This window comes from Strix uralensis, chromosome 32 (assembly GCF_047716275.1).
Source record: "Strix uralensis isolate ZFMK-TIS-50842 chromosome 32, bStrUra1, whole genome shotgun sequence".
Taxonomy (NCBI): Eukaryota; Metazoa; Chordata; class Aves; order Strigiformes; family Strigidae; genus Strix; species Strix uralensis.
Window position 1 is genome coordinate 987,785 of NC_134003.1, and position 271,897 is coordinate 1,259,681.

A 271,897-nucleotide genomic window follows, 5' to 3' on the forward strand; every position below is an offset into this window, starting at 1 on the left:
CATTGCGGGTGAAGCGTGAGAGCAAGTTGCTCTTCCCCACCCCGGAGTCCCCGATGAGAACAACTGGGGGGCACAAGCACAGTGTCAGCGCCCCCCCCCCCCGGACATCCATTTGCATCCTGCAGTGCCAACCAGCCCGGCAGGGATGGGGGGATCCCCCCATCTGCCCCCACCCCAGACCCCACCTCCATTTCATCCAGGGAGAAGCTGCATCTGCAAAGCTGCGCTCGGGGAGCAGGACCAGCAGCACCACAACTACGTGTAAATACCCCTCAGGAAAATTCCTGCCATGGCCTGGAAGTGGTCGGGGGTTTCCTTCCCAGCACCAGAGAGGGAAGGTGCCACACACACCGAAGTACAGAAAACGGGCAGAAAACCAGAGCCAGGACCTGCGCCAGGCCAGAGAGGCCAAGCAGAACGGGGTCTCCTATGTCCAGCCCAAGCTCCAACCCCCAGGGCACACAAGAGGACTTAAAGGCATGGTCTGAAAGGAAGCATCCTCCTCCTCCTCCTCTGCTGCTACTGGTCCAGTCCATGACCCAGGAAGTCCCTGGGTGTGGGTTAGTTCAGTGCATTTTCTGCCTGTCCCAGATCTGGCTGGTTGCTGTGAAACCTGGTGCAACAGGCTCTGGGAAGGCTTTATCACACAGCTCCCCTATCAAGTTTGTTGAGTTTATGACGCAACAGGTTTTGATTTTTTTTTTTTTTTTTTTTAAATTCCCCCACTGCCGGTTCTGTCCCTTCTCCAGGTGCACTCAAAGGCAGCCCGCTTCCCTTCACCACCCCACTCAGGGCACCAAGCCTGGGGGACCCTTCTCCCCACCGAGATCAGACAACAGCAGGGCTGAGACCACAACCATCCAGTGACCACACCAGGGAGAACACCGGGGCAGCCACACCAGCAAGGGACCCCTGGGTACCTCACGCTCATCACCGGGGCTGCAGAGCAGGCTGAAGGATTTACCTGGCTTTCACAGCAAGACACATCTATGCTCATTCCAGGCCCAGCAGCCACCACCCTCCAAGGATGTTGCTCCACGTCCTGGATAACCCCTTCCCCACCAGCTCCAGCTCACGGGGACTTGACTCCCTTGCACGGGCTGGGGTGTAAAGCCTCCAACAACGTAGCCAGCCCCTTGCCAAAACCCTCATCGCAGGGCAGCCAGCAAACAGCTCCATGAAGCCCAGCAGCGTCGCTGCGATCACCGAGGGCAGCTGGATGGCACCGGAGCCTCGCTGGCCATCGCCGTGTCGGGGTGGCCGGGGTCAGAGGGAAGGGTGGCTCCCCCATGCAGCGCTGAAGGCTGCTACGTGGAGGCCCGGGATGACCACAACAGCCTGTGCTCCCCTGGACAAACCCGTAGAAAAACACAGGCCAGTGATGAGCCAGGTTCGTTAACGCTTACTGAGCTTCACCGCTTTCATCGGGGCTTGGTGTTTAATCAACGGGAAGTTGCTACTTCCCCTGGCTCAACCGCCGCATCCCCGATCCTGGCCGTGCCGGGCTCCTGCTGCTCTGGCCCCACACGACCCCGTGGCCCGGGGACGGGAGGGCGACACAGCTGATGCCTGCAAGAGCCCTGGCTGCCAGGGGACAGCACTAAGTAGCCAGGGGAAACTGAGGCACAAGCAAGTCATGCTGCATCACCCTTGCAGCCAGCAAAAAAATTATTGGTATGGGAAAGCCATAGGAAACGAGGCTGGGGGAGGGAGGAAGGAGCAGAGCCAGCCCATGCCCAGCTCACGCTGGGCTTGCAGAGCCCCCCATGGCCACGGCCACGCTCCTCGCGCCACGCTGGGGGTGCGGGGAGGGGGTGGATGGGGCAGGGATCCAGCAGCCTTGCGGCACCTTGGTGCAGAGGAGGGGTGTGCTCAGCCCCATCCCCCTGAGCTTGAAGGGGAAGAGGGACTCGAGCAGCGTCCCCCACCCCCCGCACAACAGCACTGACACGCTCAGTCCTTCTGGCTCCGAACACGCGGCCTGAGCTGTTTAAAGCAGAGAGCGCGTGTCCTGTGGGCGCTGGTGAAACATCCTGGACACATCACATCCCAGCCCAGAGGTGGGGATGGAAACAGCCTGGAGCTCTGCTCGGAGCCCCGAGGAAGGGGCCAAGGAGCAGCCATGCCCAGGGCCACCTCTCACCTGTCCCGAGCCCCTCCAGCAGCATCAAGGGCCTTCCCGTGAGCACAGCTACAATTAGCATTGTGCTTTGCAACAGGAGAAGGCAGCTGGTGCTCCCATCTCAGTGGAAATCAGGATCACGAGCGGTGACCATCTCCCATTTCTCAGGGGGAGAAGCTGGTCTCGGCAAAGCCATCTGACCCCAGAGAGTGCGGGCCCAGCTCTGTGCCCCTAAACATCAACTTTGCTCCTACTTCAGGAGGGATGAGCAGACCTTGCGTTCAAAACTGAGTTCTCTTATTTTTTTTTTTTTTTTTAAGGACTTCAGAGATCACCACGGCACTGAGGAGGGGAATGCAGAGCCCAGTGCCGGGCTGCTCGCAGATCCTGGAGGATCGCAGGGAAGGGATGGGCACCACAGGAGGACAACACACTGGGGCCACCTCGGAGCCGTGCTGCTGGCCCAACGCCGGGTGAGAAGCAAAGCACAGACTAGCCGGAGGAGCTCCTGCCCCGGCACCTCGCTCGGAGGCACGACCCAGCTCCAGCTGCATCAGAGTTTCCCCCTCACCAGGTCCCAGAATAACTCCAGAGAGGAGGATTTTCCTGGGCAGGGGCCAGGGGAGGCGTGCAAGGAGCTGGGGGCTACCGGTGGCTGGAATTACTCTGGGCCTTTCAGGCAGGGCTGCTCAGGGAGGCTGACTCACGGCCAGCCGTCGGGTGATCTCACTCCTCAGCTTTTATTGCTCGGGAGGTCGTGACGTTGCCGAGCTGTCCCCTCACTTCCCCCGTCACCCGCTCCAGCCACAGCACAGCGGCCAGGGTGAGGGGAGAGCTGCTAAAGGCAGGGGAATTTGGGGTGCGGAGGGGATGGTGGCTCGGATGGGAATGTTCCATGGGGGTGCCGGGCCCCTACAGCCAGGAAAACCAACGTTGTGCCTCCAAGTGCCCAGCCCCGTCCCCCTTCGCACACCGGAGAGGTCACACCGTCACCAGCACCAGGAAGGACAACCCTGGAGCCCTGGATCCTTTCCCTGAACCGCAGCCGGGCGACCAGCACAGCTTTTCCTCTTGGGGTTGCTCGCTCAGCCCCCAGAACCGCTCCTCCCCACCCAGCGAGAGCACCCAAACCCGCTCGGAGGGGCTCAGGGGCCGGCACAGCACCCGCAGTGCCACGCAGACCAGCTTTCCCCCCCGCCCCTGTCTCCCCTGGATGCTGCGCCCAGGTGAGGGCTCCAGACTCTTCCCATAGCAGTAACGAGCTGCTTTAATTAGCACTAGGGCCACAAACAGCCACAGACCAGCTCCATGCAACCCCCCCAAAACCACAGCAGCATTTCAGCCTCCACCCTGACGCCTCAGCACCACCAACACCCACCAGCCCTCTGCCCAGCACAGGGGAGCACCCCAACAAGCCCCCACCCCCCCAGCACTGGGAGCTGGGTGTTATATCCCAGTACAAGCCAAAGCCCCGGCTCCCAGCTCCATCCGGGGGGTGCTGCACCACCCACAGCAGGCTGAGGCTGAGGCTGAGCACAGCTCATTGCAGGCACAGCCCGAGCAGCACAGGCGACCCACCTTTGAAGAGATAGTCATACTCATCGTCCTTGCCCCGCATCTCGCCCAGCACCACAGCCCCACTCCCACTGGGCTAACTGGGATTTCCGGGCCTTATCCAGCCCTGGCAGGGGCTGTCCCCTGCACACTCATTGGTGACCACAGCCCTTCCTCCTCTGCACCCATTGGTGGCCGGGGCTGTCTGTCACCACCCAGGTCTGCTCACCTGGGCCAGGTAAGGGGGGGCAGGTATGTGGCTGCTCCCATGGGCGAGGGCTCTGCGCCCTGCTCAGCACCACCGAGCCCTGGGCTGCTCCGCATCGGGGCGGGGGGGATCCTCATCCAAAGCGCTGCATGGCAGCAGGGAAAGGCCACCACCACTGCGTGCACGTGTGCCACCGGTGGGGACAGTCGTGGCCCTGCAGAGCCACAGACACGTCTTGCGTGGTGCAAAGTCCAAGCGAGTGCCCAGAACTAGAGGAAAACACGGAGAATCCAGAGGGAATTCTCTCATTTCAGAGGGGTTTCAGATAACTGGCTGAGGCCAAGTCATGGTTTGGGTAAACTGATAAACCGCCACCCATCCCCTCTAAACCATCGAGGGTGTGGGGATGTGACCAGGAAAGGGGGTGCAGGGGGGACTGGGGCTTCTGGCTGGGCTGCTTGGGTGGCCACGAGCTCCAGAGCATGTCGTGGAGGTGGGGACCAGGGGATGGGACCACAAACACGCAGGAATTCCAGCTCAGCAAACCTGCATTTCAAGTCCTTTAATGATTGCGTCACCGTTGTGCTGGACACGGAGCTGCCACCGGGCCCCTCGGCACCGGGCTCTGCACCCAAGCCCCGTGCAGACAGGTGGGACCCTCGCTGGGTCCTGCCGTCACGCTTGTCCCACGCCTGGGATGGGGACAGAGGTGTGCCAAGCGCTGCCACTTTGCTCCTTAGGGCTTGGGACGACCCCAGAGCAGTCCCCAGTGGGGACGGAGGCCTGTGGGGACAGCCACATCCCCAGCACATGGCACAGGGTGGCTCCACAGGAGCCACCTCAGGGCCAGACACAACCGGAGAGGGTCCCATCGTTGGCACCATCCTGGCCAGAACCTCCTGGCTCCTTCCCCAGCGTCGAGGGGATCTCAGTCCTCTGCACCGTGGGGCTGGAGGGGCTGGGAGGTCCGTGCGTGACAGTGGTGATGCTAATCAGGGCCTGGCATAAACGAAGCAGACAGAGAAGAGCTCCCAGCACCGGTGCTTCTCACTGTTTATGGCAGAATTTGGCCACTGTCCGGGCTGCTGGTCCCCACTGCACCAGGACGGGGGTGGCACCGCAGGCTGGGTGACACCAGCCTGTGCCGGTGGCCAGATGAATCTGCGAGGAGGCAGAGCCAGCTCCGTGCCACTGGCGAGTCCCGGGGCTGTGGGGAGGTTCCCCGGGGGCTTCCCGGGGTGCCGGGCTGGCTCAGAGGGCCACGCAGCATGGGCGCTTCTCCGTCTGTGCCAGGGTCGTGCTCTCGGGGCTCTCGCTGGCCAGCGACACCGTGTTGCCTTGGCTGCTCCTCTGCTTCTGCTTCTGCACTTTGTGGAAGATTTCTGCAAAACAAGAGGTGCCGGCGGGGTCTTTGTGTCAGCCAAGGGCCCCCTGGGGAAGCAGGGACAGCTTTGAGCCTGCAGCCCCCATTGCTCGCGCTCCAGCCCCCCCTCGGCACGTCGGCGGCTCTCTTTACGCAGCGGAGGGGGAGAATTGGGGGGTGACAAGGGAGCAGCTCCCCCACATTGCATCCCTGCGGTGCCTGGAGAACACCCTGCGCTTAGGCAATTTCCTCTTGCCCAACCTGGGATTAGTGCTTCGCCCCGTGTCGGGGCTGGCAGCGTGCTGGGCCGGGCTGGCTTGGCATGGCACGGCACGGCACGGCACCGCACACCTCGCTGCATTCCTGCCCCGACGCTGCCAGCTGCCACTCCTGGAGAGGTGCTCCTGGCCGAGCATCACCCCTCTCCCCGAGGTCCCCCCAGGTCCTTGCAGCCGGTTCAGCAGGGTGCTGGAGACGTTGAGTCAGGAGCTCAGGACAACAGGAAGGGGGACCTGGGATTATAGGGGGAGAAGGAGCCCCCAGGGCTTTGGGGATGCCCAAGGGCCGTGACAACAATGTCATGGGGTGCAGAGAGCGAAACGCCCAGCACAAAAGGCCGGAAACCAAACCAGCCAGAAAGACGACACCGAAACCAGCCCCAAAGAGCTCACATGGAGCTCACGCGCTGCGTCTCTGCCCAGCCCTGCGTCCCCGGTGAGGGACCCTGCGATGCGCCGGTGCCCAGGACCCCACTGGTGCATGTACCCTTCAGGATGGTCTCGAACGCCTGCTCGACGTTGGTGGAGTCCAGCGCCGAGGTCTCGACAAACAACAGCCCGTTGTTGTCTGCAACGAGAGGAGTCCCCCAAGATGACACAGACCCCGGCGAGGGCACGGCTCCGTTCTGGAGCCCCTTTAGAGACGTTCGGGTGCCCGCGTTGGGGCGGGTCCCTGCTCTCAGGGAGGTTCCCAAGCCCCCACCCCCGTGGCAGGGTGCCAGCCTGTACCTGCAAACATTTTCGCCTCCTCCATGGGCACCTCCCGAGCCTGCGCGAGGTCGGTTTTGTTCCCCACCAGCATGACGACGATGCTGGCCTCAGCGTGGTCGTACAGCTCCTTCAGCCAGCGGTCCACCACATCGTACGTCTGGTGCTTGGTGATGTCAAAGACAACCAGGGCACCCACAGCCCCCCGGTAATACCTACGGGAGAACCTCACCATCACCCCACACTCCAGACACCCCCCACCCTCAGTATCCTCACCCGTGGGGCTCAACAAGGGCGTCACCACCCCGGTACCAGGAGGAGCCCTGATTTTGGGCATCCCAGCCTTACGCAGAGGTGATGGCGCGGTACCGCTCCAGCCCGGCCGTGTCCCAGATCTGAGCCTTCACCACGGCGTCTCCCACCAGGATGGTGCGGGTGGAGAACTCCACGCCGATGGTGGTGCGACTGTCGTGGTTGAACTCATTGCGGGTGAAGCGGGACAGCAGGTTGGTTTTGCCCACCCCGGATTCCCCGATCAGGACGACTGCGGAAAGAAGGGAGAAAACCCCGTGGAGCTGTCGAGGAAGGGAGAGAGCTGCTCCAAGACACTTCACAGGAATTCAGATAACTCTTTCTGACCCGAGCCAGACCAGCCAGCAGCTCACTGCCTTGGCAGCGTTGGCAGCCGGGCCGCCCCAGCTGCTGGCATGGGGTGCAGGGGCATCCCCCGTCGCCTGACGACCCCAGACCTGGGCACAGAGTTACACAGAGGTGTAACACCCGGCGTGGTCACTCCTTCAGCAAACGGGGCTCCTGTTCCTGCGTCACCAGCTCGCAGCCCCTCCAGCGCGGCCGAGCCCCCTTGGCTGAGCCCACCCCTGTCTGTTGGTGTGGCCCCAAGTGCTGTTCAGGGGGGTCACAGCTACCAGGCTCTGGGCAGCAGGAGCAGGGCAAGCCCTGGGTCACCCCATTGTGGTGGGGACCCAGCACTGGCAGCACCCCGGAGCCTGCCCACCTCCTCGCTGAGGTCCAACGGGGTCCGGCCGGTAGCACCCGGCAGAGACGCAGGACGCTGGGACCCTGTGCCCATGGAACTCAAGCCGGTGTCCCCGTTCCTCCAGCCCAGGTTTGACCCCCGCGTCCTCTGTGTGTGCCACCACCCAGGTCACCGCAGCAGAAGGACTTTTAAATGCCACTCTCGGGGGTTAATGGGCTCATGCGGGGTTTAGATCTCACACACTCAGCCCCAGCGTCTCAACACCCCACCCCCCTACGCTGGCAGTTCGCCTGGTGTCCCACGTGAGCTGCCATGGGGTGGACACGGGTCACCCTGTGCCTCCCTGGACCCCCATTCGCCAGCCCTGACTTCGCTGCCACCAGCCGGGGACGTGGCCGAGGCTGGTGCTCCCCGACCCCCCGCAGCTCCCAGCGCACACCAGAGCTGCAGGGATGTCAGCAACATCCTGGTTTGGGACACGGCAGCCCTGGGGGGGGGGACAACACCCCAATTCCCTCCCCGCAGCCCCTGGCCTCCTGCTCCACCCCTTTTGGGGAGGGGGGTTCACACCGAGCCCAGGACTCACCCTTGAAGACAAAGTTATAATCCTCCTCGGCGCTGCCCATGTCACCCCGCTGCCACCCGCCCTCGCTGCCGCCGCCGCTTGGTTTCCTCCTTCCCGCTGCAAAGCCTCGAGCAGAGGGTGCAGGGCGGGCCGGGCTCCCAGAGGCGCCGAGGGAGGGGATGGAAGGGACAAAGTTTCCTCTCTGCTGGGGAGCGAGCGGGAAGCGAGCGGAGTCTGGGGGAGCGAGCGGGGTCTGGGGGAGCGACGGCAAGGCCGGCCGGGTTGGCGGCGGAGCGCGGCCGGTTGACTCAAGGGGTGGGACTGGGTGTCGCAGCGCAGGTTGGGCAGGTAGTGTCACCCCTGGGACCGTCACGGGGTGGCCGGAGGAGGAGCCGGGGCCCGATCCTGGCTGCTGAGGCCAGCGCAGGCGTGGGGCAGGCCAGGGCGCCGTGGGCAGCCGGGCCAGCAGCTGAGCCCCCAGCTCAGCCCAGCACCAACCGCCTGCGAGCGCGTTTCCTCGCCTCTGCTGCCATCGTGTGAAAGCCGGGGAAACTGGGGGAGGGAAGGAGCACGCGCCCAGCCCCGCTACCCAGCGCAGGGGTGCAGGGGGGGCTCAGCTCCCCCTTGACACAAGCCCCTCACAGCCCCTGGGGTGACGACCCATCGCAGAGCTACGGGCACCCCCAGCCCGGCCCGGCATGTGTTCCCCCCCCAGCTCCTCCTTTTATTCGCAAGAGACACAAAAAGACACAAGCATCAAACACACTTTTATTCCCCCCCTGTTTTTTTCCTCCCCCCACCTTATTTTTTAAGCAGGCCCAAGCTCCGGGATGCCCGCGGGGCTGCTCACACCCCCCCCCCACGCCGGTGACGGCCTTTGCACGGTGGCACCTCCGAGCTCAGGATGCGGCCACTTGCGTGAGCGGCTCCTCCAGGTACTGGACCAGCGCCTGCGCCTGCGAGCGGAGAGCGGCGTGAGCGCTACCGAGGCGGATTTTGCACCGCCCGCGTGCTTATTTTAATTTACGTGGCATTTTAGAGCCTTAAAAAGGTGTGGTGTGGCACCTGGGCTGGCACCGGGGACACAGGAGCTTCTGCAAGGAGGAAAGAGGCGTCCCGGGCACAGCAGCTTCCTCCACCGCTCCCACCCTCATCCTCAACAGCCCCTTCCCGTCCCACAGCGGGGACGCAGCCCTGCGGCCCCCTCGTCATCCCCCCCCCCAGCATTACCTTGGCCTTCAGCATCCCGAATCCAACCGTCTCCTTCGCGTACATGCAGAGCAGCAGGTTTGCCACCCGCGTGATGGCCACTCGCCCCTCCTGCCCAGGGAGAAACAGCACCCATCGCACCCGCGGCTTGGCAGGGACCGCTGGCAGGGTCCCGGGGGACCCCCAGAGCCACGGCAGTGCCTGGGTCCCTGGGGAGGGGAGGGCAGCCCCCAGCCCCACGTACCATGCAGTCCATGAGGATGAATTTGAGGTTGTCCTCATTGAACGCCTGGTGCCCGTTCTTGTCGTAGGCCACCCAGATGTTGCTGGCGATGGCCGCGGTGACCCTGGCATCAGTGTCCCCGTAGCCCGAGTAGGCGAGCAAAGACCCCTCGTTGTTCAGCAGCCTGGAAATAACATTGGGGGGGGGGGGGGAAACTGGTGCCTCTAAACCCATAAAACCCCACTGCAGTGCCAGAGCAAACCCCCCCCAGCGCTGCTCCCAGGACACCCCAGTTTTACCGGGGATTTTGGCAGGGGATGGGGGGGGCTTCAAAGCCGGGATGCTCTGGGGTGGCCCCAGTCGCGAGCGGGGCAGCGCGGGTCTGGGCACCGGGCTGGTGGGCACCGTGCACATCCCCGGCACAGCCCCAGCACCCTCCATGCCCCTTGCAGGGTCCTTCACCCCCCTGGGGGGGACATTTCATAGAATCCCAGAATCCTCTTGGTTGGAAAAGCCCTTGAAGCTCCTCCAGCCCCACCATGAACCTCACCCTGACCGTTCCCAACTCCACCAGATCCCTCAGCGCTGGCTCAACCCGACTCTTCAACCCCTCCAGGGATGGGGACTCCCCCCCTGCCCTGGGCAGCCCATTCCAACGCCCAACAGCCCCTTCTGCAAAGAAATCCTTCCTAAGAGCCAGTCTGACCCTGCCCTGGCGGAGCTTGAGGCCATTCCCTCTTGGCCTGCCGCTGGCTCCTTGGCTCAAGAGACTCCTCCCCCCTCTCTGCACCCTCCTTTCAGGGAGTTGCAGAGGGCCAGGAGGTCTCCCCTCAGCCTCCTCTTCTCCACACTAAACCCCCCCAGGTCCCTCAGCCGCTCCTCCATTTTTTTTTTTTTTTAATTTTTAAAATTTTAAACCTTGGAGGACTGGGGGAAGAAAGCATCTCCTCTCCGCAGGAGAAGCGTTACCAGCTGCCCTGCAGCCCCCAGCACAGGGGTGGGGGCACCCCCCCTCGCCCCCCAGCCCCTACTCACAGGGTGCTCTGGACCCCGCCGGTGTTGGCCTGGCTCAGCACCTGCGTCAGGGCCTTGGGGCGCAGCATGGCCGCGCCGCCCCGCTCCGGCCCTGCGATGGCGGGGGAGGACGGAGCAGGCCTCGGCCGTCAGCGGGGCCATGCTCGGCCCGGAGCACGCTGGGACTTGTAGTCCCCGGCCCACGGTGGCCATGAGCCCTGCTGCGGGTGGCCCTGCCTCAGCGGCACCCAGCTCAGGGCGCAGCGGGGTGCAGCCGCCCAGGGGTGCGGGGTGAAGGGTGCTGGGAGCGGCCGGACACCCCCAAACGCCGCCCCGAGCGCTGCTGGTGGCACCGGGTGCTCCCGGGTCTGGATGAGCCCCGGCGAAAGAGCCGCGGCAGGGCGGGGGGGGCTAATGAGGGGGTGCAGGGTGGGTCCAGTTAATGAGGGGGTGCAGGATGGATCCAGTTAATGAGGGGGGTGCAGGATGGATCCAGCTAATGAGGGGTGCAGGATGAATCCAGCTAATGAGGGGGTGCAGGATGGATCCAGTTAATGAGGGGGTGCAGGATGGATCCAGTTAATGAGGGGGGTGCAGGATGGATCCAGCTAATGAGGGGTGCAGGATGGATCCAGTTAATGAGGGGGTGCAGGATGGATCCAGCTAATGAGGGGGTGCAGGATGGATCCAGTTAATGAGGGGGGTGCAGGATGGATCCAGCTAATGAGGGGTGCAGGATGGATCCAGTTAATGAGGGGGTGCAGGATGAATCCAGCTAATGAGGGGGTGCAGGATGGATCCAGTTAATGAGGGGGGTGCAGGATGGATCCAGCTAATGAGGGGGTGCAGGATGGACCCAGCTAATGAGGGGTGCAGGATGGATCCAGTTAATGAGGGGGTGCAGGATGGATCCAGCTAATGAGGGGGTGCAGGATGGATCCAGCTAATGAGGGGGTGCAGGATGGACCCAGCTAATGAGGGGTGCAGGATGGATCCAGTTAATGAGGGGGTGCAGGGTGGATCCAGTTAATGAGGGGGTGCAGGGTGGATGCAGCTAATGAGGGGGTGAAGGATGGATCCAGTTAATGAGGGGTGCAGGATGGATCCAGTTAATGAGGGGTGCAGGGTGGATCCAGTTAATGAGGGGGTGCAGGGTGGATCCAGTTAATGAGGGGGTGCAGGATGGATCCAGTTAATGAGGGGGTGAAGGATGGATCCAGCTAATGAGGGGGTGCAGGATGGATCCAGTTAATGAGGGGGTGCAGGATGGATCCAGTTAATGAGGGGGTGCAGGGTGGATCCAGCTAATGAGGGGGTGCAGGATGGATCCAGTTAATGAGGGGGTGCAGGGTGGATCCAGCTAATGAGGGGGTGCAGGGTGGATCCAGGTGCCGAGGGGGTGCAGGATGGATCCAGGTGACGGACGGTGCCGCACGGACGTGGCTGACGAGCGGCTCTTGCCGGCCCCGGGGCACAGCGCGCAGACAGGCAGCGCCGCGGGCAGCCCCCCCGCCTCGCCGCCCCCCCGCCCCGGAAGGCCCCCGCGGCGCTGCCTCGTTCCGCCGCGCCGCCAGGGGGCGCTCGCGGCGGCGCGGGGGGGCGGGTGCCGCTCTTGGCGCGGCGGCGCGCGCCGCCTTTCTCTGGTGGCGGCCCGGGCTGGCGGGGCGGGCGGTGAAGATGGCGGAGCCGAGCGGCGGCGGGCCCGGCCCCGGCGGGGAGGGCGAGGCGGGGCTGGGCGGCCCCGGCGGGGCTCTCATCCGCGTCACGGTGAAGACCCCCAAGGACAAGGAGGAGATCGTCATCGCGGACGGCGCCTCCGTGCGCGAGGTGGGGGCAGGGGCGGGCCTGGGGGGTGTGGAGGGACGAGGGGGGCCTGGGGGGGCCTGACGTGGGGGTGAGGGACGGAGGGGACTTGGGGGGCGCTGGCTTTAGGGGGGTGACGGGTTGGGGAGCTCAGTGCGGGGGCGTTTTGGGGAGGGAGTTAGCCTCGGTGAGGGGGGGAGGACTTCCGAGGGGGAGTGAGGGAGCCGGGGGCCCTGAGAAGTGGGGGAACGTGGCTTTGGGTTGGGGGTGAGGGTTAGAGGGACTTGGGGGACTTTTGGAGACCTGGCTCTGGGTCGGGGAGAGCTGCGGGGGCTTGCGGGGCACCCCTGGCCTTTGAGGCCTTGCGGGAGCCGGGCTCTGAGGGAGCTGGGAGACCTGGGCAGGGGCGTAGGGGGAACCTTTGAGTGGGGAGCTGACACGAGAGCTGGGGAGAGGCCCGGGGGGCGGAGATGGTCCTGGGGAGAGGCTGTGGGTGGGTTCGTGGGTGTCGAAAACAGGGCGTTGTTGGGGACGTGGGAGGGGGTGTGTGTGAGGGGCTTGGCGAGTGGCTTTGTGGGGAGTGGTCGTGGGGAAAGGGAGCTTTGGGGTGGCTGGTGGCTGTGGGGAGAGGGGTGTGAAGGAGCGGGGTGTGGGGGGCTCGGCCGGTGGGCTGGGCTGTGCGGGGAGTGGGAGGGAAGGTGTTCCCTGGGCGGTTGGTAAGGGAAGGGTGCTGCGATGGGGAGGAGCGGCTCCGGGGGCAGAGCCGGATGGGGGTGTGTGGGGCTGCCTGTGGGGAGGCAGCTGGGGGTTGTGGGGGGGGTCTGGACGCGGGGAGGCAGATCCCTCGGGTGAGAGGAGAGGGGCTGGGCAAGTCTTTAGGGTGAAGGTCGGAGCGGAGGAAAGGGAACATCAGCCCACGTGTGGGCTGGGGGGGTCTGCTCCTGCTCACAGGGCACGGTGGCGTGGGGTGAGCGGGAGGGGGCTGGAGTTTGCAAGGACTGGCTCAAGCTCTGTTGAAATGGCTGTGCCCACCGGGACAAGGTGTCATCGGCACGGCTCTCGCCTTCTTGCCGTGCTGCTGGGGTTTGGGCGTGAGGTTGTGCTGTGAAGGATCTGGTGGAGATCTCGGGGGAGCAGAGTTGTGGGGTAGGCAGGGGCTGTAGGACGTGTGGCCCTCCTGCTCCTTCCTGGTCGGCTCCTGAGAGCCTGTCGGTGTAAGCAGAATGTTAAGCCACAGCTTTGCGCAGAGGAGGGCACAAAGCTTTGCAGCCAGGATGACCTGGGGCTCAGGGCTGCGCTCTCCTGGGCGTTGTTTTTGAGGGTTCTGGTCCTCTGGGACAGGTGTGTGCTGCTTTTTTCCTCCTGGCCTTTTCCTCTTGTATTTCCTATAGTCTGTGGCTTCCAAATGCAAGGCTTTTTTTCCTCGCAAATCAACTTGGGAATGCCCTGCCTGGGCTAGCAATGACGATCTTATTGGCAGGTGTTAATCCCACCCCATCACACAGTAGAGAAGAGGTGTCCGTGTTATGTGGTGTGGCGTGCTCATAGGGAATTCAGTTGCAGAAATAGGAATTGGAGAAGACCTAGTTTATTTCCATTGGCTGATGAAGGATTGTTCCCTTTTCCATAGAGCTCTGTCCTGTATTAAATCAGAGTTGGGCTTTCCCTAGGAAAAAAATCAAATGAGCAGAGACAAAAACAGTTCAGTCATTCAGAGGATAAATGGTGTATTTGGATTAGACCTAAGAGACACACTTGATCTTGCTTTGGAAGCCATCAGCTCTAGTTGAGGTAATTGCTCCATTCTTTCTGAAATTTACTCCACATTTTGTAAGTGTAGAGCTTGTCTTTGGGTTTTTTTGTTTTTCTTAACGCCTCAGACATTCTCAGCAACTGAATTGGTACCTGCATGGGCTCCTTTTGGGTGAGGTGCTGAAGGACTGTCGGTTCTTTATGCTGTTTGCCTGGTGGATATGATATCTGGAGAATAAGCTTTAAATTTCTGGTCTTGGTCCTTTGCCTGAAAAATGCTTTGTTTGTTTTTCAGTTCAAAGAAGAGATTTCCAGGCGGTTTAAAGCCAAACAGGATCAGCTGGTTCTGATCTTTGCTGGGAAGATCCTGAAGGATGGAGACACGTTGAATCAACACGGGATCAAAGATGGGCTGACTGTACACTTGGTCATTAAGACTCCGCAGAAGTAAGAAACTGTTTCGTCTTGGGGGGCTGAGGGTAAACGAACGATGCGAATAAACGATGGGGGAGCGTTTCTGCTCTGTCGGGGACTGAAGCGGAGTAGTTGTGCGAGGCCTGAGCGCTGGGGCGGGTGCGGGCCCGGCAGCGGTGATCTGGCGGGAGAACTCTCCCTGCCGTGGCTTTGCTGTGGGGTTTATCGCTCTTTTCCCCGAGGTTACACAGCTGTGTAAGCGTGGCAAGTACCTGACTCTTCTTAATCACAGCTCGTGTGTGTGGCTTCGTGTATTTTGAGCCCTTATAATTTAGTAATCTTGAAAGAACCCATTGGAACTTGATACTAGTTCTAACAAAGATAAGTTGCTGTTAACAGAAACTACCTTCCCCATGAATTTGTGTGGAAGTTGAAGCTAACGCCCCGGTTTTTCTTTCACTTCCTATCATGCGCTCAGCTCTAAGCCTGTGCTCACGGGTGCCGTGGGAGGCGCGCCGCGCCTGCAGAGCGCTGGCTGTAGGGCAGAACGGTGTTTCTGCGGGCAGGCGGGTGCTCCGCCTCGGTGGGGACGCTCAGCAGCGTGCTCGTTCGCTCGAGTGCTGCGGGCGTGCCCCGTGGTAGTTCGGACACGGTTCGCTTGTGTCCGTCTGCGCTGCGTAGCTCGGCCTGGGGGAAGGACTGAGCGCAGGGTTCGGCGGGGGTAGGCTTGGCCAGCGGAGCGCTGGGCGCAGGAGGTTCTTGGGAACAGTTGCTGTACTTCGGGCGCGGCCGCATCTTCTTGTTGATCTCGAAACCCCCTTCGCAACCATTTTTGGGCTCCCTGCTGCAGTCTGATGGGGCTCCTGGTGAACTAACGGGGCTGTGTCTCTTTGTGCGGTTCTGCTGTCCCCTGGGAGAGCTGCCTTACTGGCTTAGTCAAGATTAGTGCGCTTTTTATTTCCCCCCCCCTTTTTTTTTTTTTTTTTTTTACAAAGACAAGCGTGTGTATTGTCAGCTTCTGCGGGAGGCCTCCCTCTGGATGCTGCCTCTCCAGGTAGCCTGATAGCCTGATGCTGTTTACCACTGTCTCCACAGCAAACTGCGGTACTTGTGAACCATTTCAAAGGGTAAACAAGAGATCTCTCCTGGGTTGCTCATTTTTTGTCCCGCTAATAGTCATAGATAAGTGCTTTCTGAAGACATTACAGCCTCTTCCTGTGCTGAGAGAAACCAAGTGACCTTTCTCCAGCTTCCTTCTTCCTTTTTTGTTCAGCTTCCTATTTGCATTGTTTCCACACTCTGCCTCCCTCTCGGTGGCTGCTGGTTTTCAGCAGCAGTCAGGTGAGTCTGGAAAGTGGACAGGGACCCTCAGGTTTGATTTTTAAAGTCCTAGAAATAAGAGTGATAGGGAAAAGGAGCTAGAGAAAGGGATCATTCTCGCCTTGGGGAAAAAAATAAATCAAGAAATTGTTCTTATTTACTTGTCAGTGGCATAATAGCATTATTTGAGGCAAGTAAAGCGAATTTTTGTGGTCTAGTTTCATGTGAGAGCTCTTCAGCACTAGTCCGGGACACGCTGTCATGTCTGCAGATGCTTCAGAGAATCTTTAAATGTTCTCTTTCAAGTTCCTATAAAAATCCTGAGGAGGAACTGTGATTACAAGGTACTAGCTTGAGTTGGTTTACTCAATAAAGCTCATGTCCGGCATCTGCTGTGCTGTGGCTTATGGCACAGTATGTGCATGTGTGTATGAAAAGAAGCTCTGGTCAACTTTTTTTGGACGGAGGAGCCTTGCATGCGAAGTACAGCCAGTGGTAGAGATGTGAATTCATAGCCAAGGTGGCCAAAAACTTTCTGTAGCTTCATGGGATGGATGCTAGCTGCCTTGTGCCTCAGTTTCCCTCTCTGTAGAGTAATGCTGATATTATTTTTGCCCGCAGGAGCACTGATAGGAATATTCAGTGCATGGGAGGATTTGCAGAAAAGCAAATTCTTGTTTACCCCATGCACTAGCCCTGCTGTAACCTCCTGTGGTTTCTGTGGGAGCAGCAGGAGGATTTTCCTGTTTGGAGCAAACTCATTGCTCAAGGATATATAGCTGAGGTAAATAGTTCAGTGTGATTCAAGGAAGATACAACTCGGGGTAAGACCAGTCAAGCCACTTTGTGTGGGCCAGGATAAAATGTCAGGGGCTGTTACGCATCAGGATGGAAAGCAGATTCCAGCAGATGGAAGGTGTCTGGGAGCACGGCTGGGCAGGTGGGAACGGAGGCAGCCGGGGCTGCCGTGGGGACAACGGGTGCGAAGGGAGGCGCGGTCAGCGTGGGGTGCCCCGTCTTGCGTCCCCCGCAGAGGACTCTGCTCACTGTTCCTGAATCGCAGGGGTTTAATGCTGCCTTTTGTTTCTTTCCAGGGTCCAAGATTCAACATCTGCTGCTTCTGCCCCCAATGCTGCTTCTGCCCCCGCTGCAACCCCTTCTTCTCCCGCTGCCCCATCTCAGCCTTCCACATCCAGCAGCGCCGTTCCCGACGCAGGCAGCGGCAGCCGACGGAGCAGCGGCTCAGGGACCATGGGAGGTCCTGGCGACGGAGGCCCTAATAGTGCTACATCCCTCCTGTGTAAGTGATGGCTGTGAGGTGGAGTGACACGAAAGAAGAATTTCCTAGGATTAGACCAAGGAGTTGGGGTTCTTGACCCCCATAGTCGTCTCTGCTTGCTGTGGGCTTTGCATGAGTCGCTTCCACCGGAACACCTCGGTTTCCCTGCTCAGGATGATGCCGAAGCCCTTAGTGAAGCGTGTGCAGGGGGTGTCCTCCCTCCGAGCTGGCCGCCGTGGGAATCTAGGACACCCCTCGAGTAGTGTGGGAGCAGTTCAGCTGATGCGCTTGTCCTCTTTTTGCAGCTGCCGACAGTTACTGACTCACGCCTCTCTCCCCGTGTGTTGTTCCCTCTCCAGCTGGCTTTGGCGGCATCACTGGGCTGGGCAACCTTGGGATGGGCTCTGCCAACTTCATGGAGCTCCAGCAGCAGATGCAGCGGCAGCTGATGTCCAACCCGGAGATGCTTTCTCAGATCATGGAGAATCCCTTGGTGCAGAACATGATGTCTAACCCTGACCTCATGAGACAGATGATCATGGCCAATCCCCAGATGCAGCAGCTCATGGAGCGAAATCCAGAGATAAGCCACATGCTGAATAACCCGGAGCTCATGAGGCAGGTGAGTCAGCACACCACGGCCTGTTCAAAGCATGTTGAGGAGCATCTTTGTGGACCAGCTTCTGTGTCTGCTCTCCAAAGGGAGTGTGTGAGTGCCAGATTGGTGATTTTAAAGATCTCTTCCTGCTGTAAGCTCCCCACAAACAGATGGTGGTCTTGAGTTATGTGAATACTGATTGCTCAACCCACGTACTTGCAACTCTTATCTCCCTTTCAGGGCTATTGAATCCGTCGTGTGTTGGGCAAAAAAGGATGCTGGGATCATCCTGGTGTGCTGCGTAGAAGGCTACTGTGTTCTGGTTCAGGAATGGGAGTAAAAGCAGTCATGGAGAAGTGAAGCTACTGCAAAAGCTTTTTGTTTCTCTCCATTTCTCTCGATTAGATTAAGTATAGACTACAGAGCTGTGCAGTCAGTATTTTACTACCTATGTCAGCGGAGAGCAGTAGTCGTAGGCCGGGATCCTAGAGGTCTCGGTTTTCTGTACAGTCCCAGCACAGAGCAGACCCGTGTCCTAGAGGACTGGCTGTCTGCAAGACCGGAGGTTCATCGGAGGGGAAGCGTAAGGGACGAGTGAGTTTGAGTGTTAGACAGCCCTTGACAGGACTCTGCCGTTCCCCCTGGAAGACTTGTCAGGAGAGCTTTCAGGGTTGTTGCTGAGTGAGCCTAATTTCCATCTGCTTCTCAGTTATCTTTCTTTCAACCGTGTCGGCCATACATGAAATTCCAGAGCTGCAGAACTAAATTGTGAATGATCCGTACTTAAGCAGCTCCTCAAATGAGATCTGGATGTTCCTTGTGCAGGGGAGACCCATCAGAAGTTTGGAGTGGGTGAATTTCTTGGTTTTCTTGAAATGGGAAGGATCTAGTCTCTTCCACCTTCTCAGTTTTTGAATGCAGTCCATCTACTTTGAGTGGGAACATATGGGTGTTAAATGTTTGGATGTCCTGATCCTGCTTAGAAACAAAACAATCTCATCCAGCTGAATTGAGGTTGAGAAGGAAGAGAGCTGAGCAAGGATGGGAGGAGCCAGGATCCTTGGGCTCTCTTTGCTTGGATAAATGATCTCTCTGCTCTCTGGCTGTGAAACGGGTTTAATTATACTCTTTCTTCTGGGAGCAGAGACTTAACTCTTTCAGTGCTTGGCTGGTAGATCATCAGAATATCACTGGGCTGCTAACCAGTCTCTTGATCCAGTCCAGTCTTCCATGGTGCACATGGGCCTGAGCTTTCCACGTTTTCCTCCTTCTCCCAGACAATGGAATTGGCTCGTAACCCTGCCATGATGCAGGAGATGATGCGGAACCAGGACCGTGCTTTGAGTAACCTCGAGAGCATTCCAGGAGGATACAACGCCCTGCGCCGGATGTACACGGACATCCAGGAGCCCATGTTTAGTGCAGCCAGGGAGCAGGTATTGGGGTGTAGCGTGCTGCGCGTGGGAAAGGGGCCTTTCCCTGACCCCCACGCTCCCAGGGCAGCCTTCCCAAAGCCTGGCTGGTCCTCCCCTCCTGCTCTAGGTGGTGAATGCAGCCACTAGCAGGAGAACGTGGGGCGGTGCCTGCACCTGCTTTTCTGACACGCTTTGGGGTATCTGAGCAGAGGCCTGCCCTCGCCCCGTTGGTCTCCAGGCAGGCTGGATGCCAGCCATCGCCCATGTGAAGGCCCCGTGGCTTCGTTAGCGCAGCCCTCTGCTCTCAGCCCGGCTCACTGTATTAGCTCAAGCCTGACGCCTTTGGATTGGAGCTGGCTGAGCTCCAGCTGGCTCAAAGCACAGGAGGAGTGAGCGCAGGTCTGTCTGCAAAAGGCTGTGCAGACATACTCCAGTCTAGCATTACCTACTGGTATGTCCGGGTGCTGATTTTACATGGATGTTTTGAAGCTCTGCATTTGGGAGCCAAATCTAGGGCCGGGGCCACTTCTTGAGCCTGGTCTTTTTCTGAGCGAGGTGTGTTGTGGATTAGAGATTTCTCAGGAGGCAAATTACAGCGTGTGTTTAGCCAGTTCTGGACCTGGATGAACACGATCAGCCCTTCCCTAGCTCGTACAGCGGTGGGGTTAGCCCGACATTCTCTGCTGGGGCTAACTGATTACGGCTATTTCTCTTTTTTTTTTTTCCTAGTTTGGCAACAATCCTTTCTCTTCCTTGACGGGGAATTCTGATAGCTCAAGCTCTCAGCCTTTGCGGACGGAGAACAGAGAGCCGTTGCCGAACCCCTGGAGCCCCACACCCCCTGCTTCCCAGAGCCAGGCGCCCAGCAGCGAAGGGAGCACTGGCTCGGCGACCACCCAAAGCACACCGACTGTATCCAACCCCTTTGGGCTGAATGCTGCGAGCATCGGGGCTGGTACGTAAGCGAGAGGAGCCAGAGGGGGAGAGAGGAACCGGAGGGTGCTGCTGACTGAACAGGTCACCCAGGCTTCCTTGGAGGGCGGTTCCCTCTGGCATCTGGGTGCCTGTCCGTGGCTGCTCGCCAGATGAATGATTGTAGCCCAGCTGTAAGCACAAATGGGTTATTTCTGGTGTTACTGATGTCCCTGCAGCCCTCAAGAGCATGGGAGAGTGGCAGGCAAAGCGCTACCACGGCTGTCCACAGCCATGTTCACTCTTGGCCAGGGGATGAAGTAAAGGCATCGCTGTTCTATGTCACGTTGTATTTCAGGCACTGCAGCAGTGCTCAGGCTTGTAAGGGCCTTTCCTTTGTCTTCTCTTCCCTTTCCCCTTGCAGGCATGTTTAACAGTCCAGAGATGCAAGGACTCCTGCAGCAGATTTCTGAAAACCCTCAGCTGATGCAGAACATGATCTCCGCCCCTTACATGCGGAGCATGATGCAAACTCTTGCCCAGAACCCGGACTTTGCAGCACAGGTAAAAGTGTTGCAGTTGTCTTCTGTTGTCAGACAGGCCATGAGCACAGTGCGTGTGAGACCGGTCTGCTTCTATCGCTGGAGCGGTTCCTCTTGCAGAAACCAGAGAGCTGAGTTGAACGTAGATGGTTTTGTTGTATTTCTCGGTAGCTTGAAGGCAGTCGCCGTACTGAACCCTGTGTCTTAGCAGAGTCCCTAACAAGAAAGGTGGCTTTCAAAGGGACTTGGGAATGGCCCTTCTCTTTGCGGTCAAGTGGCCCCTGTTCCACGCTGCTGCCAGGAATTGAGCTGTCCTGTTTCAGTTCCCACGAGCAGGGGAATATGTTGAAAGCCCAGGGAGGGAGTCAGCGGCATGACTGACTTGTTCTTTGTGGCTTAGTTACGTAGGGTTTAACAGCCCAGTGGCAGCAACCCTCTGACCCTACCTACGTGTGCTGTCTCTTGCTAGATCATGGTAAATGTCCCCCTCTTTGCTGGGAATCCACAGCTTCAAGAACAGCTCCGCCTTCAGCTCCCTGTCTTCCTGCAGCAGGTAAAGGCCCCTGTCTGGCCCTGTGCTGCTCTCAGCCCCTGGGCTCCAGAGCTTTTCCATCCTCTGTAGGAAAGGGAGTATCTTGGCTGCTTGGTCAAGTGGACTAGGAAGCATGTGGGCTTGGGTGGTGTGGGCTGTGAAAGAAAGGGGATTGCACTGGGGAGAGAGAAAGGAAGAGCTTGTTTAGACAAGGCAGTCTAAATTAAGTAATCTAAATTACCTAAAGGTGGACTTCAAATTAGAGTAGTTAAGCTACATGAAACCCCTGTGTGACAGTCTCACTGTAATGAGTTTACAAAAATTAAAACAGCTAATTGTGCTAGAGCAGCTGGTTCACTGAGGTAAATCAAATAAAATGGCTTTAATTCCAAAGGCATGTGCCCCCAGTTCTAATCTGATTCACCTAGTTCATTTAGGAAATTTGATCTAAACTCTCTGAGTATCTCTAGATGAGCCCTGCAGTCTGGAGACTCAAAGGAGGAACCAGACTCTCAGGTTCGCTCTGGCTGCAGGGCGAGAGGCGCAGCTCTGTGCTGATTGTTGTTCCCGTTGAAAGCTGGTGGATCTCTGCCTGCCAAAGCTCGCGCTGGTTGGTACCGCTGTGTCTCTTTGCCTTTGTTCCCAGATGCAGAACCCAGACTCCCTCTCCATTCTCACCAACCCCCGCGCCATGCAGGCGCTCCTCCAGATCCAGCAGGGACTCCAGACGCTGCAAACGGAGGCCCCAGGACTAGTGCCAAGGTAATAAGCGCTTTCGAGTGGGTTTCTGCAGGCAGAGCTGACATGCTTGGGACCAGCAGGCAGACTGGCTGTTGATTCATTGAGATCTGCTCAGGGCACTCTCGTGGGGACTCTGTGTGCGCCTGCAGGCCTCTGAGCTCCAGCTAATTAGCGCTTTCTGCTTGCCTGTACTTCACGCGGGAAGTCCTTGACCCTTTCTTTTTGGAGGAAAGGTTTGGAAACCACCTGGTCCCTCCCCCATCTTTTGTTTGCCTTATTCAGTATTGGCTGAACTCAAGAATTTTTATCTCTGGAGAGCAGTGTGAGATGCGCAGCCAGGAGGTTGGGTGGGTACGCTGGGACAGACTGGTCTGCCAGCAGCCCTCGGGCCTTCTGCTCTCCGACAGCGCGGGCCATGCTCAGTCTCTGCGGTTCCTTTCAGGCCTGTGCCTCTGTTAGGATTCCTTAATCCCTGCACCTCGTGTGACCAGGATACAAATGCAGCCGGTTTAATTTACAAAGCTGTCCTGTAGCGAGGGCCAGCCTGGCAGAGCCCACTGGTTACGGTGCTGCCCAGCTCTGGGGGGACACCCAGAAGTGCCAGCTCACCTCTGAGCACACCCTGCCTTCCTCCACAGCCTCGGCTCCTTCGGCATGCCTCGAATGCCCCCGTCCTCCACAGGAGGAAGCACAATCCCGGAGAACCCCGTTCCCTCCGCTTCGACGCCGGCCAGTGCCTCTCCAGCTGGGGGTGGTAACCCCCAACAGCAGCTCATGCAGCAGATGATCCAGCTGCTGGCCGGAGGAAGCTCTCAAGTACGTAACGCCCAGCTGCGCGTGCGCTCCTGGGGAGGGACGTCTCCAGGGTGAGCTAGAGGTTGTCCCGATCCCACCCCCCTCTAGGGATCTCCCCAGCAGGTTTCTCTTGACTGTGGTGCTTTATGCCAAGTTTGGTGTCTCGGGCTGGCTAGTTCTTTGGGGTGTAGTAGCCCTTGGCAGAGCTTTGGAGCTGAGTGCCAGGGATCGGTCGGTGTGAGGTTCATGGTTGGACTAGATGATCTTCAAGGTCTTTTCCAACCGAGATGATTCTGTGATCGTTGTCTCGGCGCTGGTGTCACCGTAGGTACGGAACTGGGACTAACCGCCTGCTGTGCCAAAGCCCGTGGCACTGTGGGGCGGTGGGTGATGCCACTAAACGGAGCCTGGGACGCCTAAAGCTGAGCTCAGAGTCCCTGCCCCTGTTGGATGTTGATCTCTGCTGTCTGACTGAGGTCTTTGTCCTTTCCCTCTGCAGGCGCAGAGTCCTGAAGTGCGATTCCAACAGCAGCTGGAGCAGCTGAACGCCATGGGCTTCATTAACCGTGAGGCCAACCTCCAGGCACTTATTGCCACTGGTGGAGACATCAATGCAGCTATTGAGAGACTGCTGGGCTCCCAGCCTTCCTAAACTCTTGTCATGCTGCCCCACAGACGTCAGCACATGCATCCATACACATGCACAGGGGGATCTTTCAGGAAAGCCCACCATCATTTTCATATCTGACAGCTGTCCATGTATTTAAAACAAAAAGATACAGCTTAACCCCTGACCTTCCTACTAAGTTAAGATTTCATGTTGAAATGCTCTTTAACTGGCTTGTATGTGGATTCCAGTTCTCATCGTGGCCACAGAGACTTCAGATGTGTATTTTTTCCTAAATATGCCCTCTGTCTCAGACACTCTTCTCTCTCTCTCTAGATGGTAGAGGCGATACTTCTAGTTACTTACCTGAATGATTGTGTTTTGAGTAGCTTGATTTTAACTGTACATGATTCCCTCCCCTAGCCCTCCTTTCAGGCAAATATTTAAAACTTGAGCCAATTCAGGTTTTGGTTATTTCTCCCAGCATCTTATCGATAATGGATCAAAAGAAAAATTGAAATGACCTGAAAATTTCTGATGTCATTTGTCTTGATGTTCCATTGGATGAACTGAGCCTGTGTCCCTTGCACACAGGTGCCTCTGATCTCCTGGTAGAGGGTTAATGTGCATGAAAACTACATTTGAAGTGTGGCCTCTTTACACTCTTGGGATGGTGTAAAGGAGCCTCGATGCCTTCCGGGATCAGGCTTGCTGTTCTTGAACTTGAGTTGAAAGTGCCGTGCAGAAGAACGTGTTTTGAAAGGTGTGTTTCTGCCCAAGCAATTTAGTTCTCGCGCAGTGGTGTCAGGGGTTTGTTGACTCTTGTGCTCAGTAGGCTCGTTTCTGAAAGTGTAAAAACAAAAAAGGAAATTGAAAAATCACGATCTTTTCGCTTCACTGGAAAATGCTGAAGTTCATGTTCTTTCCAGTTTAGATCCATCCTCCATTCCCCCCCCCACCCCCCCATTTTGGTGTGTTTGAATGTTACGACTCTCCAAGAAACTCCCCGAGGACCAGCAGGGTGATACTTTCCCAAGAGCCTCCATGGCTGTGTAATTTGCATACCATTTTTATCAAAGAAAAATAAATGCGCACAACCATCTGTCTCCCTGCACTCCATGTATCTTCCTTGATTGCCACACCTCAGCTGATTGAGTTCCCCTAGTTCCTTGTAATTAATGTCTTGTCCCCCGCGCTTACCTCGTGCAGATGGTGAGGGGGGGTCGTGCAACCTCCCCACCTGGCCGGGCTTCCTTCCCTCTTGCGGTAGGAAACCTTTTTTGACACTTAAATTCTGCTGAAGGCTTGTCCAAAATCTGGCCCTAAACGTGCCTGTTTGGAAACTTCCTTTGAATCAGGGATTTTCGAGTATGTGTAGGACAATTTCTGCTGGTTTTGGCTAACCTGAGCCACACTATAGAAGGAGCCAGCGGGTCCTGCTGACCCGGAGGGGTTTGCTTGCAGCTGGCCAGTCCCGATGCCCCGGGAAGCAGCTCGGCGCAGTGGATTTTACCCCTGTTTTTCTGTAGGAAGCGCGGTGTTTGCTGTTAGGTGGGTGTCTGTATTTTCTTTTTTTTTTTTTTGATAGGGGAGGATTGGGCAGTGAGAGGGAATAGGAGGAATCCCAGTGCTGCTTTCTTGTATGCCTGTAAAACCTGCTGCGCTCAGCTTGCTCCGGAGTTGGAGATGGGATCTATCAATACCGGGGGTGGTTGCAGGGTGTAGGTGGAGCAGTGGCTGCTTGAGAAAACACGGGAGTGTGTGCGGGCTCCTGCCTTTGTGTATCTGCATCGCAACGAGCCTGGGGTTTTTTAGATGAGGATTTGGAAAGCCTGGCTTTTAATCTCTTCTCTCGGAGGCTGTGCACATCCGTGTGGATCTTGCAACCTCTCCTCAAATGTGAGAAGAATTTGCAGAGGTGTGTAAGGATGTTCCTGATTGCTCTGGCAGGGCAGAGCTCTTTCTAGTGTTGCTCATCGGCCCCTTGGCACCTAAAAATGGGCTTATGAAAAGGCCTGTACGGCCCTTCCTGCTCCCTTAGGTTTGGCGGCTGCCCTCTGCCTGCACTAAGCTCTGTTCATCTCTGCAAAGGCTCCGTCCCCGGAGCCAGCTCGGGCAGAGAACGCGTTTGTGGGACGATGGGGTAACCAGGGAAGAATAAAGAAGGCGGCGGGAAGGCGAACTGGTGTTGCTGGGTCGCGGGGAGTGGAGACATACCCTGTCTTTGCAATGAAGTTGTGCTCTGCATTTGAACCTCTTTGAAAAAAATCAAAACTAGTCCCAAACCCTGTAGTTTCTGGCCAGCCAGAAACAATCCTTCCAGCTCCCTCCTCGGTGTGGGCGAGATGTGCTGATGTGTAAATCACACCGACGCGAGGGTTCTGTGTGCGTGTGAGGGCAGCTGGTCTGCTCCTCGCTGGCAGGACAGAAGCTTCTGACCTGTCCCTTCGCTTTGGACACCGAGGGACTTGGAGCAGGGGGGGGGGGGGTCCCATGAGTCCAAAGCAACGAGCCTGCGGAGCGGGAGGGTCCTGCCAGGCTGCGGCTGCCAGCGCTGCCTCGCCTGGGACCGGCGAGACTTGGTGATGCTTCAGCATCACTGGGGTGAGGCCGGAGCTGAGCTGCGCAGGGCCGGGCCGGAAATACCTGTGTGGTGGCAGCGTAGGCAGACCGCTCGGAATTATTGAGGAGAATTAACGTGCTGCTTGTAGAAGTTCTTGCTAGGGTGTTTCTGTCTGGAGCTGGGGTCCTGCTTTTCCAGGGAGGGCTCTGGACCATGGCAAGTGCGTGGAAGCCGTTCTCCAGCGATTCTAGGAGGATAATGATTGGTTTTGATTTGGGGAAATGCTGAGTCTTCACAGGCCATTCAGTTCTCGGTGTCTCTCTGCTCGTTTAAGCAGGAAAACATATTTCTCCTGTCTCTCCATGTCGCAGCATCCGCTCTTATGTCAGTTTGAGATCATTCCTCACCTGCTGCCAGCCCACCAGCCAAGGTGCTAAAATAAAGATAACAGGGCAGCCTGCTATCTCGGCTTGCAGCCTCTGTTTGCATCTGATGTTCATCTACCAGCTCTCCAGCTTCCCCCAGGCAATTTGGCAAAGCTGCCGCCCTCCCCACTCTCCTCCTCGCTGCTCCAGAGGGGCTTTGCCGTACTCGTGTGGAGCAGCCGGGTGGATTCGTGGCTCTGACTTCGGTGCTGGGGGCAGGGGGGAGCAGCCTCAGGGAAGCGCTCTGCACTGGTCTGGCTTTTCACAGAATCGTCTAGGTTGGAAAGGACCTTGAAGATCACCTAGTCCAATCGTTAACCCGGCACTGACTGTTCCCAACTCCACCAGATCCCTCAGCGCTGGCTCAACCCGACTCTTCAACCCCTCCAGGGATGGGGACTCCCCCCCTGCCCTGGGCAGCCCATTCCAACGCCCAACAACCCCTTCTGCAAAGAAATCCTTCCTAAGAGCCAGTCTGACCCTGCCCTGGCGCAGCTTGAGGCCATTCCCTCTTGGCCTGCCGCTGGGTCCTTGGCTCAAGAGACTCCTCCCCCCTCTCTGCACCCTCCTTTCAGGGAGTTGCAGAGGGCCAGGAGGTCTCCCCTCAGCCTCCTCTTCTCCACACTAAACCCCCCCAGGTCCCTCAGCCGCTCCTCGTACGACATGTGCTCCAGGCCCTTCACCAGCTTTTACCAGGTTAAACCCAGGTTTACCAACCCCTCAGCCCTTACAGGGGTTATTTTCCCCCAAGCTGTGTCTCTTTAGCGAGCCCTTACAGGAGTTACTTCCCTGGCCTTTGCAAGCTCTTCCCTGTAGCTCCTTGGGAGCAGAAAAGCCCCCGCGCGGGGATGAAGCGCTGAGCTGGGAGCTGGGGAGGTTCTGCCCTCGGCTCAGCGTCGCGGGAGCAGCAGCGTCCCCCCCCCTTCTCAAAACGGGGGAGAAGACGCTGGGAGGGCAGGGCCGGAGGCTTCCCCAGGAGCCTGGAGGGGTGATGGGTGGCGATGGAGGCGGCCCTGGGTACCCGAAGGGGCGTTTGGGTCTCGCCTTTGGTCGGGCCGGGCTTGGGAGGAGAAGGCGGCTTTGGAGAGTGGTGAGAAGGAGCTTTTTAGTGAAACCCTAATCCCCTCCAGAGAGCTTTCCTAATCCCCAGTAATGTGCTGTTCAAAAGCCCCTTTCAAAGGAACAATTGCACTTTCTCGCTGTTGTAGCTCCTTCCCGGAGGAATTGCCCAAAGGTGTTCCTTGCTGACTGTTTCCTCTCATTTTTCTCCGATAAATAGAATTAATTCCTTTAAAATATAATGGAAGGAGCAATTTCCTCAGCGGGTAGTGCCGAATCTGGCTGATTGATTTGGAGAGATTTCTGCTGTCAAGGACTTATTTTCACTTTATTCCTCCCCCCTCCCTGGAGGAGAACCGCAGCCTTTCCCCCTAATAACCCAATGTAACACCTTCAACTCTGAAATCAAACTCCTAAATGTGGAGGAAGGAGATATTGCGGGAAACAAACATCTGAATTTCTTTCAAGAAACCCTTTTTTTTTTAATTATTAAGGTCCCTGGCCATGACAGGGGCTGGTTCTGCTCTGATTATGGGGGTGCAAGTTCAAACTGGCTCTGTTAAGAACTTCTGAACGTGCTGCAAGAGGGGGGCAGCAGGGAAATCTCCCAGGGTTAGGAGGTCCTGGGGAGGGATAGCTTGGAAAAAAAATATAGAATATATATAATTATATGTATGTGTGTTTATATAATAATAATATATGGACGTATATTGAACTGCTGCAGCATCTTTGCTCGGCCACGGGAGCCCTGAGGAAGGGCTTGAGGTGGACCAAGCTGAATGATGCTCCTTGGCCTCTCTGCTCAATTCTGCAGCATTTCGGGGCAGAAAACCACGATTTGGAGAGCGGCTGCGACAGCACCGGCTCGCCCGGCTGCCCGCCAGCAGGACGTGACCGTGTCACGTTCAGGTCCGTATTCCCGTTGCTCCGACTTGGTTTATTTTTTAATTTCTCCAGCAAGTTGATGGCTCGTTTCACCGGGGTTTGCACGGGGGGGGCGGCGTTCCCCGCTCGTGGAGCTTGTGCCCGCGGCAGGACGGAGACTGGGATTTGTTGTTTGCTCCCGTTAACGTTGGAAACAACAAAATCACGAGTCTTCCAGCCTGCCCTAGGGCTGAAGGGCAGCGAAGGGTTGGCCGGAGACCGTCGCTGCAGCCGCCCTGGGGAGAGAGAAAGGGAGAGGGGTGACATCTGGGGACCCGCCTGTGCCTCTGTGTGGCCCCGTAGAGGGTTCGGGTGGGTCTGGCTGATGCACCCATGGGTGCACGAGGGGCTGCGTCACCCATCAAACCCCGTGGGTTTCTAAGGGAGAGGGTCTGTGGTGCCAGAGAGGCTTGGCGTGACCGTGGAGAGGAGCCCCCAGTGCTCGAGGGGAGCGGGGGGGGGACGCCGGGGGCTGGGTGTGAAAGTAAAGTGCAAGGAGGTGCAGGAGCGACGCTGACGGGGCTGGAGCTGGGGGGGGCGGGGGGGGGGGGGGGGGATGTCCCTCGACCCTGCTCCAGCCCCGTCAGCGAAACGTGGCAGCCGCTGAGACCAGTGCACACGCCTTGCACACACCCCACCACAGGCCTCGCACACCCCGTCGTGCACCCTGTCGCACAAGCGCACCCCACGCGTGCCCCATAGACCCTGTCGTGCGCCTTGTACACCCCGTCACACCCCTCATCACACCCCTGCTCACCCCATTGCACAGCACACACGTCACACGCGCCCCACCGCACGCCTTGCACACCCTGTTGTGCACCCCGTTGCACGAGCACGCCCCGTAGAGCCCGTTGCACGCCTTGCACTCCCCATCACACCCCTCATCGCACCCCTGCTCACCCCGTTGCACAGCACACACATCACACACCCCACCGCACGCCTCGCACACCCCGTCGTGCACCCTGTCGCACAAGTGCACCCCACGCATGCCCCATAGACCCCGTCACACGCCTTGCACGCCCTGTCACACCCCTCATCGCACCCCTGCTCACCCCGTTGCACAGCACACACGTCACACACCCCACTGCACGCCTCGCACACCCCGTCGTGCACCCTGTCACACAAGTGCACCCCATGCGTGCCCCATAGACCCCGTCGCACGCCTTGCACGCCCCATCACACCCCTCATCACGCCCCTGCTCACCTGGGGGCTGGTTTCTCGTCCTCAGCCGGTGACATGCAGGAGCTGGGGGGCTGCTCCCGCCCAGCCGGAGCACGGGGCGAGGACCCGCGTGCGGGGAGGCCGAGGTGTTTGCACGGGGACCCCCCCCCCCCAAAACCACGCGCTGCCTCCCCCCGGCCCGCGTCCTGCTCGCGCGTTAGGGAGCGCGGCTTTAGGGAGCAGCTTTGGGGGGGGGGACGCGACGCAGGGGCACGTCGCCATCCCTGCGGCATCGCCAGGGCCCCCCGGACGGCGGGGGGTGCCAGAGCGGGGTGTCCCCCCCCCCAAAGCTCGGGGTGGCGGCAGCTGCCAGCACGCGGGAGTCGCCCGGCGAGAGTGGCCTGGCAAGAGGCTGGGCACGGTGACAGCGCTGAGTGGCAGCGGGGAGGGACAAGGACGCAGCGGGGCTCGGCTGGGGCGGGGGGGGGCACCGCGGCCACGGCACCGGCTCACGATGTGCCCCCCCCCCCCCCCCCAGCTGCGGAGAGAAGCAACGAGCCGCCGGCTGCGGGGCCAAGCGCACGTGTGTGCACTGGGCACACGTGTCTGCGTGCACACGCGTGTGTACACACACACACACACACACACACACACACGCGCACACGCAGCCTCTGGGGTGGCGGAGCCCCCCCGCTGCCCCGCCCCCCCCCCCCGGGCCACCCGCAGCAGCGCCAGGGCACGGGCAGAGCCCGCTCTGTGTGTGTGTGTGTGTGTGTGCATACATGTGTGTGCACGTGTGTGTATACGTGTGTGAGTGCATACGTGTGCATATACATGTGTGCGTGCATACGTGTATGTGTGTTTATACGTGTGTATTGCACGCATGTGTGTGCATACGTGTGTATGTGTGTATATACGTGTGTGTGCATGTGCGTGTGTCCATACGTGTGTGTGTCCACATGTGTGTCCATATGTGTGTCCATACATGTGTGTGCATGTGTGTGTCCATATGTGTCCATACATGTGTGTGCATGTGTGTGTCCATATGTGTCCATACATGTGTGTGTCCACATGTGTGTCCATATGTGTGTCCATACATGTGTGTGCATGTGTGTGTCCATATGTGCATGTGTCTATACATGTGTGTGCACGTGTGTCCATACCTGTGTCCATACCTGTGTCCATACCTGTGTCCATACGTGTGTGTGTCCATGTGTGTGTCCATACGTGTGTGTCCATATGTGTGTCCATACGTGTGTCCACACGTGTGTGCATGTGTGTCCATACGTGTGTCCATATTTGTCCATGTGTGTCCATACGTGTGTGTGCGTGTGTGTGTCCATGTGTGTGTCCATATGTGTGTGTCCATACGTGTGTCCATACATGTGTCCATACGTGTGTGTGCGTGTGTGTCCATATGTGTGTCCATACGTGTGTGTGTCCATACGTGTGTGTCCATATGTGTGTGTCCATACATGTGTCCATATGTGTCTCCATATGTGTCCATACGTGTGTGTCCATATGTGTGTCCATACGTGTGTGTCCATACGTGTGCGTGCACCTGCCTGGGCCTGTACACACGCATGTCCCCGTGCGCACACGCCCGCCTGTGAGCTTACACCCGTCTGCACGCGCGTGTGCACGTGTGCGCGTGCCCGTCAGCGCACGTGTACGCGCTTTTTCCATGGGTGCGCGCACGCGGGTGTCCGGCCGCGCGCGCACGTGCCGCTCTCGGGGTCTGTCCGTGTGTCCCCACGGCCGCCTGTCCCGGCGCGCGCGCGCGCCCCCGCTAAGCTCCGCCCCCCACAAGCTCCTCCCACACTAAGCTCCGCCCACACCAAGCTCCCAGCTAAGCTCCGCCCCCGCTAAGCTCCGCCCCCACTGGGCGCGTGCACGGACGCGCCGCCCGCGCATGCGCAGAGCCCCCCTTCCCCCTTCCCGGCGGCCCCGCCGTCCGCGCACGCGCAGCTCCCGCCTGCCAGCCCCGCCCCAGGCTCCGCCCCTCCGGCGCGTGCGCAGTCGGCGCTTCCTGTCGGGCCGCGGCCGCAGCGTGGGGCGGGCGGCGGCGCCTGACGGGATCTCCGGGACCCCCCGGGACCGTCCGCCATGAGCGCCCCAGAGCCACCAGGCCGCGGGATGCGGTTTGCGGAGAGCCAGCTGCGGCGGCACGGCTGGCGGCGAGGTGCGGGCCGGCCTGGGACCTTCCCCCCGCTCCCTTGCTCCTCACTGAGTACCCCCGGGAGGTTCCCCGGCCCCCCCCCGCTCCTCACCGGGCTCCCGGCCCATCCCCCGGTCGGCCCCAGCGCCCCCCTCCCGGCGGAGCAGGCCTCAACCCCCCCTACTTGGGGCCTCGCAGCAGCCCCGGCCCCCGGTGGCCTCCCCCGCCCTCGGGGTTCTGGGGGAGCCGCTGCGGCGAGTGACCGGTGCCCTTGTCCCCAGGGCAGGGGCTGGGGAAGCGGGAGGACGGTATCGCCGAGGCCATCCGGGTGAAGGTGAAGTGTGACACGGCGGGGGTGAGTGCAGCCCCCTGCCCGGCGGGGGCTCGGGCCCAGCGGCCGCCACCGGCTGCGGCCATTTCGGTGATTCCTCTGCACCCCGCAGGTGGGACACGACGCGGCGGAGCCGTTCACCTTCCATTGGTGGGACCACGTCTTCAACAAGGCGGCTGCCAACATCGCTGTGGAGGCCGGGCAGGTAGGAGGGCTGGGGGGTGGCGGGGGGCACCCTGGGTGGGCTGGGATGGGGTTGAAGGTCAGGGAGGGCTTTGCAGTCCCCTTTGGTGGCCTTTTCACTGTCATTCTGTGTCCCTGCAGCCCCTAACAACACACAGCACCTCGCACAGGGACTGTGGCGGCAGACAGGTGCTGCTAGAATCACAGAATCATTTAGGCTGGAAAAGCCCTTGAAGCTCCTCCAGCCCCACCATGAACCTCACCCTGACCGTTCCCAACTCCACCAGATCCCTCAGCGCTGGCTCAACCCGACTCTTCAACCCCTCCAGGGATGGGGACTCCCCCCCTGCCCTGGGCAGCCCATTCCAACGCCCAACAACCCCTTCTGCAAAGAAATCCTTCCTAAGAGCCAGTCTGACCCTGCCCTGGCGCAGCTTGAGGCCATTCCCTCTTGGCCTGCCGCTGGGTCCTTGGCTCAAGAGACTCCTCCCCCCTCTCTGCACCCTCCTTTCAGGGAGTTGCAGAGGGCCAGGAGGTCTCCCCTCAGCCTCCTCTTCTCCACACTAAACCCCCCCAGGTCCCTCAGCCGCTCCCCATCAGACCTGTGCTCCAGACCCTGCACCAGCTCCGTTGCCCGTTTTTGGAAGGGGCAAAACCGCTCAGGTAGAACGCTCTGGAGCCCTTCGCAATCTCTCTCCCCTCAGGATGGCGTCTCCATGAAGACACTTTCCGAGCAGGGAGTCAGGATCAGCAATAAGAAGCCCCGCAAGGCCGACAGCACCGACAACATGCTGTACGGCCGCTTTGTGAAGGTAACTGGCCCTGGGAGCAGCTGCAGCCTCCCCAGCCCATCACTGCTGTGGGCCCCAGGGCCCCCTTTTCCTTGTCCCCCTTTCTCACAGCCCCTCTGCTTCTCCCTGCTGCAGTCAGCCACACTCACAGCATGTGGGGAGGAGCCCACGAAGCTGCCCGCCGGCTCAGAGAGCAGCGAGGAGGAGGAGGAGACGCTGGACCTCTCTTCGGCCAGGAGGTGAGGCTGAGGCAGCGGTGCAGCTGTGGGGAGGGACGAGGGCTGCGAGGGGGAGCCCCAGTCCGGGCAGTGCTCCCCCTCCCTGTGCCGATGCTGAGGGTGATGTGTCCTGTCCATGTCCTGCAGGCTGACGGATGAGGAGCTGATGCGGGCGTGCGGCGGCCGCACAGCACACAAGTAAGTGGTTGAGGGGGGTGCAGGGTTGGGCTCCCCACTTCTGGCAGGGGTTTTTGAGCAGGCTGGGCTGGCTGGGAGGTGCCAGACCCCGGCTGCTCACGGATGTTGCAGGGGTGCCCGTCACGGCCTGACCATGAGCGCCAAGCTGGCACGTCTGGAGGAGCAGGAACGAGCCTTCCTGGCCATGTACCAACACAAGGAGCGGCAGGATGAGCCCCCGGAGAGCAGCCCCTCAGCAGAGAGGCAGAAAAAAAAGAAGAAAGGAAGGAAACAGTCTGGGGGTGGAGCCGCCCCTGAGGTGCTGCAGGAACCAAGCGGAGAAGAGGAGGTGGTGGGAGAGGAGGGGAGGGTTGTGAAGAGGAAGAAGAAGAAGAAGCAGAAGGACAAAGAAGAGCCAGTTGAGACAGAGAAGAAGAAGAAGAAGCAGAAGGACAAAGAAGAGCCAGTTGAGACAGAGAAGAAGAAGAAGAAGCAGAAGGACAAAGAAGAGCCAGTTGAGACAGAGAAGAAGAAGAAGAAGCAGAAGGACAAAGAAGAGCCAGTTGAGACAGAGAAGAAGAAGAAGAAGCAGAAGGACAAAGAAGAGCCAGTTGAGACAGAGAAGAAGAAGAAGAAGCAGAAGGACAAAGAAGAGCCAGTTGAGACAGAGGAGAAGGAGAAGAAGAAAAAGAAGAAGAAGAAGGAGGAGGAGGACAAAGAAGAGCTAGCTGAGACAGAGGTACTTCTAGAAGACACAGATGGGCAAGACCAGGCTGGGCGCAGCCCCAGGAAGAAGAGGAAGAAGAGGAAGAGGGAGGCAGAGTGAGCAGGGGCCGAGGCTGTCGTGCTGCACAGCTGCCGGTACCGCCTTGGCTCCGAGGGTCCCGATCCTGCCTGCTGGTGCTGATGGGAGCCTGAGGGTGCTCTGGGCTCTCCCCACTCAGAGCCCAGTGCTGTGGCCCAGCTGTGTGTTTGCTGCCTGGGGATACTGGGCTGGGACTGGTTGGTCTGGGCTTTATTTCACTCCCTGAGCCTTCCCCCCGTTAGGGGTGACCCTGGTTCCCTCCAGGCCCTGGGGCAGGGACCCATTTGCTGTGGGTCTGTGCAGAGGGACACAAGGGGACAGACCCCACACTGAAATATTTGTTCAAGGGCACAAATAAATCTTTATTGCAGTGAAACTATCCTGAAGCACAAGATCCATGGCAGACCCCAGGATCCCCGATCGTGTCTGTACCTTGAAGCACTCGATCAGGTCCCAGGCTCCTGGGGGGTTTGATCTGCAGTGAACTTCGATCCTGCTGGCAGAGCTGGGTAGGACGGAGCCCAGCGAGGTGCTGAGCATCCCCCTCGCAGAGTGCTGTGGTTTCGCCAGAATTAGGCCCTGACCTGTTGTGCTAAAGCCCAGCTCAGCACCCCCAGCCCCTGCTGAGCCCCAGCCCTAGGTCAGCTGCAGGACACAGTCTGTCTCGGGGTACGGTGGCAGGTTTAGGGCGTATTTTTCCTGGAGCGCGGTGGGCACAAACCTGCCCCCGAGGAAGTGGTAGCGGCCCCCGAAATACATCGCTGCCTTCTTGGGTGCCGTGAGAGAGATGAGCATGTCGGGCTGGAGACCATCCGCCTTCCCCTTCTCCACGTCCCAGCCTGCAACGAGCCCCATGGCCAGGCTGGGGCCAGGAAGAGCTGGGGTGGACACCTCCCCCCCCGCTGGGTGCGGCCGTTACTCACCCGAGGGGATGTCGATGCTGGCGATGGGCACCGTGATGCGCTCGAGGGTGCTGAGGATGCTGCCGAAGGGCTCCCGCACCGCTCCCTTGAAGCTGAACCCGAAAATGGCGTCTACCACCAGGCCGTAGAGCTCATCGATGAGTGGGGCCTGCGATGGTGGGGAGGGCAGGGGGTGAAAAAAAACAGCTCTGAGGGTGGCTGCTCCATCACAGAATCATCGAGGTTGGAAAAGCCCTTGAAGCTCCTCCAGCCCAACCATGAACCTCACCCTGACCGTTCCCAACTCCACCAGATCCCTCAGCGCTGGCTCAACCCGACTCTTCAACCCCTCCAGGGATGGGGACTCCCCCCCTGCCCTGGGCAGCCCATTCCAATGCCCAACAACCCCTTCTGCAAAGAAATCCTTCCTAAGAGCCAGTCTGACCCTGCCCTGGCGCAGCTTGAGGCCATTCCCTCTTGGCCTGCCGCTGGGTCCTTGGCTCAAGAGACTCCTCCCCCCTCTCTGCACCCTCCTTTCAGGGAGTTGCAGAGGGCCAGGAGGTCTCCCCTCAGCCTCCTCTTCTCCACACTAAACCCCCCCAGGTCCCTCAGCCGCTCCCCATCAGACCTGTGCTCCAGACCCTGCACCAGCTCCGTTGCCCTTCTCTGGACACGCTTGAGTCATTCAAGGGCCTTTTTGGAGTGAGGGGCCCAAAACTGAACCCACTCATCGAGGGGCGGCCTCCCCAGTGCCGAGCCCAGGGGTGATCCCTTCCCTCGCCCCGGGCTGCTCCTCACCTCAGCCGGGAACTCGGGGAGGAAGGGGATGTCCATCTTCTGGCACTGGGTGGTCAAACCTTCAAACAGGGGCTTGTTGGGGCGCTTGGGGTAATACACGGTCGGTTCGTAGCCCTGTAAGAGCAGGAGGGATCTGAACAGTGCTGGGGCAGGAGGAGGGGGAACCCCAAAGCTTGCAGCTATGGGGGTGCGTGGGGCCGGGCACCCTCCCCGGGGGTGGGGGGGGAGCGTGCAGCCGCCTGCGCGAGAGACTCACAAACATTTTCAGGTGCCGGGCGCAGACCAAGCCGTCGCCGCCGTTGTTGCCCGGCCCACACACGACCAGCACGGCGGGCTGGCTAGTGGTGAAGGAGCTGGCGGGGTAGGCCTGGCGTGGGGCAGGAGGTGGAGGGTTACTCTGGGGAAGCAGGGCCATGCCGTGGGCCCCCCCCAGGACCACCACTGGCCCCCCCCGCGTGCCCACCTTGGCGATGGCGGTGGCGCAGCTCAGCCCCGCCAGCTCCATCAGCTGGTCCACGCTGAACTTGTACTCGGTGAAGAGCTCCTGGTCGATGGCCTGAGCCTCCTCCTGCCTGCGGAGGGACGGTGGCACCCCGGGGGGCCTTGAACGCTGCCCGGACCCCGGCTCTGGGGGGTCTGGGTCCAGCTCCCCACACTGAACCCCCCGCCCCGTGCACCTCTGCACCCCCATCCTGCCCGACCCCTTTGCACCCCCATGAGTCCTGCCCGACCCCTCTGCCCCCCCCATCCTGTCCAACCCCTCTACACCCCCCTGTCCTGCCCGACCCCTCTATGCCCCCCCCGTCCTGTCTGACCCCTCTGCTCCCCCCCGTCCTTCCCGACCCCTTTGCACCCCCATGTCTCCCGCCCGACCCCTCTGCCCCCCCCACCCCGTGCCCCTCTCCACCCTGTTACCCCCCCCGCCCCCTCCCTGCGCACCCCAAACATCCCCCGCCCCCTCTACCACCCTCCGACCGCCCATTCAATTTTCGGGGCCCCCCCTTCCACCCCCCCCGGTCCCCTTCCGCCCCCTCCGCAACTCTACCCGAGGAAGCGGAGCCCCCGCGGGCCGGGCCCGGCGCTGGGCCCCTGCATGGCGCGGTGGGGGCGGCACCGGGCCCGCTCCCAGCTCCGCTCCCAGCTCCGCTCCCAGCCCCGGCAGCGCCCGCCCGCCCGCGCCCCCCCCGCGGCCACCAGCAGCCCCAGCCCCAGCCCCAGCAGCGCCCGCGGCCCCGGCATGCGGCGGCCCCGGCCCGGGACGGAGCTCGGTGCGGAGCAGGCGCGGGGCGGCCCCGGGGCGGAGCGTCCGGCCCCGTTACCGCGGGGCGGTGCCGCGCTCGGAGCCGGCGGCCCCTCGGCAACGCCCCCCCCCCGCCTCTCTCCCCCGGTCCCAGCACGGAAAAAAAGAACGAGCGGCAAAGAAACAGCCTCAAAACCCTGTTGGCTCCAGCACCGTGACCGGGGTCCCCCAGCGGGGGCCGGATCCTGCTGCCCGGTCACGATGCCGCCCCCCGCCCCCCGCCATGGGAAGCGGCATCATCCCCGGTGTCCTCCGGTGTCACACGAGGCTGCAGATGAGGGACAGGACCCTGCTCCCGGTGCGGGGCTCCCGGTGCGACCGGCTGCGAGGCAGCGAGGCCACCGAGGTGTTAATGGGGTGTGGGGGTAGGCGGTGGGGTGCAGAATTGGGGGGGATGTTTCACAGAATCCCAGAATCATCTCAGCTGGAAAAGCCCTTGAAGCTCCTCCAGTACAACCACGAACCTCACCCTGACCGTTCCCAACTCCACCACATCCCTCAGCGCTGGCTCAACCCGACTCTTCAACCCCTCCAGGGATGGGGACTCCCCCCCTGCCCTGGGCAGCCCATTCCAACGCCCAACAACCCCTTCTGCAAAGAAATCCTTCCTAAGAGCCAGTCTGACCCTGCCCTGGCGCAGCTTGAGGCCATTCCCTCTTGGCCTGCCGCTGGGTCCTTGGCTCAAGAGACTCCTCCCCCCTCTCTGCACCCTCCTTTCAGGGAGTTGCAGAGGGCCAGGAGGTCTCCCCTCAGCCTCCTCTTCTCCACACTAAACCCCCCCAGGTCCCTCAGCCGCTCCCCATCAGACCTGTGCTCCAGACCCTGCACCAGCTCCGTTGCCCTTCTCTGGACACGCTCGAGTCATTCAATGGCCTTTTTGGAGTGAGGGGCCCAAAACTGAACCCACTCATCGAGGGGCAGCCTCACCAGTGCCGAGCCCAGGGGTCACATCCCTTCCCTGTCCCTGCTGGCCACGCCAGTGCTGGTACAAGCCAGGATGCCATTGGCCTTCTTGGCCCCCTGGGCACACTGCTGGCTCATTACCAATCCCCCCCAGGTCCCTCTCTGACTGGCAGCTCTCCAGCCACTCCTCCCCAGGCCTGTAGCCCTGCTGGGGGTTGTTGTGGCCCAAGGGCAGCACCCGGCATTTGCCCTTAGTGACACTCCCCCAGTTGGCCTCAGCCCATCGCTCCAGCCTGGCCAGGTCTCTCTGCAGAGCCTCCCCACCCTCGAGCAGATCAACACTCCCACCCAACTGGGTGTCATCTGCAAACTGACCGAGGGGGCACTCGATCCCCTTGTCCAGATCATCAGTAAAGATGTTAAACAGGACCGAGCCCCAGAACTGATTTACAGGGGAGCTTGAGTCCACCCTCAGATCCGTTGCCCAGTCTATAGGGTTGGGGTTCAGGGTTGGCTACGAGGTGCCAAGTCCCCAAGCCCCTCTGATTTTGGGCTTGGGGACGCGGCCATTGCAAGGAGAGGGGGTGTCCCAAGCCCTGCTGGGGGGGGGCGGGGTGTCTCCATCCCTGAGCCCTCCCCTCAGAGGACACCCCAGAGCCCAGCTCTCCTGCCCGCTCCCTCGCCTGTTGTGTCACCTACCGCTCCGGGACCCTCGGCCGGGGTGTTTGGTGGTCCCTGGGCCCTGGGAAAGGCAGCGTGAGAGCCACAGCCCTGGGCTCGCCGCCGAAGCGAAGCTCCGGTTGTCTTTGGTGCTCACCGGGCCGGAGGCCACCACAGCACAGCCGGGCCGGGCCCAGACCGGGGGTGTTCAGGTTACTGGGAGCAAAGCACAGACGTTTCGTGGAGGTGATGGAGATCATCCATGTGACAAACTCCCCTATCGCCTCGTTACCAGACCCTCCTCAGAATTATGTGTCTCTTAAAATTTCTGGATTTTCACCTTTAACCGCAAGAAGTCCCCAGGGCGATGCCACTCGCTGCATCACACTCGCTGCAACGTATTTGGGTGCAAGGAGCTGTATTGGGGTGCCCTCCCCCTCGCCCACTCACCTGTTAGCGTGGGGCTGACTGCGACACCCTGGAGCTGCGCTGGGACCATCCTCATCCTCCCCAGAGGTGCCCAGGTGGCCACGTGGGTCACGGGGCTCCGGTGCCGGGCCGGCAGTGGGTGCCGCTCCTCTGCCTCCGGGGAGGAAGGACAAATAGGCAGGAGCCCAGCACCAGACCGTGCCAAAGCCTTGACTCCGGCAGAAATCGGTTGCGTGGCTCAATCAAGTTGTTGGGGTTTTAATTTGCACCCTCATACCCGAACGCCCAGGATGTGCTCCTGGCACAGGCTCGTTCCTAGGCCGGGCTTTTCCCCCAAAGGACCTGGGGTGGAAGGGAGGAAGATTTATCTCAGGGGTGATGCTGGGAACTCCCCCACGGAGGAAGGAGGGACGTGGTGGCAGCTTTCCTACTCACACCTCGCTCCCCCGGAGCCGTGTCCCGCTGGCGTGGGGCAGCGCGGAGCAAACCCGCAGCCGGCCAGGGTCCTGCTAGGACAGAGCGACAGTCTGGGCTTTACACCCCTCCGCCCACCAAACCCTGGGGCCTCTCCCCACCAACCCCCATCGGGGGTGTCAGTCCCCAGCACCCCGATGTGCCCCACGTCTCCTGGGGTGATGCTCACCGGGGCTGGGGTGGGCATCCAGCCACCCCCACGGGAGAGGCGGCCATGGAGGCAGAGCTGGTGCTGGATGGCGTCGGTGAGCCTGTGCACGACGCGCTCGCGGGCAGCTCTGGGGGTGTCCTGCGGAGGAGAGACCCGCGTGGGCTGGGCTGAGTGATGTTACAGGAGGCTCCAGCCGCGGGGGGTTTCCCTGCCGTGCCTCACCTGGCAGTGGGAAAGCAAAATCAGGGCCTCCTTGTAGTGCCTGATGGCTTTCTGGGGGTCTCCCAGGTGGAAGCAGGCTGCTCCCAGCCCCTCGCACGCTTGCCACTGCCCCTCCACGTCCCCTGTGAGGTGAAGGGCAGCGTCAGCGCCGGCCCAGCCAATCGCAGCCAAGGTCACGGCACGGGAACGTTGCTGACGCTCTTTGGATCCGGCTCGACTCCGCTCGGCATCTGGATGCTGCAGAGTCCCCAGCCCAGGGACGATTTCCCTGCGACCCCCCCCTCACCCGCGTCCCGGAAGGCTTGCAGGGCGTGAAGGTAGTTCTCTGCGGCAGCCTCGTGGTTCCCCAGCCAGCTGCAGGCGTACGCCAGGTTCCCGAAGCATTGGCCCTGCGCCCTCCGGTTCCCCAGAGCGCCTGGAATGGGGAACAGAATCACAGAATCAGAATCGTCTAGGTTGGAAAAGCCCTTGAAGCTCCTCCAGCCCAACCATGAACCTCACCCTGACCGTTCCCAACTCCACCACATCCCTCAGCGCTGGCTCAACCCGACTCTTCAACCCCTCCAGGGATGGGGACTCCCCCCCTGCCCTGGGCAGCCCATTCCAACGCCCAACAACCCCTTCTGCAAAGAAATCCTTCCTAAGAGCCAGTCTGACCCTGCCCTGGCGCAGCTTGAGGCCATTCCCTCTTGGCCTGCCGCTGGGTCCTTGGCTCAAGAGACTCCTCCCCCCTCTCTGCACCCTCCTTTCAGGGAGTTGCAGAGGGCCAGGAGGTCTCCCCTCAGCCTCCTCTTCTCCACACTAAACCCCCCCAGGTCCCTCAGCCGCTCCCCATCACACCTGTGCTCCAGACCCTGCACCAGCTCCGTTGCCCTTCTCTGGACACGCTCGAGTCATTCAATGGCCTTTTTGGAGTGAGGGGCCCAAAACTGAACCCACTCATCGAGGGGCGGCCTCCCCAGTGCCGAGCCCAGGGGTCACATCCCTTCCCTGTCCCTGCTGGCCACGCCAGTGCTGGTACAAGCCAGGATGCCATTGGCCTTCTTGGCCCCCTGGGCACGCTGCTGGCTCATTACCAATCCCCCCCAGGTCCCTCTCTGACTGGCAGCTCTCCAGCCACTCCTCCCCAGGCCTGTAGCCCTGCTGGGGGTTGTTGTGGCCCAAGGGCAGCACCCGGCATTTGCCCTTAGTGAAACTCCCCCAGGTGGCCTCGGCCCATCGCTCCAGCCTGGCCAGGTCTCTCTGCAGAGCCTCCCCACCCTCGAGCAGATCAACACTCCCACCCAACTGGGTGTCATCTGCAACTTTACTGAGGGTGCACTCGATCCCCTCATCTAGGTCATCAGTGTTAAACAGGAGTGGCCCCAAAACCAAGCCCTGGGGGACACCACTCGTGACCAGCCGCCAACCAGATTTAACTCCGTTCCCCACAACTCTTTGGGCCCGGCCATCAGCCAGTTTTTCACCCAGCGAATGGTGTGCCCATCCAAGCCATGAGCAGCCAGAACACGGGGCTCCATCCCGAGCTGGCACAAAGCCGAGAGCAGGAGATCCCGCTGCGACCTACTGTGCAGCGCCGCCGCTCGCCGGTGCCAGCCCAGGGCCGTGCCGAAGCTGCGCAGGGCGTTGTGGGCAGCACCCAGGTTCTGCAGCAGCGCAGCCTCCCCGCGCCGATCCAGGTCGCCGCCGCGCAGGGCGAGGGCCCGCTCGAAGCTCTCGGCAGCCAGGGAGAAGATGCGGAGCTGGGAGTAGCCGAGGCCGATGTCATGGTAGAGTTTCCCTGCGGGGCAGAGAGGAAAAAGGGTGCGGGGGCTGCTCCGGAGGACACCCAGAGGAGAGGGCGCAGCGTTACCTCGCAGGGCTGGGTCGGGGATGCTGTCGCAGAGCGAGCGGCACTGGGCGAGGACCCCCGTGATCTCCGCCGCCCGGAACCGTCGGCTCTGCAGCATGGAGCCGCTCGCCCTGCTCAGAGCCACCGCGGCAGCCTCGGGGCTGGCGGCCGCCGCGTAGGCCCGGGCGGCGTCCAGGAAGCACCACGCGGCTCGCGCCGGCTCCCGCATCCCCAGGTAGCAGCAGCCCATCTGCACGCGGGTCCCCGCGCGGCCACCGGCCTGCGCCGCGCGGTCCTGGCCCACGGCTTTGCCAAAACGCTCCAAAACCTTCGGAAAATCCCGGAGCCCTTCGTGAGCCGCCCCGATGTTGAAATAAAGGTCCCCCCAGTGCTCCCCGCGCTCCTCCTCCGAGGGCTGCGACTGGAGGAGGAACTCAAGACCCTTTTCGGGCTTCCCGGTCTCCACGTAGGCAGCCCCCAGGTTGAAGGCACAAGCCCTGCGGAGCTGGGGACTTGCCGCGCCCCCCGAGAGGACAAACGCCTTCCTGAAGGACCCCACCGCCCCCCGCGCATCGCCCAGCGCCAGCGCCCGGCGTCCGGCTCGCGTGAGCCCCTCGATCTCAGCCGCCCGCCCCGCCGCCTCGTCCCCTCCCTCCTGGGCATCTTCGCTGGCCTCGGGGTTTTTCTTCCCTTTTTTCCGGCTCTTTTTCCCGAGCGCGGGGGCCGCGGGCTGAGCTCCCGGGTTAGCAGCGTCCTCTGAAGCCATGGGCAGGGCGAGCGACCTGCCTGCGAGAGAGAAAGACGCAACAGGCAGCCTGGGATTTCTTGAAACGAGCAGCATGATTTTATATTATATAAAAAAAAATTAGAAACGTCTTGGAGCCTGTTTGGCCCTAAAGTTTCAGGGAGGAAAAAGGCTTTTCCATGGAGGGCCCCAGCCCTGCTCCTCCACTCGGTGTCTCCCTCCCTCAAACCTTTGTGGCCACCAGACAGGATGGGGGGGTCACTGGAGGAGGAGTGGGGGACGCCGCAGCAGCACGGGGTGGGTGTTCCCGGGGTGTCTTTTTGGGAGAGAGAATGACCAGTCGCACGCACTTACCGTTTGTTCTTTAGGTGCAAAGGGCGCCGAGAGCGTGGGGGGGAGGGACAGGGCATCACCGCCGCTCGCTGCCGTAACCCACCGCTCTCCGGATGGGGACGGGGGGTGTCCGAGGGGCGTCCGAGGGGCCTCGGGGTCCCGCCGGCGCTGAGCCACCTGGAAAATCCCCCCAGAGCGGGTCACAGCCCCCCCGGGTGCTGAACACCGGGGGCCGGGTGCTGGAGCCCGGATAGATTCCGAGCGCCAAGAAAGCGTCAGGGTGGTGCGTGGCCACGCCAGGTGGGACAAAGCCGGGTCTCCTCCCGGGGGGGGGCACGTTCTGGCGATGGCTCCGGTTTCATCTCCGTCACCGGTGTCCAGCACCATGGCAACTCGGTTCAGCGGTGCCGGTGTTCGCCGCGTGATGGGGGGCGCAACCGGCCCCTCGCTGCCCCGGCGACCTCGTGCCAGGCGCTGTGGGCTTCATGGGGGGGGCACGTTGGTGGTTGGGGGTGGATTGATGTACGGGCACGGTGCGGTGAGGGGACAGGCACCCCGGGGCTGGCTGGCACAAAGGGGGGTCCCCCAGCAGTCCCCTGCCTGGCCCAGCCTGGGCCGGGGGGGGGGGCAGAGTCCGGGGTGGCTGGGGGTGCCCCTTCTGACGGCCGGGTGGCCCCGGTGGGGGCAGATCCTGAGGTCCCCCCCGCACCCCAGTGGGTGACCACCCCCCGCACCCCCAGGCTGCCCATTCACTGGTGTGTGCCCCCCCCCCCAAGCTCCCCCTGTACCCCAGTGCATGACCGCCCCCCTTCACCCCAGTGTGTGCCAGCCACTGCACCCCCGGGCTCCCCCCGCACCCCAGTGGGTGACCACCCCCCGCACCCCGGATCTCCCCCTGCACCCTGGTGTGTGCCCCCCCCACCCCTCCGGGCTCCCCCCGCACCCCTGATCTCTCCCCGCCCCCCGGTATTTGCCCCCCCCTCCCCCCGTACCCCCAATCTCCTCCCCAGGCTACCCCACACCCTGGTATGTCCCACCCCCGCCCCCCCGGGCTCCCCCCGCCCCCCAGCGTGTGCCCCGCACCCCTAGACTCGCCCCTGCACCCCTGATCTCCCCCCGCACCCCCAAGCTTCCGCCGCACCCCAGTGCGTGACCACCCCCCGCCCCCCCCCATCTCCCCCCGCACCCCGGTGTGTGTGTCCCCCCCCGCACCCCCAGACTCACCCCTGCACCACTGATCTCCCCCCGCACCCCGATATTTGCCCCTCCTGCCCCCCCCGGGCTCCCCCCGCCCCCCGGTATGTGCCCCCCCCCGCACCCCCGATCTCCCCCCGCACCCCGCTGTGTACCCCCCCCCATCTCCCCCCGCTGTGTGCCCCCCCCGGGGTCTCCCCGCCCCCCGCTGTGGCCCCCCCCGGGCTCCCCCCGGTCCCGGACTCCAGCCCCCGGCGGCCCCCGCGCGGCGCCACGTCAGCGGCGGGAGATTCAAACCGCGGGTGGAGCCGCGACGGCCGCGGCCATGGAGGGAGCGGGGCCGGGGCGCGGTGAGTGACCGGTACCGGGGGGGGTTGGGGGTGCCGGCACTCGGGGGGCAGCGCTGTGGCGGCAGGAGGAGGAGGGGGGTGCAGCGGGTTGGGGGCAGGTGATTGGGGGGGGCAGGCAGGCAGGTCTCGGGGTGCAGGGGGATGGGGGGTGCAGGGGGTTGGGGTTCAGGTGAATGGGGTGCAGGGGGATGGGGGGTGCAGGGGGTTGGGGGCAGGTGAATGTGGGGGGCGGGCAAGTCTAGGGGTGCAGGGGGATGAGTAGTGTAGGGGGGTTGGGGTGCAGGTGACTGGGAGGCAGGTCTGAGGGTGCAGGGATGTGGGGGCGCAGGGGGATGTGGGGGCGCAGGGGGATGTGGGGGTGCAGGGGGGGTTGAGGTTCAGGTGACTGGGAGGCAGGTCTGAGGGTGCAGGGGGGTTGGGGTTCAGGGGATTGGGGGCGCAGGGGGATGAGGGGTGCGGGGGGTTGGGGTTCAGGTGACTGTGGGGGGCACAGGGGGATGTGGGGGTGCAGGGGGATGTGGGGGTGCAGGGGGAGTTGAGGTTCAGGTGACTGGGAGGCAGGTCTGAGGGTGCAGGGGGGTTGGGGTTCAGGGGATTGGGGGTGCAGGAGGATGTGGGGGTGCAGGCAGGGTTGAGGTTCAGGTGACTGGGGGGCGCAGGGGGATGTGGAGGTGCAGGGGGATGTGGGGTGCCGGGGGGGTTGGGGTTCAGGTGACTGTAGGGGCACAGGGGGATGTGGGGGCACAGGGAGATGAGGGGTGCAGGGGGATGAGGGATACAGGGGGGGTTGGGGTTCAGGGGGATGTGGGGGTGCAGGGGGATGAGGGGTGCGGGGGTGTTGGGGTTCAGGTGACTGTGGGGGCACAGGGGGATGTGGGGGTGCAGGGGGATGAGGGATGCAGGGGGGGGCGGGCAGGTCTGGGGGCGCAGGGGGATGGGGAGCCACAGTGGGGCTCCAGGCACCTGGGGATGTGTTTTGGGGTGTGTGTCTGGTGGGGGGGGTGCTGGTGGGTGCCACCCAGCAGTCATGGGTGTCCCCAGCACCATGAAGGGACCCCAAACCTGCAGCTGCACCCCCCCTTCCCCCCCCGGGTGCCGGCTGTGGCCGTTACTTCGGGAAAAAAGGGAAATGGAAAATTTCCTCCAACCGCCAGACGGGCCTGGGAGGTGTCATGGGCACTGCCAGGTCTCAGCGTGCTGCCAGCTGTGCCAAAAACCCCCTTTTCCTTTATGAAACCTTAATTTGGGTGGCGATGGGTGTTTAAAAAAGCCCCCCCCCCAAAAAAAAAAAAAATAGTGGGGTTTGACGGCCCCTCTCGCCGCCCAGCCGAGCGCCTCACCGCAGACGAGATGGACGAGCGGAGGAGGCAGAACGTCGCCTACCAGTACCTGTGTCACCTGGAGGAGGCCAAACGGTGGGGCTGGGCCTGGGGGGGCCCCTCTGCTGCGAGCTTAAATTGGGGGGGAAAAGGAGTTTAAGGGATTGGGGGGACAGGGGGGAGAAGGCACAGGGGGTCTGGGGGTAGGGGGAGGCTGCAAGGCGTAATGCTGCAAAATCCTGCCTGCTCCTGGCGCTCCTCGGCCCTTCAAAGGTGGTTTTTGGGGGGTTGGTTTTTGGGGGGGCCCTCAGCCATGCTGTTGCACCCAAACTGAGAACCCCCACCCATCTGCTAAACCCTGCAGTGAATGGGTGGGGGCTGAGCTCCCCGCACCATGGGGGTGTGGGGGTCTCCTCTGGGTGCTGCTTTTCCTGTCTGGAAGGGGTCTGGGGGGGTCTGCGACGTGCCCTGTCTCTGCCCCCCCCCCAGCTGGATGGAGGCCTGCCTGAGCGAGGAGCTGCCCCCCCCCACAGAGCTGGAAGAGAGCCTGCGCAATGGGGTCATACTGGCCAAACTGGGCCACTGCTTCGCCCCCACCGTGGTCCCTCTGAAGAAGATCTACGACCGCGAGCAGATGCGGTACAAGGTAGGACTGCGGTGCCGGGGGGGCGCGGTCCTTAGGGTGTACCCCAAAACTTGCAGGAGTCTTTCCTTTGCTGGTGAGGAGGGACGTACTGGTTGTAATGGTTATGGGATGGGCTTCAACAAGGCCAAGTGCCAGGTCCTGCACTTGGGCCACAACAACCCCCTGCGTGGCTACAGGCTCGGGGAGGTGTGGCTGGAGCTGTCTGGAAGAGAAGGGTCTGGGGGTTCTCATTGACAAGCAGCTGACCATGAGCCAGCAGTGTGCCCAGGTGGCCAAGAAAGCCCACGGCATCCTGGCTTGGATTAGAAATAGTGTGGCCAGCAGAAGCAGGGAGGTGACAGTCCCCCTGTGCTCTGCACTGGTGAGGCCACACCTGGAGGGTTGTGTCCAGTTTTGGGCACCTCAATCCGAGAGAGATCTCGAGGGGCTGGAGCGAGGGCAGAGGAGGGCAACGAGGTGGGGAAGGGGCTGGAGAATAAATCCTGTGAGGAGCGATGGAAGGAGCTGGGATGTTCAGTGTGAGGAGGAGAAGGGGAGGGGAGACCTCATCACTCTCTGCAGCTCCCTGAAAGGACGTTGTGGAGAGGTTGGTGCTGGTCTCTGCTCCCAGGGAATTAGTGACAGAACGAGAGGGAACGGCTTGAAACTGCAACAGGGGAGGGTCAGGCTGGACAGGAGGGAAAAATGTTTCCCAGAAAGAGTGGTCAGAGAGTGGAATAGGCTGCCCAGGGAGGGGGTGGAGTCCCCACCCCTGGGGGTGTTTAAGGGCCGTTTGGATGAGCTGTGGGGGGATGTGGGGTAGGGGAGAGCTTTGTAGAGTCGGGCTGAGGGTTGGACTCGCTGATCCCGAGGGGCTTTTCCAACCTGAGTGATTCTGTGACTCTGTTAAGGGATCGTTAAGGGACGATTTAATAGACCACGGCTGCAAACGGGGTCTCTGAGCTGGGGGAGGCCACAGGCTTTGCCTCAGTCTTTAACCTCATGCCCTGACTGAGTGGGTTTGGGGAAGAGGGACACCCCAGGGATGGGAGAAAGTGGGGTTCAGCCTCACTCTGGCTTCTTCTCCTCCAGGCAGCCGGGCTTCACTTTCGGCACACGGATAACATCAACTACTGGCGCGATGCCATGAGCCACGTGGGGCTTCCCCTGGTAACGTCCCCCCCCGCCCCCGCTGTCCCCAGGCCCAGGGACATGATGGCCTTTGCCATAGTGGCAGCACTGGCACTGCACAGGCTCATCCAGGGGGGCTTCATCTCTGCCCCCCACCGCTGGACACCATCCTCCCTGTGGAACATCTCAGTCCCATCTCCACCTGAGCTGTCTCTTGTCTTGTTGGCAGATCTTCCACCCGGAGACCACTGACATCTATGACAAGAAGAACATGCCCCGGGTGGTCTACTGCATCCACGCGCTCAGGTGGGTGTCCCTGGCCTGGCCCCGGGGCCAAAATTTTGTCATGGTTCATGTTGGGGCTCACGAGCCCTTTGGTGGCATCGCCCCCAGGGCTGGGGTGACGGCCCTCGCGTGTTGCAGAAGGCTTGGGAGGGAGAAGCAAGTCACGGTGTGTGGCGCGGTCACGGCGTGTATCTGCTTTGTCTTTCAGCCTGTACCTCTTCAAGCTGGGGTTGGCTCCTCAGATCCAGGACTTGTATGGGAAAGTGGATTTCACGGGTACGGCGCTGCACGGCGGGGCTGGGGGCTGAGGAGTGGCTGAGGGACCTGGGGGGGTTTAGTGTGGAGAAGAGGAGGCTGAGGGGAGACCTCCTGGCCCTCTGCAACTCCCTGAAAGGAGGGTGCAGAGAGGGGGGAGGAGTCTCTTGAGCCAAGGACCCAGCGGCAGGCCAAGAGGGAATGGCCTCAAGCTGCGCCAGGGCAGGGTCAGACTGGCTCTTAGGAAGGATTTCTTTGCAGAAGGGGTTGTTGGGCGTTGGAATGGGCTGCCCAGGGCAGGGGGGGAGTCCCCATCCCTGGAGGGGTTGAAGAGTCGGGTTGAGCCAGCGCTGAGGGATCTGGTGGAGTTGGGAACGGTCAGGGTGAGGTTCATGGTTGGGCTGGAGGAGCTTCAAGGGCTTTTCCAACCGAGATGACTCTGGGATGCTCTTGGATCCCTGAGGTGGGAGGGATGTGGGGAATGAAGATTTTTGGGCAAGCTTTTCCAAAGCTGCCTTGGTGATGTTTACCCCAGTGTGGGTGTTTTCCGCACCCCCCCTGGTTTGGCAGGGGAGCGGGGGGAGCCAGCAGAGCCCCCCTGGGGCTCCCGTGCTGTGACCATGGTGCTGGTGCTGAGCGGTGACACCTCTGTGCCCTCCTCCAGAGGAGGAGATCGACAACATGCAGCGGGAGCTGGAGAAGTACGGTCTGCAGCTGCCCACCTTCAGCAAGATCGGCGGCATTTTGGCCAACGAGCTCTCTGGGGACGAAGCAGCAGGTAACGGGTGCCCGTGGGGGGGGTGGTGCTGTGCATCAGCCCGTAGCAGGATCTCGGCTCAGCCCTGAATGTTGAATCTGAGCCCAGCAAAGTGCGAGATGCTCTGTGAGACTCTTTCCTTCAGACCCGGGGTTTTGTATTAGCTGGGCTTGCTGTAGAGACCCCGAGACCTCCCTTGCTCCTTGAGAAGTTGGGGTTCCCACCATCGCACGGGGATATAGCGACGATCTGTCGCAGCCCTCCGTGCCCCGTCTCAGCTGCCTCCTCCCCGCGTCGCCCCCAGTCCACGCCGCCGTGCTGGCGATCAACGAAGCGGTGGATCGGGGGGTGGCGGCGCAGACGATGGCGGCTCTGCGCAACCCCAGCGCGATGCTCCTCGACCTGCGCGAGGGGCTGGCGGGCGCCTACCAGGAGATGCTGCGCCGGGCGAAGCTGGAGAAGGGCAGCAACGCCAGGAACAGGGTGAGGAGGGCAGCCGGGGGGGTGGTTCTGGGGGGGCTGGGAGAGGAGCTGATGGGGGCTTCCAGCTGGAGGGGTCCCTCTTGGGTCAGAGACCGTCCCTGTGCTTGGTGGGTAAAACACAACCGGGGAGCCCTTGTGCTAATCAGAAGATGGGGGGGAAAATTATTTCTCTTTGGGGGCTGGTTGACCCAAGGCTTGGGGTTGGCCCTGTGCGCTGACGGGGGGCGCTTGGGCGGAAAGCTCAGGGTGGGGAGTCCCTCTCCAGTACCTGCAGGTGATCCCTGAGGGAGAGGACATCTACGACCGGTGTCTGACCCAGGCTGAAATCCAGGGGAACATCAACAAAGCCAACGGTGAGCAAAGCTGTGCCCTCCCTCCCGGGGGGGTCCCCAGAGTTTATCGGTGGGACTGGGGTGCCGCAGGGGAGTCCCTGCTCTGCAGGGAGGAGCTGTGTGCCCAGACCAGCTTCAGGGGTGGGGATGGCTGAGCATTTCTGAGGAGAAATTAAAATTAGTGGCACGCAGGCTTCACCCGTAGCTCCCTTCGCTCCCCGGAGCTGCGGGATGATTTACCTGCTCGCCTTCTCTGGGTGTCAACTGGCCTCTCCCCTAGTGCACGGGGCTCTGGAGGAGGTGGACGATGCCCTGGAGCGACAGGACGCGCCGGCGCTGTTCCGTGCGCTGCAGGACCCCGTCCTGGCCCTGCGCTGCCTCCGGCGAGACAACCTCGACCGCTATTTGGAGCAGCTCAGCACGGACCGGGAGCAGAAGGCGCTGGTAGGGGCTGGCAGGAGCTTGCAGGGTACCTGTGCTGGGGGGGGTACCTGTGCTGGGGTGACACCCCGGGGCTGCAGGTGGTCCCCAGGAGGAGGGGGGGTTGCTCTGCAGATTGTCGGCTTTGTGCCAAGGGCTCTGAGCGAGGCTGCTCCGTCAGCACAAGCAGGAGTTGTGGGGAACGGAGTTAAATCTGGTTGGTGGCCGGTCAGGAGTGGTGTCCCCCAGGGCTGGGTTTTGGGGCCACTCCTGTTTAACATCTTTACTGATGATCTGGACGAAGGGATCAAGTGCCTCCTCGGTCAGTTTGCAGATGACACCCAGTTGGGTGGGAGTGTTGATCTGCTCGAGGGTGGGGAGGCTCTGCAGAGAGACCTGGCCAGGCTGGAGCGATGGGCTGAGGCCAACTGGGGGAGTGTCACTAAGGGCAAATGCCGGGTGCTGCCCTTGGGCCACAACAACCCCCAGCAGGGCTACAGGCCTGGGGAGGAGTGGCTGGAGAGCTGCCAGTCAGAGAGGGACCTGGGGGGGATTGGTAATGAGCCAGCAGTGTGCCCAGGGGGCCAAGAAGGCCAATGGCATCCTGGCTTGTACCAGCACTGGCGTGGCCAGCAGGGACAGGGAAGGGATGTGACCCCTGGGCTCAGCACTGGGGAGGCCGCCCCTCGATGAGTGGGTTCAGTTTTGGGCCCCTCACCCCAAAAAGGCCATTGAATGACTCGAGCGTGTCCAGAGAAGGGCAACGGAGCTGGTGCAGGGTCTGGAGCACAGGTCTGATGGGGAGCGGCTGAGGGACCTGGGGGGGTTTAGTGTGGAGAAGAGGAGGCTGAGGGGAGACCTCCTGGCCCTCTGCAACTCCCTGAAAGGAGGGTGCAGAGAGGGGGGAGGAGTCTCTTGAGCCAAGGACCCAGCGGCAGGCCAAGAGGGAATGGCCTCAAGCTGCGCCAGGGCAGGGTCAGACTGGCTCTTAGGAAGGATTTCTTTGCAGAAGGGGTTGTTGGGCGTTGGAATGGGCTGCCCAGGGCAGAGGGGGAGTCCCCATCCCTGGAGGGGTTGAAGAGTCGGGTTGAGCCAGCGCTGAGGGATCTGGTGGAGTTGGGAACGGTCAGGGTGAGGTTCGTGGTTGTACTGGAGGAGCTTCAAGGGCTTTTCCAACCCAGATGATTCTGGGATTCTGATCTGGGGTGAGACCAGACGCCTCTTTCTCCCCACTGCAGGAGCTGGGCTACGTGGACCTGCTGGAGCAGGAGGAGGTGGAGGCAGGGATCCTTGCAGTGAACAAGAAGGACGAGGAGGAACGAGCCAGTGAGTGACCGGGGTGGACACGGCGCTCGTGGCAGGTTTTGCTGCCCGGTTTTGCTGCCCGCTGCATCCCCCAGGGCTGGTGGCCCTGCTGGCAGCCTGGAAAAGTGGCCCAGGGGAGTCAGGGCATGGCCACCTCCTCCAGCTCGCCCTGGTCTGTCCCTCAGTGCTGCGAGCCATCAGCCAGATCAACGCGGCCATCCGTCGAGGGGTGCCGGCTGAAACGGTGGAAGCTCTGATGGATCCTGCAGCGCGGCTGCCCGACGTCTACCCGCTCGCTGCCCCCCTGTACCAGCACCAGCTGGCCCTGCTGCAGCGCCAGCACCCACGGGTGAGCTCCCCCGGCACAGGCTCTGGGTTCCATAGGCGTGGGGTGTTTCCCCTGCGCCTGGGGGGGGGCTGGAGAATGAGGGTCTGGGGGCGTCAGTGTCTCTGCCTGCCCCACACAGGGCGAGTTGGTGCAGGAGGAGCTGTTTGTGGCGGTGGAGATGCTTTCGGCCGTGGCGCTGGTTAACCGAGCCTTGGACGCCGGGGACCCCGACGGGTTCTGGAGCGGCCTCGTCAGCCCTGCCCTGGGCCTCTCGGGTGTCGAGGACGCAAACACGCAGCGGTGAGGAGACAGTCTCTGTGTTTGGGGTCGGTTGGAGCAATCCTTTGGGAGGGGACAGTCAGGGGGCCTGGGCTTTGCGTGGGCTTGTTCCAGCAGCCTCCCTACCCCATGCTTTACCTTTTCCCCTTTGTGAAGCAAAGCAGCTGGCTCTGGCATGTACCATTCCTGCTTAAAATGCACCAAACTGTTGCCCTGTGTCTCTCCTCCAGGTATTTTGAGGACTTACTGCAGCTGAAACGCCAATCTAGAGGAGCAGGAGCTGAGTTCCTGAGCTGGAATGATATTCAGGACAGCGTGAACACCACCAATTCCTCAGTGCAAAACGAAAACGCCCGTGAGTCCTGCCCACGTGGGCTTTGCTCGTGCAGGGGGTTCTGCAAACTCTCCCAGGAGGGAGCTTGCGCGGGGGAGCCCAGCCCTAATGAGACACCAGAGAACCTTGCGCTACCCTGGGCCACCACTCCGGGTGCCCAGAGTGTTGGAGGAGCTGAACCCGCGTGTCCCTCCCCTCCCACGCAGGTGTCCTCGCCGTCCGGCTGATCAACGAGGCGCTGGTGCAGCCGGACCCCGAGAAGACGCTGGCGGCGTTGCTGCTGCCGGCAGCCGCCCTGCCCGACATCGCCCTCCCGACCGCTCGGCGCTACCACGACGTCCTGGCCCGGGCACGAAGCCTGAAAGCCCAGGTTGGGTGACATCCCCCACCCCCTGCAGAGCAGAAAGTGCCGGTGGGGTGATGTGGTGCAAGACCAGCACGGATGAAGCTCTTAGAATCACAGAGTCCCAGAGTCATCTGGGTTGGAAAAGCCCCTGAAGCTCCTCCAGCCCAACCATGAACCTCACCCTGACCGTTCCCAACTCCACCAGATCCCTCAGCGCTGGCTCAACCCGACTCTTCAACCCCTCCAGGGATGGGGACTCCCCCCCTGCCCTGGGCAGCCCATTCCAACGCCCAACAGCCCCTTCTGCAAAGAAATCCTTCCTAAGAGCCAGTCTGACCCTGCCCTGGCGCAGCTTGAGGCCATTCCCTCTTGTCCTGGCGCTGGTTCCTTGGCTCAAGAGACTCCTCCCCCCTCTCTGCACCCTCCCTTCAGGGAATTGTAGAGGGGGGGTCCCCAGCTCGCTACACCCCATCTCCCCACATCTTGCAGGCCACAGAGGATGATGGAGCCGAGCTTTGGTGGGAAGAGATCCACGAAGGCGTCTGCAGGGCCAACCAGGACACGGTGGCAGCCAGGAGGAGTGAGTGCTCTCCCCGGTGTGGGTGCTGGGCGCTGGTCCCCTTGGCCTGCGAGGGGGGGTTCTGCTGCAGGGGGGAGGTGAGAAGAGGCTCAACGTGAGCCCCCTCTGCTCCCGCAGTGGCCCTGGGCACCGCCGCCATCAACCAGGCCATCAAGGAGGGGAAGGCGACACAGACCCTGCGGGTGCTGCGCAACCCCGACGTGGCCCTGTGCGGCGTCGTGAGCGCCTGCGCTGTGGCCTACCAGGAGCAGCTTGCGGCTCTGATGGCCACCAAGAAACAAGCAGGTAAAATCTTTAGGGGCTGCAAAAACTTCCCCTGAAAGAGCCTGCAGCTGCCCCAGCTGTTTAGGGGGAGCAGTAGCACCCCCCAGCAGCACCCCCCAGCAGCACCGCTCCGTCTCGGCGCGCAGGGACCCCGAAGCCCTGCTGGATCCGGCACAGGCTGACGGATGGTGCTGAGTTCTACCTGAGCCTGCAGAGCTTCGAGGGCAGCTGGCAGCGCCCGCGCGACGGCGGCCTCGCCACCACGCACCTGAGCCGGGAGGAGATCCAGGTACGCGGAGGACGGGGCTGGGTGGTGAAACAAAGAAACTGCCTCAGCAGTAAAGTGTTTTATTTTATTTTTTTTACTGTTAAGCAGGAATTCTTTATTAGCAGCGCTGGGGCCACCCTGGGGATTCTCCACCATAAGAGAGTTAGTAAGGGACATCAGTTTACACACACACAAATCATATATTAATTAGATTTCTTAGAAAGGGGTGTCTTATGATAATGAGTTTCCAGAATTCATTTACATAGACTGAGCATGCGTAGTGAAAATAGGGTGAGGGGCTTTGGTGGTTGAGGGAGGAAGTAAGCAGTCTTCTGCACAGCGTTCACTAGTTGATCTTTCTGGAGCGTGCGCTGTGAAGTGAAGTCCAGGTGCCTCCTTCCTAAATCAGCAGAATCACAGAATCATCTAGGTTGGAAAAGCCCTTGAAGCTCCTCCAGCCCAACCATGAACCTCACCCTGACCGTTCCCAACTCCACCACATCCCTCAGCGCTGGCTCAACCTGACTCTTCAACCCCTCCAGGGATGGGGACTCCCCCCCTGCCCTGGGCAGCCCATTCCAACGCCCAACAGCCCCTTCTGCAAAGAAATCCTTCCTAAGAGCCAGTCTGACCCTGCCCTGGCGCAGCTTGAGGCCATTCCCTCTTGGCCTGCCGCTGGGTCCTTGGCTCAAGAGACTCCTCCCCCCTCTCTGCACCCTCCTTTCAGGGAGTTGCAGAGGGCCAGGAGGTCTCCCCTCAGCCTCCTCTTCTCCACACTAAACCCCCCCAGGTCCCTCAGCCGCTCCTCATACAACACGTGCTCCAGGCCCTGCACCAGCTCCGTTAAAGAATCATCCTCCCTGTAACAGGGTCTCTGTGTCTCTTTGTCCAAACTCCCCTTATCTCATTCTGGGAGTTGCCCAAGTGGCCGCTGGAGGCCTTGACTCTGCTCTCAGTGATTTCCGTAGCGTTTTAATCTCACCTAAACAGAGAGACCTCAGGAAACAGCTGAGGAGTCACAGCCCTTGAGAAATGAAGCAAAACGCAAGCAAAGCTTTCAAACATCACATCGCGGTTTAGTCTTAATAACTGTCAGGAATCCATTTGTCTGAGCCCTTTCATCGGGTGCTGGCGGCATCGCTGGGGCTGAGCCACCGCATCGTGTCCCCACAGTCAGTCGTCACCCGAGTGACCGCGGCGCACGACCGGGAGCGTCTGTGGGCCTCCAACGTCGCCTTCGTGGTGAGGCTGCAGGCCCGGCTGCGGGGCTTCCTGCTCCGGCGGGAGCTCGCGGCACGACGGCACGTCCTGCGGGAGCAGCGCCCGGCTGCCCTCAGGATCCAGGTGATGTAGCCAGAATGTGTCCCATCCCGGGGCTGGGGGGTGCAAACCGCAGGGGGCTGCTCGCAGCATCCTCTGGCGAGCGCGGGGGCTTGCTGCTCTGTGCGCTTAATAGCCAGGACTCGCCCAAGGTGCTGCCGGGGATGGTACGGGGCTTGTTCTTCTCACAGCAGCTGCTTCGGGTGCTGGTTTCCTCTTTTTCCATGTTGCGTTCTCTTTTCTTTTCCCACGTTGCATTCTCCTCTCTCTTTTCCCACGTTGCATTCTCCCTCTCCTCTCCCTCTCCTCTCCCTCTCCTCTCCCTCTCCTCTCCCTCTCCTCTCCCTCTCCTCTCCCTCTCCTCTCCCTCTCCTCTCCCTCTCCTCTCCCTCTCCTCTCCCTCTCCTCTCCCTCTCCTCTCCCTCTCCTCTCGTTGCATTCTCCTCTCCCTCTCCTCTCCCTTTCCCCACGTTGCATTCTCCTCTCCCTCTCCTCTCCCTTTCCCCACGTTGCATTCTCCTCTCTTCTTGCGTGCTCTCTGTGAATGCACCCAGATGTCGCAGTGACCTCGCACACATCTCGGCAGCTGATTTGTCTTTCCTCGTGCCCAGGCTTGCTGGAGAGGGTACAAGCAACGCAGAGCTTACCTGGAGCGGCTGCGCTACCTGCGAGCCAACGCAGATGCTGCAGTAAAGGTTTGGAAGGTTCCTTCACCCTTTGCTCCCACACTGGGCATCGCCGCCTGCTTCCTCGGCAACGAGCGCGGCATTTCCCCCTTGCCCAGCAAAGAGGCAGCTGCAGCAGGGCACGGATGGGGGGAGCTCAGGTTGGGGGAGAATATCTTGCAAAAATCCCCCCAGTTTTCACCCGCTCGCTTTGGCCAAGCGAGTCCTTCCAGCATCCAACTGCTTGAACATCTCTCGCAGATCCAGGCGGGCGTGAGGATGTGGCAGGCTCGGAGGAAGTACCAGGAGAGGCTGCGCTACTTCAGGCAGAACGTGAGCGAGGGGACGGGGAGTAAAACTGCTCCTGGGAGTGTGTCACGTCTGTGGGGATGGAGGGGGATGATCCTGAGCGTGGGGTTGGATCTCTGCCCGTTAGAGATTGAGGAGGGAGAAGTTGGTGCATCCTTGCATGGGGACAGAGGGGAAGGAAAAGGTGCCTGGTGGGTCTGGAAACGAAACTCTCAGGCTCTGTAAAGTGTGAGGAGAGAAAAAGCACTCCAGTTCCACCAAAAACCAGCGAGGACTTCAGGATGCTCGTCGGAGAGGAAGGGAATTTTGGGGGAAGGGGGTGTGTTGGCTGTGGGAAGTGAAGCTCTACCTCTGGAGTTGCAGCAGCGTGTGAAATGCAGCAAGAGGAGGGGAAATGACCGCTGAGGGGGGTGAAATCCTGAAATCCCTCCTGGGTTGTGGAGACCCTCGCCCCGAGCATCGGCAGATTCCCAGCGGTGGGAGGAGGCAGCCGGGTGCCCGGCCGGCTCTCCTCCACTCCCCACATGTTTCAGGGATGCTGTGGGGAAACATCCTCCACCCCCTTGTTTGTCTTGGCAGATTAAAGCTGTAATTAAAATCCAGGCTTTTGTGCGAGCTAACAAGGCCCGTGGGGATTACAGGATGCTGGGTAAGTGCCTGCTCATCTCTGCTCTGAAGTGGTTGTAATTAATTGGGAAGGGGACTCTGCCTCCTCCCATGGTGGGGAGGCGGCGGCAGCTGGCCACTGGTGTCCCTGTGGCAAGCATGAGAGTGGCAGTGGCTTGGTGGCCCCTTGGCGTCAACTAGAGCATCCCTGGGGCTGCTGTTGCTGCCCCTCCCAAAGGCTTCCTGGGGAGGTGTTACAGAGCGTGGCACCATCTTGTCCTCTCCTGGTGTTGCAAGAAGAGGCTTTTTTGGGGAGGAGGATGGGGTGTCTTGGTGAGACGGTGGGGGTGGTCGCTCAGCTTTCCCCGCGAGCGTTCGCGGTGGCACCCTGCCTTGCTGCAGTCCACGCCAGGAGCCCGCCGCTGAGCATCGTCCGGCGCTTCATCCACTTGCTGGAGCAGAGCCAGCACGACTTCTGGGAGGAGTCGGAGGTGCTGCGGCTGCAGGAGGAGGTGGTGAAGAGGATCCGTGCCAGTCGGCAGCTGGAGAGTGACCTGGACCTCATGGACATCAAGATTGGGCTGTTGGTCAAGAACAGGATCACGCTGCAGGTGGGGAGCGCGGCAGCGGGGGAGGGACTTTGGCCACCTCGTGTCTCTGCCGCAGCGCCTGAGCCTGTTCAGCCAGCGCAGAGCTGGTCCTCCCCTCCTTGGCATCGCAGCTTGAACTTCTCCCCGCTTTGATTTAAAGCGGTTGAAGGGGTTGGGGAGCGTTGAGGTGCCTCTGGCTCCCTTTCCCCAGAGCGGGGCCCAACGCTGGAGCTTGCCAGCAGTTCCCAACCCTTCTCTCTCCTCGCCCGCGCGGCTGCAGGAGGTGGTTTCCCACTGCAAGAAGCTGACCAAGAAGAACAAGGAGCAGCTCTCGGAGATGATGTCCATAGACAAGCAGAAGGGGCTCAAGTCCCTCAGCAAGGAGAAGCGTCAGAAGCTGGAGGCCTACCAGCATCTCTTCTACCTGCTTCAGGTGGGGCTGGTGGGGCTCTGCCGTGTCCACCACAGCTGGGGGAGCAGTGCGGGGCCCCCCACCACACCACAATGCTTGGGCTTAGCTTGGTGTTCCTTGTCCTTGCAGACACAGCCTGTGTACTTGGCCAGGCTGATCTTCCAGATGCCCCAGAATAAGTCCACCAAGTTCATGGAGTCGGTGATCTTCACGCTTTATAACTACGCGTCCAACCCGCGGGAGGCTTACCTGCTGCTCCAGCTCTTCAAGGCAGCGCTGCAGGAGGAGATCAGGTGGGTGGTCGTGGGTGCCCCAGTTTGGGGACAGGTCTGGGAAAAGGCTGGACCAGGGGCACCAGCTTGGCTGCAGTCAACTCCTCTGGCTGCTGCCTCCTGCGCTGGAAAACACGCACACGGGTCCATCCTCTTCATCGCATCCATCCTGCGCCTCTCCCCAGGTCCAAGGTGGACCACGTCCATGACATCCTGACAGGGAACGCCACAGTGATCCGGCTGGTGGTCAGCTTCTACCGCAACGCACGCGGGCAGAACGCCCTGCGGCAGATCCTGGGCGGCCCGGTGCAGGAGGTCCTGCAGGACAAGACCCTCAACATCCGCACCAACCCCGTGGACATCTACAAGGCGTGGATCAACCAGACCGAGTCGCAGAGCGGGCAGAAAAGGTCAGGCCCTGGGCAAGAAGTCAACCTGACCGCAGGGTGACGGGCGTTGGGATGGTGATGGGGACCTTGTCTTCCGTTCACAGCAAGCTCCCGTACGAGGTCAGCCCCGAGCAGGCTCTCAGCCACCCCGAGGTCCAAAGGCGGCTGGATATTTCTATCCGCAACCTCCTCGCGATGACGGACAAGTTTGTCTCTGCCATCACCTCTTCTGTAGACAAGATCCCGTATGTATCTCGAGGGTTTGTACGCGCATCCCCGCGGCGCTGTCGGCTTGAAGGTAGCTTCAGCGAGGCCTTAGAAAGGGAGGTTGGGTGACAGGGGACTTCCCGGTCCCATAGCTGCTGCAGGACTCGCTGCACCGTCAACAAGGAGAAATCTTAAATATTAGTGGGCGCTGCTGCTTCTGCTCCTCCAGCAATGCCCTGGTGGGCTGCGTCATCCTGCTGCTCCATTTCGGAGCCCTTTACTGGTGTTGAGGTGTCTGCAAGGAAGAAGCTGAGCTTTTGTAGTAATCTCAGAGGATGAAGGCTTCCTCCAGGGATGTCCGGGCTGGCAGCAGCGTAGGGGAGGGAGCTGAGGGATGCGGCAGCTGCCAGCCTCTCCTGTGGGCTCCTCCATCACCCCAGGGCTTGCTGCTTCTTGGGGGATGGGTGGTAGGGATGGGGCAGCGTGGCCAAGCCTGGTGCTGCCCCACATACTGACAGACCTCTCCCTGCCCTCTCCTCAGGTACGGGATGCGCTACGTGGCCAAAATCCTGAGGACATCGTTGGCTGAGAAATTCCCCATGGCCTCGGCGGAGGAGATCGACAAGGTACCCCAGGGTTGGGGGGGTCTGCGCGGCTTGGTGGGGTTCAACCATGTGTGTGTGTGAAAGGCCTGTATCCCTCTGCAGAAGATTAAGTCTTGACTTAAAAATGCCTTCAAGTCAACACTTTCATTGAGCCACTAAGGGAACGCCAGTGGTGGGCTCCTCTCCGTGCTGCCGTCCCCTCCGGGAGGGTCCCACCAGGCAGCGCGAGGATGAAACACCCACCTCCACGGGCACCAGCCCATGTGCTCCCCAACACTCAGCCCATCTTGTGCCCTAGATTGTGGGGAACCTGCTCTACTACCGCTTCATGAACCCGGCCGTGGTGGCTCCCGACGGCTTCGACATCGTGGACATCTCGGCCGGGGTGACGCTGCATCCCGACCACCGCCGCAACCTGGGCTCCGTTGCCAAAGTGCTGCAGCACGCGGCCGCCCACAAGGCCTTTGACGGGGAGAACGCGCATCTCTGCGGGGTGAACCAGTACCTGGAGGACACCCACGGCAAGTTCAGGTGGGCACCAGGATGGCCTTGGGCTGGGAGGGCGGCTACGAGCTGGTGGAAAGGTTTTTGGAGCTGACCAAAATAGAACCTTCTCTGCAGGAGGTTCATCTCTGCTGCCTGCTGCGTCCCTGAGCCAGAAGAGAGGTTTAACATGGATGAGTACTCGGAGATGGTGGCGGTGGCCAAACCAATCATCTACATCAGCGTGGGGGAGCTGGTCAACACGCACAAGGTAAGGGCATAAAACTCATCCACAAACCAGCAGGCTCCACTTCTGCTCCCTTCTGGGCTTTCTTCTGCATTTCATCATGCTCCTGATTCCCACCACTAGCACAGCTTTTCCTGGCCTTTTTTTTCCCCTTTTTAAGTAAGGAAATTATCCAGATTCTGCAGGTTCTCCACTGCTTGTCCTTCCCTGAACCTCACAACTTTGCAGTCCCCTCTCTAGCGCGGAGGGCATCGCTCCTGACCAGCCTTTGCTCCTTGTTTCTTTGCACCCTTTGCCACTGACTCTCCTCCCTTTCGCCATCCAGCTCCTGCTCGAGCACCAGGACTCCATCGCGCCGCACCATGGAGACCCCCTGCACGAGCTTCTGGAAGATCTCGATGAGCTTCCTACAGTCCAGTCCCTTGTCGGTGAGTAGAGCTCTGGGGCCCATCACCCATCCCAGCAGCAGGAGGGTGGCTACGGGGGTGTTTTTCTTGCATGAAGCAATAGCTGGATTGCTTTGGGCACGGGGAATCCAGCCCTCCTGAGCCCAACGTGGCTACTCAGGCTCTCTCTGCCCTTGCAGGGGAGAGCGTTCCCGGCCCGGCGGACAGCAGCGCCGAGCAGGTGCTCTCCCAGCTCAGCAAAATGGAGATTTCCCTCACCCTCACTGGCAAGCTGGTGCCGGCAGCCAGCAGCGAGGAGAACGACACCAGGAGCTTGCTGCTGAGGTGAGGATGGGCTCGGTGGGCTTCAGGGGAGCTTGCTGGGGGTTAGGACGCCAGCTGGGATGCTCGAGGCGGGCAAGAAAGCCTTAGGAGCCAACTAAATAATGTGCTGTTCTGGTGGAGGGAGGGTGCTGGTCTGGAGCGGACGCCTGACCTCTCCCTCTGGTCTCTAGCACCAAGCAGATGCTGGTGGACGTGATCCAGGCCCAGCCAGGAGATTCCCTCCTGGAGATCCTGTGGACACCGGCCTCGGAGCACGAGGTGGGATGCACGAGGCTGCTGCTGGGGATGAGCTAAAAAACTCGGGGGAAACGGCAAACAAGCCCTTGGCAAAAATCTGCCCGGCTCCTCTTGGCTTGGCCACTGATCTTATGCTCCAGTGGCTCCGTTTTTCAGAGAAAGCATGTGTTTTTGGGCCAGGAGAGATCTGTATCGAAGTGTGTGTGTGAGAGGGGTTTGATTTCTCCATCTCCTCATGTCCTGCCAGCCGTGCGCCAGGCTCTCACCCTCTTCTCACCCCTAGGAAGCCTCCCACGACCATCTCCTGCGCCGGCGAGCGCTGCGGGATGCCCAGACCCCCGCCAAGCTGCAACGCAACCGCTCCCTGGCTGCCAACAGCCGCCTCTCCATGGAGGAGAAGAAACGCAAGATCATCCGCAACCTGCGGCGCTTGGAGAGCCTGGGGCTGGTGGACTCTGCCCGTCAGTACCAGGAGCTCATCGATGAGCTGGCCAAGGTGTGCTGGGGGAGGCTGAGCGGGGAGCTCGCCTCTAAACCCACCTGAGATCCCGCTCTGGTGCTTCAAAGCTCAAAATGAGTTATATTGGCTTTTTTGTACTTTTTTGTTTCCTCCAGGACATCCGTAACCAGAGGCGTTACCGGCAGCACCGCAAAGGGGAGCTCCTGAAGCTGAGACAGACCCTGCAGGGCCTCAACGCCAAGACCTTGTTTTACGAGGAGCAAATTGATTATTACAATCAGTACATCAAGACCTGCCTTGACAACCTGGCAGTCAGCAACAAGTAGGTTTCCTTACAAAAAAAATTAAAAAAAAAAAATTAAATTATCTGGCTGTTGTGAGTGCCAGAGGCAGTGGGGGTTGCGGGGGGCTGGGGACCATCTCTGAGCACGTGGTTCCTTCTCTTCAAGGGTCAGTGGGAAGAACAAGAAGCTGCAGTCGCTGCACTACACGGCGGCCCGGCTGTTCGAGAAGGGGGTGCTGCTGGAGATCGAGGACTTGCCGCTCAGCCAGTGCGTACCCCCCGGTCTGTGGGATGAGTTATTGCGGCACAAAGCTTGGGCAGGTGGAGGAAAATAGCCCGGGAGGAGGGTGCATGTGGGCCCACCATTGTCCCCCCAAGGATGGAGTGAGTTGTTTTGGGTATTGCCAGGAGAACATGGGGCAGTTGGTATTTGGAGGGGGGGTTTCAAGGAGTCCCAGACTCATCTGGGTTGGAAAAGCCCTTGAAGCTCCTCCAGCCCAACCATGAACCTCACCCTGACCGTTCCCAACTCCACCAGATCCCTCAGCGCTGGCTCAACCCGACTCTTCAACCCCTCCAGGGATGGGGACTCCCCCCCTGCCCTGGGCAGCCCATTCCAACGCCCAACAGCCCCTTCTGCGAAGAAATCCTTCCTAAGAGCCAGTCTGACCCTGCCCTGGCGCAGCTTGAGGCCATTCCCTCTTGGCCTGCCGCTGGGTCCTTGGCTCAGGAGACTCCTCCCCCCTCTCTGCACCCTCCTTTCAGGGAGTTGCAGAGGGCCAGGAGGTCTCCCCTCAGCCTCCTCTTCTCCACACTAAACCCCCCCAGGTCCCTCAGCCGCTCCCCATCAGACCTGTGCTCCAGACCCTGCACCAGCTCCGTTGCCCTTCTCTGGACACGCTCGAGTCATTCAATGGCCTTTTTGGAGTGAGGGGCCCAGTTTTTGGGCTGTGGGTCTCACGTGTGCCAAGGGGGTTGTGCTGGGTGGGTGACCTGCTGCTTGGTTGCGTTAAAGCTGTGAAGGACCTTTTGGTGGTGAGCAGCTCCCTCCCTTCAGGTTCAGGAACGTGATTTTCGACATCATCCCCTGCGAGGAATCGGGCAGGTTCCAGGTGAAAGCCAAATTCATGGGGATCGACATGGAGCGGTTCCAGCTGCACTACCAGGTGGGGGGGTCACCTGGAGCTGCTGGTGCCACAGCGGGGCCAGTGCAACCTTGGGGCTGCAGGGGGTGGGTGGTTTTGGGGGAGCCCTGCCCTGAGCTGGGCACAGCCTCTCTGTGCATCTCCCCGCTGCGTGTCCTGACGCAAACCCAGCTCCCTGCTGCCTCCCCTCTCCCCCAGGACCTGCTGCAGCTGCAATACGAGGGCGTAGCCATCATGAAGATGTTCGATAAGGCCAAGGTCAATGTCAACCTGCTCATTTTCCTCCTCAACAAGAAGTTCTTCAAGAAGTAATGGGGGAGGGTGGGTGGGGAGGGCTACGGGGGGTTGGGGGGCGATTTAAACCTGCCAAAGAGAAACCTTGGGGTTGGTGGTGCTGGGGCAGCGTGTCCCTGTGGCAGTGAAGCTTTCCTGCCCGGATGCAGCGTCCTCCAGCATCCACAGCGCCCAGCTGGGGAGAGCCCCAGCCCTGGGCAACCTGAACTCAGTGTTGGCTAGAGGCCAGCTGGGAGCCCCCAGCTCTGCGGCTTGTGCTGGCGTGAGCCGATCCCCGACCCTCCCCGCAGGAAGGATGCAGCTGCCCCAGCTCTGGCAGTGAGCGTAGCTTTTAAAAATCTATTTTTTGTGGGTATTTTGGCTGTTTAGTTCCTGTGTTGCTAACAGCTGGCTGCTCAAGGACACTATGGATTTCTGGACGCTACATACGTTTTTAGTGATGAAATAAAGTTATTTTAATATATATATATATTTTTTCCTCCCACTTAAGATGGGGAAATGTCAGAATTAGACTTTATATGGGTTAGGGAGAATGTAGAGGCAATTAACTGCTTGTGAAGACACCCATAGGCTGTCCTCTAACAAATCAAGGTGCAATAGGAGAATTTTGGATTTTAAAAATGAATTTCACTGCCTGTTCTCCAGCCAGGCTGGGGGCAGAAATAGAGGAGGGTGGCCCAGAGCCACTGCTGTCCCGGGGATGCCTCAGGGGACCAGAGCAGGGACTCTCCTCTCCTCTAGAGCACCCCCAAGCCCCTGTCTCAGCCAGGACGGTGTCTCCGTCCCCTGTTAATTAAAGTGTGGCATAATGAACAAGTTTGGCCATGTCTGCTTTTAAAGCACTTTCTCTTCCATGAAACTCCTTCACCAGTCCCTTCCAAGTGATGGGAAAGGAGTTATAATGGTCCCAAGCCTCCTCCCAGCCCTGTCTCCCTCAGGCACAGGAGCAGCAGCTCTCAAACCTGCTCTGCAAAGGAGGTTTTGGGGGGAATCTGAATCGGAATCTCCGTCGCTGCTTCAGTAACTGCCTTAGCACCTTGAGGTGGCTCAACGGTACCCTGATATATCAGTATTTAGGGCATCTGTCTTGTTGGAAAGTGATGTTTGTGAGGTTTTTATGTATTTTTTCTTCCCTTCTGTCATATAAAAGCTGCAAACAGCCCTCACCCCTCCACTGTGTGTGTGCTGCATCCCAGCTGTGCTGCCTTTGCTCATTAAATAAATATGTATAATAAAATACAGAATTGCTCTGGATCATTGTTCCTCCTTCAAGCTGCTCCGTGGTCCTCACCTGCCTCTCCTCTCTCTCACTGCGTGCTTTCAGGTTTGTGCCTGTTTTCTGCAGCACCCCCTCCCCAAAGCAAGGTGCCCCCTGGGCTTACGGCAAGGGGAAGGGTGGCCACGTTAGCCAGGAACCGGCTCCCTTGAAGCAGCGCTGAGTCAGACGCTGAGGCATCGACTCAGCTCTTGCACGGGGAATTTAGGCCACTTTCAGACACACTTAGTTCTTAAATAAATACTATGATTACATCTCATAAAGACTATGATTATATCTCTAAAGGAATGAATCGGGATCGAGCTGCAGCACTCTTCCAGTTTTAAAATAGGACCCGGCTGTGGTTAACCTGTTGGGTGCTGCACCCTCAGCAGGGACACGATCCCTGGGAGTTGCTGGTGCGTGGAACCTATTACCACTTTTTTTTTTTTCTTCTGGTTACCATATTTTTATTTTTTTCTTCCTTGCCTTTAAAGGAAGAAGAACTGGTGCTTCTCTGGCTGTGGCTCAGCGTGGTTTGCTTGCCACCAGCCACCTCTTACAGCAGCCGCTGGCTTTGCAGAAACAGCATTTCACACCCTGAAACCGTTTATTGGTGATGTTTTGGGCGTGGAGGGGGAGTCTGCAGAATGATAATAATCCTCAGCTCTTCGTTAAGCACATGCCTTGTATCAGCCTCAGCACAGGCTCGAGGGGACTCAGCGTCGCTGTGGAAAAGGTGATTTTTTGGCTCCCAGAAAGCTGCACGGTGGCCAGCCACCACTCGGAAATGGGGTGCTGGCTCTTGCCACCTGCCCCCGCGTTTTGAAGAGGTGGTTGGAAAGGAAAATTCAGCCCTGGAAATGCCGGAGGAGGCCTGTGGTCTGGCTCGGGCTGAGCCATTTCCCGAGGCAGCTCCACTAGATGTCATTGCAAGCCGGGGGAAAGCGCCGTGGCCGGTGGGAGCCCAGGCACCGGCTGTGGGTGCCGCAGACGATGGGTGCTCCGAGCACCCTGTAGTACCGCGGCCACCGGCAGCCTCCCGCCGCGGGGTCCTGGCTGTGACCGCGCGTGGTGCAGCCCCGGCTGGAGCGATGGATGGGTCACACCGATCCCAGGGCTTGCGGTCCAAATCTGGGCTGCAGCCAGCCTGAAGCACGCAGGGAAAGGGGTCCCGACCTCGAATGCACAGCCCTGGGCTTCTTCTCTGCCCTTGGGGCTTCCTCCTTCCTCTGGGGTGCTGGGCTCGCTGGGGGTTGCGAGGTGCTTGCCCAGGCTGGGACAGGAAAGGAGACAGGGAGGAAAGTCAGGTCCTGCCCCAACCTGTTGTTAAAACCATCCTGAAAAGTGAAGATGGGGAGAAAGGGAGAGATTTGGGGTCCCCCTGAGGCTCATATTTCCCCTAGTCCAGCTCCAGTGGGTCCCGGGCAGCGCCTTGCACCCCTGCGCTGCGCGGTGCCTGGGGCCACGTGCCGATACCCAAAAGCCAAGTTGAAGAAACTCTCTAAGACTCCCTGAGTGGTCACACGCATCGTGCCTGCAGTGAGTCCCCTCGCTGACCTCCCAGGTCTGCACCCTCGCACCTGGCCACGATCCGGCATCCCCGGCTCCACAGGGGAGCTGGCGGCTGTGCCCCGCTGCGCTGGAGGGTGCTGGTGAAGGTGTCACCTCCCCAGTTGCCGTGCAGCCCCTTAGCAACACCACAGAATCCCAGAATCATCTGGGTTGGAAAAGCCCTTGAAGCTCCTCCAGCCCAACCATGAACCTCACCCTGACCGTTCTCAACTCCACCAGATCCCTCAGCGCTGGCTCAACCCGACTCTTCAACCCCTCCAGGGATGGGGACTCCCCCCCTGCCCTGGGCAGCCCATTCCAACGCCCAACAACCCCTTCTGCAAAGAAATCCTTCCTAAGAGCCAGTCTGACCCTGCCCTGGCGCAGCTTGAGGCCATTCCCTCTTGGCCTGCCGCTGGGTCCTTGGCTCAAGAGACTCCTCCCCCCTCTCTGCACCCTCCTTTCAGGGAGTTGCAGAGGGCCAGGAGGTCTCCCCTCAGCCTCCTCTTCTCCACACTAAACCCCCCCAGTTCCCTCAGCCGCTCCCCATCAGACCTGTGCTCCAGACCCTGCACCAGCTCCAGACCCTTCACCCACCCTGCTTCCTCCAGCCCCGCTCCCTCTCCCTCGTTACTTATTGCCATAATTGCCTCCAGGAGCATAAATGACCTGCCAGATGGGTGGGTTTTCAAAAAAAAAGAGGAAAAAAGGGCACGAGAGAGGGTTAACAGAAGTATGCATATAAGTACATCCATGTGTATACATGTGCATGTGAGAGGGAGAGTAGAATGGTGTGGGATATGTGTTAAGTATTTCACATCTGATCAGGCTGGTGCTCAGGGCATCAGGTACAACCCCTGCAGCCCCTGGCAGTTCGTGTTTGCAGGAGTTAAGGAGATTGGAGGCAGCTGCCAAATGTAATCAGTGGGGAGAGGAGCCACCAGACCCACCCTGGGGCTGCTGCCTTGCTCCGGGCTGGGAAAGGGGCTGCTGGGTCTGGGATTTCCCAGATTTGGGGAGGGAGAGGTGGGAGAGGACGGGGGAGAGCAGGCAGGTTCATGGCTGAGAGCTCGCTGTCCTGCGAGCATCCTCTACCTACTCTAGTACACTTACAGGAACCCACAAACCCCCAAAAAAGATGAAAAGTTGTTAAATTGACCTCAGAAAGCTGCTGCTGAGAGTCCTGATCCTGCCAGCTTGGGGACTGCCCGGCCCGGTGGAACGGGTGCTGGGGGTGTTTGGTGCTGGCTCGAAGGCAGCGCTCCCAGGGAGCCGCTCTCCCCCCGCGTCACGTGCCGCAGCGATACTAATCCTGTTTTGAAAGCCCGTGCCCCGCGCTGCGCCCGCTAATCCCCCTCGACTGCAGGGCTTGGGCTGTGCCGCTGCCTCGGCGAGCCCTGGGGTGTCCGAGCAACCCGGGGGGACCCCTCCGCAGGAGCCGTGTCCGCGTCCTCTGCTTCAGCCTTGAGGATGCTCATGTGCTCCCTGTCCTGTGCAAAAGGGTGCTGAGTTCTGGACCCCCCCCAAAACACACTGTGGGATAGAGGCTGGTGTAAAAGTCAGCAGGGCTGGGCCGTACTGGGTGTATCCCAGCCCCGAGGTCAGGACATCCCAACAGCCCGGGAAAACACCGCGGCTGCCCGGGAGGAGGGATTCACCTTACTTGGCCAACCTGGCTTCGGCACAGCCCCGATTACTCAGCGCGCAAAGACCTCGCCTGCAGCACCGAGGAGGTAGGTGAGCGCTGGAGCCTGCCCGTGTCCGACTTGGGGTTCAGGATGGGTTTGTGGGGCTCCTCCCCAGAAGCAGTCGCCTTCCCAGCAGCGCCGGGGGCTTTGCAAGGCGGCTCCTGCTGGGATGGCGCAGGCTTCGCACGCTGAAGAATAATATTGTTGTTCCCTTCCGATGGTAGCAGCTTCCTCGTGGGAGAGGGGAAAAAGCACAAACCGAACTGGGGAGAAAATAAGAGGGGAATGTTTGCCGACTGTCTGCTGTGTGTTGTTGCTGTTTGTTGTGTTTCTGCCGTTGCTTTGGCAACCCTGGGAAGACATGCCAGGCTGTAGCATCGCGGGTACCAGTGCTCCGCAGCGAGGAGCCGAGGCTCAGCTCGGCAGGGCGAAGCTGCCGGCCCAGTAGCGGCCCCCAGATGGGGTGGGGGGCTTTGGAGCAGGGGGATTTATGGGGTGATGTTTGTGTCACTCCATCTGGGTGAGCCTGGACTGGGCGCTCGCTTTGCACCCCTGGGCCGTGGCATCCTGGATGAGCTGTGGGGGGATGTGGGGTAGGGGAGAACTTTGTAGAGTTGGGCTGAGGGTTGGACTCGCTGATCCCGAGGGGCTTTTCCAACCTGAATGATTCTGTGATCCTCCGAGGGCAACCTGGATCTGAGATGAGCAAAGAAACGTGGCTTAAAGGTCTGGTGGGTTGTCCTCACCCATGGGGGAAAGCAGCCAGCCCAGCTGTTCCCTGGGGTGCCTCATCTGGGCTCATCCCCTTCCTTCTCGTCCAGAAGAAAGGGAGAAAATCAGCAGTTTTGTGGCGGGGCAGCTGCTGCTGTGCAGCACCGTGCGCGCTCGCAGGAGGGGCTGCGAGAGCGTCGGGTAACGCACCCGTGTCCGTCCAGGACAGGGGTCGTCCCTCTTACACCCGTGCACCAAAGCGTGGCCCCTGCAGGCAGGGTTAAACCGCTTTCCAGCTCCTGTAGCTCCGTCTGGCAGCGGGGTGGAGGTGGCCGCTGCCTGCGCGGGCAGCGAAGGATGGAGCCAGGCTCCCGAGGGGCAGGTTGGGGCTGGGGGTGACCGAGGTAGAGGAGCGTGGCCAAGGAGGGGAGAGAGGCCAAGAGCAGGCTCGGGGAGGATGACGATGCTCCCAGAGTCCCTCGCTGCCTCCCGCAGCGCCCGGAGCTGTGCGAGCGGCTGACATCCGTCAGAGCGGAGCCGTGTGTGCCCTGCGGCATCCCCAGGGCAGAGCAATCAGGGGGTGGGTGAAGACTTGGCCCTTGGGGACCAGGAACATTCTGTGCAGCCCAGAGATGCGTGTTAACTCTTCGGGGGCTGCGGCGGGAGAACTGAGCTCCTCGGGGATGTGGGCACGGTCCTCCCCGAGCCTGCAGACCCCAGGGCTTTGGGAGTTATCTCTGCAAGCCAACGGTTTGGGGGCTCTGCTGCTTTCCATCCCGCTTCGCACAAGAAGTCTCGGCGTGGAAAGGTTGCAGCCTGTCGCTGGTTAGACGTGCCAATTTAATTAAATGATTTAATTGCCGCATCTCCAAATGGCGCTTGTTTTAACTGAAAGGAGAGGCCTGATGAGGAATCCTGCCCTGAACTGGAAGCTGACTCATTCGCCTCCCAGTCCCGGGGTCAGCGCTGGATTGCAAATAAACACACCAAATTCCCACTGCTCGGTTCTGGGAACGTGCTCCCGGCCTGCGCGGAGGGCAGGGACCCGGGAAGGGGCTGGGCATCCGCCTGCCTCCCCCCGCCCAGGAGCAGGGGGGCTTTGGTGGCACCTGGAGCTGTATTGGTGGGGCAGAATAAAAACTCTGGGAGCTGTGGCAGGGGGGGAAACGCCCTGATGAGGGTCTGAAAAATCCCGAAGCGCGGAGATTCACCGCCCTGTTCCTTCTTCCAAATGGAGAGAGCAAGGATCAGGCCTCAGCTCTCTTGCATCTTTGCTGTAGCTGCTGGGTGAGACCCAATTCCCATTTCCTTTGGTTCCAGCCCCGCGGAGCCCCATCCCCTCCTCGGTGTACAGTTTCCATCACAGCACCTCTGGGTGCAGCTTCAGCCCAAACCCAGGTCCCAGAAGCGAGGAAAACTGAAACAATAAAGAGGACGGAGCTGGGACTTGAAGCCACATCCGAATCCCAGGATGGGGGGCAGCTCCTTCCGCCCCAAAAAACTCCCCGCGTGGGGCTGAGCCAACCGTGAGTCACCCCGTGGGGCTCCCACTGAGGGCGAGGCGAGAGCGACCTTGTGCCGCTGAGCCGGCGTGGGCCGGGGGCCGTGGCCCCGCCAGCCACGGGAAGGGGAAGCTTTTGCTCAGCACGGGTGTTCCAGGGGAAAGAATGAGCTCTGGGGCTGAAACCGCCGGCCGGAGGGTACTGGAGCAACAGGCACGAGGTCAGGGAAGGGCTGGGGGTTCTGCCCCGTCTCTGAGGGGGGAGCGATTTGGGCACTGCCCGACCCGCTGGGCTGCGTGCCCCGGGGCTCAGCCACCCGCTGTGAGCCACCCCGGGACAGGACTCCCTCTCCTTCTGTGAAACTCGGGGTGGGGGGGGAAAAACAAACAAATCTCCCCTTTGCTCTGTTCCTGCCACCCTGTCCTCAGCCTTGGGATCCTTCCAGGCTGGCGCTCATGAATGTTTTCCCCCCTGTCAACTTCTTTTGCTTGAATCAGCGGACGTGACTCACCGGGAGGAAAGAAAGCGCTTGGGCGAGCTGTGCTCGAGCCTGTGAAGGCGACATCGGGTCCCTTTGGGTACAAAAGGCCGATGCAGCCGAACGCCACGAGAGCAAGGAGGCAAATTCTGGGCTGTCGTTCATCTCCGTCCCATCGCTGTCCCCTCCCCACGCCCAGCCCAGTGGGTGCAGCAGAGTGGGAACTGGTTGAGCCGGTGCACCCCGTCCCGGCGGAGAGGGGAGATTCCTCTGGTGGGGGGTGACCCTTGAGGGGGGGGGGGGGGCTGCAAGACACGCCTGCGCCTTCATCACTGGGGTGGCCATCGCACCCCAAGGGTGCTGGGGACGTGCGTCGCCCTTCCCAGGGGACCATCGGAGGGGAGGAGCAGGCAAAAACCCACCCGCGGCAGGTTTGTGCTTTGCTGTGGAGGGGGGGAGATGGAGAAAATCACTCCGTGGTGGGTTTGCTCCTCCCGGCGCTGGGTTAGGGGAGCAGCCGAGCAAGGGTGCCAAATCTTGGCTGGATTAGTTAAAGAGATCAAGCAGCCAAGGGATTAGGGAGTCAAGAGAGCCGAGCCACCTGGGGGGGGGGCAGAAAAAAACCTATGGAGGAGGATATGGCGGAGCTCGGGAGAGAGGTGTGCGAGGCCTGGGCTTTGGAGCGATTAGATAAGTGAATCGGGGCCTCGGAACGATTAGAGAAAGAAATCAGGTTTTACACCAATTAGGTAAAGTCCCCGAGTGATTAGATACAGTGGTGGCTGCAAAGAAAGGTCTCCCAGCGGTCCTTGGTACAGATAGGGCTGAGAATTGATTAAAGGAGCATCAGAGGCTGAGAGCAATTTGATAAGAAAACAAAACAGTGGATCAATTAGCCTGGGAAAGAGGACGAGGCTGGGCGATAACGAGAAAGGGGGAGCGGGGCTGGTAAAACCGACCCCTACGGCCCCTACGATGGGGCTGGTGGAGCTGCAGGGAAGGGCTGGGAGGGGAGGAAAATGGTCCCAGCTGGATCCCCCAAGGGCTGTGGGGACCTGGGGCTATTTCAGCTTGGCGTTAGCGTGGGTCGATTCACAGCCTGGCCTACAGATGGGTTCGTTGTTGGCTGTGGCTAGTGTGAGCCCCGTGCAACTCATCGTGGGACGTGGTGAAGCATCTCCAGGCTGCTGCTCCTCTGACCAAGCAGGTCTTGCTCCTCCAACCAAGAGAAGCAGCAAGTTTCTCATTTCAGAGAATTTCTTTTTTTTTTTAAGAAGCAGGTTTTGCTCAGGGCTCACACTGTCGCACACCTGAGGCAAGTTTATTCACTGGAAACACACAGTTATACCCAGGTCCTGAGTCCCATCCAGATGCTCTGGGAGCTTTCAGATACGGGTGCCAGACGAGCAAGCAATTAAGTAACTCAACGGAGCCTTGAAATAATTAGACCAAGGAACACAGCTCGGCAGATGAGTTTAGTGAAGAAACGGGAGTGTTGGAGAGACAGAGATGAGAAGGGTGATCAGGTCTCGACACAATTATCTAGAGAAAGTCTGCTCCAGACTGATTAGTGGAAGGGAAAAGAGCTTTCCAGGCAATTAGGTGAGGGAAATCAACTCTGGGCAGGAAGAAAATAGACTATGGAAGAGATTGGGATGGGAGATAGTGAGTTATCTCTGCTCCCGAGTTAGACAAGGGAGCTCGATAAGGGCTTTCTGATGCGGAGGCAGAAATGAGGATTAGGGGGGATTAGGGAGCAGAGGTGGGTGTGCAGCGGGCGCTGGCAGGGAGAGCTGGGTGCTGGGCAAGGGGGAGTGGGGAGGGGGGTGGCAGGTTCTCCCTGGGATCAAACAGCAGAAACCAAGCCCGACACCTGGGGAACGGGGGGAGCGAAGTCCTGGGATCAGGGCTAACACAATAAAATGGGGGTGGCCGTGGGTCGGCGCGGGGAAGGGAGTCGGGTGCTGGTTCCAACCCGTCACGTGGCAAAATGCTTCTTTAATCTGTGCGGCAGGATTAGCCCCTCGTGCCCCGAGATGGTAAGAGCCGGCAGGTCCTTTCTGCGTGAGCGACTCTGACTTTAGGGCAGGGGAACCAGCAGGAAGGGAGCGTGGCCGGGGGAGAGCACGGGCCCAGCACCCCCCCGGGATGTGCCCCGTGGCACCCGATGGGAGCACGCAGACGGTCGTGCAGAACGGGGTACCCCCAGCAGAAGCTTTACCCCGGGTTTTGGGGTGCTGAGCCACCGTGAGAGAGGTAACAACGGTCGGCTGCAGCCCAAGGTCGCGTCGCAGGTCAGCGGCAGCTGCAGCTCCAAAGTGCCGAATCCTTTGGGAACGGATGCATTTGCTATTTAATTAGCCTTGACTGCTGCTAGAGCAGATTTTGCTGGTCTTTTCCTCTCTGAAGCTGGCCCTGGCTTGAATTTGCAGTGAGCCAGGCTCCTTACGCCTTTTTTTTTTTTTTTCCTTCCTTGCCCTTTTTTTTTTTTTTTTTTTGAATTCTTGCACATAAAAAAGGAAAGCGGAGGGAGGGAGCACAGCATCACCCGAGGCACATGATGCTGACTCTGGTGCTGCTGGAAGGGGAAGCTGTGGTTTGGCTGCCGGGTTATATTTTGGCCTCTGGAAATGACCCTTTTGGAAAGATAAGCGCCGTCTTGCCAAGCTGGGTCAGGGGACTCGCGCAGCCCCCCCTGGGAGAGGCGTTGGTGGCTGGAGCGGGAGCAAGGGACTTGTGAGCAGTGACCCAGGGCAACGCTCAGCCCCCGGGTGCTGCTGCACCGCATCCTCGCAGCGACGGGGCTCAGCCCCAGCCGCTCAACTCACGCCGGGGCTGCGGGGAAAGCAGCTGCCACCCTGTTCCCCATCACAAACCATCCGGCCTCGACGGCAACGCGCTGGAAAACAAGCCCCAATTTAACCCAAGCACCCGTAAAGGTCATGGCGGGGTTTTTTTTTTTAAATTTTAAAATGAATTTATTTCTTTTTAAACATCTTTAATTTACATTTTGTTTTCCTGCTGATTTGCACTTGTGAGGTTTGGCTGCAGCTCCCGGCGGCTGATTGCCAGTGATGGAGAGCAGAGCCAGGGCCAGTTGGGGAAGGTCTCCTGGACACTTGTCCCTCCTGGGCGTCACAGTCCTGCTTTTAACAGCAGGAGGGCAGCTCTGACATATCTCTGTCACCCTTTGGCCTCTCTGCTGAGCTCGCCGGGACGAGCCTGGTTTCTGTGGGGTGACAGCATTATCTGGGACACAAGTAGAGCCAGGCTCCGCTCCGGTCCCTGTTTCTTCGCAGGAGCTGGATATCCTCAGGAGATAGCGAGGCAAATCGTGCCCCTGGGACCCCACATCCTTCCCCTCCCATCAATGGGATGGAAACAGGGCTTTATGGTGCCCTACAACCCAGCAAAACCCCGAGAGAGGCGTGAGGATCCGTCCCTCGGGGGGCCTGAGGGTGCGTCCTCCTCCCAGTTACAAGATGCTGCTTTTGTTCAAACCCGAACGTGGCTTTCAGTGTTTTCCTTATTTTTTAAATTTTTTTTCTTCCCCCTTTCCAATTCCAATGCAAAAAGTATTTGGGGAAAATAGAAATATTTAGACATTTCCCTGACAGGCGGTAGAGCTGGAAGGGTTCAGCATCGTGCTCGTGCGCTCTTATGAAACCTCAGCACAAAGAGTTGGGCTCGGGGGTGCGCGTGTCCTCGGCTGCCGTGCTCCGACCCACATCGGGACCCCCAAAGGGTGGGGTGTTGGTGCTCACCCGTGATGGGTCTTTCCTCCTTCCAGCAGACGGGCACAAAGTTGCCTTCAAAAGCTACGTAAGAAAATGGGTTTGAGCTGGTTTTGGGGTGGTTTTTGCAATATATAGATATATATGGATAAAAAACCCCTACAAATGTCATATATATAAATAAAATATATATAAAACCCATATTTCTCATATATATAAAAAATATATTTCACTTTACATTGTGCATCTGTCAGTTCTGGAAAGGGAGTTGGTGTTTGTGGTTCATACCAGCCACCCATTTTCCCACGTGCAGGGCTCGGCGGGGTGTCTGGGTGCAGAGTTTGGGCCGTTTGAACCTTGAAAGGGCCGGGGAAAAAGCCCATCTGCAGCCCCGTGACGCTGCAGGGACCTTGGGGATGTCAGTGAGGGCTGCTGGGGACAAAGCCACCCTCCTCCGTGCCGATAGCCCTGGGATGAGCCCAGACCTCCCTTCCCAGAAGGCAGAGAAATCACCAGCCCTGAAACTTGCCTTCCCCACCCCATTTTTCTCCCGCTCACACCCTCCGGTTTTGGTCTCGGGGAGATGTTAGCTGCGGAGAAGGGCTGGTCGTCTTGCCCCGAGCGGCGGGTGGCCGCCGCACCCTGCGCTGGGGAGGGGACCGGTTCCCATCCTGCACCCCGCTCCCTCCGTCCCAGCCGCTCAGGCTTCCCCCCATCGCTCTGCCTAATTCCGTGGGGCAGAGACACCCCCCCAGCAGCCCGGTGGGGTTTTGCGTTCCCTGTCCCACCGCTGTCCCCTGCGGGCTGTGTCCCCGCTGCGTGGGGTCCCCGGACACGGGTGCCACGTGTGTGGTGGCATCTGCGCAGCACCAGGTGCCTGGGGCCGCTGAGCCGCATCCTGGGGGTGGTGAGAGGGGCTGGAGGTGCTTTTCCTTGGGACTCTGAAAGAGGAATTCAAAGCCCACGTGCCTGGAGACCTTGCCAGGGCAATTTTCCTGCTCCGAATTTCAGCGAGGATTTTGCAGAGGTGTTCAGTTGCCCCCTCCCTCCCCACCCTTTTGTAGCGCGTTGCTGGGCCGGGGGAAATAAATGCATTTAAAGAGTTTTGTGGCTGCAGAATCTCTGCTGCTCGGGATGACGCGGAGCCGCCGATCTACCCGGGTGGGGAGATGCCGGAGCAGGGCTGCGGCAGTGGGACGAGTCCCTGCCCCGGCCCCTGCCTGGTGGGAAGAGTGAGGCAGGGTGAGCTGTTCCCAAACCGCCCCGTTGCCCTCCTGTCCCTTCCAGAGGGGACCCAGAGGGGTGGTTTTGCCCCATGGCCATGTCTGCTCTGCCTCGGCCACCCTCAGCATCTGGGTGGACCCCTTGGTGGGGTGGGGGGGGGGGGGCAGAGACCGTGGGGGCTGGGAAGGATGGAAAGGGGAGGTGGCATGACCGTGGGACGGGGTCTGCGAGTCGGGCACCCACCGCGGGCTGGCGGGAGCTCTGGGGCTCGCTGCCCCTTCCCGCAGCCCCCACATGCATCCCGGCTCCATCGTTAGCCTGACCCCTGATTACACTCCACAGGCTCTGCATCGCTGCCGTTACCCCGGCAACGTGTCGTCGCCACAGCAACCGTGACAACCTTATGTTCATTAATTTAAAAAGGTTCACAGTGTAACAAATGAAATAGTTATAAGCTTGTCAGGGTGTTAAGGAGCAGGAGCTGACAACTCACCCCCCCGCTGGAGCAGCCCAGCCTGGCTCCAGCCCCGGGAGCAGCTCTGCCTCCAGATGCCATCCCAGATCCTCCAGCCCAGCTTCACCACACCACCCTTAATTGCTGCAATTACTTTGGGCCACTTTTTGGAGCATCCTGGCAGTGTGGCATCGCTCGGTGACCTCCCTGGGGAGAGGCAGACCCGGTTTGTGACCAGGAGCCGGATGCAGGTGGCGGGGGGGATCTGTGGCAGAGGGGGTTTCGTGGGGTTTGGGCTCAAGGTGCTCCCTGTGTTGGGGCGTCCAACCTGCGGCGTGGCTGGTGTCGAGTACAGCTCGGCCCCTCGATGAGTGGGTTCAGTTTTGGGCCCCTCACTCCAAAAAGGCCATTGAACGACTCGAGCGTGTCCAGAGAAGGGCAACGGAGCTGGTGCAGGGTCTGGAGCACAGGTCTGATGGGGAGCGGCTGAGGGACCTGGGGGGGTTTAGTGTGGAGAAGAGGAGGCTGAGGGGAGACCTCCTGGCCCTCTGCAACTCCCTGAAAGGAGGGTGCAGAGAGGGGGGAGGAGTCTCTTGAGCCAAGGACCCAGCGGCAGGCCAAGAGGGAATGGCCTCAAGCTGCGCCAGGGCAGGGTCAGACTGGCTCTTAGGAAGGATTTCTTTGCAGAAGGGGCTGTTGGGCGTTGGAATGGGCTGCCCAGGGCAGGGGGGGAGTCCCCATCCCTGGAGGGGTTGAAGAGTCGGGTTGAGCCAGCGCTGAGGGATCTGGTGGAGTTGGGAACGGTCAGGGTGAGGTTCATGGTGGGGCTGGAGGAGCTTCAAGGGCTTTTCCAACCCAGATGAGTCTGGGATTCTGTGGGGTTACGCTGCCGTCCTGCCCCAGAGGGAGCATGGGGTCTCATAGAGGATAATTATTTTCATGCAACCTTTAGTATCTGTGTTATTACAATTAATATCTTTACCTTTGCAGTCAATATGGCTGAGAGAGGGAGAATAAACAGACTAAATACATGACTATATATATATAGCTTGTTTCCTTAGAAAACGTGGACAGCATCAGAGATACCCTGGACAGGCCACATCCTCAGCTGGTGGAAGTTAATCCTGGCTGGCTGAGCCCAGCAGCTGGGGTAAATCAGTGTTTTCCTTGAAGTTCCAGGGCCAGGTTGCTGGCAGGTACAAGTAGGTGTTGCAAAAATGAAGATAATAAAGCCCTGGCAGTTGATGCCAGTTGAGTATCTGGCTCTTACTTCATTATGTATTATTTTGCTGAAATCTCAGCAGACTTCAAGTTGACCATAACCCTTTAATCTCAAATAAAGGCCATCCTCTGTTTGGCTTTTTGTAAGTAGAAACATGAAAGGAACCGGTTTAAAAAAAAAATCTCCTGCCATCGCGATTCCACTCGGCGAGCTGAGAATAAGGTCACTTTTCAGCAAGAAAAGTGGCTGGTTTAGTTAAAAATAAAAATGGTGAGTTCTGGGCCACATCCTTTCCTGGTGGAAGCCGGTGCTGGTTTGCACTGGTTTTTGCTAGCTGGGACCCAGCGTTTCCCAGCTCCGACAGCTCACACACATGGTCTCTTGTGCTGGCAAAGTGTCGTTCCGGGGAGCAGATTTTGCCCTCGTTTCAGCCCCTGAGGCGCTTTCCTGGCGGGCAGGAGGTGGTTATCACAGCAGGGGGGTTCCTCACCCACCAGCCCCGCTCTCCCCGTCCCCATGGCCATCCCCGCAGGCAGACGAAGCCCAGGCGGGAGCCACCGGCGGAGGATTTGTGTGGCAAAGGGGGACGGCAGCCGCTTGCGTCCCCGCTCTCTGCCCGGCGCTTCAGGGCTGAGCAGCCTCCGCAGGCAGCAGCGGGAAGAGAAATCTGGTGAGCACCCGCGGGTGCTCGTCTCCTTGCCTTCAAGAGATCCTTCAAAATCTTTCTCAATAATTAAACAAGCAAGGCCTAAAAATAGCACCGAGATCTACTATATGTGGCAGGATAATTTAAGGGGAGAGCAGGGAACAAAATGTCCTCTGTGTCCCAACCTTCCCCCCGATGACTCGGTGGGCACTGGCTGAGCGCGGGGGTGCTGCTGGGTTGCAGGAGCAAGGGTGTGGTGGTGGGTGGAGGGGATGCTCCCCCAAGCAGCTGGGCTTGGGGACCTTTTGGACGCTGAAAGAGGCTCTTTGGCAGCTTTTTATGTCATGGGTGAGTTTTGGAAGGGCGTGGCAGCCTCGGCTGGGGGTCCCAGGCTGCAGTGAGGAAGGCACCCATTTGGGCACCCCATTGCAGCTCCTCCTCCACTCCAGGCACTGGCAGCAGGGACCCCAGATCTACCCCAAAATAAGCGGGTGGCATGGTCGACCACCCAGCCCGTGGCTCAGATGCTGCCGTGTATGGCAGCCCAGGAATAGCATCCCCAGACGCGGCAGCCTGAGCCTTAAATACCCTCTCTCCCAAGTCCTTGCTTATCTTCAAAGCTCTCCAGCATGAAAGCAGGTCTGTGGTGGAGCAGATAAGCCCCTCGCCTGGAAGGTGAAGGCGCTGCTCGAGCCTCTGCTCGCGGGAGAGGGCTGCAAGGGGGGCCCTGGGCTGGGGAGGGCTCAGCCCCTTGGGGTGCGGGGACTCGGGCCCGTGCCACATCATCCCTTTGAGGGGGGGCTTGTGCTTCTCTGTCCCGTGGGGAGAAGCAAAATGAGACTGGGTGCCAGCAGTCCCAGGGCACGGTGATGTGAAACGGGGCTGCAACCTCCACTCAGATTGTGATTAATTATTCCGGCTGTGAGACGACAGGGTTGCCGGGATGCTGCGCCAGGCGCGCCGCGAGCTTGCAGCGAGATCATCTTGCGGTGTGGAGGAGCCCATGGGGAAAGGGAGCCGGGCTGGAGCCCATGGGGGCACTGGGATGCCTGGAAAGAGGAGAAGGAGATGGGATTAGGAATGGATAGCAGCCCCAGGGGCAGGGCGAGGGAGGGAGCCAGCGTTGTTGCCTCTTGGTCCCTGTTTGGGGCACCCCAGGACCTGCCCGCTCCCCATACGGGGCTCCCGGCCCGGCCTCCCAAAACTCCCTCGCAGAGAAAGGCAAACAGCTCAGCCGCGCGTTGCATAACCGGGGAAAAAAAAAGGCGTCCTCCGGAGCCGAGTGGCTGCCGGCCAACGTTTGGCATTAAAGTGGAGCAGAGGATACCGGGAGGGGAGCGCGGATTAGGCGGGGAGGAGACGGGATCAAGTGAGCAGCAGCGAGGGCAGCCTGGCCGCTGCCTTGCAGGGGGTCACGCTCCCAAAAGCCACGGCCGGGAGGGTTCAGGCTGGTTTTCGTGGTGCAAAACACGGCGTCACGCAGCCGAACCCACGGTGCAGAGCCCTCGGGGCACCTCCCAGCTGCATCGAGGCTCAGCAGTGCTGAGATGGGTCCGACCCACGGCTGGGAGGCTGCGTTGACTCACGGGTGATAAGGACCTCACCCAGGAGAGGGTTTTGTGTGTGTGTGTGTGTGTGTGTGTGTGTGTGTGTGTGCTGGGCTCACTTTGTGCAGGTTTAACAGGCTGGGCGATGGGGAAGGTGCTGGGCCCTTTCATTAGGGCCAGGCATGCGTGCAGGATTTGAGAGAGCGTCTCAAGGAGGGTTGCGGGGCGGGGAACGGAGATCGTTATGTACAGCAAAGAGGTCCTGGCTGCAGAAACCCAGATCTTTGCTTTCTCCAGGCATGGAGCTGCTCTGGATCTCGCGCTCTGATTCAGCAAGATGTTAAGGCTTGTAACTTTTGGGAGTTCCTTGAAATTGGGCTGCTCCCAATCAGCAGCTACTCCTACACACGCAGGATATGCACTTGCTCGGGGAGCCTGCGGAAGCTCTACCCCGCCGGCTGCTGCAGCCACCGTGTGCACCAGAAAAGGGAGAGCGTAGCTGCAGTCGCTTTGGGAGAAAAAGGAGAGATCTAGTTAATTTGAAATTGCAAGATGCTCCGTGGCGTTTTTCTTCCGAGGTAGATGTTTTCACAGCCTCGGTTAGCTGATAAGCTGCGTGCTGGGCTTAAGCCTCCGGGGTGCTAAAAGACACCTCCCTTGCTGATAAAACCCCAGCAGCGGGAGCCGGGGGATGCTCTGCTGTGCCTGCTCTGCCCTGGGTACTGCTGCTGTCCTGGCTGGAAACCTCCAGCGCAGCCCAACAAAGTTGCTGCCAGTTGGGCTGAGCTAAGCCCAGTCTGGGTTTGCTGCCTGGAGAAGCTTTTGGATGTTCGCCATCAGGGTTTGGCCCCGGCGGTTACCCCAAGGAGCGTAAGCCGTGGTGTGCAGAGCCCACGCCGTGCCATACAGTGGAGGGGGGGAGGCAGCAGCGTGCTGGGGGTGTCAGCAAACGGTCCTGACCCGTGGCTGGGATGTTCAGTGTGAGGAGGAGAAGGGGAGGGGAGACCTCATCACTCTCTGCAGCTCCCTGAAAGGACGTTGTGGAGAGGTTGGTGCTGGTCTCTGCTCCCAGGGAATTAGTGACAGAACGAGAGGGAACGGCTTGAAACTGCAACAGGGGAGGGTCAGGCTGGACAGGAGGGAAAAATGTTTCCCAGAAAGAGTGGTCAGAGAGTGGAATAGGCTGCCCAGGGAGGGGGTGGAGTCCCCACCCCTGGGTGTGTTTAAGGGCCGTTTGGATGAGCTGTGGGGGGATGTGGGGTAGGGGAGAGCTTTGTAGAGTCGGGCTGAGGGTTGGACTCAATGATCCCGAGGGGCTTTTCCAACCTGAGTGATTCTGTGATTCTGTAAAGCTCAGCCCATGCTTTGGGACAGCAGTGGGGTCCTACCTGCCCCCAGTTTATCAAGGCTGGTGGCCCAGTGCTCTCCAGGCTGGTCCAAGCCTCCAGCCAGCCCCGGTAGCCCAGCTCAGAGTCACCCTCCCTTTTGCCTCACGGCGGGTCTGCGCTGGCCTCGGGGCCCCCCACACCAGGCTGCCCCTGCCCGGCCCCTGCGAAGGGGTGGCCCTGACTCAGTTCCTCTCTCGGCCGCAGACGGTCTGTGGGACTTTGGGCAGGACGCTGAGGGTGGCTGCCTTCTGCAACTTGCTTTTTTATTTTTTTTTTTTACATTTTTTTTTTCCCCTTCTCTGGTGGTGGCTCCTGTTTGAGGGCTTGCCGCGATGGTTCCCACTCGCCCATCTGTCTGCCTTCAAACGCGGGGCTGGCTGCTAGCGCGGCCGGCGGCACCGAGCCGGGGCTGAGGATGCTCAGAGGGGAGGAGGTTTGGGGCTGCGAGTCTGTGCCCTGGGGAAGTGCCTGGGGAGCTGAAGGGCAGCACTTCTGCACTCAGCTTTGCATCCAAATCAGGATCAGAGCCAGGAATCTCTGTCCCCCAAGAGCCTTGTGGTGCCAGCGCTGGTGGCACGCTGCCCAGGCTTCCCGGCCTTGGGTCGAGGATCAGGGCGAATCCTGTTTTAAGGCAAAAGGTTATGGGCGGGAAGGAAGCAATCATAAAGCAAACACCCCAGCGTTCTCCAACCACACATGGCTTTGGCACAATAAATAGAAGGGAAGGGACAAAAATAACCCCCGGGGTTGCAGTGTGGACACAGAGAGGAAGCAGGGCTGTTTCGGGGCTGGGGGGTTGCTCTCCCAACCCACCCCGAAGCCCTGAGTCACGGGTGAGTTGATGTCCCGCAGGGCTGCAGCTCTAAGACAATATCCAGGAGCTGAAATTATGAGCGAGCTTCAGGGAAGGCACCTGAGCCCTCGCAAAACTCGCTGCACCCCACACCTGAGCCCTCGCAAAACTTGCTGCACCCCACACCTGAGCCCTCGCAAAACTCGCTGCACACCACACCCTTGCAGAGATCTGGCGCTTTCGCCACGTGCAAACCCTGTTTTCAGCTCTTCGGCCCCAGTCGAGCTGCACCTTAATTTAGGCACCGGCAAAGCCCAGATGTAAAGGCACAAGGACTGGCCCAGGGCCTGGCAGCCGGGAAAAACCCCTGGGAGTCTGGCTTTGGGTTTTGGAGCCGGGTCTGTGAGCTTGCACGTCTAATGCGAGCTGCCTTCCCTGGCCGCCAGCGCTTCTGGGCCACATTTGGGGTGGGTTTGGAGAGCGGCGGGGAGGAAGGGAGGATGCAGGCACGGACCTGGAAGCAAAATGTTTTCACGCTCCCATGCAAGCCTCGCAACAGGAGAGAAAAAGCTTCGTCTCAGCCCAACCTGCGCCGTTTCCCCCCCTGCTTCCTCCTGGGGTGACACAGGGAAACCCCTCCTGGCTGCCCCACACCCTTGGAGGGGGGGTAAAGAGGGGTTTGGGGGGGCAGCGGGGCTCCTGTGCCCCCCGCCCCACGCGGCTCTGCTGCTGGGGTGCGCAGCTGGAGCCCTCGCAGGGCTGTGCCGCTTTAAACCTGCCTCTCCCACGTGCTGTCTGGTTGTGCTGGAGACGGTGACGCAGGCAGGACGTCAATGGACGCTGTGGGAGAATTTAGACTTGGAGAGGAAGGGGGGGGGCAGGGAGGAAGGGACTGTTTGCAGGGAGCGGGGGGCCGTGGGGCTGGGGGGGGTGCACGGCTGGGGTACAGGGACCCGGCACCCAGCCTCGCAGGGTCCCCTGGGAGCATCGCCGGTGGCTTCGCTCCACGAAACGATCCCCCCACCCCAACATACCCCCCCCCAGCAAACACTGGGGCCTCCGCCAGATGCGAGGGCAAATAATCCGCCTCCAGCACACCCGTGCCCGGGTGGGCGGCGTGGGGGGGCCACGTGAAGGCGACGCTTCCTCCCCCCCACCCCCCCACCTTGTCACCGCAGATGTGCCACCCTTGTCCCCTCCGTGGGTGGGGTGTGCAGTGAGTGTGCCAGCCTCTGCGCTGCACCGTGCCCTGGGCGGGTGACACAGGCTGGCAGGGATCTGGGGGGGTCATTGGGGCTGCCCCGTGGCTTGGGGGCATCATTGGGGCTGTCCCTTGATTCGAGGGGGTCACTGGGGCTGTCCCTTGACTTGGGGGGTCACCGGGGCTGCCCCTCAGCTCAGGGGGTCACTGGGGCTGCCTGTTGGCTCAGGGGGTCACTGGGGCTGTCCCTTGATTCGGGGGGATCACTGGGGCTGTGCCTTGACTTGGGGGGTCACCAGGGCTGCCCCTCGGCTTGGGGGGTCACTGGGGCTGTCCCTTGAGTCAGGGGGTCACCGGGGCTGTCCCTCGCCTTGGGGCTGGAGAGATTGACCCTGTGAGTGCATCTCACTGCACAGCTCCAGCTCCTCTCCCCGGTCGGTGTTTGCTCCCCTGTCCCCAAAATCAGGCCAGGCCACCGCCGAGGGCATCGCCACCCCCCGCCAGGGTCAGGATCCAGCTGATGTGGGGCTGGCAGGAGACCCACATCCATCCCCCCTCCTCGCTTCAAGCTCTGCAGCATCCCAAGGGCGCCGGCATTGCCGGGTGATGAGCTGGCGGCGGCTCTTCCACGCCAGCGAGTGATGAGATGAGCCACAGACTTTGCTTCCTCGCCACATCTGACTCCTATCTTTTTAAAAGCCAAACCGGTCTCCCCAAAAGCAGCGTGGGAGCTCTGCGCCCACTCGGCTCGGCGGGAGGAACGGCGGCAGAGAGAGACCAAAAGCTGCGGCGAGAGGGTAGAGATGCTGCTCCACGGTGCTCTCGGCCTCTTGGCTTTAAAACCAGCCCTCAACCGGCTCCTCTCCCACCCGCCCTGCGCTCTGTTCACGAAAGGAGCAAATGTTTTTCCCACTTTAGGTTTTTGGGTGTTTTTTTTTTTTTTTTTAATAGCCTGAGGGTGTAGGTGGCTGCATATCTTGGAAGACCCAGGAGTCCTGCCTCCTACCCGTTGGCATAGGGCAAGGGAAAGCAATTTCCACTGTCAAGAGGCTGCGTACCAGCTGTACGAAGCCATCAGCCTGGTGTGGGAAGGGAGTTACTCAGCATTTGGTTCCCAAGAGAAAAAAAAAAAAAAAATTACAGCTCAAACTGACTTTCCAAAATACTTTGAGGTTCATAGTAATGTTCTCGTCTTCGTCTCATAAATATCCTGGGTTGGATCCTTCCCTTGTTTCCACCCCATAGCTCAAGGAGAGGCACCGGAGCTCGGCTGCTGCACATTATTACGACTATTTTTATTTTTTATTTCTTTGGATACATGATCTCAGTTGATTGGAAAACAAACGCCAGAGAATCCTTGAGGAGAGACTGCAAACAGCTCTTGGTGAGATGACTAATCCCATCTCTATCTAAACCAACAGGGTGCTAAAAATAGCCCTATTTCTAACAATAAATATAATAAAATAACTTAACTGACAACAAACAGCCCCAAAAAGCCAAACATGCTGAAAAGTCCACTAGAAATATGTATCATGATGGGGGAAGGAGCCAGCAGGAAACTGTGTCACTGAGTCAGAGGGGTGACGACGGCGGGGGTGCCCGTGCCACCGGCGATGCTCGGGTCGGACCCGGCCTCTCCGTCGAGCGCATCTCACCTCTTGCCCTAACAGAGATATTTGTGTCTTGTAATTAGTTTGCCCCAGATTAATGTGGGGAAAGGTGCAGAGGCCACACTCGGCGGGGGGGGGCACGCACCAGACCCTGAGAAAGCCCATCACGGGGCTCCCGGCTGTGGTCCCGCCACCCTCCTGTCCCCGAGCACCCGCTGTCCCCTGAGGAGCCCCGGAGCAGGACCCCGATCCCCAGCCCCGGGCTGCGGGTCCACTCGCCCCCCGGCTTTCCCTGCGGCATTTGCTCCCTGCCCGCGAGCCTCCGCGAGCCGCGCGCTCACCTCACACCTCGGATAATTTGCCGCCTACTTTCCACGCACCAGGAGCCTCCTCCCACACCCGGCGTGTTGCAAAACGTCCCCCCCCTTGGCTGAGTCACCGGCATCGGGAACCTCTTCCTGCCCTCCCGGCCCGGGATGGGGCTCGAGGAAGAGCCGGCCATGATGAACAGCCCCAGCCAGAGCGCACACCCCAACCTCATCCTCCCACACCACCCCTTTGGGGACATAACTGGGTTTTTTGGGTTTGTGCAGCACTTTGTGCCGTGGAAGAGCCAGCGCAGGGCGACTGTGTGCCGCTGCAAGATGGGTGATGGTTAATGGTCACGGGCAGGGTTTTGGTAAAAAGCAATGGCTGGCTCTGCTCCCCCACCCCGGCAACTCCCCTGCGGCTGGTTTTGTGCTCCAGGGCCACCGGGAGCGCCCGTATTCTCAGTGCTCCAGCTGGATGTGACCCAACGGGGCTGGGACATCACCAGTCCCCAACCCCCTCATCCTGGGACAATGGCCTCGTGTGTGACGCAGTCACCCCTCAGCATCCCTGTCTTCGGGGGCATCAGACTGCTGCCGGATTCGTGCCGGCTCCACGCTGCCTGTACGGGAAGGCGGGCTGCGCGCCTGCTGCTTGGGGGGAACCATGAAACGCCTCTGACCCCCGGCACAAACATGCTTTTGCCAGGCGCAGTCCCGCGCCAGCTTGATTTTTATTTTTCCTGCTTTCTGTGGCGCGTGGGAGCCGTGCGGCACTTCTCCGGCCAGCGCTCATCCAGTGGGAGAAACCGGCACGGCCGTGCCCCTCGGCACTGACCCCTCCAGTCACCGGCCCCAGCCCCAGCCCCGACGCCGCCGGCACCCGCCGCCCCAACGCTGCGGCCCCCGCCAAGGCGGAGAGACAGGGACGGCGCCACGTCCCCAACCCCCTAAAAATCAGCGTCTTGCCCCAATCCACAGCCCCAAACAGTCCCGGCACGGAGCGAGCGCTGCGGTGGGAGTCATTGTTCAACAGGTTGGATTTCTTGAGGGTAACCACAGAGCAATTTATCCGGGTTGATGCTACAGGAGGAGCTGGAAGAGAGGGAGCGTAATGCCCCGGCTTGGAGCTGGGCCCGGGCGCTGTGGCCCTGCAGCGCCGAGCGCAGGAAGCCCTTGGCCGTGGCCAGTCGCGGCCGTGGCGTGTGCTCGGCCGCGTGTTCCCAGCCCCGAGGATTCGGTGCTGCGGGGAAGGGCCGCGGCATCGCCCCGATGTCCCGCGGGAGCCCCGCGCCTTGGAGATGCAGGAGGGGAGGGTGGCACGGGGTGGCCCATATCAGGACCCCCCCCCCCCGAGGGTTCTGTGCTGGGGCTGGACACTGAACCGGGACCTTCGGCCGCCTCCGAGCGCCGGATCCAGCACCCCAACCGCAGAACCGACCCTCTCCCCGGGGCGAGGGGGGGCCAACGCGCCCCAGCGTGGCTGTGAGGGACAGAGGCCAAGCCCGACCGCGGGGTTCCGGGCTGGGATGACCCCCCTCGAACCCCACCGGCCCCACTCCCCCGAGCCCCAGCAGCGCCAGGCAAACCCCCTTCCCCCACCACCCCCCCGGGGCGGCTGCGGGCTGCACACAGGGGCTGCGGGACCCCAACACCCCCCCCCCGCACCCCGCGGTGCGTGAAGCACCGACACGAGTGGGGTTGAGCTGGGGGTGGGGTGGGGGGGGCGCCGCTCTTCCCCCCCCAACTCCCCCAACCCCTGGCTCTCCCCTCGGCTCCCCCCTCCCCACCACTCCCCCGGCCCCCGGCTCTGCCCCCCCCGGCCCCGCTCCGCTTCCTCCGCGCCGCCGCGGCCATTGGCTGCCCGCGCCCTGCGCCGCGCCGCGTCCTGACGCTGGGCTGGGCCGGCCCCGGCGATGGTCGCTCCCCGCCGGCTCCGCCGCAGCCCCGGGAGGCGGCTGGGCTCCGCGCCCCGCTAAAGGTGGGTCCCCGTCCTTCTCTCGCGCTTTCCTTTCTATGTTTTAACGTTGGGTCGCTTTGATTATTTTTTTCTATTTTTTTTTTTTGGCTTTTTTCCCCTTATTTTTTTTTATATTTTTTTCTGCGATTCTGGCGTTACTTCCGAGAACGGCGGCTCCCTCTTTCCCCCCCCCCCCTCCCCCCTGCTCCGGGCCGCGCCGCTCGCGTTTGTGTGTGTTTTTGGTGCTCCCCCCCCCGCCCCCCTCCACCTCCTCTCCCTCCACCCACCCCCCCTCGCCCCTCGGTGCCGCCCCGAGGCGGCGGGGATGGGCGGCGGAGCGCGGCCGGAGCGCGGAGCCGGCGGAGGCGGAGAGCACATCCTTCCCCCCGCCACCCCCCCCCCCGCCGCCGCTTCAAAACAAACCGTCACCAAAATGGTGCAGAGGTGAAGGAGGGAGAGGGAGGAAGGGGAAGAAGTGTCGCCTCGGCCTGGGCGCTGCGGGGGACAGGTGAGAGGGGGCGAGATGGGGAGGGGGACACGGGTGGGGTGTGGGATGCGGGTGCAGGGTGCGAGGGAAGAGGAGGGGTCCCTCTGCCCGCTGGGTGCTGCTGATGGGGTGGGGGCAGGCGCTGTGGGGGGGTGCTCACCCCGCTCTGGGGCAGTGCCGGAGGGGTTGCACCCCCACGGGACCCCCGCCCCCGGGTGACAACCCCTGAGCCCCGCCGGAGTGGCCTTGCAGGACCGAGGGGGACGTGGGGCCCAGCAGCATTTTGGGGAGGGGGGGGGGGATGCCCTCCCGGGTGGGGCACGGGGTGATGCTAAGGGTGCTGTGGGGGAAGCTGCCGGTGGCGGGGGCCGCTGGTGAGGCTCGGGGTGCTGGTGGGGGGGGGCTGTGGTTTTTGATTGGCAAGAGCAGCTTTCGGAGAGCCGGCGGTAAATCGAGTCCTGGAGCTTCGATGACTTGGCCGGGTGCCGGCTCTGGAGCTGACAGCTGTGATTGTTTGTTCCTCGGGGCCGGTGGCAGCGGTGGGGGCCCAGCGCCGCGGCTGCCGGCCGACAGCGGCCGGAGCGAGGTGCCGTGGTGGGGGGCAAAGCCCCCGGTAACGCCGCCGCGGCCTCCCCGGGCCGTCGAGCGTTTCCTCGCTCGAGGCGACGAGGGGCCGCGCGATGCGGGGGGAGGATGTGGTGGACAGGGCGTCCCGGCATCTGTAACGCCTGTTTGCCAGCGGCTTATCTCCTTCCCAACAGCTCGCCCCCTTGGCTTTATTCTTGGCTTTTATTATTTATTTTATCCCCCCCCCACCCCACCCCGCCTCGCGCACGAGAGCGGCACACACCCAGCGAGACACACGCGTGTGCGCACACGCACGGCTCTTCCCTCCGCGCCCCGGGAGCCCCGTGACACCCCACAGCCACGAGCTGGGGTGTCCCCCCCACCCTTCGTTCCTCATCCTCCCAGGCTATTGGGAGCCACCACGCGTTTTTGACCGGTGACCCCCCCCTGCCCCCACCTGCAGGCAGGGGTCTGGGCAGGGAGGCAGATGCTGGTAAGTGGAGCACAGCTGGTGCGAATTCCCCCCGCGCCTCCTCCCAGGGCAGCGCTTCAGCACAACGCCTCTGCCTGCCCCCCCCGCCCCCCCGCGCCGGGGAAGGCCTAATCCTGCCCCTCCAAAGCCTTTTCTCCTGCAGCGTGTGGCCCCACGTGGATTTTTTGTTGCTCCGCCAAGGTGGGGGCTCTTAAACCGCCGTCCCAGGACAGCCAGCCCGAAACCTCGCTGCCGGCGGGGCTGCGTGGGTGACAGGCTGTGGATTTTGGGTGTAGGTAAGGTTTATTCTGGGTGTTTTCTTTCCTTCCCTGGGCCGATTCGGTGCTGGTAGCCCCGGCGTGGGGAGCGCTGGGGCTGCCCGTGTCCCTTGGGAGCTCAAAGTGAGCTGCCTGCCCTGCCCTCAGGATTGTTGCCTGTGGGCTCCTGAAGGTCACGGACCTCTGGCCAGGCCTCGTGGCTTCTCCTTTCCTCCCCCCCCACCTTGCCCTTCAGCTCCTACAGTTGTTGTGGCTTTGCCAGGCTGAGGCATCCGCACTTGTGCTGGGCTCGGAGCAGGTGGCCGGTGTCCCCGGAGCGGCGGGGGCCACCGCTCGGGTTTCGCCGGTGCTGCCAGCGCGGTGGAAAAGCCACGGCAGGGGTTTCACCGGCTCGTGTGGAAGGATCTGGTGGCTCCTGCGGCTGGTGGCTCAGCGCTCCCACTCCTGCCCCAGCTCCCCGCCCCCCCAGCTCCCAGCACAAACCAGCTCGGGGGCTCCTCGTGCCGGGTGGTCACGTCCCTGCCTGTGCTTGGTCCTGCTGGGGGGCTCCAGGGACCTTGGGAAGTGCCGGCTTTGTCAGCGGGTGACCTTGGGCAAGTCCCTTTGCTTCCCCACGCTTCGGTGTTGCTCTCGGGGGGGGGGGGGGGGGGGTGTGTTTTTCATGTGTTTATCCCCCCCATCCTTGCTGGTGTGGGGCTTGGGAAGTGCAACCACGGAGCTGGAAAGGGCTTGTTGCTATTTTATCCTGTCCCCGAGCGGGCAGGGTGGAGGCACCGATGGTGCTGGAGTCACCCGGGGTGGATTTTTCCCAGGCTGCCAAGTGAAACAAGTGGGGTCTGATTCTCATTTAACGCCGCAGCCCTTTACTGTGACTCTGGCAACGTAAAGGAGCCTAAATATGGTCATAAACCACATCCACTTCGAGGTCTGTCCGTGCTGCCAGGGCAGCCTGACGGCGGCTTTGTGCGGAGGAGAACAAAGCCCAAAGTGTCGGATGAAAAGTCCGGGAGCGGGACCCAGCTGCCGCGGTGCCGGTGCGGGCCGGGAGCTGCCGCTGGTGGCTGCCTGGCAGGGAGGTGTCGATGCTGGTGCAGGCCCTGGCTCACGGAGGAAGGATGAAGGCGAGGGTGGGGGGTGATGCCTCCCGGCTCATCCTGAAGGACCAGGAGGGGCTCAGTTATGGGCTCTGCCACTGTGACCCTGGGCGAGTCATTTAAACTTAAAAACGCATCAGTGGTGAGGGGCAAAAATTGCTTTTCCTTCTTTTTTTGTCAAGCCAGAGCGTTCCTGGGGTCAGGTTGGCATCGCTCGGAGCGTGCTGGGAGGGTCCCGCCGCGGGACGCTGTGTGGCATCCCCCCGCCGCGATGGCTCGCGGGGCCACGGCCGTTTTCCGGTGGCTTCTTTGGGATCGGAAGCGAAAGAGGCAGAGGGCTGCGTGTCGCTGGCATGGCCCCCGCTTTGCCGGACCGCTGCCGCCTCGCCGGGTGCCCTCGGTAGCCCGAGATGCCGTGCAGAGCCGCGGTGGTGCCCGAGGCCTGGGAGCATCCCGTTAAATCCCGTTAATACCCGGGAGCACGCGTGGAGGTGGCCCAAGCGGGGCCGTGGCGAGCCGTGGCGGGGGCTGTCGTGGAGATGCCGTGTTGGACTTCCCCATCTGCAACCAGAGCTAAAAATATCCCCTCTGCCTCGCCCCGTAGCCGTCCCATCTGTTCGGAGGGCGAGCTCCTCGGGCCAGGGACTCTTTCTTATTTTTATAGTTATTTTGGCAGTTCCTAGAGGCTGAGCCGGCCGGAGTTCAGAGGTGACTCTATTGCAAATGACAGTCCTGCCCCTGGGAAGGTTCGGCTCTGCCGCCACGGCGAGCGAAAACCAAGTGAGTCAGAGCAGGGGCAGGGAGGAGGAGGAGGAGGGTTGGGGAGGAAGGCGTTGAAACCCGCGGCCGTGCCGGGTGCCGTGGGGTGGGAGCTGGGTGCCCCCGGCCGCGCTCGCCCTCCCCGCGACAGCAGGACTATGGGATGCATCACCCCCTCGCCGGTAGTTACTTTCCCATCCAATGCGCCTCTCAGGCTTTTATTTTTTTTTTTTTAATTTTTCTTTCCTTTTTTTCCTCTAATTAGAGAAGCTTTCAATAAAAAGCTGAAATTTGTTAATCATTTTGTTTGATCAGAGCTTAGGCAGTGCCGGAAGACCTCTAGGTTTTTCCCTCTGCCTTGTTTGAGCAGCAGTTTGCTTTTGCTTTCAAGATGGATCTAGCCGTCTGCCTGCCAGCAGCTCTACCTCCACAGATCTGTCGCTTTTCATCTCGCACTCCAGTTTGGTTTGCTTGTGCTTTTTCTTTAATTTTTCCTTTCGCCTCGCTCCTGGTGTCTCCCTGCTGTAGCTCCCCACCGCTTGAAAAACGGACAAGAGCTTGCATCCTTTAAAAAATTGGGGGGAAAAAAAAAAAAAAAAAGTGCCCACGTGGAGCGAGGACTTGTTAAAAACATGGGGAATCATTTTGGAGCGGTTTATTTGGGGGGGGGGGGGGGGTGGGGGCTGTACATTTGCTTTCTCTTAAATGGTGGATAAAAAGATGAGGGGAGTGGGGCCTCTGAGCTGCACGCGGAGAGGTTTTTGGGGAGGCTCGGCCCCGGTTCACGCGGAGGCTGGGGGGACGCGGCAGCAGCTCCCCAGTTCCGTGGCCGCTCTCTCCTGAGCTATAGGTGAACCTCCTCCCCTATATAAAAGTGGGGTGGCAGGGGTGGATGAGACAAGGTGGTGTTGGGGCTCCTCTGGTCGCGGTGAGCTGCCCCGGCTGTGGTGGAGCGCTGGGATGCCGGAGCACGCCGGGACCCGTCCCCGATGCCCGCGTGCTGCCGTGACACCCCGTGAGGTTTTTAACACCCGCAGCCTGCCAAAAGCAAAGCCAGAATCAGCAGGAGAAGTGCCGGGGTAGGTGCCTTGGCCTGTGCGGTGAGGACGAGCTGGTAGGGCAGGATGATGCCCACGCTGGATGTGTCAGGCTCCGGCCGCCACCCAGGAGCCATCGCGGTGTCCCATCGCGAAGCAGCCGGACCGGACCGCGCCGCAGCCGCACGTTTCGCTCGGTGCAGAGCAGGACACGTATTATTTCACAACGTGCAATTAGCTGTTGGTTTTCCTGGAGCCGGCGCGCGGCCGTGCCCGGTGGCTGCGCGTGGAGGAGCGCAGCAGCACCCGCGTCCCCGACCCTCCTTGCTTTAATTGATCAGCGCTAATTGAAATCCTGAAGCGGGGAGCTGAGTCCTGCCGTTGGCGCTGACGTTGCCCCAACGCCCGGGTCCTGCCGGTGCGACCGTCTCAAGGTCAAAGCCGTGCCGCGGTGGCTTTGGGCATGAGCCGGCGAGGGGTTGAAGCGCTCCCACCTCCTGCCTTGAGTCAGTGTTGTTTTGGGGTTGGAAAGGTGGTAATTAAATGACCTATTTCTGGGCAGGGAGGAAGAGGAGGAGGAGGAATCGTTTCTCTTTCCAGAACTTCAAACAGCTTCCAGCAAGCGTCCGGCGCAAACCCAAAACCGCTTCCAGGAGGAGGCGCCTCCGAGCGACCCCCAGCTGGGATGCTCGGGGTGCGGGTGGGGGGCCGGGTGCCGTGGGGAAGGGTGACCTCCCACTGCAGCGTTGCTGCCGCATCGGCCTTTTTTTGGAAGGAGGCAGGGCAAAACCACAGCTCCTCATTTTTTATTTTTTTTAATTTTTCTTTTATTTTTTTTTTCCCAGCCCAAAAAAATGAGTAAAGAGATTCAGGAGGCAGCGCCCACTCGCAGGGCTGAGTCCCTGACCCGAGCCCACCACGGGGCTGCAAAGGGGTCACCTCTTGTAGGCTCATCTGGCAGCAAAGGGATTCCTCCTCCTCCTCCTCCTCCCCCAGCAGGGAATATTTGCATCGCCTGCGAGGCCAGATCCTGCACCCCGCAGCGGGGTGCTGGGGGCTGTCAGGAGGGTGTTACCTGCCCAGGAGGATGCAGTGGAGCTTGTGGGGTGGAAGGTGTTATTGATGGATATAAGCTGTGGTTATAAATAGCCTTGGTTGAAAGTTTTCATCTTCCTTTTTAAATGAAAGTGCCTTTTGGAACAATGTGACTTTTCTCCATCCTTTTGGAAAGGACCTTTTTTTTTTTTTCTGATTTTGAAGATAAAACTTTTTTTTTTTTTTTAAAAAAAAGAGAATTTTTCCTTTCCAATTATTGGAAGACTTCAGGGAAAAATCACTAAGCGCCACAGAAATACCCAGGAACACATCCCATGTCGTGCAGGTGGGGAAAATATGTGGGGTCAGATTTGTTTGCTTTGGTTTTCCTCAAAAAAGAAATTGAGGATGGAAAATGTTCACGGCGTCAGTTAGAGTTTTCTATCAAAGCGGTCAAAAATTTTAGGGGCTGAAAAACCGGGGTTTGCTTAAAACCTGGTGCATCAAGCTTAAAAAAAAATAAATAAATTGGATGAAGGACTTCTGTTTAGTAAAAAAACTGGCAATGTTTCTGGGTTTCTGTCTGGAATTTTTCGGTTGTAAAACCTGAAATCCTCCCCCACCCCAAGCAGTAACCTTGAGACACGGAGCTGTAGCAGGAGTTTCCACTCACAGGGAAGAAAAAAGTTTTTTAAAAAATGTGAACGAGTTATTTGGACCAACCAGACTTTTTTTTTTTTTTCACGCGTGCAGTCACCGAGACCGTCCTGTCCCGCAGCCCCAGGCCGCGGTGGTCTGCACTGAGAGCATCTTCTCCTGCAAAAATTTTAGCTTTTTCTCCTAAAACAGTGTGATTAGGGGCTGCGGCGGGGATCGGGCCCCGGGTGTGGGTGCTCCTGCTCCGTGGTGGCATCCATGGGCGAGGACCTTCCGCAAAGCTCGGGCCTGCGAAGAAACGAGCGGGTTTTTACCAATCTTGAGGCAGTACGGAGGCAGAGAAGGGCTGTGTGTTTGCGTAACCATAGGTGGGGTCTGAGCTGTCATGCGTTTTCTAAATATCGTGATAAATGTCCCCGTGGAGCTGGTACTGGCGTGTGAGCCAGCTTTCAGCTTTGGGAGGAACAACCCGCCTTGTCCGAGCGCAAGCGGGGCCGTCCCCGGGGCGCGGTGTCCTGCAGCACCTGCGGCATCTCCGCGTCACTTTGGGAGGGGACCCTGGTGCCACTGGGGTTGGAGTGGCTGAAAAACCTGCAGCTGGTTAAAAATTTACTCTTCGCAATTCTGCCAAAGGGGGCTTTGACTTTGGCTCTGCCATTGGGCGCCCGTCCGGTTGAGAACTTGCTGGAAAAACCGTGGGGGGAAGCAAAGCGTTTGTGTGTGACATCGACCGTCTCCGCCGGTGCTGGCAGCACCCGGGAGGTCGTGGCGGAGGCGAGGGGGTGCGGCCGGACACGGTTATCCTGGGGGATAAATCTCCCTGGAGATGTGTCTCTGCCCCTCTGCGACAGCAGCAAATTCATTTCGATGGAGTTGGGTGGCAGAGTTGGGTGAAGGCAGGGTTTGCTCGGGCGTGAGCTCGGGGTGGTTTTCCGTGGTATTCCGGTGAGGAGCGGCCCTTGGGATCACACGGACAGCGTGAGGGTGCCGGGCTCTCCTCCGAGTGCGTGGACCAGTGTGGGGCGCTTGGGGGCTCCCGGGAAGGGCTCAGGGCTGCGACGTTGGGGCGCAGCAGAAGCCAGGCTGCTCTCCAGCCTCTCCTCTTGGGTGACACTTCCCTGGAGAGCTCGATGGACACCTCGCTCTGCGCCGTTTAGGAGGACTCCATGCCCCATCTCCTGGGTTTTGAGCCCAGGGATCAATCACGGATCCATCCCCAACCTTCCCTGACTCGGCACGGCCGTCCTTCCCACGCGCCGGCAACGAGCCGCCGGGAAAACTAGCACCTCTCGACTCGCTCGTTCAAAAATATCCCCGGCCCCGCGCAGATGCCGCTGCCAAGATGGGGAGAGCAGAGCCGGCGCTACCTCTTTGCAGAAATCTGTCGCCTCGCTCGGCGGTGGGGAGGTTGGGAGCTGCGTAGCGCCGAGCCCCATCGCTTTCTAAAATAGAAGCAGAACAAATGGTTGGAGCAGGATGCTGGTGGCGAAGGCAGCCAAGCCTCTTCCCGCGGCAGCTGGTGGCTGGTATGCTGCTTCTTGCTCCCTCCATCAATCCTCTCCCCAGAGCTGGCGTTTTATTGCGGGGGGGAGAGGCGAGCATCTGTCTTTTGGGGCGGCGTTGGGCACACCGGTGCTTTTTGGGGTTCGGTGTGACCCCCCTTGGTTTTTGGTACGGTTGAGCTTTAATCAAGCCGTGGGGGTGGCGGGGAAAAAAAAGGGGGTTTGGTGGCAGCGCGGTGCCGCGGCGGGTGCGAGATAAGGAGGAGACGGGGAGTCGGGTGGTGCCGGTTCGCGAAGGGACTTTGTCCCAAAACAATGACGTAGGTGCCGGGTTGAGCCTCGGGCACGGCGCGGCGGTGGGGTGCCGACGCCGGGTCGGATGGGTGAGCGTGGAGCTGCTGCTGCGGGAGGGTGGGGGGATCCTGGTGAGGTCTGAGGTGCTCCCGGGGTCCCCAGGTGTCGTGGGAGCCGCCTTGGGGCCAACGTCTCCCTGGGGAACGGGCTCACCGCGCCCGGCGGGGCCGCGGCACCTCGGCTGCACCCTGCCGAGGCTCGGGCACCTCGCCGCCCCGCTCCCCCACCGACGCTGCTCCCGAGGGGGGGACGAAGCCGCGCGTCCTCGCTGGCACCCAGGAGAGGAAACGGTGAGACCGGCTCTGGTTACAAATCAAGAGAGTTTGGAAAAAACCTGTTCGTTGCCCTCTGATCTTTGAGGTTTAAGGCCAGACGAGCCTGTGCTTTAGCAAGCTGAATTTCACGCCTGCCTTTGCGCCGGAGAGGGCTGCTCCAGCTGGATGAGATGTACGTGGGAAGGTCGGGAAGAGGCTTCCCGTAAGGGAAGATGTTCTTGCCTTGTCCTTTCCAGCGGAGAGGACCAGCCACCGCGAGCTCAGCATCCGCTCGGGTGACCTTCAGCGCCTTCTGCTTGGCGAGGGAGGAAGGCTGCTTTGCATGCCTTCTCCCCGCGATGCTACACATGTACCGAGCAAACGGGGTCTTTTTGTTATGCAAATGCAGCTTTGTTTTTAGCTTCTCAAAGATAAATACCTTTGAGGCTAAATATGGAGCTCAGGGCACCGCTAAAAGCAACCCTGATGGCTCAAGGGCTGGCAGGTTGGATGCTAAAGCTGGTGGTTTGGGGGGTTTGGCTCCCCTTTGGGGATTGAAACAAAATACTCTTGATTTATTTATTTTTTTTTTTTCCCTGAGGTTATACAAGCTTTTTCACAGCGAGGAGCCCCGGCGTGGGGTCCCGTGGCTGGTGTGCAGCACCTGCTGCCCCGCGCCTGGATTTCCCATTTTTGCAATGATGCGCTGTGATTTTTTTGGTTTTTTTTCCAAGATTTTACGGGCTTGGGAGACCCTTTTGTCCCAGCATCACGCCGCCCTCCAAGGATCCCCACTTTCAGCTGCCTTTCTGAGCTGTGTCCAGGCACCGTGGCTCCGGTGCAGGACCGATGGTGGTTTCCACGTGCCTCCCAACACCGGCCACCTGGGTTTTGCCATCGGGGTCTTTCTCCCACCTCACAGAGAGAGAAGCCGAGGGGTGCTGCACGGCTGGAGCGGTGCTGGACGCTGTGCCAGGTGCTGTGCACTGGACCAAAGCGCCTTTTTGTCACCTCCCCGCTCGCAGCCGCGCACTGGAAGGAGGCGTGGGCGAGCGTGGCGTGGGGTGAGGCGTCCCCCGGGGCTTTCTGGCTTCCTTTGGGACCCTGTGAGCCCACTGGCAGCTCGTGGCGGGGGGTCACGGGCCGTTGGGCGGTGTGTTTGTGTACGGTCTTATTTTTGTTTGTGTGTCTTTCGGAAATTTTCCGTCACGGCGGGTGCCGGTTCAGTGCCTGGTGATGGGGCGGGAGGGGGCACGGTGGGGGATGGAGACGCGGCTAAAAGTGCTTTAGCTTCTGCTCATGCAATTTTCCTATTCCTGTGCTGCAGGAGAGCTTGAGGCTGCTGGGATTTGGGGGGGCTGAAGCCCTCAGGGCTCTGCCTCGGGTCCTGGTTCATCCCTCCTGTGGTGTCACAGGTCACCTTCCAGCCTGAAAACTCGCTGACACCAGCCCGGGGGCTCTTTGGGGCCGAACCACCGTAGTGTGATGCTACGAGCACCCAGAGGTATCTCATGGCCTTGCAAAACCACGGAGCAGTGGTGGGTTTTTCTCCCATCGGGAGCTCAGGGACTCCCACATCCCATTGATGATGGGATGCCACCGGGACCTGACCTGGGCAGAGCAAGGTGGAAGGGGAAGGTGGTGGAAAATAAAGGTAAAAAAAGGGCTGGGCGGCTCTTTCGGAGCTGCTGCTTTGCAAAGTGGGTTGGTTTTGCCACCGACTGGGTGCTGAGCTGTGGTGGGCAGAGCTAAGGCTGCCCTGAAATAGGGTGTTCCTGCTCGGGGCTGCCCCGGCTGCTGCAAGGACTGTCTGGGAGTTTGGGACTTGTCACTTTGTCCTGGCAGGGTGACAATCTGCACCCTCCGAAACCCTGCGGGGTCTGGAGCATCCATGCCCGGGGAAGCTGCTGCCCAAACGATGCCCAAAAGCGGGTCCCCTGCTCTCTTCATCTGCGGGTCAGCCCCGCTCCTCTGGCATCTGCTAATGAAGCCAAGGTGCCACCTTGGTTGTTTCTTTATTCTTTTTTTTTTTTCCCTAAATACATTACCAGTGCAGCTCATCCATATTTCAACCACCTTCTCCCTCCTGTTCTCACGCTGAAGCCTATAATGCTGAAATTATAGCATCACCCTCGTCGCCATGGCAACACGCAGGGATGTATTTAAAAAAAAAAAAAAAAAAAAAAAAGAGGACCAGAAGCCCTCCAAGGATTATGACTTCAGTGAGGGATCAGGCTGGAGGGGAATCTGGGTCACGGCTGGAGCAGGCTTTTCTTCCAGCCTGTCTTCGGTAATTCCCCTCACGGCGACCTGGGGGACGCGCCAGGGCAGGGCAGAGCCGCCGTTAGCACCCATGGGTGCTCCCCGCGGTGGGTCCGTCTGCCCCGGGAGGTGCTGGGCTCAGCGCCTCTGTGCACCCCAGGGAAGGGCATCCTCCGCGAGCTCAGTATTCCCACCCAAAATCCAGGCTTTTTAATCAAAAGTCTTTTCTGTTACAAAGCGTGTGGTGCCTGCAGGAGTGCCGGAGCCACGCTCTCTGTCTGCCCCTGGTTTGTGCATTGCAAGTTTTCTCTCTCATCCCCCAAAATAAACAGGACTCTTCTTTTCTAATTTTTTTCCTCCTCTTCTTCTTCTTCTTTTTTTTTTTTTTCCTCCCTTTTTCCACACCCCCAGAGCCGCTGTTGCTGGTGGCAAGGAGCCCAGACTCCGTAGGAACTCAGAAATGCTGCAGATCCAAGCCCCGGCTGCCCTCTCGGTTTCGCAATCCTTTGGAGGGGGGGAGAGAGAAGGAATAAAATGGGAGGGGATTTTTTTTTTTTTTTTCTTTATTAGAGATTTATAGACTTTCCCACCAGTAGGGACAAGGAGCTGGAGCCGAGCGGCCAATTTTCTACAGTAAGTTTCCAACACTGCTCCTCTCCGGCCTGTGTGAAACCCTCTGCGGCCTCACCTACGGTGGGTTGGGTTGGTTTAATTTTTGGAAAACCATCGGCGATGCTGGCGGGGGGGCGGCGGGGCGAGGGCTGCCGGCGTGGGGGGCGGCGGCGGTGCTGCTCAGCCCGCCGGCACCTCCCATGGCAGCAGTGGTGGGTCAGGTGATGCTCACGGCTGGGAAAAATCAGCTCAGGTGTGGTTTTTTGAGCTGTTAAAGCCTTTTTTCTGCCTGTTTTTCGGTCGCGTGCAAACCCTTTGGCTTGGGCTTCCCGGTGATGCCGCGACCAGCGCTGGCGGCCGCGGTCCCTCCGCTTTGCCGGGCTCGGCGCTGCTGGGGAGCCTTCGCCGCCGCCTTCGTCCCCCTCGGTCGTCCGGCGTCTCGGGGTTTGTGGTCCTTTTATTTTTAGGTAATTGCAGCGTCCGGGCTCTGAAGTCGCCGGTCGGTTACGCGCAGCCGGACAAGGGAGGTTTTTGTTCGCGAGTGTATTTTAAGCAGCTGGTTTTTTACAGGCGAGAGCCGCCGGCGAGCTCCTCGTGCCGGCGTGGAGGGATGCGGCCGGTGCCAAGGCCAGCTCCTGTCCCCGCAGATGCCACCTTACCCGCACCCGGTGCTGTGCACGGCGCAGGGTGCAAGGGTTTGGCTCCCCGGCCCTGCTCCGCACCCTCGCGCAGGATCCGGCCCTCTGCCAGCGCTCCCGCTGCGGGGGAAAAAATCCTCCCTCCTCGAGCTGTGCCTGGATGAGATCTGAGTCCTGGCAGCTCTGGTCCCAACGTCCAGTGATTAATGGGATTAAATTGGTGCCCCTAGTGAGGTTTTTTTATTTGGCATCTGGTTTTCTCAAGACTTTTTAAGCGGCGGGGGGGACCGAGGCCGCATCGCGCTGAGATCTGATTAGATAAGGGAGAGCTGCCTGTGAACAAAATTCCTACCGGATAATTATTTATACCTCCATGTGCGTCACTAGTAAACATCTGGATCCGCTCCAAACATCTTCATTTGATTTGTTTTGTAGTCTCTCAACAGGGATGTTTGTCAGATCCCCTCCCCACCTCCCTTTCGTCGCGTGGCTTTGGACAACTCGGCTGAAATTAAGGGTGGGCTTCGAGCCGTTGCCCCGCTGCCCGTGGGCCGAGCCCGTCCCTGCCTGCTCAGCACCAGCCTCGCTTGCCCGTCCACCCCCCCGGGCGCTACCAGTCTTGGGGCTGGTTTAGCAAATTCCCAGCTCCTGGATTCCCGTGATGGAGTGAGAGTCACGTTGTCCTTTTTTTGGGAGGAGAAAGTTTCTGGTGTTTTGCGGTTGCAGGAAAAATACGAGTGGCCAAAAAAACCCAAAAAGCAATCCCAGATGTGTTGCTTTCTATTTTAAAACATCACCGTTTGATTTGGGGGCGAACCAGACTCCTGACCTTTCGGAGCGCGTGGGGCTGGCAGTCACGCCGAGCTCTTCGAGGCCAGGGCTGACTTCTTGCTCTGTTTGTGTAGAGCCAAGAAATTAATATTAATAACTTTCCCTGAATGAGAGTTGAGTACCTGCTTCCCTGGGGCTCCTTGGAAGGCTCCGGCTCAGGCGGATAACATCAACAGTCATTATGAACGGGACTGAGAGCATCGCTCCCTGCGCCGCGTGCAGCTGGGATGCAGATGGGAAGGGACTGGTGTGGGAGGGGAGAGATGAAGGAAGCCTCTGGCTCGCTTTTAAAGTGCCTTGGGCAGGGCTTTCAGGCGCCACAAGCAATCTTTTTTTTGTGTTCCTCCATCCTTTTTGCAGCCCTGGCCCCTCTTTGCATGACTGTGGTGGAAAAAACCATCCCGAGTTGCCGGAGCTGGTGATGGATCCCGGCTCCCTCCGCGTTGGCAGGGGCTGAAATTCGGGTCTCACCTCTGCCGGGCTCTCGAAAAAAAAAAAAAAAAAAAAAAAAGTTTCAGTGCTGCACCCAGCCTTAATCTCTTTAAACTGTATTTCGCTAATCCTTCATTAGGATCTCATTGTGAGCTTGTTATCCCGTTAGGGCTTAGAGCCGCTCGTGGCGGCTTCGCCCGCAGAGCCGGGGCGGGAAGGGGCCGCGCTGGCCCCCCCAGTGCCACGTGCTCCGCCGGGACGTGCCCCGGGGAGGTGGTTCTGCTCTGCGGGGATGGGTGCCCGCTGCTCCGTCCCGCTCCCACCGCTTCGGGCCGCTCCAAGAGGAGCGGGCAACAGCAGGAGCGGGCGCTGGGTGCCTGCGGTCCCGGTGGCTTTGGTGTGGACCGTGGGGACGTCGCTTCTGTTTATCTTCCCCTCCATCGCTGGACGTGCCCATCCGGGGTGTCGGTGCTGGGGAGAGGGGGGTGTAATGTAAAATAGAGCTGGTTTTGGTCTGCACTGAGGTTTTCCGTGGTATTTCTGAGTGCCCCTGCTGCAGCGGACCCGCGTGCCAAGGGCGAGGTTTTAGCCAGGGTGATCCGGCGAGCTGACGGGAGGTGACCCTGAACGGCAATGCCAGGAGGAGGGCGAGCTCGGTGCGCGCTTAACCCCCTTCCCGCTGCCGCAGGAGCCTTAAAAAGGGCATCGGTTGGACCCAGCGTGCTGCGGGTGGATTCCTTCCCTTAGCGAGCGGCCGCTTTCCCGCTGGGAGCCTGGAGCTGGTGCCCTGCTGCTCCGTGCCGCCGGCTCCCCCGGCACAGCCACGCTCCCCTTTGCAACACCCAGTTTTTGCAGCCTCCCCCCATACAAAGGGACCTTCTCGGGGCGATTGGGTGCTGGCAACACCTCTGCAGCACCCAGAGGGGGTCGGGATACCCGCGAGCCCCGTTTTTTGGAAGCTGCTTTGGAGGAGGAGAGCGGCCTCGCCGCGAGTCTAAAGCCGGAGAGGTGGAAAGTCTGTCTCGCCGGATAATTGAGCGGGGCTGAGCGCGCTTGCCTTGCAGGCTGCGATCTGCAAGGCATCAGGAGATGGTCTGCAGAGTGATTGCAAAAAGCAAAACAAAAACCGCACACCCACACATTCCCACATGCGCAGGCAAACAAGGAAGCGAGCGTGCAGGGGGATAAGCGAGCAGCCGGAGTTGAGACTCGATTTTATTTGGTGGAAAATGAAAACCACTGCGGCGAGCGAGAGGGTTCCTGGCTTCCCCCCCCCCCCCAAAAAAAAAATTAGGTGGGATTTTTTTCTTCCCTGTTTTTTGTTTTGTGTAGAAATGTGGCTCTGAAGAGGAGCTTGGTGGCTAAAAAATTGCTGCCTGTTTTAGTGCTTTCCTGTCCAACTTCCTCCTCGCTGGAAGCTCTTGCAGACACATGTTAACGTGTCCTCGTCCGCTTCTACACGCCAGAGACAGTGGGGTCGGGAGAGGGGAGGTGACTGCTCTGACATTGCCCAGCAAACGAGAATGAACCAGGCTCTAAAATTGCCCGTGGCTCGCTCGACAGCTGGTGTTTAAAGTTTAATGCACATTTATTTGCCTCCAGGTTGTGGAGCATCTCTGCAGGCCGTGTGTTTTGGCAGCGGCGGGGGCACGAGGGCACGGTGAGGGGCTCGTGGCGTCGCTTGGCGATGGGGTCTTCGCACGGAACCCTGAACGCTCAGATTCCTGCTGGAGGATTGAGTGACTTCGGTTCGTGCTGCATTTATTTCTGCAGCCGGACCTGTGCTCGTGCCGCTGCTCAGCCTGTGCCGGAGCGGGTCCCGCTCCCCCCGTGGGGCTTCTGCACCGGAGCACGTAGGAATCGGGCAGCGGCGTGAGCCGGGGTTTTGCGGTGGCTTTTATCCTTCCAGAAAAGGGGAGCAGTGACACCCAGGAGCGCAGCGGCTCGCTGGGCTTCGCTCTCCTCGCCTGGGGTGTCGCGGCCCTTTGGGGTGCTCCCGCCGTGGGGCCGTGCCGCCCTGCTCCCCGCCGCTGGGAAGGTAGAGCTTTTCCAAATGCCTCTCTCCCCTTTTCCTGTGCCTATAATTAGCCCTGGCTCCCCGCCACCATATACTGTATGATCCTGGAAAGAGGTCATGGCTTTGCTGAAATTCTTGGGAACAGAGCTGCCTTTGCAGCTGGGAAAGCAGCGCAATTTCCAAGCAGATAAGAAATAGGGCAAATGCAACTCTTTTCTTTGCTGTAATTTATGGGCTCTGGGCATGGCATCCAACGGCCTCCTCCCTGCTCCGGCTCTGCTCCTGCTTGGGGGAGTGGATGAATCCCTCTGGATCGGCGAAGAGGTTCCCACCGGCTCCTGCGGCCAGACGCTGCGGTGGGGGGGCGAGGGGAGCCCCTTCTTCTCCTGGGCTACTGGCTCTTGTTTCCCCCTCCTGCTGCATCCCGTCCAAGGGTTTGCCCAGGGCTGGAGAAGGAAACAAACCCCATTCCTGAATGTTTGTGGATCCTTTCCACTTCTAAACCGTCTCATTTTTATGAATTTCCCACGAGCGGGGCTCCCTTTGCGGCAGGAAGAGCATCACCTCGATGATCTCAAAGGACTTTTCCAACCTAAATGATTCTGTGATTCTCTGATCTCCAGCCAGGTGAGGAATAGGACCCTGCTTTTCTCCCACAAAGCAAACAGGAGCAGGGGGGTCTGCTGGGGCTGGGGAGGGTTTTCCTGCCTCTGAACCCTCCCGTGCAAACCAATGAAAAACTCAAAGCGAAAAGAGTATTTTTAAAATAGAAAACTCCCCTCTTCATAAAAGAGAGACAGAAAAACAGCAAAATCCCCTGTTAAAAAAGTTTCCCAGAGCTCTGCTACTGTTTCTCTACCCCTCTACAGTAATTCTGAGCAAAAATCAGGATAAATACAACCAAAAGGGACAGGAACGGGGAGCAAGGGCTCACGCTGCCGTCCCGGCCGGGACTCTGCACGTGCTGGATGCCCCTGGCAGCATCCTGCTGCCGAGCCGATCTTCCCTTTCCAATGGAGAGATTAGCTAAAAAAAATCACGAGATTAAAAAGCAAAACACTTTCCATTTGTTTTAATTGGCTCCTGGGCCAGAGAGCTTCTTCTCTTCCCTCTCTTTTAAATCTGAACGCTGTGATTTTCGCTTTAAATTACAGGACTGTGGGGCTGGGGTTTTAAGGGGAAAAAGCACCAAAGTCCACGACGCTGCTGCCAGGTCCCCGTTTGTAGCAGCAAGAGCTTTTCTGGTGATTGCAAGACTTGATAAACCCCTCTTTTTTTTTTTTTTTTTTTTTTTTTGTTTTTGGCGTTTGCCAGCGCCAGCGTGTTCATGCTGGGGGTTGCATTTGGGATTTGGGATTTTTCCAAGGGTCATCGAGGCGGACCCGTCAGAGGGAGGTGCCGGGAGGTGACGCTTGCACCAGCCATGGAGGTTTTGTTGCTCCGCGGGGGACCGAGTCATTCGGGGAGCGGCAGGGCAGTGTCCTACGGATTCGTGCCGCTCGGTTGACTGGTTAACCAAATTACAGAGAGATCTTCTTTTTTTTCTCTGTAGGTGCCTATAAAATCCCCCTTCTGCTTTCCCCTCGCAGCAGCGTACGTGGGGGGCGGTGTAGGAGTTGCTGACGACGGCACCGAATGTGCAAGTGTTTCTCTGCACCTCGCCAGAGAGAAATATTTTAATCTTTTTTTTTTTTTTTTAAAAAAAAAGTGGATCTGAAGTTTGGGGAGTAGGCACCCTCCCCGTGGAGATTTGCCGAAGATGCAAGTTTTTTTGGGGCTTGAACCTGTAGATTTGGGTAACCCCAGGGCTGATTTTATTCTCTGGTTTGGGGTTTTTCCCCGCTGAGTTTTCAGAGGCTGCGGGGCAGCAGAGCTTCGCTCCGTCGGGATGTGGCTCCCACTTTTTGGGATACAACCCCGGCTTTGCAGCTGGTGTGGAGCCACGCTTGGCTGCTGGATCAGTGCTTTGCCTTTTGGCCCAAAGAGTTCGCACGAGGGATTGGGATTTGCACGAGGGGTTTGAGGTTTGCACACCGATTCGGGGACAAACCCCCCTTTTTGCTTTTTTGGGGATGAGCAGCCCGGGCTCCTGCTCGGGTCGCGGCTGCACCATGCAGGGGTTTTAGCTGGAAGTGATGGTGGGTGCTGGGTGCCTGGAAGGCAGCAGCAGCCCTGGCCGTGGCCAGCTCAGCTCAGGACACACAGGAAGGTCTGTAGCACAACCCAGAATTAAATGCAAATCTCCCAGGCGTCCTGCGTGTGACCACAAAGCCGTCTCTCCTCTGCACAAGGAGGGCCTTTTTCTTTCTTGTTTGCTAGTCACCTTTATAAGCAAGTTTAAAAAAAGCTCTCAGCTTCCACCAAGGAGCTGGGCTGGGATTTTCTGGCACGGTGGCAGTCCCCGTTCCCCGGGATGGGGGACAGCAGCGAGGGGCACGTGGAGGTTTGCCTGGTCTCCCTTCCTAGCGAGTGCCCACCTCCTCCCTCTCCATTTTCTCCGGCAGCTCCTCTCCCCGTCCCCAGCCCACCCCGGGAAGGTCTTGTGTCACCTAATTGCAGCTGGGAGGTGACTTAGGACCTGCCACTCTTTGTCAGAGCGGGGAGATGGATGGGCTGGAGGTTTTGGGCTTGGGCGAACGTGTTTGTTTGGTTTCCATGGGGAGGGGATGGGCTGAGCCGCTGGTGGCATCCCGAGCTGCCCAGGGAGGCTGCGGCGATGCAAAACGTCCCCAGAGCCGGCGGCTGCTGACTCAGGCGACAGCAGAGCATGGCGGTGAGGGGCCTGGGCTTTGCTCTTAATTATGATGTTTTTCTCCCACCCTCCCTCTCACCGGGCTCCGGCGCACGCTGGCACGAAGCCTCGGCTCGCCGCACCTCGCCCGCTGGCCCTGGGGTTTGGACTTGCCGGCCTCGTCACTGGGGGCACCTGGCCCAGCCAGACTCCCGGGCTTGGGGAGGGGGCACGTGCTGCATCACCCTGGGTGAGCTCCCCTGGGGACCTGCCCAAGGCGGGGTCGTTCCCAAATAGCGGCGTGAGAGGAGCTTTGCCCGCGTTGGACGCACATGTGGCGACTCCTGGTGCCGTCCACGAGCCTCCCGCACGGGTCCTGCCTGCCGTGGGGCCACGGCAGTGGCCAGGCTGGCGTAGACGCGTGCCCAAGCGCGCCGATGAGCGCCCAAGCGTGCGGGTGTGGGATGGGGTTGCGGACAAGGTCCCTTCCAACATCACCCGCCTGGTCCTTGCACCCACTGCCCCTGCCAGGGCACCCCCCCAGCCCTGCTGCCCACCGGGCGCCAACACGTGTGTTGAAGAACCAAACTCGGTGTTGATTTTCCTCCAGCTTCGCTCTTGTCGTCCGCGGGCGGTTGCGTCGGTCAGCGGCGGCGAAGCGTCGGTGAGGATTTGCCGGTGTGTGTCAGCGTGTGTGCCGGCGGGATTCGCATCCCCCCCGTGCCTCGCGTGGGGTTTTACGTGGGTGCGAAGCGGCTGCAAAGCTGTGGCAGAGGATCCATCCCGGCCGTGCTACAGGAAGGAGAGTGTGGCTTGAAAGATCCGTGGTGTTTGGGGAGAGCCAACAGCAGGCAGGAGGGGTTGGTGGGGGAGTCAGAAGGGCTTAGGGGGAGTTTGGGGGGGCAAAACGGCTGATGGAGCCTCCTCTGCTTTACCTCTGCCTTGGCAATGCCGGCAGGAGCTGGAGTTGCTGCTGTAAAATCTTCTGCATCCCTGGAGCAGCGCTGGGGCCTTTCAGGAGATGCCTCGGTTGGGTACTGGGGGACGCGAGGAGGGTGGGGGCACCCACAGCCCCTCTTGGCACCTCTGGGATGGGTTTGCACATGTGTTGGATCAAGCCAGATAAAATTAGTTATGGAAAACAAGCAGGGGCTGCTCTGATCAAACATGACAGTGGCTGGTTGTACCCGTGCCCGTGCCCCGACTCAGCTGCCCAGTGCCCAGCACAGCACCTGCAGAGCCGCCGCCGTCTCCATCGGGGAAGGTGCAGGTGCCTGTGGCTGGGTGTTTAGTTTAGACTGGCTCTTAGGAAGGATTTCTTTGCAGAAGGGGCTGTTGGGCGTTGGAATGGGCTGCCCAGGGCAGGGGGGGAGTCCCCATCCCTGGAGGGGTTGAAGAGTCGGGTTGAGCCAGCGCTGAGGGATCTGGTGGAGTTGGGAACGGTCAGGGTGAGGTTCATGGTGGGGCTGGAGGAGCTTCAAGGGCTCTTCCAACCCAGATGACTCTGGGATTCTGTGGTTCTGTGGGTTATCTGGTGCCATCAGGCCCTGGGGCTGGTGCCAGCAGGTGGCAATGTGGCCCGAAGCATTTGCCTCCGTCACTGGGGCGAGGGCAAGAGCTGGGTGCCTGGGGTATGGGGCACCCACACCTTGGGATCCCTGGGCCCTTGTGGGAGCCCCCGCAATGTCCTTGGGTGTTTTGGGGTTGTTTTAGGCTTGGGGTCCTCCTGGTGCTGGTGGGTGAGCAGGACGGGACAAGGAGGAAGGCGAGGGGCTTGCTCAGGGGGTGAGCGGGTGTTTGCATTTCCAGCTCTGCTGTTTACTTCCCCTCTCTGTGCCTCAGTTTCCCCGCTCTGGGAGGAGCGGGCGGTGCTGCGAGGCCGGGGGACCCCACCCTGTGTGGGCAGTCGTGGTCCTGCTGCCTGGCACCCGGCCGAGGCGCGGGGATGTCCTGCGGCACTGTCAGCCCCCGGACGGGCTCTCGGGGCCTGCCCAGGTGTAGGCACCTGCTCGCCGGGGGCGTATTTCTGCTCCCGCCAGATGTTGTGGGTGCAAGGTGACGGGTGGCCCAGCTGTGCAGAGAGGGCAGAAGCAGGGTGGGTGCTGCAAGCCAGAGGAGATCCCTGCACCCGTCCCCTTGTGTGTCATCCTCCCCCCCGACCCCGTGGTCACGGGCACGGTGCGTGGCTTCGCTCCGAACCCCCCGCCAGCCCCCAGCCCTCCTGCACCTCCCGGCCGCCCCCGCCCGCCCGCGTCCATACAGCTGGAGGTTTCGGTTCTGCATCTCCCCCGCCCAAGGGGGAACTCAGCTGGCGAGAGCGAAACTCGGTGGCTCCAACGGTCACACGCGTGCACCGCACCCCCTCCCTCCCCAACACCCCCTCCGTGTCCCCCAACTCCTGGCAGGGCCGGCGGCCGCTGTCGCAACACCTGCGGCGGTGGCTGCGCCGCGCTCGGCTGCCGTGACCTTTCCCGGCACCCGTCCAGGGGCTGGATTTGGGTGGGGGACCCGTGCTGGGACCCTTTGTGGGGACAAAACCTCTGCAAGGTGACCAGGAGGAGCAGGGAAGGGAGCCCCCCACCATTCCCACCCCGCCTGGGGCTGGGAGCACCTTCACCCCATCCCTGTGCGGGTGTCGGAGGAGCACCGGTGGTGGTCGCACCTCCTGCACGGCGTGGGCGCATCCTCGGCACGGCCACCGTGTGCCATCGCTTTTGTGCCACCTCGTGCCACCAGAGGTGGGTTTTTCCCTCCTGGCTCCCACCCGCCGCCCGGTCTCAGCCCCAGCGGTGTGGCTGGGGGGCAGGATCCGGCACGGTGGGCGGTTGGGAGCCGCGGTTTCTCGCTGCGTTTAACCGCCAGCCTGTCCTGCCCGGCGCTCCAGTCTGGACTGGGATCTCTCCCAGTTTGTCCCTTCCCACCTCTTGGTGGCAAGCCAGAGGAAACCCAAATGTAAAAAACTCATCAGGCCTAATTAGGCCCTGGGGTTCTTCCCCACGGTGGTGCAAACTGGAGGCCAGGCCATAGTGGAGATGCTTTAGTTTTGTGGGCTGGAGAAATGCAGAAAGTCCTTTTTTTTTTTCTTTTTTCTTTTTTTTTTCCCCCAATGCTGGGGCTGATCCTTGCTGTTGCTGGGACCCCCCGAGACTGACATGTCAGAGCCGCGGGAACTGGGGCCGCCCTGCTTTGGGGTGGGGGTCCGCAAGCGCCTGGCAGAGAAGCAGCGAGCCGGCTCGGTAGCCCAGGGAGGGAAGTTCGGGTTTGGTATCCAAATGTTTGCGGCCTCGAGCCCGTTGCTAGAGGAAACATGAAAAAAGGGGAAGGAGAGATTGCGGTCGGCTGCTCTTCCCCTCCACAATCTGCGCCTCCCTCTTGGCCCCCTCGGCTCCGCTTCGGCCCGGCGGAGCCCCACCGCAGGCGATTTCTCCCCGTCCATCTCCCCTCGACTGTCCCCCCGGGGCGGTGGCCCAGGGGGGTACCCGGGGGACCCCGGCACCCCGCGCCCAGCCCGCTGCAGCGACGCCGGGGTAGCCGGCCGAGCGCGCGCCAGCGGCTTAATTGGCTGGTGATTGATCTAATAACGGGGCTGGGAGCTCGTTTGAGTGATTTAGCGCCTTCCAGCCTTCTGCGCGTGGCGAGGACGGGTTGTGCCCGAGACCCTTCCGCCGCCAGCTCAGGGGGATTCTTTATTTGAGGGTATCACATGTGTATACGATGTAGTCAGGGATATATGGGGTGGTATATATTTGGGGGGATATATATCAGAGGGTATATATATTTGGGGTTTTTTAATATATATATGGGTACATATATATATTTGGGTATTTTTATATATATGGGAATATATATATTTGGGTTTTTATATATATATGGGAATATAGATGTATTTGGGGTTTTTTTTATATATATATGGGAATAGATATGTATTTGGGGTTTTTATATATATATGGGAATATAGATGTATTTGGGGTCTTTATATATGGGAATATATATGTATTTGGGGTTTTTATATATATATGGGAATATAGATATATTTGGGGGGGTTTATATATATATAGGAATATATATATTGGGGGTTTATATATGTGGGAATATGTATGTATTTGGGGTTTTTTATATATATATGGGAATATATATACATATTTGGGGGGTTTATATATATATAGGAATATATATATATTGGGGGGTTTATATATATGGGAATATATCTGTATTTGGGAGTTTTTATATCTGTATGGGAATATATATGTATTTGGGGGTTTTTATATATATATATATGGGGATATATATATATATATTTGGGGGTATTAGCAAAGACTGGCAGTGGCACAGGGGCTGTCACCCATCAGCTGAGCAGATACCCAGGGTGGTCACCGGGAGCCGTATCTGCACATCCCCTGGGATCCTTCCAGGCAGGTTGGAGCAGCTCCGCCGCCCACCCGCTGCCTTTGCCTGGCAGGTTGCACCAGCCTGACTACATCAGTTCAAAAAAAAACTGGGGGGTCCCAGGGGGTTCCCCCCCCCCACATCAGGGAGGTTGTCCTGCTGCTCTCGGGGCAGATCCCACCCCAAAGCGTTTTGGTTTGTTGCTGGGCAAAACTGGAGCTTTGGTTTTCAAACAGGAACAGTTTTATTGTCTGCTCAGCATTTCTGTTTGAAAGCTGGACACAAAGATTGTCTTCTCTTTCCCCCTTTTCCTCCCCTCCTTTGTTTCACTTAAAAAGGGGAATTCACTTGCTTTTGCTGCCTCCATCCCGCCCCTCCGTGATTTTTTCTTCCCCCAGCTTATAAAATAACAGAGCATTTTGAAAACATGATACTTTTCCCCTTTTCTGGGCAGCATTTCTCCCTTTAAAACAAAAAGGCTTTGAACGCAGGCGGTGCCCCGGGGACGAGACCCCGGGACCACGCAGGGTCCCTCGGGGCTGCCGGTGGCACGGCCCAGCCCTGGTCTCACCGTGCTGCCGTGGGTCGTTTCGAAACACCCCAGAATCCAGAGTTTCTGGGAGCCGTGCCAGGACTCTCGCCCGCCAGCAGCACCGGCGGGTGGGGGCTTTGCTTCTTTGCACTGGCTTGAAGTGCTGCAAAATGGGGACTGGGGGTTCACTGGGGTTTACTGGTGCTGGATGTACTGAGGGGCAGCGGCTTCGACAGCTTGGCCGGGGCATGAAGCAACCCTGGAGCTGAGGATCGGGCCCTTGGGCTCGTGTTTGTGTGCACTGTGGTCTCCGGCCTGTTTCCCCATCCCTGTCCCCAGGGCTGACCCGGAGCCGGGTGACGCTGGGGTACAACCCAGCGCTGGGTTGGGATCAGACCCAAGCGTGTGGTAGCCTGAGACCCATCCTGCCCCCCCCAGGGTTTCCCACCTCACCGCGGCAAGAGGGGAGCTGATCTGCCAAAATGGCCTGGCAAAGGCGTTGCCATTAATCATCACGATATGGGGACCACGGTGGTGCGGGGAGTCGGGCGTTGTCTGACGGTCGTCGTCGTAACAGCCCGGTCAGCTCTGGGAGCCGGGGGTGTGTGGGACAACCAGCCATGGATATTTTTGCTGTCGGTGCTGGGGTCTGTGTGCGAGGTGCCTGGCATGGCTGTGCCGGCTGTCCCATGGTGGTGGCACGTGGACTGGCACCACAGACATGCGGCTTCGGCTTCAGGTGGGATGTGAGGGGGGGCCCTGGATCCCGCGGGGATGCTCCCGCCTCGTCTGCTGGCATCCCCCACCCAGGGGGGACCACTCCGTGTACAGACATAGGAGATCTTGCTCGGCCACATGTCCCCCGCTGCATCCCAGTGGGATGATGACAAAGCTGGTCCTGAGCCCCCCGGGGCAGGTGGGGGTTCAGGAACCCGTTGAGAGATTAAACACCCCGGGGATGGCATCTGGGGCCAGGGTGGTCCCACTGACGCTAATGTCTCCATCCCTCAGAGCTGGTCTCGGTGCGGTGGGGGGGGGCTGGTTTGCAGAGAAGCAGCCCCTGACCCCAAAGCTGGCAGCTGAGATAAGGCAGAAAGCAGAAGCGCAGGTAACGCCATCCCTCATCCCGGCTGGGAGCGTGGCACTTGCAAGGTGACGCCTCTGTGGGTGTCCTTGTCCCCGTGTGGGACCCTCTCTTTTATTAAGGGAGATAAAGGGGTGGTCCTTGGGGGGGCAACAGGTCGGTCTGGGCATTAACGGGTGCAGCCCCCCCCTCCTTGTCCCCGCTGCTCTCCCATCGTGGAGGTGGTGGAGCCAGACTCGTCCGTCTGTCCTGACGCTGGAAACCCCACGGCCGGTCCATCCGCAGGACCCCAGCCCACGCGGCACGAGGTTTGGTGCTCTCGGGAGGCTCGAGAGCCACTTGTACCCCCGCTCTTTTGGGGTGTCCTCTCCACATGGCTCCCCGGGGGCGAGGGGTTGGGGCAGCCCCGGCCGGAGCCACGCGCTCCTCGCTCCGGCTTTGTTCAGGCTGAATTTTGTAATGTCAGGAAATGAGCTGGCCGTGGGAGGGGAGGCAGCCGGGGAGAGGAAGGCTGGTTTTGTGGTTGAAGCGGAGGATGAGGACGCCGGAAAGCCGAGCACAATTCCTCGCTCTGTTGCAGGCGGCGGGGGTGAGGCTGCAGCTCGGCTTCGGGAGCAGGAGCTCGCGGCGCGTTGGGAGAGCCAGGTGCTGGCCTCTGAGCCTCAGTTTCCCTTTTATTCAGTGGGAAAAAGCACCGCTCCTCCCGCGCACGGCAGCGTGCCGTGGGGGACAGGCTCCGCGCGGGGGGGACGCACTGTCTCGCCCCAGACGGTGACAGCCACCGGTAGATGAATGACCGGCACAAGGCTGGCTGAAACCGCCGCGCTTTGCCTCGTGGATCGCTTCCCATCTTTGCGTGGCGAGTAAGGTGAATTTAGCAGCCACGTTTCCTTCTGGGCCGTGGCATTTTGGTCTCGGCGAGGGCCGCTTTGGCTGCGCTCCCCAGGAAAAAGCGTCCGAGCGCGTGGGTCGGTGCTTTTCCCCGCGGGGCGCGCGCGAGGGTCTTCGCAGAGGCGGCGAAGTTCACTTGAAACCTTGGACAACCCGCTGCCGGGCTGGATCTGGTCCCTCATTAATGATAATTTTTGTGCTTTGTTTCATTCCCGAGGTCTTTGTAGTTTCTTTTCCCCCTGGTCACTTTATACCTGTCTCTCTTGCTCCTTTTTCCCACCTTTCTTTTGTGGGCCCACAGGTTCCTGTATCCCATCCCCACCTCTGGGCACCTGAATTCTCTCCATATTTCATGGTGTTGAGGCTTCTGGTTCCTTGCAGGAGCCCGGCAAGGTCCCACCTGGCTTCTGCAGCCCTTGCAGCAATGCTTGGCATCAGGACGGTGCGGGAGGGGACCCCAGGACTGCTCCGCGGGGGGGACCAGGAGCCCCTCGCTGTCCCCTCTGGCTGGCCGGGCTCGGATGGGGTGCGCGGGGAGCCCTGTCCTTGCCTCCATCCCCTCAGACTGATGGCTGCTCGCTTTTTCTTTGCAGTTTGATTGAGGAGCGGTGGCTGCAGCTCATCCTCTGGCAGGAGCAGAAGATGCTGGCATCTGCGTAGCAGGTAGGGAAGGAAATCCCAACCTTGGGGGTCTCGCTGCCTTCCCCCTTGAGGTCGCTTGCCCAGGGCTGTGCGTCCCCCCCGCTCCGGGCTGGGGGCCAGGAGGGGGCCCCCACAGAGGTCACCCCGGCTGGATGCAGCGCAGGAGCTCAGACTCCCAAATTGCTGCCGGATCTGACCCTAAAGCTCTGCTCCGGCGGCAGGAGGAGCAGCGGGGAGCACCCTGCCCGCCTGCACACCCCTCTCTTGCTGCGGGCGCAGGAGGGTCCCGGTGAGCGGGACCAGGCAGCAGAGTCCCCGAAGCTGGCGTGGGACAGGGGGGTGGCACCCGCTCGGGGTCCTGCAGTCCCCCTTCCCCTTCGCTTCGCCTCCTGATGTGGCTCTGCCAGATCCCAGCTGCGGCCACGACACTGATTTGGGGCTCTGTGGGGTTTTTTTTTTCAAATCGGCGGTGTTGGCGCAAAGGATGTTTTACTGCACTGAGTGGATGAAACGTGTGGCCAAACCCACTATTATGTTGTCCCTTGTGTTCCCCAGAAATAAGGTGCTGTTGGGAGAGGGCCCCGGGTCCCGTTTTTCTCCCTTCTCGACCTTCTTTGCCTGTTTATTGCTGTTACAGTAAGTGTTTGCGTCTCCCTTGGCTGCAGTGAGGTTGTGGTAGAGACAACGCCACGGACCCGTTTTATGAGGTTTCGTGTAATGTATCTTCTGTACCTGATATTGAAATCAATAAAAGGAAAGATTTTAAAAATAATCTGACCCCAGCTGCTGAAAGGAGGGGACTCAGTCATCGCAGCTTAGTGAGCAGTTTTGCTGCGTTGAGATGGCTTTTTAGTGCCGGAGAGGGGGCAGGTCATTTATTTGGAGGCCTGGTGCTGGGAGATGGGGACAGCATTCGCCGTTTCCTCCGCAAGGTCAGGGCCAAGGGCTTCATCTTGCCTTCGCTTACGCTGATGGAAACCCGGAGCAGCTCCACAGGCTCGTGTCAGGGTGAAAGCGGTGGAAGGGCGCCGCTGTGTCTCGGTGATGCTCGTTTTGTGCCCGCGCTGGGCCGTGGCGTGCCGGAGGAGAGCGGGGCTGGGGAGGCTCAGCGGCTCCGTCCTGCTGCGGCAGAGTCCCAGGTGCCGGTGTGGGACCACGGCTCCGGTCCGCTCGTGTCGGGCACAGATAAATACCAGCCCAGGGACACGCTTTTTAGTGAGGTAGATAATTAAACGGAGCGTAGGAATGATGGGGCTGGCTGCTGCGGGGTGCGCTGGGGCTCAGGGCGGGGAGCGGAGGGCAGGACCCTCCCCGGCTGCGGAGCGTCGCGGTCCCGATGCGCCACGCGCGTCCCGTCGCCCCGTCCCCGACGCTGGCTGCATCTCTCTGTAATTACACGTGTTCTCCCCCAAATCGCTGCTGGCTGCTGAAGACAGGATGCTCAACGCCACTGACTCCCTACTGACCAGTTCCAACAGCTCCTTATTTTTTAGGCTCACACAAATTCTAGTTTTTTCAGGTCAGCAGTGTCGTCCCGCAAAGCCCGGTGCTGCTGCCGGTGCTGGCGCAGAATTTTGAGGAGGGGAGGGGCAGTTTAGCGATTTCTGCAGCTGCCTAATTGCTCGCTCTGAGGAGCGGGGCATTAAGTTGTGCAGCTTGGGGAGGAGGATTTCAAAAAGCACCTCTGGGGACTGCTTGGAACTCGTCCCCTTTTGCTCTGCGAGCGACAGGAGCTGAGCAATTAGAAGAGCAGTATCGACCCTGCCTCGGAAGCGTGCGACGAGCAGCACCGGGCGATTTAATCCCGACGAAGCCACGTCCTCGCGTCCTGCAACGTGCAGCATCGCTGCCCGCGATCAATAGGCATTTTGTCTTCCTGAGGCCAGCCCCATTTGAGGCACACCAGGAAAACTTCGCTCTGCCCAACCGCATCTGCTGCAGAAAACTCTTCTAGGGCCTGTGACCTTAATTGAATCGACTCTTTCATGTCCTGAAGACGGTCGTATCATCTCACTGCAGCCATGCTCAGTAAATCACGTGTCCGTTACCGCATGCACAAGCTGCAGGGTCTGTGCCAGCCTGCTTTTCTCTCGATGAGGTTTTGCAGCCCAAGGCTGATTTCCAGCTGCTTGGGAAGAGTCCTTGGGTCACCGGGTCTGCTCCTCGGCTGGCTGAGCCCTTGCCTCATGTTCTCTTGGAGGTTTAATGCTGGTGGAGACTTGGGTTTGCAGCTCCTGGGCTCCCACCGTGGTCTAAGCGTGAGCGTGTCGCCTCGCCTGGCGCTGAGCCGTTTGTGTCCAGCAGGATCCTCCCTTTTTCCGGGGAGAGCTCGTAAAAACCGGCCGGTGGGCTCGCCAAAAAGCCCACTTGGAGCCCCTTTCCGACTTTGGGAGAGGTGGGATCCTGGGTTTGGTAAAGCGATGAGTTTCCTGCCGCCCGTGTGGCTGCTGAAACGCGATCGTGCTGCTGGAGGTCACCTTTTAACTCCCCGCGGAGCCGGGTGGCCTTTCGTGGTCACGGCTCTGCCCTGCGCTTTGGTTTTCTGAGCTCATCCACTATTTTGCCACCAATGGGAGGGAAAAAAAAAAAAAAAAGGTCTTCAAAGCCCTTTTCCCTTGGGGAAAAGCCAACTTGGTCAGAAATGTCCGGGCAGAAACGTTGTCAGACTGTGCCGACCCAGCAGTGGGGCTGGTCCTCCCGCTGCGCCGTGGGGTCTGTCCCCATCCTGCGGGTCCCCGGCTTTGGGGTGTCCCCGGGTTTGGGGTGGCGGAGGAAGCGAGCCCGGGGGCTGCTTTCGGCAGCTGTTCGCAAGCGAGCGGCTCTGGCCGCTCCCTTCCCCCCCGCCCGCACGCTTAACCACCTCCTCCTGCCTTCGCATCTGCCTCTGCCCTTGAGCCGCCGCCGCGCTCCCCGAACAGGGTTTTGGGGGGACCGGGGGCCGGCCTGGGCGGTGGGGACGGCCGCTCGGGGTGGCCACGGCGTGGGGACGGCGGCTCCATCCCGCGCGCTTCCTCCCGGCCGCCAGCGCGCAGCAGACGTGGAGAAGGACGCAGCCACCCTGTCTCCTGTAAGTACCTCTCACTCTTTCCACTGGAGAGTTAAAATTAGCAACTTCTTTTTTTAAAACAGGCGTCGCTTTAAACCTTGCCAGCCCAACTGGGTTTCTTTTTATTCCCCCTCCCGCCCTGGCTCCTTTTCTCTTGATTTTTTTAATTTTGTTGTTATTGTTGAACGTATGCGTGCACTTTTCTCCCTTTATTTATGTTTATTTTTTTAATCCCCCCCCCTTCCTCCTTTTCGTTCCTTCCTTTTTTAAACACGGGTGACGCTGCAGTGTCGGTGCGGAGTTTGGAGCCAAATAAACAGCCCGGCACACCCCCACCCCGATCGCCTTACAGAGCCCGGTGCTGGAGCCCAGCGCCAAATTTAGAGCCCTTATCTATTGTCAGCCTCCACGGTCGCCGCTGCTCTGCCGGGGGGGGGCTGTTTGCCCCAGACCCCCCTTTTTGCTCGTGACACAGATCTTCGATGTGAGTGTGCCTCTATTTTTTTTCCCCCTCTCCTTTGTGTTCGTGGTAAAGCACAAAAGTGCCCGTAAATCAGGACCCGTTGCTTTTTATCCTGCGTGGGTAGGGAGGGAGAGGGGGGGTCGGGGCTGCGGGGGGGGGAGTTCCCATGTTGGGAGGATCAGCTGCATGGAGAGAGGGGGAAACTGAGGCACGGCGAGAGGTTATGGCTCACCGGCGGGGAGTGGGTGAGCTGGGATTTCCTTCTCTGAAAATAAAAACAAATCCAGGCGAGCAAGGAAGGCGCAGCAGGCGCGGGCTCAGATGCAGGATTGGTGCCTGTTCCCAGGGGGTAAAATCCAGCCCTTTGGGGAAGCTCGTACCCACGGTGCCGCGGCCGGAGCTCTGCCACGCCGGGCCGGGGCGGGTGGTTGGAGGTGGCTGTCCCAGCCCGGATCTGCGAAAGCAAACAGGAAGGCGAGCGGGGAGCAGCCCACCGTATTTACTCGGGGTGTCAGGGCGGTTATTTATTGTGGTTCCTCTGAGGTTGGTACCGGGGTTTTTTAACACCTTCCTGCTTGGTGCTGTTTCCTTTTGGCCGGTGCCTGGCGCGGGGGGAGCCGGGTACCACACACCTCCCCGCCCGAGCATCGGTGACGGCAAGAGCATCCTGCTCGGTCTCTCCCTCCTGTTCCTTCTCCTCACTTAAATATTTCATAAATATTTCATTTGCTCTAGACACCAGTGTGGTTGGTCCCACACGAGGGATGGATGCGGTGGGGCTGGGACCGGCTTGGCTCATCCTAGAAAAAACTTTTTCCATCTTGATTATTTTTCAAGGTTTTTTGTGCTGTTCCTCCTTTGGGGGTGAAACTGCCCAGGTCCTGCTTGGGCTTAGTAATGCTGATAATCTTAATATCCACTTCGGTGAAAATAAAGGTGCAGAACCTGTGGGAAGAAGGATGGCATCCTTCAGAAATGCTTTTAGTGTTTCCCTCCCAAGACACGCTCGTGTGTGCTGCCCTGGCTCCGATACTCATGGGCAGCTTGAACACAGCTGGGGCTGGAGGATAAACTTCACTCTTTGGGTTAAACCCAACCCTTTAACCATCGCTGGGGGTGGGTGAGGGGGGTCCTCTGCTCAGCTCGACTCGGGGGACCCTGTCACAGCAGGGTCCCTGTTTGGGGACCGAGTTTGGGGCCGCGGGGCTCATCCCCACTGCAGGATCCCAGGTTTCTGTGTTCGAATCCGAGCGGCTGCCCACGGTCCTGCCCTGGGCAGCGGCAGCAGCAACGATGGCTGCAAAGCCCTTTCCTCCTCCTCCTGCATCTCTTTCAGGCAAAGAATCGGTTTGGGCAGCTATTTATTTATATTTATTCATTTCTACGTCCCCATCCTTCAGCCAAAAATTTTGACTGAAATATTTTCATTTCTACCTGCACACTCGTGCCTTCTAAAAACCATGCTTTCTCTTCCTCCCCCTTTGCAAGTCTGCAGAAAAAAATGCCTGATCTGGGTGTTTTTTGTCAATATTCTCCATTTTCCAAGAAGAATCGTGGCTGGTGTTTCTCCGTGACAGCTCCTGGGCTCTCACCTGTCCTCAGGGTCCCTCCTGGGACTGGGCTGGGACCCGCAACCCAGCTCTTGGCTTCAACCGCAGCCGCGTGCCGGTGGTGCTCTGGTGTGGGAGCTTGGAGGGTGCCAGAGCCGGGATGAGGCGACGCCCCTGGAAAGTGCCAAATTTTGGCATTTCCTGCAGTGGCTGGGCATCCCCATCGCTCTCCTGAGCATCGCGCCGAGGTGGGCAACATCTGCATTGAATGACTCGAGCGTGTCCAGAGAAGGGCAACGGAGCTGGTGCAGGGTCTGGAGCACAGGTCTGATGGGGAGCGGCTGAGGGACCTGGGGGGGTTTAGTGTGGAGAAGAGGAGGCTGAGGGGAGACCTCCTGGCCCTCTGCAACTCCCTGAAAGGAGGGTGCAGAGAGGGGGGAGGAGTCTCTTGAGCCAAGGACCCAGCGGCAGGCCAAGAGGGAATGGCCTCAAGCTGCGCCAGGGCAGGGTCAGACTGGCTCTTCGGAAGGATTTCTTTGCAGAAGGGGTTGTTGGGCGTTGGAATGGGCTGCCCAGGGCAGGGGGGGAGTCCCCATCCCTGGAGGGGTTGAAGAGTCGGGTTGAGCCAGCGCTGAGGGATCTGGTGGAGTTGGGAACGGTCAGGGTGAGGTTCATGGTGGGGCTGGAGGAGCTTCAAGGGCTTTTCCAACCCAGATGATTCTGGGATTCCGGGATTCCGCACCCCCAAAACCCAGGGCTGGCCGAAATCACCACCCCTCTGGCACGTGGTTTTTGGTGTAGCCATGGAGAAGTGTTCAGCTGGTTGGGGACCCCCTGCCTAAATCCTCTTTGCTAAAACATGAGTTTTGGGTGGCTTAAAAAAGAACCTTTTAAAGCAGAATAATTTCCTCCGCTATTCCTGGAGGATGTGTGAGTCCACCTCTCCCTGCTTGTGGGCTCCATCACCCAGCGGGTCCGGTCGGAGCTGCCGGCGATGGCCATCGGTGCGGGCAGACTGTGGCATGTACCAGTTTGATTTTGGTGGCCCAGCCAGTGCCGGGGAGCGGGGAGGACAGGATTTCTGCGCCTGTGTCTAAGAATGTGCGTCTTGTGAGTGAGTGGCAACAGCTGAGAGCCAGCTGTCCTGCTGTATTTTGGCCGCCTGACGAGCCGGGGCTGGATCCTCACCCACCCGCCTTGCTGGCTCGTGGTTTGGGAACACGGGGTGAGGATCTGGCCCCGTCCCTCGTCAGCTTTTTGCCTACGGATGTGTGTGTGTGTGAGCTGCTCTGAGCTGGGGGAGCGGGGCCGTATCTCGTCCCCGCAGATGGCAAAGCCTTTGTGGCAGGGCAGGCATCCCCCAGTCACGCTGGGGACGAGGGACCTCGAGCTGGTTTGTGTCCTCCCCCTGCCCTGGCTTTGGCTGCAGCAGCTCTGGGTGCCCCGTGGTCCCCGGGGTGCTCCAGCAGTGCCGTGCCCAGGCTCCGGATCAGGGTCCCCCAAGCGCCGGTGCCAGCAGCTGATGCAACATCATTTGGGTGCTGGCTTGGCGCCGCCGTGTTTTCAAGGCAGTGCAGGGGAAGAGGAAGTTAAACCGGTGTTTGCTGCGTGGCGTCTCATCCCGGTTCCTCCTGCTCACTTAGGGCGAGTTTGGTTGGGGTTCAGTGGTGGCCACACCCCCGTCCGTGTCTCTGGGTGAGCTTTGGTGGCTCCTTCTCCTCTCACAGCACTTGGGCTGTAGGTCCTGGGGCCAAGGGATGGCTCTTTCTGCTCGGTTCCTTGTGCCAGAGGCCTTAGTCTCTGCTTGAAAATTGTGGTGCTGTTATAGTCCCAAATAATTAATGCTGTTGGTGGATCTGTGTTTACTTTATTAAAAACCAGCGGTGTCTGGTGGTGAGCGTCCAGCTGTTAGATGGCAGCAGGCTCTGAGCGTGGGCTATGGAGGAAAGTCGTTTTTTAGGGTGGAGATGGGGGAGACGTGTACAGCTGGATGGGCAGGTCCACCTATGAGAAAAGCAGATGGTCAGGACGCTGATTTTTGTGGTTTTGTTTCCATGTTGGAAGTGCCAGGGGCTGGTTGGAGCTGTGATGGTTGGGTCTGAGCATTGGGATGGAGGCAGGAGCCTGGTTTTTAGTGGTGTTGGCCAGAGATTTCCCATCCATCTCTCCAAGGGACTCTCTGCTCCAGCGTTACCCTCCCAGTGTTCAGTATTGCCATGTCAGTGCTTCTTACCCTTCTTCTCGTGGTCACGATGAGCTGGTGACCACCATCCCCTTCCCAATGATGGGATGCTCCTGGCTTCACCAGCTCCTCCACACCCCAGGCATGTGCTGGACCGTGCAGCCCTCGGGGGAGCCCAGTGCTCCCTGCCTGGGACATGTAAATCCCGACTGGGAGTGCGGGATGGGGCAATGCAGGAGCAACATCTGCTTCTACGTTGCCTTCACGTCTCTGGATGCGATGGCTGCTTTGGGCATGGATGCAGTTAGCAGTTGGTAGATGCAAATAAAAGCAGCAGCCCCATGACATTTGGCATTGCTGCTATTACTCAGCGGTGCTTGGGACTGGAAAAAAAAAATAGAAGTGGTTTTGGGATGCTGGTTTGAAAGATCTTGGTGGCCCATGGGGTAGGGCTTTGTATCAGCACTGGCGTGGCCGGCAGGGACAGGGAAGGGATGTGACCCCTGGGCTCGGCACTGGGGAGGCCGCCCCTCGATGGGTGGGTTCAGTTTTGGGCCCCTCACTCCAAAAAGGCCATTGAATGACTCGAGCGTGTCCAGAGAAGGGCAACGGAGCTGGTGCAGGGTCTGGAGCACAGGTCTGATGGGGAGCGGCTGAGGGACCTGGGGGGGTTTAGTGTGGAGAAGAGGAGGCTGAGGGGAGACCTCCTGGCCCTCTGCAACTCCCTGAAAGGAGGGTGCAGAGAGGGGGGAGGAGTCTCTTGAGCCAAGGACCCAGCGGCAGGCCAAGAGGGAATGGCCTCAAGCTGCGCCAGGGCAGGGTCAGACTGGCTCTTAGGAAGGATTTCTTTGCAGAAGGGGTTGTTGGGCGTTGGAATGGGCTGCCCAGGGCAGGGGGGGAGTCCCCATCCCTGGAGGGGTTGAAGAGTCGGGTTGAGCCAGCGCTGAGGGATCTGGTGGAGTTGGGAACGGTCAGGGTGAGGTTCATGGTTGGGCTGGAGGAGCTTCAAGGGCTTTTCCAACCCAGATGACTCTGGGATTCTGGGACTCTGTGATAGGGCTGAGCCTTTGGGAATGGCACTGCCAGGGTCTTGTGCTGGCAGGGAGGATCATGCTCAAGGGCTGAGCTCCAGCTTGGTGCTGGGGATCTCCGGCCTCTCGGCAGCCCTGGCTCCCAGGCTGAGCCCATGTGGTGCTTTGGGTGCTGCAGGGTCTGCAGAGCTGCTCTCGGGTGTCCCTTCCTGGGTGGGCATGGGGTGTGGGGTCCCTGGCCGTGTTGCTGGGGTGGGGATGGAGATTTCATAGAATCACAGAATCACTCAGGTTGGAAAAGCCCCTCGGGATCAGCGAGTCCAACCCTCAGCCCGACTCTACAAAGCTCTCCCCTACCCCACATCCCCCCACAGCTCATCCAAACGGCCCCTAAACACCCCCAGGGGTGGGGACTCCACCCCCTCCCTGGGCAGCCTATTCCACTCTCTGACCACTCTTTCTGGGAAACACCTTTTTCTAATGTCCATTTGTCCTCACTGCTCTTGGGCCAAGGGAAGGGGACCGCAGGATGCTCTGGGCTGGCAGCGGAGGATGCATCCCCAATCCCACCCCCTTGACACGGAAGGGCAGAGGACTGAGGAGTGTTTCCCCTGGGACAGTTTCACTTTCCGCTGTGTCCTGTGGGTTGCCATCGCTCTCGAGGACAGCCCGGAGCAGCAGTTGGGTCTCATGGAGTTCCCCCGGGGTAAAACCCACCATGGGGAGAGAGTTGTCCCCTCTGCTAGTGGGGGAAATCCCGTCCCCTTGCAGGGAGAGCCCCTAAATTCCCTGCAGGGAGGGTTTCACCCTCCTCATGCTGCTGAGTCACCCCTGGGGACCCCGTTCCCGTGTCCCAGCGGTGGGATCCTGCCCCCCGTGTGGGAGCTGAAGGCAGCGGTCGTCCCCCTTTGACGTGTTGTGTTTTGGGACTTGCACCTCGTCGACGTGTTTCTGGTGACCGTAGTGGGGTGCTGCAGTGGGGACCTTGCTGGGCTGCACCCTCGGGATGGGGGGTGCCCAAGGAAATGGAGGGTGATGTTGAGGTCCGGGTGCTGCCCCTCCACAGGTTTGCATCTTGCTGTACCATTTCCCATTTGAGAGAAAAAAACCCCTCAAAGCGAAGCATCGCTGCTGTTGGGTGCTGAGGCTTTTCCTAAGCTCAAACCCTCCCACCCCAGGGTAAAGGCAGCTCTGTGGGGAGCAGGACTGGGTGGCCCCCAAAACTGTAGCCGCATCCTCACCCTCCGTCCCCCCTTTTCCTTCCTGTGGCCTCAGCACCGGCAAAAGTCCCCACTGTGGCTCTGGTTTGGGGTCAGGAGCTGCTTCTGCTCCCCACCCGCACGGGGACGACTTTGACAACCTCCTGATTTACGCGCGCAGGATCCGACCCTGAATTCAGCTCGCTCTCTCCTTCTCGCTCTTTTTTTTTAATGAGTCAACCTCTCATCTGTCATATTAAACCTCCTCATTACCAGGTATCTAAATTTTGCTCTGACAATAGTGACAGGGGAAGCTGCGATATCATTGCCACGGCGCGGGGCTACGGGGAGCTGGCAGGTGGTTATTTCATGCCCTGCAGGGAGCCGTGGGGGTGGGCGACGGAGCCGGATAATGGGCTCTCGCTTCCCTTCATTTAGAAAACCCTACTTAGTGCAGAGGGGAAAATTACCCCCGGTCTCCAGCTCTGGAGCTGGTGATGGATAGAGGACAGGAAGGAAGGGGAATGGCTTCACGTGGTCCGGCTGCTCCTCCTGGGGACGGAGGGTGGATGGAGATGGAGGGTGGATGGGGATGGAGGTGGCACAGGGCTGCCCTGTGCAAGTGGTTGATCCCAGCTGGGAAAGGGGGGTGCTGGGGCTTGTGGGGTCCCCACCCTGGGTGTGAACACCCTGAGAAGCTGCTGAGCCATCCGGGAGAGCGCAGCCAGGCTCGGGGTGATGGGTGATCCCCGCTGCGAGGATGCCACCGCTCAAGGTCACCGCTCAAGGTCGCGGGGCTTTTCTGGTGGCTGCATCAGCCTTTGCACGTCGCTGTTCCCAGGGGGACTTTCAAGGTCGCTTTGGCAAGGGGCTGTCCGAGCCCTCCCGTTGAAGGCCATGCCCTGCGGCGGCTCGTCCCTGCCCGTCCCTGCCTGCAGCACCTCCCTCCGGCAGAGAAGACCCTGGGAAACGCCACGGTGTGAGGGGCTGCAGGTCCCCGCTTGCCCTGGTCCTGTGGGCTTTTCCTCCTGCAGGCCGTGTCCTCGCCTTGGCCACGGGGTGACGATGGTTCCCTGTTTGGCTTCTGGCCAGCACTGAGTGGGCCTGCGGGCTTGCTGGTGGCCTTGCCCACGGCTCCTGCCCAGCCTCCCTTCTCCAGCCCATTGCCCCACGTCCCCTCCAGCCTCTCCTGGCACCCGCCGTCACCCAGCCTCTGCAGCACCCATCCCCAGCCTGGGGGTGCTGGATGCGATGGCATCCCTGGCTAGCCGTGACAAGGGACAGAACGGTGGGATTCAAGGTGCAGGGCACCAGGGTGCCGGGTTTGGGTGCTGCCGCGGTGCCTCCAGTCCTTGTGCCAGCATCGGGGCCATCACCCTCATTTGGGGGGTGTTGTCTGGGTCCACACTGGCGCAAACGTTGGCGCAAGCCGCAGGGGAAGAGAAAATCAACCCGGGTTTAATAATTACCCCCAAATCCTTTTTTCATCTATCCTTCCTTGCAGAGGCGAATGCCAGTTCTCCAGCATCGTTTAAGGGCTCCGCGTTTTTTTTTTTTCCCCAGACTCTGCCGGTCTTGGCACGGCGCGTGGTTTTGTTACAGCTCAGCAGAGCTGGCTGCGCGGTTGGCATCTGCTTTTCTCCAGAGAGCGCCTGAATCTGGGTCAGGAATATATGTGTCTTTTTCAAATTCCTCGGGGGCCTGACTGCATCCAGCCTCGCTCCTGCTCTCCGGAGCCTCCCGAGGTTTGTACCTGCAGCCGGTGGGACCGATCCTTGCGCGGGCAGGAGGACCTGAGCCGCTGGTTTTGCTGCCGATCCCGGGGAAATCGGGGCGTCAGGTGCGCGGGAGGGATTGCAGCTCGTCGCTGGATTTGCACCTGCGGGGTGAGCAGGATGCGGCCCCGGGGAGGGTTTGGCCGAGCAGGGCCCTGCAGCTGCGTTTCCGAGCGGGAGGTTTGCTCTGGAGCCGTGTTTCGGCCGCCTTCCTCTCCCCTCCCCCTGCCTGCATCTGGAGGCTCGACACAGGAACCCAGATAGCATCATCCTGAAACCAGAATAGAAGCTTTGGAGGAGACTTTAGCATGTTTGTGTGGTTTTGATCTCGGTTTGTAGATAAAGAGGTGCTAAACAATGCTAAGCTGGCGAGTTGGAGTCCTTCAGGGGTGCGTGCAGTGGGGCTGGGGAAGCGCAGGCAGCTGCCCGCGGCGATGCCGAGGATGTTCCCGCGTGGGTACATCTCCCCCTCGCTGCATCCCCCGGGGTGCCAGGGCTGCTCCTGCCCCCCATCCCGCAGCAAAGCCGGCATCGGCCCATCGGCGATCGCGGTGGCTTTGCACCATTAACCTGAATCCAGGTGCTGGATTTTAGGGAAAGGGGCTTTTCCCCCCTCTGCGGAGGAGAAGGAAGCGGGTCCTGCAGGTCCAGAAACCACCAAGAAGGAAACTAAAAGTCCTTGGTGTCAGCATGGAGGATATGTTAAAAAAACAATTAAGTCACAAAAGACAGGCCTGGCCGTCAGTGAGAAAGGAAACAGGAAGGCAAGAACTGCAGTTAAACAGTTGGGTTCAAGAGGTGACTCGAGCTAAATCCATATCCTTAAGGGCTGGAAGCGCAGCCCTGTCCGCGGGCGGGGAAGCGGCTCTGTCGGTTTGTGCCGGTGCGAGACCCGGGAGCCTCAGGCCGAGGCTTGAGACCTGGGCTGCGGTTTGCTGTTTTATTTGCAATTGCTTTTGAGGCTCTTTTGCAGCGGGTGGAGAGCCCGAGCGTTGCGCGGGTGCAGCCGGACTGCTCCCCGTGGCAGCTCAGCCTCGACTCAACCGCTTTGCTCGGTAAAAGCTGCAAATTTGCAGCGGGGAGCGTTGCAGCGGCACGTGGGGCTGCTCTCACCACCTCCGAAGCTTCATTACCACCTCCAGAGCATCATCACTCCGTTCCTCTGCTTGGCCCCTTCCCCCCTGAGCCCCTACCCCAGCACGGGGCGGCGTAAACCACTTCCCATGGCAGGCTGAGCTCGCGGGCTGGTTTGCAGCAGCGTTTCCCCAGCACGGGCAGAGAGACGGGACAAATCCTGCACCTTGTAACCCCTGTGCACGCCGGTTGCGTGCTGAAGCTCTCTTGCAACGGCTCGCCTCGCCCGGAGATGCTCCAAGATGGGGGAAGGTGTCCACGCAGCAGGTTATTGTGATTTTTTTCTGTATGTGGCTAAACCCTGAGCCCCCCAAAATGTTGGTCCTGCTGGGCTGGGTTTGGAGAATCTGGTCCTGTCAGGTGCCCTGTTCCCCAGGGGGAGGATCCCTCATCCCGCTGCGTTTGGACCTGTAACTCTCAACCAGCCCCTTGGCTTGGTGGAGCCAAGTGAGGATAAACCCATCTTGGGGAGAATTCCCGCAAATCCTGGGAAAAAGATGGGTTTGTCCTGCAGAGAGAGCGAGCGGAGCCTGGGCAGAGCAGGCTGCTGGGTTGGGCTGTGCTCCTCTGTAGCTGGCACCTGCTTTTCTCCTTTCAATTTGAGACTTTCTGTGCCGTTATCAGCTCCTCCCGTTCACCTCCTCCATAGGATGAGCTGCGTTGGTCCTTTCAGCATCTTCACAGAAGAGCGTTTTTCTTCTTTTCCCTTTTCCTTCCTTTTTTTTCCCCCCAGCCTCCAACTGTCCTTGGAAGCTGCTTTTGCAGGTTTCCCCGCGGCCAAGGACGTCCCCATGGTGCTGGCCCTGGTTTAGGGGGATGGAGATGGGGAAAAACGTCCCTCAAACCGGTGCCACGATGAACCCATCCAAATTTTGCTGTCGCTTATAACGTTGGCTGCAGAAAAAAAAAAAAAAGTGTATTTCTGCGCAGGCACGAGTGGCTTGGGGAGCGCGGTGCCGCACGTGAGCGCAGGGGCAGCACACGGGGAAAAGCAAGGCCGTGCAGAGCTTGAAAGGAAAATACATTTTTGGAGAGGATGCGTTTATTTGCCTTTATTTATCTTCCTAAAGCTTTTTGGATTCATCTTTTTGATCTTTCCTTTGCAGCTGCGCAGCCAACGTTTGGTTTATTTAAGCTGACATCGTGCTGCGAGCACAAGGCTTTACAAGGTGGGGTTTTAAGGAAGGACAGCTTAATATCAGCTCCGTCGAGAGGAGCGGCCGTGTCGTGGCTAACTTTAGTAAGGCAACTAAAAAGGGATGCAATAAAAGTATATTAAAAATAGCAAGTGGCCGTAGAAAGTGGATGTGAGCCTCTGAGTGCCCCTACTCACGCAGAGAGAAATATGGGGCTATTTAGTAGAAATGGAAAAGTGACAAATTATGGAGCGGTGCAAAGAACCCTGCTGCTTGTGCCATGCCGAGGTGAAACCGTTTAGAAATAGGTAAAATAGATCAGAAATATATATATATAGTCGGTAAAAAAATCCAGGAATAAAAGACTTGGAAGAGATGTCAGCTCTCCTGCCTCCCCAGCTCTTGGAGCTGTGGATTCAGCACCCCCAAATTCCTTGTTTTATAAAAACATCTCCCAGCTGAGATTTCTCTTCGCTTTTTCTTTCTTCCCCCATTTGCAAAATGCTAACTCTGCTCCCTCACCCGTCTCTCCAATTTAAAGCAATTTACTTGGAGCCGGGTATGAATTACTCAGCACAGAGTTAACCAGCACCTGCTTGTAGTTAATTGGCATGTGTGTTAATTGCTGTGATAGTCATACTTGTGCGAGCGCGCGAGGGGGTGTAGGGCAGGAGGGAGGGATGTGGGCGCTAACGGGCCGCCTCCGTCCCAGCGCTTCTCGCTGAATTTCCCCTTTCCTCGCCCTCGCCGAGGTTTCCGGGTGCCGAAGAGGGACGGGAGGACTTTTTTGCTCGGTGCGAAGCCCGTGATTTGCTTTACAGCAGGTTTGTAGGTCCCCTTCGATGCCCTTGGGCCCCTGCGCTGCGGCAGTTCCTCCTCATTGGGGTGTAGCGGCTGAGATGCTCGGTGGTTGCGTGGAGATGGTCACCATGGAGACGGGTACCACTGGGGATGGCGGCATCGTGGGAGGGGAGGCTGTGGGTGCCCGGGGTGGCCCCGAGCCTGACTGCACCCCGTGGTGTTTGAGCTGGCCCGAGCCTGGTTTAGGACAGCGTTGGGTCACGTTTCGGGCAAGCCAGTCTGCCTTACAGGGCTGTGGAGATTCTCTAGGGTCTTGTAAGGGCTGGGCTTAGCCCGTCCGCCGGTGTTCGTGCGACTCGCTGGGGTGGGGTGGCTTGGGGCTGTTGGTGCCTCATCCCAGATGGGGCGCGAAGGTCCCGAGGGCTCAGACACCACACGGGGCGGGGGCCTTCTCATCCTGCGTGCGCCACGGGCCGCTGTGAGCCTCGTTTCCTTGGAAAACCAGGCTGAGGAGAAAAAAGCTGCTGTCTCAGAAGGAAGAAAAAATGATTTAAGGACTGAGGGTTTTATTGAACACCCGAGACTCCAAATGTTAAAAGTATACGCAGGAGTTTAACTCCTTTTAAAAGTCCTGTGCTCTGGGTGCTTGGCTAGATATATGTTTAGGTGCTTAAATTTCACCTGCTCATGGAGGAGGGTCATGGGGCATCCCAGTGCCCCAGGGTGGGCAATTAGGGAGCCAGAATGATTTTCTGGTGAAGGAGAGGGAGCTCTGGAGGCGCTCGGCTCGGGGCAGGGTGCAGGGTGGGTGCTTCTGGGCTGGGTCCGAGCAGGCAGCGGCAGTGCCGGCGCGGTGGGCAGGAGGGGGGGAGTCTCTCCAGGTTTCTTGCTCTTGCAGATGCTGATCAGAAACTTGAGCCTGTGGTGGGACTTTCTGAAACAGCCACCTGGGCAGGAAACGTGAAAATACCTGGGTTTAAAAATATGTTGGGAAAAAAAAAAAACCCAACCTCAAAACAAATAAACTCACCCCAAAACCCCAACTCCAACACTGGGGACATGAAGATAAAAGGGAGGAGTTTCAAATCCCCTCAGTTGGATGAGTTTGGAGAGCAGCTCCAAACAGTGCTGTGCTTGCTCTGGGGTTTTCCTTCCTGTGCAGGGGAAGAGGGATCAGGAGCAGCTCCTTTTCTCCCCGCAATAACAAACCAAAAAAGTGCTGTTAAGTTGCCTTTTTCCCGTGGGGGACTTTATCCCGTGGCATGAGCAAACCCCGAGGCTGGGCCGATGGTCCCCATCCAGCTGGGGTGCTGAGGACCCAGGAGTCAGGATTTGAGAGCAGCAGGAGGAATGTGGTCTGGTGGTTGAAAAAAGGTGATTTGTATCAAAACACCTGGGTTTTATTTGTGGCCCAGGGAGGGGAAGGTGGTTTGAATGCCGCCGCTCCCGTGCAAGCAGCTCGGGGCAGGGATGAGCAGCGCCGGGGTTTTCTCCTCACCCCTACAAACATCCCATCCCTTTTTTTCGGACGCCGCAGAGCTTTTGGCCGTGATAGCATCCTGTGAAGAAGTCCCACAACCGAATTGTGTTAAAATATATTTCCTTTCACTTGGTTTAAATTTACTGCCTGTTGTTCTCCAGTGTTTATTGTTGCTTCTGGAGAGTTCCTCTCTGGTTTGGACAGTAAATCCACTGTCATTTCAGAGGGTTTCTCTGTCCAAGAGCTGCAGCACAAGGAAAGAATTAGCATCTTGCCCTGGGTCTGGATGTGGAGCTGTTGCTACTTCACGCTGCTGCTGGAGGTTTTGAAGATGGTGAAGGTGAATATTTTTCAGCCAGTAGAAGGAAACGGCAACTCTGAAGGGAAAAGCCACAAAGCAAACTTGGCAGAAAGTTCCTCCTTTGCCAAATTTTCTCCGCACGTGCAAAATCCTCGCCTTGGCCCCTGGCCTCAGGACCGTGGACTCTCCCCTGCGGGGGCTGCCAGTGGTGGATGAAACAAAAATCTTCATTTTCCTTTTGGCTCTTCCCGTATCGCCAGCTTTTGAGGGATGCTCTTGTGGCACCCTGGTGCCTGCATCCCCTGCTCGCCGGTGCCAGCTCGAGCAGCGATGCTCTGGGACAGGCGATGCTCTGGGACCAGTTGTGTTCTGGGACTGGTGAAGCTCTGGGACCAACGATGCTCTGGGACCGATGGTGCTCTGGGACCGGCCTTTTGGGGGCTGCCCGCAGAGGGATGGGGAGTAGCAGCCAAAGGGCGTCCCCCCAGCACCAGCTCAGCATCCTCCACGACACCAGTGCTGCTCGCAGCCGGACGGTCCCTCCCATTTGCTGCTGGGAGGGGAAACACACACCAGTTTTGAGAAGTAATGATTCAAGCAGCAAATACCACTCCTGTACAGTTCGTCCTTGCAAAGAGTCTTCCTGGTGGGATTTACGAGGAAAAAAAAAGGGATTTTTGCTGCCGCTCGTCTCTCCAGTCCCCTCCCTGGGCTCCCCATTGCTCGTCTTCCCTGGAGGACAAATTGTGGATGTCAGGAGGGGAAAAGTCTCCCCATTCCCCTCTTGGCTGCTCGAACCAGCCCTGAAACCGCAGAACACGATGCGCAGTGAATAATTTTACCCAAAAAAAAAAAAAAAAAAGCAGAGAAAAAAGATTAAGTGACTCACACGACTCAATGAACCCCGAAAAACAAGTGTGGGAGTGAGACCGTCAGGGCTTGTTTGTTGTTGGAGCGTCGTCTGATGAGGAGGCAAAGAACGGGGCTGAGGTCCCTGGGGGGCTTCAGCGGGGTCTGGGGGGGCTCTGTGCTCTAGGGCAGGAGAGGAGCAGGAGGAGCTCGGTCGGTGCTGGCTGCAGATGCTGCGGGTGAATTTGGGATGATGGGAGGGGAGAAAAAACGCTTTTTTGGTGCTTTTTGTAACAGGACCGAGGGCTGGGGGCTGCCAAGTCGAGGCAGATAGGAAGCTATTTTGGGACTGGCTTTTCCCTCTGCCCAGGTCTTGGCACGGGGCACCCTCGCCTTAAATGCAATGTTATCACTGCTCTTATCTGGCCACTCGGAGAGAGAACCAGGAGAAAAACAGACCTGTGGAAAAATGAACCGGCTGGATTTCCCCCTTTATCCCCCTCGCTGCAGTGCAGAGCACGCTGGAAAAATGGGGTGAAATGGGGCTGGGGGGGGGCTGTGCCAGAAGGTGCATCCTGATAGAGCCCCCAGCATCGGGGGATGTGGGTGCCCAGTCAAACCAGTCAAACCCCGGCCTGTCTCGGCTTCCTTCGGAGTCCTTCTTCCCCTCGCCCATAAGAATTAGGTTTCTGTGCCTGATTATAGGTTTTTTTAAGTAATCAAATAAAGACATTTTAAAATTCCAAATTGAAGATTAATGCAGAAATTGGAGACGGATTTAAATTGCCCAAGCTAATCACCAGCCACTCGACTGCTTATGACTTTATTAAGAGAAAAAAAAAAAAAAAAAAAAAAAAGTCTGGAGTGTCACGGAGGAATAATGATTCACAGGCTCGTTGCTGCCGTCTCCTCCTCCTCGACAAGCATCGCCATGCCCGGCCCACACGTGTCCTGTGGCGCGGGCGTTTTTGGGCTCCATCCTTGGGGATTTTCAAGCCCAGGTTGGATAAATCCCTCTGCAACCCTCCTGGCCCCAAAGGGGAGCGGGAGGATGGAGCAGAGGCCTCACTGGGGCTGGGGGGTGGGAGCCGTGCCGGCGGTGGGGAGGATGCTGGGACCCTGGATGGGATTTTGGGACAAATGGTCTCACTCTTGTCTCTCTCCTTGCACAGGTTTCTGAGCAGCCGCTGACGACTCAGCCCCGCTGGATCCGGCCGTGCAGGAGGGTACCATGAACTGAGCAAGGAACGACAAAAACTCTTTTTTTTTTTTTTTTTTTTTTTTGTTTTGGCTTTTTTTTGGTTTGTTTTTGATCCGAGAAAAAGGCCCCGCAGCGCTCTTTCATGAAAGCGTTTTAAAAAGGGGTTAATTTTCCCCTCCCCTGAACCGAAGTCGTCCCGGGTGCGGTGAGGATTTCCGGAGAAGATGGGGAGAAAAAAGATCCAGATCCAGCGGATCACGGACGAGCGCAATCGGCAGGTCAGTGCTTTCCCTTCGCCTCTCCTCTCCCTCCTCGCCCGCTTCCCTCCTGTCGGGTATTTTAAGGGTTCTGCTTCAAAACAACCCATTTCCTTCCCATTTTGGGCCAACCAGTGCTTTTTTCTCCCAGCCCATAAAATCAGCAGATGGGCGAAATTCAGCACCGGGGCCAGATTCAGGCAGATCCCCAAAACCAGGCAAACGGCCCCATTTTGCCGTGGCGGGGAGCTGCGGCTCCCACCCAGGCGTTGCTCCTCGTCTTGGAGCTCCTCGCACCATTTCCATCTAAATGCTTTTCCAGAAGAAAGTATCTTCTCCAGTTAGTTCCTTTTTTTTTTTTTTTTTTTGTCTTGCAGAAAATATATTTCAGTTGACGTTTTCCATGAGGTTTTTCCAATAAAAAACAGCCACAACAAGTATCCATTTTTCTGAACGCAAACAACCCAAATTACTCTTTTTTTTTTTTTTTTTTTTTCAATTGAAAACTTATATGGGTCCAGGCTTTTTTTTCTTGTGCTCTGTTGAAGCCAAGCCCTAGACACGCACGAACGCGCATGTGTCTAGAAATACATGCGTGTATCTCAAAGGGGGGAAAAAAAACCAACAGATTTTTCCCTAATTTAGGTGTTTCTTGAGCCGGACTGCCTGAGCAGCAGCGCTTTGCCAGACCAGGTTTGCTCTGTGATGGCTCCATCAATGTATTTCCCCGTAACCACAAGACTTTCAGGCGGGTCCCTTTGCTCTGTGGCTTTCCGCGGTCCTTGAGTTTGGCTCAGCAGATCCCAGCCTCTGCCTTTAGTCCAGGCGCCGTGGCCTGCCTCACCTCTTTTCTACTGCTTTTAGTCCAGAAAAAAAAGTATGTGTCTATATTCCTAATGCTTAAAAAGTGGCAAATAACAGAATTGGATGAACTGGTTTATTGCTCCACAGCAAAACAATAGAAAATTGCAGGTTTTCTTCATTAGAGTTTTATTTGGTGGCTGGGGGATGGGATGGGCATGAAATGTTTTTTGATAATGTCCCAGTTGCTCGTGGCACTGTTTATTTCCACAATTAGCAGTAAATGGGGCGTTAGGGGTTGTTAAAGAAGCTGGAGTGTGTTTTATGGGGCAGCGCTGCTGAGCGTTGCATAGGGGGGAGAGGGATTTGCAGCTATTGGAGCCCCATTAGAAGTTCAAATGAACGGAAAATATTTGGTAATGCTGGAGGTTGATGGCACAGCCTAGCCCTGTTGTATAAGCCTTCAGGAAAGGAAAGAGGCATTTCTCTGCCAAAGGCAGAAGCAAAGGCGGTGGGAGGCGTTTCTGGGGGCCGTTGAGCTGCTCCTTGGTGCAGGGCTTGGCCGAGGAGGGCTGGAGACGCAGCCCCTCGCCGAGGTCTCGCCGGCTGAGCGGAGCCCGGGTGGGATTTAGCAGCTCAGCGCGGCCGGGTGCCACGGCTTTAGCACGTCTCAGGTGTCCTTGTCCCCAAAACCCAGCTCCCGGGTCTGGGGGACGTTGGTTTTTCCCTTGACAGCAGTTGTGTCCCTGGCTGGGCCGGCTCTTCCAACCCCCAGCGCGGGAGCGTTGCGGCACGTATCGCTTTGCTTTCCCAAAAACCCAGCCCTCCTGAAGTCGGGTGTCAGCGAAGCAGCAGCTGTTTAATTGGTCATCAGCGCAAGCTTTGCAATCAATTCTTTTTGCTGCTCCTTTTCTTTGGGAAACAAGGACACACCAAGAAGAGAGGACATTTCGTGACGAACGGCTGCTCCAGGCAGCGGGTTGCTGATCTGCTCCATCCACCGCAGCGGGAGCTGCTCGGGGCTGGGGCATCCATCACCTCCAGAAAGGGGGTGATAACCCTCCCGCCCCGCACTGTACGTGTGCGACGCCAGGACCTGGCCTCAGAAATGTCCCATCTTACTTCAACTCATCCCCTTTCCCTTCCTCTCCTGCCGCTGTCGCAGATCTGAGATGAGAAGCACCCACGCGCGCGTGGCCGCCGTGGCTGCGGGCTGTCGGCTGAGCTGGCTTAAACCCGGGGCCTGGCAGCATCCTCAGCACATCCCTGTCTCCGCAGCAGCCCCCCCAGCCCTGAGGCTTGGTGTGGGGGGCACGGCTGGTCTCTCCTGTGCTGCACCCCGGGAGCTGAGCAGCCCGGCGCTGCTGAATTAATTACATGTGGGGTTTCACGCCGCGGCGCTGCCACTGGCAACGTAGGTCTCACAGCTCTGGCCATGGTGGGTGAGTGTGCACCCTCCTCGGCATGTGCCAGCGCCCCGATGGCTCCCGTGGCACCTGCCGTGTGCTGGGAGAGAGAGGGACGGGGAACAGGAACAGCGCGTGGAGGGGTTCACCGGCGGCCACGCGAGGAGGTGGAGGCAGAGCTGCTCTCGACGCCGCGTTTCCGCTCGCTCTGCAAGTGGAGTTCGTCGATAACTAATGGCCTCAAATTGCACCAGGGAAGGTTTAGACTGGATATTAGGAAGGATTTCTTTGCAGAACGGGTAGTCAGGCGTTGGAATGGGCTGCCCAGGGAGGTGGTGGAGTCCCCATCCCTGGAGGGGTTGAAGAGTTGGGTTGACCCAGCGCTGAGGGATCTGGTGGAGTTGGGAATGGTCAGGGTGAGGTCAATGGTTGGACTGGATGATCTTCAAGGTCTTTTCCAACTTAGACAATTCTGTGATTCTGTGTGATAACGGCGGTTCGGGGCTGCCGAGGTGTTGTGAACCTCAGGAGGAGTTAAGGTTGGGCAGGGGCTCTCCAATTCCTTCGCTCTTCCTGTGCACCTCGCACCCGGCCTGCAGCATCAGTGAGTCCGACCCTGCTCACGCCCCGGGTCTTGCCTCTGGTGGGTGCGTGGACCACGCGGAGGAGACCGGAATTACATCAGAAGCCAAAACCAGGAGAGGAGAGCAAGTAAGAGTCACTAATGTCATTAGAGGAATTATGGAGAGGATTTGCCATAACAGATCAGACCATCAGTCCTTCAGGACCAACCTGCTGACTCTGGCAACGGCCAGTGTGGTCTGCATCAGGGAAAGGCAAAAATCCCCCTCTAGTGTGGGGCAGTAATTCCTTCCTGACCCCTTTGGTGATCGGCTTATGCCCTGAAGCGTGAGATTTGATTACCCTCTTAGACTTAGAAGGTTAATTCTTCTAGATGAGGCTCGTGCACGGCAGCAGGGGAAGGTTTGGGGTTTCTGTCCCGGGTCATGGGGAGACGCGCAGGGTGGGGGTAGCTGGTGCTTTTGTGCGACGGGGCTGGTTAAATGGCAAATCGTCGCTTTTCTCTGCAAGAAGCATGGGTGCCAAGACAGAGGGGTGCTCCTCCCCCCCATCCCTGTCTGCAGAGGGAGTATCCCCTCATCTGAGAGGGGCGATTTGGTGTTTTGGGTTCTGCTGGGCTCTGCTCAGGTTGGTGGTTGATTTTGGGCAGGTAACCCCATAGAATGCCAAAATCCCAGAATCCTCTCGGTTGGAAAAGCCCTTGAAGATCCTCCAGTCCCACCATTAACCTCACACTGACCCTTCTCCCTGCACCATATCCCATGCTCTCCTCCGTTGCTCAAGGGCAAAACCCAACCACGCTTGTTCCTGGTCTTCATGGCCAAGAGCCGCCCTCTTGCTCGCACGCCTTGGCCTCACCCCGTTGCCTCCGATCTCAGTGGCCAAACGGGCTCGTGGCACCCAGCAAGGTGCTTTTTTGCCGAGGTGTCCCCGGCACCGGCGGCTGCAGAAACAACCGCCCTCGGCTGTTCCCTCTGTCTTGGCGGAGACGCCGCGTGTTTTCCTCTCGAGGGCTCCTCGGGCTGCTTCGAGCGTGAGTCAGAGCAGCGGGGCCGTCTCGGCGGGGGACAGCGAGTCTCTGGTCGGGACGTGAGACCAGAAACGCTGCTGGCGAGGCGCCGGGGAGCCCTGGGGTGGTTTTAGTGCCCGTCCTGCCGCGGGCTGCAGCAGCAAAACCGCGGCTGGGTCCCACCTGAAGCCGTACGGTGCGGCCATGGCTGCGGTGTGACGGTCCAGGGAGCAGCCAGGTTTTGGGTGGCCAAGAGGTCCGGGATGCCACCGGGAAGGGGGAATTGCCGATGACACCAGCGCTGGCCCTCAAGTAATTTAATTTGTGTCACAGCGCGCCGGACCTGGGGTGGACACTGGCAACGTGAGCGCTGGCACCCACCACCCAGCCGCACGTGGCGGGGAGCGGCAGCGCGGGGTGCCAGCCCTGCGCTTCCCGGGGGATGAGGCGATTAGAGCCGAATCTCGTTACTGGTTAATCACCTCTGGGAGATGGTGGGGAGGGGATGGGCAGCCCGCCGCGCCATGCACACCCAGGGCTGCCCCTGCTCTGCCCTCCCACTGCGCGGGGGGGATGCGGCTCTGTCTCGAGGGGGTGCGGGGTGGGTGCTGCCGGCGGCGTCGCAGCGGCGATGGTGCGGACGGGGTAAAGCTCCGGGTTAAGCTCTTTGGGCCGTGACTGTAACACCGCTAACTCGAGTCGAGCGAAGGCAACAGCCTCGTTCGCTCTCCTCCCTCAGCACTGCAAATTCAAGTGTTCAGCTGCAAAATCGATGCCGTGGCGGAGGCCCTAAGTGGGGTCGAGCCCTCCTGTGCACGCGCGCGGCGAGGAAGCTGCTCTCAGCACCCAAGGGCATCTCAGCTCATCTCCAGCCCTTCCCCGGGCTGCTGCTTCACCCCCGACAACAATGCTTAAAGCAAAGCAGTCACCTCCCTGCCTTTTATTTTCCTTTTTTTATTTGCTAAGAGGGCACTGGCCAAGCATCACGCCTTTCCCGTTCAGTTGTGGAGAGGTGAGGGATGGAGACCCCCAAACCAGCTCCCTCCCCACCGGCTGGGGCTTGTTCGGAGCGTCGCAGCGAGAGCTGAATGTGGGCTGGGAAATACAGCAGGTTTTGGAACCTGCACCCAGCTCTGTCCCTGTCCCCCCAGCAGCTCGCAAGGATCAGTCCTGCGAAAGATGCCTCGTTGGGTGACAGCTCTAGTGACAGCTCAAGGCGGGGCAGGTTGGGAGGACGAGGGACGCAGCTGCGGCACGGTGACCCCGGGTGAGCAGGCGATGCGGAAAAATGCCCCGACAAGGTCATGGGGACAGCAAGAAGGAGGCAGGACCCAGCTGGGCACCCGGTGTGGGGGGCTCAGGGTGCATTTGGGGAGTGTGGGGAAGCAAGAGAGGGGTGTGGAGCAGCACCCCGACCTGCTTCAGGGTGGCTGAGCCCCCCAGCTCTGCGGCTCCCGGGGTCGGGCGCTCGCGGCGCTGCTGCAGCGAGCGAGAACGAGATCTCCGCTGCTTGAATATTCAACTTCAGAAAAAACCCAACAACCCGCAGCCCCCGGACAGATGGTAGCTCTGCTGGGGATTTTGCTGAAATTTATTTTCTCTTGATTTGGCAATATGTGATTTCCAACGCTGATAATCATCTTTGTGCTTGTGAAGTGTCTGCCTTTGGAGGATCCTAAAATAGGCGACAGTATGAACCAGTTGGAAGAGCGGGGTGAGAGAGGAGAGCTTGGGGTGGTTGTCCAGTTGGGGAAACTGAGGACAGAATATTCCCTCTGCCCTCCCCTTCCTTTTGCTCTTCCTCCAGGGGTCTTCCCAGTGTTCTCCGGGAGCTGTCGGGTCCGTGGCAGCGTGGACACGGCTCCTGACCTTCTCTCCTTGCTTTCAGGTGACCTTCACCAAGCGCAAGTTCGGCTTGATGAAGAAAGCCTACGAGCTGAGCGTCCTGTGCGACTGCGAGATCGCCCTGATCATCTTCAACCACTCCAACAAGCTGTTCCAATATGCCAGCACCGACATGGACAAGGTGCTGCTCAAGTACACCGAGTACAACGAGCCCCACGAGAGCCGGACCAACGCGGACATCATCGAGGTGAGGCCTTCGCCGTTGTGGTGGAGTCAGGGCCGGGTCTGGCACCGCAGCCGGATGCAGGAGGTCGATGTAGGGTGGGGATGGGAGCGAGCAGATCTCCGACCCTCAGTGCTGGCCTGATTTTGCTTCTTTTTTGGTCCAGCCTACAAAAATAATCAGTTCTGGTTTGGTAGAGTTTGAAGCTGTCTCGAGTTATGTGTTGACTTACTGCCATAAATTGAGGTGCAGGTTTGCTTTGTGGGACTTCCCCGTCGTGGTCCAGGCAAACCCCGGGATGGTTTTGGAGGCATCTCCTGGGGCGGCTGCACTGGGATGCCTTGGTGCAACTGGTGACATTGCCCCTGTTTGTTGTTCCACACGCACACGGTGGGTTTGTGGAGGGCACCAGCAGCTAAATCACAGAGTAATTCAAGTTGGGAGGGACCTTTGGGTGCCGCTGGTCCAACTCCTGCTCAAAGCACGGCCAACCTCACAGGTAGGTGAGGTTGCTCAAGGCTTCTCTGGCTGCATTTTGTGGATCTCCAAGGCTGGTGAGTCCAGTCTGACCAACCCCAGCACTGCCAAGGGCACCGTGTCCACACCAGCATTGCAGGAGATGCTTGGCCACCATTTGCCGTTGGTTGACCCTACAATGGCCCTCTCCACCGCTTTGACCTCATCCCTGGTGCTGGCAGAGCGTTGCCGGGCTCCAGCACGGGGCTTTTGGCTCATGGGAGGGTTCCAGTGGCATCTCGGCCGTCGGTCGCGTCCTCTGCCCTGGGCAGCTGCCTTCACACCTGGGCACATTCCAGCAGGTGAAAGGCTTGGCTGGGTAATTACTGACATTACAGGTGGCCATAAATTAACACCCACAGGGATTGAGTGGAACAGCACGGCCCCGCGGAGGGCCCTGGGTGGGTCGGAGGCAGCCGCTCTGGTCAGACCCCACGGAGGGCCCTGGGTGGGTCGGAGGCAGCCGCTCTGGTCAGACCCCGCGGAGGGCCCTGGGTGGGTCGGAGGCAGCCGCTCTGGTCAGACCCCGCGGAGGGCCCTGGGTGGGTCGGAGGCAGCCGCTCTGGTCAGACCGCGCATGGCACGAGGCTTCGCTGCTGGAGGAATCGGCTTCTCCCGCTGCTCGGGCTGTGCCGCTGCTGCCTTTGAATCCCTCCGGTGTATCTTGGGCAGCACGCTCAGGCTTTGATTTCATGGAGAGGGAAGAAAAAAAACCCAACCCACCTCCTAAATCTTGCTTCTTTTTTCTGCTTTTTTTTTTTTTTCCCTCCATGAAACGTGTCTTTTTGAAAGGTTTTCACCTCATCATCCGCCCCGTTCCCACCGATGTTCTGCTGCAGCAGACGTGGGTTGAGCCGTGGCCAAGCATCCAGCAGCACCCCCCTGCCCTTGCCGGGGTTTGGAGACTGTTCCGCCGGCGCCCGGTTGCGTACGGCCCTTCGAAATGGTTCAGAAATGTCCTTTTTGGCCTGTTTGAGCCAGGTGGTGCCCAGCCACCGTGAAAACGCCGGGGTTTTGCAGGCGTGGTTCCCTGCTGTGCTAGTCAGCACGGCCTCACCCAGCCTCTCCGGGATGCTCAGACTGCGGCGCTCGCAGCGTCGAACAGATTTGTCTTGGCCTAAAAATACTGTAAACATTTTGGGCAGCGTTCTCTGTTCCCTTATGGTCCAAGATGCAAACACTCCCAAGCCGACAAGTTACACACAGTCCTTGGCACCCAAAGAAATACTGTGTTTGCACCACATGAAAAGCTGGAGCTGCATCCAAAGCCGAGGAGAGGAACATCGGGAGCGGAAGGATATTGGTGGATGGCAAGAAAAAGAGCCCAAATGCGCCGGGTCTCGCCGGCAGAGCCGCCTCGGAGCAAAACCCACTGGGGCTCCGGCGGGTTTTGAGGCCACTCAAGCATCCCTCCCCATCCTCCTCTTGGCTTGGAGCGGGCTTAGGGCTGCTCTAACATTTTTGCTCTTTTCTCTCCCAAATCCCTCCCCCAGGAGAGCATTCCTGCTCTGGTGCAGTTTTCCATCTCCTCCCTAACCATCTCCCCTCACCAGGTCAGGTCCCACCGGCCCGGCTTTGTCCGCACCGTGCACAGACCCAGTTTATCTCGTATTTCTTGGTGGCTCCCAGTTGAACTCGACTCCTCCAGGAGTATCTTTGCATCCTCAAAGCTTCCCCAGCATCAAGCATTTATAGAGCCGTGAAGGCCCAGGCTGTGAATTTGCTACCAAATCTGAATTTAGGTGGATTTTAAGGGGCTGCTGCCTGCATCTGCTTTCCCTGTCACACCGGTGGCCCCTTTCTACCAGAGGATGCAACCCTGATTCTGGCAGCGTCTCAGAAAGGATGAGGAGCAACTGGGACCTGGGTGAATCGAGGCAGAAGCCTCTTGATTTCCTTTTCCTGGTGGAGGGGGAGTGAGTGGGGGCTCCACAGGCTCAGCTGAGCCAGGGTCTCCTCTCCCGGCCGGGCTGGGGGGCTCCTGGGGCCAAAGGTGCTGGTACCACCAACTCCAGGTGGTACAAATTGGTCTGTTCAAATTATGGTTTAAAACAACAGAAAACATGAGATCCCCCTTTTTTTTTGGTGCTGGGGGGCACTGGGGGCACCCCATCACGTGCTGCATGGGGATGCCCTTGAGGGGTTTACCCCCCCGGATATTTAGCAAGGGGCAGAGCTGCTCGGGGGTGAACGCACCCAGCCCTGGTTCAAGGGGGGTTCAACACCCCGGCTGCTTTTTCGGGGACCATCCCCTGTGGGGGCAGCTCCGTGTTTCGGCTGTCGGGGGCCGGCAGCAGCCGTCGGGAGTGGGATTCAGCCGCGCAACCCCTGCGGCTCACTCCGTGCCCAGCAAAGTCCTGGCCATTACAAGCTTTTAAGTCTGAGAAAATCTCTCGTAATGCAGAGAGGGGGGTTTCCTTAATCAGGCGGGGGACAGCTGAGGCCCCCAGACAGGCACGCTGGGTGCCACGTGCGCGCCCGGGCTGGGATCACGCCGGCTTTGCTCCTCGCTGTCGCTTCTCGTTTCCTCGCAGCCCGGCTGATGTGCCAGCTTCTGATAAGGGACTTGGACAAGAGCAGAGCTAGCCGGGCACGGCGATGCTCCAGAGCCAGTTGAAGTCACACAGAAATCTCTTTTCTTGGCTGAATGTCCTGGCGGGGGGGGGCTGATTTTTCCCTAATTCTCCTTCCTGGGGTTGTCGTTCCCCAGGGTGTATAAAATCAGGCATTTTGCAGGATGCTGGGGAGGTGGCGTAGTGCAGAGGCAGCTGCTGGTGCCACGTCTTCATTCTCATCCTCATTCTCATCCTCACCCTCATCCTCATCCAGACTTCCCCAACGCCTGCGGTGGTTGAGTCTCCCTCCTCTAAGGGAAGTCGACCACATCCTGGTCGAGCATCGTTTCCTCTCACGTGTTCTGCATTTCCTGCTGCTCCCTCACCCTCTTTGGGTTGGAAATCTGCTCCCGTACAAGCTGGGAGCAGGAGTGTTGCCTGGAATAACGGGATCTGCAGCAGGTCCTGCCGTGGGGGGACTCCTGATAGAATGGGGGGACCTGAGGGAGACGGGTCAGTGATGAGTGATTTTTTTTTTTTTTTACCATGTTCTCACCCTGATTTTCTCCTTTGAAAATTTTCTGCTGTGAAGGAATTGATTTTAAATCTACTTCGTATGAAAAATAGTCGTGTTCCACTGGATGCGACTCAGTGACAAGGAGGTTTCATGCCTCTCTGCACCTTCTGTTTTTCTCCTGGAAAAGGGAATGAGGAGGAACGAGGAGGAAAACTCTTTTCTAAAAGACCTCGCAGAGATCCTGAAAACAGCAATCTTCGGGTTTGATTCCCGCTCCAGCAGGATTGTTTTCCTTTTACATCATCTTGTCAAAAAGCAGAAAGCCTGGGACACACATCGTTTTGTCCAAAAAAATGAAAAAAAACAGCAGCCAACACTGGTATGGCTGGAAATGGCATTTTGTTGTCCTCAACTTCTTTTTGAGCAGTAATTGCTGCGAGCTGTGCTCCTGTGGCTCGTGTCCCGCTGCGACTCGGGTCTCGGTCACCCACAGCTGGTGCTTCCCGTCCCACCGCGCTGCACATTGTCCCTTTCCTCTGCTCCGCCACCTCCGGAGCCCGTCCCTGGCCCCTTCGTCCCCTCCCTGCCCGCAGCTCCGGCAGCCCCGTGCTGTGGCGAGGGTTATAACCCAACCTCACGTTGCAGGCAGCTGCCTGCAGCGCCCGGGAAGGGTTTTCCCCCTCCGTGAACAACCGGCTCGATGCTTCCTGGCGCTGCCGGCGGGTTCCTTACGGGAGCAGCGACGGTGGCACCGCAGCCGCCCCTCACGGCTCGGGATGCTGCGAACCGAGCTCGGCAGGGAGGTGTGGATCTCAAAGATAATTAAGTTACGACTAATTTTATGAAGTTAGCGGCCGGGAAGAGGGAAGAAACCAAGGCAACGGCTGCTGTCTAAGGTGAAGCTGTATCAGACACCAAATATATTAGACCCCCAGAGGAGAAAGAGCTTGGGAAATGCAGAGAGGGGAGATGCTATGAGCTGCTTGGAGGGGGTTTGCTGGGCCTGGGTGAACAGAGCTGCGCTCACCTCATTTCTTCACCTTCCTCGACAGAGTTGTTGAGGGAACAACCCCCGGGATGGTTTCGTGTGGACTTAGAAATGGCAAAAAGCCGTGGCCAGCGGCGTCTGCCCATTGCTCTTCCCTGCACTATCTTCGGGCAGTAAATACGGTGCAGAGCTGGGGGAGTTGGAAGATGCTTAAAAAAATCTCCTGGGCTGCTTCATTGCTTCAAATTTTAGAAAGGAGAAGGATGTTGTTGCTTGGCTGAAACCTCTTGGAAATTCAGTTGGGAGGTTCCCGTCTTTGAGAGTGCTGGGGGATGGAGGTTGCTCGTCTGATCCTCCAACTCCTGAACCCACTGGCAGCCTCTGGCAGAGGAGAAGAGCTTCCAGGGACATGAGGGATTACTGTCACGTTTCCCAACCGGGGATGGGAGAGCAAAGGCGAGAAATCCAGTTATTGTCCCTGCAAAGAGAACCACCGCGAGGTGGGCACAGCCCCCTATTAGACACCGGAGAGTCTCCCCAGCCAGCACCCTTCGCACGCACCCGAAGGAAACCCAACTTCATCCCTTCCACTGCTCATGGAACAACTTTTTCCATTTTGATTCTGAAAGAGAAGGAGGAAAAAGCCTTTTTTTTTAAAGAAGGGCTCAACTTTCCATCTTCGGGCTGCATCGGTGAAACAAAAGGTTTCGGGAAAAAAAAAAAAATCCACAAAAAGCAGTTTCCAAAAAAAAAAAAAAAAAAAAAGAGAAGGCAAAGCCGTTCCTTCCCCACCGGCAGCACCCGCTCCTTTTTTTGGCCCATTCTAAAAACAAGCAAGGACAGGTACAAAAATAGCAAAATAGTAGGGAAAAATCCTCAGGAACCTGCAGAAAAAGCCCTGGGAACCTCCCGTTCGTGCCAATAACTCGGATTCCCACTACCCCTGTCTATAAAGCGGCAACAAATAACATGAATTAGGGGTACGAGGAGTTATTATTAGGTAATTAGGTAATAATTATTAGGTAGCAGGAGCGATTGGTGACACCAAACGGGGCTTCAGATGCCACCGTGGTCGGAGCCGTCGCTGGCGGAGCTGGACGTGGACGGGGACTTTTCCCCTCTGCGGCTGAAATCGCAGTAACGAGCGTTCAAACGGCGACCGTGAGGGAGGTGATTTGAGTTGAAAACACTGCGAAAAGCTTCAGCTGGAGGGAAAAACGGGTTCGGTGCTTGTTGCTTGAGCGTTGCCACCGAGGAAGAGCTGCGGGAAGAGGCAGCGCCGAGCGAAACCTGCCCGCGGCGTTTCCAGCCCTTCCGGAGACGTCGCTGGTTTTTATCGGCTCCGGCAAAAATTCCCACACAAGCTCCGTGTTTCCCGGAGCTCGCAGGTAGATGAAAAAGTACGTTTTGGCCTCAAAACAGAGATATTTATTACTGTTTAGGAAGACAGAGGAGAATTGTCAAGGCTCTTTTTTTTTTTTCCCCGTGCTGAATTTGGCATGAAAAGAGATCAAGACTTCCAGGAAATTCTGTAGCTTTGACTTCTAAAAAAACTAAATTGGCAAGTGATGGTTCCATAATAACGCCTAATTGCTTTTGGTATTTTGAAAATAGAATGATTAAATGTGCACGTGCAATCTGCAAATGGGTTACTGAGCACGAAAGAGGAACTTTTGGGGTTTTCACCATGCGCACAGCCCGAAGGGGTGATGACCGGGCTCCTGGTAACGAGGGGGGAGATGTCGCGTCGTTAACTCTCTGCAGCGGCGCCCGGGACCTTCGCTGCTCCTCCTTGTCCCCGTCACCCCTCTGTGTCACCCGCCGCTGTCACCGTGCCCCGCACCCTCTCGCGCGATGCTCTTGCGGTGGGTAAATGCCACCCACCTGTTTGTGCCAGGGGCAAGGCGCTTTTTTTTGCTTATTAATTGTGATTTTTATTTTCCTATTTGTAAGAAGGTTTTTCCCTATTTTTAGCAGGAGAGCAGATATCATTAAGGTTTGTTTCCCCTCCTTGTCGTTGTAGTAATTGTAGGTGACGAATGTGTCTGAGCTGGTACGGGGCCAAATTCAGCTGTGGCGTAAACAGATCCTTTGAAAGCAAAGTCGTTTCTCTCCATCCATCCCCATGTTGTAATTCCTAAATTAGAGACACTCTGGCGTCGAAACCAACGGCCTGATCCTGACTCTTTAACCCCATTGAGCTCAACGACATCTTGGGGCAAAGGTGTAAATTTGTGCAAGGACAATTCCTTGTCTTTATAGTCCCAGGGGATGTTTCAGGCGGGGACCTGCCCATCTCAGGCAGCTGCCCATGTTCCCCATCCCCTCTCCCAGATCTCAAACTCTCCTGGTTGTGTTTTCAGACGTTAAGAAAGAAAGGTTTTAACGGCTGTGACAGCCCGGAGCCCGACGGCGATGACTCGATAGACCAGAGCCCCTTGATGGAGGATAAATACCGTAAAGGCAGCGAGGATCTGGATATCCTGTTCAAGCGATACGGTGTAAGTACCTGCCCCTTGGCTGGAAAACCTTCATTATATGTTTTTTTTTGTTTTGTTTTTCTTCTGTTCGATTTCCCTCCAACCTCATCCCCTCATCCCTCCCCGACACCCCCCCATGTCCCCTCCCCACCCCAAACGTAACAGGCGCTGAACAAGAAGCACAGGGAGTGCGAGAGCCCGGAAGGGGATGAAGTGTTTGCGTTGACCCCGCAGACGGAAGAGAAATATAAAAAGATTGATGAGGAGTTTGATAAAATGATGCAGAGTTACCGGCTCGCAGTGAGTAGCTGGTGGTCTGCAGCCCCCCCTTACCCCTCCCCGGATGCCTCCAGGTGACGGGGGGGGGGTTGGATTTTGCATGGCTTTGCTTCGGAGCCGTGCTGTGCCTTGGGAGCCGATGCGTGCAGCCCCCGCCGCCCCGAATGCACCCCGGATCTGATGGGTGAGAGGCACGAGGGACCTTGAGGGTCCCTCCTGTTTCCCACCCAAAAAAGCAGGAGCAACCCTTGGGAAAACCGTTCCCATTAGCTCCAGCATTCCTGAGCCTCCTTGGCTCCGGCCGGGCAGCGCAGGAGGATGTTGCTGTTCTCCCCTGCTTTGCTGCAAATACTGGATTAGGGTCTTCTTTTTCACCCTTTTCCCCCCAAAAAAAGGTTTTTTGCCTGGGTTAAGACCCCAGCGTTCACACGAGCTGGCGGCGGATGCCGACCCCTCACTTTCCTCCAAGACTCAGCCCGGTTTGGGTTATTCCGCATTAATTCCCCCCAAATCCACCGAGCCCTCGGGGCAGCTGGTGGCCGTGGCAGAAATCCAGGGAGGTTTTAGCTTGTGATCCCGTCACCGGGGTGGCATCAGGACAGCGCTGAAAGGGATTTGTGTCAGGAGATGGGAGGAGGAGGGGGACACGTTTCAAATTAGTTGTTAGTTCAAGGGAGCAGAGACTACTGATGCAGGCAAGGCTTCTTCAGAGGGATTAGCCCCGAGTCGCTGCAGCCATAATTAATGCTGCCGGGAGCAGAGAGGAGGCTCATTTTTAAGGGCTGGATGCAGTACTGCAAAAATTACACCCCCCACCCCCAAAAGAATTAATCTGCCCTTCTGGGCTTGCAAAGCCCCAAGTTAAAATTCCGGCTTTTCTTGAGAATTAGGGCTTGTGAAATCCACGGCTCTTTATTTTGCTGACTCAGCAGGTGAGCTCTGTGTCGCTCCAGGAGCCTCCAAAGGACCCCAAAAGCTGCATTTTCGGGAAGGGGTGGCTGCCCCGAGCCCGGGGAGAGCTGGGGACCTGAAGCAAAACAGGGTGCAGGCGGTGATGGCTGCTCGCAGCTCTGCTGTGCCAGCAAGCCCAGCCCTCCGGGGTGGGTTTAGCGCAGGATTAGCTCCTGTGAGGTTGCTCTGCCTCATCCTCCCGGGTTTCAGTAGTGGGGGCCAGGTTTCCACCCCGCCAAGGCTCGCAGGGGTGGGGGTACAGCCCTGGCTGGACGTGGCTCACACAACCCCTGCCAGTGGTGTAAAATAGGTCAAAAAACCAGCAGAGCTTTCTCCTCGGTGCAAAAACAACCTCAGAAAGCAGGGACTGCTTAGTGTCTGTGCTTTCTGCTGCGAAGGGAGGGCTCCAGGCGGGCTCCCCTCGCCCGAGGCAGCATCCAGACGTGGCGTAAAGGAACAGTCTGTGCCTTAAAGTCATTTTGGCTGGTGGCATTCAGGTGCTGGGCGCTTCGTAGTCAGGGCGTAGCATCTGGCTCCCCCACTAAACCTCCCCGTGCAGCGAGGGACTGAGCGACGCAGGTGGAGCGTGTGCAGTTGAAGAAGATGCTTTTCCTTTTTAACCAGCTGGGTTGGTTTTGTGTGTGACAAGAACTAACCAGACTCAACGGCCGGGAAAGCTTAACAACAGCCTTGGTCGCTAAAGAGAGGCCTCGGCCTGGCTTCTGCGTTTGGTGTTTGTCATCGCTTTTAATGAAAACAGAAATCCTGGGGGTTTGGCTGATGTGTGCGTCTTCTCCCCCAGATTTTGGAGTGATGTGCAAACCACCTTCTCTAGTTGTGCCCTCCCTGGGGTGGGGGAGCCCCGGGACCGCTTAGCTGGTGGGGCTGGGGCTGCAGCGTCAGCCTGACGCTGGTCGGAAGGTGCCGTGGGATAGATCCGGAGTAAAAGCACAACTCTGCTCTCGGGTTGGTGCACCTCGACCTCCCGGCTTTATCACGGCGTCAGCTTTTCCTTTCCCTCCCCGGGAACGCGCACGGTGATTTATTACACAACGCTGCTTCGGTGCGGAGGCAGCGCCCGAGAAACCTTCCTCCTCGCGGTTCTGCAGCCGCACAGAATAAGCTCCCGGGGTTGAGCGGAGGGAGGGCTCTGCCTTACAGCTCTGCCTGTCAGGTCTGGGAAAGGCCGAGCCAGGTCGCTTCGAGTGGCCAGTGGCCCTGGGAGCGGTGCCGTCCTCCACGGGCTGTCCCTGAAGGACGAGATGCCCTTGAGAGGCTGGTGGGGAGGGTTTCCAGCAGCGAGGCGTGGGTGAGCACCGGCCCGCTCCTTCCTCCTGTCCTCCCCTCTAACCCAAAAGAAAATCACCCATCTATGAGCAGATTTCTGGGGGAGGCCACAGGGCAGCAGCCCCCCTCCAGCCAGCTGCAGTTGGGGGTCCCTCTGCCCTCGCCGGTGCAGCCTGGGGGGGTCCCAGCTCCGGCTCTGTGACGGTCCCATCCGGCACTGGGCTGCTCTGCCTCTCCAGCCCTGAACAAATTAAAGTGGGACTTTAGCAAAGCCCCTGCTAAAGCCTCTAAGCAGGTGCCTGCTCCTGTTAACGAAGAGCAAATCAGTGACATAAGACAGCCGGGCAGGATAATCACGGCGAGTCTGGCTCCAGCGGGGACGCTGGTAGGTGAAGCCGGTCCTCGACCTGTGGGCAAGGATTTAGCAATGCTGCTGCTTCCCCCAGGTCAGCTCCTCCTCCTCCTCCTCCCCAGCAGCTCCCGGAGGTGCCAGGATGGATCCCAGTGTCAGCCGGGGGTTGTGCGGAGCAAAACGAGCCTTTCCCAGGTGCTCGGCCACCAGCAGCAGTGCCAGCCCGAACTGGTGGCCCACTGCCAGCTCTTTGGGAGGGCTCTTCCCATCCCGCCGGATGAGGAACGGCCTCGTGAAACCCCTGCGGGCCCCTCGGCCTCTGCGGCGGGATGAAGGGCAACGCCGAGCTTGGCCGCTCTCGGTTCCGCTGGGGGCAAACCACCACACTGCTGCCCACCACCTTCACGTTTTGGGGGGTTTCCAACCGCCCAAAATCCAAATAAATCCGGCCTGAAAATGAGAGCAAAGCAACTCGTTGCTGTGTCCGAGTGGACACCTGACTGCTCATCCTGGGCTTCCCTGGTGGGGTCCAGGCTCCGGTGCCCCCCTCCGATGCAAGCAGCGCAGGTCAGCAGTGAAATGGGGGCTTAGGGGAGCCTGGACTGTCCCCCCATTTTTCAGCAGTGGGGTGTTGCTGCTGCTGTGATGCAGGACCAGACCTGCTCTTGCTCCCCTGGCAGCGCCTGCTCCCCTTCACCCGCCGCTCTCTGTTCAGTCCGCAGTGCCCGCCCCGAACTTCGCCATGCCCGTGACGGTGCCGGTGACCAACCAAAACACGCTGCAGTTCAGCAACCCGGGCAGCTCGCTGGTGACCCAGTCCCTGGTGACCTCCTCGCTGACAGACCCCCGGCTCCTCTCGCCGCAGCAGCCGGCGCTGCAGAGAAACACCGTGTCCCCGGGGCTGCCGCAGAGGCCGGCCAGCGCAGGTGAGCAATGCCGTGACCCTTGGCACCCCTTACTCCTCATCCTCACTGTGAGAGCCTTGCTGGGCGTGCAGCACCGAGCACGGAGCATCCCGGGGGGGCTGAGGACATCCCTGCTGCCTCCATCCCCTGCCCGGGGGCAGGAGGTGTCGCTGGAAGGGTTGTTGCCCACGGGTGCTTGTTCCTTCTGCCAGAGGTTGATACCCCCCAGTTTGTGCCTTGGCCTCAAACTGGGGGTGACCCCCCCGCCGCCACCTTACCAAGGGCTTTTTGAGAGCCGGATCCCTGCAGGGATCTGTTTCGAGGTTGGGCAGCGCAAGGAGATGAGTCACCCGGCGCCGTTCCCAGGCTTGGGGGTGGCTGCCGGCATCCCGCTCGCCGGTGGCACTCCGGTGACATGGGACTGCTGCCTAAAAAGGGCTTTTCTGAGTCGGGCTGTGCTGGTTGCAGTTGGTCGCCGAGCGATTACTCACGCGGATCTGCTGACAGATAGGAGGGAGCAGTCATTTCCAGTGGGGACCGGTGATGGGTGGCAGAGGGCAGGTTGAGGGAGAGGAGCTTGTCACCCATGTCCCCTGCAGTGGAAAGGGGGGGGAGGGAGGGGGCACGACGACGTGTGACCACAGCCCAGCTCTCCTGCGGTGCGATCATAAATAATAATAGCGTGCAGAAAGCCCCTGCCTGCTATTTTGGTTGTCACAGATGGTCTGTAAAAATCACACGGGCTGCAAATGGCAAGAGCCGGGGACTGTGACCGCCCGGACATCTGGGTGGTGGGCACTCGCCTGCGGCCCCTGGGGCTCTGCGAGCTCAGGGGGGGCTTTGCGAAGGGGCTGGAGGGGTGCGAGAAAGGCTGGGGGGTGCCTCCAGAAGCATGTTGGGTCAGAGCGAGCAGAAAGGTGCCTGGGCTGGGATGTAGGAGTAGGATGTAGGAGCCGTGGCTTCGCTTGCTGCGCTCTCCGCACGGTCTCGGGGATGGCTCGAAGCGCTCAGAAACCAGGATGAGGCCCCCAGACCTGAGGGAGTCGGGTCTTTCTGCTGTAGGACTGGTCCCGAAGAGCAACATCTCACTCCAGGCTGGGCGGCAGAGCCCTCCTCGGGCACAGCCAGCCGTAGCTCTGGCTGCAGGGATCTCCCTTGCCCTCTCACAGGCCCCTCTGCTGAAAAAAAAAAAATAAATAAGAGGCTTCGTTGTAGTGCAGAATCGGCTGGAGGCTCGCCGTTTCCATCTCGCTCGCTCGCTGGTCGTTTGAAGGGGGATAATTTCGCGGTTGCAAGCACAGAGGTGTTCCAAGTCCGGCCATCTGCGTCTCATTCACTCGCTGCCTGGGACACGGAAGAAATCCTGTTTATAGGAGCCAGGCCCTTGCATGTTAGAAGAGCTTTTTTTTTTTTTTCCCCCTTAAATTTTTTTTTTTTTAGCAATGCACTCGAGCTGAGAGCAGAGCGCTGCGGCATTGTTTCCAAAGCAAATGTGCAGCAGAGTGTTGGGTTGGTATCTCGGCGCTGGCTGATGCCATCTGCTCGGGGATGGCACAGGAGAAGTGCGGCTGAGGGGTTTTTTGGGGCTGGGGACGGGGTCAGCATCACTCACCCGAAGGGGTCAACCCGCTTCTGCAGTGCGAGTGGGGTCCCGCAGCGGGGCACAGCCCCCAAATCCTGGTGGGGTCCCTCCTCCGGGACTTTGCATCCCCATCCCTTGAAGGGAGGATGCTGCAGTGCCACGTCTGCCCCATTTTGGGGGTCACCTTGGCCCCTTTTCAAGCTGTAAAATATTTTTGGGACCGCCGCCATCCCCGATCATCCTCCCACATGGGGAGCAAACGCTCTTCCCTGCACGGCAGCAGCTCAGCCCTTCAGCGCTCCTCCCGCCTTCGGGGGCTCGCTGCAAGCCCAGACCTGAGGGCTGGGGGGCTGGAAAAAAAGGGTTTCTGTCTCAGGTTTCCCCATCTGGGGTGAGGAGGGTTGGGCGGTGGTTAGAGGTGGGGTTTGGGATCGGAGGCTCCTCGTTCCCCCGCGCAGGGCTCCGGGATGACTGCGGTCGCAGCTCCGGAGCCTCCGTGCCGGCTGTTGGCCGAAATCACCGCCCGCAGCGTGGCTGGGCAGCCCCGAGCTGTGAATAGGTGGCTTTCAGAAATAACTCAATAACCAGGCAGGAAAAAAAAAAAAAAAAATCTTTTTGCAGGCGAGGCAAAACGTTCAGTTTATTGGGGGTAAAAAGGCCTCTGGTACGGTTTTTCCCGGCACGGCGGGGAGCGGCGGCGCTTTCCAAGCGTTGGGACCGTGGGAGGCCGAATTGTAGCAGCGTCCTGGCAGCGTGCGGGGATGGTTTCCATTCGGTGCGAACATTACAGGGGAGATAGTGTTTCACGTCTTGCTGCTGGGGCTCTCTTCCCCAGCAGCACCGGCCCCGTGTCCCCCAAAGGGGGGCTTGGAATAAAATAGCCGCAGTGTTTTCCAAGCCGCCTCCTTTGGAGCGAGCTCCTGTGTCGCCTGGCTCCTTCCCAAAGGAAACGGATCTGCCTGGATAATGTTTCCCAACCTGATCACCAGGAATGCTGCTCATTTTGCCCGGGACTTTCTCCCCGGGAAGGCAACACCACTCATTTTCCTCTGCCTTCCTCCCTCGTGCTCCCCCTCTTCCTCCCCCCGCCGAAAGGAGGGATGCTCACCGTGTTCCCAATTGCTTTGCAGGGGCGATGCTCGGGGGAGACCTCAACAACACGAACGGAGCCTGCCCAAGCCCCGTGGGTAAGTGAGGAGCCACCTTTTGGCACAAAATAGCCCACTTCTGGCAAGTGGTGTGGGTGCCGGGACCTGCGCCCTTGGCTCTGCTCCGTGCCTCAGTTCCCCCACCCCAGGGAGGATTTTGCTGCTGAAGGGTTTGGTGTGTGGAGCTCCGGGCCAGCGCCTTTGCTGGGGGCTGCTGGTTTCAGCGGAGACCCCAGAGACTGAGACAGGAGGGGGGTGCGTGTCCTGGGGGCCAGCGTCTCCCCTGGGTTTTTGGGGCAGCTGCAAATCAAGGGGCTGAGGTGGCCGCTGAGAACCCAGCTTTGGGCAGCTCTGGGTTCAGCTCGCCGTGCCGAGTTCCTCCCTTGACCTCGGGTGAGTCACTTAACACCTGATTCCTCGTTGCGCTTGGGCCCTATAAAGGAACTTTACTGCAAGGAAAAAAGCTCATTAAGGTCCCTTTCCACTGCGAGAGCCTCAGTGCTAACAAGGCTCAGACCTTGTGGCTTAGCTCCCCGGCTATAAAACGCGCTAATAATACCTCCTTCGCCGCGCTCTGCCTCCGCTGGCTGCAGGGTGAGGTCTTTGGGGCCGGCGCTTGCGTAGGTACAACCCAAAAGCCAACAACGGCCCCCGGGTCCCGCTGGGAAGCAGCTGCTGCTACCGGCACCGCTGCCACGGGCCGGGGCAGGACGGGCTGCGGGCCAGGGCTGCGCCGGGTGATGCCATCCAGCCCCCGGCGAGGCAGAGCGGCCAAGGCAGGCTTGCACCAGAAGCCTGGCTCGCCATCCCCTCGGGGGGGGCTTTTTTGCGGTGAGGCTCCCAGCCGACAGCGCGGCGGAGGAGTGTGAAATTCGGCGTTGCCCCAATTAAAACCAAATTGGAGCCCGGGTCCCACCCGCCCCACGACGGGGCTGGTCCAGACGTGGTTCCTCCCGGGAATAACCTTTTCCCTGTGCCGGGCAGCGGCCGTGCCAGCGCCGGGGGAATTTCTCCCCGGCTGCGCCTCCAGAGCCAAACCCCGCCAGGGTGGTTTGTGGGGCTGGCGTCTCCCCGGGGCCTTTCCAGCACCCGACGCGGAGCTTTGCGGCTCCTTCGAAGGCAGAGGGAAGGGGCCACGGTGCCATGGCCCCCAGCCACCTTCGCGGCCCCTTTTCCCCCCGATGCCGCCCCCACGTCAGCTGTTGGGAGCAGCCGTGGCGGCGCGGAGCTTGGCAGGGCCCGTGAATGTCAGCATTGACGTCACCGGAGCATTCCCCGCGTTCCTGCCGCCGCTCCAGGAAACGGGCGTGAGGAGCAGGGACAGCCCGGCCGCGGCCAGCCCCGGACCCCCACCGTCCCCGGGCCCCCGCCATCCCCGGGGCTCCCCGCGCCGGCTGAGGGAGGGGAGCGTGGCTCTGGCACCGCGCTTGCGGTTTTTGGATACCTGGGACATCTCTTCCTCCTCCTCCTCCACCTCCTCCTCCTCCTCCTCCTCCTCCCTTGCAATCTCTGCAGCACCAAGCGATTACCTGCTGCCTCTGAGTCATCAGCCGCCGGGTGCCTCTGGTCGGATGCTGCGGCGGTGCCGGCTGCATCCCCGCATCCTGCCCGCGCGCCGTGGCCAGCCCCATCCTCGGTGCCCCCGGGTGAGGGCCCTGGGGTGCTGCCAGGCTCAAATTTACACCAGGGTGGTGTAAAGGCGGCCTGGAGCGCTCCGCTTTTGGATCCCTTTTTTTGGGGTTACTCCAAAATCGTAGCGCAGCCCTTCTGCAGCTCGCGGGGGTGGCCAGATCCAGGCTGGGGGGGGGCTCCTGCGATGGCAGCGCCCACATTTCCCTGCCAGGGAAGTCCCTTTAGGGGTGAGCAGCGGCGTTGGGACCCAAACCTTCTCCCCTCCAGCTCCGGGGCCACCCTGACCCGCACCCCAACTGATGTACACGACGTGGTGCACCCCAAAGTGGCAGTTGCCGTGAGAACCGCGCGCGCATCCGTGTCGGTGCCACCTTGAAGAGTATCGAGGGGTTTAACATTTCTTTTGGCTGTTTCTCCGTCGGCTTTTGCGTGGCCATTGGCGCCGCGTGTAGCAAAAAGCACCTGGGGAATTTTATGCATCTTTGTCGTTAATAAATATAAAAGGCGTCGGCCTTGCAAGCGGAATGCAGGTAGTTCAGGTGCGCAGAGGTCCCCGGGATCTGAGGCGCCAGGCACGTGCCTTCTGCACGGCTGCTCACGGTGATTTGGGACTGGGAAAACACCTCGCTGGGGACAGGAAAGCTGGTCCCCTCCCTCGGGCTGGGACATGGATACGGGATGTGCAAGACGAGGCTGAGGGGAGACCTCCTGGCCCTCTGCAACTCCCTGAAAGGAGGGTGCAGAGAGGGGGGAGGAGTCTCTTGAGCCAAGGAGCCAGCGCCAGGCCAAGAGGGAATGGCCTCAAGCTGCGCCAGGGCAGGGTCAGACTGGCTCTTCGGAAGGATTTCTTTGCAGAAGGGGCTGTTGGGCGTTGGAATGGGCTGCCCAGGGCAGGGGGGGAGTCCCCATCCCTGGAGGGGTTGAAGAGTCGGGTTGAGCCAGCGCTGAGGGATCTGGTGGAGTTGGGAACGGTCAGGGTGAGGTTCATGGTGGGGCTGGAGGAGCTTCAAGGGCTTTTCCAACCCAGATGATTCTGGGATTCTGTGAAGACGGAGCTGCCAACCCGCAGCAGCGCGGCCACCGTGGGCATCCCTGGGGCAGCACCTCTCGTCCCCAGTGGCATCGGTGGGACCGGACCTGCGGCTGCCAGGGTGCGTGGCCGGCCCCCGTGCCCAGTTTACCCCATCACCGTTGTGTCCAGCCCTGGGGCAGCTCTGGGAGAGGCAGTGGCTGGCACTCGCCCCCGATGAGCACGCGCCTCGGCTGCGGCATCGCTGCCACCAGCCGCCTGCTGAAATGCAGATGTAGCGCAATGGTAGATGTGATTAATAATGCAATCAGCGACCTATTTTTCCCGGTCTAACGTGCAATGAATATGAGGGCTGAATCCTGGTGATTGCTAAACGCCTTTCTATCTTTGGGGCCTATTCATAAAAAAAAAACAACCCTCATCAGAACAGTAATCTGATCCAATTTATTCCTTTCCTGATGTTCATCAAATCTTTTCCTTTTTAAATTTTTTTCTTCCTTTCCTTTTTTCTTTTTTTTCCCCCCTCTTTGCACATAAAATCCTTAAGTGGGGCAGCAGGAGGAGGAGGAGGAGGGAACCTCAGATCTTCAAAGGGGCAGTGGGATCAGTGAACTGAGTCCTCACTCTGCCACAGCCCCTTTTCGCTGCTCCGGTACCATAAAGAGACCTTAAAAGTGAACGTAACAGTAATTATCCCCCCTTGCTAGGGCCCCAGTACCCTGCCAGAGCAGCATAAAGAGGCCTTGCTGCAAATCAGGCCTGTAATATTTATTGGTTGTTATTGCAGTAACGATCGTGGGTCCCTGCAGGTTGCGGAGCTGCCCCGGACGCTGGGAGCTGGGGGCCGGCTGCCTGCCCTGCCTCTACCCCTGCCTGCCCCGGGGCAGGTTTGCCTGGTCTTGGTGGGGAGGATGCGCCGGCTGCCGGCATCCGAGCACCTGCCGGCACTGCCGAGCTTGCCCGGGGTTGTGGATGAGGCTGCCTGGGGTGCAGGAGGGTTTTGGGGAGCCTGGGGGTGCCGGGGAGCAGCACCCACGGAGCCCTGCCGTGCCTTCGCCCTCGCCACGCGTTCACCCTCTTCCTCTCCGCCGCCCGTTTTCCCGCAGGAAATGGCTACGTGAGTGCCAGAGCCTCTCCGGGTCTCCTTCCCGTGTCCAACGGCAGCAGCTTGGGCAAGATCATCCCGGCCAAGTCCCCGCCACCGCCCTCCCACAGCACGCAGCTCGCCACCAACAGCCGCAAGCCGGATTTACGCGTGATCACCTCGCAGAGCGGGAAGGGGCTGATGCACCATTTGGTGAGTGCCCGGCAGAGATCTGCCAGGAGACCGGGGTGGGCGCGTGTCTCCTGCCACCGGACAGGTCGCAGGGTAGAGCTTTACGCTGGAGCTGATGCGGTGTGGGGGCACCTATTCTGTGCCGTAGCGGTGGGAGCTCAGCCGGGGCCTGGCCGGCGGGGAAACCTTCCTCAGGGCTCGGTTTTGGGACCATTTCTATTTAACATCTTTATTGATGGTCTCGATAAGGACAGAGAGTGTGTCATCAGTAAGTTTGCAGATGACCCCAAATGAAGCGGGAGTGTCGATCTGCATGAGGACAGGGAGGCTCTACAGAGACACCTGGATAGATTGGATCAGTGGCCAACGTCAACGGGATGAGCTTCAACAAGGCCAAGTGCCAGGTCCTGCGCTTGGGCCACAACAGCCCCCTGCGTGGCTACAGGCTCGGGGAGGTGTGGCTGGAGCTGTCTGGAAGAGAAGGGTCTGGGGGTTCTCATTGACAAGCAGCTGACCATGAGCCAGCAGTGTGCCCAGGTGGCCAAGAAAGCCCACGGCATCCTGGCTTGGATTAGAAATAGTGTGACCAGCAGAAGCAGGGAGGTGACAGTCCCCCTGTGCTCTGCACTGGTGAGGCCACACCTGGAGTGTTGTGTCCAGTTTTGGGCACCTCAATCCGAGAGAGATCTCGAGGGGCTGGAGCGAGGGCAGAGGAGGGCAACGAGGTGGGGAAGGGGCTGGAGAATAAATCCTGTGAGGAGCGATGGAAGGAGCTGGGGCTGTTCAGTGTGAGGAGGAGAAGGGGAGGGGAGACCTCATCACTCTCTGCAGCTCCCTGAAAGGACGTTGTGGAGAGGTTGGTGCTGGTCTCTGCTCCCAGGGAATTAGTGACAGAACGAGAGGGAACGGCTTGAAACTGCAACAGGGGAGGGTCAGGCTGGACAGGAGGGAAAAATGTTTCCCAGAAAGAGTGGTCAGAGAGTGGAATAGGCTGCCCAGGGAGGGGGTGGAGTCCCCACCCCTGGGTGTGTTTAAGGGCCGTTTGGATGAGCTGTGGGGGGATGTGGGGTAGGGGAGAGCTTTGTAGAGTTGGGCTGAGGGTTGGACTCGCTGATCCCGAGGGGCTTTTCCAACCTGAGTGATTCTGTGGTTCTGTGAAACCCGAGGAAGGAAGCTTGGATTCCCATTTGCACCATGCTAGATGCAAACAGCACGGCGCAAAACCCCGCACCGGGCACCGATGTGACCCGTGTGTGCCCCGTGGTGGGCGAGGGTGCGGTGCCGGCGGCGCGGCGGTTGGCGGGGCTGTCGAGTTAACGGTGCCTCTCGGTTTTCTCTCTGTTCTCCCGCGGGCAGACGGAGGATCACTTGGCTCTGGTGAGTTCCCTGCTGAGTGTTGCCTCGCGGCGGGGTGGGACATGGGCCGCTTGTCCCGTCGGTCCCCGCACCCTGTCCCGGCGCGGCGGAGGCGTGGGGTGCGCGTAGGGGGGTGGACACCGGCCCCTTTACCCTCCGCTGGGGACACGGCGCCGGTGCCAATGTCACGTCCAGTCCCGCCACAGAAAATCAATCCCAAGAAAAACGCCCTCTTAGGAAAACCAGGTTCCCTATGGAAAAGAAGGAGCTGACACGAGGCTGTAAAGTGCCCGTTTCTCCACCGAGGCCAAAAATCTGCGCTGGTTTCCCTGAGGGAGGTCAGCCCGGGTCCCTTTTGGGGCCGGTGCTGCACGGAGCCAGCCTGGGCACCGCCACCGCCCGGGGACCTGCCCCGTGGGCTTCGCTGGAGCCACCACACTTTACAGCACGGGAAGACCTGGCCCACTGCCACCACATGAGAGATAGGGAGTAAATCAGGCTCTTCCCATATTAAGGATATTATTTAAAGCCTGTGTAAATCCACTGGCTGGCTAGTGCGCTCCCTAAACCTCCTTTGTGCACAGGGGCAGTTTTCTGTGTTATTTTTATGGCTTTTTTTTTTTTTTTTCCCCCCCCTGCCAGCAAAGTGAACACCACCTTGTTTGTGGCAGTGATTCACCCTGTTCTGTTGCTATTCTGGTGCAGGGCAGATGGGCGACAGGTCAGCGCAGCGAGGAAAGGGCGAGAGCCACTGTAGGATGCAGCTAATGCAGCCAGGGAAAAGCTCTCCAAAAACACAGGAGTAAGCCGATAGCTCTCACAGCCTGCAAGGAGACGCTCTTGGCCAGGGGAAGGATTGGCCAGGGCTTTGGCAGACTTGAATTCTGCTGCTCTCCATGCCCCAAAACCCTTCTTGTTTAATGACCCCCCTCCCAGCAGCTCCGTGCCTCAGTTTCCCCATCTGCGGAGCGAAGACAGTCACCACCCGCCTCCCCATCTGCTCGTCACCGTTCCCGCTGCCAGAGGGCATTGCCTGTCTCCGAGCTGCAGGAGCAGCTTGCTTTAGGCAAAAATCAGCCGGGTTGGCATTAACAGTTTTAATTGTTAGTCTGAGCTAACCCGGCTGATTTTTGCCTGAAGTGAAGTACAGTCCTCGCCCAAACCGAGCTGGCAGCAGGGAGGTGGAGAGTGATGAAATCCGGGAGGGGGGGGACAGGGACCTCAGCACAGCTGGATCTGGAAGGGGAGAGCGCTGCAGATTCACCCCGCCTGGTGCAGATGCCCCCCCCTTTGCTCTCATAACCTTCTCCCCAGATTTGCTCTCTTCCATATTGCTCAACCTACACACCAGATCTTCTCTCTAAATGGCAACTCCCACCTCTTTACACACAGGCAGCGGGATGAGTCAGCTGAGACCTGCCCCGCTGCCCTTAACCCTTTGCCCAGCGTTAGGGTTTGCTCCTGGCAGCTTTAGGCTCTGGGCGCCGTCTGCTCTTTTAGTGGGTTCAGAGAGGGGTCCCCCCCATTTCTCGACACGCTCCCACGTGTGAAGGGTAGAGCAGGATCCACTCACCAAGCCGGCGGCGGCGAGCGAGCGCACCCGGGAGCATGCCTGCATGGTTTTGTCACCAGTGGGAATGGCAGTTTGCAACCGGGAGCATTTTGCAAGGCGGTGTGAGTGGCGCGGGGTGTGGGGGGGGGGGGGCGGCTTGCACACCTCAGCACCTCCAACCTGCATGAATCGGGATGAAAAACCAGGGTGCAGCCGCGTCTGCCATCCCCCCCCTCGCCTCGAGGTGTCACGGGGGTGGGTGCTGCCCTGTTCCCAGTTACACCCCTGCTCAGCCCATGTCCCACCGCCCCGGCCGGACTCATCCCGGTGCCAGTGCTCTCCCGGGAAAGCCGCAGAGCCCCGGTGCAACTGGGAGATGGAGGGGATGGGGCTGCAGGTCGCATCCTGCTGGGCTGGCTCAGGGCCCGGCGCAGGCAGGGGAGGGAGGGGGCTGAATCCTGCCCACCGTGAAGGCGTTTCTCCGCAGCGTCCTTAACCCGCAGGCGGTGGGCACGGCCCAGGGCGGTTGCCAGCAGGATACGTGCCAGGAAAACCTGCTCCTACAGCCCCCAGGCTTTAGCAATTAGAGCTCTGGTAATCGCCTTCCCTGGGTGGCGGGGAGGGACCTGCGGGCCGAGCAGCGTGTGGGTGCAGGGTGCTGCAAATCCAGCACGCCGGGGTGCTGTCAGCCTCCGGAGGGGGCCAGGACAGGGGGTTTTTTAGCCTCCAGCCTTAGCCCAGGAGAGTCCCGCGTGGCCGTGGACCATCGCAGGCCCTAAAAGGCTGTGGTAGCCCTCAGCACCTCGCAGCGAGCTGGGAGGAAGGCTCCTCGCCGTGTCCCTGGGGATGAATCCAGCCTCGTGCCAGGCGTGATTTAAGCTGGGCACTGCCCCAGTCTTCACAGGGTGACGTGTGCCGGGGTGCTTCAGATTAGAGTCAAGCCTCTTGAGGCTGATTTAAATCAGATCAGCAGAGACAGCCCAGATTATCTGCCTTGTAAACAGGGCTGAATCTGACCTGTGGATCCACCCACGTAACTGCCTGGAAAACCACGGGGGGAGGCTGGCGTGCAGCGGTCCAAGAGCAGAATTTTTCCACAGCGGACCTGCTAATGCCTGAGTCACCCAAACCTCATGAGGGCACCGAGCCGGCAGGTTGCTGAGCGCTGACCTTTAAATTTAAGGCTGCCAGAGTGCCTTTAAAATCCTGAGGCCAACGCTCAGCATCTTCAGCTTGCCTCAGAGGCAGGGGGCTCGTTCGCGGCCATCGGTGCTGCAGGGAGGAGGATGCGTCAGCTCTGCGCTGTGTTAGCTGATCCTGGTTTGGTTTGGTGCTTTTCTCACTCCCTGAGTAGCTCAGCAAAGCTCATGTTCATCCTCTGGAAAACAGCGACTCTTGTTTTTTACAGCGGAAGGGATACAGGCTGAGGCACCCCACTGTGATTCCCCCTCCGTGCACGTTGCTGGTCCTTGCGGGTGAAGCCTTGGGCAGAAAGGTGACCCAAGTGACCCGCGAATGAATGTCACAAGGGTCCTAAATGTCTGTAGCTGGTGTGGTTTGCACTTGGCTTTGTTGCGGTGAGGAATGGCCAGAGGATCAGCCCTGCTTAGTCCCACACTCCCCATGATCAGCCTCGGCCGCTATAAAGGCTGGTGCATGCCACGGGGGTCAGCTACAGACTGACATTGTGGGGGGTCACAACCCCCCAAGGGCGACGGAATAAAATGCGTTTGGGTTGTAACTCCCCCTCCGTTTGCTTCCCCAGCAGAACACGCAGCGGTTAGGTGTCTCCCAAGCAACTCACTCTTTAACCACACCGGTTGTTTCTGTGGCTACTCCGAGTTTGCTGACGCAGGGGCTGCCTTTCTCCGCCATGCCCACAGCGTACAACACAGGTAAGAGCGCGCAGCCCGGGGACCAGCTCGCCGACGGGTCGTTTAAATCGAGAGGGAAATGCGCTGCTGCACGCACGTGCCTGGCTCGCCCCGAGCAGCTGCGTGATCACTCATGGAACTCGCTGCTGCAAGACGTGGCCGAGCCCAAGAGTTTCACAGGATTAAAAATAAGGGGAAACTCATTATTTAAATCGTGAGAACTTGCTGTCATGTGCAGAAGGGCTGTGAGGGCATGATTCTGTCATGCTGTAGCCCATTGCGCCGCTGCTGGCAGCGTGAAGGTGCTTTTAAGTGGATGCTAATTACAGCTACACCCATCTCCAGGCTCTTGAGAGCTTCGGGTGATGTTGTAATAGGGGCTTAACGAAAATGAGCGTCAGGCCCCCAAAAGTTGGGGAAGAATGTGAACCAGCCTGCTCTTAGGCACATCAGGTTTGGGCTGGGGGGGTTCAAACCGGCCCGAGGTGACGGTTACAGCGCGCTTGCCCTGGCGAAGGGATTGTTCATCTGCCACCTGTCAAACCTCCACGAAGACTTTAAGGACTTGCCGGTTTCCTGCGTAACTCACTTTGGCATTTGCTCAGAGAAAAGTTTGCAAAAATGTAAAAAAGCTGCTTGTCTGGAAGAACCCAGAATAGGCGTGTTGGGAACTCCCTCCCCTAATTAGTAGGTGTAGGCCAGCAGATGCCTGTTTGTGCGTGACGAGTAGGTTCCTCTCCCTGCGTGGAAATCATCGTCGGCCGTGTGGTCCACCAGCCAGTCCGTGTACAGCCAAAATCCCCAAAATAGGTTTTAATTGAGCCCTGTGCTGCTACCACTCAGGGTGGAGTGGGGGGCTGAATTTCAGCTTTCTGTATTTATTTTTCTCTTGCCAATGACCACAGGCAGGGCAGCGTTCCCGCTCAGGCGCCTTCGGTGTCTGTGGCCGGGGTGTTTACTGGTGATACTGCGGGGGTTATCAGCACCTACGTCGCTGTAGGGCACAGGTGCCCTGAGCAAACTCCAAGCCTGAGGCGTTGCCACTTGTTTTTTCCAGGGCTAACCCATTAATTGGGTGGGAATTGTCTCGCAGTGTGCCCAGGTGGCCAAGAAGGCCAATGGCATCCTGGCTTGTACCAGCACTAGTGTGGCCAGCAGGGACAGGGAAGGGATGTGACCCCTGGGCTCGGCACTGGGGAGGCCGCCCCTCGATGAGTGGGTTCAGTTTTGGGCCCCTCACTCCAAAAAGGCCATTGAATGACTCGAGCGTGTCCAGAGAAGGGCAACGGAGCTGGTGCAGGGTCTGGAGCACAGGTCTGATGGGGAGCGGCTGAGGGACCTGGGGGGGTTTAGTGTGGAGAAGAGGAGGCTGAGGGGAGACCTCCTGGCCCTCTGCAACTCCCTGAAAGGAGGGTGCAGAGAGGGGGGAGGAGTCTCTTGAGCCAAGGACCCAGCGGCAGGCCAAGAGGGAATGGCCTCAAGCTGCGCCAGGGCAGGGTCAGACTGGCTCTTAGGAAGGATTTCTTTGCAGAAGGGGCTGTTGGGCGTTGGAATGGGCTGCCCAGGGCAGGGGGGGAGTCCCCATCCCTGGAGGGGTTGAAGAGTCGGGTTGAGCCAGCGCTGAGGGATCTGGTGGAGTTGGGAACGGTCAGGGTGAGGTTCATGGTTGGGCTGGAGGAGCTTCAGGGGCTTTTCCAACCGGGAGGATTCTGGGATTCTGTGGTTTCAGGCCAGTGAGGTTGTGCTGAGCTTGTCGCTGGCCAGTGTTGTGGCCCCTTTCCCGTGCCGGCTCCGCAGCCTGATTAAGCCAAACCTGACCGTTCGCAGCCACGGGATGGCTCCAGTTCAAGCTCTCAGCGTTGGCCGCGGAGGCGACTGTTGTTACCAGGGGGTGTCAGGAGCAAATAAACCAGAATGGCTGGTGCTTGGAGGAGGGGGGGGGGTGGGCAGGTGAAAAAACCACGCAGGGCAAAGAACCCGGTGCTGGGACTTTCGGTGGGGTGTGCCTCGAATCAGGCCGGTGGCTTTGGCAGCGGTTCAGCACCTTTGCAGCCACCTCGGCGTGTTCTGCTGCTGCAGGCAGGTTTGGCGGGGGGGGGGGGGGGGCGGGAAGCTGAAACCACAAGGCACCCAAAACGATAGCGAGGAAGGGATGGGACGGGGGGGCCGAGCGACCGATAAAGCGCTCAGCATCGGTGGGTACGGGGATGAGATGCAGACGCGGCTCTGGGGACAGAGCTGGCCAAGGGTTTGACCATCCCCTGGAGGAGCAGTTGCCCCCCCACCCCAGGCTGTGTCGCTGCAGGATTTTGTAAAATTACACCCCCCGCACACACATCTTCCCCTCATCCCCGATTTTGGGATGCTCAGCTGGGGTTTGGGGTGCTCCAAGAGTTGGGCGTAGGAAGAGGGAATCTCCCTCCCTTCCCCATGCAAGTGTGTGTGGGGGGGGTGTCCCGGGGTTTGGGGGGCGGGTACTGGGGCGTGAGGGGGTACTGAGGCAGAGTGGGGGGATGCTGCGGTTGGGGGGGAATACTGGGGCTTGGGGGGAAGTACCGGATTCTGGGGGGGGTACCGGATTTTGGGGGAGTTACCGGGGTTTCGGGGGGGATACCGGGGTTTGGCGGGGGGCTACCAGGGTTTGGGGGGGGCTACCGGGTTTTGGGGGGGGGTACCGGGTGTGTGGGGGCTACCGGGTTTGGGGGGGGTACCGAGTTTGGGGGGGGGCGGGTGCTGCGCGTCCCCGGCGGCGGCCCGACAGCGCCCTCTGCTGCCGCGTGGGGCCGCCCGTGGGGCCGGGCCGTGGGGCGGGAGCACCCGCGGGGGGGTTTCAGCAGCTACTGGGGGTTCCCCCCCCCACCCCGGGGGATGCGGGGAAGGGGCTTGTCTGGGTGTTTTATACCCGGCCGGAGGGTGTCCGCGTGGGGTTTTCCACGCGGCGCGGTCCGTCCTGAGTGGAATCGGCGCGGGTACGGGGCTGCGCGGCGGGGCTGCCTTTGCCATTGCTGCGCTTTTTTGGGGAGGGGGGGCAGTGGGAACCAGTGGGTGTTGGATGGTGTGGAGCTGGGGGGGGTCCTGTTAACAATTCACGCCTTGACGGTAGAAGAAAACGATGTAAGGAGGAAATTTTTGACGCTGAGGGGAGTGAGACGCTGGCCCAGGCTGCCCAGAGAGGTGGTGGATGCCCCATCCCTGGCGACTTTCAAGGTCAAGTTGGCTCTGAGCAAGCTGAAGGTGTCAGTCTTCAAGGCATTGCAGGGGGGTTGGAGTAGATGAGCTTTAAAGGTCCCTCCCAGCCCAAACCAGTCTGTGACTCTGAGGGACGTGCCGGTGCCCAGCACCCCTGCGCAGCTCCCAGCAGGAGCTGGGATTCTGTGGGTTGGGGCTGGTGTGTGTCTCTCGAGCAGGTCTCCCTCTTCTTGCCGTGCTCAGGGCTCCGTCGGAGGAGGTTTGACATTGAAATGACTGAAGGGCTCTTTCCTTTCCAGATTATCAGCTGACGAGCGCTGAGTTGTCTTCGCTGCCAGCGTTCAGCTCACCTGGGGGGCTGTCCCTTGGCAACATCTCTGCCTGGCAGCAGCAGCAGCAGCAGCAGCAGCAGCAGCAGCAGCAGCAACAGCAGCAGCAGCAGCAGCAGCAGCAACAACAGCAGCAGCAGCAACAGCAGCAGCAGCAACAGCAGCAGCAGCAGCAACAGCAGCACCTGGTTCCTGTATCACTAGGAAATTTAATGTAAGTGAAACGGGCACCAGGGGCCACTCGGTTGATGTTGGAAAAGGAAAGAGGGAAACGGGGAGTTTCCTCCAAGGTGCCAAAGCTGCAGAACCCGAGCTGTGACTCCTCGGCTGGGTTATCATCAGCCTCCCACTGCAGGGCCCCAGCAATTACAGCGGGGTTTGTGCTGTGCTGCGAGGAGGTGCCCACGGCTGCAGGAGGAGCCAGACCAGCCCGCTCCTGAAGTTTGGGGAATCTTGTCCCTGCCACTGTCGTAGGAGTGACCCTGGAGTCCCCAGATGAGATCAGGGCGGCGGTGTGCTAGGTGATGCTCTCCGAGAGCTGCTTCTTGCTGTCTGTCTGCAGCAGGATTGCTGTCTTAACTCACGTGGGGGAGCTGAGATCCAGCAAGAGCCAGAGTTAAATGGGATGGTCGTTGCAGAATAAGGTGTCTGGAAATAGTGGTGCCACTAGTGTAGAAAGGGGGTAGCTTTTAATATTGAAAATGAATTGCTTTACCCCTGGGAAAAAAAATATATCAACTTGCATATTGGAGCAGGTTTTCTGGTGTTTCCAGCTTTTAGTTGGGAATAAAGCATCCACACACAGAGTTTTTTCAGAGTATCTCCCCCTCTGCTCTGCTCTGCAGTGCTGGGTCCAGCTCTGGGGGCACCAACAGCAGAAGGACACGGACCTGCTCGAGTGGGGCCAGAGGAGGCCACGAAGATGCTCGGGGGGCTGGAGCACCCCCCTGTGAGGACAGGCTGAGAGAGTTGGGGGGTTCAGCTGGAGCAGAGAAGGCTCCAGGGAGACCTTAGAGCGGCCTCCCAGGACTGAAAGGGGCTACAGGAAAGGGGGGAGGGACTCTTGATCAGGGGGGAGGGATAGGACGAGGGGGAACGGGTTTAAACTGAGAGAGGGGAGATTTAGATGAGATCTAAGGAAGAAATTCTTCCCTGGGAGGGGGGTGAGGCCCTGGCACAGGTTGCCCAGAGAAGCTGTGGCTGCCCCCTCCCTGGAAGGGTTCAAGGCCAGGTTGGACGGGGCTTTGGGCAACCTGGGCTAGTGGAAGGTGGCCCTGCCCAGGGCAGGGGGGTGGGATTGGATGGGCTGTAAGGTCCCTCCCAACCCAAACCATCCTGTGTGTGATTCTATGATTTTAGTCAAAATAAAGATTTAAGATAAGACTGTGGGACAGAGGCAGGAATTGAAGAGGGGGATTCCGTGACTTTGCCCCAAAGCCAGCTCAGGACTGACTCTCACATCCCCAGCGTGAAGTGCCAGGTGGATGTGGGGGTGCCCCAGGCTTTCGAACACTGAATTCAGTGCGTTTCCCCACTGCCTGGAGCACGTTTTCCAGGCAGGGCAGGCAGCAGCTCCCCCAGTAGCTGCCTGGACCCCCTGCACCAGTGGGGCTGCAGGAAAAGCCTGGCTGCAATTTCAGGTTGTAGTAAAGAGGCTGAAGAGGTTCCTGGCTTGGAACAAAACCGCCCACCCAAGCCCTACACCGGATTTTTGCTGGGCCAGAGCTGTAGGGGAGCCCATGGGATGGGGGTGTCCCAGCCTGTCCCTCTCCTCCACGCGTTTGGGGGGACGGCGGGTGGGATCGGGGCTGGATCACGGGATGCTGCCCGCAGGGTTTAATCCTGGCTCAGCAGCGATGCGTCGTGGTGAGTGCACGGATTATGAATTCTGGAGTCCTAATAATTCCTAATTCTCATTGGGAATCCAGATGTATAATCTAATCCAGACTCATAATTCTGGATTCATTCAGCCACGGGGTGTGCGGGTTATGAATTCTGTGGATTGGAGGGTAAAAGGCCACTGAAAAGATGAATAATAAGAGACTTCCCGTTATCTCCCCCTCCATCTGTTTCTCACCCTTCCTCCCCTCCTGCTCTCCTCCTCCTCCTCCTCTCCCAACCTCACCCCCCCGCCTTGCGGACACCCCAGACAAGGGAGTCACTTGTCCCACACCACCACTTTGACTGTCAACACCAACCCCAACATCAGCATCAAGTCGGAGCCCGTCTCGCCCAACCGGGAAAGAAACACTGCCACCCCGCTCAGCACCTTCCCCCACCAGCCCCGGCACGAGCCCACCGGCCGCTCGCCCGTCGACAGCCTCAGCAGCAACACCAGCTCCTACGAAGGCAGCAGCGAGCGGGACGATCCCGCCCGCCCCGATTTCGGCTCATCCCTGGGCCTCCTGCGACCCACCAGCGAGCCCGAGGGGGAGAGCCCCTCCGTAAAGCGCATGCGGTTGGATACCTGGGTCACATAACGGGTCCCCGCCGTGTCCCTGGGAACGCCGCCGGCTCGCAGCGGGGCCGCGGGGAAGGGGGCGGGAGGGGTGGGGTGGGGGGGGCGCGGGGGCGAAACGGGTTCAGGGGGATGGGCTGGGGTGGGGGGAAATTATCATAAACTGCCTGAGAAATAGCTTTAGGATTTTGTAGGCATTCATTCTAGCGCAGCAGGCGACGCACGCAGTACATACGACGCTCCTCGGCCGCGGGCTCGGGAATAGCCGGGTGCGTGGGGAAGGGGGGGACGGAAATCAAATAGCTGCGTCCTCGCTGGAAAAAAAACCCAGTCCCTGGCGATGCTCGTCCCCACGGGTGGCCCAGGCGGCAGTCGGTGACCCCGGGGACGTTGGTCCCCCCCCGGGACGTCGGGTTGTATCCCTAGAGAAGAGCGCCTGCGGCAGCGGGCTCCGAGGGGAGACGGGGCACGGAGCATCCCCGAAACGCCAGCGCCTGGGCTCTCCTAGCTCCGCGTTCGGGCACGATCCAGCTCTCAGAAAGGTTGAAGGGCTTTAGCAGGCACCAGTTTTCCTCTAAAAGGGTTTTTTTAGACCAGTTTTCCTAAACTGGCCGGGAGGGCAGGCTGGCCTCGGCCAGGGGTGGCGCAGAGAGCCCGGCTTCGATGTTCCATGTGGTGCAGATGCATCCGCAGCCTGTTTCTGCTGCCGGGATCCTGTAACGGTGTGTCGGGGGAATAAGAGGCAGATTTTTTAAACCTTGTTTGCCTGAAAAGTAGATGCGCACAGCATCCTTTCTGGCGCGTAAGGGAACTCCACTATTTCTGGCCACGGTCATTTTAAAACTGCAGTTAACCTTTCCCAGAAGCAGAAGGGAAAGTCTTGCCTCTGCCTGGGCGCAGCGTGTTTGAGGAGGAAAGTGCACTATTGCTGCTTTGACAGAAAATTGCGGGTTTTACCAAACAAAATTCGTAAATGCATTTTAAAAATGCATTCCCATTCCACGTGCGCCAAAGCTTTAAATTAGACAAATAGGAAGAAATGATTTTTTTTTTTATTGAAGGATGCAGCTGAAGTAATTATCCTTCGGGATTTTGCCTGAAGGTTTCAAAAGGTGAGGGTGAGCGGTGCGGAAAATCTGCCGAAGTCTCGACGAGTGATTTAGTGGAAGGAAAAAGGAAAACCCACGGAATTTCCAGTGATTTCCCAGGGACAGGCGTTAGTGCCCTGACCCCGGAATGCAGCAGCAGCTCAGGGCTTGAGGGTTTGGAGGAGAAAGGACCGTTCCTGGCTGGCGCAGGCTTTAGGGACGGGCTTTCTCCCCGCAGGCGCTCTTCTCCGGGATGCTGGTCCCCCGTCCCCATCCCAGCCTTGTCACCTTTGACCCAGCCCCGCTCCCCCCCCAGGGTCTCGGGTCGCAAACCGGCACAAAACCTGCCCGGATGCCACCGTTGCCAAACGGCTCCTTCAGCAGCCGGAGCCTGGATGGGCTCTGGGGGCTGCGGGGGAGCCGGGAGCTGCTTTGGGGGCAGCATCTCCCCAAGCCGGCGCAAAGAGGAGCAAAACGTCACGGTAGGATCGACACCCCTCCTAGAGCCCTCCGCCGAGCATCCAGCGCCCGGCTCAGCCCGCTGAAATGAGGCGTATCGCATCCAAACGTACTGGGCTGATGGCAAATCAGAAGCAAATTTGGGTTTTTTAGAAGCTTTTCCCAACCAAGCATTTTTCCCCAAGTTTCTAATTGGAAAAACAATACCAAAAAAAGTTGATTATTATTATTATTACTATGAAACAAACGGGGGGCAACTTAAAGTGAGTGGTTGGAGGAGGAGAGGAAATCCTCCAAAAATTGGATGAAAATTAATAGCTGTGAGAAGCGATGGCCAAAGAGGGAAAATGTGGCTGCGTCCTGCGCAGCGGCGCGCGAGCCGCTGGCTAAAACGTGCCTCACAGTAAACCTCCGGCGCGTCCCTGCTGAGCCGACGTCTCCCCTGACTTTTCCTCCTCTCCCTGGCACTGAAATCGGTTCGAGTGCGGAGACCCGGCGGGGGGGAGCGGGGTGGCCGAGGCTCAGCCTGGGGCTGAGCTGCCGGAGCCGACGATGCGCCGCGGTGCCGGCTCACGCCGAGCGTCACCCGGCTTCCAGCATCTCACCGAAACCCCGGGCGAGCGCTTGCCCTGAAATCCTGGCCTGCGGGAACAAGGCCCCGAGAGATGGGCCGGCTAAAATTTCCCCATGAAAATCTTTGAAATATCAAATCGCTGCCACAAATGTTTTTCCAAATGATGATTTTTTTTTATTATTTTTTTTTAATGATAAATTTTTACTTCCCTCTCCTATTCCCATGCTCTGGAGGGTTTTGGGTGAGCCCCGCAGTGCTGGGGAGGGCTCCTGGCAGGTTTTGTGTGGTTAAAACCCCCCCGTCTCCCCCCTCCCCAAGCCAAACCCAGCGGGTACCGCGGTGCGCTGGGGAGATGCTCGGATCTCACCTCCAAAATGCCGGCGCGGCATCGGCGGCAGAAGCGGATCCTCCCTCCCTCCTCCTCCGTTTGTCCATCCGGGAAGCGGGAGAGACGCTGCGGACCGTGGTCCTCCTCGCCCACGCTGACCCCCCCTCCCCATCCCGGCGACGCCCGGGCGAACCGGACACGCACCTGAGCTCTTTGCACGGCCTTGCTTTGGAAATTAGGCGGGATTAACGACGTCTCATTGGTCTCATTTTATATTTTTTGTTCTTCGCAAAAAGAAAATAAACCCAACCAAACGGTTTCTTCCCCCCGCCGGGGAGCGGCGCGGCAGGAGGTGCCGGCAGAGCGGCTTGCTCCGGAGACCCCGGCGGGGAGGAGGCGGTGAAGACCCCCCCGGCACTCGACGCCGTCCGCGCCGCCGGAGCATCGGTGCAGAGCAACCCCGAGGGGAGGAAAAAAAAAAAAACCAAAAAACATTTTTGCTCATTAACTTCATGCCCTGACTCCCAAGTTCTACCTTGAAGCTGAGAGCCTGGAAAAAAAAAAAAAACAAACAAACACAAAAAACAAAAACCAAGACATACAAACGCTCTGGGTTACGTAGAGATGCAGGTTTAGATCTACCTGGAGGGGAAAGCGCGAGCGGCTCGGCACCGCGCCGTGCCGCAGCGGATCCGCAGCAGCGCGGCGGCGGGACTCGACGATCCCCTGGGCTGGTGCCACGGGCAAGTACGGCTCGTGGGAAAAGCGGGGATGCCCCGGGTCGGAGACGGCGTTCGCTTCCCCGTCGCGGTGAAACGGTTTTGGGGGTGGTTTGTCGGGGGTCTTTTATTTTGTTGGGGGCTTGGGGTTATTTTTTTTTTTTTTTTTTTTTTGTCCGGGTCATTATTCTTTATTTCCCCCCAGACTGTAGTATCAGTAAACTCCTCCTAATTTTCAAAAGACAACACGAAGAATGACAATCTAAGAAACCAACACCCTCCTTTGTGCTTCTATAAATACGTTTCTGATCTAATTTTATTTCTCGTGCTCATCTGTACTGTTGACAGTTACAATTGTGTATAATTTTTTTTTTTTTTAATTTGGAATTTTTGCGTTGTATAGGGTTTAGTTTTAAAATATATATATATATTTTCCATTTTTTAAAAAGGGGTGTTGCAAAAAAAATTGCACGATTTAAATGACAATAGTTAAAATGCTGCAGTTTTTAGAGATGTGGAAGCAAAATGGAGCTTATTTATTCTCAAAGGCTATAAAGGTGTAAAATGCATGAAGAAAAAAAAAAAACATTTACAAAAAAAAAAAAAGACAAAAAAAGTGTAACCTGAACAAAGTGTAGCGTTAAAAATTTTAAAGGATGACAACAACAAGAAAAAAAAAAAAAAAAAACCAACAAAAAAACAGCTAATATATTGTGTTTGGGCTAGTTTGCTTTTGTTTTTAATTGTTCCTTTTTTGGAGAATGAAATACAATTGTGTATATTTTCATATAAGAAGTATGCACTGATATGTTTCAAAAATGATATATTACTTTCTAAAAGTGTGGTTACTTACCAAAGTCTGTTTCTGATCTTTACCTTCTTGAAATCTCTGTGGATCCCTCGAACACGCGCACGCCGGGGCTCGACGCCGCGGGCCGGATCCAGAGGTAAGCCGGGGTGGTTCGCACTCCGGGGCCGGCTGCCGAGCGGTGCAGACCCCCCCACCCCGCGCTGGCATCACCCCCCCGCCCCCCCCCCCCCCCCCCAACCCCGCTTCTCCCAACCCCGGTCCCCACGGGGCGATGGGGATGCCGGGGCGGATGGTTTTGGGGGGCGTAGGGCTGGTGTTGGTGGATGCGGCTGTGATGCCGGTGTTGGAGGGGGGGGGGTGTTGGCTGTGACCCCCCCGTCCCGGGAAGGCTGGTCTTTCCCAGGGTTTGGCAGAGCTGAGGCCGGCTGGTTTTTGGGGTGTTTGTGCCGGCGGCAATGGGGACGGGGCTGGCCGTCGCGATGCCGGGGGGAGCAGCGTTGTAGGGGGGCAAACGCAGAATAAAGGGTACGGCCACGTGGCGGGGGGCGGGCGAGGTCTCTGCCGCCGGCGCAGGGTTTTGCCCTTGGCTGGTGCAGAGGAGGAGGAGGAGGATGGAAGAAGGTCGCGGGGTTGGCTCGGGTGATGCTGCTGCCCGCAGGATGGGGCTGGAAGTCGCCTGCCCCACCCCGGGAGGAGATTTGGGGACCCTAAATGATGCCTCGAACCTCAAATATCAGGGTGGGCTGCCGGGGTGCTTCAGGCGGGCGCTGAGGATGAGGATGGATGGATGGGGATGGTCTCTCCCGCCCCAGGGGGGCTGCGGAGGTGATCAGCCAGCGCCGGGTCGGGTGTGAGGGGACGGGGTGACCCCACTAACGGGGCGGTTTTGGGGGATGGCGAAGAGCCCGGCTGCGTCGGAGGCTGGGATGAAGGCTGCTGGCGCTGGGGGGGTTGGTGCCGGGGGGAGTCAGTGCGAGGGGCACCCCCGGGCCCCGCGGGGGGTTGCGGTCGCGGCAGGGAGACCCTTGGGGAAGGGGTTTGTTGCCGTCGCGTGTCCGGGGCTGCTGCCGGGGTTGGGGGGTCTGAGGGCAGGCGCAGGGGTTACAACCAGAGCTGGTGGCACAGGGCCCGCGCGTGGTCCCGGCGGGGAAATCGGGGTGAGGAGAAAGAAAAATGTTTCCTTTTCTTCCCCCCTTTTTCGCTTTCCTCTTCCTCCCTTCAAACAATCTCAGCAAAGCAGGGAAAGAGCGAATTTACAAAAACCACCCCACATTTTCCTTGAAAATTCCACCCCCTGCACTTTTTTCCTCCCTTACATTGCTCAGTGGGGAAACGCCCCCCAACACTTTTGAGGGGAAACGGAAAGTTTGTCACCAGCTCTGGGGAAAACGCTGCGAACTGCGCTGCCGGCGCGCGGGGCGGGCGTCGCTTGGGGTGGGCAAGGACTTCGCCACATCTTCCTGGCCAGGCCTTGGCCGTGCCATCCCCTCCCGCCCCTCTGGCTGAGGGCGCAATTTGGGGACGTTTCGGGCATTTTGAACACCCAAAGTGGCAAAAATTCATCCCCATGCGCCTCTCCCGGGGCTGCGGGCGAGTCTGTAACCGTGGGCTTCAGCCGAAGGTTTGCTCTTGTTTCCCCTTTCCCATTTTCGCATCGTTTTACTCCGCCTTTTCTTCTTCCCCTCACTTCGCTTTTTTTTTTTTTCCTCCTTATTTTTATTTTCCTTTTATTTTTTTCAACGAAAAAACTCAACCAGACCCATAAACCGAGTATTATGTTTTCACTACCTCCATCACCCTTCCCTGTCCGAAGCCAGAAGCCATGCTCGGGATGTAAGAGGGCCTTTCCCCCTTTATTTTTCCCTTTTCTCTGGAGATTTTATCTGCCCTGGCTGTCCTCCCCTCTCTCTCTGATCTTTCACTTGTAGTATTTTACCTGGCTACTGTAACTGTAAATAGCAAGTTTCAATATGTTAGCAATGGTAACAGTACAGAAAACTGTTTTTTTGTTTTTTTTTTTTTTTTTGTTGTATTGATATGAAATGAGATTATATTTTTGTCAGAGTATATTGTAATAATACTGACTTTGGACATGGCCGAATTGTACAGCTATTTCTTGTTTAACCCTCTTGGCTCTTCCCGTGCACCCCCCTCCCCATCCCTCCCTGCTCCCCAATTTTCCATGTCCCAGACCCGGACCCTGCCAGGCTCCCGGCCGGGAGCAGCCACTTGGTGATGGCTCGAGCACCAGCGATGCTTTTCCACAGAGGGTCCCCAAAACGCTGGCGTGTCACCCGTGGGTCCAGGGAGCTCAGCAACACCCAGAAATACCTTTGAGCGAGCCTTGGAAATAGGGAGGTGCCCGGTGCTCAGGGCTGCTCCGGCTCTTTGCTGCGCTCCCGGCAGGAATGTGGGACCTCGGAGGAGCAGGTGGGGTCATCCCAGCTCCCTTCTCCTCCCCAGTGAGTGGAAAACCCTTTTATTTTCCAGTTTATTCCTCTTGAGCTCCATTCTCTAAGGGCGATGCCTTTTTTGAAATATGCTTTCTTTAAGCCAGAAGAGGGTGGTGTGGCTCAGGCTGCACCGGGCACCTCATCGCATCTTCGGAGCAGACTGGGATGGTTTTTCCTGGAACTGGGGATTTTCTAACATCCCCGGCCCGATGCCACGGGGAGAGGCAGAGACGCGCAGGGAGTTGCTGGGCTGGGGTGGGCCGCTGCCCCCCCTGCGTTTTACCACAGGTTATGGGGCAACCGCTGACTTCACAGTGGGGGAAAATGAGGGATTTCTTCACTTCAGCTCGGTTTGCAAAGGGGGACTTTGCTACCGGTGCCACTCGAGCCACCGAAACGTAGAGACCAAGATGTAGCTGCTCACTCTCCGGGCTGGAACACGCAGTCCGGAGCATCCTTTCCCCGGGTGGAAACACGCTGTCGTGGGACAAATGCTGGGACGTCCCCGTGGGCTCCCGACATCTCCCCTCGAGGCCGAGGGGCAAAGCAGCCCCGTCCAGCCCCATCACCCAGCTCGGACCACGAATCCCCTCCTCCTCGCGGCTCCTTCCAAGCAGTTTGCAGGCAAATAGGACGCTGAAACGGGGTGGGGACCATCGCGGCTGGGCTGCTGCTCCCCCTTGGCAGACAGGTCCCCCCCGATGGCCTCTGGGTCGGGTCTTACCCCATCCCCTTCGCTCTCCCCGGCTCCCCGTAGCTCAAGTAAAGCAGGTAGGTGTTAGCATACTCTGGGGTATCTGCAACAATCTTTGTAAAATAGAATAGACCCTTTAAATGATGCACTAAAAGAAAACAAATATATAAATAAACCCCCTCCTCAACTCCTCTGTATGATGGTTAGTTGGATCTCCTACACAGCTCAGCCCGTCTGTACCGGCACAGGCAGCTCTTCTCCTCTACCCGCCCCCAGGGTGCTGCACAGGTAGAAACAAAACAGAACGTGCACTTCCCCTGAGTAGTTTTATTTATTGTTTTGAGAAGCAATTTAAAAGGAAAAAAAAAAGATAAACTGTGTATCTATAAATATATATATATATTTTTAACCTCTTTTTTTTTTCCTGATGCTCCTCCACACGTGTGTGTGTGTGTGTGTGTGTATGTGCGCGTGTGTGTGCGAGTCAAGGGATTCTGCGCCCGCGGGTGGCAGATGGGGACAGTCGTGGGACGGTGACGCTCGTCCTGCGGACGGGACGCGGGGACCGGGGTGTCCTCTTCTCCATATCCAGCTCTTGGGGTGCGACGCAACGATAAAGCCCAGCAGCAGCGTTGGGAGGGGAGGGAGGATTTACGCCAAGCGCTTTGTAAAGTTTTAACCGGGATCTTTGACTAATTCCATCTTTCTCTTGAGTATTTGCACCCTCGGGGTCTGGCCTGGCCGAGAACCTCCTGAGTCCTGGGGACGCCGTCGCCCCCGTCCCCGTCCCCTCCCGTCCCTGCTCCCGACCTGCACCCTTGACAATCAGTGGCTCCTTCCCAGGGACTGCAGCACGTGGTTGAGACGTCTGTTTTGTTTTTTCAATATTCCTTTTTTTGTGCTGTATGGTGATGCGTTATTGTATATTCCACAATAAGAAAAAAAAAAAAAAAAGATATAAAAAAATGATGATAATAATAATAATTACCATGAAGAATTCTTATGAGTTTTGTTTGGAAACTCTTTCACTATATTTGTTGTAAAGAGGTTTACTATTAAAAAGAAAAAAAATACACGTTTCTGATAATTTTCTGTGCCTCTGGCTCTTTCTTTGCCGCCCTCCGCAGCGCCCCGTGTTGCAGGGGGGTGTCGCTCCGGGTCTGGGTTCAAGCTCCTGCCAGAAGTGCTGGTGATGAGTGAGGGGTCGCTCCCTGTGTCCCCTGGTCTCTGGCTGGAGGTGACGCTGCTCTCCCAGCTCCCAGTGGGACCAGTCTGGGGCCACCACAGGGCTGCTGGAGCAGGGGGTTACCCCGCTTTCCGGCCCAGGTGTCCCCAGTTATCCCAGTCCCACGTCCACGAGGGATCCGGCCAGGCTGAGGGGAGCAGTGGGCACCGCTTGCTCGGCGCAGAGCCCCCTCCCCACCAGCAGCCCTGATGCGGGGTGATGGTCACCCTGGGGTGCCCTTGGGGGAGACGCTGGTTCCCACCACCCCGTTTCTGGTGCCCCCCTGCAAATCACGCGTCCTTGGGCTGCTCAGCCGGCACAGACACCCCAAAACACCCCGTGTTACGGCTCCCACAGACCCTCGCAGCCTCCTTACGGCTCAGGCACCACATTTCCTACCCGGGGCGGGGGGGCGGGTCGGAGCATCTCCTGATCCCCCCGTGACCTTGAAATTAGAACAGGGCCTCCCCCCGCCCGGCCATGGGGTTTCTGTTGGGGTCCCAGCGAGGACACCAGGTCAGTGTGACCACCCGAGGGCTGCCTGTGCTTTGGGGTCCCCATCGCACACCCCAACACTCCGCTGGTTGGGACCAGGGTACCCCCGGGGATGTTGGGGGGCTGTTGCCTGCAGGGAGAGTGACACCGCCGGGGCTCTCGCGGGGAGGGGGAACTGGTGGGAGCTGGTGCAAGCAGCAGATTGCGGTGGGGGGCAGAGCCTACACCCCATTGCATCCCCCCACCCGCTCCAGGGGGGGTCTGGTTTTAGGGTCGGCGAGATGGGCAGGATTTGGCCCCTGTAGGGCCGCCCCCACCGCAGCCGGGCCGGATTGCTGAGTCCAACTAAACCGGGCCAAGAGCTGCCTGCCAGTGATAAAAATCACCTTTTCACCCCAAAATTAATGGGGGGGGGAAATCCCCTTTCCACCCCAAACCCCCCCTCCGCCTGCAGCCTCCCCGGGAGGGCTCAGACCCCGCCCCAGGCAGAGCCGGCGCTTATTTCCTTTAATGCTCAAAAGGCAAATTTATTAAGTTATTCCAAATTAAATTCCTGTTTGAGGTAAGGGGGGGTGGGAGGTGCGGGGGGGTGCACGGTCCCGTTTCGCCGCCAGGTGGCGGCAGAGCGCAGAGCGCCGCGGCGCTGATTGACAGCTGTCACTCACGGCGGCTGCGCACGCGCGGGTGGGTGAGTGGGTGCGTGGCTGTGGGCCAGCGTGGGGCTTTTTGGGCTCCACCGTGGGGCTTTTTAGGCTCCAGCGTGGCTACTGCCATGTTACGCTGTCCCACGCACCGGCGTGGCGGGGGAGCTCCTGAATCTGGTGTGAATTCCCTGAAAATAAATCAAAATACAGGCACGCGCCTTTGCTGACCTCGCCGGGATCCACGGGCGACCTGCAAGATTTACCCCGCAGCTGGGGCAAGGGCCTGGACCATCCCTTGCCTGTCTTTTAGCCCCTTTGGGCTTGCGAAGCCGGATCTGGAGTTGCCAAGGGGTGCCCAGCGCTCCGGGAGATGTTGCCCCATCCCGGGAAGGTGATTGGAAAAGCGATTTCAAACTTATCCCGGCGTCTCCTTGCTGCTTTGCTACCGACGCGTTCGGTCGGGGCTGGACGCAGGCAGCTGGCCCCAAAATATCCAACAAAACATTTCTGTCGGAAAACGCCATTTCATCAAATTTGCCTTTTTTTTTTTACAGGACGAGGCCGTGCTGCGGGAGCTGGTCCCCGCCGCAACAAAGCTCTCGCTCTTCCCCGAGCCGATGGGAGCTGGGGGATGTAAATACCGAGGGTTTATCAAAAGGCACTTTCAGGAGTAGAGTGATAATCGTATTTGTATTGCGGGTCCTTTTTGTGCTGGAGGTGCTTTCTGCACAGGCGTGCGCTGGGAAGCGTCTCTGCCCTCCGGGGACGAAGGAAGAGAGAGGAAAAAAAGAGAAAATCCTTCGCCCTGAATCATTCAGCTGGCAGCCTGGGAAGGACGTGGAGTTTTTCTCCCATATTTCTAAGTTTCAGTCAAGGAGAAGGCTGGAAACTGAAGTTTGGTTCCTCCCCGTGTAGGGGGTGACCCTTGGTTAAAGCACCTTCCAGCTCCAGGTTTGCTTCCCCACGTACGATCATCACTCCCCGCAGCCAGAAACTCTTTGCGCAGGCAACGAATAGTAAAAGAATAGTAACAGAATAACGCACAAGTTTATCTGTTATTTCTTGATTATTTGTTTTTGAGGCGTGGTCTTAGCTCAGGAGAGGGAACGGGAGGTCAGGAGCGTGAGCTAACAGAGGGCGTTTAAATCCCTGTTTTGGCTGTGTTTGATGTTAGAAGGGTCTCCGGGACAGCGCCGTTCCACCAACCCCGTGCAAAGTTTGTACCCACGAAATCAGCCTCTGAACTCGTGTGTCCACGCACACACGCACCCCAAAGACTCTCCGCAAGCCCGTAGCTGCCCCTGACCGTTTATTTGACAGACCACCCCACTCAAACTTTGAAGTAGATTTAAACAACAGCAACAAAATTATATGCCCAGTATAAATCTTTAATCAGAACATGCTTTTCCCCCCTCGGAGCCTGCACTGCTGTGTACAATCAGAACGCAAATCAAAAGAAAGCGGAGTAAATTATTCATTGGGAATCTATTTCTGCTCTCCCTACATGGGAGACTCGGAGGCAGAGTTCGGGGGTGAGCGGCTGTCTCGGGGCTGTTAATATTCACTCCGATAAGTTGAGCTGCGGCCACAGCGCTGAGGAATGGGGTAAATTGTTGGTAATTTTGGCTTCTGCTTTGTGCAGCTCCTGGTTCTGCTCTCCCATCGGTGGGGCTGGGCGGGGGGGACAAGGGGCTGGGCTGACCCCCAGGGGTGAGCTCCACCGGCGCGTGGTCCAGCCCCGCTGGGGTACATCGCCCCCCCCACCCCAGCCCGTGGGAAGATGCTCGCGTGACTACAGCTCCATCCGCACCAGAAAGCATCTGCGCAGATTTACACCCGGTAGGAATCGATCCCCGGAGACAACCCGGCGTGTCTCACCAGCTATTTCCATCCCTCCCTCTCCCGAGCGCATCGCACCCACCTACACACGCTATTTATAAAATAGCACTTCTAATACACAGCCGACACAAAGCCACACCTGCCTGCGAAGCGCCGCTTTGTGGGGCTCGGCTTGTGTTTTGCCGTTAACGTGACACAGAGGCGTCGGAAGGATCTAAACATTTGGGCAGAGTTGCCAAAGCTGTTGGGAGAATAGCGCAGAGCGCGCGTTTGGAGGGGGGACTACTATTATTATTATTATTATTATTATTATTGTTGTTGTCATCATCATCAGTATCATTATCTGAGGAGTGCTTGGGCCTGTATATTGATAAATGTCTGACACGGCGCTTTGTTCTCATCGTTAGTGGAAGCAAAAACCTTTTTGCTTGTTTTGGTTTTGGGGTTTTTTTTGGTGGTTTTTTTTTTTATTTTTTTTATTTCAGAGTCACGCTCCACGGCACAAACTGTAAAAATACATTTTAAACCAGCAAAAACAGACAGGTCGAGACCTTTCTGTTAACAATCCTCCACCCCATCCTTGAAATCTAAAGTAGTGAAGGATTTTGCAGAAAATAATGGATCATTTTCCCATTTACCCATGATTCAAGGATTAATAACTAATCCCATCAAAGGACATCTGCTTAGATTGTTCCTTGTCAGTGAAAGTAAATAGAGCCTTTTAGTCTTTAGACCTAAACTCCTCTGAGGTTATTATGCCGAGGGAACCTCCTACAAGCGGTTGCTTTCTCTTTCGCTCCTGCTGTGACTAACCCTGGAGGGAGAAAGCAAACTTTGCTAGTCCCTGGACATAAAGGTTATTTGCTAGAATGGAGGAGACTTTTATGAGAGGCCGGGTAAGCTGAGACCCTCACCCTCCCCTAAGGCTTGGCTCTAGCAGGGGGCTGCAGCCCGCCGAGCCCTTTGAGTTGCATTGTCCTGCCTCTATGGGAGATTTCCCCCTTTCAGGTCGGGGGGTGCCGTGTCTTCGCTCCCCCGAAAGCTTCCCTGCTATTTATGTGGTGCTGCGGAACAGCTCTTTTGGGGTTAAACGGGTAAAGGAGAAATGGTTTGGGTCTGGGGTCAAAATCTCCAGGATTGGCAGAAAAAGTCTTGGTGGGAGGTGGGCGCGGGGAGGGATGGATGGGATCCATCGGGCACGGGGGGGTGCGGCACCCCACGGCGACCCTGGGGGAAATGGGTAGGGGGATCGAGGGTAAAGAGCAGGGAAATAATGAACTTCTGGGGAAATAATGGGCTGTCGTGGTGTGACTTGGGTTGTCATCGGTAGGGCTCCCAACGCTCCACACAAAGCTGCTTTTTGGGGGACAGAGACTTTCTGGTCAGGAGGGGCTAAACCAAAATATGAGCAAATTGCCCCAAATGAGAGGAGCCCTGCCTCTTCCTCTGCCCAGGAGCTCCTCTCTGTAAATGTTAACGACCGGGCCTTCCCAGGGCAGAAAGAACTATCCCGTGGGGTCACCCGGGGAGAGCCTGGCGAAGGTCGCAGCGGAGCCGAGCTCTCCTTTTCTCTCCTTGTGCTGGGGTGGAAATAACCACCGGGCGGCCGTGCCAGGCAGTTGGAGGGATGCATGTTGTAAGCATTTCAGAACATCTAAAATTAGACCTTTTTTTTTTTTTTTCTTTCCCCCTACCAGAACATGGCTGAGTGTCTCATCCACGAACACCAGCTGTGGATTTTTTTGCTCTCGCTTTGGAAAAAGCTTCCTCAGAGATACAGACAAAAAAGAAACGCTGCTCCACCCTCTCCCTGGCACACACAAAATACAAGAGTAATTACAAACTGGGGCCGTGGGCCCCAAACCCAGACCCTGCTCTGGGCTATTGAGGGAAATCTTTCAAAATCCGAATGGAAACCAGCCCCGTCGGCCTTTTGCCGTGCGGGGAAGCCGGTCCTGCTGTGCTCGCCCTCCCAGCCCTCCGGACCCGCAGACCCGACGCCTCTGTCATCTAGACTCGGCTTCAAGCTCCGGCTAAGGGAACAATTGCAGGCAAAGCCAGTGGGAGTTCAAAAGGAGCAATACTGAATTAAACGATAGCAATTTCCCTTATTTTCTGCCGCTTAAAGGTGCACGCTGGGAATGTTTAAATATCCTTGTTATCCCCTTCAATACCTAGAGAACATTTTTTTAACGAGCAGGGCTGTAATCAGGCCGCGTTCGTGCCAGGCATCTCTTACTAACAAACGCCATTCTCCAAAAGAGCTGTCCAGATCAAAGCCCTTTGAAGCAGAAGAAAAGGCACCTGCTGGACTGAGTGCTTCGGGCAGCTGGGCGAGCCGGGGTAGGTGCCGGGGGGACACTTTACCCAATTTTACCGAGACAAAACAGAGCTCCCCTCCACTCTGGGAAGAGGGAATTTTAGTGTTTGCTTTAGGGTTGGGTTTGGGTTTTTTTTTTTTTTTCCCCTTTTTTTTTTTTTTTTTTTGCTACCGCTTTGGGGATGAGCTGAAAGTGAGGATAACATCACATCTCAGGCCAAGATGATCTGATATAAATGAATTTGCTTGTTTTCAGGCTCCAGCCCCTCCGAAGCTCCCAGGTTCTGCGGGTGCCTTTGAAGGCATCTAACTGCGGTTTGACCTTTTGGGTGAACTATTAAAGTCTCCACCTGATAGGAAATACTTAGCGGGGAGACGCAAGAGGAAGGCACGAGGCTTTCCAGCCCGGAGCTGGCTCAAGGGAGAAGGGTTTGGCTCCCCAGGGCTGCAGGTTGAGGATGGAGCAAAGGGTGTGGGTGCCCAGGACAGAGGCAGCGGCTGCCTGTCCAGGGCTGGCACAACCCTGCGGGCCTGGGGACGGCTCCGGAGCGTCTCCGCTACTGTCCTTCAGCGCGCAACCGCTTGCTTCAAAACGCAGCTTTTGTTGCAATTTTCTTTGTCTGGGGGGATGCTGAAGCGGTGGCACTGCGCGGCCCAGGCGGCAGCAAAAATGCCCAGAAAAGTGCAGGACACGGGGTTGGTGCTTTTTAACACTGAGACAAAGACATTTATTTTGAAATCACCCAGCTCCAGACCTCTCTCCCTCCCCCCAAATCCTCGAGCCGCTAACCTCCTCAGACACCCGTACCCCAAATTTTGATGTGACCGGGGCCGCGAGGAGAATTTCAAACAAAATCTTGTATCTGGACGTCACCCAGCACCAGCAATACACACTTTTAGAGGCAGCGGTTGTTGCATGGCCATGATTTATAGAAAATAAGCACATGCGGTTTGTCTACAGTCACACGTGTTTGTGCACATCTCAGTGCAAATACTTAAAAAGCCAAAAATCTTCTTTGAACCATATGTGGCATTTCTTACAGAGCTCAAACATCTCCCGAACGGAGCCTCGCTGAGCTGGCAGACAAAAAATGAGGGAATTTCCCTTAAAAATCCCACCAGGGAAGATGTGGGCTGGTCCATGCCAGGGCCCGGCGAAGCCATCGTGGCCTCGGAGGTGCTCGCTGGTGTCCAGCACCCATGGGTGCACCCCTTTCTCTCCCCCAAGGCTGCGAGCAGAGCGTTTTGGGGTGGGTATTTCGCCCCTCTGCCTGCGTGGGGGGGCACGGAGAGCATCCCCCTGTCGGTGTCCTGCATGGGGGGGAGTCTGGAGCTCCTCGGGTGGGTGGATGGAGCCGGTGGGTGCAGCCGGGTGTCAATCGTCCTCGCACCTCGCGTGGTACCTGCACCCTGCGCGTGAGGACACGCATGGGGCTTGGCGGGGGGGGGAATAGGGCACCCATGGGTAGGGTATAGGCACACCCCAAGGGGCTCTGAGCAGTTTTGGGGGTGCTGCTGGTGAATTAGCCCCCCCCCTCTTTTGCAGCAGGCACCCCCTTCTTCGCAGCTCCCCACTGTTGTGTGGCCTCTCCCGTGTCTGATCTGGTGGGGAAGGGGCTGGGGTTTGGGGGGGGGGGGCAGAGCCTGAACCCCGCAGGGCTGCAGCACCTTGCAAAGATTCAGCGAAATAAAATGGGGAGGGGGGGGGGGGCTGCAAACCGGCCCCAGGGTGGGGTGCCCGGGGGGGGACACACGCCTCCCCCCGCCTCGGCATGGCGCGTGCCTTGTGCTCTGCAAACCAGCCCAATTAGGGCGGAATTAGGGGTTTGGTGGGGTGGGTTTTTTTGTATTATCTCAACAAGTATTTTTTAATCGGTGCGGGGGCTGCGCGGCTGCGGCCGGGGGGCGGGGGGGGGGAGCCGCTGCCTGCGGTTCTTCCGCGGCCCCCCGCTGCGCGCAACTACCGCGGGGCTGGCGGTGGCGGCGGGGGTCCCCGCGGGTCCCCTCCCCGCCTGCCTCCCCCGGGACACCGACCGCCGAAAATCCCGGTTTTCCGAGGTGAAAATCCTGCTGGATCATCTGAGATTAACCGCACCCCCCCACCCCCCCACTCCGCCCCCCCCCCACAGCCGGGAATTTGTCTTCCATCATAAGCTTGCTTAAAAAATAAGTTTAAAACGCCCGTTTTCCTTAAATAACGCCCCTTTAACTGTCCGTACGGCAAATGACTGACGCTGGAAAAAATAAATGTGAGATGAGACCGGTACAAAACTCCTGGGCTGTGGGCAAAGGCTGGGCGCCTTCAAACGGAGCAGCCAGCGTTTCCTCAGCGATTTCGGAGGTAATTCCGAAAAAACTGGGATGAAATGATCTCTCTCTTCCCTCCAACCCCTCCTCTTTAAAGTTCAGTCTAAGAGAAAATAAAGCAGAGCTTTGCGACCCAAAAAGTGAAGGTGTGGCAGGGCTGGGAGCGGGTGGGCACCCGAGCCTCGTCTGAAGGCAAAAGTCGCCACTTTCTTTAATTGCTACTTTGGGATAAGGAGGGGAAAAAGGAAAAAAAAAAAAAATCCACTTTTTTAGCCTAATCTGGTGGGCGAAGCCGCCGTCCTCACTCGCGGGTAGTCAAGTGGTGCCAGAGCCTCTCGGGTCTGGAGTGAAGATTTTTTCAGGGAAAACGCTTCATCTCGTTGGTCGCCGGTAACTGCGAATTTGCCAAAAGAGGGGGAACCGAAAAGGATTTTGGTTTGTTGGGGGTTTTTTTCTTATTTTTTTTTTTTTCCCCAAACGGTGTTCTCTGCATTTCGAAACTCACGGGAGATTTGTAGAAACTAGCGACTTAATTCCCCAAATACAAATAATAACCAAATCAAAATATAAAATGCGACGGAACGGAGATGCCCCGGGTAAAGGAAGGTCCCTCAGCCTGTCGCCGGGCGGGCTATTTTCTATTTTTGGCCATTCACAGTAAATAAATGAATGAAAAAAAAATAATAATAATAAATCCTGGTAGCTCGGAATTAGCGAGGGATGGGGCAGAGGAATGCAGAAAGCAGCGACCCGGACGGGGCTGGGAAAAGCGGCTCAGTTGCCGAGCTGCAAACGCAACCACTGAAAAGGGCTTTTCCCAATTAAAAAAAAAAAAAAAAAAAAAGAAAGAAAGAAAAAGAAAGAAAGAAGGAAAGAACCCCCTGCAATTACCTCTTTCCCCACGTCTCTTGCACTTGCCTGTGGCTGGCGCGGGCGAGGAGCAGGAATAACCCGGGCTGCGGGGCACGGTGCCACCTCCCCGGAGCCCTTGGGGCAGTTTTACTCACTTTGGACATTTTTATATATATTTTTATTATTCAAACCAACCCCCAAAACGTGCTTAGCGGAAGGAATCGATTCCAGTTTTCATTTCATTATCGTTATTTTGGGGTTTGGGTAGCTGGCGAAATAGAGAAAATGTTATTCATTGGGGGGGGGGGGGGGTGTGGTGAAAAATCATCCAAAGTAGGGAAGAAAATTGGAGTCCAACTTGAAATGGGCATTATTCTTCTTTAATAAGCCGTGATTAGGGTTTGTGGAAGGAGGAAAACAAAGTCATTTCCCAAATAGAATGGGGGGAAGCACAGAGCCGGGTATAACTTCGTAAAATGTCACGGTGGGAGACGCTGCCAGTGCCCCCCCCCCCCCCCCCCCGCCTCGACGGACACCGTGGGGGAAATCCGCTCCCTGTGTTGCTCCTGCGGTGACACCCCCAGTTTTGGGCAGCATTCAGTAAATGCCAGGGGCACTTTGCTCCTAATCTGTGTTTATTAAACCCCAAAAATTTAAAAAAAACCCCACACACCCCCCCCCCCGACGATGGTTATAAAATCGCAGGTAACTCTTTATTGCAACAAGGGGACGCGCGATCGAGCGTGTGAGCCGGAAAACCACCGTTTTACAGTGGTTTTGGTTTGGGTTTTTTTTTTTTAAAAAAGAAAGAAAATGTAAAAAGTCAGTAGTTACCTTTAAAATACTCTCTGCAGCGGGGGTGCGCGGTCGGGGCCAGGACCGCGGCCGCGCACCCGGCGTTTCCCCGAATTAACGGGGAATTTCCCGGCTCCCAGCCCGCAGCCGCGGCCGGGGGCAGCGCCTCGGGTCTGGGGGGGCTCCTGGGCGAGCGGAGGAGCCCGGCTGGGCCCGTGCTGCCGGCCGTGAGTGTCTTTCGAAGGGAGGACATTTTATTTTAATTAATAATTCGGAACAGCCACGCCGGGACCCGGACGCGCGTGTCTGCGCGCCCCGAGCTCTTTGTGCACCCGCGGCCCCGCCGGCTTCTTTTAAAACCACCCAAATACCCACTAATAACCCTTTTTTTTTTTTTTTCCTTTTTTTTTTTTTCCCCTTTCCCCTTTTTCCCGCACGCCTCCCCCCAATTTCCAACCCCAAACCCTGCTGCGGGTTTTCTCGCTCGCCGCATCTCGGCCCTCCGTGGCTGCGGAGAGAGAGAGAGGGAGAGAGAGAGGAGAGGTTGCCATATTTGCATATATGGTAATGAGCTCCTAATTGCCAGCCTTGCTGTGCTTTGCCGATCGATTTCGAGCAATACATAGGTTAAGGAAAGCTTGGAAATAGCGCGGCTCCCCTTCCCCCCCCTCCTCTCCCCCTCCCGCAGCCCCCCCCCGCCGGCCCCCCCTTTGCGATGGAGCTGGCCCCGCATTTGCATCGCAACTTTTTTTAAATATAACACGTATACTTTACGTATAGGCTACGTGGAGGCTCCTCGGCCGCTCCTATATATCCTTACGCCGGGCACGGCCCCCTCTCCTCCGGCGGCGGCTCCGGGGCCACCGCGAAGACCCGCGGAGTGGCGAGGTGGGGGCGAGCCGGGCTGGGGGCAGGCAGGTGAGGGCAGGGCAGGCAGGGCAGGGGAAGGGTGGGGAGGTAGGCAGGGCTGCGAGGCGAGCTGGGGAGTGTAGGCAGGATGGGAGGGCAGCGCAGGCAGCACAGGGCAGGGAGGGCAGGCACGGCTCCAAGGCGAGCAGGGGAGTGCAGGCAGGGTGGGAGGGCAGGTAGGCAGGCAGGGCGATGCGGGCAGGGCAGCGCAGGCAGGTGAGGCAGGGCAGGCAGAGCATGGAGGGAGGGCAGGGCAGGCAGAGGAGCAGGGCGGGCAGTCAGGCAGGGAAGGCAGCGCAGGCAGGTGAGCAGGGTCGGGAGGGCAGGGCGGGCAGGGCAGTGCAGGCAGTGCAGGCAGGGCAGGGCGGGCAGGGCAGTGCGGGCAGGGCAGTGCAGGCAGGGCAGTGCAGGGCAGGGCAGGCAGTGCAGGCAGGGCAGTGCAGGGCAGGCAGGGCAGCGCAGGCAGGACCCGCTGGCCTGACGGGCGCATCCCCCGCCCCGAGGTGGGGTGAAAAGCGGGGGATAACCCCGGGGGAAGAGGGGCGGCCGGGCCGGGACACCCCCCCACACACACACCGAATTCCTCACTCCGGGGGCCGGAGCGCGGAGCCCCCGCGGAGCCCCCGCGTGCCGCGCTGGGCCGGCCCCGCAGCCGGACAAACAATGTGAGACTTGGCGGAACAAAAGCCGCGGGGCTTGGGTTGCTGAACACGTCTGAGGCCAGACGAGCCGCGCAATTTATTGGACTTGGTGAGAAAAATCATAATAAAAAAAAAAAAAAATAAGGGGGTGGGGGGGGGGAAGCCGGCGGAGGGGAGCGGGGCGGGGGGGGGGGAGGAACTGGAGGGCTCCGTCTCTCAAAGCGTCTTTATTAGGGGCTGGGGATGCCCCGGGAGATGGGGGGGGGGGGGCGCGGGGGGGGTCCGGCTGCTGCCACCGGCCGTGCCCGGGGCTGGGGACGCGGGTGTCCCCCCCGCCCCCCCCCCCCCCCCCCCCCCCAACCCGGGGCCGGCTGCGGGCTCGGCGTTGCCCCCAAAGCCGTGGGAGCGTCCCCCTCTTCCCCCCCACCCCTTCCCCCCAGCATCCCCGCATCTCAGCTAAGAAAGTTTGGGGATGCCCCCCCCCGACCCCCCCCGGGCTTTTCTGCCGCGTCCCCTCCCTCCACTGCGACCCCGGGGGCCGGGATTATCCTGGAAATGCCCCGATCCGCCCCCCCACCCCCTTTCCACGGTCCCGGGGGTGACCCAGACCCACTCGGGGTGGGGGGGTGCACTGATCCTCCCCCCCTCCCCGGCTCGGGGACCAAGTTTTGGGGTGCAGACGCTCCCCCCCGCGCTGTGGGTGCAAGGAGAGGCCCGGTAGGATACGGCCATTCCCGGTCGTGGTGTGTGTGTGTGTGTCCCCCCCCTCCCCACGCGCGTCCGTGGGCTCATTGTTGCCCCCCCCCCCGCCAAGTGAAACTCCCACCCGTGGGCACGGAGCAGGCAGCGACGGGGTTTTGTGCTTTGCCCGAGGGGCTGCTCGTCGTGCGTGGACGTGGCGGGACCCCCGTGGGGCGTGAGGAAACCCGGGGGGGTGGGGGGGGGCTCCCCCAAATCCCCCTCCCGCAAACGGCTTCCCCGTGGGAGCGGCCGGGGGCGCTGCGAGGGGCCGCAGCGCGGAGCGTTGCGTGGGGACACGAACACGGGTGACCCTGGAAGCGGAGGGGACGGGCCACCCCCCCCCCACCCCCCCCGCACCCCGCATCCCGGCCGGGTTTTTCCCCCGCGGCCGCTCAGCGCTGGGAGGAGGATTTTAGGTGGGGGTGCGGGGGGGGGGGGGGGGGGAACATGCGCAGAGTTGGGGGATCCCCGGCTCCGCACCTCGTTATTGAATAAGCCAATCCCGACGGATGGGGCTGAAATCCGCGTTACAATAGACCCAGCGCGGAGGTTACGCGCCTCGTCCTCCTCCCTCCGCGCCTGAGCGCGGCCGGGTGCGGAGCGGAGCGGCAAAGAGGGGGTTTCTCCCCCCTCGCGAACTTCTCGTGGCGTTGAATTTCTTTAATTTCTCCCCCCCCACCATCCCCCCGCCCAAGGTCCGCGCTGCTCCGCGCAGTTCAAACCCTCCCCCGTGAATTTCTACCTTCCCGTAGCAGGCCGGGAAGGTCACCGAAAATAAGTGGATTTGGGGCTTTTGGGGGGGTTTTAGCAGGTGTTTGGGGGCAGAGATGAACCTCGGAGCTGCGGCTGGTCAAGCCCCGGCCGAAACCCACCTCCCGGCCCGGGCACCCGGTGGAAAATCCCGCACGGCTTTTTTTTTTTTTTTTTTTTCCTGCCAAGGAGTATTTTAATTTTAATTTTTATTTTCCCTAGTTTTTTTAAAAATACGCATCCCTGTGGTCTGTCCTTAATTTCCCCCATTAGCACGGGGAAGGAGAGGATGTTGTGCTCAAACGGTGCACGGGGAAAAATAAAATCGTGCAGCGGTTTGGGGTTGTTTTTTTTTTTTTTTTTTTCCGGTTCGTGCGTGGATTCCCGGCTCTGTAGAAAAACACTTGGTACCCGCCAGGTCAGGTCCTGCCCAGCTCAGCTCCGATTTTAGCCCTGAGCAGCCCCTCTCAAAAATTAAGTTTTTCTTTATACAATGGTGTGCGTGCAAATTTTAGGGCTGGAAATCTTAAAATCTGCCATGAATCGTGTGATCCCGCGATCGCGGCAACGGCTCCTTGTATTTATTGGCGGTTTTTTGTCTGGCTTCAGTTTGCCTAAAGCGACTTTATAGAAAAGCAGCAAAGCGTGGAGCAGGTTTTTATTTGCTAATGAAACTCAAAACACACCCGAGCACCTTCTGCAAATCGCTCGTGTCCTTTCCCTAAATCCTCCCGGATCGGGACGTGTCTAACGCGATGTTAATATATTTAAAAAAAAAAAAAAAATGCACTGTCATCGGGATAATCCCAGGGAGAATATAAGTTTGAAAGCTGAATCCGTGTCTTTGCAGCGTGTCTCGGGATAAATAGCAATATTCGTCGTGTTTCTTCTTTTGGCGGGTGAAAAAAATAATTATAATTTCCGGAGGAGCCTAAAATATAAATTTAGATTTTTTTTTTTTTTTAAAGTGGGATTTAATAAAAAGGACAAAAAAAAAAAGAGGGGAAGGCGTGCGGCTGTGTCCCCAAAATCCCGTCTCAGCGAGGGTGGGGAATGGTTAAAGCCGGGCCCGACCGGCCCCCGCGGAGCCGCTCCGCGACCGGCCACGCGTGGGGGCTGTGGGCGCCCACCAGCGCTGCCGGGTCTTTAACCGCCCCCCTCCGCCTCTTCTCTTCCAGGACAGCCCCGCGGGTCCGGCTCCGGTCGCTGCTTCCCCCCCCCCTCACCCCCCCAGCCCCGGCGGTTCTGCCCACGGGGGAGCAGCCGCTCGCGTGGGGAGAGCGGCCCAGGTGGGTCACGGGGAAACGCGGAGGGAGAACTCACGGGGGTGGGGGGGTGAGGGGGTGTCCCCGGGGGTGCGAACGGCTCCGGAAAGGGGTCGGAAAGGGCCGTTTGTCCTAAAGGAGGTGCAATTCGCAGGGGGGTGGGTGCCCCCCGTGGGGCCCCCGCTGGGTGCTGCTGCTCCCCCCGCGCGAGCATCCAGCAGGATGTTCCCCAAATCCGCGTTTTTTCCCCCAAACCAGGGCTGAAAGGGAAGGTGAGGGGTGGGGGGAAAGGCACAACACCCTCCCCACACCCCTAAAATAGCCCTTCGTGCGGCCGGGGGCTCGCAGGCAGGAGGCCACGGCGAGGGGCTGCCAGCACTAGTCCTGGTGGGGAGCGGGACCCCCCCGGGCAGGTTTGGGGCCCCCCAGGGCTGAGATGAGGCCCCCCAGGACTCTCCCTGTCCCTCATCCCCCTTTCCTCTCTCCCAGCCAGAACTGGGCCTGACGGGAGCCAGACCAGTGACTCCCAGTGGGGGCAACTGGGAGAGAGGCTCCTGATGGGGAGGACGCGCCACGGGCGGGAGGATCGGGCTCGGGGAAGGAGGAAAAACTCACACGAACAACGTCCTGCCCCAAACCCGCAGCCCGAAACCCGGCTGTTCTTACACTAGGAAAAAAAAATCCGAGGTGAAGAGGAATTTTAAGAGAAAAGGGAAAAAAAAAAACCCACCCTAAAAACCTGATCTTGTTTGAGGAAAATTCCTGTTATGAGTTTTGATGCTGTCTGTAGTCTAACAGGGAAAATAAAAGGGGAATTAATAGCGGTTGGTTCCCGTCGGGTCTGCAGAGCGCGGCCAGGCCCAGCCCCGGCCCCCACCGGGAGATGAGGGGGGGATGCCCCTTCCCCGGGGGGGCGAGTCGGGAGGGGCTGAGCCCCCCCGGGAGGGCAGAGAGACGGGGGAGATGGGGAGGGGGCGATGGCTGGTGGCGGCGGGAATGGGTGTTGTGATGGCGATGGGTGATGAGTGTTGGTGATGATGGTGATGGTGGGGATGGGTGATGGGTGTTGGTGAGGATGGGTGTTGGCGATGGGCGATGGGTGTTGGTGATGGGTGTTGACGATGGTTGTGGGTGATGGGTGTTGACGATGGTTGTTGGCGATGGGTGATGGGCGTTGACGATGGTTGTTGGCGATGGGTGATGGGCGTTGACAATGGTTGTTGGCGATGGGTGATGGGCGTTGGTGATGGGTGAAGGGTGTTGGTGATGATGGGTGTTGGTGATGGGTGATGATGATGGTGGGAATGGGTGTTGGTGATGGTGGTGATAGTGGTGACGGTGGGAATGGGTGTTGGTTATGGGTGTCGGCAATGGTGGTGATGGTGGGAATGGGTGATGGGTGTTGGTGATGGTTGTGGTGATGGTGCTGAGGGTGATGGTGGTGACAAGGGTGGTGGTGATGGTGCTGAGGATGGTGATGGTGATTGCGGTGGTGATGGGGAGGGTGATGGTGGTGATGGGTGTGGGGGGGGTCATGATGGTGATGGTCGTAATGACGGTGACGGTGGCGATGGGTGCGGGGGGGTGATGGTGGGGAGGATGATGGTGGCGACGGGGGGTGCCTGGGGGTGGCGGTGCGCGTGTGCGCGCGGCTGCCGGCCCCTCCCCCGCCCATTGATGAAGTGATGGGCGCTGCAGAGGGGTGGGAGCGGGGCGCGGTGACGTCAGGCGGGGCCGAGCCAATGGGGGGCGGCGGCGAGGGCCGGGAGTGTGAAAGCATGAATGAAAAGTGCCGCGCGCCGCTCCCACGGCGCAGAGGCTGCGGGCAGCGGCGGGCAGCGGCGGGCAGCAGGTAGGAGCCGTGCCGTGCCGTGCCGTGCCGTGCCGTGCCGTGCCGTGCCGTGCCGTGCCGTGCCGTGCCGTGCCGTGCCGTGCCGTGCCGTGCCGTGCCGTGCCGTGGCACCGGGAGGGTCCCCCCCCCCTCCCCGCCCCGGCTCCGCGCTGCCTGCGCGGTTCTCCGCTCCGCGGGGGGCGTTGGGAGGTTGCGGGGGGGGGGGGGGGGGGGGTGGCGGAGCGGGGCTCGGAGCCTCCCCGCAGCGTCGAGGTGTCACCCCGGAGGATGCGGGTCCCTTGGAGGGGGGGAGGGGGGGGGATTAGGGGCTCCCGGAGGAAGGAGAGGGATGCGGGATCCTCCCCTGAAGAATGGGGGGATGCGGGTTGCCCTGAAGGGAGGAGGGATGGAGGTTCCCCCCACAGAGGAAGGAAGGGTGGAGGGACGCAGGTCACCCCGAGGAAGAAAGAGGGATGCGGGGGTCGTCCCCCAGCCTCCCCGCCGCCGGAGGAAGGAAGGATGGAGGGATGCGGAGCCCCCGAAGGAGGGATGGAGGGATGCGGGTCCCCCGCGAAAGAAGAAAGGACGGAGGGATGCGGGGAAAGGAAGGCGAGGGGTGCGGGGAGGAAGGCGAGGGGTGCGGGTCCCCACCGGAGGAAAGCTGCGCCCCCCGCTCCCTCCCTCCAAGAAAAGAAGCGATGCGGGTCCCTGCCCGAGGTGCGCGGTCCCTGCGCAGGGCCGGGGGTCCTGAGCTGCGAGCAGGAGTCGCTCCCTTCTTCCTTTCCTCCCTTCCTCCCTTTCATCATTTCCTCTGTGTTTTCTGTGTTTATTCATCGCTTCTGTTCCCCCAGATCTTGGCTGAATCCAAAGCATCACAAGTTATTATTTTTTTTAACCGGCAGGTTTTTTCGCAGTCATTTTGTTTAGAGAGCGTTAAATGCATTTATGGGTGGGGAAATGTCCTTTTGGTCTTTTATGCATATTTTAAGTTGCGGGCGCAAATTATATTTGCTTTGATTATTACCAGTTTGAATGCATTAATTTGATAGTTATTAAAAATAATGCGGGCTTAATTCTCAGCACCTGCAGAATATCATTTGGTTTGCAAATGAAACAAATTTAAACGCGGCAGAAAATAGGCTGCTCCTGGGTGGTTCTCCTGTAATTCTGCTCAAAATGGTATTTTCGAGGGGCCTGATCCTGCCTGCCCCGCTGGTGCTCGGCAGAGCTTTGCCCTGGGCTCGCTGGGTTGCAGGAACAGGGCCACGGATGTGGCTGGGGGCTGATATCATGGATCTCGCTGCTAATATTTGCATCTTTTTTTATTCGTTTTCCCTCCCTCGTTCCTTCCTTAAAAGCCATGTGCCCCCGGCCCCCCCGGAGAAGAAGAGGTTGGCTTTTTCCTGCTAATGCTGTAGACTTCAGGGGTTGGTTGTTATCTTTGGTTATCTAGCTGTATGAGTGGTGTCAATTCTTCATAAAGCTAGATAACCGAAAGTAAAAATAACCCCATTACACGCCTGAGGAGGATGTGGAGAAGAAAGGAAATTCATCAAAAGGAAGAGGAGGAAAAGAAAAAATGAACTGGAGAAAAAAAAAAAAAAAAGAAGAGAAAGGAAATGAGAGGCGGAAAAAAAAAAATGGGGAAAAAAGACAACTTTTTGAGACTGGAATTAAAACCCGAGGTAGGATTTTTTTTTTTTTTTTTTTTTTAAAGAACCTATTTGCCTCCTATGATTTTAAGAAAGAGTTTACTGATTCTGTGCATGTGAAGAAAACGTCTGTCTTGAGAAAGACAAGGATGTTGCCGCTCTCTCCTCGGCTGTTAACTGTAATTGAATTAACAAAGTAAAACTTCCAATCAGATTACGAATTAGTTAAATCCAGGACACAGACTACAGATCAAGGATGAACTTTCATTGCGTAACCAGTCGTAGAGCATCAGAGAATCCATAAATCAATACAGATTACTGTGTTGGATTATCTGTTTAATAAAGCAGCAACAGAGCAATGTTTATTAATGGTTGTTTTGCAAATATGAGCGCTGGATTCTTTATCTTTTTTTTTTTTTTTTTCCTCCCCCCTCTTCCCCCCCCCCCCCCCCCATTCCCTATCTGTTATATGTTTAATTTTCTTCCCTGACAGATATAACTTGATATCAGGATTAGAAAGAAGGATATGGTGATTTGGAAAATGGTTTCTTGCAGTTTTCTTTGTTTTTCTTCCCTAGTACCTCTATCCAAATGCTTTCTTTCTTCTTTTAACCCTTTGTCTATGAACATTTCTTTGAATGGACTCAAGATTCCAAAACTGGGGATTTACCAAAAAAAAAAAAAAAAATATATCTAACTTGTGTATGAAACCGCGTGAGACTAATTGGGGAATTTGATTTTGTATAATTTATCCTCTCTGCAAATCCATGCTGGTCCTTACCCCTTTCACTGGATTATATGTCAACCTCTTCCTTATGGAAACTGAGATTTTTTAAATTTTTTTTTTTTTACCTGCTCTACTGTAGAAAGGAATTTTGGGTCAAAGAGGTGAACTGGGTGCTTCCCACTCGCTTTTAATGGTCAGACTGGTTGCCTTAGATGCCACCTGCAAAATACAGCAACCTATTGGGAAAGGTGTCTTGATGTTGCTTACAAAGATCTTGTGATGGATTAAGATTATATATTATCTCGGAATGGGGGGGGGGGGAAATTCATAATAATAAAGAACAAATACGGGTGACAGCACCTGAATTTTGGAAAGGAGCAATTGTAGGATTGCAACTTTATGAAAACCCTCTTGTGAGCTGTAGAAAAAGAGCTGACTTTTGACCTGTGCTGGACCCGCTCGTTTCGCTCATGTGCTCATCGGGATTTTTGGGGGGGGGGGTGGGAAAAAAAAAAAAAAAAAAAAAAAGCCAGAAGAAACTGTCCCTGGTACCTTGTCTGGGGAAAGGCTGTAGCTCTGGGTGTAATGTGGGAGATTTATCCTGCCCATATGATTACTTTAAATTAATAAACAAGATATTCCCCCCCCCCCCCCGCCCCTCACCCATGGCCCTATAATTCAGAATAATTTAGTGCATGTGTTAACTCCCTGTAGTGATCTGCTTGGGGAAAGCTTCAGGAAAACCTTTCTGTCTTCCCTTCGAGGTTCATCTAGGTGCTGCTATTGTTCCTGGCGCTGTTCCTGCAGCCCACGCCGGCGGTGGCAGGGGCGTAGGGAAGTTTTTACACGCTCTTATTTTATTCCCTGTGCTCTGTTGCCTTTGCTGCTGCTGCTCCCTTGGGTGAGAGCAAAGTGACCCTCTCCCGGCCTGGTGGCTCGTCCCCAGCCGGAGGGGGACGTCACAGAGGACAAGGCAACAGAGAACCGGCTCCAGAGAGCGTCCGAGCCTTGGTCCTTGGAAGGGGACAGCCTCCTCCATGGATGCTCGTGCCCCGAGTGTCTTTAGGATGAAGTTGGACGCCCGTGGCTTTGGGGGCAGCGGGATGTCACCGCACGGAGCTTTCTCCTTCCTCCCTCCCGGGCAGACTGAGCCGGGAGGAGAACGGTTGCCGGTCGAGCTGGTGGCCACCAGGCTTGCGGTCTGGGATGTGTCTGCGGGCAAACACCGGCGTTGAGCGGTGGCCCGTAAGTCCTTGTGCGAAGGGGCGCGGTGGCTCGCCCGTGGCCGAGGGACTTTTATTCCTGGGTGAGCACTGGTGAGCTGCCATGTGCCATCCACCATTGGCCGGTGTCTTCGTTCAAGGGGGAGAAAAAAAAAGAAAAAAAAAAAACATCTTTTGGCCAATCCGGGGCTGGGAGAGATGCTGTGTGATCATCTTTTGGTGTTCCTAGGTGGCCAATCGTGGTCCGTGCGGGGCCAAGGCGGCAGCGCCATAGGCCGATGTTTGATGGTGTCACTTGCTGGGGTATAACAAAGGCACGAGCAGGAATGGGGGGATGCGAACTGGGGCGAGGGCAAAACTCGGCGGGGAATTTAGCAACGTAGGGGGCCCGTGTGTGTTGGGCCGCGTCCCGGGGCAGGAGGTGCCCGTCTGGTCAGTGACGGATTTAAAGCCCACCGTGCCTGACTTGGCTCTCTGGAGCTCGTGCGCCTCATTCCCTGCTGCAAAAAACGCCTTTTGAAATGGTTGTGAGCCCCCCCACTTCTGCTCGGGGACGTGGAGAAGCTTTAGCTCCGTGGTGTCACCAGGTCTTCACCCATCCCTTTGTGCTCCCAGCTTGGCAGGGCGAATGGGAACCAGTTGCACCCCACTCGGCGGGAGCAGACCATCGGGTGGGTCCTGAGGGGGCTCTTGGCGCCGCGAGCTTTGCCGTAGCCCCCCCCTCTGGGGTCCAGGGGTGCTGTCGGAGCAGGGTCGCTCTCCGGGAGGGTGGAGATTTCTTTTTATTCGGGATTTGCGATGCGGTGGGTGACCGTCCCCAGCGGCGGGACTGGCTGCGTAGCTGAGAGCTTGGCCCTCTCGAAGGCCTTTGGGAACATGAACTGGAATAGTCTTGCAAACAGTTGATTTTATTTTTTTTTTTCCCCTTTTCTCCTCGATTTGCTGCTGGAGTAGACTAGCAATAAGAAAGCCCAGTGTGTTGGCATGACGTTGATCCAAATTGCAGCTTACATGCGGCCGTTTAAGCTTGCTTGGACACTATGATTTGACTGGTTAACACTCAGCACTGTCTACTCTGTTCTCCCTTATGGCTACATAACTGCTGGAGACGTTAATAGGAGATATGCTCCACGTTCTGGATTGAGAGATTAGCTCTCCACATTCTTTTTCATGCTTAGAAGCAGTGTGTTTGGAGGAAAAAAAAAAAGCAAACGAAATACTAATTTTTCTATGGTTCGGTGAGTCATTGAGAAGAACTAGTTTATACAAATAATTGAAAATTATTAATTTCAGTCAATATATCACGTTCATCTAGGAAAAAGCTTGCAGCTGAGTTGCCTTTAGCTCCTGTCTCTAACGCTTATGCCAGGGATGCAGAAATGCAGCAGCTCAGTGTTGTTGTGGAGTCCAAAGCCCCTTCGCACCACTCGCATCGTACGAGCGATGCGCCGTGGCCGGCACAGGCTGGCAAACGTGCAGAAATACTTGTGTTGGTCAATGCTGCCCGTGGATATTAACTTTTTCTTTGCGAGACATAGAACATTTACAATTTTTATAAATGATATGAGCAAATTCTCAGCCCCAGACTGTGAAAAACAGTTTAATTTTTTTTTTTTTTTTTTAATAGCAGGATTTTTTTGTGTTTGAGGAAAGCAGGCATTTCCAGACTGGAGGAATTTTCTGCTGGCCTTTTACAATTTTAAACTGAAAACAAAAGGAGGCCCTGATGGCTCAGGCCCTTCAAGGTCTCCAAGGAGGATGAATTGCCCCTTTTCCTCTTGGTCCCGTGGGCCCCGCGCGCTCCCGCACGCTCCCGCGCGCTGTGGGTTGGGCAGGTGTGGAATGGCACCGCAGTGCAACCACAAAGAAATCCTGTAGCTATGAGATATATACGTGTGCATATCTATATATTTTTGAAATATATAGATATATTTCCTTCCTCCAAGCGATCACAGCCGGATTTGCCTGGGAGACGGGATGGTTTTAGAGGTGTTCTCGAGGCAGGCGGCGGCGGCTCGCTCCCAGCATCGGTCCCAGCATCGCCGCTGCTTTTGGGGTGTCGGGTCCCTGCGACGCCTGGTCCAGGACACCTTGTCAGGCTGGGTTTGGGGGTGATCTCTGTGCCAAGAGAAAGCGTGAGGCTTCCTGCCATCGGTACCAACAGGGGTCAAAAATGCTTATTGAAGCCTCCAGCCGCTGGACCGGGGCTGAGAGGGGAGCTCGTCTTTGTGCCGAGAACAGAGTCTTTCCTCTTCAAACAATCAGGGCTTCAAAACCCCTGAGCGTTTTCAAGGGAACGATTTTTATGTCGGGATTATGATAAACCGGCTGAGTGGGCGCGCTAAGCCGCCATAGGAATCAGATCAGGCCCTGCTTTAATTTCAGCAAGTGGCGGGTGTGTGGGAACGGAGGCTGGGGCGATGCTCTGCATTAACCGTCTGAGCTCTGGGCCCCAGGGCCCCCCATTTCGGTGCACGGAGCAGAGGAGGGGTGCAGGCAGCTGCCTCTTCCTGCCCACCCCGCTCCTGTCCCCGCCGTGGCTTTGCAGATGTGGGGCCGGCCGCCGATACACGGCACTTTGCAAAGTGGTTTGTAACGCCCTGTGATGGCTTTGGGGTGTCCAGTGCCGGTCTCTGTATGCCAGGAGCTAAAGGGAGAGGGGATTTCTCAAATCCTCCTCCCCTGGCTCCCCACCCCAGGGTGCAAACGTGGTGCTGGGTGTCCAGCAAATGGGACCGGACGGCTCTCCTGCACCCAGCCTGGGGAAGGTGGGTGGCAGTGCCCTGGAGGGGGGACAGCTGGAAGGAAAATGATGAGCTCTGTGGTCTTCAGGCTGCTCGGAGGAGACGGCCCGCCGGCGGGCAGGTCGCTCAGATGCAACCGGGGTGATTGGATGTGAAAGCGGAGCCGCGGCTCTCGCCGCCCGCGCTGGCAGCTTCACCTCTCCCCGTCACCCGCCGCCGCTGCGGGAGGTTTCCCTGGCCTGGGTTTGTGTGACAGTGTTGCCAGTGTGGTGGTGGTGGGGCCCTAAAAATAGTCCTGGGGCTGCATTCTGGCTTGTGCTGTGGGATTTTCGGGGACAGAGATAGGAAGGGACGTGTGCGTGTGAGTCCTGACACCTCCCTGCTCGCTGCCTTTCCCCCAGCGCTGTGAAATGCAGGGAGAAAGGGTGACAGCCGATGGGCTTTGGAGCAGGCGGGATCTGGCCATCTGCAAATCTGTGGTGGCCATGGTTAGTTTTGCAGAAAAAAAAAAGCTGGAAAGTCTTGGTTCAGGAGCCCTGTGCCAGCCAGGGCGAAGGACCCCCTCAAATCAGGGGCTGGGGGGGTGTTCTTATGTACTGAGGTCTGTGAGGCGAACGGGGACGTCTTGGATCAGTGCTCCTGGCTGAATCCCTCTCTGGTTATCAGTGGATCACAGTCTCGTGCTGCTGTATAACTCCAGGGTTTATCCTGCTACAGCTGAGACCAGACTTGGACCTGGCATCTGTAACTGTAAAGCTAAGCTGTGTAATCCTCACCCAGCAATGATGGCCGTGGCCTGAGCTTCAGCTTTGACAGCCCAGGCTAGGTGTAAAAATCATTTTAATTCCACTTTCAGGGTTTTTAGTATTGCCAGAGCAGGGACAAAGGGGGTAGAGCCATGATGCTGGTGCAGGAGGAGGAAGGATCCACACCGGGTGGATCTGCTGGGTTTAACCGCTTGGTCTTGTGCGATGAATTTTTTCAGACAGGTGAAGGGCACGAGATAGAGCTTGCTCTGGGACAGGGAGAAAATGCAGGCTCTCAGAGGGGGAAAAAAAAAAGGCTGATTAATAAGTGTTAGGAATGCAAAAGACCGGGTATTCATCGGGGTGGTGGGATGACTTGGCCCTGAGCCCTGCGTGTGGCTCTGGGGGGATGTTGGCTCATCCTGTGGCCTTGTGCTGCTCAGGTCAACGCAGTTAAACCAGGTTTAATTTGACCTTCAGCAGGTTTCTGCCTGCTGGAAGCTCAAAACTCATCCCTTTAGGGGGAAAAAAAAAAAAAAATGCTTCTGGATCAGTGTGTGAGCTATGGGGAGGGGAAAGGGGGTCCCCCAGATCCTCATCACGCTTTGGGGGGAACTGGGTGCTCTTCGGAAGGGAGGAAGAGATCTCCCTGAGGAGCCTGCTTTGTTTCATCTGTTCCTCCCCCTCTGGCTTTTAGTAAATACCTACTATTTTAGATAAGAGTGAAATATTCAGCTTTTATGATATTTCATAGGAGCGGATCGTTTTAGGGATGCCTGGGCTGAACCGGGCAGGAATGCATCTGGGCCAAATAACCTTTCTCTGGCATCAGCAGGCACCAGCTGCTTGGGAGGAAAGTGCTTGAAACCCTACAATTATAGGATAATGTATTCCGAGAGAGTTTCTCGGCTTTCTGTCCCTGAGCTGGAGAGTTTATATCCCCTCCCTGATCCTTGTAAAACGTCTCTAAACTTGGACGTTCTTGCCATCCGCTCCTCGACGGTGCTGGGAGCGGGGGCATCCCGCAGCGGCGATCTGCAGGGGCTCAGGGCTGAGCAGGAGGGAAAAAAACCAAAAAACTACATTTTCTAGCATTTGCTTCGAATTTGCCTCTGTGCCCCCTGTTTTGGGAGAGGAATCGTGTCTTTGAAAAGAGCTGGAAGTGCACCGGCCTCCGCAGCCACATGTGGAGTCAGTGGAAAAGCCGCGGTGAATTAGGAATATAACTTGGATTGTCCAAGGGAATTAGGCACGTAATTCACTCAGGAACTTTGATTAATCCTGCAAGGCGCTGATGGTGTCCAGAGGATTTTTCTATGTGCTCGGGCTCGGCCGGGAGCTGCAGGGTTTGACCCCTCTGGCCATGGGGAGGTTTGAGGGCTCAGGAGGCTTCGCTGGGCTGGCCAGGTACCACAGAGGACAGTGGCCCCGGGGCCACCAACCCGCCTCATGATTTTACAGACAAACTCCATTCTCTGGAGAATTTTCTCCCTTCCTCCCCTTTGTTTTGGCTTTGAACAACAAAACCCACCACGCCCCTCTGCCTTTTTTTTTTTTTTTCTTTTTTAATGAAAAAAAAGTTCTGCTTAATCTTAAACCCACCCGTCTCCAGGACCATCAGCAGGGCTGGGTGGGTTTCTGGAGGGGGAGCTTTGCCACAGAGCTGGGCACCTTCTTGTCACTCTTTGCTGGAGATAACCACTTATTTTTGGAGAAGCAGGGAGCAAGAGGAGCCCTGCCTGTGCTGCCTGGCCCCGCTGCCCGTCTCGGCCGAGGCTTTTGCCAGCACCAGGACAAGGCGGCGGCGAGGCCGGGGCGAAGCCAAGCTGCCTCCCTCCTCCGGTGTGAGGGATGGCCACGGAGCAGGTTGCCATGGAGAACAGGGATTATTCTGCGCGTGTGTGTAGCGGGGCGGGGGGGGGGGGGAATATCGTAATTTTTTTTTTTTTTTAAACATTTGCGATGGAGCGCGATGTCGGCAGCCGCCGTGCTCACCCGACCTTGGAAGCTGCAACCTCCAAACCTCATCCCCATCCCCTCCTCCCCTACTTCTGCAGCCCCAGCTCCTGCACCAGCTCCTCCATCGGACTCTTATCTCCAATAATCCCCCCGTAAGAGGGCTTTCTGCTTGTTATGACACCCAGTGAAAGCGTGGGAGAAAGATCCTTTCTTCGCCCTTGTCCTCCACAGCCAGCCACTAGCCTGAATGGGAGGCTTTTTTGTGTCTCTGTGTGCCTGACTAATTGAGCTGAAGGACTTGCGTCTGGAAGGGCTTGAAAGGGACTTTTGTTGCCGCTGCGGAGTTTGTGGAAGGCGAATGAGCCCTGCTTTCTTAGGGGACGCGGGTCCTGGGCAAATTTGACTCTCGAGTGCTCACGCCTCCTGGTTCTTTGGGAAAATTAGAAAAAAGGGTGGTGGGCTTGGTTTTGGGGTTGTGTGGTTTTTTTATTAATTTTTGGAGGGCTATCGGCAGCCCCAGGCGCTGGAAAATTGAGTCTGGCAAAAAAAAAAAATCTGGCCCTGGGAAGATTGGTGAGCTGGCTTTAAAAACCAGCATGGTGAGATGAGTTAAAACCGGTTAAAAATAGTAGCAGGAGCCTCTGCCTCCAAAAATAACAGTATCAAGAGCCTTTGCCTCCTGCTTTTTTTAAGACCCAGTAATCAAAACTCAAATCCCCTCTGTGATCCCAGGGAAAATTGTTTCGTGGCCTAAGGGCCCCCGTCCCGTTGCAACCCAAGAGGTGATGAGCGTCGACTATCACGAGGCGGTTTGAGTCGCCGCCGCAAAATTCGTCTTTTCTTCTTGCCCTTGACAGGAATGGTGAAAAATCCGGATTCTCCCTGGAAGTGCTTTAAGGAGCGTTTGGTGCGGGGTCGTCCCTGGGTGACTCCTGGGAAGGGTGCCCGTGGGAGCACGCAGGACGGAAGCATTCTGCTACCTAGAATAGCCCCAAAGCCCAGATCTTTCTTAAAAACCCACAAAGATCCTTCTTGGTAGGAAAACCAAGAGGTTTGCCACAGAACTTCGGGATTTTAAAGGCTCTTCTCCGCTGGGAATGTTGGTTTGAGGCACCTGGCTGGAGTCTCCGGGGACTTTCAGCCCCGGCGCTGGCTCCCGCTGCCCCAAGTCCCATCTCGAGGACTCGGTGTTTCCACCAGTCTCTGTCTGGGATATTTTCTCTTCCTGCCTTTGCGAATTTTTCATGATCTGATGCCGGATTCATTCAAAGACCAGCAGCACCTTCTCCCAGCCCGTGTCCTCCCCGCAGCGGGGCTTAAGAAAAGCCCTGTGCAAAATCCAGCACTGAGCATCCCGTCTGGAAATCACCCCCCTCTGGCAAGGAAGGAACATGGGGCTTTTGGGGGAAAAACAGGGCTTTTTGGCAGAAAACCGGGCACGTGGCAAAGGCCGGGCAGTGTCGCTCATGGCTTTTGAAATGGCTGGTGGTGGAAATGGGGAAGAAAGCGGCTGCGTGGGGGACGCCGGTCGCTGTGCTCCCCTCGCACGCTTCTCTTGGGACGTGCAGGCCCTGGGCCTCGTTGAGAAGCCACTTGAAATTATTGTCAAGAAATAGGTTTCCTTTGCCTTTTTTCCTTTTTTTTCCCCCCCCTTATTTTTTTCTTCTTTCCAGCCATATTCCAGAGCCCTCTGCACAAGGAATCGCTGTCAAAGCTGCCAGGCTCCGTTCCACCCCCTGTGTGGATAAACACTCCCAGCGTGTGTTATTTGGCAGTCGGTTTCTAATGCAAAGTGATTAAAACATTTTGAAAGTTGAATTTTTGATGGGGTGGAGATGTGGAGGCTGCAAATGGTCCACGGCACCTCTTTTCCCTCGTGGGCCCAAAGGCTGCAGCGTGGTGCCTTCGGGCTGCAAAAATGTCGGAGCTTTCCAGGGCCAAAGAGGTGCATCAAGGATGGGGGAAAAAATGGAGGAAATAGGTTTGAAACAGATGTGAATGGTGAAATTTGATAGAGGAGGGAGGTGGAGGAAAGGAGAGGAGAATGAATAGAAGCTCTTTTTGGGGGGAAAAAAAAAAAAAATTAAAAATCACTTTGGAAAATGGTGTGTAACCCCTTTTCATGTGACTCCGTGAGGGAGGTTTTAAGAACTCAAGCGATTTCTGCGCTGCTCCTTGCCGGCACCGTGCTAAAAACCCAAACTTGATTTTTTTTTTTTTTTTTCCAGCAGCCTGAAGCCCATCCGGCCTCAGCTCCAGGGATGCCTTTGACACCAGGTATTTGCTAAGTGAATCCTAACTAGTTCCCATCCCGGGTAAATGACAATTTACACGCTATTTGTGTGCTGGTAAGGAAGCGTTAGAGAAGTTTGCTTTCTCAGCACCGCGATATGATAATGATGGTGCATATTAGTCATTAGCAATAAGTAGCTGTCGGCGGGAGCCTCGCCGGCTCGGCGCACCCACCAGCCCTTTTTTCTGCACAGGATTTGGTTTTCTCAGCCTCCATGTATTTTCTTTTTTAAAATAAAAAAATTTCCAATAATTATTTTAAAAAAAAAAAAAAAATCACCCAATTCCAGTTTTGGAATTATGTGTGAACCTGGGAATTGGGGCTTGGAGTCCAAAGCGGATGGAGGGAGCGGAGGAAGGCTCGGCGGTGGCGAGCTGCCTGCGTGCTGGAGCCCAGAAGACAAATAAAGAAACCCAAATTGCTGTCAGTTTTTGTTTTTATTTCATTTTTTTTTTTAATTATTTAATTTATTTATTTATTTCCCCCTTCATCTTTTTTTAGCAGGAAAGGGGCTGACTCACTTTTTTTTTTTTTTTTTTTTTCCAGTTTGCCAAGTACTGAATATTTTACACTCTGCAGAGGCCTTACCAGGCTGGGACCAGATTAATGAAATAAAAGGGTTTATTTTTTAATAACTGCCCAGTATTTCTGCGTTCATACATTTCAGAGCACACCAGACTGCCTGTAAAACAATAATTTTTACAGCGTCTCTAACCAAACCCCTAAAATTTGGGAAATTCTTGCCCTAGCACAGATTATTGCTCCTGCCCCCAACAGCTTCCAGCTTAAATAATAAGATTTTTTGAGCAGATGAGAAAAAAAAAAAAAAAAAAAAGAAATGTGGCTATTGGAAGGAGCTATAGAAAATAACAGAAAAATTAGGAGGTTTTAGCGCAGATGAGGCGTAATTCTTAGGCAAACGACAGCAATAATATTAAAATGCATTATTATTGCTAATCAATAACAGCGTGGCTATAAAATATTTAGAATTATGCAGTGCAGCTATTTCTCCGCTTTACAGCTCGTGGTAATATTCATAATTCCTGCAATCCCTACGTTTGGTGAGTGCGAGGTTACGCACCGGGATTTCTCTGTTCCAGTTCCTGGCACCGGGACCTTTGTGGTTTTGGGGCTGGAATGTGGAGAATTGGGATTTTTTTCCAGAGGTTTTGGAGGAGCGGGGTGGTGGTCCCAGGAGTGGCGCTCGGAGCATCCCGGGGTGGGACACGGGGATGCGGATCGGGGCCTTGGTGTCACCGCTGCCACCCCTCTGCTCCTCCCTCCCTCCCTCCCCGGAGGATACCGGCCTCATCCAGCACTGGGGGAAACTGTGTAATTTTTTTTTTTTTTTTTTTCCTCAATGCAAAAGCTGAAAAAAAGGAAGCTTGGGATTTTGGTGTGTTTCGAGACATTTTTTTTCCAGCGGATGAAGAGATGGTGGCTCTGTGCCCGTCCCGGCCAGTGGGTTGGATGTAAAGAGCCGAACCCTCGTGGCTGCCATAACCCTTTGCCGATGCATCGCGGGGAGGGTTCCACCTTCTGCCGAGAGCGGCCTGCTTTTCCTTTCCTTTTCTTTATTTTTTTTTTTATTTCTTTTTTAAATTACTATTTTTATCTTTTTTCCTTTTTATTTCTCTTTCTCTTCTTTTTTCCCTTTTATTTTTTTGCTTTCCTTTTTTTTCCCGTTTTCCTTTTTAATTTTCTTTTTTGTTTTTTTGTTTTCCTTTTTAATTTTGTTTTTGTTTTCCTTTTTTTTTTTTTTTTTTTCCAATTCTGCATTTAAGCCTGCTTTGTCTCCTGCCCGTGCGTTTAACGAAGGGGCAGCCGCTCCCACGCCAGTGGGGTTTTTTTTGTTGTTGTTGTTGGGATTTTTTTTTTCTGGTGCTTTGTTCCACCCGATGCCCTCCCTGGGGACCACAGGGCACCCGCCGAGGGGTGCGGGTCGGGGTGCCCGGGGATGGATGGGGAAACACAAAGCCCTGAGGAAGACACGGGGCTCTTGTTATCCTGGTCGTGCACGAAAGAGTTAACCCATTAGAAATTCCGAGCCCTTCTTCCGATAGTTAAACCTGATTTGCATGCATTTGCATAATGAATGTCATTTGCATTCTTGGAGGTTGGCTACTTCTGTGGGAAAAGTCAAAGCGGGATTGCGGGGAGGGCGAAGGGGGGTCGGCGAAGAAAGAAGGGAAGATTTTTCCCCGCACCCCACGCGCATCCCTGCCCCTCGCCATCCTTGCCCAAATGGTCTTTTTTTTCCCCTTCTTTCCCCCCATTTTTCCCCCCCTCGATGCCTTCCTGCCTCTCCCTTCCGCAGGATGCACAAAAGCCAACGGCGGATAGGCCGTGTCGAGGCGAAGCGCATCCTTTCCCTCTCCCCCCCTTCCCCTCCTTTAATTTCTCCCTCTAATTCCATCTTGGCTCCCGTTCCCGGCGCCCTCACGCGCGGGGGGCCGCGGCCCCTCTCCCTCCCCTCCCCGCGGGTGCATGCGTGCTGAAACGGTAGCAGAAAGGGGAAAAAAAAAGGTGGGAGCCACCATTTTAGGCAGCCGACGTGTAAAATGGCCGATTCTCTTTCCCCCCGGTCCTCGCCACGCGGTCGGCTGCATCCCCGCAGCATCCCGGGGACGGGGATGGGGACGGGGACGGACCCTGCCCGCAGCACCCCGGGTACCGCGGCCTCGCCGTGGGGCCTTCGGCTCCGTGGGGTGCTCGTCCCAGCCTCAGCCGTGGGGATTTTCCTCTTCCCGCTGGCGATGGTCTTGGCACGGGGCGTCGTGGCCACGAAACCCCCCCCCCGGCCACGCGCAAAACACCAGCCCACACCCCAAAATCAACCTCCTTTTGTTTCATCTTCAGTTTTTCGCAGCGGGGACGGCGCCAAAGATGAGCGTACAGTCTTTTTTACCAGATTTTTTTTTTTTTTAATTATCGTTTAAAATGACCTCCACGCCACATGGGGATATTGTGGGTTGAGGCTCGGCTGCAGAAATTTTTCCTAGTTGCGATAGATGACATTTAATTCTTTGTGTACTGCAACAGTATTAGGGAAACAGCTGTTTAATTTATTTTTTTCCTCCTTTTTTGGACTAGAAAAATTCAACAGACTCATTTTTCTGTTGCTGAGAACATTTTGTGGCTGTTTAAGAGGGGGGAAAAAAAAAAAATCAATGTGAAGCACGAGCGAGTTCATCCCGTCCTTGTGCATGATGGGCAGAGGCGTGAGAGGCTTCACCTGGTCCAGATGATTTGTGGGTACGAAGTTCTTGCGCTAAGGTTAATATGAGAGAGGGGGAAAAAAAAAAAAAAAAATCACTTTATACAACATACAACCTGGTGGGGTGTGAACCGATTCATTTTATTACAGCACTTGAAATATTTTGGGGTGTTTTTGTCTGAAGATCCTGTTGTGAGAATCTTGTGGTTGCACGAGGCCACGTTTGTTGTTCTTTTTAATTTCTCCCCATCCCTCTGTTGCCATGAGACCTAGAAACTTAAAAGCCTAAATACGCCGAGTGAGTTTAACCCTGGTGCGACGGGAATTTTGAAAGCAGATTAAAAATAACCAGAAATTTATCCTTAGAAGGAAAATAAATCACTTTTTTTTTTTTTTTTTTTTTTTCCTGGTGGGCTGATGCCGCAGCCCCAAACACGACTGGCTGGGGTCATCCCCGTGGGGAAGCGCGACTGGCTCGGCTCAATCCTGGTCCCTGGTGGGGTCTGTAAGGGGAAGGGACCGGGGAAGTGAGGACTGACCCCGTCATATCCCTTTTGGTGGCCTTGGCTGCTGTCCCCGGGGATGGCGACGCTTCGGGAGCTCGCAGGGTCCCCCCAGCCGGGCGGTGGAGGGGGGCAGCCCCGCGCTCCCCTCCGCCTGCCCAACTGCTTATTCAGGAATGGGAAATACTTTCCTAAAGCTTGCAAAAATGCACTAAGGCTCTTAGCAATTTGGCTAAGCTGCATCTACTTAGTTGATTTCTCACTGCTTTTATTTATAACCTTTGGTCCGTGCTGGAGGATTTTTAATTTTTTTCCCTTTTTTCTCATTCCTACCCTCGGATGGGGCACATTAATGGGTTGGAAGTGGGGTTAGAAGAAGAGGACGGGTCTGGGCATCCCTGCTCTGCTCCCACCAGTGCCACTCATTTGCTCTCCATCACTTAATTTCCACAGAATCATGTTGTGTCTCTGATTTCTGTAGCGTTATCAATGATTTATGGGGCTAATGGGCAGGAGAAAAGGCTCTTTCTCTGGCCCAAGCACCTTCCTCTATTAAACAAGACAAGTAAATTCTATACCGGGTGTTTAGATCGGTGTGTAGCCAGTGAATAGCCGTGGATGAAAGCAGAGTTTATACAGATGAAAAATGTATAAAGTGACTATTAATATAATATTAAAATAAGAAATAATTCTGTAAGGATGCTCCAAAGCAAGACGGAGCAGCGGCTGGCAGCACGAGGGGCGCCGCTGCTGGGTTTTGTTATTTTTAGGCAGGGACGCTGCCGGTGCCGGAGCTCTCCCGCTTGGTCCCTACGGCAGCACCAAGGGGAAAGCCCGGCAGAGCGCCGGGGTCAAGGTCACGGGGATGCAGCGCGTGGCGTTTCTCTGCATTTCAGCCAAGCGTCTTCCCTCGACGCGGCTCCCACTGGTGATGGGTCCCTCCCGGCTCGGCCGCGGCGACACGCTCAGGGCAGCCTGGCTTTCTCGGCGTCTGGATAAATCCACCCCCCCTCCCTGGTTTCAGGGTGCTGCTGGGTTTGGTTTTGGTTTTTAGGTGCTTTGGCAGAGCAGCCACTGCCCTGGGCAAGGGGGGAGCCCTGGAGAACACAGCTCCCCAGAAGGCAAATGGGGAGAAAAAAAAAAAAAAAAGTGGGTTTTTTGACTTAGATTTATAGCTTTTGGTCCTGCCTTGTAATTCTTGAAAGCTTGGCGTTGGCTGGGTTGCCGCTGCGACCACAGCAGGACACTGGCTGGCACCCTGCTCGGCGGGGACAAGGAACGGTGACAGTGCAAGAGCTTTCCCCTATTTCAAATCCCCCTGGAGCACATTCCGGCTCCTCTCGCTCCCCGCAGAGCTGGAGACCCGCTGGGGCATCTCCACAGGGCTCGGTTTTGGAAACCAGCTCAGTTACGAGGATGCTGACTTCTTCCAGCTGACTTCTCTCTTCTTCCTTCCCCTTTTCTGCCAGAAACGTGGCTGTAATCTCCCTGTTCTGGTGTAATCCAGCCAGGGGAGGACGGGGCTGACATTTAACGTGTTCCCATCCTCTTTTCTTTCTCTCCCTGCCAGGGAGGAGCGTTCACCCACATTCACCCTACGTGATGCTCTGCTCATTTTCTGGCTGGCAAATCGCGGGTCTCTGGCCCTGGTGAAAGTTCGTGGGGAATTTCCTGGTAAGTGGATTTATTTAATTTTTTTTTTTTTTTAAAGGTTTTCCATAAGCTCTTAAACTGGGCAGTCTCTAACATCGGCACGCCGCCCGGGTGGGTTGAGTGTCCCTATAGCAAATGCTCAGGGTCTGGTGCAAGACCACAGCGACCACATTATGGGGAAAAAGCGGGGCCAAAAGCTCCGTGGTTGCCAGCACCTTCCTCATCATCCACTCAGCCCAAAGTCTCGAACAACTGTGGATTTTGTTCTGTATTTAATTTCTCTTATCGCAGGTTTGTTAACCTCAAACCCCATGAGAAGTGTCTTTCCCACCCTCAGGAACAAAGGGCTCCTTTTGGGGTTCTTCGGGGTTTTCTTGTCTCTTAAATGGAAAAAGGCTAATAAAGGTGTTTCTGTTGCTTTTGTTTTTAACTCAGATCAGCTCACTATAACGTGAACCCAGGAGTGGGGGCTATATAAAAAAAAAACCCACCTCCAAAAGCCGTGAGAGCCCGGTCGTGAAGGAGCTGCCAGCAGGACCTGTCTTGTGGGACCCTCAGCAGAAGCCGCTCACCATGGCTGATCCTGCACGCACCATCCTCCTCCTCCTCTTCCTCCTCCTGCCAGCAGACCCTGGCCTGGAGCACAACGGAGATTGAGATTTGCACCAGCATCCACCCAGGCTGCTCGGGGCTGCCGGCCAGCACAGGGCTTCGGCGCGGGGACACCAGCACCGGTTTGGGGACGGATGGGGTGGAGAGGACACCGGGACGTCCCCGTCCCGCCGCTGCACATCGCCCCGGGGGCAGCTCGCTGGTGAGACTGGGGTGGGATGTGGGTACCGCTGCGGCAGGGCGCGGGGATGCTGCATCCATCAAGGGATGGGGACGGCAGGTAGAGCCCGCGCCGGTGGGCAGCTGGCCTGAGGCGGAGGTGATGGGCAGGGGGAGAGGGGCTGGGAAGGGACAGTGCGTTTATTAACAAGGCGCAGCTGAAGCGGGTCCTTTGCCAGTGGTCAAGTCTGAATCACAAACTCCGCATTGTTTCCGAGTGGGTTCAGCACATTTCCCTTCTCCCCCTCCCTTCCCCTTTCCTCTTCTCTCGCCCTCGCACAAAGATGTCATTGTGCCGGGGACTTGGTGATGGCAGCGTTGTTATTTGGTCAAAAAAAAAAAAAAAAAAAGAAAAGAAAGAAGTGGGGAGGGGGGGGACCCAACAAGGTGAAGAGGTTTAAATCAGCTTAGCCCAAATGCCAATTAAAAACCAAAGAGGATTAGGCTTGTGATCAGCAGAATAGACAGTCATTGTACCCGGACGAGGGGGTTTCCCCCCCCAGGCCCGACGCAATCCTGCCGCAGGTCTCGCTGCCGACCGTCACCGCTCTCCTCTCGCGGTGGGACGGAGCGGTGCAAGGGCTGCCCTTGACCCCTGGAGCCAGGCTGCCTGGGGCACGGGACAGCAAAAACCCCATGGGTTTCCGGTGCAAAGACCTTTTTCTTGAATTTTTAAAGAGTGAGCAAGGACTCTTGCCTTGGTTTGGGATCAGCTGAGCAAGGAGAGGTCTTGCTCTCTCTGCCAAGGGGAAGATCTTCCCTAAACAGGCTCCTGGTCTGAGGGTGTCCCTCGGCTGTGAGCTGGTGGGGGGCCCCTGGAGTGAGATCCTGGCCGTGTGTCAGGGCAGACGCTGTCCCCACCCCGCTCGACCTCGATGCGCAGCCCCGCTCCAGCACGCCCAGGCTGGCTCAGAGCTCTCACCGGCCGCGGGACCAGGCTGTGGGGGCCACCAGTCAGACCCCTGCTCCTGAAGCAGCCAGCACATCACCTTTTGTCCTGGGGTGTCAGCGGAGCAATGCCAGGAGCATCGCAGGGGCTGTCCCCCGGCCAGTGGAGACCCAGAGAAGACTTTGTGCTTCTCTGCACCATGGCCTGGAGGTGACATCTCGGTGCTTTCTGTCTGGTTTAGTCCTCCTGTGCCATCCACTAGCTCACCACTTGCATGGTTTGAGGTCTAATGTAGCCAGAAACCGCGGTCCTTGTAGCCTCCTCACCTGCGGGAGAGGAACCTGGGGTGGGTGAGGTGGGGCTGGGTGCTTGCTTGGACATCTGCCCATGCTCAGGCTCCCAGTGGTCACCCAGCTCTCCCAGTACACCGGTAAATGGGGAACAGAGAGATGCTCTGTACTGACGTGGCTGCTGTTAACGGGGATCAGGGTCTTAGGTAGAAAGTGTAATTATACGCTAACTTTAAGGCTTTTTTGGAAAGGAAAGGTCCCACGCGTAGGAGGGAGCCAGGCCAAGCAGGGAGACATTTAAGGGACATCAGCAACAAACTGTGGTGGAGCTTCAACACCTCTGTGTCTGGGTCCGGGTGGGTTCAGCCTGAGCCCCCTTCTCTTTTAGCCTGATGCTGTCTGGTGGTTGTGGGTGCGAAGGGACCCCCTGCACGTCTGTCCCACCTCTTCTGGGGGTCTCTGTGGGGTGAACCCTCTCTGCTCGGTGGATCCTGCTGTCCTGCTTTGCACGGGAACGCAGGGACGGCAGCGATGGAGCCTGGTCCGGCCCCAGCCATCGCCGGGCAAAACCTTGTGGGACAAGCTGAGCTGGGACGTTGCCGCCATCTGCTCTAGATGCAAAATATTCCCAGCCTTGAGCCACAGAGAGGAAAAAGGAGCAAAAGGGCCTTTTCTCTGAAGAACAGAAGAAGGAGGAAACGTCCCACCTCCAGCCCAGGAGCCGTTTCTCCCCAATCCTGAGCACCATCAGCGTTGCTGAGGGACCACGGTCACGGTGCGACGGACAACTCCAGTGCCCAGGTGCTGGATGCTCAGGCAGCATTTTGGGGCAGAAAACAGGGATTCTGTGGCACGAAGGAGATGCACTTTAGAGGACAGGGAAAGGGTGAAGGGGCTGGGAGGTGCAATGCCACCACCTCTCCCTTGTGCCACCACCGTCCCCATGCCCTGGGATGCCCACCAGCACCCAGCAAGCACTCGGGCTGTGGGAGCAGGGAAGAGGGCAGGATCCGTCCCCTTTTTGTCGCCGCCGTGTAATTTATGATATGAGAGAGGGCCATTGTCTGGACCCATCCTGTATTTTTCCGAGGGCTTTGCCTCTCTTCCCAGACCCCCGCTGTGCTCCTGCTACTGTACCGTTGCTATGGGACGTGCTCCCCGCGCCGCGGCTATGCGGGGCAGTGCCGGGGAGGGCTGCCCACCGCGGCCGGACCCATCTGGAGCTCCGAGCCCCGCTGCCGGCAGCCCAGCCGCTCGGCGGCCCCGCTGACGTGCCGAGGGCCTGGGAATGGGGCTTTCGGCCCCTCCAAGTTCACGGCCACCGGAGGCATTCAGCTGCCGGATTGGGGGGGCAGTGGGATCTGGGGCGTTTGGCTCCATTCTCCCTTCCCTTTCAGTGCCGGCAGTGTCCTCGGCGCATACAGATCCCCCGTCCCTTTCTCCTCCTGACAAGTGCGCACATAAATAAATTACCCCACCGGGCGAGTGTGGAACAATCTGTCCCCTAAATTCTATTCATCGCCAGACAGGACCCATTATTCCCCCGATTAAAGCCGCTGGAGTAGCTTGCAAGGGTTACAGTTACTCTGTCAAACTGTAAATAAGACACTAAAAATAAAGGGCGCTGGCGGGAGAAGGGGGAAAGGGAAGCCAGACTAATGCCTGCTGCTAGGGAAACCGAATGAATCCCTAATGACGCCTGTGTACAAACTGCAAATAATGAAGGAAAAGTGACAAACAGACCTCGGCCGGGCTGCGGCGAGGCCCTCGCTCAGTGGCGGCGGTGGGGACCTGCTCGCCCCTTCCTCTGGAGAGAGTCAATGGGGAGCAGGACCCCCTTCTCGCACCCCTCCAAGCAGAGCATCTAAGCCCTTGTGCTTAACTTACGGAAAGGTTTAGGTCTTGTGGATGTGTTTATTTTCCAGGCACAGAAGTCACCTCTGCTCGAGCCTGCATCCCTTTTTGAGGTTGTATGGGGAAACCATCCATCACCTGTGGCCTCAGGGCAGCGAGCAAAGAAACAGCCCCCAAAAGTTTAGTTTGTGCTCTGTTGTTAGGAGCAGTGCATGGGGCTCTGACGTAGGACAGGGCTAGAACCAGGCTGGAGTTTAAGTCTGTCTGCCCAGAGCCTGTCCTGCAGCAGCAGTAGGTCACTGGAGACCTGGAGCTCAGACCCGGGTCTGTTCCTTGCTGCTGCCTGTGCCCATGATAGATTGCAGGGAGGAACATCTCTGGGCCTGGAGAGCCTCTTTGGATAAAATCCAATTCCTTTCTTGCTGCTCTTCTGCCAGACAGCAAAGATGGGGATATTCACCTTGCAGCGGATTCTTCTTTTCCTCCTTCAATACCTTAAAGCTGAAGAGGCAAGGCAAAAAATTATCTGTGATAGGCTCATCTTGGGTTTTTCTCAGTTCCAGAGGGGCTGAGCTGTGTGAGTTTTATTTCAGGTCCAGCTCGAACTATTCCCATCACCTGCAAGGGGCTAAATGCTGGAATGCTCCCTGTGTTGCTCAGGGAAATATTATTTTGATTCATGTTATGTAAGCGTACAAAAGATTCAGCGAAGAGAGCTCTGAGCTGGCCCTCTCCGGACGGATGCTCGCTCTCAAAAGGAGAACCCCAAGCAGAGAAGGTCTCGGGGGGGCCATGCAGTATTGGGGACACAGCAGATGTGTCACTGGGCTGGAAACTGAGCTCTCATCCCCCGGGTCTGTGCGGATACCACACTGCACATCCATCCTCCTGCACAGCCCAGCAGCACTGGGGGGTTTCTGGGACCTTAATCTGCAAAAAACCAATGAGGAAGGGCACACCCAAGAGCAGGGGAGCAATGAGGTGCCAAGCTCTGCCCTGCGGCGTGGATGCTGCTGAGCGTGGCCCTCGCCCCTTCTCCCACCCGCAGCAAAATCGTGAGGGTCCTTGTGCGGGCAGCGGGGTTTTTAGAGATGTGCTCCAGCTTGGTGCTTTCACAAAACTCAGACATCTTAAAAGGGATTTTTCAGGACGGCTGAACCAGCGTGGAGCCCAGTTGCGTTTCCCAGTCAGGTCAAACCTGGGCTTAGCAGATTTCTTCCCTTTCCGTCTTAGGAAAAAAATACCCTTTTCACCCCCAGTTCCTGGCTGTGAAGCCTCATGACTCCACAGCAGCATTCCTGGGACGTTCCTGACGCGGGGTGGTATGTGCAGAATTTCAAACAGCGGCACATAGCTCCACATGTGCCTGCGCTCCCCCAGCTGCACTCAGTTATTTGGGAGAAGCTCCAGGTCGGAGCAGTACGATTTATTATTACTACTAGTAGTAGTGATGCCTGGGTAGCACCCGTAGACCCAGGTGGGTGTGTGTAGGTGGTGATGAAGGAAGAGGTGTGCTCCTGTCTCCCCCCCCTCCAAAATTTACCAGTTTAGTTGGAAAAAGAGAGCAATTTGGAAAAAGTCTTGTAACCAGCCGGGGTTGAGCAAGTCAAACCCAAACCTGGGTTGTCCTGGTGCTCCTCCGTCACAGAAATAGGCAGCTCGTCATGAAACCTGCTCCCTGGAGGTTGCCTTTAGAAGAGTGATGGGCTTAGAGAGCCCAATCTCATCCTGGGAGAGGGTTTTGCTCCCGTGGGCTTCACTCCCTTGCTGGGAATGGCTTTGCTTGAGGACCTGGGTCCTGGGAGCAGCTTCAGTTCCAGGATGCGCTCAGGAGTATTCATCTCCCCTTGAGACAGCATCGAGAACGGCAAAACTTAATAAAAATTAACTTACTTGCCTTTCCCTGCCTGAATCTCTCGGGTCATGTTTTTCAAGGTTTCTCTCAACCTGTAAAAATATGATTATTGCTATTTTTTAAAAAGAAAGCTATGATTCCCCTCCACGTTAATCAGCTGGCTCCAGGAACTGGAGATTTAACGTGGTGTTTTATGAGAGTGGCAGTTGTTGGCCCTTGAGCAAAGCACGTCCTGACCAGGTTTGCCCTACAGCCGCCTAGAGAGATGAGGAAAATCAGACAGTCCTTGATATTAAATATCTTTATATCAGTTCTGAGTAGTTCCCGTGCCTACCTGTCACTCTTTCTTTTCCTCAAAATGCCTGAATGTATTTTTTTTGTCTATCTATGGATGTACTCTAAATGTGCCCATAAAGCACGGGCTGGCAGCTCACTCTTCTCTTACTTGGGCATTCAAAAATTTCTCAGCAAGGCCCAAAGGGCTGCTTAAGGGCCTGTGGAGGCCGTGTTTCAGTAACACCACTGCCAGTCCCCTTCCCTTTCCAAGGATTAGGACAAGGCAAATACCTTCACTTTGGTTTAGCTCTAAATACCTGATTCGGAAGGTGTTTGCTGGCTCGGCGCGCACACAATGCACACACGCTTGCAATAATAGCCAGGTAGCTTGCATGGCTAAATCACTGGATTTTTTTTATTTATTTTTTTTCATTATAACCTCCTTTTAAAGCACGTTTAAATGCTTCCCCGCAGGCTCATGCGAGGGCTGTTAAGGGCTTCATTTGAATAAATAAGTGCATAGGTACAGGAGGAACATCACCATAACCCCCTGGAACCCCCAGCGCCAGCGATGGCATCAGAGAACTGGCAAGTGGGAGAAGGGGCTCGATGTTATATATTCCATAAAGTAGAGTAATTAAGTATTACTAGTTTTGATGACTTCAAACAGAGTGACTCCAGGAAATAAGCCCCTTCTTTATAATTAGTGGGATTTCCTCTGCATCAAACGGAGAGATTGATTCTTTAATCTGCTCACATGCTTTTGATTTGGTCTTTCAGCTGCTTGTACCAACTGCTTCTACTCCCTGCTCTTGCCGATAAAACCTTGCAAAGGAGATTTTAGGAAGGCATGACCTGAGTTGAGGTCTAGGATTTTCTTTGTGTGTGGCTGTTTTGTGTATTCTTACTTTGCCAGAGATGATGATCACGATGATAGCAATAATAAAAAATAACAGACACCGATTTTTTAACATCCACATATGTTTAGGTCAAATAACTGGGGGGGGGATTGTTGTTATTGCTTTCTCTTCCCAGCACGCTCGTTAGCTCTGTGCATGTTCTTTAAGACCCACAAAGATCATTTTGGCTACCTGTCCGCAATAATCCTGAGCTGTCCCAAGTGGAGCTTACTGCAAGACGCTGCTCTTGTAAGAGAGCACAAACCTAACGCGGGGGTCTGGCCGGGCTTTCGGCATTTTGAGGACTCAGTTAAAATAAGGACGTGATTTCTGAAGGACTTGGGATGCGCGGAGGAAAGAGGCCCCTTTTCTAGAGTATTTCAAGTGTTTGGTGCTGATTTAGGACTAAACTCAGGAACTTTGGAAGCTCTGTCTGAAATAAAACACCCCAAACGTTGCTGCTTTCCAAATGAAGAGTTCAGGAGGGAGCAGGAACTTGCCCCCCTCCAAGTACAAGAAGCCGATGGTGAGGAATCAGCTTCTCCCTGGGTGTCTCTGCGGGGCTGGTGGCACCGTGTCAGTCGTAGGGGAAATGCAGTCTGGGGTCTGTGTCGGTTCCAGGCATAGACTGAACCTGTCCTGTGCTACCCCCACCTCCAAAACAGCCCAGATCTTGAATCATCCCAGGAAACAGCCCCTGGGTTGGATTTCTTTCTGGTGCGTGAGGTTCTTCTGGGACCGCTGAGGAGGGAAAAAAGGGGGAAATTTGGGATTATGTTGTTTTCCATCCACCTTTTGGTCTTGTTGGAAACGTGCGACATGAGCAAGAGAGAGGCTCAGGGTGTTGCACCTCGACTGAATCCCTTTGGGTGAAACCCAGAGGACGATGGCTCTGCAGGGGGGCGTTGCGGTAGCTGTAGGGCAGGAACTGGCATCCCAACCACAACCCCTCCGTCTTGGGGCCGGCATCGCTCTCGGCGCGTGTCTCACACACAAATTGGGTGGGGAGGGCAAGCGCGGGGCTGTCCCCACCGCGATTTGGTGGTCACAAGCCTGCAGGGAGGAGCTGTGGGAAGGGGGTCGTACCTGAGCTCACCTGGAGCCAGGATCAGGCCCGGGGCGTGGGGAGATAACTGCCAAGGAGCTGGTTTAGTATGCCCCTCGCCAGCCTCCCCTCGTCTGGAGCGGTGTCGAACACAGATCGTATAATTAGAGACCCGGTGAATACGTAACTGTACAATTATGCAAATAGTGATCAAAATCACTGTTTTCAGCAGAAATGCCTGAAGATCAAGACAGAAGCTTCATGCAACCTTAATTTAATCTGGTCCTGCAGGAGTGGGGAGGTCTGATGGATGACCCAACCTCGTGCCTGCCTGTGTTTAGCGAGGCTGGGGTGGGAGGCGGGGGAGAGGAGCGCCCGAGCATGCTAAGCGAGGGCTCCGCGCGGCCGGCGAGAGGGAAAAATGGCACCGGGATCATGTTCACATGTTGGCAAACCAGGAAAAAAATAACAGAAATGGAAGTGCTGATGTTTACAGTGATTTTCTTTTTCTTTTGATTTCAGGTGAATAACACAAGGCTGGAAGGAAAAAAAAAAAAAAAGAAGAAAAGAAAGAAAAAAGTCTCCAAACCCAGGAAATCTGTGTTAATTGCTTATGAATGTCTCTGTCTAAAAAATTATCGAATTGATGTTGTCGTGCTTTTTTTTGACAGCCTGTCTGTTACATTTTTTTAAAATATTCATGCACCGAAATCTAATTACTAGGCAAATTTAATGATAATGAAATGAAGGCACTTTAGCAGAAAGCACAGGGCCTTGTTAATGTTTTCTCAGCCTCTGTCTTGTTCATATTTTAAAAATTTTTTTTTTTTACAACTGCCTTTCTTGCATATAAAAAAATAAAAGGATTGCTGAAAATAAAACTTGAATTGCTGAAAATGTTTGTGGTGGCTCTGTTTATAATGAGGGGGAATTTGCAAGGTGATTAAAGGTGTTTTGCAAAAATCAAATGAGCCTAACCTAATCAGATAAGGCAGATGAAATATTATTATTAGAGAGGTAACATTAAGAGCGTGCCTAGAGGCTTTAACGAAGATGAAGACCCTGGTGCACTGGCTGAGGTGTGTGTGCAGAGGCAACAACACCCTTGCCATCCTCTGGACCTCCTCAGCCCCTCTTTCCAGGGCATAGTCTTGTCTGCGCCCTCCCTAAACCAGGCCTGGCTGGATGGAGCGTGCACGTGATGGATGGAGTGTGGTTGTGGTTCATGGAAATTGCACGTGATGGTTGGAGCACGCATGTGTGATGGTTGGGACACAAATGTGATGGCTGGGGCACACACGTGATGGTTGGGGCAAACACATGATGGTTGGGTCACACACATGATGGTTGGGTCACACACATGACAGTTGGGTCACACACATGACGGTTGGAGAACACACATGATGGTTGGAGCACGCACATGATGGTTGGAGCTTGCACATGATGGTTGGGTCACACACATGACAGTTGGAGCACACACATGATGGTTGGAGCTTGCACATGATGGTTGGGTCACACACATGACGGTTGGAGCACACACATGATGGTTGGAGCTTGCACATGATAGTTGGGTCACACACATGATGGTTGGGTCACACACATGACGGTTGGAGCACACACATGATGGTTGGAGCTTGCACATGATGGTTGGGTCACACACATGATGGTTGGGTCACACACATGACTGTTGGAGCACACACATGATGGTTGGAGCTTGCACATGATGGTTGGGTCACACACATGATGGTTGGGTCACACACATGACGGTTGGAGCACACACATGATGGTTGGAGCTTGCACATGATGGTTGGGTCACACACATGATGGTTGGGTCACACACATGACAGTTGGGTCACACACATGACGGTTGGAGCACACACATGATGGTTGGAGCACACACATGATGGTTGGAGCTTGCACATGATGGTTGGGTCACACACATGACAGTTGGAGCACACACATGATGGTTAGAGCTTGCACATGATGGTTGGGTCACACACATGATGGTTGGGTCACACACATGACGGTTGGAGCACACACATGATGGTTGGAGCACACACATGATGGTTGGAGCTTGCACATGATGGTTGGGTCACACACATGACGGTTGGAGCACACACATGATGGTTGGAGCTTGCACATGATGGTTGGGTCACGCACATGATGGTTGGGTCACACACATGACAGTTGGGTCACACACATGATGGTTGGAGCACACACATGATGGTTGGAGCTTGCACATGATGGTTGGGTCACACACATGATGGTTGGGTCACACACATGACAGTTGGAGCACACACACGATGGTTGGAGCACGCACATGATGGTTGGAGCTTGCACATGATGGTTGGGTCACACACATGACGGTTGGAGCACACACATGATGGTTAGAGCTTGCACATGATGGTTGGGTCACACACATGATGGTTGGGTCACACACATGACGGTTGGAGCACACACATGATGGTTAGAGCTTGCACATGATGGTTGGGTCACACACATGACGGTTGGAGCACACACATGATGGTTGGAGCTTGCACATGATGGTTGGGTCACACACATGACGGTTGGAGCACACACATGATGGTTGGAGCTTGCACATGATGGTTGGGTCACACACATGATGGTTGGGTCACACACATGATGGTTGGAGCACACACGTGATGGTCAGACCAGGCACCAGGCTCCCCCACCCCGGCTCCACCTGCTCTAGGTCCCTCCTGCACCCCAGCTGGGTGGGCATCAAGCAGAGCGCTGGAGCTGGGTGGTGGACACAAGCTGTGGTCCCACCCCTGAGCTTGAGGAGATGACACCTGAGCGTCGTGAGCAGGCAGGGCAGGGCAGGGCAGGGCAGGGCGGGGGCCAGCCCAGGCTCCTGGGGCTGGTGCTCTATTTAAAGGAGGGTATGGAAGGGCTCTGGTTTCCCTCTACCTCCACCTCAGCCTCTGCCCTCGCCGCAGGCCGTGGTGTGTCTCTGTGCCAGCGCTGGTCCTCCTGCGCCTCAGCTCTCAGGTTGGCCTCTGTTATTTTTATGTGCTTAAGGGTCTGGCTGTTTTCTTGTTGAGGATGATGTTAAGGGTTTTGCTGAGGGTGCTGGGGGGACCCTGCTCATCTTTGTAGGGTCTGTTCTTCTGGAAGACCTTCATGAAATTGCTTTGGCAGTGGCTGGAGAGCCCTAGTGAGGGTGGTGTATGTGGGAAGGGCAGCACCGCCGGTCTTGCTGCCTGAAAGTGGCTGGAGAATGGGACCCCCCATATGGGGTGACTGGAGGCCAAGCTGACACGATGGGTCTCGTGCCCCCCAGGTATCCCCAGCCAGGCTCAAAGTGTGATTTGAGCGATCCTTGTTCCCGTGCACCTTGTAGGAATGAAGTGAGATGGGAATTGGGGAATTTGCAGACCTGGCTGTGAAGGTGGGTAGGCAGAACTGGCTTTTTCTCCCCAGAAATGCTGCTCTTCGCATGCTGGGAGGGCACTAGCGACAGCCCAGTGGGTTTGCACAGCTATGGCAGGTCCTGAGGGAGGACCGCTGAAGGCCAGGGCATGTTTTGAACCTCTTTTGACTTGAACCCCATGCTCCCTCGGTTGAAGTCAAGGGTCCCTGCTTGGCCCTTCTTGCCCTGCAGACCAGCTTTCTTGGCTGCAGCAAACCTCTTAGAAGCAGCTCCTGGCCCACGTTAATCCCCCTAATCCTTCCTGCAGCCATTCCTTGGTGGTGATCAGCAGCTGAAAGTCTTCCTGAGGCCTTCTGGGTTTAACTGGGGCGGGGATCGATCTTCCCCAGAGGTGACGGGAAGACCATTGACCCCCTTCACACCTCCGGTTTCCCCCACTCCTGCAGCAAAGGCTTGAACACTTGTAGGGCTGAGTGGAGGATGGGGGCAGCTCCCTGCCTGCTCCTAAATCTGCTGCCACACAGATTTGGGGTCTGGGTTTCCAGGCTTGCAGGGAGACACGTTCCCTCTGCACTCAAGGGCTTTGCAAAAGGTCCGTCTCCCTCCTCTCCATCGTGCCAGAGGAGCCCAGCCCCATCGTCAGAGCGGTGCTGGCGAAATGCTGCGGCAGGAGGAGCTCGCGGAAATCGGAAGGGGGTGCAGACTGTTGGGGGTCTCCAGCTTCAGGACCCCCCAAGTGCATTTAGTAAAGGCTTTTGCATCCCTTTTCTGTGCCTCTCGCCTCCTAAAGCGCTTCATGGGGTTGCCCCCTGCCCTTCAGCTCCTCTCTTGGGGTTTCCGCGGGGGAGCAGAGCAGTCCCTGGGTTCGCTACATGCGGGGAGCAGTTTGACGCTCAGCTCTGTGCTGAAAAAAAACCCTTTTCCGAGCGGACTCGGGAGTGTTCACAAACTTGCACATTTGCACACATCTATGTTTGTTTTACAGAGCTCTTTGAGCTGCATTTATCCTGCCAAAATGACAGTTTTCTATTAGAGAGCTGCAGCCCGGCATGATGATTATAATTGTCACTAATTTCTTTCTTTTGCAATCAGGTTTGTACCTTGACACACTGGCATAAAATGAGGCAGATTCCCCCCCTTCAGGACAAGGCTGGCTCTCAAAATATTTGTAAAGCCCTGATTTCTTCAGGGGAAGCTGGTGCAGCTTTACGGTATCTCTCCAGAGGTGCCCGGTTTGGGTTTACGGCGAGGAAGGGGCAATATCAGCCGTATCAGCACCGTGCAGACCATGAGCTGGGGACTGGGAACGTTTCACGCAAACGCCTTCTGAAGGGGCAGGAGCCCTTCAGAGCAGACAAATCCCAAACCCACCCTAGAGAAGGCTGGATGTGGGGGATGAAAGGCTCTGTCCTGTCTTTGGTTTGGGCTGGAGAGTCCCAGGACTGGGCAGGGCTCTGCACCGAGGTCCTCCCGCACCGAGACACCTTCCCTGTGCACCCAGGGCAGAGCCTCGCGCTGGTGTCCTTGGCGAGGGTAACCGCCTGCGCTGCTGCTTGGGCTTTTTCTACTGAAAACCTGTGAAATCAGTGTAAATGGGAGGTAGTGGGCAGGAAGGCAACTGGTGGGAGGAGTGAAAAGAGGCTGTGGGGTTTGTGAAGGTTCAGAGCCGGGGGTGAGAAGTGCTTCTGGATTGCTCCTGCATTTCTACTGGGGTCATGAGAGGAGAATTTGGCCCTCTTATTTATTTATTTTTTAGCTTAAGCCTCTGAAGAGTGCTGCAGAGATTCCCAGGGGGTATCGGTTGGCAGAAGGCCCATGATACCCTCAAAAATATCCCCCCAAACAGAAATAACTCGCTAAAACAAAGCGGTGGATTGTTCAGCCAACTAAAATTACCAGCATGTCAAATAAAATATGTACAGCATTAAAATAAAATTTGCATTGCAATAATGCTTTATTAAGCACATTAGGAGATTAAAAGAATCAACCCATTTGTTCCCATTCATGTTGCGTCAGGATTTGCATTTCTTTTTTTCCCCACCTCCAACTAGCCCCTCTCCCCTTGCTTGTTTGGCGAGTGATTTTCTCAAGGAACCTTGCAAAGATCTCCCCCGAAAGAAGGTGTGTGTGTGTGTGTGTATATGCCGAGGGTTTGTTTTTTTTTTTAAATCAAAGCACTTGACTCGGTTGTGTGTTTGTCTGCATGAGTGTGCAGCAGAGGAGGGGTGGAACGGAGAAGAAAAGATTTGTCTGCTCCCATTTCAGCTAAAATGGTTAATTAAGACAATAGAGGCTATATAACAATTGGGGCCGGGGCCGTGAATGGTTGTCTAGACTCTATAGTTCAGCTGCAACTTCTCCGTCGGAATTTTAACTTGGCCGGGCTCGTTTCCCCTCCCCTCTTTCCCCGCCTCTCAGCTCATGTCCATAAGTTCCCTTTTCTCTTTTGTTTGTTTTTTTTTGTCCTTAATCAATCTTTTGAGAGATCGGGGCTGGATTGACAGCTCTGCCTGTCTGAGGTCTTGTGTTTGCCACGGCGTTGCCTTCCCAGCGCCCGAAGGGGAGGCGTTATTGTTAGCGGGAGCCGCTCTGCTCCCGGACGGGCCTGATCCTGGCGCAGGGAGAGGGGCTGAGACTGTGTCTTGGGACTCGGTGGAGATGGCATGAATGAGAGAGAATTATTTTTTTAAGGCTGGAAGCCTTGGAAAGGGCTGGGGAGGAAGCAGGGGCTGGTGTTCAGTGTTTTGGGGTCCTGGCATGGAGGGTGCAGCCGGGGTTATTTGAGTCGCATTGCTCTGGCTCTTGCAATCCGGCTTGCTCTGAGCCGGGGCTAATCCTGCTCTGGGGATCTCTGTGGGGCAGGTGGATGAGGCTGGACAGTGTGAAGCCAAGTGCTGCCAGATGGTTCTGTTGGGCGAGGTGTCCCCTGCCAGCGCAGCCGCCTTGCTGCCGCACATCTTGAGTGGGAATCGGGTTTGTGGATGTTGCAAAGAGCTGCTCTGGCCCTGGTAACAACAGCCTCCCCCAGTCAGGCTCATAGCTCCTCCTTGGGCTGTTAAACCAGCCCTGAGATACCTCCAGGCTTTGAGGAGAAGCAACGCGAGCAGGGAGAGGTGGGGAGAGAACGCAAGTGGCACCCGGATTTTCCCCTTCCAACACTTTTAACATGCCCTTTGGGAATTGCTTCAAAAATATCCTCAAAGCACCTAAGAAAGGGCATCCCAGGGCTTCAGTTTGCAGCACGGTGATCTGGTAAAACACTTGGGCTCCGTAAACCTGAGATCAACCTAAAATCTTGCTCCCCAGAGAAGAAAATGGCTGTTACTGGAGCAGCTCCCCCAAACGTGCAGGGATGCTCCCCATAACCAAGGTACAGGCACTGCCCTCAGGGTCTCACAGCTCAGGGGGTCCCCCAGCCGTGCCACATCGGGACTTTTGCCACATATGGGGCTTCAAACCTCTCTTTCTCTTCCATGGGGAGAGCCTCCCGTCGGGCTGGAGAAGCCTGGCTGGTGTCTAGGTGGCTTTAAAGGCAGTCTGAAGTGGCTGCACTATTATAATGGCATGCACAGCGGGAGGGAACCTCTCTGGAGGAGGACGCGGGGATGCAGCCACACGCTTGAAATATGGGCGAGATTATTCCAACTGCATACATGCAAATGAGGCCCGTCTGTAGACAGGAGAGACAAAAGGTCATTAGCTTCCCATGTAGAGCCCTTCGTGCAGGGCCTAATTTACTGTCTTCCTAACCCTTTTCTACAGATCTTGCATTTTTAGACTTAAAATGGTGATATTTTGGCAGTTTTGATAGATGTTGAACAACTCGGGGTTTATTAGATATTGTGGGACGCGTAGTGAGCGGGAGGGATGTGCACGAGTTCAGCTTCTCCTCAAAAGCAGATATTTGAGACTCATTACGTACTGCAGGTTGGCTTGTAAATTGAAACGTACTTCAGGGCCTCCTGAAATACAAAATCCCCCAGGTTTTCCCCCAAAAGCCTGCCCAAAGGCTTCCTATCAGCTCCTGCAAACTTTTTTGATCCCCCTGATGATGCTTGATTCCTTAGGTGAAGCTGGGGGGCGTGGTGGATTCCGTGGCCATCCCTGCTGAGCTGGACGAGGTCGCTGGACCCGAGCGTGCTCGGAGCATCCTCGGGGTGAGGGGCAGCCCTGTTGTCCCCACAGCACCTTTGGGCGAGTGGCACTGGCTGCCTGTTGTCACAGAAACTCGTGGCTGAGCTTCCCATGGATCCAGAAGCATCCGTGTGCTCAGAAAATCCTGCCCTGGGCTGGGGAGAGGTTTCTGCCTTCACTGCTCTTTCCCTGTGCAATTTGGGAAGAGTCAGATGTTTTGGAGGCTCCTGCAGCCCTTTGTGAACCCCTTTGGGGGCTGAAGGGACCTGGGTTGGATCCAGCCCAGTCTGCTCAAATGGCGCTTGCAGCGGGGTCTGGCACAGGGAGCTTTCCTGGTGACGCTTTGGGTGCTGCTGCCTGAGTTTTGGGCACTGAAGTAAGGGGGGAGACTGGCAATATTTCCCTGGGGGTCCTTCAACTTTTAATTTTGGCTGCTCTGCTCACCATCAAGGGCCTGGAGGGAGCTGGGAAGGGGTTGGGGTCACCCCCAAGCACCGAGGTGGGGTTCAGTGCCACCGCCTCTTTGCACGCAGGGCAGGGCGGGGGGTGACATGGTCTGGTTTGGCTGGCGGAGGTGTGAGGGCGCTTTGGATCCCCCCCTGCGGCCATCCCTGGGTGCGGGACTGAGGGCGCCATCCCCGCGGCCAGGGCTGCGAGCCAGCGCAGCTCCCGCCAGCCCTGCCTCCCCCAGCCCGGGATTGAGAGTTTATTCACGCACTAATCAAAGTGACATGATGGTCGTGGCAGACTAAAGCCATTCACTCCCCGAGCTGGCGAGGTCGGGAGGTCGCCCAAGTTCGCAAGAATGGGGCTTTTGTGATGCAGATCGGCAGAGAGCGGCCAGACGAGCATGGCAGGGTCCCCCCACCACCGTGACGTCGAGTGGGACCGATGCGCCGACATGGGCCTGAGCGGGGGGCTCCTCCACTCCCTGGGACAGCTGGGGACATGCTGGGGGACACTGGTGGCTGCCCTGTGCTGGTTCATGGGGTGGGTTTGGAGGCTCCAGGTGTGGGTGCTCCTGCAGCACGAGGAGGAGGTTAACAAACCTTTTGGGCTGTGTGCATCCCTGCAGCAAGGCTGTAGGGTGCTGCGGGGCTGTGGGACGCTCGGGCCTGGTGTCACCTCAGAACTCCCTCTGCCTCCGTGTGGGGCTGGAAAGGGGAATGGGTTTTGGGTCACTTTTCCCATTGTCAGCTTCGTTCGGGCTATGCCTGCAGTCCTGGCCCTGCTGCTGGGATCTGGGGAGCTGTGTAGGACCCCAACCCCCCCCCCCAAGACCCCCAGGGTGTCTGTGGGGATCAACTGAGCTGTTGGGGGTGAGCAAACCCTGCGCTGCGCTCCTGAGGACCTGACCCAGGACCTGCTGCATGTGGCAGGGGAAGGGAAAATGCTGCTGTGCAGGAGGGATGGGGAACGAAGGGCTCATTCCTGAGCTGAGAAATTGCCTTTCTTCACTTTGTGGAACGATACGTCCCCTCCATCCGTGCTCTCTCTGCTCAGGCAAAGTTAGACTCTGCCTAGTGCACTGCCTCTGCACGGCCATTTGGTAGCTTTACCGATGCGATGACAATTTTACACCTCTAAAGCTTAGCAAACCCCCAACCCAATTTTTATAATTGGCTCTTGACCAAAATGAGAGTTTCTTTGAGGGTGTTTCGAACAAAGCACGCTGATGGCAGGGGCACCCCGAGCCACAAAAGGGCTCGGCTTTGATCCTTTCTGCTTTTATTGTCAGTGGAGGTAAAATAAATGGTTTAAAAATTAAATTGGTGAGAGGTTTTTGAAAATTTAAGAAATACTTTCACGGCAGATTTGAGATAGCGGCTGCGTTCAGCCACCTCTGCAGGCGCTGATGTGAGCAATAAGGAGTAAGTTCAGTTTAGGTTTGAGGACTGTTCTGCAGAGGGAACTGGCTAAAAATAACGGCCAATAAATTTGGGCAAAACTGATTCCTTTTTGCTGAAATGAGAAGCTTCAGGAGGAGATGTCCAACAAAATTAAATCTTCTGAGGGGTGAAAAAAAAACTGCAGGAGAATTTGTCACAAACCATGAGCAAATTCTGCAAGAAACAGGGAGGTTTCCCCTTTCTGGAAGTGAAAACACAGGTTATAACCCCAAAGCGCTGGGGGTTTTAGACTAACACAGCTGGACTTTTGACTCGTCGGTGTAAATCTGGGGTGTCCTGGGGCTGTTTGGGTCTTTGCTGTGGTGGGACGAGGGCTCGGCTGTGCAAAGGGGGCTGGAGGGGGATCACGGGTGCTGCTGCGAGACCTCCACCGGCCGCCCTGATAGAGAGATACGGCCCGTGGCAGGGCATGAAATCTGCTTGAATAGGTGACTCCCAGCTCGCGCCGTCCGATGCGCCTGAAATGACTAAATTACCTCTTTGCTGCCCCCGAGGTCCCTCCTGGGCTGGCGAGTGTGTGGGCGAAGCTGCTCTGCTGAGCGTGGGGAGGTTTGGGGACCAGGTCCTTGCTTGGGTGAGGGGATGAGCTTGCTCCTCAGTTGGGGAAAAATGGGCTTATACGGCTTCGAATCGTGCCTTACCTAGCATTTGATCTGTATTTGAGATGTATTCCGCAGCATTTTTGCTGCTGTTCAAGCTGGAAACTTCCTATTCAACCTGGTTCTGGAAGGAAAGGGATGTGTGTGACCAAATACGCCTCTGCCTGCTTCTCCCAGCCTCCCGAAAAACCCTGTTGGGACCCGCTGGCTGCAACTCCAGATTTAGCCCGTGGCTGTCTGCAGTGCTGGGGAGGAACGGGTGGGGAAGAGCAGGGAGGGATTTACCCCCACAGTTTTCTCATATCTGTTTTTTTTTTTTTTTTTAATTCTAAGGAGCTTTTTGGTGCTTTCTTGGTGGTGTCTGGGGAGATGGAGAGAGGGGAGGCCAGAAGGTGAGGGCTGGTGGGACGCAGCGATCCTTCCCAGGGCCGGGCCGTGCTTGGGGAGGGCGGGGGGATGCAACTGCAAGTACAAAATGAACCGGAGAACGACCATCTCCCTTGGACAGAGAAAGCGAAGGCAGAGGCACAAAGGGGTGGGCTTTCTTCTTTTTTTTTTTTTTTTTTTCTGGGGGAATACAATGTGATGAATTCAGCGCGAGGGCCAGCGCCACCCTTTAATATACTTTCAGCTAAACAGGGGTTTCTATGGCAGCCGGGAGAACCAGGCGAGCCCTGAAAAGATGTTTGTGCAGAGCTTTGCCAATGGCATTTGTGGCGAGGGGCACCGGTGCCAGACGGGTAAACGCTGCGCAGCCACTCATCACGCGCTGACAGCCTCCCGGTCCCCCACCACCACCCCAACGTTTCTGGGGTTTTAATGCCCTCAGACAAAAGGGGCGGCAGCTTTAGCCCGCGATGTGGCTGGCATCGGCCCGGCATCGTTGCCCACGCCATTGTGGCGGCTCAAAATCTGCCGGGGAAGCAGCCGCGTGCCAGGGGGAGCAGGAGGCAGCGCTACCCCCAGGCAGGTGCTGGAGGGTGGGATGGAGAGGAGGAGAAGGGGGTTGACTCTGCCAGGACTTGGCCATCCCTCCAGCTCTATCTTATTTTATTTCCTGGGGTTGGAAGCGTTTTCCAGAAGCAGCCCGAAAGGATTGGTGTGGATTTTTTCCTTCCAGTCGCTCTGCTTGTCCTGGGTACCGGTTTGCCTGGTACCAACCGCATGCGGCGTGGTCAGTTTAGAGGAGCAAGAGCCTCCCTCGTCCCCATCGCTTTCTCCTGGAAGGAGCTTTGGTGTGAGAAGGTGGTGACGGTGGCACTCTGTGCCCTAGTTCTGCCCTCGGGGATGCAGCGGTGTGAGCCGTGACCGGCTGCAGGGCTCCAGATCACCCATCTTAGCGCAGTTTTGAAGTAGATCTCCAACGTTTTATGGCATCCTCCTGCAAGGGAGCGGGCTGGGAGCAGCCCCTGCTTGGACACTGCCTCTCTAGCAGCTCATCCACGAGCTCTTTGCTGCTGCATTTCCTCTAAAGGATATTTTTTTTTTTTGCATAGAAAGGCTTTAAATTTGCTTTTTTCCGGAGCAAAGCTGCCTATTCTGGCAGCATCAGCTCCCTGGACCGAAGGTCTGGAGCCTGTGCTCCCTGATGTAGCCAGGGACAGAGGTGTTGCTGTTGGGGCAAACCCTGGGCTGGTTTCGGTGGGGTAAATCAGGACTGCTCCCACTGAAATGGCTGCAGGGGAGGCGGTTCAGTGCAGCCTCAGCGCGCTTCATCTGGTGCCGCTCCCTGCGATGTTGCATCGGCTACAACAAGTAGTTCCAGATGGTCCCTTCCCCCATCCCGCGGGACCTTCTCGTGCTTGTCCTCTCCAACAGCTCCCTCTCCCCCACCAAAAAAAGTGTTCTCCAACTTGCTCCTTTCCCATGGGCATTTCCATTCCTAATCTTTTGTTGTTGTTGAGAAAACATTTCGAATGAGATTTTTTTCCTGAGCGGGGTTCCTATAGATTCAAGACTGATCTCATTAAGACAGCCGGAAGGGGAACTGGATGTTTTAAATTCATTGGCAATACTTGAGGTTTTTCTTCCCTTCTCCTTCCCCCTTTCTTCCACTTCTGAGGAAGAACAAGAGCTGGAACTTCAATGTTTCTCTGAGTGAAATTGCAAAGTAAATTACTTTAGACTCTATAATGTGAAATATTAAAATGAAAAGTGATTTTTTTTTTATAAAACAAGCTCAGTGTTCCTTCTTGAAAAGCCCAGAGCAAAATGTGTTGATGTCGTTTCAGTGCTTCTCCCCTCCCAATTTCTCTTTCAAAACAAACTCTTTGTAGAAATGGACTGCGTTTATGCGTGACATCTTGCTTTTGATGAATTGTCATTTTTCCATCAGAAAAATGTCCGGCCAGCTCCACCCACTAAACCATGTGTTGGTGATATCCCCAACTGCTTCAGTTTGTGCACAACTAGAGAAGAGCTCTTCAGCCCCCCGTGAAGGATTGCTTCCACCCCTGCTCCAGGCGAGAGTCAAATCCCCCAGCTGACACCAGCAAAAGCCAAGATAACACTGGGGCAGCTCCTGGGTGCTGAGGTTTGCCCAGATTTGGGGTGCTTGGGTGCAAACCCAGATATTTTCACCCCTGAACTCCAGGCTGTCCCTTGACACATCTCTTCTCCATCTGACCGGGGCAGCCTGGGATGCTCAGCTCGCCCCAGGGATGCGGCATATGGTGTTTCCTCCCCACCTCTAGTGAGGTTTGGGGGAAAGTTGAGCAGCTCCAGGCTCAGGAAAGATGATTCCTGAAGGTTTTTGTGCTTCTGCTCATTCTCCGAAGGGTCAATGTGGTTTCCTGGGTCACCCAGAAGAGCCACTCTCTGGTGTCCGCACTGCAGCCTGTGAGAGCTCCCCGGGGGTGAGCAATGCCCGCAGGGTTTGGGGTAAAAGGGCTGGGATGAGGGAGGCTGCACCCGTTGTCTGCCTGTTCTGGCAGCTCTGAGCACCCAAGGTGTGCAGAGGAGGCTCATTTGCCTGTTCCAGCAAGAGATGGCCTCGTGTGACGTGTCCTCCTCCCCCCCCCCCCCCCCCCAGAAAAACCCAACCCAAAACTGGGCACGGAGGAGGGAAAAGCTGCAAATAAATCCCAGCGGCACCCCCAGAAATCAAACAACAGCTCTCAGAAGGAAGGCCCTGCACTCTTCAACTATTCTTGCCAAATGCTTCACTCAGCGCAGAGAGAGGGTTATTTTTTAAAAGCATAACTGTTTGGTTTTTCCTCAGGAAAATCAGGTGGGGAACAGATGGGGCTGTGCAACAGCCCTGCCTTTCCCCTGACCTGATATTTGAGCCTTTTGCCTGATGACATTTATGAAAAGAAAGGGGAGAAGAGCAGCAGCGGTGGCTTTGTGCCACCGAGGAGGAGGGTGACGGGTGCTTGCCCTGCGCTAGACATCAGCAAATTTCCTCACCCCGTGTGCACCCGCAGAGCCGAACCCGCTGCCACACGGGTTAGATTATGGGCAGGAAGCTGAGCCTGATGCTGGGCCCCCCGTGAGGCCCTCGAGCACTTTGGGGACTGGGAAGGTGACAGTCAGGAGCACTTTGGGGACAGGGAAGGTGATGGAGGAGCCGGGAGCATCAGGCAGGGCTGAAAGCGGCTCCGGGAGCCTCTACCGGTGCCGGCCCTGGAACTGCACCGCAGCCCCGCGTCCCCGGCACCGCACCGAGAGAGGAGTCACGGAAAATGCGAGAAAAAACAAATGTCAGCCCTGCGTGGCGCTGAGCCAGGCTGGCAGGGACGAGCAGCTCCAGCTCGGGTGCGGTGACATGGGGCAGGGTGGGCAGCGATGCTCTTGGTGGAGCAATGGGCCGGGGGCCAGATCCTGCCCTCGCGGGGCCTGCTCAGCACTAACCATCCCCTGGGTTGCAACAAGGCGCTGCAAGAGAATTAGAAAGGTTAAAATGGTAACTCTTTTAATGGTTAAAAGCTTGGTTTAAATGGTTTAAAGCAGGAATTACTTTGGGGTTGCAGGGTGTGGGTGGGAAATGGGGGGGCGCTGGCTCTGTGAGGGGCATCCCCTGGGTGGGGGGTGCAGGACATCGCCTGGGTAGGGGCTGGGGGCTGCAAATCTTGTCCCTCCTTGTCCCCGCACTCCACCAGCTGCTTTTGCAAAAACAGCAAAACCATTCCAAGCTGCTCCTGCCTTCTCATCCCTGGCCAGGGCCGAGAGCAGGGTTTGGAGGGTGGGAAGTGCCACGAGGCCCTGAACCAGCTGAAGGACCCTGTGACTGTCAATAAGGACTCAAATACTTTTAAATATATTTATTTGTCGGCTTCTGGCCACAGCAGTGAGGAGGGAGGACTGTGCTCAGCAGAGACCAGCAAAGCTGCGGGAGAGCTGGTTTGTGTTTCTTGTTGGAGTTGCTGAAATCCCTCACTTTGAGCAGGTCGGAAGATCCCTGCCTTCACCTGTGAAAATTTTGGTTAAAAAAAAAAATAGTGCCATAGAGGAGAGGGAGGATGTCTGTTATTTGTTTTTAATAAAACATGGGATTTCTTTTAAAGTTTTATCAGCAAAAATCAATGGATTCTTGTATTTAAAGTGGAAAAAGCACTCTTTCAGTAGAACAGATTTTTTTCGTCATGAATTATCGCTGTAGTCATAGTTAACATTTGTCAAAAATATTGCAAAAACATCACCAAAACTATATGCTAAAAATATTTTGACCAGATCTGAATTTGGCCAATTGCTATGCAATTCCCTATGCTCTATAGGTAGGATAATTTAAAAAATAATAATTTTTAGATAGGCTGAAATATTAATAAATCATCAAGTTAAGCGTCGCAGAGTTCAGCTGGTCTCGAGGCTTAAAATTGTGGCAGAGAGCAGCGATGCCTTGTCGTGACAACCCTGATGCCCGTGTCTGCAGCGTGCGCTGCTGTTGTCTGCCATGGCTATAATATCAAATGGACCCCTCATAAATACACTATTGCAGCGTAAATGAGGAAAAACATTTATTAAGGCAAAAATTACCCATCTCCCCTAAATGAAAACAAATCCCTTTTCAACTGTGCTGGCATTTTTAAAAGGGAATATTTGTCAGAGCGGCTCGGTGTTGTATTAATGTTGGGGGGGAAATGTGGCGGTTCAGCTGTGAAGAGACTGTTTATTTTCCATTTATTTTCTGGACGTTAATGGCAATAAAACACAGGGCACCCCCACTGACGGGCTGGGAGACAAAGGGCTGTTGTGTGGCAGCAGGTATGGCAGGTTGGGATGAGGAAATGGCTGTGAACCATCCTGGGCATCGCTCTGCAAACGGGCTGGGCTCAAGCCCGGGGGATTTTGGGTTTGCAGGGCGTTTCCCAATGTTTTCTGGATGTTGCAGCCTGTTCTCGCAGCAAGGAGGTGGTGGAAACGGGTCCCTGTGCAAATCCCAAACCGGCCGGGAGGGTGGTGGCGCAGGTGAATTGGGTTTGGGAAGGGGCTGGTGTGTAGGAGAGACCCCACAGACCCTCCTCCTGTTCAGGGCGAGTGGGGGGAGATAAAACCCGATTCCTGTGAAGCCCCGGCTGGGTACATCCTTAGATAAAATCATAAATAACACCCCACGGCCTCCACGCCCGTCTTGCTCAGATCAGCTTAGACGAGAGACTTACACGTATAAATAGATTTGGATTCCTCTTTTTTTAGTCTTTTTGTATGTGCGGCTGTCGCGCATCCTGCGCCTGCTTCTTTCCTCCCTGAAACCTGTTCTGGGCGAGTGCTTTGTTAATTGGAACAATCTTATTTAAAGGAAGATGAATTAAAAAAAAAAAAAAATAATCAGCAGCCAGCTGCCCCCATCGACCCCCCCAATAAATGTCATTGCTTCGGCGCTGCCTGGCAGCTGCTGCCCTCTTTTCTCGGTGGTGTGTGCCAGGGTGTGAGCTTTCTGTTGGCACTGGGAAATACTGAGGGGTTTTAAGGGGAAGAAAATGGTTTAACTGGGGTTTCGGGGTGGTGGCTGCACCCATTTCCCCTCCATCGGGCTTTTAGGGTTTTCCTGGAGTGGGTGTTGTATGGATGGGACCTGGGGGGGACCTGGCTGCAGGGGTGCGAGTCCTCGAGGGTGCAGGGAGGGTCCCTCCGGTGCTGGTCCCCAGAGCCAGGGCACTGGCCTGGCTGCGGGGCCGGTTTGGCTCAGGGTTTGGCACAGCACCCCCAGGGACCCTGGGGGTGACCCCCTGCCCCTGCCTGGTGGGGGCAGAGCCAAGGGAGGATGGATGTGGATGGACCCTGGGTTTTGGGGGGGTCACTGTACAACCCTCCATCCCACCCCATGACCCCGCTCGTGCCCTTTGCTCAGCTGAGCGCAGGGACCTTCGCGCGAATTTGCACCCGCGTGGCAGCACCGAGGGGGCTCGGTGAGCCAGATTTGGGGCGGATCATCAGGGGGAGGGTAAAGAAAGAGGGCTCCTCCGAGCCGAACGCACATGCGCGTCGTCTTTCCCAAGGATTTGGGGTCATCGCTGTTGTGCGTGTCCCCCTCTCCTCGGCCCTGGGCAGCCAATGGCTATTACCCTGCCTGTTTGCAGAAGTTTAATAGGATTAGTGATCTTAGAAGCCCTTGTGTGCTAAATCCCATAACTACTGCTGGAACTGGAGCGCTAAGGGGGGAAAAAAACCCATGTAGAGAATGCTAAACTGATCCCTATGAAATATCAGGTTAAACACCACCCCGGTCGGAGCTGTGTTTGGTGTAAATTATCACAGGTTTGGCTTTATCCATTACCCAGGTTTTGGTGCTGCCTCACGCCAGCGACAGAATCGCAGCCCTCCCTACGCTGATGCCGGAGCGAGAGAGAGGGTGGGCACAAGGATCCCGTCTGCCTCGTCGCTTAACTGTGCGTGCACCAAAAAGTGCAGGTTTTGTCCCTGTTCCTTGCAGCGGTGCAAAGGAAGGATCAGGCCTTGGCTGGTCCTGCGGTGGAAAGCAATGCCTTAGATAAAGGTTGAATAAAAGTTATCAGGATTAGAAAGAAATGAAAAGCTGTGACAATGTTATCAGAAATTGTTTATATATAATTAAAGGATATGTACGTGTGACTTTATCATCTTCCAAATGATAATATTTTTTTATTTTCTTTCTAATGGGGGATTAGGAAGGAATGGGGTATGGCATACGTAAAACGAGCGGCAGCGGAGAAATAGTCCTGTCTGCTTTCTAAGAGAACAATAACACGTTGTTGGGCTCTTATTGTGGTTTCAAAGGTAATAAATATTGTCCTGGAATTTTCCTCGTTGAGCGTGGGGGGCTGAAATACAGCGTCTCGGGTGGCTTTGCGCGGAGCCCGGCTGCATGGTCCTGCCGCCGTACCTGCATGGGGACAATCGTTATTTACCACGAGGTTGAAATGTTTTCCTTGGGATGCAGCACTTTTCCTTGGGATGCAGCACTTTTCCTTGGGATGCAGCACTTTTCCTTGGGATGCAGCATTTTATAGAGTGGGGGGGAAAAGAGTTCAGGTAGAGTCAGGGAGCGTGCACTCCCAAGTCTGGTTTGGGTGTTTGGGGGTTTTTTTTGCATTTTAGGTTGGTTTTTTTTTAGCGGAAAATGTGGGACCTGCTTTGAGGGGAAGCACATGACCCCCGCCTCCCCAACCTGGCTGAGCTCAGCTCAGAGCGATGTTTGCCTTTGAAAGCCACTTTTGGGTTTTATTAAGTCAAAAAAAAGTTTCAACCTCCTGAAGAAAATATTAAAATACACATCTAAATTGCTAGAAATTTGAGATGTCCTTTCTGGTGCTCCCCTAAATGACACTTACGGATTTTTTTAGTTCCAGGGCAACCTTCTTATTCTGAAAACAAATATTAAGTGTAATTTATGTGGAGTCTAAGACTTTTCTGCTGTGAAATTGCTGGGACAGTGGTCTCCCCATCCCAGTGCTGGGAAGCCCCTGGCATTGCAGGACCTGGAATATCTCATTTATTCAAGGGTTTTTTTTTTTTATTTTCCACCCCTAAAAATCTGGGTATTGGTGACAATAGAAGCTGGTTTAAGATTGCAGCAGGGAGAGAGCAAGGATTGGGGACAAAAACCTCTCGCAGGGCTTGCCAGGGCTCCTGGATGGCCGGGTCACGGCCGCTGGCAGTGCCAGGGGCTGCTCGGTGGCAGCAGTGTCCCCGTCGCAGCGTGCCGGGGAAGCACGAGGGGTGCAAGGAGCCAGCTCCTGTGCGAGGGCACCTCTTACACCTCTGGGAGTGGAGCTTTCCGGGGACAAATCTCTTTTTGCTACTTGCAAAAGAGTGAAAACAGGAGGGTCCTGGTTCTTGCCTGCGACTCCTGGGGAAGCAGCAGTAATAATAAGCAGCAATTAATATATTGATGAAGGTATTTTTCTGTGCTGGAACACCTTGATTTTTGGTTAAAACTTTGAGTTGCAGATGAAAAGTTGTCCACGCTTGGCAAACGGCAAGAGTCTGGGGCAAATATGAAATATCAGAGCGTGCGTGAGCACGTTTGTACACACCCATGAGGCAACACAATTGCATTCGCTTCAGTGACGGTTTTATGTTGTGGAAGAATAAGGTTTCATCAAATTTAAAAATTATTTATCTGATATATAATGTGCTAATCTGTGCCCTGTGTACAATGAACGTAATCAAATAGTGGCTGAAGATGGCAGCAGGGAAAAGGGACAGATCTAAAGGGTTTTTTTTTTAAAAAAAAATAAAAATCTAGTAGCAGTGCTTTCTAAGAGAATTGTGCTGTAAATTAAAAAAATACAATATTTAATCTCTATGGCTATAAATATAGGAGCTATGTTTAGGTATGCAAAAAAAAAAATCATTAAAACCAATGAAATTAATATTAGAGGATCAAGTGGAAAGCTTAAACTACATAAATCACTCCTTATTCTCCAGGATTTCCAGTACTTCAGTGCGGCTGTAGCTTGACAAACGGATGGTGCATTCAAAAGATGAATGCACTTTATTGAATTTTATTTTTGTAAACTCCAAGTGTTTTCTGGGGGGCTGCAGTTTGGCCACAGCCTCTGTGGGTGACGGAGGGACACAGCGCGGAGAGGACAGAGCGCTCGCTCCTGCGGGACCCCTCTGCATCGCGGAGGCTTCGCTGGCAGCAGAGTCCGCGCTGGGCTCGCGCAGGTTTTAGGGCACTTTTTAAGCTGCTGTTGCTCCTGCACTGTGGTCTCTTTTGGGATCTTTTCCGCCGAGCTATGTCCTCAGCTAAAAACAGTGGGTTTGTATTTTTATTTAAAAAAAAAAAAATACTCGTTTTTTGTCTCCCAGCCATTCAAACCTCGCTTTTGTTCCAGGGTGTGTTTTCTTGCTGGTTTTTTTTGTTGGTTTTTTTTTTCCCCCCCCATCACTTCTCTCCCCACAAGTGATGGGGAGGCAGAGTGGAGGGGGGGAGCCCAGCTCAGGGCTGGGAACGGGGGACCCATGGGGCGAGGGGGCCCCGACGGGACCCTCCACGCAGGGATTTCTCTGCTCTTTGCAAAGAGGTGCCCCAGACAAGCCCCTTCCCCGGTAAAGCACAATGCAAACCAAACAAAAACCCCCCATGCTCGCTTTGGATATTTGCAATTTATTTACGATTAGCCCCAAATTTAACAAAGATGACAGATTGAAGGGGGGAAAGCAATTCAATTAATTTGTAATCTTACATTTCATTAGAAAATGCAAGAATAATGATCGCATCCAGCAGGCAGGGGGAAAAAAAAAATCATAAACGGAGATTTCCCCCTCCCAAATCAGATTATAAAATAAGCTTTTTTTAATTAAATTAGTTGATGCGCAGTTGATCAGAGTAACCCCAGATTATGAGCGAAGTAAACATAACTAACAAACAAATAGAAGTAACAAAGGGCACGAAGTTAACTCCTCTCCCCTTTTTTTGCGGTGCAGCCCCCGGGGCTGCCGGGGGGGGTCCCGAAGGGGGGGCAGAGCCGGGGATGGGGGTGCGGGGGGCAGCCGGCTCGCAACAGGCGACCCGGGGCAAATAATTCGTTTGCAAACCAGCGTTTTGCCGGCAGCTAAAAGATCCGTGTTGAACTCGCAGGCGCTGAGTTTTTTTAACCCGGGTTAAAGCCCAAAACCTTCAGAAAAAGCTCATTTGGAAAGGGGGGGCGGGGGGAGCGCTGAAATTCCTCCCCCGGGCTAAAAGTGCAGAGCCCGGATCTCACCGGCTCGTCCCGCTGTTCCTCGTTTTAAAATAGTCACTCATATTTCTTTTTTCTCTCTCTCTTTTTCTCTCTTTTTTTTTTTTTTTTCCCCCCCACGGAGAAATGCTCCGTGTTTCGTCCCGGGTGGGTTTTGCTCCCCCACACCCACCCACATCCCCCCCCCCCCCCCCCGCCGTGAGGGCTGGGCAGGAGCGAGTGCTGCTGCCCGCGGGTGGGGGCGTGGGAAAGTCCCAAATACCCCCGAATTCCCCCCATTCCTTCCCCGCCAAACTTCAGCTTCGTTTTCTGCCATTTCTCCTAGCATCCTTCCACGCCAGCAAATCGGCAAAAAACTCTTTAAATTTGACTCAGTTGAGCTTTCTTTCCTCTAAAAATCGTTGAAGTCGAATTAGCTCCTTAAAACCCAGGAAGGGAAGTTTGGGGTAATATCGTGTGTTTCTGGGTCTGGTCTCAGCTCTGTGCGGGAGGAAGTGTGAAATCTCGCCTGCCACACGTTTCAGACAAAGCCGTCTTGTTACCCGGGATTTGTCGGGTCAAGCAGGATCCCGTTTTAAGCCAGTTACTAAATGTAATTCTCCCACTTTGCCTCTCAATTTAGCAAACGAAAAAATACTTTTCTGCTGGGGGCATAAACCGTAGTGATCGTTTGCCCCCAGAAGTTAAAAAAAGGGATTTTAGCTGTGTTATTATTGCTGCTGCTAGAATTGTTTGTTCATTTATATAGTGAACAATACTCGAGAAACGTTTGAACGCGCTTAAAATGTCAGCATTTTATTAGAAATTATTCTGATAAAATATTGTCTTTTAAAATACAATTTTATCTCCATTTTAAAAAAATAAATTTTCACAAGTCTTTTACAGGGTCTTGAGCTGGAGGGAACCAATTTACCTCCATTGTGTAGCATCATCCAAAGGGTATTTCCTATTATCCGTAGGAATTTGGATTGATTCTTTATCATGAACTAAATATTTTCTTAGTGCTCCCTTTTTTCTCTTGCAAAAAAAAAAAAAATCAAATATTAAAAATCCCAAAGGAAAATGTATCAAAATTAAGAGTGTGTGTTTCCAGACTTATTCAATGCCTACACAGAAATATGAAATCCCAGGTGTGTGGCTGAACAAGAGTTTTTAAACTTGGGTCCTGCTCAAAACTAGTTTTGATTGAAAAACCAGTCCTGGAGACCATCAGGTGCAAAAGCTGAAGTGGTTACAAAGCTGGTCGAAATTTTCAGGATATGATTTATGCAAAAGAATAACAAGTGTGGTGAGTTCTCACTTTTTAAAGCTAAATGGTGTCTTTTCACCCTCCCTGCTCCGAGGCATTCAGAGCCAGTGTGGTTTGTGCAGCAAAGCAACTGCTGCTCCAGGACTTCCCTGTCGCATTGGAGCTGTTTAAATCACAAGACACTTTTGTTTCTCGTTAAGACAAGGGGGGAGAAAAAAAAAAAAACCCCAACCAAAACAAATGGTTTTGAGAAAGCGTCTTAAAAAAATGCAACTATTCTTGGGGATTCAGCTGGGTCCTTGCTCCAGCTGGAATTAGTTGCCTAGAACAAGAAAAATATGTGGTTTTTAGCACACCCCAGCACCGCGGACGGCCTTCCAAAGGGACGGGTGACTTTAGAAGGGATGGGTGCCGGTGCCCGCTCCCCTGGGCAGGGCAAGGTGATGGTCTCAGAGGCTGCAGCCCCTTCCAGGGTGAAGCTCAGCTGCCCTCTGCTCTACAGGCATTTTAACCAAATTTCAGGCCACTCCGCTGGTGTTTCACAGCTTGTTGGGTTTCACCCTTGTGAAGGGTTATAAAAGCTTCAGCAGGTTTTGGGCAAAGGATGGCGTCTTCCAGTTGTCTCTGGATACGTGTTTCACCTGGCACAAAGGGTCCCCGTGTCAACTGCGGCCATGGGACGGCAGCAAAACTGTTATTGCCCCCGCTGAGGATGAAGATGCTCGTTAAAAATCTCTCCAGCTAGGTGCAAACGCCCCTGCCTTGCACAAAAGCAAGGCTGAAGGATCGTTAATGTGTTTATTTAAAAAAAAAAAAAAATGTGGAAGGCAGAGGTGTCCTTAAAAGCTACCCCGCTCCCCGCTGCCTCCCTCAATTCCCCCATCCTTGCGCGTGGTTACCGGCGACCAGCATTGTGCACCGCTCTCCAGTCCCGCTTGGCCTTTTGTCAGCCCCCTTTTCTGTGTCAATCAGATGGCTTTTGTCAGGTCCCAGACATGTTGTGTCCACACGCACACAAATATCCCCGCGCAGAGCGTGGGGAACGCGGTGCACATTCAGATCATGCGCAGCACCCTCCCGTGCACGAATGCACACACACGGGGTGCACACGCATGCTAAGCAGCCACCGTGTTCTCCCCGGGGTGGTTGGAATTGGGGTTTGGGGGTGGCTGGAGCGGGAAGCAGTGAGGGTGCCCATTCTCCAGGCGATGCGGCGGGTGTCTGTGTGTCCTCAGGGGCTGTCTGTCCCGCTGGATGGAGCTGGGGGACTGCTGGCACTTCTCTCCTTCTCTTTGAGTTTTCCCCCCCTGTCGCTTTTCTCCATCCGTTGCTTTGAGCTGTTTTTCCTCAGTTTTTCCCCATGTTTCTCAAGCATGGGGGTGACATTTGATTGAGTCCTCAGGTTGTTCCTAGAAAATATATATTTTACAGTGCTGGTTTTGTGAGTTCTTGTGTAATTAGTGATGTCAGGTGACAGAGAAACCTTAACTTAGGTTCACGTGGGGGGACACCCTGAACACCCATCCCATGTCTCTTCCCCTCCCCAGACTCCTGGGCTTCTCCCCATCCTCAACTGCCTGAGCCCCCAATCTTGTGGTTGCTGTTGGGACCCCGGCTTGCGGCAGATCAGAGGGCAACTTTGGGCTAAAACCCTTCCCTCTGGGGACTCTGACAGCCTCTGCAGCACAGGGCAGGGCTGGGGACCCACACAGAGGGGTGGTAGCTCCAGTCTTCGACTGCTGAGATGGGGCAGTTTTCCAGCACAGTCCCTGCTAACTCCCCAGCTGAGAGGAAGCTTTTGCCCTGTCCCCATGATGCTGCCATAACCCCAGGCCGGACTAGGCCTGGTATGGCCGTGACCCCCAGACTGGGCCTGGCCAGGCCGCTCGGTCTCCTAGCAACCACTCAGGCCTCGATGGCGCCCGTAGGCCTTGGTAGCACCTCAGGCCCTGATGGCTCGACAGGCCTGGCAGGGGGACTGAGGGATGGAGAGGAGGCAGGAGGACAACACGGCTACAGGCTCTATGTGTGGAAGAGCCTGCAGCAGCAGCCGCCCTCCCCGGGCATCAACAAAATGGCGGCAGGGGCTCCCAAATGGCGGCGCCCGTCCTGCGGGGCCCGGCGGGGAAGGCGCCGGCGCGGTGCCAGGGCTGCTCCGGAGGGCACAATGACTGGCACATAACGGCCCCTCACCGCGGCCGCCCCTCCGCCGCGGCGGTGCCAGCTGTAGCCCCCCTCCCTCCGCCTTGGCACGGGCAGGCGGCCCCGCCATGGCCGCCTCTGAGGAGGATTAAGGCCGCAGTTGTGTCTCCCTCTTTCTTTCCCCCTCAGTGGCTGAGAACAGGAAACGTGAACCTATCTGAGACTAATTGACTTGCAAATTAATCGTTTGTCCCTGTGCCTGATAATTAGTGCTAACGATTTTTACACCCCCCCCCCCTTTTGCTCTCTCCTCCTCCTCTTTATTTTAAAGGGGGCTGTTTTCCCTTTCTCTTTCTTCCCCCTCTCCTTTTTTTTTATCCACCCCCGCCCCAGTTCTTCCCTAAGCCTCCCCAGCTGGCCCCCACCGTGGGGTGGGGATGGCACCGGGTTTGGGGGCGAAGGGGCCTGGCAGGGCAGCCGCCCCGCTCCGGCAGCCACAGCTGCTTGTTTGCTTCCCACGACTCGGTGCCAGCCTCCACGTCTGCCCGTGAAGGACAATAAACGGGGCTGGGAGAAAGGGGTCAGGAATTTGGGGGGCTGCAGAGGGGCTGGGAGACAGGGAAGCGGGGCTGGCTAGGGCCGTGGCATCGCTTCGGAGGTGGCTGCAGCCAAAGCTGTGTTTCCAAACTTCCCAAATACCCAGAAAGTGAGTTTAAAAAAAAAATAAATGAAAAGCCCGTTCAAAAGGAAGCAAAGGTTGGGGGTTGTTTTCTCCAGCCTTCCCTCTTCCTCTGGCTTTATTCCAGGGATACATCTCATTTTTACAAGTCGGAAGAGGTGTTTCTGCTGAAGGAGGGCAGCTCAGCGCGGGTATTTGAGGCTGGTGATTTAAATCACTAGCGTTGGCTGTTGTGGCTTTGTCTGAAAGCCTCACCTGAAACCAGGGTGCTGCAGGGGACAGACTATGCTGCTGCTGGAGCATGAGCGGGAGATATGGGGGAAAAAGTGGGGTTTTGTGGTCATTTTTGTGGTCCGGGGCCTCTGGGCGCAGCCCGACGGGGCTGGTTTGTGCCTGAGCCTAGGAGCAGCTTAGGGCTGACACGAGAGGGTGTGCTCAGTTTGTTGGCGATAAGTCAACGGGAAAATACAGTTTTGTTGAAATCAACACATTTTACAGGAATATTTCCCTGTCAGCAGCAGAACAACCCCACTGATAGTTATTCCAATGCTTTTATTGAGCGCTGGTAACATAAACCACCGTAAAGTACCTTTACTTTTGTTGTTTCATTTCAGTAAACTTTTGCTGTGTATCGTATCTCTGGTGAGACTGTACTATGTAAGTAACTGAAAATTCTGCACGTAATTGTCATGTTTTGATGCAATTCAAACCAAAACGCTTTGAAGCTCCTACACTGGAATTATTGAGAAATTCCACGTGGCAAGTACATTTTTTTTTTTTTTCTTCCCTGTTTGTTAGGAGGAAAAGATGTCATTTGGGGGAGATGCACTGGGGTGGAGGGGGGAACTTTTTGGGGTGCTGAGCTCCCCTTTTCCCCCTGGCTGGCTGGGGTTTGGATCCTTACAGTGCCAGGTGGGGTGGGAGGTGAAACAGCCCCTCCATGCCCATGCTCAGGACCCCGACGAGCCCTCGGCCCACGGCAGAGCCAGGGTTTGTCCCCACTCCCCATTCCTGAGCCAGGCTGTGGGTGGAAGCCCCATGTCCAGCCGTCCCACCGCTCTCCTCCAGCCACGAGGCACTTCTTCCTCTGGTGCCCAACCGTTGATAATTAAAAGGATCCTTTTCTTTGCAGCTCTCCTCCCCAAATGCTCCTGGTGTCTGACACAATTTGTCAGCCGTACCTCTGCTGTAATCCTATTTTTTCCCCGCTCCCTGCCCTGCTTTGTGTCCGGGGCTCTCTTTGCCTCTTGTTTTGCAGTTCCCGCTGCTCAGGCGTTGCTGGTCCCCCTTCCCTCGGAGCTGGGAGTCTATAAACCCTGACGATGCTCTTAGACTCCACACTCATGAACTCGGTCTGTTTGGTTTGACCAGAGTTAATTGCACACAAACTCCGGCCCGTCGGCACACAGGGGCTCTTTGTTCCTGCAAGAATCACTTGCCCTTCGGGGTCGCTGCGGCCGCGACCTGCCATCCCTGAGGGTCGCCCCGCCGCCATGCACTGTCAATGCGATCCCTGCACCGTGGCAGAGGGTGGGATGGTGCAGGTTGCTGCGGGGAGAAAGCTGAAATGGGGGAGCGGGATGGGGTGGGAGGAGGCATTGGCGGAGCCTTTTGGGTCAGGCTCATTGAAGTAATGTGATGATTAGCAATGATCAGCTGAGCTTTATGGCTGGGGAGGGGGAGAGAGGGTGAAAGAGATGTTAGGGGTGGATTAACCCCCGTCAGACCTGTACAAGAGGTTTCCCAGATTAAGTACAAGTTCAGTGGTCTGTAAACGTTCCCCTTTCGCCAGGGTGCTTCGCCAGAGCAACTCTGGAGTTAATGAAAGCTCTGCAGCTTGTGTCCAGGGACCAGACTTTCACAGCATCTCAATTCCTGCTTGTGCTCGTGGTCCCACATCCTTTCAAAGGGAGGTCGAGCTTAACTCCCCTGAGTTAACACCCCTGTGTCTTTAGAGACCTGAGCCCCCAAGTGCCAGATTAACCTGGTTACTTGGTTCCTGTTAGCTTTACCAAGCTGCTGAGAAGCATCCAGAGAACTTTTATTGAGCTTGTTGTCCCTCCAACAGGCTTTGGGTGATGGTCCCACCTGTACAGCGCTGGCACTGCGTGGAGAGACTGCACCGGGCGCTGCTGTGATGTGCCCGGCACCCCACAGCAGCAGAGGCCCTGGGGTGCTGGGGGGAATCTGATGCTGCTCAGAGCCAAGCGAATCAGTCAGGGACAAGTCACTTTGCTCTCCTGCCAGCTCAGCTTTGTGGAGGGGAAGGGGTGTCTGTGATGGTGGGTGCTGGCAGGTACCTGTGCAAGGAGCTGGTCCTGGTGCAGGGCTGGAGGCAGCGTTGAGGGCTCGGTGGCCTCTGGGCAGGACTGAGACCTCCATGAAGACCCTTCCTGACCTGTTCCCCCACCCAGCCATGTCCTCTGCTGCTGCTGGGGAAGGCGATCCCTTTCCTCTTCAGCATCCTTCAGGCTCCATCTGAGTGAGACCAAGAGATGAGTTACAACACGTTTCAGAGGGCGAAGGGGCTGATAGCTGGCAGCAGCAGTGAGAACAATGCTCTTCAAAGCTCTCAGGGTGGTGGAGGGCCCTGGGTGCTCAGCAGTGTTGGAGGGGACATTCCCTCTGACCATCCACCCCATCCTCGGCTCCAGCTCACGGCTTGGGCAGGTGGGAACCATCCTGGAGATGGCTGGCGCTGTGCAGACCCCTCTGTGCTGAGCGGGGCGGGCTGGTGAGACGCTGCCTCGAGGCGGTTTCCCAATCCTGCGCACCTGGTACTCTGTCAATGCAGCCACTTGGCTAAATGTGGGTCATTGTAGGAGGGTGCAGCCACTCGAGCAAACAAGCCTCAATTGCCCACTGATTGGGGTGGCTGAGAGCACCATCACTGAAATTTCTGAGGGGGGAGGCATTAATAATCCCCATTCTGTCTCTGCAGCCCTTGCCCCCTTGTTATTTCCCTCTTTGTGTCTTAATTTGGCCCATTATTATTATTTTATAAAAGGGCCTTTTCTCCACCCCCTCCCTCTTGAAGACACTCCTTAGACCGATGGGAAAATGGCAAGGAATAATTATGAAAAACATCAGTGGAGAGAGGGCCATCTGAGAGGGATTAAAGGATTACAATTAAAACTCATTTTAGGGAGGTGATGTGACATTAGCGTTTTCATTCTTCCCCCCTACCCCCCTTCCCCAAACACCCTCCAGGCTATCTGGGTCTAAGTTGATTAAATGACAAACTCCAGCTCAGAGGGAAACAACAACAAATTAAAAATAGAGTAAAATGAAAAACAACAACCCAAAAATGATTTACAAAATTAAGTGAAAATGAGGTCACTGAGAATTACTGAAAGTCTAGCAGCAGCTGGAAATGGGGTGGACAGAGCACCTGCTGCTAATAGCAGGTTGCTGATGGTGGGAGCATCTCCCCTCTGCCTGGTTTAGCAGGCAGGTGAAGATGTCTGAGGCTTCTCCTCCAGAATATGACTTGAGTTTTAGTTGGGCTGCGGAAACGGCTGCTTTTGGCTGATCACGTTGAAGCGTTGGTGCTCACCACGGCATTCGTCAGCCCTGTGCTCAGTGTGAGGTTAACGGTTGGACCAAGATGATCTTCAAGGTCTTTTCTAACCTAGATGATTCTATGAGGCACCGCAGGGCTTTGCTTTGGGAGCCCAGGGCAGACCCTGTACTTGCGATGCTCTTCCTCCAACAGCCCAAAGCAGATTTGCAGCAGGAGAGCAGAACCTGTGAGTTGTACCCGTGCAGAAGCGGTGCTGGAGCTGCAGAGCCGCGCTAGCCGTCGGTTCTGCCTCGGCGCGTCCTTTTCTGGCATGGCTCTGTGGCCCATTTTCTCCGCTTATTCCTGCTCAGACTTACACTTTTCAGCTCCTACTAGTGGCTGGAGCCAGCCAGACCCTGCCCTGCCGCTCGCACGGGCTTCATGCTGGCTGCGGCACGATTCCCAGGGCTGGAGGTGTGCTCTGACTCTCCCCGAATAAAGCAAAGCAGAGGGTGATGCCCGTAGCACAGAGACCTTCCCCCTCTCCTCCTCATCCATCAGGACATGCAAAGGTTGTTGCCCCTTCCTCTGGCGCGGAGAATCTTGACGGGGCTCCAGAGGGTGCTGCTTATCATGTTGGTAAAACTCAGCGCCGTCATAAATCAGGGGTGGTGGGAAAGGCAGCATGCGCAGAGCGAGCTGCCGTGGGGAGCTGATGTTTCCAAATGGAAGCGCACACCAAGCTGGGACTTTTTGGGAAGGAAAACAAATTCTAGGATGATTGCTGGCCATTTCAGCTAATGGTTATGAAGCCTGGGATGGGGGATTTCCCTTTATGAAACAAAGATGTCTGTAAATCAAATGGTTCTGATGATGTGGACACCCAAACCCACGCCGAGAGCCTCGATGGAAGGCGGGATGACGGGAAGGTGTGGAGGCAGAGCTGTGCGGCTCGGACTCTGCGATTCACGGTGCTTCGGAAGTTTGGGCTGCCGGTAGCTGATCTATAGGGCCCCCAACAACAACGGTGGGACTGATTCCACGTCCTGCCCTAAAATCACGGATCTTACTGCATAAACTAAACCACAAAAGCCCGCAGACGCACGGCCTGGGAATGCTTTTTCCCCCGGGTGTGCGTTTCGGCGGCGCGCACAGCTTTGGGCGTGCAGGTCGGGAGCAGAAGGGAGCTTCTCTCTTCTGCATCCTCCTGTTTCTCTGGCCAAAGGGGTCGGGCTGCAAACCCAGCCTCTCCCCTTTCGCCTCCATCCCGCAGCCTGGCATAGCCGGGCATCTCATCACGTGGCCGCGCACGTGGGTGCGAGCGCTCGTCATGTGAGATGCCATATAGTGTCTCATATTGGGAGGCAGGGAGAGCTGCAAAAAGCTTAACGGAAGGGAAACTCCCCCTCCTCTCCCCCCACCCCACCCCCCCAGATCCCAGCCTATTTTCTTTCCTCTCCTTTTGTTTCTGATTTCCGGAACTATGCGGCAAAGCAAAGCGTGGGGAGAAGAAAGAGGCTGAAGAGAGCTGGCATCTGGCAGGGAAAAGAACAAAATAGCAGAGCAGGGCTTTGCTAGGCAGGAGCAGTGAAGGCGGATGGTTTGCAGGGCCCAATGCCTCATCGGCAGCGACCGCCCAGGACCTGGGCAACCCCCAGGAAAATTCAGGGTCTCAACATGGGGTGGGTATAAACTGGCACAGAGCTGCGGCGGAGGAGTCAGCCCAGCAGCTTGAATTTTACCCTGTTCGCGGGCATCTTCCTGGCTGCCCCTGTTCGCAGTATCTGTCCCTTGGTCTCCCTCCTGCCGTAAACATCATCCACCCCAGCATCCCCAGGCACGCCCGTCCCAGCAGTGAATTCCCCGAGGACACGCGCTGCACCTCCAGCACAGCACCGAGAGGCTGCTGTGCAATAATACAGCCCCGTCCCGTGCTCTGTTTGCAAAAGAGAAGAGGTCGAGGCGGAGGCGATTCTCCCGCGGCCGCTTTCTCCGAGGCTGAAATGATCAGAGCAGCGCACTTCTTTCTGCGATGTCCCTTTTACAGTCGGGGCTGGGAGATGCCTGAATATATTTTATTTCTGTTTTTCTCTCTGTCCCGGCCGGTACAGAAAGAGGTCTTTGCATACAGACCCAATGAAGATAATGTTAATTAGGTAAATTAATTAGGACCAAGATGCAGTGTTTTCCCCCTGAGGAGGAAATACAGTAAACTCCATTTTTGTGAGCTGTTTATTCAGCCAGGGGGGTCGAAGGAGAATAGCGGTGTCAAAGAAGCTGCCATTTTCAAGGTCCTTGTGTCCCTTCTGCGCCGCCCTAGAAAGGGAACAAAACTCTGTTGACAGCAAAATCTCAGCAGGAGCCCCTGGGCTGAGGGGCACGGGGAAGCGAAGTGGAAAGGGTGCCAGGTTTCCGAGCGCCTGGAGGGAACAGGCTTTGGTCTCCAGAGTTTCAATGGGCCGGGGAAAGCAAATCAGCCCTTTCAAGGCCAATCATGCTGTTCTCGAAGGCACACACGGGAGACAATGCGCCGTTGGCAGCGGGGCAGGGGGAAAGGGACTGGGTGGCCATGGCCAGGGCGAGCGGAGGAGGGCTACCCAGGGCCGCGAGCCGGCGGCCACTCTCCCGCTCCATCCATCCCACCTCCTCGGAGCCCTGGGAGAGGTGCTGGGACCTCCTTAGCCCGATGCATCAGGAATATGGGGGAGATGGGGCACCCGTGGGAGTTCCTCTCTGTATTTTGTGTTGTCCTTTGGGCTCGTCCCTCTCCGCCAGCGTGGTCGCAGCTTGCATGGTGAAGGAGTACCAACGCACCATGCTTGCTCGCTCACCCTCTTCCCGCTCCAGCCTTTGGTTTCACAATTTTTAATTCATTCCACTCTGAAAGCCTGTGACCAGGAGAGCCTGATCCCAGCCCACACGCTTGGTCCAGTGTCTTTTTTTTTTTTTTTGAGTGGGTCAATACCCTCCCTGAGACGTGCTGTGGGACGGACGGCTTCGCGGCTGCTGGCGGTGATCGGTAGGTTGAGGTATTTTCACGCCGGGTGCTGCTGTATCTCCTCGAGAGGAGCAGGGCTGATTTCACCGGCTCTTCCGCAGCCTCTCCCAGCCCAGCGCTCTGCCCACAGCACCATCTCCCGTCGGCATCGCTCCGGCTCGCGGGGGCAGTGCATCCTGGGAATTTCCTTCCACGGTGCCAGAATACCTTCACCCCAAGCCTGATCGTGCAGACGATCTTCCATCGTCATATTTAACCCCCCCTCCCCGTCACTGACCAAAGCCAGGATGAAAGCGGCGGGTTTTTTTCCCTCTTTCTTTCTTTTTTTAATGGCGTTTCATTAGCCTCCAAATCAGACAGGCTAAACAATGGTGTTCTGTCAGCGATGGGCTTTCGTGCTGATTTCATCTCCTCTCTCATCCGTATGCAAACCAGCCTCCAGCAGGCTTTGGTCATGCCATGGAAACCGAGGTGCAGGCCCGGAATGGGGGTTCTCGGAGTGAGAAATCTCCTGTTCGCTTTTTCCCATTTGCATAATGCAACTTTTCTTCCCCCAGACACTGAGGCGCTTTGTTTATAGAGAGCCGAGAGAAAGGGGGATGCCGGGGACAGAGGAGGACCGCGGGGAGGGGGGAAGCGCCCGGTGGGAGTGGGGAAGAGGAGGGCAGCTCTCGCAAAAGAAGAACACGCAGAGAAAAGCGCGGGGCGACTGGAAGGGAATATATATGAGGATGGGGACTGGGAAATGGGGCTGGGCCAGTTCCCCGTGATCCTGGGACCCGCGCGCTCCTTTGGCCTCTCCGTGCCAGCCGAAGGGTGTCGGGGGGACTTGGCGTGGCTGAGGATCCAGCTGGGAGCCTGGATCTGCACTGAATTAAAGCCGGTTGTCATGATAATGCCCCCCAGAGGAAGCAGGAGCCTTTTCAAGCCCTGCGTGAAATACCTCAAAGGGTTTTGTGCAAGAAGCCCTTAAGAACCTCAACTGGTGGAAACCAAAGGTTGTTTGGAGGAACAGTGACCCGCGGGGTACACGGGGAGGTGGCTAAGTGACAGCCAGCAGAGCGTAAGGACCTGGTTGTCCTGGGCGGTGGGGAGAGAAACTGGGGGCGGGGGGGGAAGGATGAAATCACCCTGGATTTATTCGCAAGGGTGTATGGGGCTGAGAGAGAAGAAGGTTAAGAAACACAAAATTGCAGTCCATTTCGCTCCCGTGAAACGTGGCAAACTCCAAGGTCGTGCGGGGAGGCAGGAGGATGAGGGGATCGGACAGTCCAGTGCTCACCAGCACCCCCAGTTTATTGGAGTTGCTGGAGGCAGGTCACCTCCCACCTTGTACCTCTCCTTCTGCAAACTGGTTCTGTTTTGCAAACCAGTTTGGGCTGGAGGGGGTAAGGGGGTGCTCTTACACCTCCGATGGCTGCACCTCCTGAAAATGAACCCTGGTTATGGCTGGCTCCCTCCTAGTCATCAGGGTGTCTGATTTATGAATTGGGTGGGTGCACATTTAATAGTCATAATAACAATAATAGCAATGAAAAGTATTAATCAGTGACGGATGACAGACATGAAACCTGCAGTTAAAAGTATTTTAGGATATGTAAAAATCCCTGTTAATGATTTGCAAATGAGGCACAGACAGTAAAGCAGGCAGCAATGGGGATATTTTTGGGTTTTGTCTCAAAGTGGGGCCGCTCCGTTTTTAAGGTGATTTAGTGCAAGTTGGATGTACAGACACCCGCTACCGAGTGAAAGTCTCCTTTTGGTGCCGTAAAAATGGGATTGACGCTCCAAAGCGTGGGACGATTCACCAGACCCGGCAAAGTCCTGCAGGATGGGCTGCAAGGTCAAGGCCAGCGAAAGCCGGGGCAGGAGCCTCGGTGGTGCACGGGCTCCTGCTTGCACGTGGAAATTACACGAGTTCAGACTGGAATCGGTTCAAGCCCCACTTGTGCTGTTTGCGCTTTGGGGTTCTGGTTGCACGTGGGACCAGACGTTACTCCATCCCGTTTAAAGAGCAGTTGGGATTCATCTTGGATGATCTACGGAATGTAAAATATTAAATATCTACCTGTGGGCAGGAAAACTCTGCAGTCTAATCTTGGCATCTGATGGATACAGTATTCTGGGACAGGGGGAAGAGGGAAGGGAAAGACATTAGTGCTTCGGAGGATTATGCTGTAGCTCCACAGAGCCCCTTTAGGCAGCGGTAATACCCACCTTGCCATCCATCTCAGGTGCAGCCGTACCGTCGTGCGGCGCAGCGCCGCATCGCTGACGTACCGCGTGGAGCGGCTGGGATGCTGCTAACGCGCCCTAAAAGGGATGGGGATTTTGAGGTGGCTGATTTGGGGCTTTTTCTCTTTGTTTTCAGTCTGGTTTAGGCAGAAAATGAGATTTCTGTGATCACATTTCTGTCATTTCTCACCTCTCTCCCAGGAACTTCTGAAATGGGATGACTTCAGCCCCGTTTGGCTCAATGTCAGTTTTTGATCCCCAGTCTGTGGGAACTGCTTTGGGGCTTTCGTTATATTTGTTTTTCAGAAGCTCATTTCTACTCTTGCCTCCAAAAAGCAGTTTTTACTTAAAGGCAAAAGAGCGGTGAAGGGCTGTGACCCTTCCCTTTGGACAAAGAGAGGGGGGGTTTGCCAGGGTGCAAATGCCTCTGCCCGGGGCTAACGAGCTCTGTGGTTACGGAAACATTGGAGCATCTCAGTCTAAGGAGGCTTCAGCTCAAAAGGGCTTTTCTGAAGGAGCTTCACGCATCCACAGGCAGTGCCTGCCTGCTCCTGCCCGCATTGAGCCAGGGCTGCTTGTGGAGTCGGGCAGTTGCCTGTCCAAAGCCCATCATGGCAGCCTTTGGGCAGTGACGTGGGAGGAGAGGAAGGAACAGGCTGCGATTAAAACTCTTGATTTTGAGTGTAAAGTTGCAGGTGGCCTGTGCCAGGATGGGAAGGGGCAGCCTGCCCGTGGCGGGCAGCGGGTCGGTCACTGCTGGAGCAGGGAGAGGGCTTTCCAGCATCGCTTCCATGCTCACCCTCCAGCCCGCTGGTCATGCCAATTTGTCACCAAGCTGGGATTTCAATTAAACCCCAAAAGGAAGGGTCAGGGGTTATGCAAACACGGTGGTAAAGGCCACTCGCCTGGAGGGCTTTCCCGGGGCCGCTGGTGCCGGCCCCTCGCTTTACACAGTCCCAATTGACCCGGGCTGAGGGCCGGCATTGTTCCCCACGCTCCATTCAAGAGGCAGTTTGTCAATAAAATTGACCTCTCAGCTCCTGGGGATGCTGCCACCTCCTCTTCCTCCCTTTCCCGACAGTTCGGCTGGAGCAGAGCGAACGGTCCCTCTGTGATCTTCGTGCTCCTGGATGTGCCAAGGGCAAGAGCAGGGCCAGGAGCAGAAAGGCCACGTGCTGCAGGGCACAGCGACGATCCTGGCAGCTGCTTCTCCCTGTGTTGTTTTATTTTATTTTATTCTTCTCTGCCCTTCGGTCTTTTGCATCTGAGGGCGGTTTCTAGTAGGACCACTCAGAAACATCATCGCAAGTGCCAAGTTCATTCACACAGAATCCCAGAATCCTCTTGGTTGGAAAAGCCCTTGAAGCTCCTCCAGCCCAACCATGAACCTCACCCTGACCGTTCCCAACTCCACCAGATCCCTCAGCGCTGGCTCAACCCGACTCTTCAACCCCTCCAGGGATGGGGACTCCCCCCCTGCCCTGGGCAGCCCATTCCAACGCCCAACAGCCCCTTCTGCAAAGAAATCCTTCCTAAGAGCCAGTCTGACCCTGCCCTGGCGCAGCTTGAGGCCATTCCCTCTTGGCCTGCCGCTGGGTCCTTGGCTCAAGAGACTCCTCCCCCCTCTCTGCACCCTCCTTTCAGGGAGTTGCAGAGGGCCAGGAGGTCTCCCCTCAGCCTCCTCTTCTCCACACTAAACCCCCCCAGGTCCCTCAGCCGCTCCCCATCAGACCTGTGCTCCAGACCCTGCACCAGCTCCGTTGCCCTTCTCTGGACACGCTCGAGTCATTCAATGGCCTTTTTGGAGTGAGGGGCCCAAAACTGAACCCACTCATCGAGGGGCGGCCTCCCCAGTGCCGAGCCCAGGGGTCACATCCCTTCCCTGTCCCTGCTGGCCACGCCAGTGCTGGTACAAGCCAGGATGCCATTGGCCTTCTTGGCCCCCTGGGCACGCTGCTGGCTCATTACCAATCCCCCCCAGGTCCCTCTCTGACTGGCAGCTCTCCAGCCACTCCTCCCCAGGCCTGTAGCCCTGCTGGGGGTTGTTGTGGCTGAACCCAGATTCATCCTCTCCAGATCTCCTTCTCCTTTCATGACCATTAGCGGTCACTCCCGTGAGCATCCTGTGGTGGTTTACTGCTCATCACCGCGCGGGTAGGGTTGATGCAGGGACCTGGAGGTCTTCTCCAGCAGGACCGAGCCCCACTGTCTCTCCCCATTACACAATTGACACCGAAGCCCCACTCAGGGCAGCATCTCTCCCTACCAAACCACGTGCCCACTGGCACATTCACCCACTCCGGACACGATCCCATTTTTGGGAGAGGTGTGAGGTTTCCTGGCAGGTTTGGGTGGTGGGACTGCATTGGCCGCTGCTCCTGCACGCTAATTGTGCCGGGCAGCATCACAAACAAGCTGTGCTTGAACCTGCAAGCCTGAGGAGGCCGTTTCAGCTGCAAGATAAATGGATATCTCGGAGCAAGTGGCAATTAGCGTGGGTAAAGAGCCCCTTAGTGACTGTCCCTTACATAACACCTTTGTTCCAGGCCCTTCACTTCATATTCAGTTTGTAAATAAACTTGACTCCCAGTTTTACTGGGGCCTTTATTCCCTCTTTATTTTATTTTATTATTCTTTTAACCCGGCGAAGAACGAGCCGATTGTTCGCCCGCGGGGAGACGCGGCGCTTTGAGGTGCTGCCCAGCCTGGCGTTGCCCGCTCGCCCCGAAACGGGCACTGGCAGCAGCGAACAACAAAGCCACCCACGCGGCCGCCATGCCAGCGATTTTAATTGCTTTGCCCCCACTGACGGTGCCCGGAGGCTCATTACGCTGCTGGCGATGAATGAGGACCTGAAAATGGAGCTTCGTAATTGCAGTGGGTCGAAGGCGGTGGGGGCTTTCGTTGGGGGGTGGATTGATGGAGAGGCTGAGCTCTGCCCTCCAAGTTTGGGCTTGTGGAGGGAGTCTGGGGGACTCTGGATCAGCCCCAACACAGGGACCTGTCTCTAATTCACGCCATGTCCTTGTCACCACATAACCCGCCGCTGCCGGGAGGCTTTGTCTGCACCCATGGGCGGCCTCTGCCAGACTGGCGCTGAGAGGATGCTGCGAGGCACAGCGGGGGGTGCCTTGGTGGATTTGGGGTGCCCGGTGCCAGGCTTTGGGCACGCCGTGGGGAGCAGGGCTCGATGGCTCTTCCGCCTTTAACCTGTCCGCTCAAGCTGTGGTTTGCTTTCACCAGCTCCTTTCCCAAAGCGCGGGGGCTGCTTGGGGAGATTTAATACCACGAGCAGTGGCTTTTCCTCCACCGCCTGGGCTCTTCCCTTGCCGTGGCACAGCGCTGCTGGTCTTTCTAACGGCCCCGTGCCGGTACCGACAATGCTGTGCCGCGATGGGAAGCCGTCGGGCACTGCTCTTTGTTTGGCGCGGGGATGGTCGGGCCCCTGCTCCTCTCCTGAGCCTTCCCTCTCCCATATGGTGCCCATTATTAGACGTGTGCACCAGCCTCGTCTGACAAGGAGCTTTACAGGTGTCGCTCGGATAACGATTCACACTCTAACGAAGGTGGGAAAGATGATTAGCTGGCTTTCTATCAAACCGCACACGGCATCAGCTGTTCCTGGGGGTGGGGAGGTGGTGGGGGCTGTGGATGTGTAAGGACACGTACGCCGGGAGCTCAGGGAGCCCGGGCTTTGTCCTGCCTCTAATTCCAATGGACTCTCAGGCACCTCTTTGTGTGCCTTAGTTTCCCCAGCTGTAACAGAGAGATGTTGTTATTGCTTTCCCTTGTAAAACACCCTTTGAGCAGCTGATTGAGCTCCTGCATTAGCAAGAGGTGATTTAGGCAGGTCTCTTGGCAGCTGGGCTGCCGCGGGAGAGGGCAAGGGAGCTGTTAGAGTCGGGGCTCTCGGGGGACAAGGCGGGGGAGGAGGTGGAAACATGAATTAAATGAACCCCCTGGAAGCGGGGATGCGGTGTGGTGCGTCTGGAGCGTGGCCCGCGGGCTGCGAGAGCCCCGTGGTGTAGGGAAGGGCTCTCTGGTGCCAGTGTGGCACGGGCAGGGCTTGCTCCATGCAGATGTGTCCGTGCCCTCGCTTGCCTGCATCATGCTGGCGGGGGGGCTTGGGCTTTTCCTGCTGATGTATTTTAAATAAAGGCTTGTTTAAGGTCCCAGCATCCCTGAGCCCAACACATGCACACTGTGCACCTCAACCCCTGCGAGCCGGCAGAATTTCTTCTCCAGCTCTTTCCGCATCTTAAATATTGTTAGAGAGAAGGGCAAAAGAGAAAATGAGGATAAAATGAGTTTTTCTCAGCTGTCCTTTGCTCCCGTGCAGGGAAAGCGGTGCCGTCTCGCAGTACATCTCCCCGCGTCAGGCTGCGATCTGAGGGTGAGCCCTGCTTTGAAAAGTGACGGAGCAGAGAACTCCCCGCAGGGCTGAGGGAAACTGAGGCACAAGAGGTGTCTGGCACCCAAACCACCCTCGAAGCAGAAGAGGTGTGAAGGCGGGGTGCTCGCCCAAGCTCCTCGTGCCCTGCCGGGGTGCGATCATCACCCAGCCACCGCCGCGACCCGCCTGTCCTGGGACGGGCCCCCGGAGCAGCGGGCAGAGCCGGCGCTGCCTCTCCCCGAGCTAGCGGGGCCGGCAGGATTATCTGCTTAGCTGCACCATCTGTTCGCCAAACTGCCATCATTATGTTCAACTTGGGAAGAAAACGGCCCCTACAGAGAAGCAATTTGTTCGCTGACTAAACCTTTCAGGCTCTCGCCGTCCGAACCTACCCTCGCCGCTGCACGGGCGAGCTCTCCGCTCGCGTCCGGCTCGCTTAAACAATCTGCGGGGAGAGTGGTGGCGCGCAAGCTGGTCGTGCTGGTAAATGGGAGCGGGGAGGGCGCAGGGCTCCCCTAATCCGATTACAAAACATAACAGCCTTTCAGAGGGGCCGGGGGGGCCGGGCGAGGGGAGGAGGAGGGAGGTCCATTTCTCACCCGACCCCTACGTCTGGGGGTCTCGCAATGATCTCACTGGAGGGGCTTTTCTTCCCGTCTCAGTGGGTTGCTTTTGAAACGTGCTGCGAGGAGATCAAAAAGGGGAAAGGGGCTGCCTGGGAAAGAGGAGGAGAGGGCTGGGAAGGGGGCGAGGTGGGAGGGGATGGAGCAGGGTTGGGGGTGAGCCCTGCACCCCAGGCTGGGGGTGATGAGTGGAGCTTGGCACCCCCCTCGCTGGGGCACCAGCCCTCGTGCCGCTTCTCCCTCTTGCATCCCTCCTGTGCGACATGGCACCGGGGAGTGGTGTGTGTCACGGGGACATGGGCACGTGGGACGTGTCCTCCCCTACAGCCTGCGCGGGGAGTGGGGTTGGGGTCTCTGCATGGAGCGGGGACAGCAGAAATCCTCCCCAGAGCCTGCGGTGGCAGCAGGAAGGGAGCCCCGTGGCCCACTTCCCTGTGTTTTGCCGTGGAATTTTGGTGGCACAGAAGCATTTAGCAAATGTGTTGATGTCACCAGGTTTTCTGTAATGAACAACTGAAACTGGAAAGTTAAAGTGATGGTTTGACTTATATCAAAGCGAGAAGTTTTGAATTTCTGCTGTGGAGCAATGCTTCAGACTCCACATTTTCTCTAATTTGATTTAATTCCTTTTAGAAGGGATAAAGAGCCCTGTTTAAAAGTGACGTTTTGTGGTCAGCCTACAACCAAATGATTTTTTTTTTTTTTTATCTTTCATGCAATCATACAAAAAAAATAATCTGTGTTTCAACAGGAGCAGGTATTAAAACAAGATGGTCCCAAACGTGGCCACTTTGGGTGGCAAACCGCTCGCCCCTAACCTCGCCGTGCTGGCCCTGACCCCCCTGTCCCCTCTGCGTGACATGGGGCTGTGGCCCCCTCCCTGGGGGACTGCGCTGGCAGCTGGGGACACTGCGCCCGCGGGAACCCCACATGGCGAGCGCCGGAGTCTGGCACTGGAGGTGTGAAAGCATCTGGCAGCCGCCCCTGGGCTCGTGGGAAGTGGGTCCCCCCCAGGCCTCATCCCACCGGGGACCCCCGGCAGGGCCACCATCGCCCCTCCGGGAGCCCTTTGGGGCTGTGCCCCCGCTCCGGGTGCTGTAGGATCCCCCCCTTGGTGCTCCAACCTGCTCCCGGGAAGGAGTTTTGGGGGTTGCTGCCCACACGTGGGGCAGACAAAGGAGAAGGGGGGGGGACCTGGGGGCTGCAATGACCAGGGGAGCATCCCTCTCCCAACGGGGCTGAGTGCTGGGGGGCACTTACCTGTTTCGAGGAGGGGGCTTTTTCTTGGCCCCAGTCCCCAGTGCAAGGCAATGAGTGATAAGGGGAAGGTGAGGGGGACACCCCTGTGCTGGGGACCCCAGTGTCACCCTGGCCCTACCCTTGGGTGCTGGCACACTCTGGTGGCCAAGGCTCTGGGGTGGTATCTGTCTCAGGGCGGAGGGGACACAACAGGAATGAAACCCACCCCATGGACATCAACTGTTGGGGTGAAGGGGGGTCCTGAGGGCTTCACTTCCCTCCTGGAAAGAAACCTGAAGGGAGCTCAGCCAGGAGAGCTGGGCAGGCGCTGTGGGAATTCACCAGCAAATCCTGAAGCTACAAAAGATCAACGTGTTTTAATTGTGTGCAAAAGTGCCTGTAGAAAGTCTCTGCTGCTCTCTGTGGAGCCTGGTACGCCCCGTCCCTGACACAGCCCCCCTTGTTGCCTTCCTCTCTTTGGAGAGTGGTAGATGGGGAAACTGAGGCACAGAGCAGAGAGGGGAAGTGGCTGAGCCAAGTCTGGACACCCTGAGGTGTCCCTGGAGCAAGCCAGGTCACTCCCACAGCGAGCACCCGTATCGCTGCAGCACCTCCTTACCCTGCAAAGGCCCGGGAGCACCCAACTGCCCCCAAAACCTTTGGGCCCAGGAGCTGGCTCCCACATGGGGCCAAGCCTGGCTGTCACCTGAGCAGGGTGCTGGGAGATTCAGGCTGCCAGAAGCTGCCTGGCACTGGTGATGCTGGCGGAGAGTTGAGGTGCAGGACCTCACTCGGGGGGGGGTCGGGATATCAGACCAAGGTGCTGGTGGCCGGCTCCTTTCCGCTCGCCCTGTGGTTACATCCATCCTCGGCCACCTGCGCCAACGCAGAGACACGGAGAGGGGCAGAAATGGGCCCTTCTCGGGGCAAATCAGGACTGGATGGGGGGCCTGGGGGGTTCGGTGAAGCTGTGTCCCACCCGCTGCAGGAGGAGGGAGGGTATCGGCAGCCGGGGAAGCATCCAACCCCCGCTGCTGCCTGAGCCCCCTAAACCCTTTTTATTTTTACCAGCAAACCCCCAGCTTTACCTCCCAGAGGACGGTGTTTTCCAGGTCCCGCGTGTCCGGGGGAGACCTCAGCCCCTTCATTTTCAGGACGGCTCCTGAGGATGCCGAAAACCGGGCGAGGGCGTCTGAGAGCGGGGCGGCCGGCCCAGCCCGGCTCCTCTCGCCGGGCTTCCCCTGACATCTAGCGGCAGCTAGCCGGTGGGCTACCGGAGCTCCGGCCCCGGGGGGCAGCCCCGACCCCCGCCCCGGGGGCTGCTCCAGCCCCGGGGGCAGCCCCCACCCCAACCGCGGCCCTGGGGGCAGCCCCGACCCCGGCGCCAGGGGGGGTTTGTGCAGCGCCGAGCACCGCTGGAATCTGCCCGCCGCGGCTGATGGCGAGGGTCCGCTTTGGGCTTGCTCCTGGTTTTTCCCCCCAAATCCATCAATTCTCCTGCTCCTTGTTACCCTCCCACCGGCGGCAAAATTCACCTGTGAGGCAGCCCCCGAGCGCGGCGAGCAGCAGGGTGACGGGCAGGGCGCTGAGCTGGCAGAGCGCCTGGTCCGGGGCTGTCCGGCTGCCCTGGGCCACCAGCGGGAACACGAGCTCCAGCCTAGGGACGGGTTTTTGGGGAGCTTGTTCCCCCAGGCAGGGAAACGGGGAGCTCCGCTCGTGGCTCTGGGTGACGTGCTATAAGGGGGTGCTGGAACAAGGGTGCATCCCCGATTTCAGGGGTCGTGGTGGCCCCGGTTTGGCGCATGGCGCACTGGTACCCCTGATTCTGGCCCGTCTCACCTGCCACCGTAAGCATCTGCGGTGGCCAGTGCCGCCAGCAGCGTCCCCAGCAAGGAGCCCAGGATCCCCGGCAGCCCGTGGACGTTCTGAACCCCACAAGAGTCTTGGATTTTCAGCCTGGAGCGTAGGATGGGCTGGGGAGAGCGTTAAGGAAGAGCCGGGGTTCAGACAGGGGATCTTTGCCCAAGGAAGCTGCGCCGCAGCTCGGTGTTGGCAGGTTTGGGAGCTGCGGGTTGGCAATGTGGCCTCCCCCAAAGCGGGGTGGTCCCCTGAGCGGTGTCCTCAGCTGTCCCGAGGCGACTCACTGTGAGAAATCTGAAGCCAAGTGGGGGGATCAGGCCGCCCAGAAATCCCGCGATGAGGGCACCAAAGGGGGTGACCAGCATCTCCCCGGCCATACCCATCACAGCCACGCTGGCCAAGGTGGCATCCTGGAGCTGAACCTGATGGAGCAGGACATGGTCAGGGAAATTGGCTCCGTGGAGGACATCAACATGGGGCTGGGGGGATTTGGGCTTCCTCAGGGATCAAACTGGGTCTTAACAAACTTAAAAAAGCCTAATGGGGTGTATTCAATGCTCATCATTGCTGTAGGAGGGGACGTGGGCGGTGCATGAGACTTGGGTTTGTCCCAGGAGAGGACCTACCGTCCGCAGCGTGCCCTCCGCGTGGAGGACAGGCCAAAGGACAAAGGTGGCCAAGGTGCTCGCCGCCAGCGAGAAGTAGGTGTTGAGCACTGCCCAGGGCTCGGCGGTGTCGCGGGCGGTGGTGGCTGAGGTGAAGCTGGGCCAGAAGATCCACAGGAAGATGGTTCCTGCCGGAAAGGGGAACAGGCGGGTTTTGATGTTGGGGGTTTATCCCTCACGGGAAAGAAACTTCTTGCTAGTGCCAAGAGACGTAAGTGGCCACACCAGTGGTTCAGGTTGGACATGAGGAAAAGCTTTTTCCTGGAGAGGGTGGTGCAGCCCCAGGACAGGTCCCCAGGGAGGTGGATGGTTTGTAGGACTCTGCTGATCAAAGCCTCAGCCACACTGTCCTAGTGTCAGCGATGGTCCTTCCACCACCACGTCTATGACTCCAGTGTTGTAGGATTCAAGCTCCTTACCAACCACAGCAAAGAAATCTGGCTGGTGCCCCGTGTCCTGCTGCTCCTTCCTCTTCTCCATATGAGGCTTGTGCAAGATCCGTGAAACCATCAAGCCAAAATAAGCGCCAAAGGTGTGGACAGTCAAGGAGCCCCCGCTGTCCCTTGCCTGGGGAGTGCAGAAAACCACTGTGCAGGAAGAGGGGATACGGGATTTGTCTCTACAGACAAGGCAGGTCTTGACACGTGGAGCCTAAACCCACGGTCACCCCCTTTCTGGTGGGCCCTCCCCCCCAATCCGTGACTCACCCCCATGAGACTGAGCAGGATGTATTCGTTGAGGGTGAAGAGGGTGACTCCCAGCAGGGTCAGCAGCAGCATCTGGACGGGGTTTACCCTTCCCACAACGGCGCCGGTGGCGATCAGAATGGCTGCGGCACAGAAGTCGGCGCTGACCATGCTGGGAAGGAGAGGGAAGGTGTGGGGCTGGACCCGGCGCTGCCGGGGGGGCGAGCGTGGGAGCTGGGGAGCGCAGGGCTTGGGGGGGGGACAAGAGCTGAGCCTACAGCCCAGCCCCTGCATCCCAGCGCTCCTGCAAGCTGAGCAGGGCAGCCCAAGCCTTGAGGTGTTGGTGACGAGGGGACGGCAGGGCTTGAGGCAGGCGGGGGCCAGCGTGCCCCCCTAAATGCCTGGCTGTAATGTTGGCGGTACTTACATGGCCCTGCCTAGTGTGGAACTCAAATAACCCAGAAGCCTGCTCCTACTTGTCCTCACAATCCTCCTCCAAAGCAGAGCTGTGAGTTTTACAGAGGAGGGAGCCAGTGTGCCAGGGCTGGACCTGGGACGACGGCAGCCAGGCAGCAGCAGCTCCCTCCTGCCTTACCTCTGAGCTCCCACGTAAATTTTGCCATTCAGGAAGAAGTATAAAAACCCCTGGATCAGTACGGCCCACTGGATGGCGAAGGCCACGACGAGGATGCTGATGGCCACGCTGCCCGGCCCATAGCGGCCGAGGAAGGCCACCAAAAGCCCGAAGCCAAGGAGAGATTGGAGATGGACATCCCGGAAACCTGGCAGAGGAGAGGCAGAAGGACGGCTCTGGAGGTGTCGAGAGCAGGCAGCCACCCTCCTGCCTGCTGGTCCCCCCGAGGGGCTCAGACACCCCCTGCTCTAACAGGTTTCAGGGAGCTGAAGGTTTTAGCGATATAAATCAGCCTTTCTCCCACCTCCGTGTCTCTGGAACCGTGGTGGGTCTGGCCTTGGAGATCTCCAGCGGAAAGCAGGAGTGGTTGGTGCTTGTGCTTGTGACAGGTGAAGCCGTCCCTGCCTGACGTGGCCCCCACCACCCTTCGCAGTGACTCTCGGCCCCCCCATTCGCAACTGCCCTGTGCCGATACCTCGGTAGGTGCATGAGGTTCACCCCGCAGCCCAGAAACCTCTTGGGGTGGCCAAGAGCCGTCCGCACCCATTACACCAGCGCGAAGGTGGGTCTGAGACATCAGCCACCCCCAGGACGTCTCTGCTTCCCCTGAAAACATCCCGTCCCGCTTCACGGGACAAGAGGACCAGAAGGGTGGACAAAATGGGACCAGTTTGGTACCAATTGGTGGCAAACCAGAGGAGAGGGGACCTGATTCTTGCTTGAGCTAAATGCCCTTTGCACCCCTGGGCTGTGCCGAGAGCGCTGCCTGTCCTTCCCCTGAGTCACTGCCTGCGCTGGGTGGGGTTACGTGGGCAGGTGAAACCGGGAGAACCTGCCTGCTGCCTGCTCAGCTCCCCTCCCTCGGCCACGGCGCTCCGGAGGCTCCTTTCCAATCGCCCTTGTCTCAGAAAAGCCGGGGTCAGTCCCTCATCCCCCAGCCCAGGCTGAGTTTCACAGCGATGCCTGACACGCAGGAGGATGCTCCCGGTGGGGCAGCCCCTCAGCCCCACGTCGGACGCTCTGGCAGCACCGAGGGAGCCGAATCCACCGTGAAAAGGGCTCGGAGTGAATCCCTTGGCGCTGCAGCGGGTCAGTGGGAAGTTTTGCAGACCCCAATGTGCCAGGAGCGGCTGCCGTGCTCCCCCCCGAGGATGGGAGGCCAATCCCAGCACCAAGTGATCCCCTCTGCGCTCCAGCTGCCAAAATCCATGTTCTAGACCCAAATATCCCTGTTTAGGGCCTGGCTTTGTCCAAGCACATGGGAAATCCTTGCAGCGTGTCTGCTTTCCACCCTCCAGCCCCTCCTCGGTGGGGTGCACCGGTACCCCAACCCCGCAGCTTGATCTTTTACTCTGGAGTCCAATCTGGAGCAGGACGGTGTGACAGGTCTGCCTGGACCGAGCACGGTGACATCCCGTGCCACCCCTTTGGCAGCACCTGGGGACCAGGTAGAGCCGCTCCCTGCACCCACCCGGGGTTCGGGTACTCACGGGGATGCTGAAAACCCGAGTCCTGGTTTCTCCAGCTGCAGTTCAGCTGCTGGGAGCAGAGGCCGAGGCTGCTCTCTGGGCTGTACCGGACAAAGACAGCAAAGAGGAGGATGGTGAGGATTTGGAGGAGGAAGCACAGCCCGGAGAGCCGCAGCCTCGAGGCAGCTGTGTGCTCAGGCATGTCGCGGGGCGGTTGGGGCAGGCAAAAACCCCCTGAAACCGGGAAGACACGAGGAGAGACGCGCTGGGGCTGCAAACTCCGCCTGCCAGGGCGGCTGCCAGGTCCTGCCCTCGCCTCGGTCCTTCCCACGGGCCGGGAGCGGGACGGTGCTGCCAACACGGAAACCCTGGCCTTGTCGCCCCGGCTCTTGGTTTTGTCACATCAGGTGGCTCAGGCCACTGTGCCGGGGAAGCACGCGGGGCTTTTAGTGTCAGCGTCTGTCGCGGCTGTGCGCGAGAGGGTCAGGGTGGGATTTGGGGTGGCGGGAGAGTGGGGGACACACAAGGTTTCAGCTTTTCTGGAGGTTCAGCACGGGAGAAATGTGATGGTTTGGGGGATTGGGTGGGATTTGGGGTGCTGGGAGAGCTGGGGGACATCTGAGGTTTCGGCTTTTCTGGAGTTTCAGCACAGGAGAAATGTGATGGTTTGGGGATCGAGTCAGACAGAGGAGATGGGGGGAGGTGGGGGGTGCAGCAAGCACTGACCTGCTGCGGAGGTGCTGGGCTGCAGCAAGTTCAGCAAAACCGGGTTTAAACTCCCTGGTCAGTAGGAAAAATGCTGGTTTGGAGAGGGGTGGTGGTGGTGAAGAGGTTACCTGAGGGGCTGCATGGGGAGGAGGAGAAGCTGAGGCTTGAAAAACAAGGGTGAGGAGCTGTTGGCAACCGGCGCCAGGAGAGGTGGGGGGGAGCTGGAACACGGGGGTTTCCTTTGCTTTTCTTTGGCTGCTCCGGCTTCTGCAGAGGTGTTTGTAACGCACCGAGAGTGGGTACAAATTCCAAAAAGGGAGAGGAAGAGAAAAGGAGCCGAGAAGTGAAACAGCGTGTGTTTGGGAAGTGACTCGGGTAACTCCCTTCCACAGCGCCGGGCCAAGGCATGAGCTCAGAGCGGCAGCATCGGGCCGGGGTCATGCCCTGACGCCAACAGGCTGGGGAAGGGGAATGAGTCACTTTTGGAGGCCCCAGCGAGTGTTGGGCTTCAGGCTGTGGTTTTGTGAGAGCCGAGGGGCGTAGCTATTGCCCTCACTTGGGAAAAATGCAACAAATGACTCAGCTCCTTCATGGTACCACGGAACTGGGAAACAGCATCCTCCAGCCAAGAAGCCCTGAGCCGCTGCCCAGGGCTGGGTGCTGCTGGTGGGGTGGGGGGGTGGAATCAGGATCTTCTTTTGCAGCCGTGGGCATGGGAAGTGTGATGGGGGGAGCTCACGGGTGCTCTCTGAACAGCCACGGACCCGCAGAATAACCGTGGGGGGGTGCGGGAGAGGAGCATGCAGTGCTGCTGTGGTTTAGCCTTTCCCTGCGTGGGGGGAGCAAAGCTCTGGCCACCTTTTGCTCATTACAGTGAGCCAAAGTGCTGACCAGTTAGAGCTGGGAGAGCCTCGGAGGCTTCCAGTCCAGCCTGGTGCCATCAAACTGAGGGCAGGTTATTGCGTTAACCCCTCCGTATAAGCAACCAGATTGGAACAGGGGCCAGGAGCCACGGGGAGTGGGCTGGGGGCGAGGGGCCAGGGAGCCAGCGCACGCCCTGGTGCCACTTACCCCCCCCCTGCCCCGGGGAGGTTTGTTTTCGGTGCCGTGCGTGCCACGGCAAAGCCAGGATCACTGTGTCCTTTGGTGCCGGGGACAGACGTTGCTTGTCTTGTGTTTCCTTTGCGAAGAGCTTCCTCCACCCTTGGAGATGGACCCTGGGGGAGGGAGAAGATAAGAGAGCCCAGAACACAGCCCCATTGTGCGGCCGTGCTTTGCTCCCGGCCGCGTCCCGGCCCCGAGGTGACCACGGGGAAGCCTCTCCGATGCCTTTTTGCAGGGCAGGATAAATCCAGGGGGATGCAAGAGCAGCAGGGGACCCCCCTTTCACAACCCTCAGGAGCCCCAAAGGATGGGAGCAGCATCCCCCCATCAAACACTTGATGGGGGGGGCGTAAAATTAACCATTGCCCTGATGTCTGTGGGAGCAGCGAGCACCATCCCGGCGCTGGGGGCCGAGGCCGAGGGGAGGTTTTGCCGGCCCAAGGGGCTGCTGGAGCCCTGGGCTGGCATTTTCCCTGAATTCCCCGACGCTGTGGCCTGCAAATAAAGGGGTGTTTGTTAGCCGGGCGCACTGTGTTTTGCCGAGCAGAACAATAAAGAGAAAGACGCTCACAATGGGAAATTGTGCTTCCTCCTCCCCATGCGTTCCTCGGGGAGGTGTTGGGGGGGAAAAAAAAAAAGAGAAGAAAGCGGGAAGAGACGGCGACAGGGCAGGGAGCGAGGACACGGCTGGCGCTCGCCGCTCCCGCGCACCATGGGAGCGGGCATGAAGGGACCGCGGGGACGCGGGGCTGCGGGGACACTGCCCACCCCAGGACGGTGACAGGGCAGGGGCTGGCCAGGAGGACCCGCTCGCCGCCACCCCGCGTCCCCGTGTCCCCTCTTCCCGGCAGCACCGTAACACAGGTCTGACGTTTCCAGAGCCCTCGGCCTCGCGATGGGGCGGCTGTGACGGAGACGGGACGCGGCGGGCGCCGGGGCAGGACGCGCGTGGGAGGCGTTGGATGGGAACGGTGGGTCCCCCAAGGACACGGCCGGGGACGGTAAGAGGTTTGGGGTGCCGGCGAGGAGGGTTGGCATGTTCTTTTGGCTCCGTGTCCTGAGAGGGGATCCTGACCGACGGCACCTACTGCTTCGTGGGGAAGTAGGAACACTGGGAGGAGAGGTGGGCTGAGCGGAGGGGATGGCGGGGGGACGCGGGCCCTTGTCACCCGGGCGGAGAGCTTGAGGCAGGGTATGGGGGGGGTCTCCTGGTGATTTCCTGTCCCTTTGCAGAGTAAACATTGGTGAGCCCCCAACAGCACAGGGCCACCCAGCAGCCCCATGGCATCCCCAGCAGCAAGCACCACGTCCTCCGGTCCCCACCAAAGCCGGGGTGCGTCCCCCTGCACATCCCTGACACCCATGCTTCCCCCCCCCAGGCACCGTCCTGCCCCCAGCTCTGAGGATGCACCAGCTTCTCCTGCTCGGCTCTTTGTGGCTCTTGGCGGCATCCCCGGCGTCAAGCATCTTGCAGCGGCCGACAGGGAGCCCGGGTAGGGAGCAGGGCCCAGGGGGGGAGGCAGGAGATGATGCTGGGGCGGGGGGGTCCAGTCAGGGCAGGGGCTGAGCTGTACCTCCCAGGGGTTGCAGGAGAGGGGGGAAGGGAGCCAGGATGGGTGATGGAAACCAGGCTGGAGATGCCCAGGAGGGTTGAGGGGTGTTGAAGGATGGTGGGGCTGCAGCAATGCTCCGTGGTGAGCCGGCACTGAGGCTGCCGGGGGGGTTTGCCGCAGCCCCCCCCCGCCTGCAGTACCTGCTGGAACCCCTCCATGCCACGGTGCACACGCAGCGGGGTGCCACGGCCACCCTGCCCTGTGTCCTGCGGGCCCTGCCCCGCAACTACCGGGTGAAGTGGAGCAAAGTGGAGCCAGCCAACTACCGGGAGAGCATCATCATCATCACCAACGGGCTGTACCACAAGAACTACGGGCCGCTGAGCCCGCGGGTGCGCCTGCGGCACAGCCACCGCTACGACGCCTCGCTCACCATCACCGATGTGGCTCTGGAGGACGAGGGACGCTACCGCTGTCAGCTCGTCAACGGGCTGGAGGACGAGAGTGTCTCACTCGTGCTGCACCTCGAAGGTGGGGCTGGGCTCCCTCCCGGGGATGTGGGGGAGAGCGGAGAGCGGTCCTGGACTGGACTGGAGGTCCACAGCTGGGTGCTTCTACCCCTCATGTCCCCTGTTGCAACACCCCATGCCCCAGCTTTATCTTCATCTCTGGGGATGATAAGCCAAAGCCTCCTTGGGGAGACCATCTCCTTCATGCTCCGTCCCTGTCCCTGTCCCCCCAGGCGTTGTCTTCCCCTACCAGCCCAGCAACGGGCGCTACAAATTCAACTACCACGAAGCCAAGCGAGCCTGCGAGCAGCAGGACTCCCGCCTCGCCACCTACCAGCAGCTCTACAAAGGTGAAATGTCCCAAAATGAACCCCTTATCTGCCCCAAAACGCACCTCGCTGGGCAGGGGGAGCAGGGAGGAGGGAAGTGCCGGTGCTGAGCCGTGTCTTGCCCCCACAGCTTGGACGGAGGGTCTGGACTGGTGCAACGCCGGCTGGATCCTCGACGGGACTGTCCACTACCCCATCATCAACTCGCGGGAGCCGTGCGGTGGCCGCCTCCTCCTCCCGGGCGTTCGGACCTACGGGGCCAGGGACAAGCAGAAGGACCGATTCGACGCTTTCTGCTTCACCTCTTCTCTTCAAGGTAGTGCCAGGCTCCCCTGTCCCTCTCAGGGTGCCACCGCCGAACCCCAACACCCACCCAGCTTTACGTCAGGGCTGCCGTTGTCCCCAAGGAGGCCACTCGTGGTGGCTGCTCACCCGCCACGTCCCTATTCATCCCCAGGCCGGGTCTACTTCATCCGGGGCCACTTGAACTTCAAGGAGGCCGGGCAAGCGTGTCACAACCACGGGGCTGCCATCGCCAAAGTGGGGCAGCTCTACTCCGCCTGGAAGTTTTCCCAGCTGGATCGTTGTGACGGGGGGTGGCTGGCGGACGGCAGCGTGCGGTACCCCATCACCACCCCCCGCGAGCGCTGCGGGGGGCTGCCAGACCCCGGCGTCCGCAGTTTTGGTTTTCCCAGCAAGGAACTACGGACCTATGGCACCTACTGCTTCGTGGGGAAGTAGGAACGCTGGGAAGAGAGGTGGGCTGAGCGGAGGGGACGGCAGGGGGGCGCCAGCCCTTGTCACCCGGGTGGAGATCTTGAGGCAGGGTATGGGGGGGGTCTCCTGCTGATTTCGTGTGGTTTGTGCATCCTCTGACGAAGCAATAGAGCTGGGTTTGGGTGTTTGAGGCATCCTCTGACAGAGCTTTGGGGCTTGTTGGCTGTTCAGGCCTTGCTGGAGAAGCCAGACCCATTGCTGGGCCATGAAGGGGCTCTAATCCAGCCCCCCCAGTAGGCAGCACAGGCTCCCCCTTCCCCAACCCCAGCGCATCCCTCGCCCCATCCTCTCTCCCCGCAGCCACGAGGACTCTGCCTGGTGCAGACGAGCTGGAGGGCCGGGCATTAACGAGCGTGACTAATGGAGTTTCGCCTTCTCAATTAATAAAGCGACAGTAAAGCTGCACGGCAAAGTCACGCTCTCACTTGGCCTCTGCCCCCCCGGGACCGTTTGGCCTCTCGACGAGGGGAATTTGACAAGGACTTCCCGTCTCACGCAGCACGGGGCCCCCCCGGCTGCCCTGTCCCAGGGAGTTATCGGTGTTCCTGGCACCACACACCGGGGGTTTCTGAGTTTTGTTGTTCGACACAGCCAGGGTGAGCTATAAAAAGCACCAGAGCTGGCACGGCACAGGGGGAAAAACAACGTGGGGAGATGCCAGCGTCCCCTGGCACCGGCGATCCCCCCCCACCTCCCGCGTGTTTGCCGGGAGCCGCATCCCAGCCCGAGCCCTGCGTGGTCCTCAAGGCCGGGGACACTTTGGGCTGGGCCTCCCTGTTTCGGTGGTCCCTGGGGACGTCGCTGTGTCCAGGCTGTGCCAGGGGCTCCCCGGTTCTACGATGCCGGTGGGTGCTGCCACACTCCCCGTTTTGGGGCTGTACAGCTCTTGCCTTTCCCACCCCCACGCCGGGGCTGCCCCCAATGACCAGGCCACCGTTCCGCACCGTCCGTTTACTGGTTTTAATACCCACAGAAGCACAGAGAGAGGGTTTGCTTGACACGAACCCACTCCAAGCCTTGCGGCAAGCGGCTTCTACCTTTCCTGGGAAGTGCAGAAGCCCCCCCCCCTGCACCCCGGGACAGCTGCAGCACAGCTTGGATGTCCCCGTGTCACGGTGTCACAGGATGAGGACCCTTGGGCTGGAGGTGGGAGCCAGAGGTGATGCTGGCACCTCAATGCCACCACCCGCCCGTGGTCCCCGCCTTGATTTCAACTCTTGTCGTGACTCCGGGAACAAAACTCCTCTTGTGCTACATTTCGGGTCGGTGTTGGTTCCTTTCAAGGGGATCTTTAGTTATTAGGGTTTCTTTGTACAGATATAAAACAAACAAGGAGGCAGACACCCAAAAGTGAGGTTTTGTGCCACACCAGGGTCCACGCTGGCATCCCAGTGCCGTCCCCATCTGCTCCAGCTCCAGGGCCCGGGGAGATGGTGGCTTCTGCCATGGGGACTCGCTCAGTCATCAGGGAGCTGAGCCAGGCCTGGAGGAGGGACACAAAAACCCTCAGGTGAAGGGAAAGCCCCAAAGACAGATGCTTGGGGGGGAGTAAATGACTCGAGCGTGTCCAGAGAAGGACAACGGAGCTGGTGCAGGGTCTGGAGCACAGGTCTGATGGGGAGCGGCTGAGGGAACTGGGGGGGTTTAGTGTGGAGAAGAGGAGGCTGAGGGGAGACCTCCTGGCCCTCTGCAACTCCCTGAAAGGAGGGTGCAGAGAGGGGGGAGGAGTCTCTTGAGCCAAGGACCCAGCGGCAGGCCAAGAGGGAATGGCCTCAAGCTGCGCCAGGGCAGGGTCAGACTGGCTCTTAGGAAGGATTTCTTTGCAGAAGGGGTTGTTGGGCGTTGGAATGGGCTGCCCAGGGCAGGGGGGGAGTCCCCATCCCTGGAGGGGTTGAAGAGTCGGGTTGAGCCAGCGCTGAGGGATCTGGTGGAGTTGGGAACGGTCAGGGTGAGGTTCATGGTTGGGCTGGAGGAGCTTCAAGGGCTTTTCCAACTGAGATGATTCTGGGATTCTGAGTGGGGGAGCTGGGGGGAGCCCTGTGCTCACCGGGGCGGCAGGCCAGCTGGGGGGGCTCCCACGTCCCATCCTCCCGGCACCGGATGACGGGCGAGCGGCGCTGGGCGAAGCCGCGGCGGCACCGGTACCGCACGATGGAGCCGATCTCGTAGCGCTGCTTTGGTTTGCCGAAGGCATGGGCATTGCTGACGGCGGGGGGCGGCCCGCACTGCACTGCAGGGAGGGGGGAAAGAGGTCGTGGGAACCAGCCACGGAGGGGCACCCCCAAACCGGAGCAAACAGCCCAATAAACCCTGAACAAACCCAGGGTCCCACCCGCAGGATCTGTTTCCCCACTGCGGGGATGGTGGGCAACCCCCACTTTGGGGTGGTGAAGGGGTGCAGTCCCAGCCCCCCAGCCTGGGGCAGGGGTGCAAGATGGGGGGGGCACAGCTTACCCAGCCCCATTTTGCAGGTGTAGGAGAGGTGGTAGTTGCAGGGCACGTCGCTCCACTGGCCCCCGTCGTGCCACACGATGACCACGCAGTTCTCCCCGGAGAGGAAGTAGCTGTCGGGCTGCCCGGGGTGCCAGTTCTCGTAGAGCTGGGGGGACAGCGGGATGGGGGGTGGGGAGAGGGGGGGGGGCACACCAGCACGCACCTATCTGCAGCCTCCCAGCTGTGACACCCCCGTCGGGAAGGAGGTCGCATCACCGTGCCCCTTGGCATGGCCTTGGGGACCCCAAATCCTGGGCTCTGGCTCACCCACGGCACCCTGAGGATGCTCAGCATGGCCGAGGCAAACGGCTCTTGGCGGGGGGGGGCACTTCAAAGCCTGGTCCCAGGGTCAGACCCATCCCGTGGGCACGTTCCCAAGCGATGGAGAAGGATGTCGAGGTGCCTGACGGGGGGGGGGATTCATCTTCCGGGGAGGGGGGAGGACACAGGGGCGAGCACCCCAACTTACCAAGGGGCTCCCATCGGACCACTGGAAATCCCCCTCGATGGTCCGGTCGTTCAAGCCGATCCACTGGTACTCCCTGTACTGGTCTGGGGGGGGGAAGGGAGGGTGTTGGGGGGGTCGGTGGGAGTGGGCCAGGTCCCCCAACACCCCGTGTCAGAATGGGGGGGTCAAAGGAGCTGGAGGCTGAATTGGGGGAGATTTGGGGGGTCTGGGGGTGAGTGTGGAGAGGTGGGGGTGTGCTCAGCCCTGCAGCGGGGCGGGGGGGGGGGGGGTGCTGCGAAGTTTGGGGACAAGGGGAGGCCCGGAGGGGACAGAGCGGGACCCCCCCCCGCCCTGCACCCCCGGAGGAGGGAGGACGGGTCTGGCCGGGAGAGGGCGGCAGAGCCCCGCGTGCCCAGTCCCTGCCTGTCCCTGCCTGTCCCTGCCTGTCCCTACTTGCCCCTGCCTGGCCCTACCTGGCCCTGCTAGTCCCTGCTTGTCCCAACCGGTCCCTGCCTGTCCCTGCCTGTCCCTGCAGGTCCCTTACCTGTCCCTGCCTGTCCCGACTAGTCCCTGCCTGGCCCTGCAGGTCCCTGCCTGTCGCTGCATCTCCCTGCCAGGTCTCTCCCTGTCCCTTCCTCCTTCACCCTCACGTCCCTCCAGGCCTCTTCGCTCTCCACCCTGTCCCCGCCGCTGTCGTCCCCTGCTCTGCCTCCCCCCACCTCCCCCCTCTTCCTCCATGTCTGCTTTCAGGCAGGTTATTGCCTTCACATTTACTTGCACATGTCCAACCTCTGCCGGTCTGTCCACCCATCAGGCGTCTGTCTGTCTTCTCCTGTGTCTATCCATGTATCTGTCTGTCTGTCCCCATGTCTATCCGTGTGTCTGTCTGTCCCCATGTCTATCCGTGTGTCCATCCACCCACCAGCCCAGCGATCCCGCTGTCTGTCGCGCTTCCCCTGCCTCTCACTAGCCAAGAGGCCGGTGAGCCGCTAACCACACTCTGGTCAATCCATCATATCAGCTATTTCCTTTACTCTTTATTTTCCCTTTACTCTTTATTTTCCTTTTACTCTTTATTTTCTTTGACTTCCCTAGACTGTGGCCGCCTCTCCCGCAGCACAGTGGGGTAGGGCTCTGCCTTGGCTCTTGGCCACGTTTTGGCTTAAACTTTAAAACCTGAAGCCCAGCGCTGAGGGATGTTGAGGGTCCCGTGGGCAGAGGTCGGGGGGATGCAGCGGGGTCCGGGGTGGTGCCACGTACCGTTGATGAAGTCCTGCTCTTCGGGGGTCAGGATGGTGGCCAGGTGCCCCCCATAATGCCTGCACTGGGTCTCCGCATCCTCCCAGCTCCTCCGGGTGGAGAAGTGCTTGTAGCAGGCGCCCTGGAAGCTGTCCCAGCCCGGGCTGCACGTCTCCAGCGCTGGGCCATGGCGGGGAGCAAGCGGGGAGAGAGGAGAGGGTCAGGGTGATGGAGCCCAGCTCACCAGCAAGCAAAAAAAACCCCCCAGAAACCTGATTTCCCCACATTTATATCTCCTGAGTCTCTGGCAGGACCTGGGGGACTCACGTCTTTCGCAGCTGCTGCCTCCGTAGCCGGGCAGGCACAGGCAGGCGAGGTGGGCGCCGTCCTCTGTGCAGGTCCCTCCGTTCAGGCAGGGGTTGGGGACGCAGCCACCTGCAAGGCACACGCAGCCTTCCTCACCACAGGCGCTCGGAGCCGGGGAGGACCTTGTTAGTGCCCAGCACCGTTAAAGCCTCATCTCCACAGTCAGCAGGATGCCTGAGCTGGCCACTGCGGCCACCGAGTCGGGGGTAGGAGATGGACTCGTGGGCACGGTGATGTGCCCGGAGCCACCCCGTCTGCCCACGCTGCCCTCAGCTCGTGGGAAGGTGCCGGTTCAGCTGCCCTGGCCAAGAGCTGGCTGGGCTTGGGGCTTTGGCCTCCCCCCAGGGCCTGGGGACGTGAGCTGGCCACTCTCACCCTCCACATCAGCGGGCTCGCTGCCGTGCCAGCCCCTGGCCCGCTCCCGCTGCCCGGGGATGGCTCCCGCTTTCCCCTGGAGCGACGGAGAGAATGTGCTTTGGGATGGGACACACGAAGGATAAAGCTCCGGCACGTCCAGGCTCCGCATCCCCAACCTGGCGGCAAGGTGAACCTCATGCCTGTCCCCGCGTTGTCACCTTCAGCCTGGCCGGGGCTGATAACTCAGCCGGCGCCATCCCCGACCCGCACGTCCCCACCAGCCCGTTACGGTCATTAAGACTCCCAGAGCACATCGTGTGCTCCCAGGCCCGGCTCAAGAGCGTGATTAAGGGCTGTCGCTAGCGCCGGCGGAGCAGAGACTGAAAGTCCTTGACACCCTCCAGCCTAACGATGCCCGTTTAATGGGCCTTGGCTCGGTGGAGCCGTGCTGAGGACGCTGCTGCCGCCCTCACCCCTCCCCAGACACCGTCACCTCCCCACAAGGTGCCGGCGGCTCGCTCGGGCCACCCGGCTGGTCCCCAGCAGAGCGAGGCAAGGAGCGGGATGAGCTATTTAGGGCCCTAACCCCACGCGTCCGGCTCTTCCTGAGCATTTCTCCTTGACAGGGCAAAGGCCCTGCGAGCTCTGGCCGCCCGCCACGGAGCATCCTCCATGCCACGGGACCTGCCAGACCCGGGGGGCTGGGCCCCCACATCATCCCCCCCCGCTCCCACTGCAGCCACCCTTGCGGGGAGCCAGGAGGGCAGACGGGGCTGTCAGCAGCAGCGTCGGAGCTGGGAGCATCCCAGCGCGGGGACCGGAGGGGGGGTGACACCCGCCCGCCGCAGTTCATGCACCCACCGCTCGCTCATCTCAACCCCCACGTGGGGGGAGCGGGGATGGAGGGGGGGGCTGTACCCCCATGACTCAGCCATCAAGGCTGCACGAAGTGGGGTGCTCTTGGTGAGGGTCTGCACCCCATGACCCATCGGTGCCCCCCACGGCTCTGGGGGTAAGAAGCCTCCCCCCCGCCCCGCTCACGCTTCCAGCCCTTGTCCCTCCGCGCAGGGTGAGCCAGCCGTGGGGTGGGGGGGTCACACGGGGGGTGCAAAGCAGCCGTACCCTCACACCTTGCACGGGTCCCATCCACCCCACTCCCCGGGGGGCTCACGGGGCGGGGGGCCAGGGGATTAGTTCGTCAGTGGGAGAGGCGCGGGCGGTGAGCGAGGCAGCAGGCGCAAGGACGAAGGGAAGAGCAAGCCGAGATGCTTGTTCTAGAAAGCTTTTAATTCCCTTTATTAGTATCACTGTTAGTCAGAGTAGGGTTTGGGGCCTTCTTTTGATTTTTTTTTTTTTTCATGGAAACAGTCATTAAAACACTTCACAGAAGTAGAAGAGATTTAAGTGCATGCAGAGCTCAGACCAATTTGTTTGACAAATATGTGCTTCTCCAGACCTGTAACCTTCCCTTACCCAGCTGAGGAGGAGAGAGAGAGAGAGAGAGGAGACAGACGGACGGACGGACGGACAGAGGGAAGCGCAGCGTGAAGGAAAGGTGTTGGCTTTCTCTAGTGCCAGAGAGCAGCCAGGAGGGCTGCCCCCAGGGCGAGGGTGGCACGGCGGGGACCCCTGGCCGGGTGGGCGCCCGCCCCGACGCTGGCCCGCTCGGTGGGGAGGGCGGGCAGGGGGGCAGCGGTGCTGGGGGCCGAGTCCCCTAATGGGGTCCCCGTGGGGGTCACCCCGGAGCTGCCAGTATGGGGAGAGGTGAGGTCATCCCTGCGGGTCCCACCTGGTTCTCCGGGAACGGCTGCAAGGAAACCCTCCACGGTTGCAACGGAGGGAGCGGGTTGCTCTTCCTCCTCCTCCTCCTCTTCCTCCTCTTCTGAAGATGCGGCAGGCATCCCGCGGTCAGTGGCCGGGGGTCGTGGCACAGCCTCCTCGCCTCCCGTAGCCAGCACCTCAGTGTGCCACGGTGTGACCGCCGTCACCTCCACCGCAGGGACGGTGCTCCCGTCCCCCAGGGTCGTGGGCGAAGGGAGCCACAGGGCCCCCGACTGCTCCTCTCCCTCCTCCTGTGGCTGCGAGGGTGCGGGGGGCAGCGGGGACACCCCGGGGCTTTCGACCACATCTCCCGAAAGCTCAGCGTCTTCAGCCGTGGGGACGGGGGTGCTCACCCCACCGGCCTCGTGGCCACCTCGGGGGGTCCCACCAGGCTCTTGGCTCTCTGTCAAGACGGCAGAAGTGGCACTGGTCGGCGATGGCACCCAGGCACCAGGTGCCCCAGGGCTGGCGGCGTGGGCCGGCCGCCCCACGGCATCCCGCGGGCGGTCGGGGCGGTGCCTGGGGCCGGCGGGGCTGGGCGGCCACGAAAACCCCTCGGGAGGCTCCGTGTCACCTGCTGCGGACCCCGGCAGGGACGGGGCACCGGTGGGTCCCTCCACGGGCTGGCTGGGGGCTCGCCCTCTGCCTGGGCTCTCTGCCGACGTGCTGCCAGGGTCCCTGCCCGCTGTTGCTCCCTGGACTTCCTCTGCAAAGGGCAAGGCAGAAAGACAGTGAGACCCTGCGCCGGGGAACCAGCCGGACCGCGGGGCCGCAGGCACCGGCATCGCCTGCCAGCGCCACGGATCCTGCCCACGGTGGGCAGAGCTGGGTGGGCGACGCCGGCGCAACGATGCGCAGGGAGATGGAAACGGCCCCCGAGCCTGCGTGTGACATTGTCCCCTCTGAAACGACGTGGCAGACCAAGCTCTGGCTCAGCCACTGCCAAGCCCAGCCCCAGCACAGGCTTCCCCATGGCAGGGGCCACGCTCAGCCCCTCACCGCTGCGTCTGGCCTCCTCTCCCTCCAGCCACCAGCGCCCTTCTCTGGTTCTTTGCGCTGCTAAACCGCGGCCCGGCACCGACCCTGCACGCCGGACCCCAGCCAAGGGAGGGACAGACGGATGTCCCCACGCCAGGGATTTGTGCACAGCCCTACACCAAGACACCGGTGCCCCGGCCATGGGTGCTGCCTCTGCAGAAGGGATGGGGATGGCTGGGGCCACCCTTGCACCCACGGGTGCTTCCGAGCTCTCCTTGCAATCCCGGCGTCTCCGTCCCTGCGGCTCCTCTCTGTGCCCCAGCCCTGGCCACCGACCTACCGGTGCGGGACAGCCTGTGCCCAGCTGCTGTGTGCTGCCCAACTGTCCCTGTCACCCCAGACTCCTCCATGGGGGACAAGGGGCTCCCCGGTTTTGCACCACAGCTAAGCAGGACGCCTGCCTCGGGGACGGCCGGGGCCATGGGGAAAGGGGAGGCAGAGGTTGGGTGACCTGAGGACATGGAGGTATCTAGCAGGGGGTGCCGGGCCCCTGGCCCCAGTGCGTCTTCGGGGGATGGGCTCGGCTTTTCCAGCTCAGCGTCCTTAAAGAAAGGGATGGCGTAAATCGCCCCTCGCGACTCAATCTCCACTTGCGCTTTGGGCAGCTGCAGCTCCTCCAGCTTTTCTGCCACTGTAACAATCTCCTGGAGGCCCTCGGGCTCTCTGGCTCGGTATTTTCCTGCAGCCTCAGGAAAAGAGTTTGTCCCTTCTGTGGGCAGAAAGAAAGTGGGATATTACTGCCCCGTCCTGGCCGGGTGGCAGGCAGAGATGCCCTCGCCCCGACGCGGGGCTGGAGCCCTGGGGACAGCCTGGCACCCCGGCAGGGACCCAGCTCTCCTCGACCTCCCTTTCCCCTCTACAGGGTCAGTGCGGGGCAGGATCGGGCCCTTCCCAGGCGCTGCCGGAGCTCGTGGCTTCGACAGGCGTCCAGGCAGCGCTGGATTTCACACTGCTCCTCCCTACCCTTCCCGACAGCGGCTCTCCCTGCTTTTCCTCCTCCCCCTCCAGCAAACCCTAAACCTTGATGCACCCCCACCCTGAGGGAGGGGGGTCCTTCTCCACGCCCCCATCCCCACCCCGGAGAGCGCAGACGTGCGTGGGGTGTTAGTGGGTTACAGGGGTTGCGGCTTCATGGGACGGGTCCATCCTGCCTAACCCATGGGGTTCCCTGCCAGGAGATGTGGAAACTGAGGCACAGAGACACACGGCATCCAGTTGATTTGGGGGAGAGTGTCCCCGTCCCGGAGCCCCCGTGGGCCCGAGGGGACGCACAGAGATGTGGCACCGGGAAGGAGGAGTGGAGGGGCGTCTCTTCCTCCCTCCCTGCCTGTTATCCCTGCCAGCCTCCGTCCCTGCCCATCCCCTCACAGAATCAGAGAATCATTCAGGTTGGAAAAGCCCCTCGGGATCAGCGAGTCCAACCCTCAGCCCGACTCTACAAAGCTCTCCCCTACCCCACACCCCCCCACAGCTCATCCAAACGGCCCTTAAACACCCCCAGGGGTGGGGACTCCACCCCCTCCCTGGGCAGCCTATTCCACTCTCTGACCACTCTTTCTGGGAAAATTTTTTCCCTCCTGTCCAGTCTGAACCCTCCTGATTCATCACCCACGTCCGCCACCCCCGGCAGCACAGGCAGCCCCACGCCGCTGCCCGCAGGTCTCAGTTCCCATCCACCGCTGGGAGATTTTGCCCCAAACCAGCCTCACAGGCTGCGCCCCGTGGCCCATCGGGATGGTGAACCAGCCCGGAGCCGTGGCCACGCAGCTCACACAAACCGACGGTGCCACGCAGGACATCCCTGTTCTGTTGTGATATAGCGGCGTGCAGCACTGAGGATGCGCAGGGCAGCCCTACACTGTCGCGATATATCAGCGTGCACCATCAGGACCATGCAGAGCATCCCTCCTCTACCATGATCAGGCAGTATCAGGACTGTGCAGGTTACCCTCCCCTATCGTGATAGATTGTCATGCAACACGGAAACCATGCAGGGCATCCCTATCCTACCACGGTAGGATCGAGACGGTCCAAAACACCCCTGCTCTATCGCGGTATCACAGCGCGCAGCACGGAGAGCACGCGGGGATCCCGATGCGATCCCGAGCCTGTGGGACATCCCAACTCTTGGCACGAGGGTGGGCTGGAGCCAGCACCCAGCACCCACCGAGCACCCGCACCCCTGTCCGGAGGCTTCCCGAAACCTCACGCTGGTCCCTGCGCGGGAGCATCTGCGGGGTGAGGGGGGGGTGCCCCTCTTTACCTCGAAAGCAGTACGCAT

General features: G+C 57.9%; 12 protein-coding genes and 2 long non-coding RNA genes across 29 annotated transcripts in view; 7 read left to right on the forward strand and 7 right to left on the reverse strand.

The window, feature by feature from the left end:
- LOC141936225 (ras-related protein Rab-11A-like) overlaps positions 1-3,752 on the reverse strand; it is a 6,077-nt gene extending 2,325 nt beyond the window's left edge. Inside the window, exons 1-2 of the mRNA XM_074853042.1 lie at positions 3,701-3,752; positions 1-63 (exon numbers count right to left, since the gene is read on the reverse strand). The exon at positions 1-63 is cut by the window's left edge and continues 133 nt beyond it. Of these exons, the coding sequence (XP_074709143.1) occupies positions 1-63; positions 3,701-3,740 (103 nt within the window). The 5' untranslated portion in view covers positions 3,741-3,752. The remainder of the gene's footprint in view (positions 64-3,700) is intronic.
- Positions 3,753-4,424: 672 nt separating this feature from the next.
- Positions 4,425-8,088, reverse strand: RAB25 (RAB25, member RAS oncogene family). Its single transcript, XM_074853053.1, has 5 exons — positions 7,817-8,088; positions 6,582-6,777; positions 6,255-6,448; positions 6,013-6,093; positions 4,425-5,266 (listed from the first exon to the last, which is right to left on the reverse strand). The coding sequence occupies exons 1-5, from the start codon at positions 7,854-7,856 to the stop codon at positions 5,136-5,138; spliced, it is 642 nt and encodes a 213-aa protein (XP_074709154.1). The 5' UTR covers positions 7,857-8,088; the 3' UTR covers positions 4,425-5,135.
- A 456-nt stretch (positions 8,089-8,544) lies between these two features.
- LAMTOR2 (late endosomal/lysosomal adaptor, MAPK and MTOR activator 2) lies at positions 8,545-10,406 on the reverse strand. Its single transcript, XM_074853118.1, has 4 exons — positions 10,263-10,406; positions 9,249-9,411; positions 9,026-9,115; positions 8,545-8,751 (listed from the first exon to the last, which is right to left on the reverse strand). The coding sequence occupies exons 1-4, from the start codon at positions 10,328-10,330 to the stop codon at positions 8,695-8,697; spliced, it is 378 nt and encodes a 125-aa protein (XP_074709219.1). The 5' UTR covers positions 10,331-10,406; the 3' UTR covers positions 8,545-8,694.
- Positions 10,407-11,893: 1,487 nt separating this feature from the next.
- Positions 11,894-24,057, forward strand: UBQLN4 (ubiquilin 4). 2 transcript variants are annotated; one of them, XM_074853151.1, is made up of 11 exons: positions 11,894-12,068; positions 14,092-14,243; positions 16,625-16,830; positions 17,169-17,431; positions 18,685-18,843; positions 19,552-19,777; positions 20,159-20,298; positions 20,746-20,829; positions 21,455-21,570; positions 22,188-22,365; positions 22,844-24,057. In XM_074853151.1, the coding sequence occupies exons 1-11, from the start codon at positions 11,919-11,921 to the stop codon at positions 22,994-22,996; spliced, it is 1,827 nt and encodes a 608-aa protein (XP_074709252.1). In that variant the 5' UTR covers positions 11,894-11,918; the 3' UTR covers positions 22,997-24,057. The 2 variants fall into 2 exon arrangements, with proteins under 2 accessions (XP_074709252.1, XP_074709253.1); XM_074853152.1 differs by lacking the exon at positions 20,746-20,829.
- A 7,005-nt stretch (positions 24,058-31,062) lies between these two features.
- On the forward strand, positions 31,063-34,126 carry GPATCH4 (G-patch domain containing 4). The gene is made up of 7 exons (XM_074852900.1): positions 31,063-31,266; positions 31,524-31,597; positions 31,686-31,778; positions 32,461-32,568; positions 32,683-32,786; positions 32,913-32,963; positions 33,075-34,126. Exons 1-7 carry the CDS (start codon positions 31,191-31,193, stop codon positions 33,766-33,768), a joined length of 1,200 nt encoding a protein of 399 aa, XP_074709001.1. The 5' UTR covers positions 31,063-31,190; the 3' UTR covers positions 33,769-34,126.
- On the reverse strand, positions 34,085-36,686 carry NAXE (NAD(P)HX epimerase). The gene is made up of 6 exons (XM_074852901.1): positions 36,493-36,686; positions 35,911-36,019; positions 35,704-35,814; positions 35,448-35,561; positions 34,671-34,818; positions 34,085-34,586 (listed from the first exon to the last, which is right to left on the reverse strand). The coding sequence occupies exons 1-6, from the start codon at positions 36,684-36,686 to the stop codon at positions 34,384-34,386; spliced, it is 879 nt and encodes a 292-aa protein (XP_074709002.1). The 3' UTR covers positions 34,085-34,383.
- Positions 36,687-38,839: 2,153 nt separating this feature from the next.
- On the reverse strand, positions 38,840-42,183 carry TTC24 (tetratricopeptide repeat domain 24; the record flags this gene model as incomplete). Its single annotated transcript, XM_074852872.1, has 8 exons — positions 41,439-42,183; positions 41,154-41,366; positions 39,873-40,001; positions 39,587-39,708; positions 39,383-39,502; positions 39,175-39,248; positions 39,017-39,081; positions 38,840-38,889 (listed from the first exon to the last, which is right to left on the reverse strand). Coding segments are annotated over exons 1-8 (1,518 nt in total), but the record flags the coding sequence as incomplete, so codon positions are not given.
- A 3,206-nt stretch (positions 42,184-45,389) lies between these two features.
- On the forward strand, positions 45,390-62,623 carry IQGAP3 (IQ motif containing GTPase activating protein 3). Its single transcript, XM_074852873.1, has 37 exons — positions 45,390-45,454; positions 45,848-46,004; positions 47,076-47,153; positions 47,344-47,420; positions 47,608-47,675; positions 48,319-48,432; positions 48,716-48,894; positions 49,160-49,247; positions 49,507-49,670; positions 50,885-50,972; positions 51,137-51,300; positions 51,419-51,579; positions 51,789-51,913; positions 52,099-52,262; positions 52,728-52,818; positions 52,936-53,103; positions 53,229-53,371; positions 54,524-54,694; positions 55,282-55,365; positions 55,597-55,668; positions 56,224-56,293; positions 56,653-56,861; positions 57,121-57,273; positions 57,382-57,545; positions 57,710-57,934; positions 58,018-58,158; positions 58,662-58,746; positions 59,024-59,256; positions 59,347-59,479; positions 59,781-59,883; positions 60,042-60,186; positions 60,357-60,444; positions 60,707-60,919; positions 61,039-61,205; positions 61,333-61,434; positions 62,224-62,332; positions 62,510-62,623. Exons 1-37 carry the CDS (start codon positions 45,390-45,392, stop codon positions 62,621-62,623), a joined length of 4,875 nt encoding a protein of 1,624 aa, XP_074708974.1.
- A 23,100-nt stretch (positions 62,624-85,723) lies between these two features.
- On the forward strand, positions 85,724-172,174 carry MEF2D (myocyte enhancer factor 2D). 9 transcript variants are annotated; one of them, XM_074852890.1, is made up of 12 exons: positions 85,724-85,901; positions 111,386-111,455; positions 129,554-129,860; positions 135,526-135,729; positions 142,645-142,782; positions 146,346-146,556; positions 149,248-149,304; positions 153,034-153,224; positions 154,560-154,580; positions 157,877-158,006; positions 161,474-161,717; positions 163,653-172,174. In XM_074852890.1, exons 3-12 carry the CDS (start codon positions 129,807-129,809, stop codon positions 163,981-163,983), a joined length of 1,581 nt encoding a protein of 526 aa, XP_074708991.1. In that variant the 5' UTR covers positions 85,724-85,901; positions 111,386-111,455; positions 129,554-129,806; the 3' UTR covers positions 163,984-172,174. The 9 variants fall into 9 exon arrangements, with proteins under 9 accessions (XP_074708991.1, XP_074708998.1, XP_074709000.1 ...); XM_074852896.1 differs by having other exon boundaries at positions 85,725-85,901; positions 157,880-158,006; XM_074852891.1 differs by lacking the exon at positions 85,724-85,901 and adding an exon at positions 86,294-86,388.
- On the forward strand, positions 142,832-145,937 carry LOC141936167 (uncharacterized). The gene is made up of 2 exons (XR_012626692.1): positions 142,832-143,061; positions 144,794-145,937. It is a non-coding gene; the product is annotated as an uncharacterized LOC141936167 (long non-coding RNA).
- A 16,900-nt stretch (positions 172,175-189,074) lies between the features above and the next one.
- On the forward strand, positions 189,075-213,254 carry LOC141936171 (uncharacterized). 2 transcript variants are annotated; one of them, XR_012626694.1, is made up of 5 exons: positions 189,075-189,386; positions 198,981-199,029; positions 204,336-204,439; positions 204,854-205,232; positions 212,880-213,254. It is a non-coding gene; the product is annotated as an uncharacterized LOC141936171 (long non-coding RNA). The 2 variants fall into 2 exon arrangements; XR_012626695.1 differs by lacking the exon at positions 198,981-199,029 and having other exon boundaries at positions 189,091-189,386.
- A 38,965-nt stretch (positions 213,255-252,219) lies between these two features.
- RHBG (Rh family B glycoprotein) lies at positions 252,220-259,724 on the reverse strand. Its single transcript, XM_074852877.1, is given in 15 exon segments — positions 252,220-252,436; positions 252,649-252,722; positions 253,096-253,217; positions 253,400-253,533; positions 253,705-253,842; positions 254,047-254,213; positions 254,505-254,652; positions 254,793-254,943; positions 255,367-255,553; positions 256,896-257,112; positions 257,114-257,208; positions 257,211-257,262; positions 258,139-258,245; positions 258,654-258,799; positions 259,558-259,724. Coding segments are annotated over 15 exon segments (1,971 nt in total). The 3' UTR covers positions 252,220-252,370.
- Positions 259,328-262,259, forward strand: HAPLN2 (hyaluronan and proteoglycan link protein 2). 3 transcript variants are annotated; one of them, XM_074852909.1, is made up of 7 exons: positions 259,328-259,657; positions 260,066-260,179; positions 260,420-260,770; positions 260,982-261,098; positions 261,208-261,393; positions 261,535-261,835; positions 262,155-262,259. In XM_074852909.1, the coding sequence occupies exons 2-6, from the start codon at positions 260,092-260,094 to the stop codon at positions 261,816-261,818; spliced, it is 1,026 nt and encodes a 341-aa protein (XP_074709010.1). In that variant the 5' UTR covers positions 259,328-259,657; positions 260,066-260,091; the 3' UTR covers positions 261,819-261,835; positions 262,155-262,259. The 3 variants fall into 3 exon arrangements, with proteins under 3 accessions (XP_074709010.1, XP_074709009.1, XP_074709008.1); XM_074852908.1 differs by having other exon boundaries at positions 259,328-259,687; positions 261,535-262,259; XM_074852907.1 differs by having other exon boundaries at positions 261,535-262,259.
- A 541-nt stretch (positions 262,260-262,800) lies between these two features.
- Positions 262,801-271,897, reverse strand: part of BCAN (brevican) — a 17,628-nt gene continuing 8,531 nt past the window's right edge. The window contains exons 6-16 of one of the 4 annotated variants that reach the window (XR_012626693.1): positions 271,880-271,897; positions 270,068-270,325; positions 269,153-269,284; positions 268,547-268,981; positions 266,362-266,469; positions 266,056-266,214; positions 264,817-264,899; positions 264,309-264,453; positions 263,902-264,084; positions 263,224-263,337; positions 262,801-263,130 (exon numbers count right to left, since the gene is read on the reverse strand). The exon at positions 271,880-271,897 is cut by the window's right edge and continues 276 nt beyond it. Coding sequence is in view for 3 of the 4 variants with exons in the window: in XM_074852903.1 (XP_074709004.1) it covers positions 263,312-263,337; positions 263,902-264,084; positions 264,309-264,453; positions 264,817-264,899; positions 266,056-266,214; positions 266,362-266,469; positions 268,547-268,981; positions 269,153-269,284; positions 270,068-270,325; positions 271,880-271,897 (1,547 nt within the window). In the remaining variant the exon portion in view is untranslated. Of the gene's footprint in view, positions 263,338-263,901; positions 264,085-264,308; positions 264,454-264,816; positions 264,900-266,055; positions 266,215-266,361; positions 266,470-268,546; positions 268,982-269,152; positions 269,285-270,067; positions 270,326-271,879 lie in introns of all 4 variants that reach the window. The other 3 variants (XM_074852903.1, XM_074852904.1, XM_074852905.1) reach the window with 3 other exon arrangements.

Coding starts and splice junctions, on each gene's coding strand:
- HAPLN2 (XM_074852908.1), top strand. CDS start 260,092: ATGCACCAGCTTCTCCTGCTCGGCTCTTTGTGGCTCTTGGCGGCATCC. Junction 260,180..260,419: donor GCGGCCGACAGGGAGCCCGG/GTAGGGAGCAGG, acceptor GGTTTGCCGCAG/CCCCCCCCCGCCTGCAGTAC. Junction 261,394..261,534: donor CTTCACCTCTTCTCTTCAAG/GTAGTGCCAGGC, acceptor ATTCATCCCCAG/GCCGGGTCTACTTCATCCGG.
- NAXE (XM_074852901.1), bottom strand. CDS start 36,686: ATGCCGGGGCCGCGGGCGCTGCTGGGGCTGGGGCTGGGGCTGCTGGTG. Junction 35,815..35,910: donor GCGCCACCGCCATCGCCAAG/GTGGGCACGCGG, acceptor GCCCCACGCCAG/GCCTACCCCGCCAGCTCCTT. Junction 35,562..35,703: donor CCCGGCACCTGAAAATGTTT/GTGAGTCTCTCG, acceptor CTGCTCTTACAG/GGCTACGAACCGACCGTGTA.
- RAB25 (XM_074853053.1), bottom strand. CDS start 7,856: ATGGGCAGCGCCGAGGAGGATTATAACTTTGTCTTCAAGG. Junction 6,094..6,254: donor GGAGGCGAAAATGTTTGCAG/GTACAGGCTGGC, acceptor CTCTCGTTGCAG/ACAACAACGGGCTGTTGTTT. Junction 5,267..6,012: donor GTTCGAGACCATCCTGAAGG/GTACATGCACCA, acceptor CTTGTTTTGCAG/AAATCTTCCACAAAGTGCAG.
- UBQLN4 (XM_074853151.1), top strand. CDS start 11,919: ATGGCGGAGCCGAGCGGCGGCGGGCCCGGCCCCGGCGGGGAGGGCGAG. Junction 12,069..14,091: donor ACGGCGCCTCCGTGCGCGAG/GTGGGGGCAGGG, acceptor TTTGTTTTTCAG/TTCAAAGAAGAGATTTCCAG. Junction 20,299..20,745: donor ACCCGGACTTTGCAGCACAG/GTAAAAGTGTTG, acceptor GTCTCTTGCTAG/ATCATGGTAAATGTCCCCCT.
- LAMTOR2 (XM_074853118.1), bottom strand. CDS start 10,330: ATGCTGCGCCCCAAGGCCCTGACGCAGGTGCTGAGCCAGGCCAACACC. Junction 9,412..10,262: donor GGCGGGGTCCAGAGCACCCT/GTGAGTAGGGGC, acceptor TGTTATTTCCAG/GCTGCTGAACAACGAGGGGT. Junction 9,116..9,248: donor TCATCCTCATGGACTGCATG/GTACGTGGGGCT, acceptor CTCCCTGGGCAG/GAGGGGCGAGTGGCCATCAC.
- GPATCH4 (XM_074852900.1), top strand. CDS start 31,191: ATGAGCGCCCCAGAGCCACCAGGCCGCGGGATGCGGTTTGCGGAGAGC. Junction 31,598..31,685: donor TGAAGTGTGACACGGCGGGG/GTGAGTGCAGCC, acceptor TGCACCCCGCAG/GTGGGACACGACGCGGCGGA. Junction 31,779..32,460: donor TCGCTGTGGAGGCCGGGCAG/GTAGGAGGGCTG, acceptor CTCTCCCCTCAG/GATGGCGTCTCCATGAAGAC.
- MEF2D (XM_074852890.1), top strand. CDS start 129,807: ATGGGGAGAAAAAAGATCCAGATCCAGCGGATCACGGACGAGCGCAAT. Junction 146,557..149,247: donor GCAGAGGCCGGCCAGCGCAG/GTGAGCAATGCC, acceptor ATTGCTTTGCAG/GGGCGATGCTCGGGGGAGAC. Junction 161,718..163,652: donor GTATCACTAGGAAATTTAAT/GTAAGTGAAACG, acceptor CGGACACCCCAG/ACAAGGGAGTCACTTGTCCC.
- IQGAP3 (XM_074852873.1), top strand. CDS start 45,390: ATGGACGAGCGGAGGAGGCAGAACGTCGCCTACCAGTACCTGTGTCAC. Junction 47,421..47,607: donor TACTGCATCCACGCGCTCAG/GTGGGTGTCCCT, acceptor TTTGTCTTTCAG/CCTGTACCTCTTCAAGCTGG. Junction 48,433..48,715: donor CTCTGGGGACGAAGCAGCAG/GTAACGGGTGCC, acceptor CGTCGCCCCCAG/TCCACGCCGCCGTGCTGGCG.